The sequence below is a fragment of the Anastrepha obliqua genome, chromosome 3, assembly GCF_027943255.1.
Source record: "Anastrepha obliqua isolate idAnaObli1 chromosome 3, idAnaObli1_1.0, whole genome shotgun sequence".
Lineage (NCBI taxonomy): Eukaryota > Metazoa > Arthropoda > Insecta > Diptera > Tephritidae > Anastrepha > Anastrepha obliqua.
Genome location: NC_072894.1, coordinates 91,819,243 through 92,107,600, shown reverse-complemented (window position 1 = coordinate 92,107,600; position 288,358 = coordinate 91,819,243). Strand labels below are relative to the sequence as shown.

The 288,358-nt window shown below is 35.8% G+C and overlaps 7 protein-coding genes across 9 annotated transcripts in view; 2 read left to right on the top strand and 5 right to left on the bottom strand.

Annotated features, from left to right (window-relative positions):
* LOC129242826 (cuticle protein 8) overlaps nucleotides 1–749 on the bottom strand; it is a 9,945-nt gene extending 9,196 nt beyond the window's left edge. The window contains exon 1 of the mRNA XM_054879684.1: nucleotides 538–749. Coding sequence (XP_054735659.1) covers nucleotides 538–543 — 6 coding nt within the window. The 5' untranslated portion in view covers nucleotides 544–749. The remainder of the gene's footprint in view (nucleotides 1–537) is intronic.
* Nucleotides 750–80,449: 79,700 nt separating this feature from the next.
* On the top strand, nucleotides 80,450–84,191 carry LOC129241544 (uncharacterized). Its single transcript, XM_054877937.1, has 4 exons — nucleotides 80,450–81,351; nucleotides 81,416–82,090; nucleotides 82,152–82,281; nucleotides 82,344–84,191. The coding sequence occupies exons 1-4, from the start codon at nucleotides 80,458–80,460 to the stop codon at nucleotides 83,000–83,002; spliced, it is 2,358 nt and encodes a 785-aa protein (XP_054733912.1). The 5' UTR covers nucleotides 80,450–80,457; the 3' UTR covers nucleotides 83,003–84,191.
* A 6,965-nt stretch (nucleotides 84,192–91,156) lies between these two features.
* On the bottom strand, nucleotides 91,157–94,322 carry LOC129240717 (ecdysone-induced protein 78C-like). Its single transcript, XM_054876686.1, has one exon. It carries the CDS (start codon nucleotides 94,320–94,322, stop codon nucleotides 93,789–93,791), a length of 534 nt encoding a protein of 177 aa, XP_054732661.1. The 3' UTR covers nucleotides 91,157–93,788.
* A 9-nt stretch (nucleotides 94,323–94,331) lies between these two features.
* Nucleotides 94,332–97,342, bottom strand: LOC129240716 (adult enhancer factor 1). Of its 2 annotated transcripts, none has more exons than XM_054876684.1 (3): nucleotides 97,031–97,342; nucleotides 94,551–95,621; nucleotides 94,332–94,468 (listed from the first exon to the last, which is right to left on the bottom strand). In XM_054876684.1, exons 2-3 carry the CDS (start codon nucleotides 95,377–95,379, stop codon nucleotides 94,332–94,334), a joined length of 966 nt encoding a protein of 321 aa, XP_054732659.1. In that variant the 5' UTR covers nucleotides 95,380–95,621; nucleotides 97,031–97,342. The 2 variants fall into 2 exon arrangements, with proteins under 2 accessions (XP_054732659.1, XP_054732660.1); XM_054876685.1 differs by lacking the exon at nucleotides 97,031–97,342 and adding an exon at nucleotides 96,655–96,744.
* Nucleotides 97,343–100,472: 3,130 nt separating this feature from the next.
* On the bottom strand, nucleotides 100,473–116,117 carry LOC129241702 (X-linked retinitis pigmentosa GTPase regulator). Its single transcript, XM_054878172.1, has 6 exons — nucleotides 115,979–116,117; nucleotides 107,581–107,793; nucleotides 107,308–107,523; nucleotides 101,972–103,357; nucleotides 100,666–101,904; nucleotides 100,473–100,604 (listed from the first exon to the last, which is right to left on the bottom strand). Exons 1-6 carry the CDS (start codon nucleotides 116,115–116,117, stop codon nucleotides 100,507–100,509), a joined length of 3,291 nt encoding a protein of 1,096 aa, XP_054734147.1. The 3' UTR covers nucleotides 100,473–100,506.
* On the top strand, nucleotides 113,034–159,995 carry LOC129241701 (HIV Tat-specific factor 1). Its single transcript, XM_054878171.1, has 8 exons — nucleotides 113,034–113,044; nucleotides 120,520–120,575; nucleotides 149,045–150,088; nucleotides 150,143–150,345; nucleotides 158,135–158,301; nucleotides 159,204–159,390; nucleotides 159,469–159,605; nucleotides 159,670–159,995. Exons 3-8 carry the CDS (start codon nucleotides 149,065–149,067, stop codon nucleotides 159,881–159,883), a joined length of 1,932 nt encoding a protein of 643 aa, XP_054734146.1. The 5' UTR covers nucleotides 113,034–113,044; nucleotides 120,520–120,575; nucleotides 149,045–149,064; the 3' UTR covers nucleotides 159,884–159,995.
* On the bottom strand, nucleotides 154,526–276,065 carry LOC129241699 (trichohyalin). 2 transcript variants are annotated; one of them, XM_054878169.1, is made up of 8 exons: nucleotides 276,014–276,065; nucleotides 257,283–257,743; nucleotides 171,012–171,218; nucleotides 165,512–165,838; nucleotides 165,311–165,422; nucleotides 164,990–165,046; nucleotides 160,465–160,641; nucleotides 154,526–157,989 (listed from the first exon to the last, which is right to left on the bottom strand). In XM_054878169.1, exons 3-8 carry the CDS (start codon nucleotides 171,040–171,042, stop codon nucleotides 156,414–156,416), a joined length of 2,280 nt encoding a protein of 759 aa, XP_054734144.1. In that variant the 5' UTR covers nucleotides 171,043–171,218; nucleotides 257,283–257,743; nucleotides 276,014–276,065; the 3' UTR covers nucleotides 154,526–156,413. The 2 variants fall into 2 exon arrangements, with proteins under 2 accessions (XP_054734144.1, XP_054734145.1); XM_054878170.1 differs by having other exon boundaries at nucleotides 164,990–165,040.
* Nucleotides 276,066–288,358: the final 12,293 nt, after the last annotated feature.

Below are 288,358 nucleotides of genomic sequence, written 5' to 3'. Positions count from 1 at the left end.
TCCATAATGATTTTTATTTTTGCGTTGTTGAATTTCACTGTTTGTAACAAAGGTTAACAAAAAATGTAATATAATAGAAAATTGTATGTCTAAATAAATTTAATTCTGACATTCTTTCATAGGTTTACACAGTCATCATTAGCTCGTACTAAAATTTTTTTTTAATTTCCCAAACAAAATTTGAAAACTCCTTATAAAAATCGTCAATTCTCTTCAACTTAACTTTCATAAATTCTTAATTTTTCTGTTTTCTCTGTAAAAAAAAGAAACTTCCCATAGTTTTCTAAATTCTATAAAGTTTTTACATTCTAAATATTTCTGCTCCATAGTAATGCATTTTTTTCAAATAGTGTTTTTAACATTTCACATAAACAGCAAGCATTTAGAGTTCTCATTAAATTATTTATTCGATTTTTTTCTCAATACTTATTTTCAGATTATAGTTTTATAATTCGTTTCTTTTGTTCGATAAATCACTTAGAAACACTATCAAGTCCACCAATGATAAATTTCATGTTGAATATTATTTCATTATACCTTCATTTTGAAACGAAAGATATACAATTTGGAAAACGTGTAACGATTCCGATCAAAGTAAGCGTATTAACAAGACGGCGGGCAAGACAACGACCGGCAACGAGAGGTTCTTGTTTAATAATAGCGTCACACACTTTCGATACTTAGCGTTTTTAAAAGTTCACTCAGCCAGATGTGGTTAGTGGAATTTTGGTTTTGAAGCGTTTCGAATCGTTCGCAAGAAACCGTTGAACTGATGCTTGCCTCCAATGACCAAAACCATTTATATACGCTGCAAGACCCAAAAAGTATACCAACTGCCGAGATGCAGACACACAGAGATGGAGATGCTGAGCTGCAGAAGTCGGTGGTAGTTGGCAGCACACCATCCACACTGAGAAGCCGTAACAGAACGGGGAAAGCGACGATCGGGGAGTGCAACTGCAACAGCAACACCAACAGCAACTAAAAGGCAAAAGTACTCGCAACAGAAAACGAATGAATAAAGTAAACGCCAAAGATGCAGAAATTTCGAAGAAGAAGCCGGCAGCAGAGAGCGATCTGGCAATAGGCTACCAGCAACAACACTGGAATTTATTGCAGCCGCAATGCGAGCAGCGGCATGGCAGCCTTTGAATAAGCCACCATACATATGTGTATATGTGTGTGCATACGTGTATATGTATGAAGTGTGTAAATTTAAAACCGCTCATATTTGAGTTTAAATGAATAGCGCCAACTGCAAAGGTGCAAAGGTGCGGCCAGGTGACAGCCAATTGACAAGAGTCGGCTTAGTTGGTGTTTGTGGCAGGTTTTGTGGCAGAGAAGTTTTTATTCTTGCTATTATTTTGCACGCTGGCAGTGCTTTGTATGAGTTCAGTGCTACCATTACTATTGGTTGTATATACATAAGCCGTAGGGATGCAAATTTTTTCAATACTTATGATCACGGGTCTTTCGGGATCGCGTTTTTAGAATCCCCTTATCTCAGGATTGGTCCCAAGATCTAGATATTCAATATTCTGTTTGCAACAACATAACTCGAAAAAATTGCATTTGGCCGAGGTGCTCCTCCTATTTCTGGTGTGCGTCTTGATGTTGTTCCACAAATGGAGGGACCTACAGTTTCAAGCCGACTCCGAACGGCAAATATTTTTATTGGAGCTTTTTCATGGTAAAAATACACTTGGAGGTTTGCCATTGCCTGCCGAGAGGTGACCGCTATTAGAAAAAACCTTAACTAATAAATAATAATTAATAATAAATAATAAACCGGGAGAGGTATCCAAGTACCTTGGAGTTCTGCAAAGCAGCAGCATAAATACGATGCAAATGAGGAAAAATCTGATAGCAGAATTCAAAAGGTGCCTTCACGCTGTATGTAAAACCCAACTTAATGGCAAAAACCAAATCCTTGCTATTAATTCATTTGTCGTCCCGGTGGTATCGTATAGCTTCGTAATTGTAAAATGGTCAGCTACTGAAATAGAAAATCTACAGCGAATAATACGTACAATTCCAAAAGGCTCTGTCGTTCGAATTATGCTACTTAGAACAGCGGGGGCTTACCAAAAAGTCGATATTCGCCGAATCGGAGGGTACTATTTTCGCCATACAAGTTGGTGTGATTCCAACAAGAAATTACATTACATATGTAATGCGAGATCCAAATGCCGCTGCAAACAGATGTAGAAAATGCAATAGTTGTAGCGAGACATTAGACCACGTGCTTGTTGGATGAACCACACTGACAAATTCTATGTACTACTGTGGGCAAAAAGTAAGGTGAATTTATTTGTCAAACTTCGCGTGATTAAAATTTCGCTCTAGTTATTTTTTCATGAGTTGGCAGCAGTGTTAATAACATTTGGGCCAACTTTCATGTGAATGTCATTATCAGTAATATATTTACGCTTGTGTTTACCAAACGACCAAGAGTGCATTTTTCGATTTTTACAATGTCTGATTTGATTGAGTAGAGAAGTGCCATCAAATTTTGTTTGCGGAATGAAATTTCGGCTACAGAAACGTTTAACATGTTGCAGAAGGCATTTTGTGATTCGACCATGTCGCAGAAAAATGTTTATAAGTGGTACAAAGACTTCAACGAGGGTCGAGAACGTGCTGATGACTTGGAGCGCTCCGGACGAACATCGACGTCAACAGATGACCAACACGTCAATAAAGTGAAGGAGTTAGTGCTCAAAAATCGTCGGTTGACGGTTAAAGACCTTACTGATATGATCGGAATATCAGAAGGATCTGTGAAAACCATTTTGAAAGACCATTTGGGCCTACGAAAAGTCAAACCTCATTTGGTACCGAAAACTCTCAATTTCTTGGAAAAAAGTCGTGGCGTTGATGTGTATGAAACAATGCTTTCAGACTATCAGGACAAGCTCAAATGCATCATTACGGGAGATGAGACTTGGATTTATGCTTACGACCCTGAAACAACCGACCAATCAAGCGAATATCGTGCTAAAGGCGAGGCCAGACCGAAAAGAGCACATCAAAGTCGTTCAAAAATAAAGGTCATGATGACAGTTTTTTTCGATTTTCGTGGTGTGGTGCACTTTGAATTCCTTCCACCTGGCCAAACTGTTAATAAGGAATATTATTTGAGCGTTATGCGTCGTTTACGTGAAGCAATTCGTCTAAAAAGACCAGAATTATGGGCCAACAACTTTTGGTTTTTGCATCACGATAATGCAACGTCTCACACTGCACTCGTTCTTCGTGACCAGTTTGCCAAAAACTCCACGCATATCGTTCCGCAACCACCGTATTCGCCTGATTTGGCTCCGTGTGACTTCTGGCTATTCCCAAAACTCAAGAGACCACTCCGGGGAACGCGTTTCGAGTCGATTGAGGAGATAAAAGCTGAATCGAAGAAGGTGCTGATGGCCATACCGGAAATGGACTATTTGACATGTTTCGGGGATTGGAAAAATCGTTGGCATAAGTGTATTTCATCGAGAGGGGATTATTTTAAAGGGGATGAAATTGATTTACAAGAATAAATAAAGATTTTTCATTTTACAACCAAATTCACCTTACTTTTTGCCCACAGTAGTACCTGAAGCGACTCAATGACATCGCAAAAATAATCCATCTAAAACTGACGCAGATGTACAACTCCAATCAAAGCAAAATGCCGTATTTCGGATAAATCCCAGAACCTGTGGAAGAAGACTCCAACTACATTTTGTATTATGACCGAATAGTTTTAACAAATGCAACAACAAGCCAGACATTTTCCTGATCGACAAATCTCAAACGACTGGTTATATAAATAATATTGCTGTTCCTCTGAACAAAAACATGCCAAAACACATATGCAGAAAAAATATCCAAATATTCTTACTTAGGGATTCATATCAAACGCCAGTGGAAGCTGAGGAAGGTGTACATACTACCAATTATCATCTCAGCCCACGGACTCGTGCATAAAAAATTAGCAGACAACTTGAAAACTCTTCAACTCCCAGAATCTTTAATTTTCGACATGCAGAAAGCAGCTTTACTCAACTCTTGTCATATAGTCCGAAATTTTTTTCAGTAAACGTTTTTCTTGTCTGTAAAATTGTTAACTATTTTATATGATATTTATATACATATATTTAATTGTAATTATTTGTGCCTGTTATAAATTATTGGCTTGCAGCTAAGCTGTCGCCAAATGGGACTAATGGGATGTTTGAACAAAAAAAATACTTCTAAATAATGAATAATATCTAAATACAATAACATATAAGAAACTATATTTAAAGTAAAAATTAATTCATTAGTAATAAAAAAAATAGGAATTATTAAATTTATACGCTTGCCATACAATAAACGATTGATGCAAAAAACCGCATAAGTAAAGGAATATACTTAGGTATTTATGGATTGAAAAAATTCATATATTTTTTTAACTCATTTATTTTAAAAGCAAAGTAAAGGCTTTAATGCATATTCAATTACTTCTAAACAAAACGTAAGTAAATCAGTGAAACTTTTTAAAACAGAAGCATGTATTTATTTTCATATTAAAGAAGAAGAAAGAAAAACGTTCGAACATATCCATACTCGTATTTACTAAAAGGTTAAAGTCAATATTGCTTTTTTACTTTTATTTTCTTTGCCAATAGTCCCTAACAAGTGCTTACAATTCCCGGGATTGCGGGATTAACATCCCTAATAGGTACATATTTAAACATATACATATGTATGGATATGTTATTGACGTTGTTGTTGCTATTTCTTAATTTTTGTCCTTTGTTATGGCGGGATAGAATTTAATAGTTTGAACCTAAATGCAGCGAAAATTGGGTTACCCATTTACAATAACCGCGAATACAGTTGTTCAATAACATGAGTGTTCATGGTACATACGCATATATATATGTAAATATACATATACATACATATATAGATAGCATATATGTACATACGCCCATACTACGTTCATGTCAAAGAACTTTGGTAGGCGATGTTGCACTCGCTATTTCAGCTTTTTACACTTTTCCTCTTTGATTGGTTTTTATTAGACCTGTGTTAGATTTGTTGTTTTTCAATGGTACATAACTTTCGATCTCAATTATTTTGTACTGTTAAGTAAGAAGCCATAAAACTGAAAGTGGTATTGTTCGGCATATAACTTTCATTCCAGATTTATTGGACTTAACACGCATTTCGTGAAGGTACATAGGTCGGTGAATAAAGCTTCACAATTGCAATAGTGGATCATTAAGTTCAAGATTATATAGACATATAAGTCATCTTAAAGCGTAGAATTAGAGACACGGCGTCGACTCTTTTTCTCATTTTTGGTGGTAAAAAAATCATAAAAGCATTCAAAACATGGAGGATGAGATAATAATTTCGAAGTATAAGTATGAATGTAGACTCGCAATGTTACTTCTACCAAGCACGCCTTGCGTTAAAGGAATCCAATAATTCGAGGCTCGTTAACCATGATGTGGATTTGGAGGCGAACAGTTGAAAGGGAAGCTGGAAGCTTCAGAAAGAGCTGGAACCAATTGAAATACATTGCCAAAAATCTCTCAAGATAGCGCGCAGGCGTTGTTGATGCCATAGGGCCCACGAGGGGTTCAGGGCCCGAAGAAGCAGGAGAAGAACAAAATACTTATGTTTGTTCAAAGCTGTCCAAAGCTCCAAATTCTAAAAAATAATATATATGTCTACGAGTGTTATTTGTATCTGTATATTAAGAAATTATGCTTATAACCACCAATTAAGATTTCGTAAAAGTTAAAGTTTTTTAAGTTGAGTTTTTTAAACTTTATTTGCCTAAATTTCCATCCACTTTGTATTGGTCGTTTTTACATTCTGTTATAAGAATATCGGAAATTGTTCATTTAAAAAGTGCGCGTTACACATATGTCTACATGTTTTTTTTTTTGCTTGAATGTTGGTACAACTATCTTCTATAGTGTCGCAGAGCTTGAGTGTGATCTGTCAATTAGCTTGTTTTTGGCATTTAATTATATCAGCCAACCGCAGGTGTGCCTTGCGATTTTCACTATGGATAAAAATATTCAATAAATAATTTGTCTTAAATTTTCTGTTTTCAACGGGATTTCGTGTGCCGAATCGATGAAAATGTTGCAGAAATCCCATGGCGAGTGTGATTCATCAAAACCACGGGTCTACGATTGGTATAAGACTTTTGCAAAGGGCCGAGAAGTCGTGGAAGATTTGCCCCGATCTGGTCGTCCCTCAATGTCGTCAACGTATGAAAACGTCGTCAAAGTCAAGGAAATAATTCTGGAAAACCATAATTTAAATTTGAGGGAGATAGCTCGTGACCTTAGCGTGCTTAACGAATCAATTACATTTACACATTTTACACCGTCAATGCAACGGGCATGAGACGTGTGGCTGCTCGACCCATTCCAAGAGAGTTGAATTTCTTAAAAAAATTCATCGGAAGAAGGTGGCTGAAGACATACTTGAGCAAGTGAATTCGGTACGAAACGTTTATCCAGCGCATCATAACAGGTGATGAGACGTGGGTATATGAGTTTGACATGCAAACCAGTCAACAGCCGGCTGATGTGGCTGAATGGCGCTATCCATATGAGCCGAAATTCAAAAAGCCATGTCAAAGTCGGTCAAAAGTGAAAGTCATGCTACTCGTTTTCTTTGATTATCCTGGTGTTGTGGACTCGAAATTCATTCCAAATGGTTCTACGGTAAATAAAGAATATTATTTGGAAGTTATGCAATGTATGAGAGAGAGAATATGCATAGGAAACGGCCCAATTTGTGGAAAGAAAACTCATGGATTGTCTCGAATGGAGCCTATTTTGAAGGCGAGAAAATAAATCTTGATCATTGAACAATTATTTTGCATTTTATTGTACAATTACAGGTCATTTTTTGACAAAATGTATGTTTAGTTTTAATGGAAAAGTTCTTTGGCAATCATATCATAAGCATCTGTTTGTTTTTTATTACATATTTTTCTGAAACACGATCTCTTAGCGATTTATGTATTTGCGCATTTATGTTTTTTTTTTATATTTAAGCTTAACGTTCAATTAAGAGGTACCCATATGTTTAGAAGACAAAGTAGAAAATATTGCAGTACTGGTATAAAAAGAAAATAGTTTGAGAAATCATTAATACACGCATACATATTTTTGAATCGAGCTACCTCCTACCCAAAAAATTAAAACTAATTAAATACGATGCAAAAAAATAAGTTTTACAGTACAGTGTAACCTCTCCTTGGGCGGAAATTTTTTTCTATGCCATATTTTATGTAGCGGAAGAAGTTATCCTCTTTTGAGTGAACATCTCTCCTCGACGAACAAAAGCTGACTGATGGTTAGTGTCCGCGTAAGGGAGTTTTCACTGTATTGGTATCGAAAGCTGTTTGAGAAAGTTTTGATCAAGAGTAATTTTGGTATAACGCTGCCACCAATCTAAAAATTATAATTGTATGATTAGCCGAATGGATTGGTGCGTGGTAATGTACAAATTACTCAAAAAGTGAAATAGAATCCTATAATGCATCGACAAATGTAAAAATTTCGAAATTCGTCATGTCATATAAATTGAAAATAATAATTTTATTTCAAATTATGACATTTAGACATTTAGAGCGCTAGCCCTAGTTATCTTAACTAGTGGTGGAGTGCCCTTAAAAGCTTCAAACATTAGGCATGACCAACCAAGTTTGAATTCTCTGAGTTGTGGTAACATTGGCATTGAAGAAAATGCGATTGCTCGCAAAAAAGGAAGTATCAACTATCCGCAAATTTCGCACAGTGGAGAACGAAACTGCAACGCGCCGTCTTGAGTATTGACCTACAAGGATGCATAAATGCCAAAGAATATGTCTCTAATTCCAAGGACTTAGAGTCCATATGTACTAAAGTTCCTCTCTGATGTGGGATTAAAGTACTTTATCTATATCCTGGAAGGAGACACAATAAGTTTTAAGGTTGCAGTACTTCATCCCCAGCATAATAATGGTAATAAATCGGACTAATAGGCCTGTCACAATGGATTTTTTGTGTTATGTGTGATTATATGTTACTTGCTGCAACGGACCTATTGTGGCAGACGTATAAGCCACAGCAATTTTTAGCCGGGTACTCGTATAGCCATTCTCAACTTCACGGTGTTCGAAATTCTGAGCCAACAAATAGGCTGAATATTTTTTATTAAGAAATTTTGCAACTGTACATCAATTACAGCTTTGAAATTGGGTGTTGAAATTTAAATTATGATGCAACGAAATCTAACGCAAACGGGAAACACTTCAATTTCAAATCATAATCCATAGCAATAGTTCAGTTTTATCTTTTAGGCGTTACTGTTTTCAAAGTAAGCTGAGTGTATACTATTATAAATTCGTATTACAAACATACATACATTGCTCGAAATTATTAGCACCGTTTCCGCCAACGCACGAGCGTCTATATTTATGTATGAACAAGGATGTGAAGAAGCAGAAAAAATAAATGTGTAAGTGACGCTGAGTCATTATCGTCAATATTACTAGGGAGGCTTAATATTGCACAATATGTTGAATTATTTAAAAATTCGTAAAAAATATGTAAATGGCAATTTCAATATACATTTTTTAGCTTTTTTTTAACATTCACTTCTGAATTCAGGAGAATCGGTATAGCTCTTGAAGTTGCTTGAAAGCCACACTTTGAACGCTAAATAAATTGAGCGTTTGGAAAGCGTTGAAAGAATTATTCAACGTACAATCAGCTTTATTCTTTATCGATATCGATCGCTTAATGAGAACTGCTTCTGCAAATTTTCTATCAAAGGTGGTATCGCTTGTCTGCATAAAAAGAAATAACAAAAAGCCGTTCCATTCGCGCCATCGTCGTATGCATCCACATCGAACTTTTCTTTTCTACTTTCTTTTGTCGTGACGTTTCTATGCACAAAACGTTATTGTTGGTCTAGTGCCATCACCTTTAATGAATGCGCCTTGAAAGTAATTATGATACTAGTGATGAGTGAGTTCATGACAAAGTGTCGCCCGTCTTGTCAAAGATATCAACACCAACTTCGTAATTTTGCATTGTTAAAGAACTTCTGTTATTTGATGACCAACATTACAATTCCGTTGTACGGCTAAGTAAATTAAATTTAAATTCCAGAATTACTGATCAAAGGGCAGTCAAATTTGACTGAAGTCAAAATTTGACTGAAGTGCCTCATTCGAATATGCAGGCCGATCTGGCTATAAAATTGTATGTCTGGTCTGAAACCTTGTCCCCATGGGTTATGCAGATCATATGATGGAAGTATTTTTTTATAAAAGATGGTCCCTCTGCCGTAAAAACTCTTCTCAAACAAAATTTTTGCTGCTCGAAAATGGCGTACAATTTCAAGAACAACCATTTATAGAACTGCATCCATACAAATTAAAAAAGTATACTCACTAACTATATATTTAAGGTGTTTGACGGAGATCCTCCTCCTATTTGTCGTCTGCGACTTGATTTTTTTCCATAAGTGGAGTGACTTACAGTTTTATGCCACCTCCGAACGGAAAATGATTTTTTAAAGAGATCTTTTTCGTGGCTGAATAACACTCGGGTGTTTTTCCATTCCCTTCTGAAGCGAAGGGTGACTTTTTAAGAGCTATAGGAAAGTTTTTCAAAACAACACACGTAAAATTCAGAAAAATGCATGCAATTTTTATTTAAATCGATAGTACAGTCCATATAATTTAATGTTTGAAGATTATTTCCCGCAAATGTTGACCGCGACTGCGCTTCAAATGGTTCATCCGCTTAGTCCAATTTTGGCATACTCTTTGCAATGTTTCAGCCGGTATCTCACATATAAATGCTGTAATGTTGTCTTCCAATGGGTTAGTTGAAGCAGGTTTGTCTGAATAGACATTAGCTTTAACATAGCCCCACAAAAAATAATCTAAAGGCGTTATATCGCACGATCTGGGTGGCCAATTGACAGGTCCCGAACGTGAAATAAAATGTTCACCGAACTCGCCTCTCAACAAGTCCATTGTTACGCGTGCTGTGTGGCATGTGGCACCGTCTTGCTGAAACCACATGTCATGCAAGTCAAGCTCTTGCATTTTTGGCAAAAAAAAGTTGAATATCATTTCACGGTAGCGCTCACCATTCACAGTTACGTTACGATTCGCAGCATCTTTGAAGAAGTACGGTCCAATGATACCTCCAGCCCATAAACCGCACCAAACTGTGACCTCTTCTGGATACATAGGTAGCTCTTACAATTCTTTTGTCTGATCTTCACTCCAAAATCGACAATTCTGCTTATTTACGTACCCATTGATCCAAAACTGAGCTTCGTCGCTGAACACAATTTTTCGATAAAAAAGTGGATCTTAAACTTTCTTAACAGAACACGCATTTTTATAATAAAATTCAATGATTTGCAAGCGTTGTTCGTTTGTAAGACGATTCATGGTTAAATAATAGACCAAACTGAAGATGTTTGACAGTGAAACAAAACACGAAACGTGCGTCAGCTGTTTAAACCAACTGTTTGAAAAGATAATAGCTAAAAAATCACCCGTTAGTATATTTTATTTTTACACCCGGTCCTTTTCTCAACTCGAATCAAACCCTATTCATTAACGGTTTATTGACATATGTACGTATGTAGTGGAGTATTCGCAATTTATGAGTGTCTCGTGTGCTCGGTCACAGATTCCGAATCTTTTTTTCGGTCTAAAGGCATTAAATCATATGATATTAACGTCCGTGCAACTCGAATATATCATAAAATAATCCTTTCGTGGAATTTCGTTTGCACTAAATTTATTGTTTTGTGAAATGTTGCACCGCCCTGTTGAAACTACATATCATTACTATCCTAACCGTACAGCAATACACAAAAAACTTGTTAGCATATTTATGTATCGCCATCCGAAAAATAGCACGAGACCTAATGCCTCGGATATCTCAGTGTTGTACTTTTTCTGTTTACGTACGGTTTCGGCAAACCATCCCGATGGATTTAATTATTTTTACACTCACGACCTCCGATAGAAATCGTCATCTCCTGTATGGAGGCTTCAACGAACTGTGATAGCTGTCAAACTCTATCTTTTACGACACTACTTTAATAAAATTTGTTTATTTTGCTGAAGCCTCAAAAAAAAGTTCAACATTTGCTGTCACAGGCCCTTCAAACAAAAAATAATCACTGCGGTACATATCACTTATTTAATTATTTATTTATTGTATTTATCTATTGAATAAAGTACCCTACAAACTGGAGAAAAATATGACAACAAGCCAACTTTGGCAGTTAAAATATCACCAAATACCATATCAAATTTAGAGTTTTTACCAAATTGTATGTAGATAAAGCAAAATCAAGCAGAATCGATTTAGGTAAAGCACTAAGTTGCCGAAGTACACGACCTTAAAGTTTTCCCAATAAAAAGGGTACAAATTGCGAAGAACTCTTTGTGGAACATTCAAGCATATTTGGTGAAATAAAACTGGGCAATCAATCAGAACCATTAAAAATATTGAAAATGAACGAAACTGAAAGGAATGTCCGTCTTATTTCTATAGAGTCCAGATTAATTTGCATAAACCGAGACTCGTAGGTTGAAACCGGAGCCTCAAGTCATTGCGGACGTAATGAATTTTTAAGAAATATTTTTTTCCATTCTATTTGTCGAAAGTTGGTTGTATGGCCTACAAAGTATAACTTCGGACTCCAAATGAGAATGAGCAAGAACCGTGTGCAGCAGTTGGTGGGTATATGGTTCAGAAAATTCGGATGTATTCCAACGAATGGAGCCCAGAACTGAAGACGATTTTTTAAGAATAAAATTAATGTTACTACTAATTTTACTTAGATTTTTCCCATCTTGCTCTAAACATAACTGCTTCGCCAACAATTTGTTTGTTAAATTCATAAAAAATCACCAACAATTATTTTGTTAAATTCACAGAAATCACGAGTCACCCTCGGAATGCATTACTATTGTCCACGAATGAAAGATATGCAACAACATGTTTTGATTGCAAATTTACTTACGCATATATTTTTCATATGCCACACATGCCAACGCATGTAACTATAAATTCTTCGTGCAACACATAGGGTAATTGTGAGTGGGCTTTCAAGCCTGTGTGTAAATCGCTGCATAATAATACAAACCCATTGAATGTACGCAAGTAAGTATACATATTTTGCATTTAAAATTCATTGCAGAAAAATTCTATTGCCATGGCTGTCTTGTTGATTAGCTTTTGACAAACCGCGGAGTACTAAGAGGTTAGCGTGAAGACAACCCTGACTTCTGCTCTATACACATGCAATTCACATTTTTAGTGTATATGTATGTACTTTATATATGTAGTACACATTCGAACCAAGGTTCTATAGGTTTCGTCTATGTGATCCTTTCCTTTCTCAAGCAATGAATTGCTCCGTCGTTTTGCCATATACGCGCACTAAGGCGGGTCGATTTAAAAATCGCTCATTGCTTTGTGAAAATCGTATTCTAGGGATCAAAATAAGAAAGGAACCATACCTCTAAAACGAATTCTCATGACCCCCATTTCAAAATATCACCATTTTTGGCCTTTACATGAAAAAATCAGCTAAATGGCTATGTTTTTTCTTTATTTTTATTTATTTATAATAATATTTGTTATTTATTTTTAATAATATCAATTTTTTCTCTTAAGAAATGTATTTATTCAGAACATATGTAAATGAAAAAATTAATTTAAGTGAGTTATAGAAAAGAAACTAAAAAGTTTGACCCAAATTGGGGGACATCAGAATTCGTTTTAGAGGTATGGTTCCTTCGGCAAAGTTTCTTATTTTGATCCCTAGAATATGATTTTCACAAAGCAATGGACGATTTTTTTGCGTCCCCACAAATCGACCCGGCCTAATGCGCACACATGCATATAGGGGCCATACTCTATACTTCTATGCTTCTTCTTTGATTTTTTCTTTGTGATTTGCTCAAGCATAATTACGAGCTTTTTTTACTGCAATTGTTGTTTTATTATGCCTTCTTAAGGCAGTAAAATGGTACATAACTTAGGTAATAGCTTAGTTGTCGATAATTTCGGCGCCTGCATAGCGCATAATGGCTCTATGCAAATTAAAGTTTTGTGCATATTATTGGGCATTTTTATATAAGTATGAGTCAAAATATTTCATGTTTAGCGCGGCATTACTCCCTTTTGGAACGGTAACGGTACACGCTTCACAAATAGTTCCAGCTGCCATTTATTAGGTATTATTAGTAAGGTTATCTTATCTTAAAACAGTTCTTAGTCTATTTGTTTTGCTAGCTCTAGAGACTCGTAGTGACATACAATTTTAGGCATTCAAAAAATTAGAAACTTTTTCAACTTGGCTCAAAATCTAAAAATTGTCAGTTCATTTAGAACTGGTGCTCTTCTAAGATTGCCCTCATTTTTACCGCAGGGGAGGTGTGCATGTGCTTTTGTACGCATGAACGCGCGCCTATGTGGCAACAACGTGTGGCAATCACATTCAGCTTGTATCGAAAAGTAATAAAAGTCACAGAGGTAGGCATTAAATTACCACTTCGCTTTGCCGCCCGTATACGCCCTATTGACTTGGTGCCACATATATGAGACTCGAAAAAACCACTACCACTGGGAATACGACGATTATAATCGAAGTAGATTCATTCGAGTAAATATGCGGTGTGGCAGTCAAGTGATAGCAATCAGTGTTGCCATTAAGATGTAAAATGTTAGATCTAAAGAGTACGAAGTCAGTATTGTAGCACCTGCACTAGAATGTAGTGAAATTTTTATTAGTTCGATGGTGACTAGAATTGCACCAGTTGCATAATGGCTACTTTTACTTGAAACGGATCGTAATAAAACTGCGGGAATAAAATAGAAATTTTCAATACAGGACATTATTCTCTATGGATACATTATTATCTTGATTTTGCATGCAAAATTCAGAAAAACATACTCGAGGTCTGTTCACAGTAATTCATTTAACTACTTTCTATATTCAGTTACCACTTTACTTCATATTTCACGATCAGTGTGCGGACTGTAACCATTATTTTAGTGATATATAAGCCTTACAAATTGTGTTAGGTTTCAGAACAATGTCCTAGACTTACTATAAGTTTAAAATGCGAAATTTTTAAGTTTTTCACATCTTTTATCAGCTGATTAGAAGTACAATAATTTAAAATGAATTATGAAAGTTTATATTTAATTTATGAACATAAATATATATATTTAAAATGTGAGTAACATACATATTTATGTACTTACTCTTGCCATAAATTCTGTGAAGAAATTTTACAATGCATATGGCGAGAACAAATTCGCAATGGGATGAGAAGCTAAGGAAAATCGGATTGCAGCGATTGCATTTCAAAGGGTGGTCAAAGTGCAAGTGAGATTTTGCTGAAAAAAATTAATCTTGACATAAATTTGGTCGATTCATTCAAGTTTTTTCAGCAAAATCTCACTTGCACTTTGACCACCCTTTGAAATGCATGGAGATCACAAGAAAGCCTTCCATCACTTAACTGGTTATCTTTTGACAACGCGCTTGAAGAAAATGAGACTCGACAGATGCAAGCAGCTTCTTCGGTGGCACGCAGTCAACGGCCATGAAAATATTATATTATTTTCACAGAAGAGAAAGATTTCACTGTTGAAGAAGTTTTTAATAAGCAAAATGACAAAATCTGTGCTAAAACTTCTAAAGATACAAAAAATGTTGTTCCAAGGGTTCAGCGTGGCCACCATCCAGTCTTCCTAATAGTTTGGTAGTCAGTGTCTTGTAAAGGCGTTACATCTCTTCATTTCTGCAAAAAAGGTGTTAAAACCGGGGCAAAAGTGTACCAGGAGGATGTCTTAGAAGGCGTGATGAGGCAGTTGAGCAGTACTCTCTTCAATGGAGAGGGTTGAATCTTCCAGTGGCTAAAAAACAATTTTCCTGATTTCATAGCCGCAGAAAATTGACCGTCTGGAAGTCTACATCTGAATCCATAGAAACCATGCGCGCTGCAGTAGTTGAATGGCATAATCGTTTGAAAGCTTGTGTATCATAAAAGCAAATAGTGACCATTTTGAATTAAAATTTACAATTTTTTCTTAATATTCACATGATTAAATAAAACTGACTTAATTAAAGAAGCATTATAATTTGAACTTAACTAAAGTGAACTTAACTTGTAACAGAACTTATGGCAAGACTAAGTACATGGACAAATTTTGAAATGTAAACGAATTTATGCAAAGCAGCCGTCATGTTTTATTTCTAAACCACAACAGGTGATAATATCTCATTTGTCCAATAATAATAATATTGGCGTTATTGTTTTGCATTCGGTGAATGCTATGCTTGATTTGCTTACCTTGGATCTTAAGATACTGCAGGAAGTAATGAAAGCAATGTGTAGACTCCATAAATATGGTTTCAGGCACGAAGATGGAACTTCGAGATACAGAGAAATCTTAAGGATGGTATCTCAGTAGTATTCAATGTTTTTGGTACCTCAGGAGGATCTTATGCCTATAGTTTCATTTAGAAGGAAATCTGCCTGAGTGTTTCAGGAGTTACCAATTTCCCGGTGCTTCCTGGCTCGTCTTTTTCAAATTTCACTTTGGCGAAGTAGTTGTGTATTAAAATAAAGTTAGAAAAGAGAAAATTTAATACACCTACTACAATTGCGACCAAGGTGAAAATCCGAAGTAGGCAATGAAAAAAATTCTCGATCCAATAAATAATGGAAATCGTCGAGTTGGACGTTCAGGTGAATACTTATTCCCTTGTCTAAGGATTGAAGATTAGTCAGAAAACCATTTGCGATCATTTGCATAAGAACAATTTTTATTATGCTAATTCCATCATCCAAATAAAAAAGCATAGATGATTTTTTAATACACCTAATAGTTTGGCGATTATTGTGTTGGAAAAACAAGTGATATAAAAGGTGGCGCAAAATTAATCGCAAATTAAACCTTATCGGCAGATTTATAATTTTTGCAAATGGCATCGTACGTCAATCATATTTGACACCGGTGAACTAGACAGCTGCAGTACACAAACAGACAAGCAATGAAGCGCGTAAAGTTCAAAATAAATACTGCCATCTCTAAAAACTATTTTTTTTTTATTTTAGTAAAAAGTTATTTAAAAACAAAAATTGTAGGTACAATAAGCAACCTAGCCGAGCTTATCCTCCGGCTTCTAATGCGACTTGTGCTTCTTTTATGAACAACTACTTTATGTTCCATACTTTTGGATGTTCCATGTCCGCAGTGGTCATCTAACTCAGATTGTTGTATAACACATTCAATCACGCCGAAATCTTTTCCTCTAAAAAGTTTATTATACAATAATCAATATAGTTTGGATATAATTTCAGCCGTAGCTGGCGCGTAGATGGCACAATCTGGGAGTATTGGAGTACGTTTTCTGTAATTTAGCAATCATTGCTAATGTTATTGCCGATTTGTTCGGTTTTAGCAAATTTACTTTAAATAAATGAGAAAAAATGTAAGATCTATCAATTTAATGGAACTACAAAAATAAAGAAAATCCACCAATTTCGGTACACAAATTTGAAAACGGCAACCCTGATGGTAGTATGTGTCATTACAATGTACAATACAAAAACAGCAAATCTCTGCATTGTATAATACACAAATCATCGCCTCGTCGAGCTCAGCCGCGCTTTGTCATAGTTTGCCATAAGTTTGCCATATAAACTCAAGTTCAACGTGCGTGAGTGAACACACTTGCAATCGATTATGTGCACAGGTATAACTCTTTTGCAATAATAATTACTTCTACTCGAGTCCCCATACACTGCATGTTAATTTTTGATTTCTTGTTTAGCTTTTTAAATCTAATGAAACTTAATGGTCCTGAAAAGTGTGTCCGGCTATTTGGAGCAAAGTTGCAATCACAAACCGAAAGATAAACTTAAAAAGGCTTTTATACCGACGTTTCTGCAAAAAATATTCCAATTCACTTCTCTTATTGCTGCTGCAAAGTTTGATCTGGGCTGTACACTTTGCTCTTTGGGCGTACGACTGTTTTAGTTATAATTGTTGTATTCTTGGTTGGCATTTAAACCACCGGACTCGTTGTCGAAATTTGTGACATGAAATTGTTTGATGGCCTCTTTTTGGCTAAGTAATACCTGTTCAAAAATTGATCGGTTTGGAACAAGAATTCTGAATTTCAGAGTACGGCCAATTAGAGTGTTTGCTACCTGCTTAACTTTTTCCCTTTTTCACTCAAATTGTCGACCCACCTTTAACTTTAATGAGACTCTGCAATTCCTTAAGAAACTGTTTTTAGGCTACTCAGGTAGAGCCTTGATTCTCTACTTAGATACCTACTATATGTCTTCAAAACGTTCCAAAACTACGCCGCGGAGTTAAGGTCCAAGCATTATAAAAATAATTGTTTACCTGGAAATGGCAAATGGATTAATCCATTGGATTATATTAGCCGTATTCTTTCTTTCAACTATGGCAGCACTAGCATAAAGTTAACTTCGCGTATCTTTTGGGTTATCCAGTAACACGAACAATTCCCTCTATAATGATCCGGATAATTTTAAGTTTCTGTTTGGAAAATGACACCTTGAAAGTTGAAACATTTTTCATGAGAATGATATTTCAACTGGAAATCGGCTGAATATAGTTTTTCGAGAACAAAAGATCCAAATGTTGCTGTAATTATTTATTTATGTCTAATGGCGTAACTCGTTTTATTTACGAGGAAATATAAAATACCTAGAGTATTTCTACCCTCAATAGCAGGGTTAAGTACCTGGGACTTGTCCTTGACAGAGGGTTAACGTGGAAGCCCAATATTGAAGAGAGAACTAGGAAGGCAACAGTCGCCTTGTATGGTTTTAAGGGCGCTATCGGCAAAATATGGGGCGTTTCGCCTAAAGTTAAGAACACAATTATAAAGCCAATTTTGCTGTACGAAGTCTTTTTCTGGTGGAACTCGCTGGAAAGAATGACATCAGTGAAGAAGCTGGAGAGGGTTCAAAGGTCTGCCCTTATTGAAATCAGTGGGGTGCTTCGGACCACACCTACTCTAGCACTTAACGCTATGATTAATGTGGCAGCCGTGGACATTGCAGGGCATTGCATTCGGGCCATAAGCTAGACTTAAGCTACGGACAGTCTAGCCATCTTAACAACTTTGAATTCATCCCCATGGTGCTGGATCATTGTACATCCTCGCTAGGTCCGAGCGGAACTTTTTCCATTCATATTCCTTTAAGGGAAGAGTGGGTGGGGTGCAACATTTGGAAGCAGGATATTGCAAATATGTTTACGGATGGCTCGAAGTTGGACAAAAGAGTCTAAGGAAGATGTGGATTGGTTGCTCGCTTCTGTAATTACAATAAAGAAGGTAAATATCTACTCCAAGATCTCAAGCTCCTCGCACTCACTTATTTCGGCTTCTCGTTTTTTCTTCCAGATAATACGTCGACTGAATTTTCCGGCTGTGGGACAAAAAATTTCCTCCTACCCAACCTGGCGTTGAACTCATTAAAGCTCTAAATCCATTTGTCTCTACTCATATTATTTCTAATTCTCGTATTTCCGCTGTGAATGCTCGTATTTGAGATCTAAATACTGTTTTCGACTCAGGGTTCTCTTTAACATTATTATTATTATTAACATTGCATTATTATTCCTAAGGCCTGCTCATGGGCTCGTTGCGCATGTGTCAATAAATTTAAAGTCACTTTCTTCACTGATGTTTATCTAAAACATTGTCTGTGTTATTATTAGTTTTACAGATCTACTGGAGCAGATAAGCTTCAATACTCTCTTTCCAGATCTAAATTTTTATCTAAGTTGGAATCCATTTTCTTTTAACTTTTGTCTCTAAGTATTGTTTTGAAGTCATTTTGTACTTCTAGCTCATAAGGTGTTAGGCTCAATAAAATAAGCTAAATGAAATAAAAAACTAAAATAAAATTTTCTTAACATAAATTTTTAACATGAAATAAAAATTGGTTCGTACCCAAATACATATGTATCTCACCCATCAGCTTCATGCCCGGTGCGAAACAGGGGGTGCAACTTATGCGTTTGTTCTTTTTCCTCCTTGCTTTATATGCCTGCAGTAAGATACGCCTTTTTTCCTTCTAACACAAAACATATACCTGACCCTTTTTAAGTTCACACATTGAGCTTTTCGACACATTTCGCTAAATAACACCACAAAAACCTTTCGGACTTAAGTTAACCTTAATCAATTATCAAAATATGATTTATTCCTCTTGCCCTTGGAATTTTTGTTTTGTTTGAGAGAAATATTTTGACGTTTTAACGAGTGTTCTTTTGCAACTCGGGTACAAAAGTATATGGCTGTTGTATAACTAACTGCTTACCATACATATTAGGAACGGCGATTCAACTACCATCTACTCTGACAGTTCAAGCACACTCGTCCCTTAGTGTTCAGTGGTTCTTCTCCTTATCTATAAAATTATCAAATTTGGACTGGTTTGGGGTAACCACTTTCAACCCAATCAAAAATATACATAAGTAGTTCTTGTTGACTATTGTCTGGCCAAATGGAAGCGTTGTTCACGAATTTTCATTGTCAAAAGCGGTTTTTGGGGGCTAAACCAGCATCGTGAAGCCTTCTATAAACTCCCTCCTAATCTTCTCAACAATTTTGAATCTATTTTGCCAATTTCAATATGTATTAACTATAAATACTGTGCACTAACTTCGAAAATAACGTAAGCGAGATTTTTCCGGCATTTACCTTTTGATGCAGAATTGTTTTACAACCCATAACGCGTCAGCTGGTAAAATATTGCATCGCTAATCGTCATAGTTACGAAGATATACGACTTTCAATTTCATGGTAAGCGCGAGCTGTTCTTTTTAGATATCGGAAAGAAACCGTTAGCGAGATAAAAGTTAGTAGTGGCACTAAAAGTAATAGCCCATAAATGCCAAGAATAGGCAATATATACAAGAGATTTAGTTTTCATTTTTCTGAAATTTGAATATTTTTTACTGTCTTTTTACTTAGTTAATTTTGCATTCAGAATGCATCAGTCGAGTGAGGTAAAGTTTTACGTACATTCAGCGTTAATACTAGGTTGTCCAACAAGTTTCGTGGTTCGATAAGAAAAACTCAATTTTATGGCTTGAAATTCACTTTATTATTCAGTATCGTATAGTGTCCCAGAACATTAATGCACTTGTTCCTATGAGATTCTAATTTATGAATTCCATCCCTGAAGTGAGAGTCTTTAAAGGCTAAAAAATACGCTTTCACAGCTGTTATGACCTCATCATTTGATGAAAAACGCTTTCCATGCATATATTTTTTTAGGTCTGGAAACAGATGGAAATCGCTGGGAGCCAAAGCTGGTGAATACGGTGGATGCTCCAACACTTTGAACTTTAATTTATGGATTTTAGCCATTGTCAAAATGCTCTTGTGACACGGTGCATTGTCCCAATGAAAAAGAAATTTTTTTCTCTTGCGAACTGGGTATTTTTTTACGATTCTTTTCCTTCAGCTGGTCTAAAAGATTACAATAATATTCTAAATTAACTGATTTTCCAGCTTGCGAGCATTCCACAAACAGAAGTCCTTTCGCATCCAAAAAAAACTTCTTAGCCGCCTATTTCTTGACACAACTCGTTTCGCATCGGAAGAACCAGGTTCACACCACTCTGTAGGTCCTAATTTTGATTTCGGATCAAGATGATAGACCCAAGTCTCATCCATAGTGATGACTCGACACTCAACACCGACTTTATCCTTTCGAAAACGCTAAACAAGTCGTTTTGTGTTTTTGTTCCATTGTTAGCGGGTGCGGCACCCATTGTGCACACAGCTCTCTGAAACCTAATACTTCAGTCAACATATTGCTTACACTACCTAAAGAGTTGCCTTGGGATTCTACTAAATCTTTTTCAATCACTCGACGATTTTGAAATGCGATATCCTGTATTTTTTCTTCGATTTGTAATGTTGTTACTATTGGACGTCTTTGACGTGGATCGTCTTCAAGGCTGGTACCACCACGTTTAAATTCACCAGTCCATCTTTCTACTAATAACTGATGCCAAACAGTCCTTATAAATATATATATAATTAGAGCGTACACACTTTTTCGATGTTTGGTGGAGCTCGTCCTCTTATTTGTGGCGTGCCGACTCCGAACGGCAGATATTTTTATGAGGAGCTTTTTCAGCGCCGAAATACACTCAGAGGCTTGCCATTGTCTACCCAGGAGCGACCGCTATTTGAAAAAACTTTTTCTTCATTTTGGGGTTTCACCAGGAGTTGAACTTACTTCCTCTCTGAATTCCGGCCTAAAAAATAGTATTTATATAATATAGAATTGGCGCTACCCTCTTTTATTAATTAATTAATTTATTATTATTTATTTATTATATTTATTTATTATAATTATTTTATTATAGCATCACCACTGATTTGTTTTTTACTAAAAACCTCTAACACGAGGTTCATTTAAAACAAGAATTTAATTCAATAAAATTGACCTATAGTGCATTAACCTAACTAGGCATTAACCTAGTTTTATTGACACCTAAAACAATCACTTGCAATTGGTTTCACTCAACAGGTTTGAATTTGTTGCATAGTATTGTATAATGTAACAGAAGAGGAAACTCGTGTTTGAATGTACAAATGTGATTCTCATATTAAGAGGCGCTGAATTTTTTAATCGGAAAAATGTTGCTCTACCAAAAAAGTAAAATTCAAAACTAATTAAGCTGCAGTCTGCTTTTTTTAAGAAATTTTCGTTTTCCGTTAAGTTAAGGTATTTCGAAAATAGCGAAACAAAGGGCTGCAATAATAATTTTAACTTTTTTATAACTTAGGGGCCTTGCCTTCTATATAATATTTGTGTATTTAATATGACAGATTTTATAATAAATTCAAGCTTCAAGTTTTATTTTTATAAGTAGGCTTTATTGTTCCAATTCTTTTTTGTGTTTTTATACATAGACGGAACGTGTCGCCTAGGGTACACGTTTTTTATAAAATATAAAACGATTTTTTACTTTCACAAATAATATATGTTTTAAAACATTTGGTTGAAATTATAACTAAGGAAAAATAAATTTATCAAAATACGAAAAAAATAAATATACTTGTTGAAATGAAATAAATTATGACAAGACACACTTCATAAACTCTTACGTTCCATTTTATTCAAGCAGTTCACCCGCAATTTACCTTCGATTAGATGGTACTACAAGACGCCCAGTTCGATCAGAGTATGTTAGTTGTTGTGCATATCTGTGCATGAGGCGTTAAAGCAGCTAAAATTTTTGAACACTAGCATCTATCAACGAGGTGAAAATGCTGGACCACCGCTTTTTGCCTGGTGATGCTGTACTATTGGATGTCGTTGAACGATACTCCATTTCTTCATTTCCTTAATTTCTCAGTTTAACAGTCAACTTAGACGTTCCAGAATAACAGCAATTCTGACTGAAAAACAGGTAAATCAGGAAGTCTTAAATACTATTCAATTCTAAATTCTGCTTTTATATTACTAGGTTCAAGCTGCGTTCCGTTTTTTCTGCATATTTTTCTAAAAATTCTAGGTTTTTTTTTTTGTGGATGACACTCTTGTAGCAAATGAGTGATACTAAAACCTCAAATAAAAATATTTCAGTTTTGTCATTTTTGCTAGAATTATTATTGTTTAATTGCAACAAAAGAGGTTTCACCTTCAAGGCATGCCACTTCTCGAATTCCTCTTCAGCACGCTTTCGCATTCGCACCTCATGTGGAATTGGTATCTTAGCCGCTCCATCTTCAGCTAATGCAGCTCATTTGCTAGCTGCGCTTAGTAGCAGATAAAAAATTTTAAGTAAACAATGAGCTGAGTAAATGTCAAGGTACGTGTGTGACAGTACTTTTTGTAAGCCAAAAGAAGTTTGCCCAAAGTTAGACTCTTGTAAAAGCATCGCACTCTGACTATGATACACCTAAAAATACATAAGTCGGCTCTAGCGCAGGACTATAATTATGCGTCATTGCATTTTAGTTGGTATAAGTTTCCACAAATTCAGGAGGTATGTCATTGACTGCCGACGGCCAACCGCTATTGGAAGATACGTTTTCTAACAATTAATGTTTCATGCCTCAGGTTTCGAGCCCGGGCAGGTAGCCGCGCACCAATCCATTCGGCTATGGCGACCGCCAAAGTTTTGCATAGCAGTATTATTATTGGGACTTCGATCTGGTTTCCATGGGTTTGCCATAGGTTAGGTTAGGTTATGGTGGTAGTCGGTCCGTATGACCAACTCACTTAGACCTTACAGGCTTTGCGGCTTTACAGTTTCCCTCAATATCTCTGTGCCCCGGAACCCAAATAAGGCTGGGACACAGATTGATTTAATGGCCGCCTGGTCATCCGAGAATATATTTCTTGTCGTTTTTGTTAGGGCATGCGTATTTTTCCTTCCTTCAAAAATACTCCATAGCCAACCTTATCGTCTAGCTTGGAACCATCTGTATAAAAATTAAATTCCCCCCTTCTCCTCTGCCACTCCCTTCTTGACGATATACCTGTCTTGAAGAGCTTGTCGAAGATGAGTCTAGGAATAGGATAGTGTATTTCTTGTTTGTGACTATTCAGAGTGTGCAAAATACAGGCGTGGTCAAACCACCGTTCTTTCCGTAGCGCCATACTTTTGAGTCTAAGAGCAGAGGCGGCGGCCACGTTTTTCCCTAAGAGATGTAGTGCAGGTAAATTGATTAGCACTTCTAGCGCTTTGTTAGGGTTAGTCCTTAAAGCAACAGTAATCCATATATTAAGATTGGTCTAACTACCGAAGTATATAGCCTATGAGTAACGCGAAGTATTAACCCCCATTTAATACCGACCGCTTTTTTTTGCAAGTATATAATACAAAGTTGGCCGTTTTTACTCTTTCCTCAATATTAGGTTTCCAAGTGAGCTTCTATGAGTCCTATGTACTTGACATTCTTTCTCAAAGGAATCTCCACACCGTTAAAAATCAGCGGGGAGATTATAGGAAGCCTATGTTTCCTTGTAAAGAGAATTATTTCAGTTTCTGCGGGACTTATAGCGAGTCCCCTACTCTCAGTCCAGCTCTTAAGCGGGTTTTGCCATAGTCTAACATTAAAAAAAAAACAAAGCAGAATGTATCGTGTATGCCTTTGTTTGCCAAATACTTTATGTATACTTAAAAATCCCTATAGTTTTCTTGTGGTCGCTGAATACTTTGGTATTTTCGTAAAGAACAAACAAAAAATGGTTACCTAAGATGCCTTTCGACTTGATTTGTGTGCATTTCTTTAAAACATCCTTTAAGAGTTTGCAATTTTCCAAAGTGGTACCCATTATTAAATGCTTTCATTTGGAAAACGAATACCATTAAAATTATCTGCTTAATTTTCGTATCATTGCAACTCTTATAACTAGCCGAGCTTCGAGAGCCATGCACAAAGCGTTTTAATTAACAAATAATAAGCTTTATCTGCGTCTACAATGCAACTCGCATCAGCTGCAGCTTCATCGGAGGCACGTACATAAAGCAATATGAAGTAACAACGTGCAACATGACAGTTTTGTTTTGTATTTTTTATTTTTTTATTTTTCAATCATTTTGTTTTTACTCTACGTTTTTCATTATTTTTTATGCCAACGCTTCCAGTTTTTAAAACAATTACCACGAATCGCAGTAGTAACCGCGTTTTTGCCTAACAAAAGGCCAAAGATAGTCATGCAAATTACCGTAATTGTAAATTTAAGGAATTTTGTCAATTTGTTAAGGCAAACAATAAATCTGCAAGTCTTTCCACATGTACATATGTATTGTGCACACATATGTTTGTATGCGACTATATATATATAATACATACATATGTATGTGCTCAATTCACCCACTCACAAGCTATATACATAAATGAATTAATTACGCGCTGCATTCAACGACATAACAGCACACAAAACTGTTCAAAACATCTTGCAAACAGCTGTGCAAAAGTATGTCGCCAGTCTTTCTAAGTAGTATTCGAAGTTAAGTCTCTTTTATTGTCCCAAATAAGCGAAGCATAATCACCTTCTTCTTCCCCCTTGGTAGCCATTGATCCAACAAATGTTAATGGCAATATTTTCAGGTTTTGTTAAAAAATCAACACATTCAAATGATGGGAAAATTTTGCCTGCACAAAAGATAAGCAAAAGCATAAGCTTCTAGAACAACAAATGAAAAACATTTAACAACACATTTACGCGCACCAACTAAATGTCAGCTTGACTTGCTAAAAAACCACAAAAACTAGCAGAATTTTGATTACAAAGGCAAGCGCCAAGCATAAATAAGTGAAACTGAATGGATGGATGATCTAACCATTTGTGACCGCATGCGCACAAACTCATTGAAAGACTGCGTTAAGCGGATATTTAGCTAAACTCAAATGAAAATAAAAGTATCAACAAATACAGTGTGTTTCATTAATATTCGGTTTTCATTGATAATACTTCAATAACTAGTGGAGTCCTCGATGTTCATAGGATCCTTTATCTATTACAATGAGTACTGCGCCTTTTTGAGTTGAATAAACATTTATTTATTCAATATTTATATTTCAAATATATATGAAACTAATAATATTAGTGTAATACTATTCTCTTCAACTTATTGCATAGGGTGGCGTCTTATAACCTTTACGGTCCGACTTCAACTGATTGTTCGTATCCTTCAAATACAAATATTGGTCGTCTGGTTGTTTGGTATATATGTATATATATAATTGGCGCGTACATCCTTTCTAGGTGTTTGGCCGAGCTCCTCCTCCCATTTGTGGCGTGCGTCTTGATTTTGTTCCACAAATAAAGGGACATACCGTTTCAAGCCAGCTCCAAACCACAGATATTTTTTAAGAGACTGAAACGTATCGGCAAGGAATTGAATGAAATCGAAAAACAAAGCGTTTAGACCTTCTAAACCTTGTAAAAATACGAAGAGAGATCACAGTGGGTTGTTAAAACTTGTTGAGTCTTAAAAGTGAGAACTACGTCAGGCCGCACAGCGGCCTTCTAAAGTTTTTGCGACCACAAGACCTGCTGCGTTTAGAGAAATGTTTGTCACTGGAGCTTCTTCATCTAAAGTAATGCGCAGAAGAAACCTAAATTATCATACTACTATTCTAAAAAAAAGGCAGCGACTGCTGGAAATTTGTATATAAAAAAATTAAGCAGATTTTTAGCAACTTCAAGCTTGCACCTTATTTCACTAAAATTTAATAAGCTGCAAAACTATATACCAAAAATCATTTTGGAAATTCTAAAGATGTAGAATGGGAATGTAAAGTTTGTGGAATTTGTAAAATTTTTATTTAAAATTTAAAATTGAATTTATATGGTTATGTTCAGCAATGAGCTTTGCTTTTATACAGAAATAATGAAAGCTGGTAAATTTGTTGTCGCGGGGTGCAGATATGTATGTACAATATATAAATATATGTGTAGTAGGCCGGGTTGATTTGTGGGGAGGCAAAAAAATCGCCTATTGCTCTGTGAAAATCATATTCTAGGGATCAAAATAAGAAACTTTGCCGAAGGAACCATACCTCTAAAACGAATTCTGATGCCCCCCAATTTGGGTCGAACTTTTAATGTCTTTTGTGGGGAGGCAAAAAAATCGCCCATTGCTCTGTTAAAATCATATTCTATGGATCAAAATAAGAAACTTTGCCGAAGGAACCATACCTCTAAAACGAATTCTGCTCGTTGAGCAATAGACTTTCGCCAGTACTCAACGAATTTCTTATCCTCCCACTTTCTGAGAAATTCATTAGTGTGGCATTTTTAAGTCCACAGAAAAGTTCAGGAGCAATTAGGGATGTTTGGTTTTTTTTTAGCTTAATTATCAGCAATTTCATTTCCTTCATGACCAAGTACCTAACCTAATAATTCTGTGGCAGTTTCCTCACGTGGAAAGACTGATCAGACAGTCATTAACCATTTTGGAGGTGATTACAGATAGAAGGCCTTTGAAAGCCGCCTGCCTATTTTTAAGTATGTAAATGTGGGTTCCATTACCTCACACATACCTCGATGGAATGTAGTTCTGCCTGGAAGATTGTTGGGTACACCCCCATTGGAATCGATTTTTTGGAGTTAGTCCCATTGATTTTCGTCCCTTTTTTACCATCTTCTAATTTTGACCCATCAGTAAACTATATCTGGGAGTCAGGTTTGCAGTTTATGGAATTATTTCTTCTGGCCCTACCTTCGTTAATTAGAATTTGACAGTTCCTGAAAAGAATGCGTTTGGATGAAAATGTTTCAACCCAATAGAGTAGCATTGTAGGATGTTTATTCCCAAATAATATGAATATGTCGATAGTCTTCTAAGATCTTTAAAAGCCCTTTCATATCCTCACTTTTTAGATCGGAGATCCTTTTAATAATAAAGCGCTCAAATGAGCTTATTTTTCAATTAAAATGAGAAGCGGTGGTATGCGTAAAAGCGCATCTAATGCGTCAGTAGGGCGTGTTTTTATTGTTCCTGTTATACTGACACAGATGAGATGAGTGCAATTTGTTAAGTTCATTTAACGCCTTTCAGTGCTTAACTTTAGGCCACCGTGCTAGGGAAGCGTAAGTGATTATGGGTGGTGACTGTGGTGAATTTCTTGCAATTCATTCTTGTGCCTTTTGCAGTTACTATCTCTAAATGAGAGTTCCAAGTGAGCGCTTTATTCAGATCGCTACCAAGATAGTTCACTTCTGTGGAGAGGTGAAGGGTTGATTTATTTAGGACTGGACGTTTGAGGTTGATGTTCCTTTTCCTAGTGAATGGCACTAGCCCAGTTTTCGATGGGTTAATAGGAGAAGTACAAAAATAACTAATTTTATACTCGAATTCCAAAAACTAAAATTTCATAGAACTAAGAGCATCCCTATATGTGCATATGCACGTAAATACTCGTCCATTAAAAAGTTTACTTCAAATTATTTTTTAAGACGCATTAAACTCTAGGCACTGTCGCTGTTACTTGCATTGTTAATTTGTAGCTCTCGCCATGATTAAACGCATGTGCACAGTTGTTGCAACCAGCTTTGGGCTTTCATATGCCATTGTTTTTGTTGTTTCTGTTCGTATGGTAGTTTATGTTGTTTTGTGTCTCATGTTTTGCTATCAGCCAGCTTTTCGTTTTCCTTAGCTTCGGAATCATAGTTTTTCCACATTTTTTTGTTTGCATCAACAGATTGTTATTGTTGTATTTATTACCATCATTCCAGATGCAGCGCTTCGCTCCACACAATCGTTGGCCACAAATGCCTACACTTACTGGCCAACTAACCGATTAACCGGCCAGTTAACAACACGAACATAGATATGTCTATGTGCTTGGTTTTGTGTTTGTTTTCAGGCTAGACGAAAAAAAATAAAAAAGGAAAATTGTGCACAGCAAGAAAATAGAAGAAAAATTGCAGCGAAATAGGCTGCATGGACCGCAGCCGCCACGGTTGACTTACTTACCCATATTGAGCGGTGTTTGCAACAACAATAAAAACACATGAAAAAACTAAAAACAAAACCATTATTATGCAATTTTCACCGAAGCCAAGAAACAACAACAAACCAAAACTGCAAGTTTCTTGGTGAAAAAATGAACAGGAAAAATAGAAAAAAATAAATAACTTTAAATATGCACAAAAAAATACGAAGAATATACTAATTGGATGCATTTTGGAAGAGTGTATAGTGAAGGCTAGAAAAACAAGAATATTTCTAAAGATGTTAAAAATAATCATTATTCAAGTATCGGTCAGTCCATAAGTTCGTGCGTTTTTTAAAGGTGGTTTTAAAATTAGTAAAAGAGATGTTTAAATTATTTATTAATCAATAATATATTTTCCTTCATTATTTACAATGTCTTCCCAACGTTTAGCCAACTTTTTAATTCCCTGCTCAAAAAATTGTTTGTCCTTGGGGCCAAAATACACTTCGATATCTCTTTTTATATCTTCTTTTGAGGAGTAGTTCTTGTTGCTCATATGGAATTGAAGTCCAAAGGTGATAATCACAAGGTGCAATATTCGGAGAGTATGGTGGATGCGGCATTAGCTCCCATCCGAGCTCGTTCAGCTTGCCTAATGTTTGCCTTGTGGTATGAGGTCTTACGTTGTCGTGGTGAAACAAAACTTTGCGTCTATTCACTAAAGATGGTCGATTTTTGTTAAGTGCCTCATTCAGGTTTGATAGCTTATGGGAATAATAATCAGCAGTTATTGTCTGGTTTGGTTCCAGAAGTTCATAATAAACAATACCGGTCATATCCCACCAAATAGACAGGAGAATCTTCTTCGGGTGAAGGCCATCTCTAGGGTTCGGTTCTGGTGTTTCATCTTTATCTAACCATTGGCGTTTGCGAACAGGATTATTGTAAAGGACCCATTTTTCATCACCAGTAACGATACGGTTCAAAAAACTTTCATTTTCAAGCCGTTGCAGCAGCTGACAGGTGCCTGTGAATTGTTCCATGCAATGAATTTAACCTCTGAGCTATCATATCGACTGTCAAATTTGGCTCAGCTTCCACGAGTTCGAACAAGGCGTCGGAGTTAAAGTCTTCAGGAAGACCAGCGCGTCCTCCACGTCGCAGTTACCACTTCGGAAATTTGAAAACCACTTTTGCGCAGTCCTTACACTCATGCTATCCTCTCCGTGAACATTGATTATTTCTGCAGCAGCAGTTGTTGCATTTTTACCTCTTTTATAAAAAAAAATACAAAATATGCCTCTTATACGCGTTTGAAGATTCCATTTTATTTTTTAACAACACTTGCTTCTATCCGCGATTAAAATCACTTGTTGAATGCACAATATATCAAAGAAAATATATATAAATAGTTCCGTTATATTCCGCGAATAATTTTTTTTATACAAAAATCGTACAAAAGTGAAATTATGGGTAAAATACGCACGAACTTATGGACTGACCTGATATCTAAATCAGTGCACGAAACAACAAGAGTAGTTAGTATTTATATGTATATATAGTAGAGTAGTGGTAGTATATAAATATGTATTGGGAGGTTGAATTAGTTTTAAAGGTTTTTTTCGAAGGTTTGGGGCTTTATTGTGAAAAAACGGTACAAAATATTTTATTTGAAGTATTGGCCATCGCTAGCTACAACTTTCACCCATCTTTCGGGCAATTTCCGGATGCCGTTTCTCCAAAATTCTGGCCGCTGCTTGGCTATCCATGACTCAACCCATATTTTGGTAGCCTCGTACGAGGAGAACCGCTGGTCCGCCAAATCGAGACTCATATGCCGGAACAAATGATAGTCGGAGGGAGCTATGTCTGGACTATACGGCGGGTGGGGTAACACTTCCCAGCCAAGAGTTCCAAGGTATTTTTTGACAGGTTGAGCAACATGCGGCCGAGCGTTGTCATGTTGCAAAATAACCTTGTCGTGCCTTTTTACCGTTTCCGGCCATTTTTCTTTCAATGCCCGGCTTAAACGCATCAATTGCAGTCGGTAACGATCCCCCGTGATTGTTTCGCCCGGTTGGAGCAGCTCAAAATATACGACGCCGACCTGATCCCACCAAATGCAGAGCATGATTTTCTTGCCGTGAATATTCTGCTTGGCCGTCGACGTTGATGCGTGGCCGGGCAAACCCCATGATTTTTTGCGTTTTGGCTTATCGTAGTGGATCCATTTTTTGTCGCCAGTCACCACCCGATGCAAAAAACCCTTCCGATTTTGTCGCTCGATCAGCAATTCGCACGTAAAAAATCGCCGTTCGACGTCGCGCAGCTTCAACTCGTACGGGACCCAATGTCCTTGCTTTTGGATCATTCCCATCGCTTTTAGACGCTTGCAAACGGTTGATTTATCAACGTCCAATGATTCAGCAAGCTCTTCTTGGGTTTGGCACGAGTCCTCGTTTACCAATTCCCCCAATTCCGCGTCCTCGAACTTTTTGGGCTGGCCAAGACGCTCCTTGTCTTCGGTGTGAAAATCACCACTTTTGAATCGTCGAAACCAGTACTCACATGTTGAAATCGACGGAGTATGATCTGGGTAGGCCTCCTGCAGCAATTCACGGGCTTGGGCTGTATTTTTTTTCAAATCGAAGCAGAAAAGCAAAGCTTCCCGCAAATTGCGTTTCGACGGCACGAAAGTTGACATACTCGGAGCACGAAAACACTGCGTTGTTTATACTTCAGCGAAATCACAGATACTGATAAACAAAGCCTAGGGATGAGGCTTTGTCATGAATATATATTCAGTATTGCCAACGCGATAAAGTGATAAATAGCGCCATCTGTGTGTCACCTTTAAAACTAATTCAACCTCCCAATATAATTATATACAATTGGCCCTTACACCCTTTATTGGGTGTTTGGCCGACCTCCTCCTCCTATTTGTAACGTGCGTCTGGATGTTCCACAATGGAGGGACCTACAGTTTTAAGCCGACTCCGAACGGCAAATGATTTTTACGAGGAGCTGTTTCATGTCTGAAATGCTCTCGGAGGTTTGCCATTGCCAAGGGACGACCACTATTAGAAAAAAGTTTTTCTTCATTTTGGTGTTTCAGGGAGATTCATACCTACGTTCTCCAAATTCTGAATGGTAGTCATGCAAAAGCCCATGACGCCGGTCCTAATTGGTGTAAAAGAATTGTTTATATTTGAGTAGTCAGCTCGATTATCCAGTATTGAATTAGTTTTAAGAGAGCACATTTCGGAAGATTCTTCCACCAATAGTTCCCTCCATCTTTCTTCTTAAGACCGGGAAAGGTAAAACATTATTGTTTTTTAGCAGTTTAATATATTTTAGCAGCAGGCGGCCGTAACAATGCACCACATTGAGATGACTTCATAATCCTCTGCTTTCCGCTAGGGCTCACTACCCAGGATTAGACCCAAGTACTTCAACTCGACCAAATTCACTAGTGGAGCATTTTCGATTAAAGCCGGCTCTTCTTTTCGAAAGTAGTTCATTTTGAGAGACTTAATAGATTATCCCCAATCTGTGTCTCACAATCAAATGTATTGATTTTAGAAATTTAGTATATTAACATTATATCAGAACTTTGCGAAGGAATAATTTCTCAATTCCAACCACGAAATATAACGAAACTTAACATTTGTCGAGGTCTATTTCATTCGATACGCGGCAAGTCGCTTATTTGCGAAGCGCAGAAAACACAAAGAACGTTGTGGCTCAATTCGATCGGCGGAATTTATTCAACAAACGCAAGCGATCATTGACGATTCTAAATCAATTAGGGTACTTGTGAGGTAACTGAATATTTCTGAGGGTCTTATCCGTGAAGTGTCCATTAAGATATCTGGTATAAATTCCATGTTATGCGCAGAAGACAGTTCATGTCAGAAGACAGAGTATGGGGTGACAGAGCATGCATCCTTTAGCAAGGCTCTGCTCCTTCATACAAAGCGATGGCGACACAACATTGGCTGGATGAAAATGTCAATGACCACATAATACCGAACTTTGGCCACCTAACTCCCCAGACCTTAATCCCCTGGAGCGTAATTTAACGTGAAACCAACAAGCATCCACATAACACCTTCTCTTTTCTGAAGGCTGCAATTAATACCGTTGTGGTCAATATGAATAAGGAGCATTTGATTCGGGCAAGCAATCGTTTCCGAACCCGGATCGAGCAGAGTGTTGCAGCTAATGGAAATTTTATTAAATGATTTTATAGATGCATAATAAGTTAATATTGTGTAAAAAATTCTTAAAGTTTTATTAAATTTTTTTCAAAATAAAAGCTAATTAGTTTTACTCGCAAGTTGTCCTCAAATACCGTACGCACCCTGTATATATTAGTATATAATATAATATATATTAATGTAAACAAAAACTAAATGATGCACTTATGCTCAGCCTTCTCGAGTTAATACGAAATTAGACAATTAGGCTTAATTTTCACCTAAACATAAAAATTTGAACTTTTTTTTCTGTAATACCTAACTTGAATAGGGTAGAGTTGTCGTAAATAAAATATGATACCTAAAAACATATGTCCGTACATTTATATTTATGTGAACCAATGCTCAATTAATATGATTTATTTCCACGTTTGTCCGAAAACAATTCCCAATAGATATTCTACCACACATTTTTGTCTTCTTTAATTGCCTGCTTATTGTTAGTTTCTTTTTTTCTAACTGCTTGACTTTTCAATCTTCAAACGTGGATACAGTTTTGTTTTTTTAATTGGAACTGTTCGAATGACCCGGTTTGCCAAATTGTCAGGCTGAAAATTTATGTTTTTACCCAGCGCAAGCCATTAAAACTGTTAACAATTGCCACAGCTTAGCAACTATGCAGCAGCTCACGCAAAGAAACATGCAACAGACGCAACAACAACGCAAAAATACTGAAGTGAATAAATATTTGTCTATTCGCAGATAAGTGCATAAGTTTGTATGAGGTAATATGAGATAGAAGTGTGTAGCTCATGCTGTGAAAATATTAGTAGTCAAACCTAAGCAGAATTAGATATTCCCACCATAAGAGAGCTTTTAGAAGCTTAAACGTGTAAACAAAAATTGCAAAAAAAATTACGGAATATTGCAGTACATAGGACTGTTTAATATACATATAAAAATATTTATTAGTGGCGTATTTATTTATCTATTTATTATAGAGAGCACACGTAGGACTAAGAAAGTTGGATTCGAACAGATAGTATCCGCACAAAGCCTACTGAACCAAGCAGTTAGTCTTCGCCCCAATGCACGTATATACCAGTATTTGTTTATGAAAAACTTTTTTACTAAATAAAAAAATTACTTTGAAGGAAAAAATCTGTTGACCTTTATAAGTTCCATTGCTTGTCTGTTTATATACTGCAGCCGTCTGTTCACAAGCGCCAAATATGATTCACGTACGACGCCATTTGCAAAAATTATAAATTTTATGATATAAAATTATAGATGTAGTTGGCGCTAACATCCTTTTTTGGATGTTTGGCCGAGCACATAGTCCTATTTGTGATGTGCGTCTTGATCCACAAAGGAATAGGGTGATTATTTTTGCGCTTTGTATGTGCGTAGTAAAAATGAAACTAGTGTTCGCAGCGGAACAGTCGATTCGATATTGAGCATAGCACGTTTCAGTGAAGTCTGTACCAGGCTGCATATAAATGCATATCGTAGAGATCTATCATCCAATTAACCTTCAGCCTATCAAAGTCACAAATCACAGTCACCTAACTCTTATGTTTGTGGGGATTTGTCTAATCATTGGCTAGCATCCCCAAAAATAGTTTAGATGTTTTACAAGATAGTTCAAAATTTCGGCTGCTGTAGGAATGCGTTCTAGCTATCTCAATTCTACTATTTTTTTATATTATATAAAGGCCTTTGAACGCTGAATTTCCGACTGTCAATGCCATTTAAGAAATAGTGCAAACTAAATTTAGCTTCAACTTGACAGCAAACCTCTGTTTAAATTCGACCAAGACAATGATCTAAAAGCTCGTATGGTCAGAATGTGACTTATTTTTAATTGCAGTACAGTACTGCATACACCAGTTCAAAGCGCGGATATTAATCCAACAGAAAATTTGTGGGCATATTTAAAGAAAAAATTTCAAAAAATACTCAAATGGTCGAGAGGAGGTCAAAAATGTTATTTCAGAAGAATGAAATCATCGGTCCTTATTTATTTGTCCCAATCTTCTCTCTTTGGGAAAGTTGTGGTAAAGAATGTGTTTACATGGAGCTATACTGAGTTACAAAAGTCTGTTGCTTGATGTATGACGGGGTATTCGTCTAGTATTCTTGCGTGACCCCTTGTTAGTGGCTAAGGTTAGTGGTTAGAAGGTTATCTTAACCTAACTGTCGATTTCGCCGCCAGCTGTTTGCTGTAGGCCTCAATCGGTAATAAGTGCAACTTGACATTCATCGCTGCCGTGGGCGTAGTCTTTAGTGGCCCGCTTATGCGGAGACTAGCACCCCTTTGAATACTTTCTAAGCGTTTTACTGTTGTTCTTTTCTCAAGTGTTGGCCACCAAACTAAGACACCATATGTCATGACAGGCCTTACCACTGCTGTATAGATATAGCCAGTGTACTATTTTCGGGGTTAAGCCACATTTTGCTCTAACTATTCTTTTGCAGGTATAGAATGTGGTGGCTGATTTTATTACTCTATCATTAATAGTTTGTTTCCACGAAAGCTTCCTATCCAATACTAGTCCTAGGTAGCTTGCCTCTTCGCCAATTGACAGCGTGATTTTCTCAAGGGTGGGGCGTTTAGAACAGGTATCCTGAGTTTTCTGGTGAACATGATTAGTTCTGTTTTGTTGGAATTTACCAAGACCACTCGTTACATCCCACCAGCTTACATCGTTCAAAGCATTTTGCATTATATTGCAGAGGGTATCTGGGAATTTTCCTCTTATTAATATTGCGACATCATTTGCGTAGGCCACTACGTGTATACTCCTTTCCTTTAGATTCTTTAACAATTGATTCATTGCCAGTATCCACAGCAGCAGAGGAAGTACACAGCCTGAGGGCCCAACTGCCTCGAGAGTTCCAACATCGAAATTACGAGCCTGCCTAATAGCAACTGTTCTATAAATATCACAAGGTCCTCGGCGACACCCAAATCAATCATCGCGCTTGTTATTGCCTCGGGTAAGTTGTTGTTTAAAGCGTCTTCTATGTCTAGGAAGGCTACCAAAGAATGTTCTATATTCTCTATTGAGTGTAACTTTACACTATATCATTTGAACTGCAGCTTGTTCCATGCGTTTACAGTATATCAATATATAAATATAAGTTGTGCTAAAACTCTGATATTTCGTGACTTCCTTCTTTTGCATAAACGGATACAAAACCCACACGCCGCAGAAAATTTTGAAAATCCTATAACAAAGACTCATCGTCATCATGATCCACTTGAGGGACTTTCTGGAAATTTAAAACACCACCAATTGATTTATTTTACTAATAAGCTAAAAGAAGAAGATATCACGCATGCTATTTCCATCAAATGAAAAAACCTACAAACTGTATGTCTAAAAGTTGCCAAGTTGCGTTACATTACTGGAACTGTTTTGCTAAATACTAAATAAATGCAGAATTTTGTTAAAGTTATATTTTCAAAAGGGGCTTAATAAAGTAATTAATTAATAATTAATTATAATTAAACTGCAATATATTTTAATGTTTTTTTTTTCAATAACCTCCATAAATAACATTTATTTACACGCATTATTTAATAAAAAGCTAAGTTTACTATGCTGTAATGAATTTTATAACTACTTTATATTTGTTCCGACGACCGAGATGAATTTTTGTAAACCGTGCGGACGTAAAAGTCTTAAGATCATCCTTTGCTTGAGCTATGAATCATTCATAAAATTCACTCGCTTGCATACACATGTCAAATCGGCCGTTAGGTAGAAGTAGGTCGTGGTTAAGAGTTGAATTGGTTCTTTTCAATGCCACCGTATTGTTAGCGTAAGATGTATTCCTGGTCTGTTTAAGATATCTAAATTTTGGATCGAGTGATTCGCTGCACCTCAGCCGAATGGACCGACATAAGAATTTATACTTTACGAAAATAGAGCGTAAAATTAAATACAATATTTGTGCCATAGCAGTTTGCTGGTGGTAAATAAACTGGTGTAGATAAATGCCATTAAAAGCATGCAGCAGCATGGAATTTCTCCAAAATTTTAAAATAAATCTATTTCGTTCCTTGGAAATAGCGCTAATAACAAATTTTAGCTGTACTCGTATTACTTTATTAGTTACAAACGCCATACTAGTTTTTGATTCCGTCAGCGTGTGTACTCGTATGTAAGTATAGTGCATGAGTTCTTTCCCGAATTTCTTAACATATCTTTGACAAATTTATAAGCTTATAATCATAACTCATACACCCAATATTGCCGTATCGATGTGAAATTACCATTAGTCATCAAATTGTAGAGACATAAATAGCATAACGGCACGACAAATAACAAATGATGACCAATCAGCGATAGCGTAGAGGTGACAAAATTTTTCAAATATTTTCTTAACGACAGAAACGCAAGAAAAAAGTTTACATAAATACTGACTAAATATGAGTACGAAATTCCTTACATCATATGACGGTTGTCGCCAATAGCTGCTAAAACTTTTTCTCAATAATGTTCGCCATTAGTTGGGCAGCTAGTTGGGCATGCTACACATAAGTCAAGCCAATAGTGCGAGTATGTGCGCATGTGTGTGGCGGCTAAAGGTGCATAATCAAATGTAAGTAGATCAACATACGGGTAACGGTAATAGTGACTAACGAATGCGCAGGCGCACAACCGAGCACTGCCTAGCATACACCTATACCTATACGAATATGAATTATTTGAATGTCCACCGCGAAAGGTGGCAAATGTGGGTTTGAAGAGACACGTCCGTAGATCGCATGGGTTTCTGCTTTTGCTAACTATTCGCAAGGAGAAACAAAATGCATTAATAAAAGGAGTTGAAGAAAAAAGGTGATACCATAATGTTCAAATACTTAGCTTACTAAGTCCAAACTAAGCGCATTTTTTCGCCAGTAACAGTACTATGGAATAGTATGCTGTGCTCTCAGTAATGAAGTTGTTACTTTTGCCCTCATCTATTTTTGTATGCGCCCACATACATGCAGTTGTGCGTTTCATAGCAATAGACTCGTCTGATACATTCTAACGGTAAAACTGATATTAACGCTCTAAATAGATCAAATATTAAAAATATTCACAAGTACGTGCCTACTTTATATATGCACACATATTCGCAAATGTGTACGTATGTGTATACCTGCTAGATACAACATTCATACTGCATACTATAAAGAAATTACGAAACCTCACTGTTTATTATTTTTGCTCTTCTTGTTGGCGAGAGTTTGCACATATTCGCCTAGCGGCAGGTAATTTGACTTTTTAATTGATAGATCCAGTTTGTTATGTTGCCTGTCAACGGTGGCTATTTTGGCCATAACTGCCCAACTACATATTACTGCCGCTACCATTTGTACATACCGCTCGCTGTTGGATTTTGTGAATGGAGCTACTCTGGCGTTACATATTCAGCTCCAATATGTGTTTGTAGCAATGTGTTTTCATTATATAATCGCATCAAGCAATCTACAAACATTATTAGAAAAATTGATAAAACATTTTTCACAAGATTTTCAAAAATAATCAAAGTTGATTTTGATTAAATGGTTGTCAACTTGCAAATTTATAAAAATCGCGCAATCTATTTTTAGCTACTACGCATGTCATTTAATTCTTGCATAATATATCCACAATTTATTAGTTGCGTATACGCTACGGCATGCCACACCCAATCTAATACGCATTCATCACGCTACTGCTACACACATACATACATAAGTACTTACTGATTAAAAACCGCAATAGTTGCCCTAATTAGCGCCAACTTTAGCAACAATAATCAGTAGTGGAAATGACAGAATTTTGAATCTAAATTTTTTGGGTTTCAATTGAACGGGTCTTTTGCTTCAGCTCTTATGCGGTTCAAGGATATAACAGTCACATTTCCATAGTTGTATTGTACACAAATTAAGATTAGAGCTTCTAGATAGTAGGCTTTGCAAATATTTCTAACACGTTTATATATGTATGTGTGTCTGTGCATATATGTATGCAATCATGAATGCCATTTTGAATAGCTCCAATTTATTCTGCAGTTTTTTAGAATGTTGTATTTATTTTGCGTTGTGCTCCACAAATATGTGTGAGCATATATTTGTGTATATAACTACCGTCATTCCTGATACTTTATATCAATAAACCTTCACTGTGCGTTTTCGCATGCCGCAAGGCAATGATATACGGCTTGTCATGATCATTTCGACATACAATTGACAGGTGGGACGGATATCGCTATATGAAGCTGACGCTCTAGCGGCTAATTCTCCGGTTTTACATTTGTTAGCTTAGTTGGCTTCGGCAGCGGAGCGGCAGTAGCAGCGGTGCAGCTTGAGTTCGAATCACCCGCATCAATTGGTCCGAACACACGGCGCTGTCACAAAGCGGATTATTTCTGTCAAATTTTTGACATGGGCGTGTACCTGCGAGTGTGCGAATAAACACGTCAGTGGGCGTCGCATTTGGCCATTTAATTATCCAAAAATAAATCAAATATGTAATATTAAATATTTAATTGCATTGAATTCGTTTTTTCATGAAATCTTTTAATTGACATAACATTTTTCGCGATTATATAAATATGTATGCATGTATTTGTGCATGTATATAATAAATACAACTACATCTAAGACACGTTTAATATTTTGGTCAGTCATATTCTTTTAAGGCAGCCGCCGTAGCCGAGTGGGTTTGGTGCGTGACTATTTTTCGGAAGTGCGCAGGTTCGAGAACTCAGGATCGAAACAAGAGTTGCTAGAAAAGGGATTTTTTCTAATAGCCCCTTGGCAGGTATTGGTAAAACTTCACAGTTTATTTCTACAACTAATCTAACGCATTCAAACTCTGTTCACGCGCACGCTTGCCGCAGGATCAAAAATGTACATTCGAGCTCTTTTTTCAAAAGTTGTATAAATATTGCGAAATGATTTCAACATCATACAACTTCCGGCTTCCTTCCGCTGCCAACAGACTATTTCGCCAGAGTTTGCTAATCACGCTGGACATTTTAAGTTAGAAACTTAATTAATGCTTTTTACATGCATGTCAATTAGATAAGATCTTCCCCTAATACTCACCACTGAACCCATTAGATAAATAACCAATATCTCAGCAGGTATACTTTTAAGTGGGAAGAAAATATGTATCGTTGATTTAGTCAGATCTACTCAGCTAGCTTAACGCTAGCTTCCACGATATACATACTTAAGATTTGCATACTACATACAGAAATTGCAATCTGGCACAAGACTTCATATAAAGGCCTCTACCCTTAACTAACTTTCCCGCGGCACATTGTTGATTCCCCTGATAGTATAATTTTCAGTCAATGCCTTCCTGACGTCTTTTGTCACATCAGCTTCAACTTTTGCTGAAAGCTTTTTGTAAGAGTTTAGCTGATATTACAATTGCCACCTACGCTATTGTTGTCCAGCAGGTGAATTGAGGTTAAATTAAAAAAAGTTTGGCCCAGTTTTAAAAATACTAATATATAATACCTATATGTAAGTATATAATCTTCAGACCGAAATCTGGATACACCGTGAACTTTGCGTTTACCTATATATAAAGGGTGCTTTTTACGAGCTATAGGAAAGTTTTTCAAAACAACACATGTAAAATTCAGAAAAATGTATGAAATTTTTATCCAAATCGATAGTACAGTCCATATAATTTAATGTTTGAAGATTATTTCATGCAAATGTTGACTGCGACTGCGCTTCAAATGGTCCATCCGCTAAGTCCAATTTTGACATACTCTTTCCAATGTTTCGGCCGGTGTCTCACATATAAATGCCTTAATGTTGTCCTCCAATGCGTTAATTGAAGCAGGCTTGTCTGAATAGACATTAGCTTTAACATAGCCCCACAAAAAATAATCTAAAGGCGTTATATCGCACGATCTGGGTGGCCAATTGACAGGTCCCCAACTTGAAATAAAATGTTCACCGAACTTGCCTCTCAACAAGTCCATTGTTACGCGTGCTGTGTGGCATGTGGCACCGTCTTGCTGAAACCACTTATCATGCAAGTCAAGCTCTTGCATTTTGGGCAAAAAAAGTTGGATATCATTTACGGTAGCGCCCACCATTCACAGTTACGTTACGATTCGCAGCATCTTTGAAGAAGTATGGTCCAATGATACCTCCAGCTCATAAGCCGTACGAAACTGTGACCTTTCCTGGATACATTGGTAGCTCTTGCAATTCTTCTGTCTGATCTTCACTCCAAAATCGACAACTCTTTCCAAGAGCCCATTCACCAAAAATTCTGCGTTGCGGTAGGTCGTTCGGCTTCAATTCTTACACCAGCTGTATTTTGAAAGGCTTCACACCTTAATCCTTTCGCGAAATTTTCCACGTTGTTGAATAACAGAGGCCCAATTGCTGCGAACGGTGACGAATCGATAATTGATGATCATCATTAACACTGGCCGATACAGCTGCGATATTTTCTTCAGTTCACACTCCACGTAAGCGTGTTGGTGGTTTGATGTCCAATAATGTAAATTTGGTTCTAAATTTAGTCACAATAGCTCGAATAGCCGCTAATCGCTAGTGGGTCGATTAAACTGACCATAAAATGGAAGAAGCGCGCGATAAACTTTCTTAACAGAACACGCATTTTTATAATAAAATTCAATGATTTGCAAGCGTTGTTCATTTGTAAGACGATTCATGGTTAAATTATAGACCAAACTGAAGATGTTTGACAGTGAAACAAAACACGAAACGTGCGTCAGCTGTTTAAATCAACTGTTTAAAAAGATAATAACTAAAAAATCACCCATTATAAAATATTACCTTCGGAATACTGCTAATAGGAGCAGTTTTTTACTATCTGTGCTAAACATAGCACAAGACTGGGTGCTCTACGGAATAGAATGCTGGGAGAATTGTCGATGGCCAGCTTGAAAGCAATTGCAGAAAATAAACAAATAATAATAAAAAATCAATATGATTTGACTAATAAAAAGTAGTGGTTCTACAAAAAATCTTGGATTTTAGCAGGTGTATTCCATAACAGCTGTATAAAATTGACGTTCATGAAATTCTGGATGTTGCCAGTTGAATCAATCACAACCTGTGAAACACCCATTCAATATCAAAGCATATACATATGTTTATGAAAAAATAAATGAGGAAAGGAAAGTCCTAAGCCAAACCACTTCGGCGAAGAAAAATGTCCCACCGAGAAATGGTAACATGAAAGATGAATGCTTTGATGATCAAAACCATTCAACAATTAGCGAAAAAAATGGCACAAGCCTGAGATGGCTGAATACCGAAACAACATTGACCACTAAATTTATAAAAACAAGAGATAATTAGCGAAAAAACTTGTAAGGGCAAAAATATTAATACTTTGACAACAGAAAACATATATGTATGTATATATATAGTAGTGCCAATTATACATTGGGTGTTTGACCGAGCTCCTCCACCTATTTGTGGTGTGTTGTTCCACAAATATGGAGTCCTAGAATTTTAAGCCGAACGACAGATATTTTTTTGGCAGAAATACACTCGAAGGTTTGCCATTGCCTGCCAAGGACAACAGGAAAACAAGAGATTTTTATTTAAAACTAAGAAAAGTGGGATTTGGACTTTATTCACCAATGAATATTTATAAGAACAGATCTGAAACGACACTTGTAGAAAGGGAAAACATAATGGTGAAGTATGTTGACAAGTAGCAGAGGATTTTCGAACAGTGAAAGTCAGCAATACTGAGAGAAGACAGCACGCGAACGTCAAGAATGGCAAAAAGTCGTCTTGCCTACTAAGGCTCACACAGAGCTGTAGCGCCAAATGATGATGATGGTGAAGGTGAACTCATAGATAAGGGATTCGCTAGCACTTCATCAGCCTTGAAATCCAACGCAGAATCTCTCTTGCCAACAAGTGCTACTTTGGACTAAGTAGGCAACTGAGCAGTAAAGTCCTCTATCGACGAACAAAACTAACACTCTACAAGGCTCTCATCATGCCCGTCTTAACGTATGGCCCAGAAGCGTGGACGTTGACAACACCCGGTGAAACAACGCTTGGTGTGTTTGAGAGAAAGATTCTGCGTAAGATTTTTGGACCTTTGCACAATGGGAACGGTGAATATCGCAGGCGATGGAGCGATGAGCTGTATGAGCTGTAAGACGACATAGACATAGCGCAGCGAATAAAGATCCAGTGGCTAAGTTGGCTGGGTCATGTCGTCCGAATGGATACAAACGCTCCAGCTCCGAAAGTATTTGATGCGGTACCAGCTGGTGGTAGCAGAGGAAGAGGAAGGCCTCCAAGAGGAAGCGCCAATTAAGAAGAAGAAGAAGTATATATTAAGAAGCTGTCTATTCTCCTCTTAACTAGGCTCATAATACTGAATTAGTACACTGCTTAACGGAATACATACACAAATACATCTTACTTAATATTGTCTTCTTTTACAGCAATATTGAGAAAAAAGGTATATCTTTGAATTCTAATTTTTTCAACTCTTTAATTATAAAAGATAGTGCATTTTTATTAGCACATTTTTTTATTACACGCAAAGAAAAGTCAACAAATTCGGAATAGGTTCAATGGTTCCGTGGTAATGCACTTTTTTGCTATAGTTACTATAAGTATATATAATATTTACATATATTACTACTAATTTTTAATCATATTCTTCACTATGCTCCTCATAGCTCGTCGCCTCCTTCGAACCCTCTGTTGAATGTTCATTAGCATCATAATCCTCATGTTCATCCTCATTGTCGTAGTTCTCGTCTGACTCAGCTTCCACCTCCTTGTGTTTTTCATGTCTTTGCTTTCCATTATCTTTCTCATCATAATCATCATTTACCTCATAGTTACCTCCTCCTTTATTGTCACTACCATTAAACTCTTTCCCACTATGATTGTCATTATTAAAGTTCCCATTGGGCTGTGTGATGGGATGATGCACCTGTTGTTGCACTGTATGCGGAAAATACCACAAAGGTGTAGGTGTTGGATGAGTATGTAGAGACGTGTGTGGCACTTTGTGTTGGCCGTGAATCGCTGTATTAAGGCCGTTGCTAGTGACTTCAGCTTGAAAGCCATTTATATGATCCGCAGTGTATTTGACCACACGCAAATTTCCATCTGGGTCAACCACACTGTTAACAGAATGGTTGGTACAATGTCAAGAGCGTTTTTTGTGCATTTAATTTTAGTTTTTTGGTAATCGTAAAAAATTTAATGTGCGAGTAACATACAGAAAAAAAGCCAAAAATTAAATCATTTAACTGCACATTTTCAACAAAACAAAAATAAATCAATTCGTAAGCGACCAACCAGTTGGTTTACCATACATTACCTATACCAATATTGGTACTCGTACTCACCTATATGAACCACGCACTGCGTCGCCATCACGTGTCTCTTGACGATTTTGCAACAGACGCGCCTGTGCATCCTCTACGCCGTAAGCGAACTCGTAGGCCGGTTTGGCAATGAAGTCGACGCGTGTCACACCACCACCTCCGATGCCTCCGTCAGCCAACCCATCATGCACGATTATCTTCTGCTCGGGACCAGTGACTGGGCCAGTAAAACGAGTATACGAGTAACCTACTGCCTGACAAAGAGGAGGCGCCGCAGCCAACAATTGTATGAGTAAGAGGGAGGTAAGGAACGCCATCGTTGGCACCGATAAACGCATCTGTAGACGTTGTGGCATCACAACAATGCGGAACTGGAAACTCAACTTATTTACGCAGTGGCCATCTATTTGATTCGGTTTACGTCGTTCGTTTTGGTGTTGATGATTTGTCATCTCTCTGGTAACATGCGATGGGTGACATGGATTCTCGTTGACAGCGACGATTTGCATTATGATGTGCGATGCGGAAGAATTTTAGCTACTGTCACTGCGCAAATTTTACTTTTCCAACATATGTTTCAGCGTATATGCATGCAACATTTATCCACTATTTAGCCGCGTGCTATTTTCGTCACTTATCTGGTCGCAGTATATTCAAACTAAACGCGCATTTTCACACTTTTGCTTATTTATAAGATTCGTTAGGTTTACTAGGAAATTGTGACATTTTTCTTGAGTTTTCCTACTTTTTGCAAATACCACAAAATATTGCTGATAATTTAAATTTCATGCCTCAATGATCAATATTGGAAACTTTGATTGTTATACTCTTCCAGTTTCCAACGCAATAACACAGTGTTGTGAAAAAACGGGGAGCAAAAGGCAATAGTATATGTATATTGCATAAACGAATATCTATATTTTATAAATCCATCATGGATTCATTTTCAGTACGCGTTCCTTATGTATGGATGGTAAAGAAGATATACAGAGTAACATGGTAGGAAGTCAAGAGTACCCCAGGTACACTTCAAGTAGCACTTACGTGCCGTTTTGATACCATAATGTGGACCACTACCTATGAAAAGATTTAGGGAAGAGAAAACGCGTCTACAGCCATCCAGTGGTGTTGATGTAGTGGAGGAGAGAAAAGGGATCTGGCGGGAGAATTTCTTCAAGTCATCCCCAAAGGGCACGCTAAGTAATCTCAAGCGCCTAGCCGCCAGAGCCGGACATTTGAAGAGAAAGTGTTCCACAATCCTTTTCTCTGCAGGATCCCCACAGCTTTTGCAATAGAGGTTGTACGGAATTCCAAGCTTCTCCGTATGAGTACCGATCACCCAGTAACCAGTGAACACCGCAATGAGTTTGAAAATTGAATGGCGGTGAATTCCCATCACCTTAAGCGTTCTGTTTCTATCGTATTGAAGCCATAGTGTTTTCGAAATAGCACACGGTGAGACAGACCTCCATCTGTCTTGCGTTTTTTTTAGAAAGAAATTGTGTAGTTTCCTTTTAACGACGGCCAAGCGGACACCAATGTCTGAGAAGGGGACAGCTGGAACCAGTTCAGCCGACCGCTTCCTGGCGAGCTCATCGACAATTTCATTTCCCTCTATATTCCTGTGCCCAGGAAGCCAGATAAGGCAAATACTTCCTGCACGTTCGAGACGTTTGAGTTCCTCCTTACAGGAGTTCACCAAAAGAGAGCTGCATTACGGCGACGGCAGGGCCTTGATCGCAGCTTGACTATCGCGAAAAATATTAATATCTCCCTCCCAACAGCGATCTCGAAGCATTTTGCATGCGTCGCGAAGACTTCTATTTGAAAAACGTTGCTTGAGTTAAAGGAGACGGAAATGCTGGCTGATTTAGAGTAAACCCCCGCTCCCACTGCAGACTCCATTTTCGATCCGTCAGGGGAAACAAAGGTATCTATATCGGTACCGACTCTCCTCTCATTCCAATCTTGCCTGTTCGAAAAGACAGCCCTAGCACAACCCTCAAAACACAGTTTGCGGATGGAGAGGTCAGTGCGAATAACAGAGAAGGAAGGGGAGATCTGCTTCAAGATGATACTATGTCCTACAGGAAGTTGTCTCCAAAGGCCAATCTCCTTCAACCTAATAGCACTCTGGGCAGCAATGGATTTAACCTGCAGATCCACAGGAAGTAAGTGCAGAATAACGTTGAGCGCAGCAGTGGGGCATGTTCTACAAGCACCAGTAATGCCCACACATGCAGTTCTCTGCACTCTCTCTAGTTTACTGGTGTTGTAGCCCTTCTGAAGAGCTACCCTCCAACCTAGGCAACCGTATTTTTTGCCGAACATAGGTTTACAAGCGTAGAAGGCTATATTGGCCTTCTTAACTCGATTTTCTATGTGCAGCTTCCACTGGAGCTTGGGGTCAAGTATTACACCAAGATACTTGACTTCCGCAACTCTACCGCCCATCTACTGAGTGTAGCCAGTGCACCTTCCAAAATTTCAGCCATTACTGATGGGAAGGGACCTGATACCATTAGAACCAAGTCATCGGCATATGCTATCACCTTTACCCACCCCTGTTTAAGCGAGTTAAAGGTTCATTCATGGCTACCAGCCAAAGGAGAGACGAGAGGACGCCGCCCTGCGGTGTACCCCTATTTACGAATCTAGTGATCCTAGCCCCTCCTGCCAGAGCATTTATTTCCCTACCACCAAGCAGGGAAGCGATTCAGAGGTAGCCTATTTAGAGCAGTGACAATTGACTCAGCCGTAATATTATTAAAGGCGCCCTCTATGTCTATAAAGGCCGCCAAAGTGAATTGTTTCCCCTCCAGAGATTTCTCTGCGGGTTGGGCTGGAGAAAATCTGGTTTCAAAGTGATCTCAGATATGATAGTCGATCACTCTTTCAAACACTTTGAGAATAAAGGAGTTAAGACTTATAGGTCTGAAGTCCTTGGCCAGGACGTGGCTCCTCCTTCCTGCCTTAGGAATGAAGACCACCTTGGTTTTCTTCCAGCTAGCAGCAACGTGGTTTTGCGAGATACACGCCAAAAAGGATCTTTTGAAGAACGGGAACCACCAAGGTTTTAGGCTTCTGAAACATTACTGGCATAATAGCATCGATACCTGGAGATTTGTAAAGGGAAAAGCTCTCGATTGCCCAGTTTATTCTGTTGACGGACAGTACAGGTGTCAGGGACATCGCAGGTTACCCCTCCTGCCGGTTCGCGCCTTCCTTACAGACTGGAGCAAAATAATTTTCCTGCCTAATTTTCGCCTACAAATTCAGTCCACTTCCCATTCTCTCTTTTGACAAGAGTTTTACAAGAGTGGTCCTTGGATAGGACCCTGCTGAGTCTGGCCGAGTCTTTTACGGATTCAATGGATTCGCAGTACTCTTTCCAAGAGTTGCGCTTCGCATCTCTAATAGCCCACTCTTTCAAAATTTTTCGGTAATCTTGAAAGTTCCTTATTTGGTAACTTTTATTGAAGACTCTCCTAACCTTCTCGTTCAAGTCGATCAGCGTCTTGCTCCACCAGGGCGGAAAGTCTTTCTTGCTAAAGGATACTGGACAGACCACTTTGAAGGCAGTCTGATAGGACCTCTCTAAGTGTTCCCTAGTGGTAGTCAAAAACTCACTCTTGTTCAGCTTCTTGCAGAAAACCCGGTGGAAAAGAGACCAGTCAGTTCCTACGGAGCAGCAACTTTCAACCCTAACAGCAGATGAGTTTGTTGAAAGGGAAATATCAAGAACTTCCTCCCAACCTCTTCACCGGGAAAACAAAATTTGGGGTGTTGCCCTTGTTCCAGAGTGACATACTCGTATGTAGTTCTAGAGGCGCACAGTAAATAAAAGATAATTTTTTGAGTAAAAGATAATTTCACTTTTCTACTGAAAAATTATGTCTTTTCGTGTTTTGAAAATGTTTTAGTAATTTTTTTCATTTCGTCAAAGTTTAAAATTCACATTTTATCTGAAATTCTATGTAGGATATTATGGTAAAAACCATATCTGAACTAATACTATTTAAAACATTAATACATTTTTTGCATCTCAATTCTTACTTATGTTTTTGCTTTTAATTTGAGATAAGGAACTTAAAAGCTTGCCTAAGAGTTTTTATTTTGTAAGAAAAATTGTAAAAATGTTGCTATTCAAGATCTAGAAATATTTAAAGTAGTTTTGAACAATTTCAGATATGGTTTTCGCCATAGTATCTTATCAAATGGCATAAAATAAATGAAAGAACTACTAATACAAATATTTGGTAAAATGCATGCCTTTCTATTTTCCATAAACCATGAGAAAAACACTATGAGACCCTAAGATTTACATTTTTTTTTCATTTTGTTGCACTGTGTTATCAGAAGAGTTCAACTAAATAAATAATGCCAGGAATAATAGCATTTGCAGGCAAAGTCTTCTAACTGCATTTGATCCATTCATTTCTGGCCTAAGGCAACATTCAAAGACGAAGCAAGGAAAAAGTATCGGAATAAATTTCTTCTCATAAAAAAGCATATAATATTTTTTACCTAACTTTCCTTATCAGAATTATATGTACAATATTCAAACATTAAATTAATTTCACATTTAATTTTTCTAGGGGAAATAGCGGGTTTGTTCTTTCTCAACGTTTTTGCAGCATCTGCCGAACTGCACATCTCCCCGTTTTTCATTTCTTCCAAAGAAACATAAGACTAAATGCCTCCTCCCTTCGCAAAAGATGCACACTTTATGATCGTTTCCGATTCCATTTGAGCAAAATTGCCTGGACATTCGACAAGAAGTACTGCAGTTCCTTTTTTTTCAACTCTACATGAGTATAAAATCAAGTATAAAAACTATTAGTAGCAGTTTCCGATCGTCGTATGTTATGCCAATGCAGTATCTAGAAGAATCAGCTTGGTATTACCCTGTCTTTAAATTTGATATTCATACAATTTGCTCTTATGTGCCTTTGAACCTGAACCCAAGTGAGATGAGGGCATTTTTGCTTAGTCTGCAAATATCAGTTAAAGTTCATCGCAGAGTGGCAATGGCAACGGTTCGGATTCAAACTGCTCTACAACCTTCATCTTTTTTTAACCTTTTTTTCTTTTCATACTCATCGACTTTTTACCAACAATAATTCCCAGAAATTTTATTCGGTAAGTGAAGCTCACGCGGTCGCCATTTACTTTTGTTAGAGTTGCCTAGCATCGATCTAATGCAAATTACAAAGATTTTTATTTGAGAAAGTTTGTCTGCCCTGCTGTCAGGCGACTTATTAAGTAGCTCCACCAGAAAATCGTTAGTACTTAGCCTTTCCTGCCATTACTTATGATATCTGGTATTATTGTATTGTTGAAGGTGTCTTCAGAGTCTAAGAAAGTTGCAAGACCTCTACACTAAATAATTCCTCTAAGAAAGTAGCCCATTTTTTTCTTTCCTTTTAGGTGGTAGGTGACAGAGTGGAGCAGCCGAAACTACTTTCGACCTTTAAAGATTTTAAACCGTCTCCTTCTTTATCGCAAAGACGGTGCCTTCAAATCCACTCGAACTGGACGCACTCGCAACGAGCATTAATCCTGACTCATCGTGGCGATAGAAGATGTGATCACCTTCTCCAAAACATAGCTATCCTAGTTGTAAAAGCGCAGCTCATCGCCTATTTTAAAGGTAATATTTGGTGCAGGTGATATACCCCTAACCCAAGTTCTCTTACTTTGAGATGTAAGATCCCACTTTTGCAATTTGCAACTGCGACCTTGTACAGCACAGCTATTCTCGTGTCCTCTCAAACAACCACTTTGAAGCGACCCTAATATGTGGCATGCTGGCCAGCTTGTAAACTGCCTTCGCCTCCTTCGCTGCTCTCACGGTATGATGCTGAGTATGTTGGGAATCTGTCTGTCTACAACATCAGTAAACATGTGTTAGGCGGAATTTAGCTACAGACTTTCTCGTTCTCGTCAATTAAAAGTTAATTATTAAGATTCAGAACTCCCATCTCTCTGACATAGCTTTATCTATGATACTCCACACTTTTGTAAGCCTCTTTCCTCTGTCGAAAGTAGCTAATATCTTCATCACTTCCTTCTGAAATTAATTTCACAGCCATTCCAGAGTTGTTATTTTTAAGATGAAGTACCGCGTTTATCGCTTATGCTTGCCATATTTTGCCCCAAATTCGAGAAGATGAAACTCTTACCCTCTCTCGAATATGTAGTCAGTTAAGGAAAAGGTAAATTTTGTAGGATGGCAAACTTGGCGAATACAGGAAAAGGTCAACAAGTAAAAAAATGCGAATTTTATAGTAATAAAAAGTTCGCATATGCCGGTCGTTATAAAAGTGAACGATTTTTCAATATTCTTGAATCGATTTTTCAATATTCTTCTTCTCCGCTTATAATTATACCACACAAGTTTCACCGAGTATGTTAAGCTCGTTTACCTTATGTTTAGTATTTTTAGTATGTATTAGACTCTGCTTAGCCTTGAGACCGAAACGAAAATTTAAGCCACCACGGTGGAACACGCTGACTAAAATCTATGCTGGAGAGAGTCTACAATCTCAATACTAAAAATGAAGGGAACTTAAAAAAGTTCTTGGCACTCTATGGTAGACAGAAAAGCCTTCTGGGAAATCCATGCTAATACTAAAGCTATCTTGGGTGCATATGGTGCATATATGCCGCTGCGCAGAATTTCGCGTCTGTGACTTAGCTACCTTGGCTCGACGTTCTTTCCCCATTGAGCGATACTGTGTACCGTAGAATTAAAAACTTAGCTAAAACTTGCGCAACAGTCGGATTCGACATTAGGATTGGCATGCAAAGACAGCTTACTCAAATCTTATTCCTTTTAATGCAGATTTCACCTTAAGAAACCAATATTAGTGGCGGCATGGCGCAAGATCCGGCGAATATGGTGGATCGTATGACACTTTGATGCTCTATTTGGGTAGAAACCTCTTGGCAAGCAATGCAAAATGAGAACTCATGACAATGATATTTATTTTCCTGAAGCATTAGTTATTTATTATACTTATGTAAGCCCCAGGCTAAGTTAAATCAAGGTCCCTACTTCACGCAGATTATTTACAAATTTTGAACTCAGTTTTCAAACTCCTTTCATTTTCGTCCCATCTTACAGAAGTATGCGGCACTATACCATAGTTTATATATCTTATATTTTCTGGCTTCATCGGGTTCTTTCTGATAACATCAGCAGCCGCGGAACTAAGGATAATACCCTTCTACTGATTGTGAGGAGCTCCTACGCAAGTTTCTTTTGCCATTCTAAACCGCAACATTGAACATTGAGGTAGGTAGGTAGGTAGGTAGGTAGGTAGGTAGGTAAGATGGCAAGAGTACCCCAGGTACGCTACAAGTAGCACTTACGTGCCGTTTTGATACCATAAAGTGGACTACTACCTGTGAAAGGATTAAGGGAGGAAATAAGACCGTTTACAGCCATCCAGTGCTGTTGATGTAGCAGAGGAGAGAAAAGGGATCTAGGCTGGAGAATTTCATCAAGTCATCCCCCATTGAAGTTGTATACATATATATGTACTATATGTTTTAAGGTGGTTCCTATGTGGAACCTTTGGCCTTAACAAATATATTATTACAAATTATAAATCCAATTGGATTTGTTTAAAGACAGTAATTTAATTTGTCTCCAGGAATGTTCTGCTTTCTGCGATTTTGCTTCAAACTGTCGTATTGGCTGGTCGCCCGCGTCTACGGCTCCCTTGCGGATTCCAGTCTAACGCAACTTTTTTAATATCTTCCTGGGGTATACGCAACATATAACCGATCCAATTCCATTTGCGACGTCGCACCTTGAAGTGAATAGGTTTTGGTTTAGTTGCAGCACAAAGGTCGGCGTTGTCTATAACGTTGGGCGAAAATATCCGCATTATCTTGAGAAGACAACGACTGTGAAGTTCCACTTTTCAAAACCATATAGTCGAAAATCCTTAACTTCATACGCCAAAATATGTGCGTTGATCTCCAAACTTTATCCAGCATGCCAAAGGCAGATCGTCTTTTTGCTATGCGATGTCTGTTGCTGATCCACGATTTTTTGTAATGATGCTGCCGACAATATGGATAGCTTTCGTTTCGGTGGTGTTGATGCACATTAGCTTTACTTTGGCAATGTTGATTTTAAGGTGTCTGCGTTGTAAAATCCACTACCAAATATCGTCCGCATAGTCCAGTTCTTCAAGATGACCCTTCAGACCCCGAAATACACGTATATTTTCCGCATAAGCTCGTCGCATTACTTGGTCCAAAACCATTGAGGGTGCGGTAATTAAAAAAAATAATTTGGATTACATATACTTATTCAAGCATTCTTATATGATTATTATAAAGCTTAGTAGAAAGTACAGTAAATTTAAGCTCCAGCCGCCGTAGCCGAAAGGGTTGGTGCGTGACTACCGTTCGGAATTCACAGAGAGAACGTAGGTTCGAATCTCGGTGAAACACCAAATTAAGAAAAATATTTTTCTAATAGCGGTCGCCCCTCGGCAGGCAATGGCAAACCTTCGAGTGTATTGCCATGAAAAAGCTCCTCATAAAAAATATCTGCCGTTCGGAGTCGGCTTGAAACTGTAGGTCCCTCCATTTGTGAAACAACATCAATACGCACACCACAAATAGGAGGAGGAGCTCGGCCAAACACCCTGAATAGGTGTTCTGTTAAATTTTTGCATCCAAATAATTTCATTATTTTAAACCGGTTACGCATTCACAGTAGATCTCAAATGATGCTGGCATAACAACAACAATAAAAAATACTAAACCTGGCAAACGGCAATGTCACAAAAGTCACAACCCACATTTGAGTGGTGATTGCTGCTGCCAAAGCATATGCGTATTTCGCTATGTATGCGCAACCACCGATTGCAATTATTGTAGCTGCTGCTTTTGACCTTTTATTATTTATTTAAAAGCTCCAAAACTACCAAAATGTTGTTACAAAATTTGCGCCACCAGCTGGGCTATGTTGTGCCACGCCCGCTGCAACATTACCAAATGGTTATTTACGGTAGCACTTTTGGCTCTAGCGGGACCCCAACAGTGTGGGAACGCACTTTTGGTGTAATCGATTACCTCTAAGCGGTAATTGAATTAGAGTTGCAATTGGCATTTTTCACACAAAATTTCTCATAAGCTGTTACACTTTATCTAGTGGCGATTTAATGACTAACTCCCCACCGCCAGTTAATGGCTCGCTTACTCAGTGTATTGGTAAGGCACACGTTTTCTGTTAGATGCATACTTTAGCTATTAGCATATTTACGTTTTGATAGTGTCAGCAAAAACACGAAATTGTAATAAATTAAAGAATCACAAATCTCCTGCTAACTTTACGTCCTTTGTTTGCAAATAGAAAAAATTAATTAAAAGGTTATTGCAGCTAACCACGATTGAATCAAGTGAAATCAAATTGAATCGAACTGAAATGAAAATGGCACGTTACAGCTGGACACATGCTGACTGTGGTAAGATGTCTTGAAGTAATAGTCGTTTAACCATCCAGCCACTCTACCATCCAGCGCTCAGTAGCGAGAATTCATTCGTTTATGTGTACCATTTCCACTGCTGTCAACTACGACAAAAGAAGCCTGTTCTGGATAGATGTCGTGCCAATAGATACATATTTAAATTTCTACGCTTATGTCGCTAAAAAAAGCGTCGACGACCAACTATTGCACAAACGGTCAATTCAACCAACATTTATTTGAAGCAGCAAGCAAATCTGTCTGACTCCAGCACTTTTTATAGAAATTTTGTTTGCATTCAATAAATCACTAACTACTTTGCCATTGCATAACACCGAAAAGCGAGCCTCATGCAAACAAACACACTGACACTGTGCTCATACCCTGCAGGAAAAAGCTAAAGTAGTATGTAAACATTCCAGTCGATTTAATTGGAGAAAACATACTACTAGGTGTGTTTAAAAAGTATCGCGAATTTTGTGTTTTTTCAAAAATTATTTATTTATTCATTAATATCTATTTTGCCCCATCAAAGTATGATAATCCCCATGAGATATTACGCACTTGTGCCAACGTTTTTTCCAATCTTCGTAGCACTTCAAAAAATCATTTTTTTTTACCTATTTCAGCTCTTCCCTCGACGCCGTATTTATCTCGTCAATCGTAGCGTAGCGTCGTCCTTTCATGGGCCTCTTCAGTTTCAGGAACAAGAAAAAGTCACAGGGGGCCAGATCTAGGGAATACGGTGGCTGTGATATCATTAGTGCTTTATTTTTGGCCAAAAAGTCGCGCACAAGCAAGGATGTGTGAGCAGAGGCATTATCGTGATGCAAGAGCCAATTTTTGTTCTCCCACAAATCCGGGCGTTTCTGGCGGATTGCTTCGCGCAAATAGCGCATAACTTGAAGGTAATATTCCTTATTGACCATTTTACCCTGTGTCAAGAATTCATGATGCACAACGCCCCTGCAATCGAAAAAAACGGTAAGCAAAACTTTTACATTCGACCGAACTTGGTGCGCTTTTTTCGGTCTTGGTTCGTGCGGCAGCTTCCATTGGGGTGATTGAGCTTTGGTTTCCACGTCATAACCATAAACCCACGATTCACAACCAGTTATGACCTCTGGAGCAAATTTGGGTCGTCGCGGTTATTAGCAATGTTGCTTTTGGTCGAAATTGAGCAGTTTGGTACGAATTTTGCGGTGACCTTTCTCATGCCCAAATCATTGAAAAAAATCGAATGGCAAGAGCCAATCGATATGTCTAGGTCCTTAGCAACTTCTCTAACGGTGATTTGACAATTGGCCAATACCATTTTCTTCACTTCATCAACTTTTTCGTCTGATGTGGAAGTGCTCGGGTGTCCGGCACGCTTTTCGTCGTTCACATCTTCTCGGCGTTCACACATCTAGAGCAAAAGACTTAATTAAAATGAATGAAAAGGTGTTACCGGAAAACCGTACTATGATCACAAAAAATACAGAGTGCGTAGCATTAAGTTCACCTTTGAAAGATTTCCACAATAAGGAGTGATGAATACTTTAAAATATTGGAATTGAATAGAATGTATGTTTTTTATACTTTAACAAATCCAAAACTGGTTATTTTGGAATCATATTAGACTAGAATTATTTTTATCTGGTATGAGCTGGTAAAAGCCAGACAAAGCTGATGCATATCCGCACCATAGACATTTTATAGCACATCGTCGTGTTAAAAATACCTCCTGCTAACATGAAAAGAAGATAGAATACGAACTGGTTGTGCTGAAAAGTGAGCTGGTATTATTTTAGTTAGCAACTGGTATTTTTCCCTGCTGTTAGCTACGTCGACCTACTGACCAATTCATAAATCAGTGAGTGCTGCAGTGATTGCCTCCCCTTCAACATTGTTAAAGGCTCCTTCAGTATCAAGAAAATCAGTTAAGAAAATTCCTGTTTGTGCAATAAACTCTCTGACATGTAAATAAGGTTATGTAGAGCTGTCTCTACCGATTTCCCTTTCGTGTAGGCATGTTGTGACGTAGAGATAAGATTTTTATCTATAGTTGGGCTTAAGTGAAGTTCTATCGACCTCTCCAAAGTTTTCATTAGGAAAGAAGAAAGAGATATCGGTCTTAAGTCTTTTTGGTGGGTATGTGAGTTTCTACCAGCTTTTGGAATAAAAACAATTTTGACTTGTCTCCACTTAAGAGGTATATGACCGTAAAGAAAACAACCTCTGAAGTTTGCTAGTAGCCAGTGTGTTAAATATCCAGCGACATTCTGCAGATCACTGGATAAATACCATTTGGACCGGGTGATTGAAAAGGTTTGAAATTTTCAATCGTCCATAAGAGTCGGCCCTCAGATATCCCGTCTGACTGCATGACAATGTACTGTATCTTCCATGTCATGCCATGATTAAGGTATTCGTTTTGTACAAGAAATTTCATTGAATGGCTGGCAGTTGGGAATAACGGTATTTGGTTGAGTGCGGTATTCCATGTGCCAGGACCCAATTGACCAGACTGAATAACCAGGCAATAAATATTCGGATCCCTGAAGGCGTTGTTTTCATAGCATAGTCTAGCTTATGGAAAATGAACCGAATGCCGAACGAATAAGAGAGAAAAGACGTTTAAGTCGACAAACAAACCTGTAAATAAACAGACAGTTAAATAGCTGAAGAAAGAAGTATAGACTGCATAATTTAGTTATGCTCAGTTACACTAAGTTCAGTCGAGTTGAGTTGCACAGAAAGTGAAAAAATTTTAGTGGCAAAGCAGTTGTCTTGCATTGCCTCATTTTGGGTAACTGTGCCAGTTTGTTGAAACGATAGTTTATTATGCTAGTATATTTTTATTGGTGTTGCAAATTGACAATTAAAATTGTTTTCGTTTTCATGATGTGTATGCATGTAAATAATTTCCATTTAATCTCTTCTCTCCATTTATTTGTTGCTGTTTATACACCCATAATTTTTTGTTAGTTTTTATTTGTTTGTTTACATGCCACTCTATATCTTTATGGTAAAAACTACTTTTCTATTTCTCAAATATGCATATAAATATCGCCTATACATACATACATGCGTGCATAAATCACACACAGCTAGTAAAGCTGAGCTGATAACAAAAAATTAAGTAATGGAAATGGTCGGGGGATTGTAGACCAATTTTCAACTGTACAGCGCGTTCAAAAAATCAAGTTTGAAGATCGGCCATTTGCAAAGAATATTCTGGAGTATTAGTGTACTCTGACATTTTATAAGCACTAATGTGATATCGTCCTACACCAAGGGGAAAGAGATACATAAGTATCAAAGATGATAGATTACAAGGTTGGTTTGACCATCCGTAGCAAAATTGTATGAATAACTTCTACTGTCACGTCATAGGGGACTCGGCAGCAGAATTATGCCCCCTAATTTCTCACGTATTCTTACGCTTTCTTGTTCTGAGCATCGGCGGTGTTGCTTTTTTTTCTTATATCACGAACACAATCTTAGTTTTGTGGTAAACAAACCGTTGTCTTTGTGTAAAATCAGCTGACGGTAATAATGCTTTTGGGTAGAGTTTTTCATCAAAACCGCATTCAAGCTGGCGGTAAACATAAATAAACTGTCAAATCCTTTTTCGGAGAAGGAGCCCCAAACATGATCAATGGGTGCGCATTAGGCCGGGTCGATTTGTGGGGAGGCAAAAAAATCGCCCATTGCTCTGTGAAAATCATATTCCAGGGATCAAAATAAGAAACCTCGCCGAAGGAACCATACCTCTAAAACGAATTCTGATGTCCTCCAATTTGGTGATATTTTGAAATGTAGGGGGAGTTCCAGGGGGTGTGCCACTGGCATGGGTGGATCGGCCGTCCAAAGTTAGTGGGGGTCGGTCATACATTTGGACTCGATTGGAGCACTCTAAATGGGTCAAAGTGGGATTTTTCGTTCGACCCAAATTGGGGGACATCAAAATTCATTTTAGAGGTATGGTTGCTTCGGCAAAGTTTCTTATTTTGATCCCTAGAACACGATTTTCACAGAGCAATGAACGATTTTTAAATTGACCCGCCCTAGTGCGCGAGTTAATGATTGTAGCGTTTCCGCCACTTGCCTTTATCGCATATCGCGCAAAAAATGCTTCGCAGAACTCTTCTCTCAAAACTCAGCAGATTCTATTTATCGGCACCTCTGAGGGTCCACGTTTCACTATCGTATAGCAAGATGGAAATTATAATTGAGCGGTACAGTGAAATCTTTGTTTTTCTGTCTAGGAGACCACTCTTTAGGTGTTGACACTATGAAAAATAGCAGCGTTTGGCCATAAGGATTCTGTTGCCGATTTCTGCAGAGATTTTGTTTTCATGATTAATGATTACTTCAAGGTATTTAAATTACTTCACTACTTCGAAACCATAGCCACCGATTTTTATTATTTCATCCACATTCTGTGTGACAGAGTCCGATGTAATAGAAACTAGCGCTTTAGTTTTGGCTTCGTTTATTTCTAAACTGATAACATTTTCAAGGGCAATATTAAAGAAGAGACATGAGAGCCCATCCCCTTGGCGAAGACCGTTCATGGTGGCGAGCTCTTGCGACGGATTGTTCTGAACGCTTACTACCTTTCTTACATTCTGCATGATCGAGCGTGTGAAACGTATTAACTTACCGGGAATACCGAATTGTGCCATCGCCAAGGAGAGCTGGATCCTAATTATGCTGTCGTAAGCTGCTTTGAAGTCTATGAAAAGATGATACGTCGTCATGTCGTATTCGCGAGACTTTTCCAGAATCTGTCTTAGTACGAAAATTGTTGATCTTCCCTCTTGAAAGCCAGCCTGGTAGCTACCAATGATGCATTTAGATACGGTTTAAATCTAGCGCTTAGAATATTTGAGAATATTTTGTAGATAAATGCTGTTCAAAAGAGTTATGGGCCGGTAATTTTCACAGATCAACATGTCTCCTTTTTTATGTAGAGAGCAAATTATTCCAATTTCCCACAACTTTGGCATGCGTTCCTTATTATAGATTTTGCAAACTAACCGAAGTTTTTAAAGAGCTCTGCTGGGATCTCGTCAAAACCACAGGATTTGTTGTTTCTGAAGACTTTAACTGAAGACTTTAACTGTGGGTGTTCGGTTTCAATACCTGTAATGTTTCTGTTAAGAAATTTATCAAAATATGTTGCCCACCTTTCGAGGATTTGGTTTTCTTCCGTTAAGAGTGAACCATCTTCATTTTTATATAGTATGTCCTTGAGTTAAACTCACGTCTTTGTTCGTTTACGCCTTTAAAAAATCTTCGTGAATTATAGCAGTTGAAGTCTGCTCCCAGTTGCTCAAACTTTTCCCTATTAAAAATTCCCTTTTTCCCATGCAGTTTCTTTTCCTCGCGTCTTAAATTTTCATACATTTCTGTAGATTACCGAGTTTTGCGGTTTATCATTGCTTTACGCGCATTGTTCTTTTTTCTGTAGCCATTTTGCATTCTTCGTCGAACCAGGAAGTTTTTCATTTGTTCTCTGATTTTCCCAACACTTTTGTAGCTGTAACCTTTTATGACCTATCAGTTGTTCTAATTAAAAGTTGTTCTGCTTTGTGCACTTTGAGTACAATACTTCTTATGCGAAAGTTTTTAATACTGTTTCAACATCTTACTACATTTCAAACTCGTTCCCCATTAGGAGATTAAAAGAACTTGGTGTCTATTTTGGCCCCAGGCTTAATTTCACCACACTTATAAATTATATTGTTTCTATGATAAATGTCTCACAATGTTGGCCTTTATTCGTCGAAATAGTTCTTCGCTTTCTGACTCTCTATACTCTGTACTCTCAAACTGTTGTACTCGTCCTTAGTTCGGTCCAGGTTAGAATACGCGGTATTCGTTTGGAGACCATTTCATGCAATCTAAATTAATAGATTAGAGTCTGCCAGAGAGCTTTTGTGCATGCGCTTTGCTATGCGCTCGATGAAAGTCGTTGATCCCATTCCGTCCTATCGCTCTCGTTGTTTACTAATAAATCTAATGCATTTGGATTCTAGGCGTGTTCTGTTGTGATATGTTTTATCTTTGATAATTGTGCGGACTCATCAGATTGTCCGTATCTGCTCAATAAAATTCATTTTAATATCCCTCACGCATTTTTCGTTGTAATGAATTGTTTTTTGTGGGTATTGTTACAACTGGTTACGGGATGAGTGCTCCTTTTAGTAGGACGCTAGCTCAGTTTAATGCATATTATTCTTCCTTAAGCTTTGGTTTTTCGTAGTCTTAGTCTACTTTTAAGAAGTTACTTATAAGATTCTTGTCATAATTTCTTTTCTTGTATCTATCTTTCTTATAGTCTGTAAGTATTCTGTTTATTGATTAATAAATGGACAAATAAATAAATAATTCAGATATCTCAAATATAAAATATTGTAAAACGAAAAAAAGGGGAAAAAGTCTTCGTATTTTCTAACGGTATAATTTTGCATTGTTGCTTTATTATATTATTTATTAATATTTATATTATTTATTATCATTTATATTATATTATTATTATGCAACATTCAAATTATTGAACATTAGTACCAAGGAGTATTAGGATTAGTGGATATTAGTCATACGTATTGTATATACATGAATACCTACGTCATTTATTCACATATTTATGTGCTTATGTGTGTTAGCATGCATTTTATTATCACCTACAATTTTGCGTTCTTACAAAGTTTTACTTCTTGTATACTTTTACATCACTTCTTGTATATTACACAAAAAAGCTTAAGTCAACATCCGAGCCAACCAACAAAGTCAGTATTTAGATCATTCGAATGCGCATATCAAACCAATAATACACGCATATGTAAATAATTCTCATAATTCATTAAACATAAAATACGAGTATCTCTCTAAAGCATACGCTCAAAAGTTCGTCTATGTGTATGGCTGTAATAGTAAATGTGCACATATATATGCATATTGTATGCAAATAATTTAAAAACTAATCACAAGTATAAAATCAATTGCGTGTTCTAAATTTTAATTATTTTGTTTATTTGTTGTACACTGAAAATACAAGCCACGCAGCGTTGCACGCTCCAGCTAACTTAGTATTTTTACATGCATGACCAGTCAGTAGATAGCAAAATGTGTTTGCTAGTTGAAAATCGATTAAGTCACTGCTAAAATAAATGTGGCGCCCGAGCAAAAATGCGCACTCAAATACTGACATAACTATACTAGCCAAACTTCAACAAACTAAATGGGCAACTGTCCGTTCATTCAGCTAAGCAATTGAATTGGCCGTCTATTCGAACTGTCAGGCGTTATAAAGGCATTTTTGTACTTCTTTTTGCAAATACTCGCGTGTATGCGTCAAACTTAAAAAAAAATCATATTCCAGACAAATGCACGAACATAGGTAGGCGTAAACGTCAGTGCGCTCCAACATTGCTCTATTTCTCTTTATCCGAAATTTTTACTTTGGCTTAGTTGCTGCTGCTATATTTTTTGCCAGTGTCAGCAGGCCACCGTATACTGATATGCCTTTCACTCGAAACCGCTAGCACCAGGATCAGCAGTACCTACCAGTCCAAGCGTCTGTATAACACATCGTTGCTTGTGACAGTTAAAAAATTACAAATAAAATATACCGAAGCGACGACTACTTGTGGTGTTTGACCAGCAATGGGATTTATTAGAATAGTTGCAACCCCACTTAGCCCATGATTTCATTGTATGTATGCAAGTAAGTAAAAGCAATATTATATGTAAGTAAATTTGTATGGGCACCTTGTTATGTAATACTGCTTGCATTGCTGATACCGTTTTACTTGCATTTAACGATTTGGTTTGTCTGCTTTCGACGAAAGACTTAAGCGACGAACCTACAGCTCATTGTGAGACGAACTCCAGTGCTGGCTAATTGACTATGTACTCTGTCGTGCGCTGACACGTTGCTGAATTTGTATTGGTGCAAAATGAAAATGAATAAAAACTGGACTAGTTTAATGAATTTAAACTCACTTTCTGGCTTAGGAAAATTGCTTAATTCAATAATGATTCGGAAACATTGTTGCTTAATTAAACTGTTAGCCTGCCAGTAATCTTAAAGCAGAATTCCTCACTGTAGAATAAAATAAAGTTAATGTACAGTGGTTCAATTTAATAGCTGGACAACCCCGAGACATAATGTCTTGGAATTTTTTTTTTTTTTTTTTCTTGGGAAAAGATATTTTTACCTTATTTACAACCTAAATGTTTGTAGGAGTAACTTTTCACAAAAACGAAATCTTGGTGAAAATAAAGCTAAAAGCTGCTGCCAAGGAAAATAGCTGACTTTGGCAAAAATATTAATTCGTCCGCTCGGTACCCTTGAAAGTGGAAAAAAGAGCTACCGCAAAAGAAACTCGAAGTTGTATTAATCCCATCGCATAGGCACTTAACGGTTAATATTCCGTTAGAAAACTCACCACTACTGAGAGTTGCGATCCTTTTAGCCTTAGAAACTATACCTCTCAACTTAGCAAGTTTGTATTTCTAAGAAAATGTCATTTTCTGAAACATTAAAAATATTTATTAGCTGTAGGTTACGAAGTCTGAAAAGAGGTAAAAGTGTGCCTTATATGGTTTATGATTTTCCTCCTTTCGATCGTCCATGTAACTCTGTGATTGACGAGACATTGGCGTAAGGCAATGAAATTGTACTTGAAGATCGTTGATGTTGCTTTCGGAGTGGTACAGAGTGGGATGCGTAATGTTTTCGGTACAAGATGAGCTGAGCATCGCAATATGTTGCTAATGAAAGCTTTATTGTGTTGTTCAACAGGCGGGACTAGCATTTAGTAAGGCCCAGGCTCAAAACCTCCTGCGGGCATGGAACACCATACGATAAAAAAGGTGGTCTTTTTAATCGCAGTAGGTAATAACAAGTCTCGTATTTCTGCCATGAAAGAGCTTCTCGTAAAAATCATCTCCTATTCGGATGAGCCATAAAACTGTGGATCACTTCAATATATATACAATTGGCGCTTTCACCCTTTTTGGTTGTTTGGCCGAGCTCTTCTCCTTTTTGTGGTGTGCGTATTGGCATTGTTCCACCTAGACAGTTTTAAGCCGATTCCGAACGGCAAATATTTTTTACAATATTAGGAACTCTTTCATGGCAGAAATTTACTCAGAGGTTTGCCATTGTCTGCCAACCGCATTGAGCAACCGCTATTAGAAAAACAACTTTTTCTATCATTTTTGTGTTTCATGCGCGGTGATTTGAATCTACACACTTCCGAATGATAGACACGCACCAACTCATTCGGCTACGGCAACCGCTTCAGAAAAAATCGTCTAATATTATGAATGCAAGGATCATTTGGAGGCAGTTTAATAGTGTTACGCCTTTGATTGACTGAGGTTTCCCTTTTTTTGGTAAGTGTCCTCTTAATGCCCTCTTTCTTCTGTATGGACACTACCGGAATTTTACTCATCGCGTATGATAGAACAAAATATCGGTGTCAGTTTGTTGGCCGCCGTAGCCGAATGGGTTGGTGCGTGATCACCATTCGGAATTCACTGAGAGGTCGTTGGTTCGAATCTCGGTGAAAGCAAAATTAATAAAAACATTTTTCTAATAGCGGTCGCCCCTCGGCAGGCAATGACAAACCTCCGAGTGTATTTCTGCCAAGAAAAAGCTCCTCATAAAAATATCTGCCGTTCGGAGTCGGCTTGAAGCTGTAGGTCCCTCCATTTGTGGAACAACACCAAGACGCACACCACAAATAGGAGGAGGAGCTCGGCCAAACACCTAACAGAAGTGTACGCGCCAATTATTTATTTTTTTTTTATGTTGATACCATGCTTCAAAAAGTTCAGAATGAGGAGGGGAGTTGATTTAGGTATGTCTGTCCATCTATCCATGCGCACGATAAATCGAGCAAAAATTAATTTTTAATGAACCATTTTTCCAAGAGTACCTAAATTTTGTACAAATAGTGTGCCCAAAAATATATAAAATTTTGAAAAATGCGGGATACCACCCTCATGTAAAGGGTGATCAGATTGGAGGTACCTTTCCATTAGGGTTTTTTTGACAGATCACGCATGACTACTGTCAAACTATTATAAATACATAATTTTTTCAGTAATCATAGACATTCCATCATGGAAAGACTCACGCCTCAACAACGTTTACAAATCGTATAATTGTATTACGAAAATCGACGCTATGTGAAAAGCGTTCATCACGCGCTCAGGCCAGCGATGAGGCCCATCAGTAAGCAAAATTGCCGTATTTTGGCTGCAGAGCAATCCGAAGCAATACAAGAACAATAACCGTTTGGTGCGACCCATGGGCTGAAGGAATCATCGGCCCATGTTTCTTCAAAGACGAGGCTGTCGCCAATGTAGCAAGGAATGGCGAACGCTAACGCGCTAAGATAATCGATTTTTTAATACCGAAAATTGAAGCCCGTGATCACCACAATATTAGTGGTTCTAACAAAACGGCGCTCCTTGCCATATAGCTTGTGAAACAGTGAATTGACTGTGTCGTCATTTCGGTGAGCAATTTATCTCTCGTCTCGGACAAGTATATAAATTGGCAACCAAGATCGTGTGATATCACATCATTGGGCTTTCATTTGTGGGGGTATGTAAAGTCTAAATACTCTGTGGATAAACCAGCTTCGATTGAGGAATTGGAAGCCAAAATTACTAAAGTTGTTTACGATGTTCCGACCGTAGTCCTCCAGCTAGTCATTCAAAATTGGTGATTACAGATGGCCAAATTACGGTGCAGTTGCGGCCAACATCTGAAAGTGATTATCTTCAAAAAATAAATGCCATGAACGCTTTTATACAAAAATAATACGTAATTGCCGAATATATTTAAATTTTCGATCTTTTATTTCAAAATATATAGAACAGTCCTGACCACACTTAGCTTTCCTTACTTTTTCCCCTTACCTCTAATACTGCAGGGTGGGTTAAATGTTAGACAAATTAGTACTAGTAATGGATTTATCAGTTTGTACATTGAAGACACATCGCAAATGATGTATTAACCACCTAATGCAATAAAAAAATGTTTAGATAAAAAAACAGACAAAAAATAAAACTGAGAAATGTTGCGCGAACTGTAAATTAAGTGACTATCTATGATGATTATCTATGTACCATATTTCAAAGCCATTGAGCAATTATTTTTATAATTTTTGTTTTGTCTACATAATAAAGTTTTCATGTCAAAATGTCTCTGCTTGTCCGCTCTTACCTCCTGTTTCATGCTTCCGCAACAGCTTTCCTCGTGCACTTGTCACAATGCTGCTAATAAATTCTACTATGCCAGCCGATGCGAATAACATAAATGCCTGTTGACCAAGAGCGGACAATGCTCGTATTCTGTAATTTTTCCGACAAGAAAATTTTACAGCACTATAAATTAAAACGACGGTTTTGGTGCTCATTAAAGGTATCCCCACATGCGGATCTATGCGAATTGCTAGACGTTGCTACACATTGCCGTTAGCCATCTGGAGTTGGTAAACAGACGCAACCAAAGCTAAACAATCAACAACAATCACCAGCACTATTCGTGCTTGCAGGCACGTTTATTACCAGAAACGTGGTTTTGGCTAAAATTAGAACATGCTGTGGTGTAGCACTGCTACCATAAACCGGCGGCTAAATCGACGATGGCTATATTGACCGTTGTCTTTTTGGTTTTGTGAATGGATTTTGACGTTGGCTTAAATTGAATAATGTTTCAATTAAATGTTTTTGCCGGGATATTTGCTTACATAGTTTTGTAAAACTATTTATTTGAGGTATTTTTACTTGATCGGCGGTAAAATTCTTGAAATTTTACTCTATACGTTTTCAGAAACTTGGCAGGTACTTAAAATTAATACTTTATTTACTTTAGTATATCGCATTTAGTAACTGACGATACATCAGAAGTAAAACATTTTAATATAATCCATACATACTCGCATTTGCTTGTTATACGCTGTGAAAACCCAAATCACACATGAGGAAATCGATATACGCACGAAATTAGAGTTAAGTATAATGAATTTGCTTTTTTAGTTTTTTATAAAACGTGTGAATTTGTTTGAAAGGAACTTAAAGTTTCAAGAAGCATCATAGTTTCAAACAATGGTATAAATCTAAAATTATTCAAGGTATGGAAATATGTTTGTCAAATGAAAGGGGAGAAAAATGATGTGTATTTGACTGTTGCTTGAAACCTCTAAAACAGAGATGCCCACATAATATGCACTCGATACAAAAATAATTTCTCCTTTCCAAGGGTTGTGACGTCAGTAAAGAAAGAAAGAAAAACAGAAAGAATGAGTAAGAATAGAGAAAGTGAGTGGAAAGCCAAAAATGTGGAAGGCACCACCTTCTGTTTCCCCATATCGCGCACTCGGTGCATTTTTGTTTTTGTAAAAGCACTTAAGTATCACGATGCAGAGAGTAAATCTATCGTTCTGTCAAACACAAGAAAATGCATCACATATCTACTTTTACACGCAGGTCCGCAAAAATTTAATTTTACCTATTCTCCATATGCATTTAACAACAAGGATGAAAACTTTGTTGTTATCAACAATCGCGGGTATTTATTGCCCATCTTCTATTAAATATATATATTGTGTCAAAAAAATATAGGGAATTGTTCATTTAAAAAGTGCGCGTTAAACATACATATGTCCAAGTATGTTTTGCTTTTTGGCATTTAATTAAATCAGTCAACCGCAGGTGTGCTCTGCGTTTTTCACTATGGATAAAAGTATCGAACAAAGAATTTGTCTTAAATTTTGTGTTTTCAACAGAATTTCGTGTGCCAAATCGTTGAAAATTTTTGCAGAAAGCCTATGGCGAGTGTACTTTATCAAAAACACGGGTCTACAAGTGGTATAAGGCTTTTGCAGAGGGCCCAGAAGTCGTCAAAGATGTGCCCCGGTCTGGTCGCCCATTAACGTCTTCAATGGAAGGAAACGTCGACAAAGTCAAGGAAATGGTGCTGGAAAACCATCATTTCAGTTTGAGGGAGGTAGCCCGTGACCTTAGCGTGTCTCACGAATCAATTCGCAACATTTTACACCATCAATTGGGCATGAAACGCTAAGACGCGTGGCTGCTCGACTCGTTTTAAGAAAGTTGAATTCCTTTCAAAAAACTCATCGGGAGAAGGTAGCTGAAGGCATGCTTGAGCAAATGAACTCGGACCCAACGCTTATCCAGCGCATCATAACCTGTGATGAGATGTGATTATATGAGTTTGACATGCAAACCAGTCAACAGGCGACTGAATGGCGCTATACACATGAGCCGAAACCCAAAAAACCACGTCAAAGTCGGTCACAAGTGAAAGTCATGCTACTCGTTTTCTTTGATTATCCTGGCGTTGTGCACTCGGAATTCATTCCAAATGGTTTTACGGTAAATAAGGAAAATTATTTGGAAGTTATGCGACGAAACGGCCCAATTCGTGGGAAGAAAACTCATGGATCTTGCACCATGATAACGCACCGCCTTGCAAGGCTCATAGTGTGAACCCTTTTTTGACCAAAAACTCGACAAATATCATCGAACAACCACCGTATTCACCGGATTTCGCCCTCTGTGACTTATTCCTTTTCACAAAACTTAAATTGCACCTCCGCGAACGCCGCTTTGAGTCGATAGAGGCCATTAAGAAGGATTCGCTAAAGGAGCTGAAGAAGATCTCTTCAAACGCATTTAAAAGGTGCTTTGATAACTGCACTAATCGTTGGCATTTATGTATTGCTTCGAATGGAGCCTATTTTGAAGGCGAAAAAATAAATGTTGTAGACTAAACAATTATTTTGCGTTTTATTGAACTATTCCCGGTACTTTTGGGACAGAATGTATATAATTAGCGCTTACATCCTTTTTTGGTGTTAGGGCGAGCTTCTCCTCCTATTTGTAGCGTTCGTCTTGATCTTATTCGACAAATGGTGCCGACTCCGAACGGCAAATATTTTTTATAAGGAACTTTTGCAAATATTTTTTATTCAAGAGCAGAAATGCATTCGGAGGTTTGCCTTTTTTTCATTTTAGTGTTTCACGGAGTTTCGAACATACGCCTTGCGAATGATAGTCACGCACCATCATTCGGCTACGGCGGCCACCCATCTTCTATTAGTAAATAACAAATTCGTGCCCGAAATATTTTTTAAATTTCTAGTTTTCTTTGCACAAGCAATTTCGACGTTACAGATCCAACAAAATGCATGTAAGTTTTCACTTACATATATGGGGATGCCATTACGTGTAATAAATTCGCCTTGTGCCGTCATCTGTACACCGTGGTACAGATATATAAGTGAAAACACTCTCAGCTGGTTATCAAAAAATGCACTGAGATCACTTGGTTTCTCCTCCCTGCTCCTTTCTGTAGCGTGATTGCCGAACATGGTTGTAACATGTCGCATGGTATCCTTCGAGTAACTTTTCGTTTATGGAGAGGTTCGATTTCTCGGACTCGGCTTTTATTTTTTGAATTATTTGCGCCTATGCTCACGGTCTGGAAACTCGTCTCTACGACCTATATGCTCCGGTATGACAGCTAATCCAAAGTCTTCTAAATAAAGTCTTCGTTGTATGCTTTGGACGGATTCCAAACACAAAATGAAGCTATTAACCCATTTTTGTCAGCTGGTCGATTTTTCGACCACCAACTTCGGACTCCAATATCTCTGAAACTAAATGTAAATTTATTGATCAGTTTTCACAAGTTTTAAATTTGGAATTTAGTTAATTTCCAGAACATAATTTTTTAAGAAAAAAAGGTTCAGGGCAGATTTTTGTAAAAGAATGAAATTATCACTATTTTTACGTGTTTTTTGTGCAGATGAAAAAATAATGAAAAACAAAAAAAAAACAAATAATTGTTACTAATTTATTGTGAAGAGAAAAGATGAAATTAAGAGAATCAAAAAAGTAACATATCGATATTGCAATAATTTTTATTGTTTCATGGGCGTAAACTTTAGTGGTCGAGAAATCGACCGCTGCCCAGGAACTGTCACGTAGGATAGAACAAAATCTAGCAATATTTTTTTCTTATTGAAAGAGATGGAAGTGAGTATCTTTGTGGTATAGGAAAGGTACTACCCCTGCAGGGAAAATCACTACTAGTGAACCAAAATTTTAGTTCAGCACTAGTACCTTACCTCCAAAATCGAACCTGTCCTATATTGGATGGTACGGGACTATTAGAAAATACCTACAAATCGAACTAGTTCTCATTCGTCTAATATCGAACTAGGGCGGAACTATCCTAAAAGGGATGCAGCGGTGGAATGTTGGCATTCCGCTAAGATTTTTAGTTTTAGAGTTTTTCGCTTGAGTAAATCTGATTTTGCCCGTCCCATATGGCGAAAACCCAGAGATTTTCAATACACAAGGACCCCAATAAATGTGGAAGCAATCAAATTGGAAGAAATGTTTTCTGAAATTGGTAAGCAATCAATCCTTTTTGTATACGTATATATAATTGCACTATTTTCTAGGCTCAAAATCTCACTATGATCTCTTTACATTGTTTTTTGATAATAATATTATCACAAATATTACCACTTTCACAAATGAGTATGCAAACCAACACAATGCTCCAATTAACATCACGCCAATCGAAATACGTAGGTTTATTGGAATATTGTACCTATCGGGGTACCATACTTTGCCACACATCGACCACTACTGATCTGTTCGACCGGGCATGGGGGTTCCAAGGGTTCAAGGGAAAGCCAATCCGGTTGGGGTTTAAAACATGGTGCTTATGCTCTGAAAGTGGGTACTTATTTTCTAGTTCATTGTACGAGGGAGCAGCAACCCCTCACGATAAAACTATTGGTATAGGCGCACAAACAGTCTTAGACTTGCTTGCCAACGTATCTGACCCTGAGTGCCACATCATTTTCTTTGATAATTTTTTCTCTTCATACCATCTAATGTGCCTTCTGAACGAACGTCGATTTTTTGCAACTGGTACTATACGCGAAAATAGAATGGGCGTTTATCATTTGAGAAATTTAAAAAAAGAAATACGAGGAACATTTGACCAACTACTTGATCATCAGCAAGAAATATTGACTGTTCGGTGGAATGATAATGCTGTAGTCAATGTTATAACTAATAACTCCACAGTCAATCCAATTATTAGCACTAAAAGATATTGTCGGAAGAAAAAACAAACTACCACTATCCCGCAGCCAAAAGTTATTCAAGAGTATAATGATGGCATGGGTGGTGTGGATCTCCATGATAATGCGGCAAATTATAGAATATGTATGAGAGGAAAAAATGATGGTGGCCAATATGGACAAATGCTCTTGGTAACGCAATGGTCAATGCATGGAAATTTCATTGTATGATGGCAAAAATTGAAAAGATAAAACCACTGTCACAAATAGATTTTCGTTCCAAAGTCACAACAGAATTATTGAATTACGACAAGGACGAGGACGAGTATGAAAACGAACATGGAGATGAAGGTCCATCGAACCTTCCTCGGATCGATGAAAGGGTACACGCCGTCATAAGAAGCATTGAAAACAAATTTCGGCGGTGTAAATTTTGCAAGAAACATACTATTTTTACTTGCAAAAAATGCAATATTCATTTACATACTAAATGTTTTGATGATTATCATAAAAATTTATAAGTTGATTTTTCTATCAATAAAACAACAAAAAAATATTTGTATTTGAAATAAAATGAAATAAATTGACTTCGTGTGCTAAATTTTTTTCATAAATGTTGTATTTTTTTTAATATATTTAACGGTTTTTGGCCAGCGGTCGATTTTTCGACCAGTCCATATCTAAAACACCGATGGTCAGAATTTAAGCACTGACTAAAAAGGAAATGGAAAAATTATGTTAAATTCTTGTAGCGGCCGAAGATGGGTTAAAAGCGAATATATCAATAAAATAGCTAAAACGAGTTATGGGCCATCGGTTTGTTTGCCTCTTAAAAAGTAAGGTTCTACCAAATGATCAATTATAACTACATCTACTTTAAAACTCTCATTTATGTATAAAATAATTTCTAGCAATTGTTTTGAAAGATTTGGAATCACATTACCTCTGTGATGCATAGTGCGCAATCGCGTAACCATTTTATATAGTTTAGGCATACATTGCGCAGCGGCTGCTACGCATGCCCTTAATCCATATTTAGTGGATATACTTGGCATGTAGGTATATCATAAATGGGCACCCTTAAAAGGGATTAGACGTTCATCTACCGTTACATTATCGTTAGGGGCGAATAAGAAATCTCGAATAGGAGCTAGCCTATCAGTCGACCTTAAAGACCTTCAATTAGCTTTATCATCAAACCGAAGGACACTGTTTATTTTAGTTAAACGAGCTCTACACATAATTGCGCAAAAAAATTGAGCCTCCATTCTTTTAATATCAAAGACTACAACATATCGGTATGCACTTACATGAAGTTGTTTAAAAAAGATTTCATTTGATATTTGGGTTTGAATTTATTTTACCTGCCAAAATCAGTACACCTCCTATAGATATGCCTCAAACTCTATTTCATCGATTTATTTGAATTTCTCGGCGTTTCTTTTAGTACCTTCAACGTTACTGAACTCAATGGCAACTTTCCTCATGTGCTTTGTAAAACAGAGGTCAAATGAGTCCTAGAGTCCGAGATAGAAGAGATGTCATGCACTACATACGGGGACAAATTTTTCCTGAAATTATATTTTCTTTTCTTGCCCCAGAATTTTCTGTTTCGACGACGGGGATCAACAAAATCTGTGAAACCGAACAACTAACGAATCTTCAAATATTCCATATGCTGAATACACAGCTAGCAGCGACTATTACAAAAAATGAAATTATGTTTAATGACCTCTTCCGGTTATGAACAACAGTAGACTCAAATTGCTCCGGTTGCTTCAAAGGCTTCTTTACTTATAAGTATTTATTTAGAACTACTGTGCACGGCTTACTACTGGTCATCGAATGACCTAAATTGCTAAATATGCAAGTTTTCAAATAATTTATATTTCAGCAGAAAAAAATTTGTTTGCATTCTTTAAATGCGAAATCATAGGATTTAAGATTTGGAAAAAATATATTTTAATAATGCTGGTCAAAATTGCGTGCAAAGTCAGAGAGATGGACTTCTGGCGCGTATCGAGGTTATGTTTAGTTAGTAGTATCTCTTGGAAAAACACACCAAACTTCAGCCAGATCGGTATATTTCTTTGTGTTTGACATTTGTGTGATTTTCCTTATCCATCACGACAATGTCAAATTAATGGAAATGAGTTCCAACTCGTTTCAAACTCTCCTATTCCCCAGACTTGCATCCCTCCGATCCCTTGGACTACTATTTGTTCACCAATTTGAAGAAATATCTGGCGGGAAAAAATTTTATTTAAGCGATGAGGTGACTGTAGACAGAAATGGATATTTTTCAGACTTGGACCAGTCCCATTATTTGGAAGGGATCAACAAACTCGAACAGCGTTGGACGAAGTGTATAACCCTAAATTAAGTAGTCTTTATTTTTGTACGAACTTTTCAAACGACCCTTGTGAAAAGGTCATGGATTGGCCTCAATGGTGCAAGGCCTCGACAAGTTCATATAAATTTAAATTTCGATGGGTGGTCAATTCCTCTGAAAACCTTTTTTTCACTGAATATATATATTAAATACAATAAAAATGAAGTTGTTATAACGATTTCCGTTCCGGTCATTAGTTGAAAAGGTGGTTTCTGTAAAAATATATTTTGACACTACAAAAAAATGTTCCTAAATAATGAATAGCAAATAATAAATATAATATAAAAATTGGTAGATTAGCCACTCTCTCAATTACAATTCCCCATTGCAACTTTTAAATCTTATGCAACATTGCCTGATTTTGAAAAGCCAATAATATAATCATCCGGAAATAAAATACGTATACAGTCGACTCTCGTTAATTCAAAATTCGAGGGGCTCTTAAAATATTACGAATTATCGAGTGTTTGAAATATTAAATGGTTCCAAATTTTTGAAAAAAAAATAAATAAAACTGCTTATGTTTTACATATTTATAATGTCATTAATTAATTTTTGAAAAGAACTCATTTACACGGGTGCCTGGTATGCTGTTTCATCAGTTTCGTTTTGTAGACAAAAGCTTTGTAAGTTATCGAATGATGCTCTTGTTACCTTAACTGACACCTCTGCCAAAGGTTCTGATGTATCGTCTTCATCTTCATCAGTGCTCTTTTCATTCGTATCTGTCGCAGATAAAGTTTCGCCATCGGTTAGTGATCCTGAGACAGCAAAATGTTCATCCACTTGAACATAGTCAGAAAAACATACCGCTGATGTCAACTACTGGTACCATTGATGTTTCTTCATCATCCATAATTATTTGCTTCTTCTTTTCAGCAATCGTCAAATATTTATACTTTTTAGGACTCATATTTAATACAAATTTTTAATCTGTATACCAACGAAGCGATTCATGCGGAAGCGTGCGTCAAAATGTGCCTATGTTTTATGCGTAACACGCAACCACGCACAATAAAGGTATTTTAAGGGAGTCCCAAAATTCAAAGTTCTTACTAACACACCAAGAAACTTTGCAAATTTGAATTGTCGAATGTTTGGCCATATGAGTTCGAATTACCGCGTCGTAGCAATGATTTTTTCGTTCGAATTGCCGAGTGCATAAAAATATATGGACATAATTCGAAATATAAAGAGATTTTGTAGGGTACTCGTGATAACTTTGAATTAATGCGAGGTTCGAAATACAATATCATCTTCTTCTTCTTAATTGGCGCGATAACCACTTACTCGATTTTGTCCGAGTTTAACAAAGCGCGTCAGTCGTTTCTTTCTCGTGCTAACCGGCGCCAATTGGACACATCAAGTGAAGCCAAGTCCTTCTCCACCTGATCTTTCCAACGCAGAGAAGGCCATCCTCTTCCTCTGCTACCACCAGCTGGTACCGCATCGAATACTTTCAAAGCCGGAGCGTTTATATCCATTCGGACGACATGACCCAGCCAACGTAGCCGCTGAACCTTTATTCGCCAAAGTCCAAAGTAGCACTTGTTGGCAAGAGAGATTCTACTTTGGATTTCAAGGCTGACAATGTTATCGGTGTTCATGCTGATTCCTATATAAACGAAGTCTTTTACAACCTCGAAATTATAACTGTCAACAGTGACATAGGTGCCGATGCGCGAGGGCGCCGACTGTTTGTTTGAAGACAGGAGGTACTTCGTTTTGTCCTCGTTCACCACCAGACCTATTCGCTTTGCCTCTTTATCCAGTTTGGAGAAGGCAGAACTAACAGCGCGAATGTGCGGAAGGTTCGAAATATCACAGGTTTTAATTAACGAGAGTCGACTGTATTTAAAAATGGCAACGTCTTGCGCTATATTTGAAAATAATACCACTTATTTACGTTACTTAGTTGTTTTCAAATAAACGTGCGTATGCACACATGCATTCAAAATTCCACTTGATCAATTCTTTATTGCGGAATAATACAGTTAAAAATTCTGCTTTGCAGACAATATTATTAAAATAACTAGTGCTAATTTTCTAATAGTTTCAAATCGTTAAAAATTTAATTTTATATTAATTTATCTTGTATCTTATATCATAATTCTCTATTGTAAAAGATATTTAGATATCGACATTCAAACATTGACACCTCGTATCTTCCTCGATTGCTATGTGGTGGAAGTATTATTGTCATTGTCAAATAGTTCCACTTCTTTTTGAGTTTTGAATGGCATGTGTACTCATTTTTGAAATTGAACTAAAAACATAACATACATTTATTTACAGTACTGTAAACCAAAGGAATTGAGGCTGTTTAAAATGTATATTACATTTTTCCAGAATTTTTATAGAAATGCCCAATTTAGGGCCGCTCCTGATAATCTAAGCTGTTATGTGTGAGCTGCTGCCTTGTCGGGTACTATATAACTTCATGGTGAGGAAATTACTAAACCAACTTGTCACTTGGAAAAGTCATAGCTTCGTCATTGATCCCCTTGAAATTGAAACTAAAATTTTTGAAAAATTGTACTTATACATGTATATGCGTCCATTTCTCGAAATGCCTTCAACCTTTTTGCAGTATGACATCATTTAAACCACTTTAAAATGAGAAAGAAAAAATCTTTTTATAATTGTTTTGAATTTGAACACAATGGAATTCCCGCGCCTAAACGGGCTTACCAATTGAAAGGTATGAAATGGCGCTGTCATCGATAAGGACGTATTGAAGTTCGATAATCGAACATTTGCATTGTTATTTGTTTATCATCTCATGATGAAAAGATTTTTAGTGGCAAGAACACCCTTTGCTAAGAATAGCGAAAATGAAGAAAATGCAGAATTATCTGCTGAAACGACTGCGAAGAAACTTCGTTGTGAAGCGTCAGGCAGTGAAAATACAGTCGAAGAAAATTCTCTTGATGAAAGTGGAGAGAGTGTTGAACAATGCATCCCTAAAGAAGTTATAAATAAAAATGACATCGGAAATTTTGTCGACACACGTTTGAATGATCCCCAAAGTTTTGTTATAAATGGCTGGAAGACAAAGTAGCTGATAAATTCATCAAAACAGTCGAGTTTTACCAGGTTTTACCTGTTCTTGTCGAATTAAAAGTGTGGAAGAGATATTTAATTCGTAAAGGCGATATCAAACCTAGAAACTCATTGGATGCACTTGATCATTGTCCAGAAGAAAATTTTCCGAATATCAATGTGTTGCTAAGGATATTAGCTACTTTACCAGTATCAACATCTACTGCGGAACGCACTTTCTCTAGTTTGAAACGGATAAAGACGATTTTGAGAAACACGACAAAAGAAGTAAGTTTCTTTAAGATCTTAATCTTTTCTCTAAGATCTATAAATTTTATTACAAAATTAGACATTTATTTTTGTCTCTTTTTTTATTGTAGGATCGCTTGAACGGATTGACTGCTCTAGCTATTCATCATGATATTCCAATCACAGCTGATGAAGTCATAGATGAGTTATCGAAAAAATCCCGAAAACTTGATTGTCTTCTTTAATTGATGCAAGAATTTTTTTGCATATTGAGGGCATCCAAGTGAAAAAATGTATCCGTAATTTTTTGTTTGTTTATATAGAGTATGGTAAGTGATTCCCATGATTATGGAAAAAGAAAACCGATAAAAATATATTGAATGTAAAAAAAAGATATTGTCAAATTATATCCCCCCCCGCCCCCTCCATCACAAAAAGCTATCTACGCCACTGACTCATAAATACAAATAAATTAATACTTGAGATTGATAATAATGAACGCTACTACTTCGGTCTCGCCATAATGGCCATTTAATCGAAATTTTGGATATATGCGTGGAATTTTCATTTTCGCGCTCATAAGCATGCTTATATCCGGGAAATACTGTGCATCGAAAAAACTTACATAAAAAAACTTACCAATCGGAATTTAGCTGTTCTGGTATTTTATTACCATTTAAAGAGATTTTAATAAATATTTATAGAAAGCCCGTCCAAACTCTTACGTCTCGCTTTCAATTAAATTAAATGCAATAAATAGATTTCCTTACCTTCTGACAATAACACAAAACAAATTATCCGTTAAGAAATGCTTTTTTGATTATATTAATTTATTTCGGAGTTCAAAAAACTTTAAACTAGTATTTTTCAAGGAAATTAATTTTTTAAACATATTTTAAAAATACACTCAGCAATTATGTATATCACACGCCAGTAGCGCCAAATACCTAGGATCGACCCTGGATGGTAACTCAGGTGGAATTTGATATAATATCTGAAATTTCAAAAACTTTATTGGCTAATTTGCAGAAACTTAAACCTGTCAATAAAAACGAAATTCTTATCTAAAGGGGTATTTCATTCGACATTTTTCAATTTCAGACTAACTCAAGTTGAACCATGGAAAGCTACACAATCGAGCAACGCGTTAAAGTTATTCAGGCTTATTATGAAAACAGGCGTTCAAATCAAAATGCATATCAAAGAAAATCATCTTCAGTGATGAGGCACATTTTCACATCAGTGGATTCGTCAATAAGCAGAATTGCCGCATTTGGGCGAATGATAATCCAAGAGTGATTGCCGAAAAACAATGCACCCACAAAGAATGACTGTTTGGTGCGGTTTATGGGCCGGCGGCATCATTGGGCCGTATTTTTTCCAAAATGAGGCTGGTCAGGCAGTTACTGTGAATAGTGTTCGCTATCGTGAAGTGATAACGAACTTTTTATGGCCCGAATTGGAAGATATGGATGTGGACGATATGTGGTTTCAACAGGACGGCGCCACTTGTCACACAGCTAACGAAACAATGGCTCTTTTGCACGACAAAAGAAGTAAGTTTCTTTAAGATCTTAATCTTTTCTCTAAGATCTATAAATTTTATTACAAAATTAGACATTTATTTTTGTCTCTTTTTTTATTGAAGGATCGCTTGAACGGATTGACTGCTCTAGCTATTCATCATGATATTCCAATCACAGCTGATGAAGTCATAGATGAGTTATCGAAAAAATCCCGAAAACTTGATTGTCTTCTTTAATTGATGCAAGAATTTTTTTGCATATTGAGGGCATCCAAGTGAAAAAATGTATCCGTAATTTTTTGTTTGTTTATATAGAGTATGGTAAGTGATTCCCATGATTATGGAAAAAGAAAACCGATAAAAATATATTGAATGTAAAAAAAAGATATTGTCAAATTATATCCCCCCCCGCCCCCTCCATCACAAAAAGCTATCTACGCCACTGACTCATAAATACAAATAAATTAATACTTGAGATTGATAATAATGAACGCTACTACTTCGGTCTCGCCATAATGGCCATTTAATCGAAATTTTGGATATATGCGTGGAATTTTCATTTTCGCGCTCATAAGCATGCTTATATCCGGGAAATACTGTGCATCGAAAAAACTTACATAAAAAAAACTTACCAATCGGAATTTAGCTGTTCTGGTATTTTATTACCATTTAAAGAGATTTTAATAAATATTTATAGAAAGCCCGTCCATACTCTTACGTCTCGCTTTCAATTAAATTAAATGCAATAAATAGATTTCCTTACCTTCTGACAATAACACAAAACAAATTATCCGTTAAGAAATGCTTTTTTGATTATATTAATTTATTTCGGAGTTCAAAAAACTTTAAACTAGTATTTTTCAAGGAAATTAATTTTTTAAACATATTTTAAAAATACACTCAGCAATTATGTATATCACACGCCAGTAGCGCCAAATACCTAGGATCGACCCTGGATGGTAACTCAGGTGGAATTTGATATAATATCTGAAATTTCAAAAACTTTATTGGCTAATTTGCAGAAACTTAAACCTGTCAATAAAAACGAAATTCTTATCTAAAGGGGTATTTCATTCGACATTTTTCAATTTCAGACTAACTCAAGTTGAACCATGGAAAGCTACACAATCGAGCAACGCGTTAAAGTTATTCAGGCTTATTATGAAAACAGGCGTTCAAATCAAAATGCATATCAAAGAAAATCATCTTCAGTGATGAGGCACATTTTCACCTCAGTGGATTCGTCAATAAGCAGAATTGCCGCATTTGGGCGAATGATAATCCAAGAGTGATTGCCGAAAAACAATGCACCCACAAAGAATGACTGTTTGGTGCGGTTTATGGGCCGGCGGCATCATTGGGCCGTATTTTTTCCAAAATGAGGCCAGTCAGGCAGTTACTAGTGTTCGCTATCGTAAGGTGATAACGAACTTTTTATGACCCGAATTGGAAGATATGGATGTGGACGATATGTGGTTTCAACAGGACGGTGCCACTTGTCACACAGCTAACGAAACAATGGCTCTTTTGCGCGAAAAATTTGATGGCCGACGTCGATAAGCCAGCAACAATTCAAGAGCTAAAGGATGAGATAATTTGGAACATTAACGGCATAGAACCTCAATTATGCCTCAGCGTCATCCAAAAATTGTGCCAATCGGATAGAGGTGTGCCGCCGAGGCCGCGGCGCCATTTGGCCGATATTTTGTTACATACGTAATTGAGTCATACCAATATTATCATAATAAAGAAATTGATAATAATTAAAAAAAAAATTGTATTTTATTCAAAATCAATACCGGCCCTTGAAACTTAACCTCCCTTTATAATCAAGTTCTTAAGCCTGTTTGAACATACGGCATTCAGCTATGGGGTTGTACTGCCAAAACAAAATTTGATATCATACAACGATTCCAGAAAAAAGTTATTAGAACCATTGTAAATGCGCCCTGGTACGTACGCAAATGAGATTTGCATAGAAACCTAGAGGTAAAAATGGTTGTCGAAACAATTGGTCTGTATGCGCTTAAATACAAAATTACTTATTAGTTTAGTTTATAACTATAAAAAAATGAAATTAAATTATTTTTATTTCATAACTTCATTTAAAGAATAAAAGTTAAAAATTCTAAACTGACCCCTAGAGCTTGACAGAAAAATGAGAAAGAAGAAGAAGAGTTTTCCTTGTATTTACTGTATAGGATTTGCGTTGAAGTACGAACACACAACACTTCGCGCAAAACAATTCAAAATACACAAACCAGTTTGCCCGTTTCGCTTATTTTTTTTTTTTTTGCATTTGCTCTAGTGCAAACAGCACCATCGCATTTTTTTTCTTTAGTTTTTTTTATTTGATCTTTGAATTGTCAAACTTTGTTTAAGTTATTCTGAACAGTCAACCTTTGTTTAAAGATTTTGACATTCTAGAGGTCAAAAGCAAAAACAAAATAAATTCCGCATAAATTTGGTTGTTTTTTGGCTTTTGACTGCAAAAATTAATAAACCTTAAAAACTCGGTGTTAATTATAATTGAAGTAAATAAGAAATCATCGCGGAAATTGCATAGCCAACCAACATTTTGGGGTTTTATTAAAATTGTCTACAACAGACAGGGACACAAATTTTTTGTGTTTTTTGCGTTCATATGTAAAACAAAAAAATCCCTAGAAACTTTGTATAGTACGTACCACCCATAACAATAAAATTCACTGAAACTTGGTTTTTGAGTAGGTCAGCTGCATTTATTACTTAATTACTTATTATTTTTTCATATATTAAGCTTTTCTTTTTACTAAAAAAAAATGGAATCAATAATTTTGAATTTTTAAAATGTACTCATGCGCATTTTCAATATATGTAGTAGTACGCTGACTTCCATTTTAAAGTTTGGATACCGCTGCTTTGGAATGTCAGTAGCATGTATTCTCCAGAGAACGGTAATGTATAATATTTAACGTTCTCTGTATTCTCTTGTTAATCGAATTCTCGATACCAGTGATCGGCAAGCTGAATACGCAGCATGGTTGTAATTTAGTTCTTTTTTCTATTTCTTTGATCTGTTAATTGATACATTTTATTTAAATTACTCTAAACTGTAAATCTTTGTTTATAAATTTTGATATATTCTAAGTACCACAAACATAAACAAATGCATTCCTCTTCTACTGCTACCTCTTTAAATATCTTGGCGTCTGCTCTCTTAGTATGGTGCTCTAGTCAACACAAAGTAAAATGTAGCAAAATCTGGTAATATAGTGAACAGTTTAAATAATATAAGGAGTCGAATCTGCAGCTCTATTGTTACTAACTTGTTGATGTACCTTGAGAGCAACCAATAATCCTTTCTTTCATCTTTAAAGTGACTATGCAACGGGCATAACAGAGAACGTTAACGTTCTCTGGGCATAACAATCAGTCGAAACAGTAAACGTTTCATTGGCGAACATGTTCGTATATGTATTTACCACATTAGGCAAATGTTTAAAGCTTTTTTATTTCGCATGAGCTGGCAATGCCTTTATTGTTTGGCTTGTTTATAATGCCGCGCAAAAGCGAAAGAATATCTACTTCTGCAAAAGATGTGAAAATTAAAGTAAAATTGTCTCCACATAATGTTAATCCGAATAAAGTTTATCCAACACTTCGTCCTTCAAACGCAAGTGTTAAAATAGAAACATTTAAACAATCCAAATCAGAGAAGAGCTGTCATACAAAACCAGTGGCAAACAAACGCCCAAGAAGTCGTCGAGAAATGTCAGGCACAGTAGAGGATGATGAGGCTGGACCCTCTATTAGAAGGCGTAAGGCTTTAGATGAAAATAAAGAAAATGACGAGGTTAAAGACGAATCGGCGGAAAAAAAATCTAAATTCGATTCCATTGATGACAAAGTTTTGGATAATGGTAAAATTTTGTCAAAAGTTGAAACAACTACGGAGCCTATGCAGGATGACAAACAGACTGTACATATTGAACGAAAAATGTGCATTGAACCACAGACGGTTGCGTCTGTTACTGAAGAAAATTTAGACACTAAAAAAATGGGTCAGGAAGGTTTTGAACAACAAGAAGCTGGTGTTCCTAAAGAATCGAGTGCTACTGAATCGCCAAACAAAGAAAACAGAAATGTACACAGATCGGCATCCATTGATAAACTCACAACGCTTTTCTCAAATTTGTATCTAAATTCAATGCAACGCTTGTGTATGGAGTTTCCGCCACGCTGCGCGGACGATTTGGTATACTGCCGAAAACAGCATTTCCAGCAACGATTTAAAGAGATGGACAAACCAAGTGAAGCTCGTTTAATGCAGCTACGGTGTACTCTTAAACAGCAGCGTTACCTTTCATTCATAAATCTTGCTTTGGACATGTGTCAGCGGTACGAATTTCCCGGAGAGGATACATTTACTAACTTAATTGAATTAATTTTGGTAAGTTCTATAGTACCTCTTTGTATATTCTGCAAATTATTTAAAGTAGCTAACTTTTTTTTAGAGTCTTAACCCGAAAACTGGAGATGTAGCCTTTATCCCCACATACCGTCAATCCATACAGTTATTTAGCTATATGGTGCGGACTTTCCCACCTTGTTGGCGTGCTACACACACTGCCTATATTGGCTTCTTTCAGCGACCACTGGACGCCGAAAAAATTTGCAACAACTCAAAAGGCGGCAATCGTTTGTCTAAATCAAAGAAGGTTTTTGACATAATACTTGATTTAACAGAAATTTTACTCACCCAGTGCACCCCCGATGAGCTTTCGATGTTACCTGAACCCAAAACACCAACTATTGGAAAAAAAATAGATGGGGGATCGATTGTTACGGATACCCCTAATAGTGAAACATTAGACCATCACAAATGGGAAGAACGCGATAATCGTTTAAATACTTTCACAGCTCTCAAGTCTGATGAGCGTTTGGAACGGTTATTCATAGTACTACGCCTTATTTTGCAAATACTTGAAAGTGATTTCGTAATGTGGATGTTGCATCATTATCGCAAAAATAAAAGTTGGTTATTCTATAATGACAGCCGTCCGCTGGCTGTATTCGTACTTGGAATGTCAGAAGAAGCTCATTTGAGTGCTTTGGGTCGGCAGCTTTTCCAATTGTTTGCTATGGCTGTTAATAAGGGCCTAAACATTAACTACTTGAAAGTGCTTGAGGTGCGATTACTTAGCCTGCAATTTGATAAATCATCTAAAGTTTATTCATTTTAATCTATAGCGATACATAGCACTTTTGATGGTTATAAGCAATACAGCTGACATAGAACACACTGTTCTGGGTGTAAAATTTCCGCAACTCGGTCCTAATACTAAACAAATTATACTCGATTTCTTCAGAAAGTTCAAAGGTAATGTTTATGAATATCATTACACCTGCCACGTATCACCCTTGAATTCATTTGTTTTGTAGATCGCAACTTGAACTCGTCTATTAACAACTATATAAATGCTATCGATGTTCTCCGCATACCATATGTTCGGTACACATTTATTGATCAATTTCTGCAAATGTTCGGCTTTTTGTATTCCGAAAACTTTTCACCTGAAAAAGTATTTAACTACATGCGAAAGAAACGTTGGCTGAAACATAAGAAGCAAGCTGAATTGCATGCGGAAGTAGGAGATGGCGGAGATATTGTCGATGAAATCTCCTGCGAACAACATTTATCGCTACTGCTAGAAGCTCTAAAAGCATATTGCGAATGGCATGCCTCAAAAGAGTTTATGCAAATAATTCTAAATAAACGAAATATTAGCAGCTTAAAGATTACTACACACTCGTTGCATCACACGCCCATTGCTTGTGGTGATCTCTTGAATCTAGCACGGATGGAGAAAGATATTCTACAACTGGAGAAAAAGCTACGAAAGACAGTACGTGTTGCGAAACCGGTTATTGATTTGCCGCTCATGGACATCTGTATCGATCAAGATTTGCGAATTAAATATCGCAATGATTTAAAATATTTAAACGCGCTGCAGCAAAAAGTCGCTGAACAAAGTGTAGCACACTCAGAAGTAGACTTCAGTGCGTGGCGAGAATTTTTAAATGATTTTAAAGTCGATTGAATTACGATGTTAAAAGACGCAAACCTTAAAAAAGTTGTAATTATAATTATGGAAATTGTCGTTTTTGTTATATAGTACATACATAACAGCGAAAGCTGGGCTTAGTTCAAAATGATTTTCCTTTTTTTTTTTTTTTTTTTTTTCAATTATATGTTTAATGTTACATTACTTCTTATATTTTATATTTTTGCAAGAAATTTTACTTACGTGTTCGTTGCGATAATATACGACAGCTCGCTCAACTTTGTACAAATTCTCGTTGTTTTCGGTTTCCAATACAAATCCAAAATAAAATGCAAACGTTTTGATTTTATGACAATTTTTGTACACTTTTTTTCTGTGCTTAAAACATACTATTTCATTTATTTTGTTATTGTTATTAAGTCATATCGCTTACTAATTAAATATTTAATAATTATAACACTTGTGTTGCTGCCTGTACTATCCACTGCATTCAATACTATACTATATAATATAGTTTCTAAGCTTATTATCTTTTATTTAGTATACAGATTTTTATATAGAGCGCCTATGCTTACACACAAAACGAAACTAAGTTTCAAAATGTTTTTCTCACAAATATGCATTTTCATGCCAGTTTTCTTGTAAATTCGTCTACTTTTTATTTCTGCTATTTACACAAAAATGAAAAAAAAAATATTGGTTGTGCAAGTGACAATGGGCCCAATTTATACAGAGATACCATTTTAAGCTCATACATACGTATGTATGTGAAGTTGCTCGTTTCACCAGCACCTCGGCTTGATTTGTGCAAAGCATTTTATTTCGTTATTTTTAATAACGTTATTAACCCAGTTCATAATTTTTTGTTTTTGTGTTATTTAAATTATCTTCCAGTTAAAGTTATTATGTGTATGTAAATAACTTTTTATTTTATATGTTTCCTATTTTTGTCATGGATTTTTTATTTAAGAGATATTTACATAAAAAAAAAACAATTTGACAAACTGAACATATTTGTGTTGTCAATTAAATTTAACTTTAAGGAATAAATAAACAAAAACATGAATTTCTTTTTTAACCAAAACCATATAATTTTCTATAATGATAATAACGACAAATGGTTTTCTTGAGAAGTTTTTTAATTTTTTTTTTACTTTTTTATTTGCTGCTGTCGTTATATACATGCACTTCTGCTAATACAGTTATTTTATTTATATTTATTAAAAATTAACGAATCCCTTTGTAATATTGTATGTCGCTTTAAATTTCGAATAAAAAAAATTTATAAGTGTGATGTGAATTTTCTATTCTGCTCTTATTTGATATTATTTTTTTCTATTTCCACCGGTTTACCAAAACGGCTACGAAACTTAGTTGTATGAAATTTCTATGAGGAATGAATAAAAATGTACCTTATTTCAGAAAGAAATGGGCGCAACAAATTAATTATATCTTTAAATTTATCTCGAACCATTGAGAAATTGATAGCTCTCAGGTTTCAAGTTGCAAATCAGCTTTTTTTGTAATTGGGGGAAAAAACTATAATTTAAAGTACAGCGAAAAACTCTTTTGAGAATGCAATGGTTCTGCCTTAGATGCACTCTTAAAAGTAAACGTTGAAGATTTTAGACATGTATTGGCACACATCTTAATTTGAGCTCAAATCTAAATCAGTGTCCAATATTCTCCAAATTATGGCTTAGCGGCCATCAACGCCGAATATGGACTCCCATTAGGTAGTCCCCAAAACCCCAGGCATGAAACACAAAATGAAAGAAAAAGTGTTTTCTAATAGTGGTCGCTCCTCGCCAGGCAATGGTAAACCTCTGAGTGCATTTCTACCATCAAAAAGCTCCTCATGAAAAACTGGAAAAAACATAAGATGTACACCACAAATAGGAGGAGGAGCTCGGCTAAGCACCCAACAAAAGATGTAAGCGGCAATTATATATATATGTATATACACAGGACTTAGCGTATTGACTTGGGCGCGAATAAAGCCCATATATATTCATATTTTCCACTATTAGCAAGCCACAACAATCCTTTGGAAATTTTGTTCTTTTTAACTTTTATGAGCGGCATTTACCAAACTTTTGTTATTTGCGAGTAGTCTCGATTTCGATTGTATCTGATTGTAAACTGAGAACAACTATTCAAAATATTGTGCTGAAAAATCGAAAGCATTCCGTGTCAAAACAACAAAATCAATATACTCTTCTTGTAATTGAATAAAAAATTGCTGCCCAGACTTTCATTAATTTGCGCAATATTTTATTTTATGGTTTTATGGTTGTCTTCTTTTAAGCATTCATTGCGACGCATTGTGTGGGTGTATATTTGCACATATCCACCTACATACATATTTGCGCAACGCATTCCATGTTAATCCACTGTTCTTGTTAATTCCTTTTCAATTATTAAGTTTTGTTTAAATTTGTGTTTTTGTGTTTAAATAGTGTAATACTCGCAATGCTTTTGCACATTTTTTAATACATTTAAATACTCTATACATTATTAAATATAATGCATCTATTCATATGAGGCTCTAAATTTTCCATCAAATATAATTCGAAGCCAAATTCCAATACTTTTTAATTTAACTTTTTACACGTTTAACCTGCGTATGATGCCTTCGGCGCCAAATTCTACGATAAATATTTATAATATAATACCCACGTGACTTTGTATGTCATATAACTACATATAGTATGTACATATGTATGTATGTAATCTCGAATTAGCACATTTATACATTTACAATTACATTTATCAGCTATTTGTATTTTATTTAGTTATACTAAATATGTATATGTATATGCATGTGTAAAGTATACAAGTATATAAATTGATGCGCGAATTCTACATACAAGTAATTAAAATACACTCATACACCCATTACTATATCCACTACATCCTAAATAGGCCATTCGTTATCCTTTTTTGTTTATTTTAATTGTTCGTCCTAAATTGCTGTAAAAATTCTAAATATTATACTTAAGCCTATCTCACTACGTTTCATTTGCATGCGCGATTTAAATAGCATTTTTTTATAAATTAACTAAAGCAAATATTATGTTATTCAAAAGGCTCCGTACGATCATATACTCAAATGCATATTATATGTTAAAAGAGGATTGCCTTTGTCTTTGAAAAAAAAAAAAAAATTAATTATAAGTATCCTTTTCGGATTGACGCAAATATCAGCGATGAGTAAACCAACGAAAAAAGCAGCAAATTGTAGAAGAAAGGATTGCAAAAAGGAACACTCAAGTGATCCAAAATAATGCATGCAAGATATACAGTGACTCAACGGACGAATGAATAAAAAATAAAGTTAAAATTTTGTTCCATCACTTTATTTTTTAAATTTCTAAGACATACATCCTCAAAACTTTTTCTTGACCAGGCGAAATCATTGGGACATAATTCATGTACATAATATGTATATTCCATCAATTAGCTTGGAAAAGGGGAAATAGAAATTAAAAACATAAATAACAGGAAAAAAATTTAAATATTTTAAATATTTCGTGGGAAGGAGCTCAAACCTTTCTATCAATGGATCTGAATTTTCTCTTGGTGGCCTTAACTCTAGAAAGTGGCCGCGTCTATTAGAAAATGGCGGGAAGTAAGCTGAATCGCTTCATGTTTTTTAACTTTCACTGAGTTTCACTTGCGTTTGACTATTGGATACTAAAATATTTCCGTCTTTGAAAAAATATTTCAGCTACTCGGATGAAGTTTTACCGTCTTTGGGCTCGTGATCACTGTAAAGCGGCTTGGTAAATATTGTTTCCGATACCTCGTCGCCGACTGATTCCGTCAATAGCTATACTCCACACAATTCTTCATAAAGATCCATAAATGTATGTATGTAGTTGCATACAGAAGATATCTATACCTGTGATTTTAGCTTAAATTGAAATAAAATTTCACACGAAAATTTAAATACTTTGAAGTTTTTATACTGCCAAAAAGAATCAATCATTATTTTCGCAAATAACATAAATATTCACTATCGCACTCTCACTATTGTGCAGTAAACCCTACAAGGTCTATAGGTTTGTAGCCACGTTATTAGGGCAAACAGTCGAGTACTTAAATTTGATTGTCAGTGTTCAGTTTGAAGTAAATTTTCAACGTGCTCCATTCCCCGTTATTAGGGCTTTCCCTGAGCTCTTTGCAACGGATGACGACTTATAGAGCAGCTATCACATCGTAGCGGCAGGCTTATCACCTACCCTGGCAGAAAGCAAAATAGATTAACGAAACCAACGCAAGACTGAGTCTTGTCGAGGCCCTATACTCCCGAGTAGAGTGAATAAGCAACAAAAAAAAAATCACAAGCAGTTACAGTCACAAGCAACATATTAATAAACACTTCAAATACTGCCGCAAAGCATCATCACACCATTAAATATTATCCAATCAACATTTGGAAAACTTTTGTACTTTTTGGCAAATTCTAGCCGCAATTTCTTATAAACTCTTTTAAGCGGATTCAGCAGCCTGCAGCTTTTTATTAGTTTATTGCCATTTACCTCATAAGCCTCTGCAAATTTTTATGCTCCGAAAATGTTCGCCAGAGGCCCTCTTAAAAGTTTGTGAAATTTCGCGACTGAAATTTCTGACATTATAGGGTAGGAACAATCTCCCACATTACCATTTTTTATTACATGACGTACAAATATATTCATTTGCTGAAAATTTAAAGAGAACAATTTTGGAAATCTTGTAACTGCTGGAAATCTTATAAACTTCTGCTGTAACTACTGCTTAAACACACAATTACGACAATTAACACTAAAGTGACCTCAGGGAGTGCTTTTGAAATGTATTTGTGCCTACTACAGTATTATTTATTTGAAATGAAATTTTGGTTTTCCTTACGGCAGTAACTGAAGTGGGGCAGTTGAGCCACTGTACTTATGAATTCTCAGGCTATAATAGATTTTGAAAAAATTATAAAATCTTTTAAAAATAAATATCATATTTGAATTTGTGTATATGAATTCTAGTTTTTTTTTCCAGCGCTTTCTTGAATTTAAAAAAAAAAAACTAAAAAAAATATAGTTTCTTATATTGATTTTAAATTTCTCTAAAATAGCACTAACATCTTTGAATTTCAAATTTTGCGCAATTTTAACAGCACACTTGAGTAATTATTCCTGTATAAGTAGTTACATATGGTATATTTGAGATTCTTCATCATCAGTTTCTTAATAGCTATTAATTTACAATATTTTATATATTATTTTTTATTTGATCAGCAATAATTCAATATTAATTTAATTCTGGCGGTTCACATAAGCTTTTCGGATTTGCATTACATATATTTCGTATACTTTGATTTGTGAGAGCTATTTTTATTTTTTAAATGAAGCTGTTTTTGGAAAATGTTGCTGCAAATAAGTATTATTGCGTTTAAATTTATAACTTTTGCCTGTAAAGTAGACCAGAATCGAAGTATTTATAGTAATTAAAAAAAAAAAAACTATTTGTTGTATTTTTTAGTGATATTTTTGCGAGTGTATCTTTAGATAAAAATATTTCAAGAAATGATAACCGAAAAATTAGGAATTAATTATGTATTATAAAAAATAAGGAAATAAACCGGATCAAATACAACTATACCAAATTTGTAATCTTTGATTTAGCAACGTACCTGATTTAGATGGCTCTTATTTTCGAATTAAATTAAATATTAGTTCATTAAATTATAATTAATTATATAATTTTATAATAATATAATTTTATAATAATATAACAGATTTGTACCGAAAGTCTGAAGAGGTTAATGGTGAATAAAAGTGATGGCACCCATTTTTTCAACTACAAGTAAGTATTCAATCACTAAAATTAAATAGTAGTAATAAACTGAAAATTTAATCCAAGCTGATTTATTTTTAATTAAAGCATGGTTGGTTCCCATGCTCATCGAAGTAGGCGAAACCACTCAGGGAGCGTTTTTGTACTCAAAAATAGCATACTAGCGAAAATTGAAGAGCAAATGTTCTTCCTGCACGAAGTCTCTGCATTAGTAGTTCCACATCAGAAATTTCTTCACAATGTAAATAATTATGATTTATTTAGGTTATCAGGCCTAGTAGCCTGAAGTGAATACTCCTCAAGTTAATTATGGGGAAATTGACGTCTTCATATCAGATCGCGGATAAGTTCTATTGTTAAATGTATCATATTCCTTAATCAAGATTAGTTATTATATTTTGAATTTTTTGATTTGGAACGATGAGCTGTATGAGCTTTACGACGCCATAGACATAGCGCAGCGGCCACGCTGGCTGGGTCATGTCGTCCGAATGGTTACAAACGCTCCGGCTCTGAAAGTATTCGATGCTGTACCAGCTGGTGGTAGCAGAGGAAGAGGAAATCCTCCTCTGCGTTGGAAAGATCAGGTGGAGAAGGACTTGGCTTCACTTGGTGTGTTTGTACGAGAAAGAAACGACTGGCACACTTTGTTAAACTCGGCCAAAATCGCGTAAGCGGTTATCGCGCCAATTAAGAAGAAGAATTTTTTATTTTTCACTAAATATTCAATTAATTTTTCTCGAAAAATCACACTTTTATTAAATTTAAGGCTTAAACTTTTTCTCATTTCAAATTTGTGTCTCTTTGCGAGAGAATTTTTCGTTTATTCTCTAATGTCCGTACCCCGTCATTGCTGTACGGGAACAAACCTGTTAATTAATGATATGAAACAATTTGAACATAACATAAAAAGGACAAATAATATTTTCTTTTGGAAAGATATATTGGGAAAGTCAGAAATATCAAATATTTGTATACGGACGTTTAAGCAAATTATATAAAACCATTAATAACTTTGTGTATGTACATACATATGTATGTATATATTTTTAATAATAATATAGCCTCGTTATACAGTTAATATTTTAATATCATTAATCCGAAAAGGATTAGAGGCGGCCGCCGTAGCCGAATGGGTTGGTGCGTGACGACCATTCGGGATTCAGAGAGAACGTATTTTCTAATAACGATCGCCCTTCGGCAGGCAACGGCAAACCTCCGAGTATATTTCTGCCAAGAAAAAGCTCCTCATAAAAAAAATAGCTACCGTTCGGAGTCGGCTGTAGGACCCTCCATTTGTGGAACTGCATAAAGACGCACATCACAAATAGAAGGAGGAGTTCGGTCAAACACCCAAAAAGGGTTTAGAAAAATCACTGAAAGTCGCAGATTAAGAAGCAATTACGGTTTGATGGCTGTTGCTCTGAAAAGTTGTAAACTAGTATGTCTTAGTTCGTTCCCACGACAATCGATTCTACGTAATCGGAACGACCCAGATTTACATCCGGTCAAGGACTGTCACTTCAGCAGCATACATTTATGGGGAATGTTTAAGCCGCTACTACAACAACAACAGTATATCTTCGCTTCTTCTTTGCATTCGCCTAAAGTTGAGCTACCTAACAAGATTTATGAAGCGTATAATTTTATATGGAAATCCTCGTTAGTCAGGATGTAATTAAGGCAACGATAATGTTCGGCACTGTCAAGTATCACCTCTGAAGCTGTGAATAGTCGTTGGGAGCAATGGAAATTCTCTTGAATTATTTATTCATCAGACAATGTATCATTATTTTACCGAAAATTTGAGCTTTGAGAGACACCTTTTTTCGTCGATATTTTGAAAGTCTAAACTGGTCAAACCACATGTGTGCTCCGTAGCACATCAGCTATTTGAAATTTCAAGGAAAGTCGATCTAAGCTATTCGGAATTCTGGATTTTCCGACTAAAAATTGTTACTCCAGCAGCTTTACCACACTCTTTAGTCCTCGATTGATGGTATATCTTTTGTAGCTAATTTTCACTTTGTTTTTTAAAAGATAATCAGAAAATTATATTTCAGAAGTTAATACACACACTTCTAATACAGGTTACCAAAATAAGCAGTACATTTTGCAGGTAAATTATCCCAAAGAATAAGCGTTTTGAATCAATACAGCAAACTACCCAGATGTGTTTGAAGTTTTTCTCGTGTATCCATGTACATATTTCTGTATCCAAAATAGCTAAGGAATATTAAGAATATTTTAAACCATGTAGCTGATTCTTTCAAATACCTTCAAAATTAAAAAGCCTACATTTTTACATTTTACGCTGGAACTTAACTTTGAAATAAAAGAAAATCCAAAAAAGGCGTGATCTTTTTCCGTAAGTTTTTATAGTCTCGAAATATTTCTTGTTTACAATCGGAAAATATTAACATATACATACATATATTCGTACTTAAATCGTGTGTGTAATTATATATTTTTACAAGTAAGCAATTGTCTAGTGTAACTCTTACGATCTTGTTTTTACAAAATAAAAGGAAAACGTTTGGGCATCAAAGTGCTAGTTAAACTCTTTCTTTAATTAATATTAGTATTTATTATTATCAGTTTCAGTTATTAATTATCAGTTGTGTCAATCTCTTTGACAATCACAAAGTCAAATGAGATGGCGACTAACCATAATTTCAGACTTTGGCTAATCGAAATTACTAGTCTTTCCTCTTCTATGTCTATTCTCGATGCGTAGCGACGCCATCGCCGCACACTATAATCCTTAAATATTCGTATAACAGAACTTACATATACCGCTACAACTTTACCTCTTTCTTAATTACATATTTCCTTCACACTCTTCTACTTCCACCAAGTATGTAGTACAGGGAATTAAACAAAGTATATTCATATGTATATGTACTTTAACGTATTTTTGATACACGATGAACACTTACTATAGATGACTTTTTCATTTGACTGTATGGCGCAAACAATTCGTTAACAAGGATATATGCGCATAGCTATAATGATGTTATACTGTGGCACATGCGCCAAAGCCTTTTAAAAGTTCAAAGTATTTCATGCCGTACAATAGCATCTACTGTGTTTTCTAGGCCCAAAGGTGATGATTATGAACAAAAAATACCTCTGCACTCATTTTGAATGAATCAGTTATGGTACTTATAAGCAAAAACTTAAACCATCTTAAAAAAAAGCGCTAGTTATTGTGCACAGCTCAACTAAATTATAATATTCAAGTGTCCATGAAATACTGTAGCCTGAACAGAACTTAGAGAAATTCCGAAAGATAATTTTGTATAAGAAATAGATAGACTAGTAATTTTCAGTTGCATCGAAATTCTCAACATTTTTTTAAATTTATTTTATTATCTGTAGGAATATTAACAACGTTTCGGATTCACTGCTTTGATTTCCCATTATTTTAGTAATTCCCTACCTGAAGTTTGTTTTAGAAAATTAAAGTTGCTATGAAATGGACAAAAAATAGGTTTTCTTAGTTTCATTTACAGTTCTTTTCTTTTCAAGTAAGATATTTTTATAATAAATTTTACATTTCCACTACGCATCTGCGCCGATATACATGAAATAATTTATAATAATTTCATTAACCAACAAAATAGTGGAAATACTTGTAACTTTTATATCTACAAAAATTCAAAACTTTATTTTAAACTTAGTAATAAATAAAATCTGCCTTAATATGGTTTTGTTTCATACAATTCCAACAAATCTTCAACATAAGTGTTGTAGTTTTAGAAGCAAAACAAAAAAAAAAACATAAAGCAATTTCATCTTATGTATACAGAACTTTCTTCTTTTTTGACTTCGTTTAAGTTTCGTCCTAAAGTAGTTTTTTTAGCTTCAAGTACAAACAAGTCTCATTTGCTGTATTATAAAACTAAAATACAAAATAAGCCTTTATAACGAATTTATATTACATTTATTCCACCACATTTCAGAGTTACCAATATGTCATGATTTTCGTTATAAATTCCGATTTGATGGAGTGTGATTCAAGCGCGAGTAGTATTCCAGGAGTTTATTGTCATAATTTGTAATTAATTGGTTTTGTATACATGTATATACATACATACGTATGATAGCAGAATACAATACAGATTTAATTAATTATGAAAATACACTCCACTAATATTGATCTCACAAATTATTTTTATGACAAACACTTTTTAGAACATGATTAAATTAAAAAAAGTATAAATGGAGTTTAGTGTTTTCTCACAGCGCTTAGAATTTATAACCAACTTCATTACAAAATATACTCCAGTGAACACGGCAAATTATTTTTAAGCAGTTTGTGCTTGATTTTTAACTAACCCCCGTAAAATAAATTTCCCCTATCAATATTTATTAATAATTTTTAGATTTTACTCCTCTTTTCTATTATCTTTTCATTTGCTTTTCTTGTTTGTTGCTACTTTCTAGCTTAACGGCTACAGAGGTTTGTTTTTTCTTTGATTTTTATAACTTTTTTTTATTACTAATTGATTCGTTAATTTTGTGTATTTAATGAATAAGTTTCGAAAAGCATCCACAATCTCAGGGTGCATCATGGTATATAATCCAATGTAATGTAATTTTTTCATTTTCCGCATGTTGGAATTATGTCACTTTATTACAATTACATTATCAGCATGATGACAGGCCTGTTGTTGGCAACAATTGTATTTATGTGATGATATTTTGCTTTTCTTCACTTTTGTATATCTGATTAAATAACTAGCAACAATAGCAACAACAACTACAACTGCAAGATCCAATACTTGCTTTAATTGCGCCCTCCGCCGCCACATGCACTTGTAAGCGTGCCACTACCAGCACTTTCACTACTGGCAGCACCATCACTACAAACTACATTGGTTTTTGCTCCATCCTTCACTTCATTTAGTTTATTTTCGCTGCAGGCGGCTGCGTAGTCCTCCTCGTCTTCCTTGAGCATATACTCAAGCAGCAACTCGTACTCGACTCATCCTTCATTTTGAAACTCAGCTGCTGGCGACTCCACCTTAATCACACCCAACTGCTGCAGCTCTTCCCGGGTGGCCGGCTGCGCGGTAGTGCGTAATTGCGGTTGTAAAGTGTGTCCGTTGCTTTGCAATGATGCAGGATGTATACGTCCGATGACCACGCCACCCATGGTCACCAAATTGCCATCGGCGGTGACAGTACCACCCACTAGCTGCGCATTGATACTGCTCAATTGAACGTTTGACAATTCACCAATAGATGTTACGTTAAAATGTTCGATTGCATTGGACGGAGCAGCGGCGGTAGCGGTTGCTATAATCGTATTACCATTGTTTGGAGTGTTTGCATGGTTGTGTTGTTGTAGCTGGTGATGTTGCTGTTGTTGTTGTTGCTGCTGCTGATGTTGGTGGTGATTGGCCGCAGCAGCAGCGGCCGCTACAGCAGCCGCAGTTGTTACCGGTGCCTGTATTGTGGTTGTAATCACATTGCGATGATGATTCACAGGCCGCTGATGGGTGCCTGCGATCACCATATCCTCTAGTCATCCTTCCTCCTCCTCCGTCTTTATCTTAACTGGTACGTACACCTTGTCCATTACGTGGATCTTTATGTGGTTATTTAGGGTACTGGATTGACGGAACTGTTTCTTACAAACGGCACATTCGAAGGGCTTTTCACCTAAATTAAAAAAAGTAAAAACAATTTATTTTGTATTTTTACTGATCTATCTTGTACTTAGCTATTATCACGGAATACATACCAGTGTGGATTTTTACATGATTCGTTAGTGTACTCAATTGTCGAAAATGCTTCGGACAATAGGTGCAATTAAACGGCTTCTCACCGGTGTGTATCTTAAGGTGATTTGTTAGTGTGGACGATTGACGGAAGGTCTTATCACAAACGTTACATTTGTATGGTTTTTCTCCGGTATGTATTTTCACGTGATTTGTGAGCGTGCTCAGTTGTCGAAATCGTCGGTCGCATACACTACAAAGGAAAGGTTTTTCGTGACCACCCCCGCTACTGCTGCCACTACCACCTCCACCGCCGCTGCCCACGCCACCTCCGCCGCTCGTACTACTGCCAGCACTATGTCCATTTGCCACCACTTCACGCCCCCCAAAATGCTGTTCTGAGAGTGCTGGACTATGTGCCGCTGAAGCCACTAAGTGTGCCAAGGGGTGTTGTTGCAAAATAGTTGTAGCACTACCACCATTACCACCAGTTGCAGCTTGTTGTTCAACGGCGGCAGCTTGGGCGGCTGCCGCTTGAGCCGCAGCCATAGCGGCTGCTTGTGCGGCAACATGTGCTTCTGAATTAGCTGCAGCCAGATGCACATTGAACGGAATTGGAATTTCTGTTGTAGTTGTGGCTTGATGTTGCTGCTGTTGTTGCTGGGATTGCTGCTGCTGCTGATGGTGTGATCCCGCGGTATTCTCATTGTTATTGTTGCTGTTATTAGTATTGTTGTTGTTATTGTTAGCATTCGCTGCAGCATTATTCGGCGATGATGACACAATCACAATCTCGCAATTCCCCATTGCAGCCGAAGCCGCATGAGCGTGTTGTAAATTCTTTATATGCATTGTTGCAAAGATATTTTTTATTATGCGGCTCTAATATTTCGAGTTACCACTTTTAATGTGCACCTTTTGGTCTACAAAAATTCAGATCTATTTTTGAATTTTTATATAGTTACTGCTTTTTGGAAGTGGCGTCGCTGACTTCTTTTTAATTTATTTCAAAGAATAGCCTGCGCACACAATGCTTACAGAAACTGCAGGCATAACAAATAAATCGTTGATAAGAGAGGATATGGATAAGCAATCTGCAATAAAAAATTACATACTGTAAATAAATCAATTCATATATTTGAGTAAGTATTATAAGTATCATTATTTTGAATCTACTACTATGATTTTACTTTTCTTCATTTTAAAATAAAAAACTTGTGATACACAGATCATTTAAAATATACTTAATTTTAATTTCATTAACAATATATCGATGTCAGGTATTCAATATGAGCGGTAACTAACGAGCAGTCCCTTTAATTATGGAGCCCAGCAACCAAATAACTGAACCAAGGTAAAAACTATAGATTAATCTACATATATGACAACACGTTCCTATGTTGCAGAATTGCTACATAGATGTATCTCATTGTTCGCCACGTTGTTGTTATAGCATTAGATGCACATAGAGAGAGGCGGAAGGAGAAACTAGCTACGAAGTTTTTAAATCGGTTTATAATATTCATTAGTTACTTCTCGCTCATGTTTCGCGTTGACCTCTTAATGAAGTTTGATTTGCATAAAATAAAAAATATGTTTAATTCTCCAAAACCTTCAAAAGAAATTACAATACAACAGAGCTATTCGCTTAGCTTCGACGTTACGATTACGGTTATGACGACGGCGCTTAAGTGGTGACGATGATAAGTCAGCAACGTCGCGCATTGGACCATGTGGCTTAGTAACTTTCAATAACAGTAACAGTGATCAAAGTAATGGTATGATCAACGTTGTAAAACATTGTATCAACAGCATTTGTATGTAAGTTTTTAGAAGCAAAAGCGACAAGTATCAAAAATGATATTGAATGGAATGCTAAATACGCGCAGCACGCTGCGGTGGCAGGCGCTTTGTAAAAATGACAGCACACTGTGACCGCTGCCATGTGCACATAATCGAATATCATTACGTCTGAACGGGGGGGAAAAAGTGGTAAAAACACTCGCATAATCGGCCGACCCCTATACCAGAGGGGCTATTCGTTCCGTGCCATCCCATCGTTATTGCCATAATCACGTTTTTGGCGAATCGAAAAAGTATAAGAAAAAAGGAATATATTCAACAAACCCGATTTGTGAAGTAGTTTTTCCACTTCGGCCGTTGACGTCGTCGTTGCGACCATCACCACATTAGCCGCACGGTGCACGCTCACTACATATCGCATAGCCCACCGACCGTACCCCGTTCGCGTAACGATACATAGCAGACACACAACAGCCGACGAGATTCGTTGCTGTCAATACGCCGAACGAACACTTTGCAGTTTTGAGGTTAGGAATACACTCACTTCCCCATTCATCAACTGCAAAACGCGATCGGCTCACAAAAATTCATCAGCGCTTTACACTGCTAGCTCGCGTAGGCCGCCGCTAATTCGCCCCGCCCCTCTTGTTTCACAAAATATCTTTATACCCATAACACTCCTTCCATTTGACCCACCTACCTTCTTGCACTACCTGGTGAGGACATGCAGTGAAAATAGACTCCAATTTCCCCCCTTTTTAATTCATCTTTCCAGTTTTTCAACTTGCAAAACTCATGCCTGCTCCGTATTAGTATTTGCTCGCATATAAATTTCTTTCCTATGCACTTTCTTTGCCGATGCACTTCATTTATTAAGAATGTGATAATTTCCGCAAATAAAAATATTTTCTGCTTTGTACAAAAAATATGAAGTTACAAAATTGAGTTGGGTTTTTTCTTCATTCGCAGGCACCAGACACACACAATTTTCCTTTGACGTTTGTTTGTTAATAAAGGAGCTGCCAGATGAGAGCGATCAAACTTAACGGAGTTATCGATAATCACATAAATATAACATGCAGAGTTGCTCAGGGTGAAATTTATATTGAATTGCTAATTTGGTAACAAGAAAAAATCTGGCTCCGGAAGGAAATGTGGAGAATATACCAAATTGTTGCTTTGAACACTTTACTCAGCATCAGTATAAACATTTTTTGTTTTCTTTTTACTTAAGATGGTTTTCTGTATTAAAAACATGACGTCAAAGAAGTTTAAGGTCATACATTTCTTTTTAAATCAATTATTTTGCTACAGCTCCAAGGCACCCGAACCGTCTACATATATTGATTATTATTATCATTTATTAAACAAAGTATAAAATGTAGCTCATAATGTCTATAATAACAAATATTAATCAATCTTATGTATATGAATTTTTCAATGGACTTTTTCAATTGCCTTGTTGTTATTTTTTTGATATATTCGCCTAATGTTGCTATATTAAAAGTCCTCATTTTTCGTTTACCTATCAAACATGGTCAAAATTCGAAGAATTTTCGAAATTTCATTGTCTGTATTCACTATCATTATTCGTATTTTCATAAAAAATATAAACTAGACTAAAGTACATATGCTTAATAACTAAAGTAGTTTCTAGATGTATCGGCTCGTATTTTCTGGTACTTTCTTTCTTGTCGTCTGGCTCTGATATTTTCTTTTAAACTGCCCACACTTACCGATGTAAACTTACGTTACGTGTGAGCTGACACGAACAAATGTATGGGAGCGTCATATAAATGAATGTTCACTATCGTGTACGTGTAATCTGAGAAATTTTGAATTTTACCGTGTCAGCTGATTGCGTTTCAGATTTAATACGCTTGCATATAAATTACTGCGAGAGGCAGTTCTAGTAGCATTGGATCTGTATATGTATATATGTATATACAGTTGTCGCTTCCACCCGTTTTGGGTGATTGGCCGAGCTCCTCCTCCTATTTGTGGCATGCGTTTTGATGCTGTTCCACAAATTGAGAGACTTATAATTTCAAGCTGACTAGGAACGGCCGATATTTTTTATGAGGAACTTTTTCATGGCAGAAATGCACTCGGAGGATTGCCATTGCTTGCCGAGGAGCGACCGCTATTAGAAAAAACTTTTCCTCCATTTTGGTGTTTTACGGAAAATTTCGCTCGCTATCATTTTTCTCGATTAACTTGACGAAAAAGTGCATACGAAAGCACTCTTCTTTTCGCCTAGCGTTAGCAAGTGGCAAACAGATGAAGCAATTGGTATGAATGAACATATCTTGGCACCGCTGCAATAGAGCTGCCTTAAATTACATGTGTTTGTAAGATAAGGCCTCTACCGTGCACCACTTCTCTGCTCGACTATCTTAACGAAAAGTTTGAATGTGAAAACAACAACAAAATGCCTGTTCTTTTTCGTCATGCGGTGAATAGATGAAGCAACTGGTATAAATGAACATACTTTGGCAACGCTGGAATAGAGCTGCCTTAAATGACATATGTTTACGATAGTAAGCTCTACCAGTCTAATGAGTTATAGCCATACTCGCTAGCGGCGAGTCTTACTCGATAACTTTGTTGTTACTTTCACATACAAATTTTTGGTTAAGTTAATTGAGCAGAGAAATGGCGGATGGAATAGGCCTATTCCATCATTTTTTGTTATTAATCACATGCATATAGGCAAAGGTGTCCAGGTATAGGGTATTCGGTCTTAAGTTAAGTGTAAATAAAGTGATTCAATAAAGCAAGCAAGTTGTGTTGCCATTACTTTGTGAATTTTATTTAGCAATCCAGTGATCAAGCTCACAGGAGTTATTGTGAGGCATTTTATTTGGATGAAAATGTAACAAATTCATAACAATATTATGAATAATAAAACCTTAGTTAAATGCTTGCTGCTTAAAAATTGCGTTATACATATCTCTTCAACCATATTTTAGTACAATAAGCCAATATGGTCGCGAAAACACGTAACATTCACGCTTTTTCTGGGAACTATATAGAGACCCAACTAGGAGGTTGGGATTTTCATAAATAGTATGGTGGGTCCTGCTCTTTCTAATGGAGGCAGTGGGCAGTATAACTCTCCTTCCAATCCCCTTTCCTCGCTAGCACAATAGAGTGGTAATACCAAACACCATATCGTTAATTTTTCGTTCGACACTCAAACTTTGTATATGAAGTTTACCCCTAAAAGTATTTACTGTCATGTATTTATCTGCCAGCAAATATAAGAAGTAAAAATTTAGAAGAAAGCTATATTACCACTGCAAAATCCCAACTAATGTGTAGTTTCGTTAAGATCAAGCGTAAACTTTACAACCGTTTGTTTATTTTTTGTTTATAATATACACACCCAACTATTTTCTCTTTATTTGAGCCTTGAAAACTTCACTTAGAGGTTTATCTTTTGGTGCATAGCTCACTAGGTGAATTATCTGCCCTTGTTATTTGCTCTCTATTAACACTGTAGAGGCTTTCTACTCTTTTTTACAATTTCTAACTTCCCTTGGTTTTTTATTGGATGTTATCCATCTACATTTTATATACTATATGTTAAGGTTGTAAAAATGTATCAAATTATACCAAAAATATACATATAGACGAAAATTATAATTTCCTGAATGTATTATAGGTATTGTAAGACTGTAAATAGATAAATAAATAAATCGAAAAGAGCAACACTATAGAAGCGAACTAAATCAATTTGCTCTCTTCGATTAAGTTAATAAGGCCAATACGCCTCGATTAAGTTTGGTTGCTTGAGCCTTTTCCCCTTTTGCAATACAAAGTAGATAATTACCGTGAAAAAAACAAACAAAGTAACATAATAAAACAGATCAGTTTGCTTTTCAAACCACCAAAACCCAAGAAGAAGAAAACGAATTCGCTCCTGCAGTAACAATACCTTGTTGGAGTTCGCCTTGCCATGTTCATTTGACAACGAACTGCAACTAAGTTTGCCATATTTTGAGTTTACAGCTGATTAAACAGTTTCTTTGTAAACTAAAATTTCTTGTTCGATGTGATCTTTAAGGTAGGCAAATATCATTTATTATATGGTGTTTTTATTTATTTTAATGTGTATTTAATTTAAAAAATGCGTACATTTCTAAGTCTGTGATGGTATTTTTAGTGGAGTCTTTATAAAATTGAGCAAACTTTGGATGTGTTGTTTTGTTGTTGGTCGCGATGTACAGGTGTGAGATACTTGTCTTCCACAGAATATCGTGGTGGATCATCTGCAACATAAAGGAACATTTATTTTCGGACACCAATTTTTATGTATGTTTTAATGCTAACCGTCGACTGCTACTGATTTTTCATTACGACAGGATATTCCACGAAATTCATTAAAAAACTGGCGTACTTTACCTTTCCCCTTTTCTGTATCTTGTGCTATTTCTTGATGCACAGTGTGTGTTTCATTCTGCAATGCCTTTTTACCACGTTCGATGACATCGTCGAAGGGGTCTGAACTTTCAAATGGATTGCTTCCTTCAAAAGGATTACTATTCGAGTTTTGATTTGAATTCACGGATGCTGTAGTTCGCTCGTCATCCTCGCCGGTGGTGGTATTTGTTTTTGGACCTCCTTCCTTGGATGCAGCTTCTGATGCTGATGACAATGCGTCTTCCTCAACTGGAGGTGGCTTCAGGCTTTTGCCATGCAACATTGTATTGATATTTTCCTTAGCATCCTGAACTTCGTTGGCAATTTTAGTTGCAACGGAGTCTACGGCATCTTTGGTACCATCAGACATTCTGATGAAAACGTTACCGACGGCGTTTTTGGCCCCAGTTGCAACTTTTCTTGCGCTGTTACCTATACTTTCTACTGTATTTTTTGTGTCGTTAGCTACTTGTTTGGCATTTTCTCCTACCATTTCGGCGGCATCACGCGCACCTGCCGCAGCACGTTTCGCTGCTGTCTCCACCGTGTCGCGTACATCGACGGCAGCAGTACCAGCTTTTTTGGCAGCACCTTCAATTTTGTCGGTCAAAGTCTCACTTACCTTCTCAGTATGTGACTTCAACTCTGCTTGTGCCGTAGTGACATCTTCACTCATATGTTCTGCTTTTGCACATATGTCGTCCTTTAATTCTGAGACAGCTTCCTCGTGCGTTACTGACGACTGAATTAAGTGCTTTACTTCTGCATCCATCTTATTTTCTTCGGTTTCCAGTTCATTGCTCATCCCAGTGACATCAACTTCAATTTGTTGAATTTTCTTATTTAATATGTTTCCAGTATTATCAATATCCTCTTCATTTGCTTTGTGATTTTTACTTGAATTATTTAGTGCTTCTGTCGACTTTCTGTCAATGTCCTCCATTTGCTCTTCTGACGAATCGCAAGTACTTTCAGTATCTCCTCTTTCAAGTGATTCCGCCTTAACATTGTCTGTTACATCGACACCATTATTTATGAAACGAATTTCATTAACGACAATAGTACTATTTAATGGATCAGTTGTGGTATTTATTTCCACTGTTAACTGCTCGTCTTCCTCAAATGGCATTGTAGACGCCGAGGCCAGTGCTTTGGCAGAAAAGAACAAAATACTATGTAAGTAGTTAGCTTAATATTATATGAATTATGAACCTACCTTTTTTAACTGCACTGTCCACTCTCTCACCTTCCATTATTTCAGCTATATTTTCTAAACTTTCCATAAGGGCAGGTGAAGTGTTATCAATACGATCGTTATCCATGGCTGCTTCGTAAGAGTAGTTGCGCAACGGACTTTTCTTAACAGTTGTCGGTGTACTTCCGGTTGTGCTGCTCTCTGGGAAGGGAGTGTGCGGTCTTAACAATTTTTCATTTGTTGGCGAAGCTTTTTTGTCCACAACCGCTGGAACAAATTTTACTGATTGTGGAGATTGTTTTGATTTTTCTGATTCAGTTGGCGATTTTGCTTCATTGTGCGATAAACTAGCGGTGTCGGCCACTGCATTTGTATTTTCTTTATTATCGCTACCGTTTACCTCTTTATGAACATTTTCTTCGAACTCGGCTACATTACAAGAAGTATCGACTCTAATCTGTCCGCTTGTTTGTGAAAGCTCTTCTACTTTAGGCTGATCAAAAGAGGATTCTTCGGGAGGCTCTTCCTCCTTTGTTTCCGAACCATTCCACTTAATTTTGGCCGTATTTACTTTTGTATCTGGAGTTTCATCTTCCAATTTAGATTTTTCGTCTGCTAAATTGTTTGTCAGCAGATTACTATTAACATCCGCTATTTTTGTGGCTTTCATATCATCTAAATCATTATCGTTGTTTTCAACTTTTGCTGTATTGTTGTCCCTCTTCCGGTTTCTTTGTGCCGATCCATTCATTATAGTCGCTGGTAATACAAATGTGCGGCTAGCGAAATGATGTGGCTCAGCGCCAGACCCTACGTCTGCCGATATTGTAGAAGAACGCGGTATCCCATGTACCAAAACGTGTTGATTGCCAACTGCTACATCTAGAAGCCGTAAATTTTTGAATTTGGAAATTTCACGAAACGTTTTAAGATGATGACCACTTTCAGAAAATGTAGTATAAAATTTGTTGGCTTTTGTTAAAACAGCATAGAACGAAAAACCTTTCAATAATTTCCAAATAGGTCCATTTTCTTCGCTATCATAATCGTAAAATCGCTGAAATATTAGACTTTTAGTACGTAACGATTCGATGCTGCGGTAGATGCTGCCAGCATTGGTCACTATATAAATTTCATTTGTTTTAGAGATGTGCATGAAAATTATTTGTTCCGTAGGCGCGAGATTTTGCTGTAGCTCAGTAAATTGTGAAAAGACAAATTCATTAAGATGACCAGTGAAGTAGAGTTTGCCGCTTGTGGTCAGAACCAACGTCGATTCCGGCCCACATACGAATTGCTGCACTGGTGCGCCTAGATTTATTTCATGCGGCATTTGAACATCGTCATCATTGACCAAACCTAGCTGAAAGTTTTGATTAGATCCCCACGCAATAAGGCGACCAAAACCTAAAATGTGAGCAAATAATGAAAAATTTTAATTTTTGTTTCTAGGCAATCGCAACATCTATGCTTTCTATTTAGCAATTTTTCATTAACTTTCGGACCTTAAACCGCGACCTTAGGATTTATTGTGTTCTCACTCTTCAAATAACTTTACCTAGACTTAAATTCTTTGGGAAATCAAGAAGGTTGTACGGTGATAGTGACCTTAAATGCTTTAGCTATGGGCCGAATGAGCCTAGATACTTCTCCCGCCGCACTGTAGAAGCCGTGGACCTTTGCACGTTATCAACGGCGAGCATCGCAGGCGATGGAACGATGAGCTGTACATAGCGCAGCGAATAAAAATCCAGCGGCTGCGGTTTTATACTTTGCCTATACTTAAACATTGGATTAGAAGTATCAATAAAGCAACGATGAAATAGCTCCTGGTGTCCCCGATATAATACCTCAAACGGTTGTTGTTGTTGTTGTAACAGCATAAACATTCCCCATACTTACATACGGGGAATGCTGCTGGAGTGACAGTCCTTGACCGGATATAAATCCGGGTCGTTTCGGTAACGTAGAACCGGCTGTCGTGGAAACGGTAAGCATCTATGCTTCCCCTTAAGCAGACCATTGTTATCGTAGGAAGCACCCCAGTCGGCATTTTTATTATTATCCTTTGTTTACCTAGATATTTATCCCGTAGGCACGATCTCAGCACATGTTTGGCGGTTTCACTTTTCTCCCTACATAACCTGCAAATTCCATTGGAGTATGTTGTCAGTTTAGTAATATGAAACATTAATTCCATACAATCATTAAAACGGTTTAAGTAGACATGTTTTGGATTTCAAAATCGCTCTCGGCCTATATAAGGGGAAATTGCCCCTTTTTGATAATTTATCTGCCATTTCATTTTCGGTAATTCCTATGTAACCCATAGGATCTGTATCTGATTGTTCTGGCCTAAGATATTCAGTTTATCAAGGCATTCCAGCACCAGCTTTGAAGTAACCTGGAAAGAGTTAACAGCCTTTGTTGCTGTCTGGTTATCAGTAAGGGTAACTTTGTTTCTGTTAAGTGTTAAGTTTTTTTTTTTTTTTTTTTTTATTTATTTTACATTGCGACTAGTTACAAAGAAAAAAATTTATTAACTAACGAGCAATTTGTTTAGAATTTAGAAAATGAGGTATATACAACAGTTAACGCTAAGGTGTGGTTAGTACATTAAGTCTTTGGGCTTTCTGCGTTTCAGTCTTCTTCTCCAATTAGCTGGATTAGCGAGAATAGTGGCCTCCGTATTGACGTGGTTTTTTAACCTTTCATCATGGGCTTTTGCTATCTTTTTTATCGTGTCTACCACCGAGTCAATATTTAGGTCGCGGTCAAGATCGGAGCTACGGATATACCACGTAGCACCGACTGCACATTTAATAATTTTGTTTTGGAGCCTTTGTATAGATTGAATGTTACTTTGGCTGGAGCAACCCCATAACTGTGCGCCGTAGGACCATACAGGCTTCAGAATTTGTTTGTATACAATTATTTTATTATTGGTGGATAGTGCTGATTCCTTTCCCATAAGCCAATACATATTTCTGTATTTTAATTCCATTTCTTCTTTCTTTTTCTTTACATGGGCTTTCCATCTTAGCTTGGCGTCTAGAGTCATGCCCAGATACTTTGCAGTATTTGAGTATGGAACCTGTCTACCATTTAAATATATTGGAACATATTTGATTTTGTTTTGGGTGAAATTTATATGCACAGACTTGCTTTCATTTAATTTAATATGCCATTTATCGGTCCAGTCATATATTTCATTTATGGCTAATTGTAATTGAGATGTCGATGTGTTTTCCGTGTTACCTATCGAAAGAATAGCTGTATCGTCGGCAAAAGTAGCTGTTACGCAGTTTGAATTGCATGGCAGATCGCATGTAAAAAGCAAATACAATAAAGGGCCCAGTACGCTTCCCTGGGGAACCCCTGCTTTGATTGGTTTGAGACATGAATATGAATCTTCTTGTTTTACTCTGAAGTAACGGTCGGATAAATACGAATGTAGGATTGTGGAGTACTGCTTGGGTAGCAACGCATTTATTTTCTTCTGTAGCCCATAGTGGCATACTTTGTCGAACGCCTTGGATATATCAAGGAATACCGCAGAGCAGGTTTTTCTTTCTTCAAAAGCATGTACTTGATCGATAGTCGAATGCTTCGTGCGGAATCCAAATTGGTGCGTCGGTATAATTTTTTTGTTTTCTATTATTATGTTGATCCTTTTGATTAACAATTTTTCCACCATTTTCGATAGTATTGGAAGAAGGGAGATAGGCCTGTATGATGTTACATCGTGAGTATCTTTACCTGGCTTATTAAACATAACGACTTCCGCTGTTTTCCAATATATTGAAAAATATTTCAGCTTAAATGTGGTGTTGACGATATTCGTCAATACAGCAATAATATTGTTCGGGAGCTGTTTCAATATTTCAGCAGTAATGAGTGTTAAGTGAGCGCATATTTGTAGTGCGTATACTTCTAAATATACCTGATTTGTTGTTGTTGTTGTCGTAACAGTTCATTAAGCTCTGCCAGTGCGACACTGATCAAGTAGGAGATGCAGGAGTTGAATCTGCTACAATATCTAAAACGCAATTGAGTCAAAATTACGTGGGCCTCATGTCGCAGTTGAAACTCTTCGTTTGCAATGGGTGATGGTTGGAATCAGGGGAGACATTAGGTGGTATCCTGTGACTGCCCTGATAGCATTATTCTGACAGGTTTGAGGCTTTGTTCACTGCGAGTCACTAGTGACCGGCTAATTGAGTACCTAGCGCTTCGAGTATCTATTCCCCGGTCCGCAAACACCTGCCCCTGTCCCTTCCTCGGTGAGGTATCGGTCTATGTACTATGATACCATGTTCTGGTTTATCTTGTCGGTTTTAGATAACTCTTTCCAAGTCTTTGTTGTTATTGTTGTAGCAGCATAAACAATCCCCGTGCATATACGAGGAATACTGCTGAAGTGACAGTCCTTGGCCGGATATAAATCCGTGTGGTTCCGGTTACGTAGAACCGATTGCCGTGGGAACGCCCTGTTCAGTCTTGAAGCGTTTGACAAACCTAAATATCGGTAGCATCGTGTTTCGTGGCTTTAAGTTCTCAGGGACTAGTTCAGCAAGAATATCAAACTTCCTACGATTTTGATAAATGCTTGAGATAAACTAAACTTTTGGAACAAGACGAAGATGCACACAACAAACAATAGGAGGAGCTCGGCCAACTACCTAATAGGGCGTAAGCGTCAATTATATATATACTATAAACTGAACTTTTGAGGTTTTTTATTACGATTTTTCACCATTGTTTCCTAAATAGTATCCAAATTTAGCCAAATAACTTATTATTTTTTGTATACTAAATAGGTTCTCAAATAACAAATATGTATATACCTATATTTTTTAACAAAAATGAGAAAATTGCGCCCTTAAGGGTTAATATAGATTATTCTAATTTTAAATTTCTTGGTTTGCAGAAATGGAGGTCTGCGAATACTTGAATTGCTGGTCAAATTTATAATATACAAATGTCTGAATTTTTATCATTTAAATAGAAAAAAGTGAGACAGAAAAAAAAATATTGCAATCAAAATGTTTTGACACTCTTTGTACATTTTCGAAATCAACCAATATACAGCCCGGTTCACTTGATTAGAGATAATAATTTTTATGGAATAAAATGAAAAAAAAAAAAAATAATAAAACAATCGTATTTGATCTTTTAACAAAATGGTAATTCCTCAAGATCTCTAATTGGAAATTCTAGATTTGTTATGTTTTTCGTAATTTGTTCAAAACTACTAACATTTTGACACTTCTTGTGTTAGTGTAACTCTAAAAAAATTGTATCATTACTGGACGGAAAACCCTAATGTCTTATTACCGTTTTATTAAATTACTTACTGGTCATCAGGACAAAGTGCTCATTACCGGCCAATACGTTCGTATAGCACTCCGCATCTTCATTTTTTGCTAGACAATCTTCCAACTCCTCAATCCGAAATGGTTTACGTATGATTTCGCATTCCTCATCCTCCACGGTAGCCGTGGTAAAGTTGCGTGCCACATTCAACCCAGAGGGAAAAATGTTGCGACCAGTGAAGAATAATTCATTTGAATCTGTAAATACAAATATTTATAGTCAAGGACAACGTTAGTTGAAATTGTACTACGAACGGGTGAGTATTATGGACCACTCTTTGCCAAAAGCGATATCGGCAATTTTCAAACCCAAGGTTTTCAGTGATTTAACGCATGTCGGTTTAGTTATTATATCGCCGGAATTAGTTGAACTTTTGTTTTTGCCATTGTTGTTGTTGTGATTTGATTGACTTCCTATACCCAGCTGTCCATAGTGATTTTCACCCCACACGAATAGTCGACCACTTTCTGGAAATAACACAATACGTGCATTAATATAATGCTTTCTTAGATTTAAAATGTTCTTAGATTTAAAATATTCTTAGATTTACATATGTACAAGTATATCTATCCATGTACGTACATACATACATATGCAGGATTAAAGTATATGTTACGAGTAAGCGTATGGGCGAACGTCTTATACTAGGCGTTTTATTGAATAAATTATTAATGATAAAGGCGTAATTTGTATTGATTTTTTTTAACAAACTTATGCATACATATTTAAACACTTTCGCGAAAATGAGCTTTTGAAAAGATTAGATTTCCTTCAAATGAAATACATACAGGGTTTGCTTGAAAAGTAATAAGCCTTCCCGCGTGGAGCATCTGCCAAGCGATCAACCGAATCGGCTGGTGGGGGAAAATGATGGTTGGAACTTCCCCTTCCACTAGAAACCGGTCCCAGTTCGCTGGCAACAGCGGTTCAGTCAACATCGCTCCGCGCGTGAAAGCTGTTTTAAAAGTGTGTTAGGATTTTGCAGTGGCGAAAATGCAGCGATCGTTGGAGCAACGTTAGTCGATCAAATTTTGCGTAAAGCTAAACAAAACGAGTACCGAAACCATTGGGCTACTCAAGATGGCTTACGGGGACCAATCTCTGTCCAGTGCCCAGGTAAAACGGTGGCACAAGTCGTCGAAGACGATCAGCGATCTGGAAGGCCTTCGACGACGCAAACAGACGAAAATGTGAACCAGCTTCGTGAATTTTTGAACATTGACCGGCATTTTACAAAGAAACGCTCTTTCGGCTGAAAAACCGCGTCGGCCGGGTTCGGCCCGACCTCGTCAACAATTGGGCCGTTCATCACGACAATGCGCCGGTGCACACCGCCTTCCTCTGCACCTCTGCGTTGGCCAAGATGGGGGTTCCGGTGCTTCCCCCTCCCTACAGCCCAGACCTGTCTCCTCCGCACTTCTTTTTGTTCCCGCGCCTGAAAAGAAAGCTGAAGGGGAGGCGTTTCGACTCCATCGAGGCGATCCAAAAAACTGTGACAGCCGAATTGAACGCGATTCCGGCGGATGAGTTTAAAAAATGTTTCCTGCAGTGGAAGGACCGCTACCAGCGGTTCATTGACGCTCAAGGGTCCTATTTTGAAGAATATTAGTTGTATAAGCCAAAAGATTTAATAAAACTGCTTAAAAAAAATAAGGCTCATTACTTTTCAATCAAACCCTGTATTGCTTAATGCTTCCAACACTTGGTTCATACGAGGGCTGTCTTTTATATTTTGCACCCTTAGTAAAATAATAATGAAAATGGCTTTATTGTATTTCAAAATGTTCTCCTTGGAAGACAATGCACTTCTGCAAAAATATATGTATATATAAAACAAAAAAATATATTTATATGAAAAATATACAAAACAAAACCCCAAATATTTTTATTCTGCTCTATAAAAGAAACAAGTAATCGTATATAACTAAAGTCATATTTAAAAATATATATTTTTATTATTGAATTTAAGATGTCTATGTAGCTTTAAAGAGGAATCTTCTAATCTTGATCTGAATTTGAATCTGGAATAAAATCTACTGATGGCGAAAGATCTTTCGACCTCAACACTTTCGGCTGAACTGTTAAAAGGCCATTTGAAGATTTTGTCCCCACCTCCACCATTACAAAATATTTCAAATTCTTTTGCCAGTTTACTTAGATCGACTGAATGAGTATATAAATGAGTTTATTTCTAATTATTAAGGACGTAGTTTTCAATTAAAATCAATTCCTCTTGTTGCATATGGAAGTTAAAACAAGTTTCTCGGAAATTTAAAAGCTTTTATTGCAATCAAATTTGTACGAAATAAGTTTTTTCTTTTATATTTAAAATTTCTTCGGTATCCCGGAACTAAATCAGGCTTATCCCGGGGTTTCCGGTACTTGAAAAACACCTAGATGCCGGGATTTTCAGCCCTAATATATATCTAAATATAGCAGAAGTATCAACCCACATCGGCGGCCGAAAATACATATTTTGATTAGTTAAGTCGTCAGATAGGTATGTATTTGTTTTGCTTATTTGGAAAGCCGATTCATTCCATTACGGCCCAAAGACTTCTAACGACATTTTTTCATATTCAAAATATCTTTCGACAAAACCGGAAGAAATTGAAGAGAGGTTTAAAAGTGGATTCACTATTACAGGTCAACGAAAAATATTGGGGAATCTCGCGTCCATACAATAACATCTATGGGCAAGCCAACATTTATTCGGTTTTTTGTTTTAATTTAGTGATTATTCTTGGGTTGTTGCCATGTGCATGTACCCGTTTTCTTAAAGTGGCCCCAAAGATCAAATCAGGGCATTAAATCGCTTGAATTGAACAGTTAGGAGCCCACCTGTTAGGACTGGTGCCAGATATTTGGTTCCAACTAAACAGTGGAAATGTCACACAAAAATCGTTCAGTTGAAATTTTTATTTCCATAAGCGAAAATAATGGCCTATTCTAAAACAAATGTAACTTTCTGGTTTTTCTTATTAATAAAACATAACAAAAATTATTCAACACTTTTTATATGTAAAAAACTAAAATTGAAAATATTCCTAGTACTAAAAAATTAAATGGTAAAAATTAAAGCACCCCCTATTTTTTTTGTAATGGCAGCCCTGGTTTGATGTTTGTTAGTTGAATTATTTTACTAACGGTAATTAAAACTGCGTGTGAGTAGCTGTGAATAATTTTTCCGAAAATTTAAAAATTAAGTATTTTCCACAAAATCAAAAATCTCAAAGAAGAATTGAGTCAATTTGAGCTCAATAGAACGGATTCGTACACGAAAATAAAGACTCCACGAAGGTTACATGAAATAGCGCAGTTTTGAAAGGATCACATTTATATCTTTAAAAAATGTATATGTTACATATGTATAGCTCAATGGTAGCCCAAAGATAGTAACAGTCCGCTTTTTAATGTTTAGAACATAAAAGAAAAACAATTATACATTTTTCTTTAGTTATTATATAATATAATTAAATAATTTGAAGCATCATAAGAATTCGATTTAATAAAAATCAAAAAATTAAATTAGAAAATTTAATATACTTATGTGATTCAGGCGGCATTCGCCCCTCGGCAGTGGGCGCCCCTCTCAAATGGAGAGACCTACAGTTTTAAGCCGACTCCGAACGGCAAATGGTTTTTTTATGCGGAGCTTTTTCATGGCAGAAATACACTCGGAGATTTGCCATTGTCTGCTGAGGGGCGAATGCCACCTGAATCATATAAGTATATTAAATTTTGTAATTTAATTTATATATATATATATATATATATATAGTTCAGGAACCAAAAACAACAGTTATCTCGAATTTACAAATTGAGAACGTTTTTCGAATTCTGAAGCCTATTGTCTTGGCTTTTAGTGTGCTGTGATAAACGCATATTCTCTCATAATTAGGAAACGGTTCAAAAACTTGTTTGCACTCCTTTAAAGATGACAAAAGATTTCGAAATCACTGATCAATGTGATAAGCCTGCAGTCTTTTAAATGTACATTTTAAGTCAATTTATAGGCGGCCATAAGCTCGGTATTATGTGGTAATGGAAATTTTCAGCCATCTAATCTTGTGTCGTCTACGCTTTGTGTGAAGCAGAAGAGTCTTGCTGAAAGACACCTTGCTGACACCTCGTACACTATGAATCTAGGGTTTCACTACTGTCTCTAGTACCTCGATATATGCAGCAGAATTCACTCGAAATCGTTGAGTAAATAAGTGTCCTATGTTGCTCACAGCACCTAAAACGATAACCGGAGCTTTTTCCTGGCAGAAATACACTCGGAGGTTTGCCATTGTCTGCCGAGAGGTGACCGCTATTAGAAAAAACTTTTTCTATCATTTTGCTGTTTCATGCGCGGTGTTTTGAACCTACGCACTCCCGAATGGTAATCATGCACCAAGCCATTCGTCTACGGCGGTCGAAAGAAGAAAATTACAGCAAAAAGAAAAATAATGGTGTCGAGAAGTTATAGCCACATATATATATGTATGTTCTCAAAAACCGCGTGCAGCCTGTATGTTCACTTGATATAACGTCTCCACCGCAGTTTACTTTTGGGTTTGCTGCTGTTAGCATATTTAACCGCAAACACCAGCCAAAACACTTGTCAAATCCCATACAAATATCCTAACTGAAACTCATTTCAAACCTTATTTCACAGCGTGTTTGTATTGGGTTTATTATTATTATTATTTCCTATGGTTTCAGGGAAGAATGAAGAGCCACAAAGGTGTGCATGCATTTTAATATCAAATAGTCGCAATAGTGTTAATTGCGTGATTTATTCACTTTTCTTATTGCATTCTTAACGAAAAATGGCAACAATGCTTTGTAGCTCGTCAATATCGAGACAATTTGATTGGTAATTGATATACATACGCAAGGGTGAATCAAAAGTAATATAGTTTACATAGAAATTCCATCAGACACGCAGTGGAAACAGTTGACACTTCTCTCAAACCCAAAATTTGCAAAGTCAGGGTTTGGCTTAGTCGAAAACGTATTATTACATTGAATTTTATTTCTTAACACAATTTATACTCAGTTTAAATGTAATTTTTTCTATTTGACTCAAAACACTAAGATATAACGAAAGGACTATTTAGACGCAAGTAGACAGCGTTGGCTTTGCAGATAGTTTAATTAAACCGTAGGCATAATCGCCATAGCATAATACAAAAAATATTTTTAGAAATTTTCATTGCTTGCTTAGTCCACTTGTGATATTTCAGCACAATAACTATATGTACTTGTTAACCTGTGTTTGACAGGTTACTCAACTTAACTTAACTTAACTTATCAACATACGGGTAGGGAATGCCCATCCAGGTAAAAATACAAGTAGGTACTTGCTATTTTCATCGTATTGCTGAATATCCGGTTTCCTTTTGCAAAGAAATTGGGAATTGTACTGCACACTCAATGTTAAATACCAATTTATCTAAAATTTAAACAGCAAATGTTCATCCACACGGCCCCGTTGAATTTTTAGAATCACCAGTGCGTATGAGTAACTTTGTGCGAATAAAAGATGTCTTGCTTTTACGAATACATTGCTTCATACAATTTTTAAGGGTAGATGGATATGTGTTTAAAAAAATATAGCTAATATGTAATATATAAGTAATAAGCGATAATATTAAGACGCATTGTTCAGATTTTTGATTCGCCATTATGGAACTAACGCTACATATTTTGAATAAACGTGATTTTTAATTAAATCCTCTGAAAAAGTATTGTGCCATGAATTTCTTCCACCGCACCCCACCTTCTAAAGTTATAAGAAAGTTTTAGTTCATGTCGACAAGAAAATTGCATGCTAAATGCAATTTAGGAAATTACTTAACTTTATGCTTTCACTTTCCATTCATTCATTTCGTTCGGTCACATTAAACTTAAACACTTGAATTTTTTGTCATTTGCCTAATCTTTGTGGCAGCAACAGTTCTCAAAAAAACAGTACATAGAAACAACTAAACTATGAAAGTAGAGCAACTAAAAACAGCTATGACGTCCACTTAAGTTCAACCTTCTGAAAAGCCCACGCACATTCCTTGAAAGACGTATATATACTCGTACATGTACATTCAGTGTGCATACAGTACCTGTTCAACGAATTATGAACCTTAATAGTTTCTTATAAAATTGCCGAATATCGTTACGAATTGTGACGAAAAAGCTGTGTGTAAACTCAACTGAAGAAATAATATGACTCAATTTAATGGAGCGGAACAAAATTGTTGAAAAATATTGACTTTTGTATCAAAAGCCTTGAAAACTTCCTACTTTTATTTTTGTAAAAAATCATCTTAAGCGATGAGGTCGGAAATTACATACGGTTAAGAAAATAAGAAGAGAGGGGTTACCACTGGTTTGTTTCTCAAAAGGTATATTGAGTTGAGGGAACAATGTTCTGACTATATTTAAAATCATATATTCATTCGCAAACATCCATCAGTTGATTATATTTTAATCTGGAATCTTATCACTAAGCCAGAGCAAGTGTTAATCGCTTCAGCAAGCTAAATTTCGCCAGAATGGAATCTCGCCAGCCCTAAACTAGAACATAAAAGTTAGTTGCACCAATGACAAAAAACAAAAAAAAACTTTAAAACAAAATTTTAAAGGTGTGTGAAAATCAAACCAATTTGCGCGAATTATAAAAAAATTACAATAAATAAGAACTGCATTTAAAAGTAAATACGAGGGTAACATTTTATATGAAACAATGAAAACTCATAACGAAAATGGCTTTGTTGTTTTTCAAAATAGTAAACGTTCAAAATATCCAACCTTTGTTGGACTAAGCTCATCTCGAAACACCCATACTGTTTATTGCTGCTTTGTTTCCCGGTCGCATTCATAGATCCAAGATTCATCACTTGTTATCATAGATGCACTTTGAACCACTGCGGCTGGATTTATTCAAAATTTCTTTATACTAATCGACGCGAGTTCTTTTTTGAGCAATTATTAAATTATGCGGCATCCAACGCGAACAAATCTTTTTGGAGACCAAATGTTCATGCAATATTGAATGTATGCTAAGCCCACTAATGCCCAAAGGTGCCTCTATCTCTCCATATGTCACATGACGATCTTGCTTTATCAATTGATGCTGCTGAAATTTTGTTTTTATCTTGCTAGTTAAAGTAAAAAGTTTTATCGCAGGATTTCCTTTTTGTTTGCAATTCGTTTTACAAATTCTTTATACTACTTCAACGAAATCTTAGTTTTAGTGTCAAAAATTGTCGAATGACAATTAGAGACTTAGACTTCGCTGAACTGTTAACTTTTGGATCATACTGAAATATTTTGAAGGATGTTTTGTGCCTGTAAATTTCTAGCATTCCGAAAATCGGCTTCAGCGATTCAAATTCCAAAGCTTAGAAAAACGGCTGGTAAAACGAATTATATCAGGGGAGTCCCTTTAAGGTGATGAAAATAATTTAGAAGAATGAATAAACATTTTAAAAGTTGCAGCAATTTAACCTTACTTATTTATCAAAGCGTACAGGCTTTTACAACAAGGGCAGGTTGAAATTGAGCAAAGCAAGCCTATTGTGAGGTATTAATGAAATTTGTATTAATATTTCAAAAGTCCATGTACTCACGTGCCATTGCCTAGAATTATTCATGATAAAAATTTGTCATTTGTTCCTGCTGCTCAATCAAGTGATTTGGTGATTTGACGTCAATGATTGAATAATAAATAACAAACGCCGCTAAAACAATATCCGTGCCTATAAGAAACCCCTATATACATATTTATATGCAAATATTTTTAATTAAAAGTATTTTAGTAGGTACTTTGCTGTTGTTTGACGTAATATCTAAATTAATTTTATTCCATTTCGACTGAATGTTTTTAATGGCAATTTTTATTAATAAAATAAGTGTGTAACCCCGAAATTTAATTATCAAGAGCTTCTACATATAAGAACGTATTCGACAGCTGTCATGTTTTTATTGTATTTATTATTGACAAATAATTTATAAAGTCTTAATAATTAGGCAAATTAAACATTTTTAAAAACAAACAAATAATTGGCACGCACACTTCCGCTAGGTATTTGGTCAAGCTCCTCCTCCTATTTATAGTGTGCGTCTTGTCGTTGTTCCACAAATGGAGGGATTTACAGTTTTTTAATCGATTCCGAACGGCAAAGGGGTTTTTATGAAGAGCTTTTTCATAACAGAAATACACTCGGAGATTTGCCATTGTCTGTCGAGGGGCGACCGCTACTAGAAATAACTTTTTCTATATTATCATTTCGCTGTTTCATGATATTCAAAATATTCAGTCAAATCTACTTCAGACGTCTGCTATCGTTCAGCTGTTAATACAAAATTACTTATAAAATAAGTCAGATTTGTATAATTTTATGTTAACGGGCTTTTGGTATGTGGATAAGTATCAGCCAAAAAAAAAAAACAATTTTTTCACCTCCACATACCACCTTATCTTGCTTCCTAATTTTACCTATGTACTTGCTGGTCGAATCGGTGAATGTGAATAGGTAATAGGTACACTAAAACAATAAATTTTTAGATAATTTTACTTAAATATTTCAGAAGCCTACGCGAAATATCTGTACACATAAAAAAGTATTTGTGTTGTAGCATGGCTTCAATCATTTTCGAAATTACCACATATTACAGCGCTTTGATGAGGTCCAGATATCAATCTCTTAATTGGGTCCTGCTTAATGTAAAAATAGCTCTGCGTATTCTCAGCCAAGTGAGATTTTCCTAGCGTAAAAATGGCTCCAGTGTTGGGTATATCCATTTGAATGTATTAAAATTTAATCGTTATCTTCACTTGTATTTGCTTTGGCTGAACAATAGTGATATTTTTACTGATTTTATTCACTTATTTTCTTGAATAGCATTTTTATAGGTTTTTTCTTTGATATCGCTTTTGTCACATTTTCCGCCCATAAATCGGTGGCGGAAATCACATTACAACAAAAATCTTATAGCGTACAACAAAACCGTGGAAAATGTCCCTAGTATACGCCGCGCCAAATCGATTTTTGTTTTACTATTGAGTTTTTTTATATGCTTTAGGCAAAGCATTAAGCGCGCAAATGGAACACTGCGTTAAAATATAATAATTTAGCATACATATAATCGCAGGAGTGTGCCTTGCAATAAAATTCGAATATATAAGTACAATACTGCAACTGTGCTCCTGTTAGTTTCACTGTTTGTATTCCTTCTTTTTACAGTTTGTTTTATGTTTTAAGTAACTGGCGTTATTTTCCCATTGGATGGTTCGTATTGAGGCTTGCGTGTTGGCGCTTTTTGATTTCTCGTAGTTACCGACGCTTCGCGCTTGTTATGACGGTTGTGCTGTGGTCAGCCGGACGGTTGCTAGTAAACTGGACATTCGCCTTTTGAGCAATTCGTTGCCAAAGCGGCCACAGGACAATCGTTAAGGCGACAGCGGCGTTTTCGCTGTTGCTTCTATTGGCGATGGACGGTAGCCAAGCTGTTCGGTTAAATGTTTACTTTGACCACTACTTGCTGATTTGCATGTAGAAAAGCCACTTGGACGGAGAATACATGTGCCCACAAATACATATACATATGTGAATATATCTATACTTGGCGTTTGCTTTCGTTTCTTCGAAATTGGGCCATTCATTCCCCTTTTAGTATAATATATGTAGGTATGTAGTATTGGTTTTTAATCGTTGAAAATAACTGTTTTGTACTTGGTCATATACTTTTTATCCGTTTTTTTCTTATTACTTGTCCCTATTTTCGTGCCACAGTACGCACTTTGGCGCCCGAACTAAACAACTGTACTGTTTTGGGTTATTCCAATAATCGCCAACACCAGTAGTTAAGTGGACGTGGCGGGCGGTGCTGTTATTGAGAGTGGTAGTGTGCCTCGTGTTCTTTCATTCAAATTGTCATCCTGTTTTAGTATGGTTATCTGTGATTTATAGATATGTATGTATATATGTTTGTTTCTATGCAAATGAATACATGTGGAAATTACGTTCGATTTTACACACCAAATACGTACATTTGTGATGCATGTACATATACAAACGTTACGAATATAAGTATAAATATATGTACATGAGCACTTTTATATCCTACTAGCGGACCCGACAGACTTCGTTCTGTCAAATAGATTTTGAATGTGGCAGCTTATATTTCGACCTTAAGACGTCATCATGGTGACGGTTCTGTTCAGGAGAATTAAAGAAAAGGGTCAGCTCGTGTGACCTAAGTATCTTCGCTTCCACGAACTTTGGCCACCCTTTTGGGACCCACTAAAAACCCCGACTGGGATGTTTGCCAGAGGGCTTCAAACTAAGAGGGGAACTTAAGATTCAAACCTGAGTGAAAAACAACCTAAAGGGATAGTGGGAACCTAAAGGTGACAAATATTTATAAAGTGAGTGCTTCAATTAAAAAACATAGAGATAATTAAGTATTTAAAAGGGTTAACAACCGATAAAAGATGCCGCCTATAGAGCCACGCTGCGATCGGGCGCAACGCGAGCCATGTGGGAACGCTACAGAGAGCTGAAAAAGGAAGAGAGACGTATTATCCGACAGAAGAAACGAGAGGCCGAAATACGTGAGTGCGAGGAGCTTGAGATGCTGGCCAATAGGAACAACGCCCGAAAATTCTACCAGAAAGTTCGGCGGCTTACAGAAGGTTTTAAGACCGGGGCGTTTTCCTGTAAGAACAAAGACGGCGATCTGGTGACTGACGTACAGAGCAATCTTAAATTATGGAGGGAACACTTCTCGAACCTGTTAAACAGTGACAGCTGCGCATGTCATAGAGAATGTGAAGATCCCGATACCCCAATCGCTGACGACGGAATTATCGTTCCGTTACCCGACCATGACGAGGTGAGAATAGCAATATCACGGCTAAAGAACAACAAAGCCGCGGGCGCCGACGGACTGCCGGCTGAGCTATTCAAACATGGCGGCGAGGAGCTGGTAAGGTGCATGCATCAGCTCCTATGCAAAATATGGTCGGATGAAAGCATGCCTGCCGATTGGAATTTAAGTGTGCTCTGCCCAATCCGTAAGAAGGGCGATCCTGCAATTTGTGCCAATTACCGCGGGATTAGTCTTCTAAATATCGCCTATAAGGTTCTAGCGAGCGTATTGTGTGAAAGGCTGAAGCCCACCGTCAACCAACTGATTGGACCTTATCAGTGCGGCTTCAGACCTGGAAAGTCTACCATCGACCAAATATTTACAATACGCCAAATCTTGGAAAAGACCCATGAAAGGAGAATCGGCACACACCATCTTTTCGTCGACTTCAAAGCTGCATTCGACAGTACGGAAAGGAGTTACCTGTATGCCGCTATGTCTGAATTTGGTATCCCCGCAAAACTAATACGGCTATGTAAGATGACGTTGCTCAACACTAGCAGCGCCGTCAGAATTGGGAAGGACCTCTCCGAGCCGTTTGATACCAAACGAGGTTTCAGACAGGGTGACTCGCTGTCGTGTGACTTCTTTAACCTGATGTTGGAGAGCATCGTACGAGCCGCAGAACTTAATCGCTCAGGCACAATCTTTTATAAGAGCGTACAATTGTTGGCGTATGCCGATGATATTGATATCATCGGTCTTAACAACCGCGCTGTTAGTTCTGCCTTCTCCAAACTGGATAAAGAGGCAAAGCGAATGGGTTTGGTGGTGAACGAGGACAAAACGAAGTACCTCCTGTCTTCAAACAAACAGTCGGCGCACTCGCGTATCGGCACCCACGTCACTGTAGACAGTTATAATTTCGAGGTTGTAAAAGACTTCGTTTATTTAGGAACCAGCATTAAACACCGATAACAATGTCAGCCTTGAAATCCAACGTAGAATCTCTCTTGCCAACAAGTGCTACTTTGGACTAAGTAGGCAATTGAGCAGTAAAGTCCTCTCTCGACGAACAAAACTAACACTCTAGAAGACTCTCATCATGCCCGTCCTAACGTATGGCGCAGAAGCTTGGACGATGACAACGTCCGATGAAGCGACGCTTGGAGTGTTCGAGAGAAAGATTCTGCGTACGATTTTTGGACCTTTGCACGTTGGCAACGGCGAATATCGCAGGCGATGGAACGATGAGCTGTATGAGCTTTACGGCGACATAGATATAGCGCAGCGAATAAAGATCCAGCGGCTACGTTGGCTGGGTCATGTCGTCCGAATGGATACAAACGCTCCGGCTTTGAAAGTATTCGATGCGGTACCAGCTGGTGGTAGCAGAGAAAGAGGAAGGCCTCCTCTGCGTTGGAAAGATCAAGTGGAGAAGGACTTGGCCTCACTTGGTGTGTCCAACTGGCGCCGGTTAGCACGAGAAAGAAATGACTGGCGCGCTTTGTTAAGCTCGGCCAAAATCGCGTAAGCGGTTATCGCGCCAATTAAGAAGAAGAATAACCGATATAATAAAGAATAATGAAATAAAAGGTAAATAAGTATTTTCAGTAATCGCTTTATTGTAAATCAAGTGAATCATAAATATTAACAAAAATCTGTTTTATTTTTATTGTAGTGCTTTATGATATACAATGTTTTTTGTTTGATTATTGATTGAATTTACAAACAAATCGGATGGTTTTCCAACACGGGAACAGGCAACATACAATGTGAGAAACATGGGTTTTCTAGATTAATTAATAATAATTGTCTTTTGTTCTTCTTAAAATATGTTTGGATTTGTTCAGTCCTGCATGATTATTCTTAGAATTTACTTACCTATTTTTATTTATTATTTGTGAATGAAATCATTCTTTAACTCGTTCTGAAACTAAAACAAAAGAAAGAATACTGCTAGGCCAATCAAATCTATAGCACTTACATTTTTTGACTTTTCAATTTGGTCGGGTTCACAATATTATCACTTTTGTGTGAACGCATTAGATCCTCAAACGCGAACACGCACACACACGAACGCGCAATATTTGTATGGGAAAAAGAAAAGGGCTGTTTTAGGGGTTTCCCGGAAATTATTCGAATTTTTCTCGCCGTACAAACCATCCTTGGACTTCTAGGAACATTAAAAAAAAATTATTAAGATTGATCCATGCGTTGTTGAGTTATGCGCTTATCAGCACATTTTTCGATTCATTTTTATATTATAGATTCAGTTTTCATAACTTTTTCCTGCTCTAACATTGGCTTTTGTCTATGTATTATTTTTTTCAGCTGCACACAACTTTCTTTTACGCGGCCTGTGGACAGCAGTGCATTAGATTACTGGGTAAGATAATTGAACAAATATACTCGTACTACTATGGTTAGTTAAATATTTTTTTGTGTTTCAATTTAATGCATATGTATGTATGTGTATGTGATTACTTGTGGAATTCTATACAACTGTTATATGTACATATGTATCATGTTGTTCGATCGCGGCCGCCGTAGCTGAATGGATTGGTGCGTGACCACCATTCGGAAGTGCACAGGTTCGAATCTCTGTGAAACACCACATGATAGAAAAGTGTGTTCTAATAGCGGTCGACCTTCGGCAGACAATAGCAAACCTCCGAGGGTATTTCTGCCACAAAAAGCTGCTCGTAAGCTTAAAACTAAATTAAGTTACAAGTCGGACAGTTCGACACAGGTTAATAGAAGGCAGCCTAATAGCAAGAATACCCAGAATTGTACCGTTGTTAATTTTACAGAGCAAAACAAAAATGCTTCAATTTGCAAGAAAATTCCTCTTCGAAACTGGAAAAATGTGCTATTGACAGATTAAATAAAAATAAATATGTTTGGATACACATTTTTGAAACCTCCGAATATTTTGTGCCTTACAAGCTCAAACAATTAATGCTATACAAAGTAATAAAATAAAAATCCTCTTTTTCATTCTATAAAATGGTAAGATTTCACCGAGTTTACAAAACGTTTCTGGGAAAAATAATAGGACTGGAAAAAAATAATAGAAACAAAAAGCTTTGTCTCTAAAAATCCGTTTTTTTTTTTAAATGTTCGCATTTGGAAAATTCACATCATCGATGCTTTGGATTTACTAAATGTACACATTTATCCGGAGAAATATAATACCAAGAGACTTTTGAATTTGATTCCACATTTCTGCCCTATTTGTTTTTTTTTTAATTTGTTAATTTTTTTCAGTTCAACTCAGAGATGCTCAATTGGGTTGAAAGCAGGAGACTGCGACGACAATTCTAAAACATTTACTTTTTCTTTTTTAAACCACTCCTTGGTTAATTTTGATAAATCCGTGGAATTGTTATCCTGCATAAACACTCATCTTAGTGACATTTTGGTCTTGAATAGGGACATATTATCTTTTATCCAAATCATTGGACCTACTCTTTCTTTCGAAGAACATCCGCACACCATTATTCATATGACAAAGGGTTTTACTATTTTTTAAAAAATCCACAAAATCGTTTTGAATGATCGAAAAGTGAAGTTGCGTGAGTTGGCTGACATCGTAAAGATATCAAAAGAATGTGTTGGCTTTATATTGCAAGAGCATTTGATTATGAGAAAGCTCTGGTCAAAGTGGGTGCCGCGTGTTGATGATTCTGAACAGAGATTTTCGTCAGTCAAAATAATTTTTTTATTTAATAAAAAAGTTAATAAGAAATAAAATTGATTAATTTTGCGCCACCTTGTATGTACTCATGAGGCGGCGTCTTTCTGCATCACACTGTAGGATTAGTTGAGTTGCCAGACGCAGCCGCTTTATATTATATATTCATATAATATTCATACACATTTAAAAAGTATTACTCACCTTTAAACACTTGGAATCGCTATTCTCGATTGGGTAGTCACTGTAGGTTCCCATAGCTATCTATCAAATAAAAGGAACTCAGCGCAGGCTTGCAAGAGTTATTTCCAAACCTTATACCACCAACTGCAAGCCACTTCTTCGGGCTGTCGCGTCTGCATATTTAGGTAGCAGAAGGCTCAGCAGTCCATGAACTGAAAATGGAACAAGCCGAAGAAGGGTACTAATTATTACCTTACTCTATTTGTTTACTAACCATTAGTTCAAGTTAACCCTGTCACCAGCTTGAGGGGAAAGCAAGGATATACATACTATACATCACATCCAAGAATAGGTCGTCGCTTTGCACTTACCTGCGCTGGTAGGCACCAAGCGAGTGCTTACTTTTCTAGTCTTAAATTAAATAATTTGCCAAAATTTCAGCTATTTTTTCCCCACAACTCATTCACTAGGTACAATGTCGAAGGTTATGACTAATGCTTGATTAATTTATTTTCAACTGTAATTAAAACTACATACATACAGAGTTTCATTATTCAGTGTAAGAAGCGTGCTTATGTTTGGCGTCACTTCGCAATCCGCAATCACGTAAATTTAATTCGCCTGTTTTTTTTTGTTTAGTCGACATTGGAAAAAATATGTAAATGCGATGAAATTACGTCTGAATTACCATAATGAATTTCATTAATCTTGGCAATTTCGGGCTAAAAATGCTTGCGCCCGTAGTGTTCCAAAAAATGACGTAGATACACATTAGGATGGCAAAAACCACAATTTTTTTTTGTGCTACCCCTAAATTTTTTCAATGCCCAAAGTAATTAGTCGCCCATATTTCTATTTTATATTTACCCGTGACGTTTTGAAAATTGTGATTGTATTTGCATAGGAAAAAATACACTTTTCCATAAATGTGCATGTGTATGTTACATAGTATCATAGTGTGTATACCTAAAGAGCTGGGAACGCCACCTACATTTTCCAACATGAAGCAATAATTAAAGATGATGTAGGATGACTATTTTTCACCCTGCATCGGCCGTCTTGAGCTATTTAATGAATCCGTGATGTCCTCTTGGCAAAGCTACTATTTATTTCAGAGCAAATTCTAAAGAAAAAGTACTCAATGAAATGAAAACTTTTGTTAAAAGGGTCTGCACGCAATACTGATTTTGCTGGACCTCAAAACGTGGGCAACAGAGGGCGTTAAGCTTGTTTATGTCGCAAAAGACAAAATGAAAAGAAAATATTTGGGTAAAATCGTGTGGCACTTCATTTAAACCGGACGAAAAAGTTTGTGTGTAACGAATTTCGAGATCGGTATACGGTAACGAATTTCGAGATCGGGCCAGATGGGACGAGGGCGAAGTTGTTTAGTTATGTTTTTCCGATGCCTATCGAAATTTTACAATGCTGGAATGACCCCTAGACGCTTTGACGCTTCTACGCTTCTATTGGGCTTGAGACGACATGGCACAGACAATATCCAAAATTCGTACATGGATTAACAGATGTCTTCTGAAAATGGGGAAAAGATCTTATTTGTGGGAAACTTATAGTTTTTAAGATATAGCCAAAGCCAAAGCTTTTGAAGGCGTACCGAAAATTCCAGAAATTTTTAAAATCCAACAATTAAATTGAAATTACTAAAACTAAACTTTATTTCTGTATGGTTTGGGATATCACAATTGTTTGTCAAACTACGAGCTTTTGGATTTAGGGTATTCATCTTTCTAAAACCTGGAAAAACTCATAGCAAATTTGGGAAACATTACTAAATTAAAGCTTTACAAACAAAAATACCATGAAATATAGTATATTGTATATGTGACAACTCCACAGGAATATATGTACATATATCTACACATATATATAATTTGGCCGAGCTCCTCCTCCTATTTGTGGTATGCGTCTTGATGTTGTTGCACAAATGGAGGGACCTACAGTTTCAAGCCAACTCCGAACGGCAAATATTTTTTATGCGGAGCTTTTTCATGGCAGAAATACACTCGGAGGTTTACCAGTGCCTGCCGAGGGGCAACCGCTATTAGAAAAATGTGTTTCTTAATTTTGGTGTTTCACCGAGATTCGAACCTACGTTGTCTCTGTGAATTCCGAATGGTAGTCACGCATCAACCCATTCGGCTACGGCGGCCGCCGATAGCCACAGGAGGAATGGTTATGTTAAAAATATTAATAATTAAGTAGCATAAAATTATTCTATGATTTACATCGACCTTTTTAATTGTTTACTAACTTTTCAGAAAGGGATACCCCTTTTTCATTTACTTCCAAATTGCGTCAATGGCTTAAGTATCATCCGAAATCAGTTGTCAAATTTTTCACAACCTTTTATTATTGAATAAAGATTTTCCTAAAACGTTTACGTGTTTTTTTTATCACAATTTTTGAATTTTAAAGAAATATCGTTATGTGGAATTATATAATATTATTCTTTGTGTCAAAAGTAATATCTTTTGTTAAAATATTCAATATTCAATTTTTATTCGAGTTATTCGTTGTGGACAGGTGGTCGGATGGACGAAAGTCAAAATTAATCACATTTAAATTAGTGTTTAATTAGTCCAAATTTACTAAATGCGTAAAGTTTGATGAAGTGGTTTAGAGAAACACACATTCACATATTCAAAAATAGGCGTTGTCATCCGAAGGTTTTAAATATTCAGTTGGGTGTTTGCCCAATTTTGCACATTTTCAATACGAACTATACAAAAGTGATATGTGTACTGAGATTTGTTGAGATATCTGAACTTTTACTGACTTATTCAATGAATGCTCAACGCACTGTGGGTAAAATTATCACTTTTGTTGTCCAAAATCCCAAAAAGATAAGAAAAGAGGTTGTCTGTAAAGTCGGTTTACTGACGATAGTTTAACGTGACAACGCACAGTGCGGCCGATTCCCGAAAAGCTGGCCAAAACTCAAAAAATTAAGTAATTGATTCAAAATTTCTTACTCGGGGGTTGTCGGGGTCGCTGATTACGAATTTGATCTTAAAATTTTGAAAATCCACCCCTATTGGCCACCCCCTCACGTGAAATAGCGTATATTCTAGAACATAGTCAAGATGCATGTTAATTTATATGTTTTCGGGGTCGCTGATTACGAATTTGATCTTAAAATTTTGAAAATCCACCCCCTTCCACCCCTATTGGCCACCCCCTCACGTGAAATAGCGTATATTCTAGAACATAATCCAGATGCATGTTAATTTATGTTTTCAGGGTCGCTGATTGCGAATTTGATCTTAAAATTTTGAAAATCCACCCCCTTCCACCCCTATTGGCCACCCCCTCACGTGAAATAGCGTATATTCTAGAACATAATCAAGATGCATGTAAATTTATATGTTTTCGGGGTCGCAAGGTAGCAAGTGGTAGCAGCTGAATCTTGTTTTATTCAGCAACCATTACTTTTTTGAGTAACCTTTAATAGGTTTCAAAGCAGCATATGACGGCGTTGTATTACTATACAGTTTGAAAACTCAAATTTTATAAAAAAAATTGCAAAAAATGTATCTACGTATTGCTGCAGCTAAAAATTTTGTGTCGAGGTATTGATATGTACTAAAGATTTCTCGTATTTTACTAACCTTCCGAAGATGATTCCATTTGGTTTTGTTCAATTTACTCCATTACAAAATCTTTCAAATGTGTACAACTTTCACTATTCATCGCAGTAATACGATGCTCAAACGAAGGCCACGTTGCGACTGAAAATACAGAGGATACTTAGGGTACAGGACGTTGCTATGAACGGTTTTCACTACTCAAGGCATTACTGTAGCCAACCCAAAGACAAAAAAACTCTATCTAGAAACTTTTTTTTCGACTTTTGGCCAGCTTTTTGGGAATCGGCCGCACTGTGCAACGTCATAAGAAAATACTGATGGAATGGTTGCATTTTTCAGATGAAAATTTTAATTTTATTTGTTTGATAGATATTTTGTATGGATATAGAGAAGGAGGTAAATGCAGTTTGTATGCACTTTACATATAGATTTGTTCTTTTTGTTTGCAAATTGCGCGAAATTGTCGAACGTTGCCGAACGCGGGGCCGATTGTGTGTCTTTGTCGTTCGTTCCGCGCTCTCGCTTGCAGTTCAAGCTCATATCACCTTGACTAATAAGTTCCCGGAATATATTTAGAAATTTCAAAATACATATGTTCAAGTTTATTCTTCAAAAGTGATATTATCACCTTCAAAGTACTCCCCGTTAGCTGCACCACACTTATGCCAGCGTTTGATCCAGTTCTCGAAACATTTCTGAAACTATATTTTCGGTATAGCCATAAGATGGCTCTTCCAGCTTTTATAGGCATAAGAGCGGTCTTCGAGTTTCCAATACTTCCTTTCGGCTGTTAAAATGCGTTCCCGTAGTAGTTTTTTGACTTGATCAAACAGAAAAAAAAATCGCAGAGAGCCATATCAGGTGAATTCGATAGTTGTTGAATGGTATTTGTTTCGTTCTTGGTAAAAAATTCGAGGATCATGATGGGACTGTTCGACGGTACGTCATCATGGTGCAAAATCCACGTGTTGTTTTCCCACCAATTCTTTATTTTATTGGTGATGTGCTTCACGTAAACATCTTATAACGCCCAAAATAGTAGTCCTTATTAACTGTTTGAACTTCTGACAAAAATTCGTGGTGTAAAATACGGTTGTAATCCATAAAAACCGTTAGCATCGCTTTCTTTTTTGACTGAAAACGACGTGGTTTCTTTGTTCTTGGTTCATCCGGAGCTCTCTACTCACACGCCTGATGTCTGGATTGTGTGTCGTACCAATAAATCCACGTTTCGTCTCGAGTAATAATGCATTTGATGAATGTTGGGTCGAATTCAGCCTTGGAAATCATGTTTTTGGCGATATCAATGCGGTCCCATTTTTGCATGAAATTCAGGTCCTTTGGGATCAACTTTGCAGCAACACGGCGCCCACCCAAATCATTAACTACAATGTCCTTAATGGATCATAAGCAATGTTCAAGTCCTCTGCCAGCCCTTTGATGGTTAATTTACGGTTATTGATCAACTTTTCTTTCACCTTATTGATGTTTTCATGATGTTTCGATGTCGACGGCCTGCCACTACGTTCGTCATACTCGATGAATTCACGATCTCTTCTAAAGCGTTCATGCCACTCGTAATCAGTTGTAGTTGTAGTAGAATTACGGTGTAACTGTCTGTGAATGTTAATCAACTTAACAAAAAAAAAAAATAAAACAGAACTTAAATCAGTTGACTTAAAGCGAACTTTTTGATCAAGGTGGCATAAAAAAGGATTTACCTTTTAGTTTGACATTGCAAACAAAATACAAAGCATCCCATAAAGAAGTAGCAGCCCACTTTTTTGCCTAAATACTTGGAATTTTATTGCACAAATTTTGATTTGATATTTCTGATGTCGTAAGAAATGAGCCACCCTAATGCACATAAATAATAATATATATACAGATGTATGTACAAACTTATTTTCGCTTGGGCTTTTTTCTTGTTTTTTTTTCTTCTTGCTCTACAAACGACTGATTTCCACCTCCACGAAACCAGTCTGTTAATTACTCGTAATAATATGAAAAATGTAAAAGTGGTTGCAAAGAGACCTTTCTGCAAATATTTGAATGACCTTGAAATGAAGTCATTTTGTTAAGCCTTATTGTTGGGGTTTCTAACAAAATCTACCGTCCGCCAGTGGAATCACAATATTGAGTGGCTAGCTTTCTCGAAAAAATAATTATATGTAAATAGTATTTTCGTAATTATATAAATTTCTTAACATGCATTTGTTTATACCAACTGTACAGACGTACATATAAATGGGCGTACATCTTTTATTAGGTTAACTCCTTCTCCTGGTTGAAGTATGAGTCTTGATGTTGCTCTACAAATCGGGGGACCTATTGCTTTATCCCGATGAGCAGTTTGAGGGTAGAAATACCTGTTTGCCATAATTTTCTATAAGTTGATGTTTTTTATTCACAGAAGGCTTTGAACTTAAGCTCACCCACTATAATCGTAATTCAGAAAGTGTTGAATACACTTCAGAATAGTATTTGAGAAACTCTTAGACTCTAAAGTTTAGACATACTTCAGAAAGCGTGAAATGTGCTTTAAAATACATAAAATATGATTCAAGCATCAATACCGTCAGCCGCGGAGATGTTTGGAAGATCTAGCAAACCTTGGATTTTATACGAAGACAACGATCACAAGCATCGAAGACGAAGGTGCGTAGAGTGGAAACAGAAAAATTGGATTGAAATGTTGGATTGGCCTTCACAGCCGCCTGATGCCAAACCTATTGAAATCGTTTGGGCAATAGCTAAGTAAAAACTCAAATGTGGACATTCAAACAGTCATCAAGGCAAATTCGGCTGATTTGGAGCTTATTACCTCCACAACTTGGGCAGAAATTAAAATAAAGTATGAATCGAAGATGTGAAACTAAAGTGGTGCACAAGTCGACATATATGTGCTTTCAAGTCATTTGCTAAATTCACACAACAATGCAGTGTTTTGTTCTCAACTAACAGTAACAGGCAATAGCAGCTAGAGAGAAAACCAAATCATGCTTTTGTATGACTTGCTTCTCTCTCAGCATTATCACAACACACATATTTCGGCAAGATAGCAAGAAAAGCAATGACACTGAAAGGCAATGAAAAACAATTCAATTCAAACAAGTGAATTGTGTCAAATGTGGATTATTTACTTACATGAATTCCTGATATTTTAAAATCAAATACGCAGTTAATGTTTGGTATGATGGTTTTGTAGAATAAAAATTAAATTCTGATTAATATTTGAATGTAACTTACACTTTGCCTGCTAATATACGCTACGTACATACATATATATGACACCAATTCACACATTGTACTTGATGTCTTTCGGCAAAGCTTGTATGAGAAGGTTTTTCTACCATTGCCATGCAAGCATATAAGCAGCGTCGTGCAATTCGTGCACTGTCGATAGAGCCGAAGTAGTATTGCTTGTTGAAGACAGTTTTTCTTCGTTGCTGTTCAAGTTGTGTGCCAACATTGCTTTTTGTCTTCACAAACAGTGTCACATGCAATGTGTGACTTGTTGCTTTGTAATAAGCAAGTCATTTGTGCACCACTTTATGTGAAACCATTATACGAGGGGGGTTAAATAAGTACTTATGTTAGAAATGAAGACACCATGAATATCTCCAAAATAAGTAATAAAATAAGATTTGTCGAACTCTCCAAAATACGCTTCTGTCTTGCCGATGACTTCCTCGTTTAAACTAAAAGGCTAGAATTTAGTATAATGCCGATCGCTTTGGAAAAAACGGTAAAAATGGGGTGATAGAGGGGTGTATCCCCATCTTAAAACTGAAAACAGAACCTGCGGAGGCTTATAGTTTTTAAGTAATTTAATGTTAAAGTTCTATAATTTAGCGAAAAGTTGGTGTTGCCATACATCTGAAATGAAAACGATGTTCGCACGCAGGGATGTTCAGTGGAAGGTTCATTGTAAAACTGCAGTATTTTTTGCTGTAATTTAAAGTTGAGAAATGAATTTGAAAATAAAAACATACAACTCATTTAAACTTAAAAACAATGATATTAAGCGTATCACAAAAAATAATAAAGTAATTAAAATTAAATTAAATTAATTAACACAGTATTTTTCCGTAGAACTCCTTTTCGCGTGGGCGGCCTTCGGCCGCGCTTCAAAAAAATAACCCTCATCAGTCCAACTCCGGCTACGCAATCCACAGTATTTTTGCGTAGAACTCCTTTTCGCGTGGGCGGCCTTCGGCCGCACTTCAAAAAAATAACCCTCATCAGTCCAACTCCGGCTACACAATCCACAGTATTTTTGCGTAGAACTCCTTTTCGCGTGGGCGGCCTTCGGCCGCGCTTCAAAAAAATAACCCTCATCAGTCCAACTCCAGCTACGCAATCCACAGTATTTTTGCGTAGAACTCCTTTTCGCGTGGGCGGCCTTCGGCCGCACTTCAAAAAAATAACCCTCATCAGTCCTACTCCGGCTACGCAATCCACAGTATTTTTGCGTAGAACTCCTTTTCGCGTGGGCGGCCTTCGGCCGCGCTTCAAAAAAATAACCCTCATCAGTCCAACTCCGGCTACGCAATGCACAGTATTTTTGCGTAAAACTCCTTTCCGTGTTAAAACCATTGAACCCAAAATTAAAACGTCATATGCGTGTATGTAGTAAGCAGGCACAATAACCCCCATTCCCATCATTAACACTAAACTCAAGTACTTAATTTTTGTTTTCATTTGCAGGCATCCGGCAACACCATACTGTTGTAATTCCAATCTTCTTCTTGTTCGCGCTTAAAATTGGAATGTGATTGCATAGGCAAATGAATTTGCATTTAATTTTAATAGATATAATTAGAATATTAGCATAAAAATCGGTACAAACACGCGTGTGAGTGTATATTTGGTGATTTATAGTGAAATGTTAAAAAATATAGAGTGTAATGTGGCAAATTATAGTGATGTTCCCAAGGGCATTTTGAATGTAAATAATTAAAAAATTATTATTTCCCGATTAATTTAAAGTTATAAAGAGTGTTCCTTAACACCTCACTAACATCTCCACCAAGTTTCATTAAAAAAAACATTATAGTTTGCCAGAAATTCCAAGATCGGCATTGTTCTAAATTCCAGCCAACTAAAATTTTTCCCGCGAGCCACTTCTTCATGTTAGGGAACAAGAAAAAGTCGCAGGGAGCCAGATCAGGTGAATACGGGAGGTGCGGTAGCAATTTATAACGCAATTCATATAGTTTGGCGGAGACAACTCCGAATAAATGTGCTAGTGCGTTATCGCCAAATGTGGCCGTGTCTCCTTCAAGTTTTTGTGAAAGCGGTCCAATAACTCAGTGTAGTATTGTCCAGTGATCGTTCTTCCTTTTCCCATATAATCCATGAGGATGACGCCGTTCGCATCCCAAAAAATAGTCGCCATGACCTTTCCGGCCGATGGGACTGTCTTGTAAAAATGCAGATAGAACAATTTTTGGCGGAACATTTTTCCCAAACATGTGTTCTCTATGTACCTTTTACAGCTAAACTACATTTCTATGGTATAAAGGATTTCGAAATAAATCGAAAGGTATTTTAATGCTGAAGGGACGAAAATAAATAAAATTTCAAATTAGTTTAAAATAAAGCGAAAAAATCAAATCAATGCAAATGCCAATTCAGTACAAGGCGACGGAGAAGATTTAGATAAAGATTTATATAGGGGTTTTCAGTAAGAGCGCTTCAAATTTTGAACTTTTTTGAATAAAACACAAACGGTTTGACTTTTTTACCTAATTTTTTTTTTATTATCGAGTTTCAACATATACATTTAAGTATGAAATTCGATTTCTTTTGCATGACCACCGCGTGCACGTTTTACGAAGTCCAATCGTTGAACCCAATTTTCGACCACTCTTTTGCATAAATCGGCCGAAATTCCAGCAATTTCGCGTTCAATATTGGCTCTGAGCTCACAAATCGTCGCCGGCTTGTTACTGTAGACCAATGACTTCACATAACCCCAAAACGGGACGGCTTGTTAAATGGACCGTAAAATGGCCGTAAAATTTGCACGATTTGCAATCGTTGCTCAAGTGTGTAGCGTTCCATGATGAAATGTATACTAATGAAGTTTACAAATGACAAGCGAAAAATAAAAAATATTGCGTCGTTCGCCCTCCCTATCGGAAAAAAGTTGAAGCGCACCTATTGAATAACCCTATACAAGGAGGAAGAATATTTATTTGCGACAAATGTACGCTAAGACATTGAATATAAAAGGATAAGGGCAAAAAAAAATAGAGATATGTAAATATAAAGTCAAAGATGGATGTGAATATCAAGATAAGGGAAAGTATAAAGATAGAGACCAGTATTGAGACTTCGAACGGGAGATAGTGCTTTATGAGGAGATTTTTCTTAATTTCGTGTTTCATGGCCGCAGCGGGTATCACACCCGGGCCCTACCAAATGGTAGTCTATTCGGTTACGTTCGGCCTATTATACATTTCAGCTCAAAATTATTTCTTGCTTGAATATCTCCAGGTATTTGGCGCATATCTTGGCTCACCTTACGCAACTGTTGTAATATTACACATTGTTTGTGTATACTATATGGGCATACGCAGTTAAAACTACGATTTAGAAGGGGTGTCAATTGCACTTTTCAATAATTTATTTGTGTCAGTGGAAGCCCATTTTTCATTGCAAGATTACTAAGTGCAATTGCCAATATAGTCAATTAGAATCAATCACCATTCTTCCACTGCCAATATAATCGCAATAGTTCAAAAAGAGTTACGACTTCTGAGTGGTGCCATTAATAAAAATAGTAACTAAAGCATGCAAATGTGTGTGTAGGTTATGTTTATATCGTTTTGATGGCAAACTTTTATATTGGCTACGGTAATTTAGATTTACATACCAGAATACCCCATTGCAATGTTCATTTCAATTAAGTTGATACGAAGTTATAGTCTTTCCATGATCCGCATGTGTACTTTTTGCTGCCAATTGAATCGTTATCCGAATACTAGACAATTTTTTTTTTCATTTCGACTTCAGATTACTATAGCTTGTAGGTGAAAATAACGTACATACATACGTACATATGTTGCGTATATTTGTATTTACAAAGGGGTAACTAAAAGGTGTTTTAATATCCCCGATATTGGCTTTGACAGATAATTGTTTGACATTAATGTTTGGCGTAATCTAGGGGCCCAGTTTTCACACATTTCACAGTAAACCTGGCTATATTTCAGCTATAACACATTAAATGTTTCCTACCAAATACCATTCTTTCTGGTTTATCGGCGTAGGCATTCCATCCAGAGAAAATAATCAGAAGGATTCAAGTCGATTCAAATGCGACAATTTGGCCATTTCCCAAAAGTGTGTTTCATCACGGAAACAATTTTTCAAATGAAATTGTAGATCGCGTTTTTCTAAACAAATTTTGCAGGCGTTACTCTGTTGTGAATCTATTGATGATGAATTGCCAAGCCAAACTAACCTAAAAACAGCCGAGAACTGTCAAAACAGCTGTCACAGGAAACTGTGTTGCCAATTTAAAATTATCTTCCTCTAAAAAATCCTCTTACAATCTTACTACTCCGCAACATACTATACCTATGAGGCATTAGAATGAGCTTACGTGTATTGATTTTCTAAATAGAAAGCTGCGTTCTCGAAGTAAATGGGGCTGTCGCTACCTTATTGTTTTTTAAAATAATCACCTTGGAAGTCAGTACACCTCTGCATTCGCTTGAATGAATTTTCAAAGCACTTTTGCCACTCAGGAGTGGATACCTCCAAAAAGAGCTATTTAAAAGCTTCAGCAGCTTCTTCAGATGTTTGAAAAACGTTTACCTTGCATTTTATTTTTAATTTTTATGAATAAAAAGAAATCATTAGGTGTAAAATCAGGGTTGTAAGGCAGGTTATTTTTGGAGTGCTCAACAACTTTCTTGTGTGAGCCTTTACATGAGAGCTCGCATTGTCTTCGATAAGGATTATTCGTCTTCGACGGTTGGTTTTCCTTAATTCTCCGGAAACTTCTGGCAAACAAATGGTGGTGTACCGCTTAGAATATACTCTTTTGAATTTTTTTAGTGGTACAGTTGCGACATTACCAGGTTTTCCGAAAAAACAGGCGCCTATTTGCTTTGAGGTGCTTCTTCGCGAATAACTTTTGTTGGATTTAGCTCGTCTTGGATTACCCATACTAATTGCTGTTTTGTTTCTTGCTCATATATGTACATATATATATCCCAGATTCCTCATCTGTTACGATGTCATATTTGTGCTTTGATCCGCGGCTGAATTTCTTCAACAATTATTTACACTAGTACTAACTTCACAGCCGTTAAATTTCGCCAGCAACATTGATGAGAATGAGAAGAAACGACAAAATGAAAATTGAAGACATGTAAACAAACAAATTAATGATCTTCCAATCATACTTTGAAGAGGTATTTTTTTTTGGCCTCGTCCGGGGATGTCCTCAACGTTCTTAACTTCGATATACCATTGCATTCATTTATTTGTGAACGTCTTCGACTTCTACAAATCTTTTGCTGCCAATACACGAGACACTTTTTTTTCCTTATTCACTTCTCTCGGGAGCATAGGGCCTCGGCAAGACTTGTCTTGGCGTTGGATTCGTTAGTCTATTTGATTTCTGACAGGGTAGGTGATTAGGCTGTCGCTATCAGTCCTAAGTAGTGGGAATGCCCACCTGTTGTTGTTTGGGAACAACGCTTTCTTACTGCTTGAAGCGCCATCTTGTGGCACACTTTTCTACCAGAAGGAGCACACAGATCTTTGAGGACTTCGCTAAAGTGGTGTGTCTACGCTATTACCGCGGCTGCCCGCTTCCACTGATGCAATGTGTAACGTTGTGCGTGTTTCTTTGTTTTTGCTTGTTTTAGCAGCTACAATGCAAATAATGCGCTGACTATTGTGCGGCAGTAAGGATGAAAAGGATACGTTTTTGGGTTTGAGAAATAAGTTTTTTTATTTTTATTTTTTTTTTAGATACGGGAAAAGTAGGAAAAGTGCAAGGACCGTGCTTTACGTGGGATTCGAACCCACAACCTTTGGGAGTGCACTTACGCTAGACAACCGAGGTCATATGCAATTACGGCCGAGTCTTAAGGTTGTGTTTCCGGGCTTTGCCATATTTTTTTAATACGAGTATGTGCCTCTGAATTTTTTGCAGGTGTAAGAATGCTATCGGCTGTATTTGTTTAAGGGGGGAGCCTGGTTTATAAGGTCAAAAAAATCAATTTTTCTTTTTTCGTTTTAAGCGATTCCTAATATATTTCAATATTTCCGTAGATACAAAGCCAAAGGTAGGCGAGCGTTAGGCAGTCACGCTGTGACCGGATAGCTATAGTACAAACTTTATCTTCTTTTCTCGACTTTTCATTTTTAAGATTTCTTTGAATTGGCGTACATGAATGAAAAAAAAACTAATGAACCTTTTGAAATGAATCATACCTTCAGTATTAAATTCTCTTCTATTTGAACAATCAAAATAGATAAAAAATTTGTTTTCAAGATTTTTATACCAAGTTGAAGTGAATTTTTTTTTTATAGAAAGGCATTTTTTTCTTGAAAACCTCCAAAAAGTTGAAATTTTGGAATTTCTCTCAGTTTTCTTAGTTCATCTAGAATAAAAAATCATGATAATTAGAAATCCATTTGAATTTTTGCTTTAGATAATAATTACGAGCTGTATCTTGTACGCCAGTTGGAAACTCCAGCGTTGCAGCGCTCTACTAATTTCTATGTTAAACATTTTTTTCAACTTATTTTAACCAGTACAACATTTTTTTATACTTTTTAAATGTTCATTAAAAGATAGAAAAAACTTTGTAGTGCTAAATTAATTTTTTCCTTACAAAAAAAAAAATCGCAAAGAGATGCAATTCTTAGACCTCATAAACCAGGCTCCTTAACATAAATTACAATTTCTCAGTATTGTAGGCGAAAAACAAGCAGATAATACCATGATACCCTTACTCTACTTATACATATGAACAAGCACTTGTATCGTACCATATGCAACTACGAACGTACATATATTTTGTATGCATGCAGATACTGGCGTTAATGTAAATGATTGACTCTCAAGAATTATGGTAATCGCTGTTTTTGTGTGTCTTGTAAGCCCAAAAGACGTTGACCTTTTAACGTGTTTACCCTTTTGTTACGCGAAAGTTTCATTTTTTCTTCTAAGTTATTTTCGATTATCCCATTTTACGCAGTAAAGACAGCAAATACAGCAAAAGACAGAGCTATTCAGTAGAAATATCTCTTTCTTATACTTCCGAAATAAAGGAATGTACCCATACATATTAGGATTAAAAACGCAGTTTATCCATCTAACTGTTTATCCACGTCGGTTCGCTGTTTTGGATATTAGAAAGACAAAAAATTGAAAAACATTTATTTGGAATTTAACACTTTTCAAAATCAGCGTTTTTTCTTACGTATGTAAACGCGTCTTGTGCCGGCGAAATTGCTATATGTATGGGACAGTGAACAAAATTTTTTTTGTAATAAAATAATCAGATGTTAAATCGTTTTAACTTTCGGCATAAGGGAAGAAAACAAAAATAAGAACAAAGCATGTTAAAGGACTTGTAATATTAAACTTAAGAAAATAATAAATCTTAAGAAAACAATATAAAATAATATTTAATAGTTTGTATGGCCTTCGTTATTTATTGTAACTGATACTAGTTGTCATGGCACCGAATTTACGAGTGACTGAAGGCCACTAAGGATGATTTTTGCCTATTCCTTTTGAATAGCTTTTAGCTTAAGGTGCAATAGGCTAATAAACTTACGTGCGCCTTTATAATCTTGCTTGCTAAGAATGTTCCAGAGGTTCTCCAGAGGATGTAGGTCTGAATTTGCAGCGGGCCACTTCATCACAAGAACGTTTTTCGACGTGAAAAACTGCTTTGTACACTAGCACTGTGGAGTGGAGCATTGTACTGTTGATACGTTGAAGACAAACCGCATGTTATGCGAAATTAAACAAATTGGAGTATTGTCACTTTAGCTAAAATACCCAAGAGAGCCACAATGGGAGTTTCGAGTGGGACGCGTTTGTCGTAGCTCTCGAATATCTCTCCAGTCTGAAGACCCTTAAGGCGCATAGAGATTAAATTCTTCTTCATCCCTAAAAATTATGGATTGCCTTTCGTCATCCCAGAACTTATGGTTATCGGCGAACTCGAGTCTAGTAAGCTTCGGTTCATATTTTAAATTGTGAAATGTTTATGAAAATATCACGCAATTGCCACAGCAAGAAATAAAATCTTAACGAAAGCAGTTGGTGTTTATAAATATTTCCTTATAAAAACTCAAATTTCAAGCAACGCTCAAACGTAACGGGACTTAAGTAAAGGGCAAAATAATATAAAACTACCGCTAGTTGGTGCACATATTTATACTCGTATACATTTAAGAAAACATTGTGCAGCTACAAAATTTTAGAAGATAAATTATGAAGTTGGTTTGCCCATATATGTAGCTATTTCGTTTTTGTGTATCGTTTCAAAAAGTATCGCGAATTTTGAATTTTCGTAGGTTACGTATACGCGAATTTCGATTTTCTTGTGGCGATATGTTGCTGCTGCTTAGTTAGTTGCTGCTAGCTGTCTTAGATTTTTACCTATTCAAAAAGATGGATCAAAGAACCCGTATCAAATTTTGTGTGAAAAACGAAATTAAGGGCGCGGATGCATTCTGAATGTTGACTGTGGCATACGGAGAAGCTACTTTGGACCACATCAACGTTTATCGGTGGTACAAAATGTTCTCAGAAGGCCGAGAAGATGTGAACGACGAAAAGCGTGCCGAACGCCCGAGCACTTCAACAACAGACGAAAAAATTGATGAAGTGAAGAAAATGGTATTGGCCAACCTTGCTGTAGGTATTTTGATTGCTAATATAATGAATATTACATACTTGCAACGGTTTGCGGTTATGCATTTAAATACATTGCAAATGCTAGCCATCGTAAGTTAGGATAATAGTCCTCTACCAGTGGCAGTGGAAGTCCTGTCGAAATCGGTTTAGTTCTTCCGAAGATCCGTTCGGACTTTCAAAGGAGCAAACAGGCAAGGACACAAATTTTAAAATCGCTTAAGGGGGGAAGCTGGTCTAGAATTTTGAAAAAATCGAAAATTTTTTTTTGTCTTAAAAGGTGCTTTAGGGTCTTAGAAATAATATACCAAATGAGGGATGCCAGCAAAAATGTCTAAATGCCCAAATTTTTCATTCGACGGCAGTGCCTCGCAGGTATGATTTTACAATACTTACAACTTTAAACGCGTTTTTCTCGAAATCACTTTTTTTAAACTGGCCGAAGACATAACTCGAACAAATCTTTACCGATTCTTACGAAATTTTGACAATACATTCGAAATACCTTTCTCCGGAGACGTACGTAGGATTTTTTATTTATATTACATAGTTTTTTTTTAATCAACAATTTTATGTCGTTCTTTATAGTGAAAATTGTAACTTTTTGTTCAAACGTGCACCAAAAAACAAAATATCGAAAAAATCCTACGTACGTCTCTTTCTGTTGTTATATAGAAACTAAAAAAATTTTATTTTTTGATCCGGGACAAAAATTAAGGAGTTTACGTCTTCGGCAATGGACCCACTAGAAAAAAAGGCGCCTTAGGAGAACTGCTGGACAGCGGCCATTTTGAAATTAATTCAGACGAAAAATGTTGTATTTGTACCATGAAAGCTATATTATTAAACCTATTTCACAGATTTTCGATTGATTCCTTTGTTGAGTCAAAATAAATTCATAAAATATGCCCATTTTTTGCGCTCTAGACCAGCTTCCCCCCTTAAAAAGTCTTCATTTAAAAATCACAATCAAACACTTCACTTTATTTCTGATGATAGATAGATGAGGAGCTTTTTCATGACATAAATCTACTCAGAGGTTTGCCATTACCTGTCGAGGGGCCGCCGCTATTAGAAATAACTTTTTCTGCCATATTGGTTTTCATGGACGAAGATTCGAACCCACACACTTCCGAAGGGTAGTCACGCACCAACTCATTTGGCTTATTACTTATATTGACATACATATGTATAATTATGTAAAAATACACTTGAATTGAAATTATTTACTGAATGGAAATTGGAGGATGAGCACCCCTTTCCCTACCTTTAATACTACATACTGAGAAAGTGAGGTTAAGTTACTTATTGCACCTGATTTTCGTTAAACTATGATTTTCAATAATGAAGGTTATTAACCTTAGGAATCAGTTGATTGGCTTTTATACACATACGATTGAAGTCCGTAGCCATACTAATTTATTTATAAAAGGGAAAGTGACTACATTCGACAGAAAAAGCTTCGCACTTAAAGTTGCCGGTCGTTGTCACATTCACAAACTCGTTTTTGACAGCACCAGTCTCGTTATGTAATAGCCATACCTCATATATGTTAATATATTACAATTACAGTTCTACTACCACTTTCTCGGGCAGCTTAATTTGTACTTCCTAAATACATATTGATAAAGTATACAACGCGTCTATATGCCAACCTACGATATATAAGAGGCTGAAATTCTTACATTTCCAGTTATTAAAGTACAAAGACGAAATACTCCCGTAGTGTAATCGATCGATATTTCTTTGTCAAAAATAAATATAGTAGATATATTTCTGATGCATAGGTATATAGCCGTACCAGTTAAAATAAATATGGCACACATGCTTACACTTATACATAAATTCTGTAGAAGTTGGTCAGTGACTTTTTACATTTATTTCGAATGTAGTTAAAATGCGTTCATAAATAATTAAATAGGTACTCCAACGGTGCGAAGCGACATTAGTATGTATTTTCTAAAGCTTTAATTTAACAAAGCCCCTAACCAGACTCTCTTTTCTCTATAAAGCAACCATCACGCAAACAGTTCGACTTGCACGCATTTTCATAGTTAAAAATATAGCAAAAGACTAAGGCAGGAAATCGTGGAATGCAAAAGTGGTCGCTATGACCTTCAGGTATTCAAATGCGAAACATTCCCACTCATAAAAAGTAGGATTTGAATAAGAGAAGAAATGGGGCGACACATATTTTCCATCCACTTTTTCTTTCATACTCTGACCTTGCAATAAATAGATGTTTATGTTTATATGTACATGTTTATATGTAAGTAAATAAATGAATTAAAGAATGTTTTGTAACAGCTATTCTTAGAACAAAAAATTGCTTAGCTTCATTAGCTTTGGAAGGACATGGCATTAAGTTTTAAGACTCATAACACATTCGGACTTATTCAAGCACGCATCTTATGAAGAGGCTCGCTTTTCAATATCTACATTTTTCAAGATACCGAATGCAATAACGTACGAAATGTTGGCTTCCAGGTCAACAGTCGTAGTTGGTTTGTAACAAAACTCAGTATGTGGACTACCTTATAACCCTAGGAAATAGATTTATAGACTTTAGGTAGAGACTTCAAAGAAAAAAAATTTCTGGGGAGTCTGGTTTAACTAACATCAAAGGCAAGGAATTACTTAATGCAATAAGAGAAAATAATGCCAATTAATAAGTACTGGATAGCCTACCTTCTGGTCATCTGACTCCAACAATGATCTAATAGATTTTTTTTTTATTTTTAAATCATTTCACGGTGGGGGAACGAAAATTAAATGATGTTTGGACTTATCATCAGACCACTCAACAATCTTTCTAACTCTCAAACCACAACACATTTTCAACAAAATTCCGTATAATCACAGTAAACACTGGTAAGCTTTCGGAGATCTCTTAAACAATACATTGCAGTTAAAAATTTCATTTAAAACAGCAAACGAGCCACCGATTGCGTTCTTTAATGACACAATAATAATGCATCAACTGTAAATTTCCGATATATAAACAAAAAAAAAAAATTGTTGCGTTTCGGACACTATTAAAAAGAAAATTTGACAAAAAAGAATGATATAAAAAAAAAATGGCAAACAACGAAATCACCAAATGGAAAAGCTTTACTTAAAAGCGTAAAAAGCTTTTAAAAGAAATGAAAAACCGCTTGAAACAAGACTATGATAGAAAGCTGGATACCCATTTAAAAAGAATGGACAAATCAAAATAGCCATCAATCACCAATCAAAGCATTTCAAAAACACATTAACAAATCAGACCAGCTACCAACCGACTGAAAAAACATATTATATAAACACATTAATAATATTAATAGGAATAAAGCATACGAAAAAGTTAAATAATAACAAGTCACCAGGATATGACCTAATAACAAAAAAAAAAAAATAATTAAAAACATGCCCGGCAAAGCAACAATATTTCTACGGCACATCTTTAATGCTGCCGTTACCCTTAAATACCTTCCGGTGGCGTGGAAAGTAGCCGAAATAGTAGGGCTCGCCAAACTCAATAACGATAATAACCAATAACGACGCGACGCTAAAATTATCATGTCGACCAATCAGCCTACAGCCGACTATTTCAAAGATATTTGTAAAACTTCGTTTTGACCGCAGATAAATCTAATACGTTACTACTGTTTTGTCTTTAGACTTACCCATTTGAGGATAGAATAAATCGACAAAGTTATTCACTAACGACGATATAGACAAAAAGCAAGCTTTAAATCTTGACGTAGGAAAAGCAAAAAACAAAAAAAAAGTTACTTGATTGGTTACTTGGCAAGACGGTCCAAGTTATCTATGGCAAAAAAAAATTTAGAATAAGTAATACTGGCGTGTATACGGACATTAAGGCCAGGTATCTAAGAGTCACTATTGACGCAAAGCTTAAGTGGAAAGCCCATTTTATTAAAAACCGAAATTAGATTGAAAATCGCTTCAGACAACTCTACTGGCTCCTTGGAAGACCTTCAAAATTATCATTAGTCAATAAACTCCTAATATATAAGACCGGGTAAGCGGTTAACCTACGCAGATGAGCAATTCCTAAAAATTTCCGAACGTAAAACACTCCGAAAGATTTTCGGACCGCTCCGGAAAAGTGATGGCACATATAAAATACGGTACAGTGACGAACTGTTGTCCTTATGCAAAGGAGAAGATGTTATTAAACACATTTAATCACACAAACGTTGGTCGCAAAAACCTTGACAGCTTATATACCGCTGGTTGCGAAAACACGAGACGCCAAATAGTGCACTAGCTGGACCAAGTTATCATTGACCCGAAAAAGATGATTCCTAACTTACGCTGAAATGTCGTCTTTTCTTGAAAGAGATAGTAAACAGTGGAACATATTCCATCTCATTTGTCTCTCAAACCTTAAGATGAAAGGAACTTCTAAGGCACGGCATGACCATGGGTTATAAGCTGCTAGGGAAAGCTGGGAAAATCAAGTACAGCCTTTCCGCCTTTTAAAGCACAATTCATCTTTCGAATATACCCATACATATGCACATATACATATGTATGTATATATATAACTAACATAAACCACAATTTGAAGGTTTAATTATTATAACTTTATTCACTAATTAATACCACAATTGAAAAGTTCATAATTTTATTCACTATGGTGTTCTAACACGTTCGAAACAAGAAACAAGAGTGAGTGAGGAAGAACTTAAAAGCTAAGAACTTACTCTAAAGTAGTAATTGGAATTATATTATATACAGTTAGAGAGAATAACAATGTTTTAGGGAATTGTTGTAGAGACATAATGTCACTCCTCCCTTCCTAAGAAATTGCTGTATACTTAAACTAAATACGTAAAATTCAAAAAAAAAAAATTTAATTTAATTATGTTAATGGATTTTAGTAAATACAAAACATCTTATATTTAATTTATATTAATTTGGTTACACATTTTTCTTTCTTTTTCGCTTAAATTGGCTTTTGTATTTTCTTACATTTCTATTTTTAAATTTGACGACAAAATGTTCATTATCATCCTCTGCTTTGACTAATTTTACTTGCTTAAATGGGTTTTTCGATTTATCTAAACGTTTTCTGGAATTTTCCGCACTTACGAAATTAGTATCAATAGCAGTATCTTTTCTTGTAGAATTAATATTTTGGATTCTTTTCTCTTTAATTAGTTGCTGATTTAGTTTAGGAGACAGTTTGTTAAAAAATATATTATATGGGGTCTCACCAGTAGTAGAATGTACAATGTTATGGTTATAAGTAAAAATTGTTTGCTCTATTTTATAATATTTTAATTCTTGATTATCGGAAGTGTTAATTATTCGAAGTTTTTCGTTCAAGGTTTTATGTAAGCGCTCGATGTCACCAATACCAGTTTTACCAGTAGTTACTTCCAACTTTACATTTAGTTGTTCACACCACTGCTTGATATTCACATTATTTATACCTTGGTCTTGATCTATTTTAAGTACCCTTGGGGGGCCCATAACATTAAATACTTTTAATAGCGCTTTCTTAGTTTCTAACCAATTTAGTGAACTAATTTCTTCCACTATAGCATATTTAGAATAAATGTCTATACATGTCAAGTAGTGATGTTTATCCCATTCCCAAATGTCAACAACAAATTTTTCTCTTGTCTCGTAGACAGGAGGTGTGACTTTTAGAGGAATTTTAAACGCGATGTGATCATTTTTGCAATGATTACACAATTCACACTCATTTATGATTTTGGTGATTTCTTTTAAATAATTTGGAAAGTAGTACTTTGCTTTAAAACAATTGGCAACCTTTTCAATACCCTGATGCAGCCCTTCAAGGTGAATTTGTAAAATTTTTGTTTTAAGGTCAGCGTATTCAAATATATTTTCTAACAATTTCGTTGCTCTAACTAGTGAATTTCGTTTATTTTGAAAGACCGATTTATACACATTTTGAAAAATTACAAAGTCATAATCGTTTGGTATATATATAGCAACTTTAAAATTAAGCAGATACTTACTAATTATTTCTTTTATCAATACAGTGCTAAGTTCAGTATAAGTTACTGTAGTTAAATTATTTTTAAACACATTTTCTGTTTTGAATGAATTCTTGTCAGCTCGTATTAACTTTAATTGCCGCTTGAATATATTTAAGGGTCTTTCTGTAATTTCTATGAAGTTTTGAGAGTCTTCAGAAGCCGAGTGAATAGTTCCTACAACTGAATCATCTTCGCCATAGTTACATTCCTGAATTTTAATTCTTGATAACGCATCAGCAACGTAGTTTTCTTTCCCAGCAATATATTTCACTTCAAAATCAAACTCGTTCAATTTAATTTTCCACCTTTGCAACTTTGAATTCGGCTCTTTTAAATGGTGTAGCCATTGCAAAGGTCGATGATCAGTGTGAATAACGAACTTCCTACCATATAGGTATGGCCGAAAATACTTTGTTGCCCACACCAAAGCTAGCAATTCCTTTTCGATTGCTGAGTAGTTAAGTTCATGCTCATTTAACGTACGGCTCGCATAGCACACAGGTCGCCCATCTTGGCTTAGGACTGCCCCTAGAGCTTTATTCGACGCATCTGTTGTGAGAGTAAACATTTTTCTGTAATCAGGATAAGCTAATATCGGATCCTTAGTAATCAGCAGTTTAATTGTATCTATTGCTCTTAAATACTTTTCATTAGTTGAGTCGATTTTGTTACCCTTTTTTAAGCAATGCGTAAGGGGTTTAGTTATGTTAGAAAAGTCTTTGATAAATTTGCGGTAGAACCCTGCTAAACCAAGAAATTGTTTTATTTCTTTTTCTGTTTTAGGAACGGGGTATTTAAGAATTGCTGCCACTTTATTGGGATTTGGTTTTATCCCGTCTCTGGTAATAATGTGGCCAAGAAATTCTGTCTCGTTCTTTAAAAACTCACACTTGTTTAATTGGATTTTTAAATTAGCTTTGCTTAATCTATCAAAAACTTTATTAAGCGAATCGATATGCTCCTGTAAAGATGTACTAAAAACAATTATGTCATCTAAGTAAACTCTGCAATTGACATCGATTAAACCATCCAGCACCGTATTCATCAGCCTCTGGAAGGTCGCCGGAGCATTTTTCAACCCAAAAGGCATTCTGAGAAATTCGTAATGGCCATTTTGTGTTGAAAAGGCTGTCTTTCTACGATCTTGGGGATCCATTTCTATTTGATGGAACCCCTTTGCTAAATCTAACGTGGTAAAATACATACATCTGCCCAATTTGTCGAGAATTTCATCCATATTTGGTATGGGGAATTTATCGCTGATGGTAATATCGTTCAACTTACGATAATCGACAACGATACGCCAGTCTTGAATGCCCGATGCATTGACCTTTTTTGGCACAACCCAAATTGGTGCAGAGTATGGCGAACTACTATTACAGATAATTTTCTGGTCTAACATTTCTCTAATTTGCTTGTTCACCTCCTCCTTGTGAACTTCTGGGTATCTATAGGACTTTGCATAAATAGGATTATCATTGATTGTTCTAATTTGATGCTTAACTGAGCTTGTAAATGTTAATTTTTCGCCTTCCTTATAAAATAAGCTACTGTATTTATCTAAAAGAGTTTGCAAATTTTCACGCTCTTCTTCATTTAAGTGGTCTAACCTAAACATATTTTCTTTTGAATCTTGCCTTATGCCTAATTCATCCAACAGATTGATACACTCGCTACGAAAGATTTCATCAACGAACTTGTATTTTACTCCATTCAAAGTAATAGCTTTGCTTGGTATGTCTATATTTGCGCATAATTGGTTGAGTGCATTCCATCCTAACAATCCGTCGAAACTATTAGAAAAATCATATACGTAAAATATTATTTTATTTCTTTTATCGTCAACTAACTCCTGCGTGTAATTTATATTTATTGATCCGGTAACGGTTTTTAAAGTTATAGGGTCGGAAGAAATTATTTCACTATTTATAATATTTGGCTTGATTAAGCTGACTGAAGAGCCAGTATCAATCAAAAACGTACACAGTTTGTTTTGAATATTCAACTGAATTCTTGGTAATTTCCCGAGGCCTGCAAATGAAAATTTTGCTCATCTTGTTCCATAGGTACTGGAGCACCGAATCGTCTAATGCGAGACTGATTAGAATTAGCTCGATTTGTGCGAGTACCAGCTTGAACGCTACGCTGATTAAAACGAAACTGATTTGAATCAGGTACTGGCATATAAGGAACGCGGTGTTGGGCACTTTGCTGGCTGTAGTGCGGCATATTTTGCACTCTACTACTGGGAAAACGAGGCTGGTACGGATAAAAACTAGTATCTACTGCAGAAGAAAGTGGATAGGGATTGAAAATAGGAAAATTTGGTACATTATTTTGGAAACTATTGTCTTTATGCATATTTTGCTCAGCAGTATTTTGCTTACTAAGATTTACGATTTGCTTATTTTCATTGTATTCACCATTTTCTTTCAAAATTCGAATAGCATCTCTTAAGTCAGCTGGTGAATTAATATTAATCAAAGCAGTAAGATGATTCGGTAACTCTCTTTTCAATGTTTTTAAACTTATTTGTTGTAATTCCGTTTTCAAAAAATTTTCCTGAGAAATACCTAAATTACCTAATTTAATACGATCTCTTATTTTACATACTTCTTGATTAATATCATCACATAATTGTTTTACACTCTTGCTAAGCTTAATATTATCAATTGACAATATAAGAGTAGTTATGGGTGTATGCTCAATAAATTCACTAATTAATAACTCGCGTAGTGTAAGCCAATCAGATGGTTGTTCTCTCCTTATTACATCCAACGCTGCTCCACGTAATGTGCTTACTATACACTGGAAGTAGAAGGGCTTCTCTTCATTTGTAAGAGAAGTGAATGGCGGAATGATGTTGTCAATACTGCCAATGAAGAGCGATAGGTAATTTCTGTCTCCATCGAAAGGGGAGACTAACTTAATGCTTTGCACGACGCGGTCTCTTCTTTCTCTGATTTCTTCCATCGTTATTCTTTTGCAGGTACTTATATGCAGTGAGCCGATTTGTGTGCAAATTTCGTGAAGCTGTTGGTCTTGCATACGATATGTTTATTGTTGTTTTTATTCTTCTTTCTCCATTCTTCGACCGCTATTTGACTTTGCTTACAATTTATTTGTTGTTGTTTTTTTTTTTTTTTTTTTATTTCCACAACCGCTTTAGTATGAACAGTTATTTTCATCAAAATGTTTCTTCTTCAATTTAAACTTTAATTTTATAAATGTCTTATTACTTACATATGTAGCTTCAAGTTTTTTTTTTTTTTTCCTGTTTTTAAATGCTTATTAACGCAAATATATTAGTCCAAACGCTGCTCACTTGAGCTTGTGTATTAGCTTGTTAATATTAATTTAATTATTAAAATTATTAAAAGGAAGTTTTTTCGAAGGTTCGTTTAAAGAGTCATGTTCTTTGACTCCGCGACTGCGCCACTAACATAAACCACAATTTGAAGGTTTAATTATTATAACTTTATTCACTAATTAATACCACAATTGAAAAGTTCATAATTTTATTCACTATGGTGTTCTAACACGTTCGAAACAAGAAACAAGAGTGAGTGAGGAAGAACTTAAAAGCTAAGAACTTACTCTAAAGTAGTAATTGGAATTATATTATATACAGTTAGAGAGAATAACAATGTTTTAGGGAATTGTTGTAGAGACATAATGTCACTTATATATATATATTTTCAATACCTTTTTTACTAACTAACTTTTTTATTTTATTGAGTAAAAAAGTTATTATTTTTTATTTTTTAAGTAGAAAAATGGCGAAATATACATTTTTTTAAATTTTTCTTTTACTTTTTGTTTTTAAGTTATTACAATTATTTTTTATTTTTAAGTAGTAATTGTTTTTTGTAATTTTTTCTTTTACTTTTTTTTAATTTTTTGCTACCTTAATTCTTAAATGTACCTTATGGTCAAGATTTGGTAATGCGATGAGGAACATTATACTCGTACATAAATTGCGGAAGAAACAACTACTATAAAAAGCCCTTGAGGAAAAAGTTGTATACATCTACAGTACAGACATTAGGTCTTTGGTGGCTTAAACATGTTTAAGGAGTTCTTATATTAATTAGTTATTAGAATAACTAAATGTTAAGTTAAAGTCTTCAGTAAGTTTTTTGTTTCGTGAGAAGATCATTTCTACTTTGTTTTCGTCGTGCTACCGCCTTGTGGAATACTCCCACGATAAGTTAAGCATCTTTCTCAGGAGATTATTTTGTCGTATTTGTAACGTCTTTATATGTGTTTTTGCAGAGGTTCTTCATTCAGGACACGCATAGAAGATATTTGCTTGGAAAACTACCTTATAGATAACAAGTTGCATTCAGAAGTTTTTAATGAAGCAGGAGTGGCAAGCATTCGCTGCCAGCCAGCCATCGATTGGTATGGCTTAGCTGAGAATACCCTGCAAGAAAATTCCCTAGTACTCAGAAAGTGCTTTAACCCTAAAATATATACTTTTTGTATATATAAGCATATCATCCATTTTTGTTTTTACATAACTTTCTTACTAAATAATAAAAAAAATTATTTTGGGTGATGGAAATCTTTATTTTGACTTTGAGGCGCTTCATTGCCTGTCTATTTGTTTACTGCGGTTGTATATTTCACAAGGGTGATTAATTTTATGCCATCTTGTATATGTATATATGTCCAACAGAATAGCAAATCTTTAAAATATGTTCTTATATGCATAGGTATGTGCTAAAGGGTCTTTCAAAAGACTCCCCCAGATGTTGTTTTCAAATTAAACATGTAAAAATTTAGATTTTTTCAGGTTTCACTATTTTTATTCGAATTACGGATCTTAACAATTATATGTGAAAAATTGCATAATTTAAATGTCCACCAAGAGCAACACAGCTACTGGTAAAATCCGCCAAACAGTCGATTCATGAATGCCTAACTGTTGTGAACGTTGAGATATCGATGTTGAAAGGTTGGTCAGCAACACTTTGCGTTACAGCAACATTAATCTCAACAGAACATTCAGTTTTTGGTCCTCTCGTCCTTCTATCCTCGATAGAACCAGTGTCTTTTAATTATTTCACCAACCTGTCGACGAATTGTCGACTCATTCGGAAGATAATTTCCACCAAAAAATCACGAACTTTGCGATACGTTGTTCTTAAAGATCGACCATTTCCATAATAAGTTTCAGTAATTTAAACGCGTTGTTCTATCGTGTAAAATTATACATCTGTCTATCTGACAAATGTCAAAGGTGATATAAAAAGGTACCGTCTAGGAATTATTCACAACTGACATCTAGGTGTAACTTTTGAAAGACCCTTTATTATATAAGAAATATTCATTTGTTGGTCGTGACAATCTTTCGATCACCAGTATTAATAATTATCATTATAATATATAGATAATTGGGTCAATTCCATAATAAATATATTATTAATTTCTAAATTTTAGGCAAATCATTTAAATGAAAAATGAGTGAGAACTTGGAAAATATAACAGAAACGGCTTCTAAAGTTGCCGAAGATGTAAGCAAACCATCAGAAAATATTTCCTTAATATCACATGCGGAGTTATCACCTCATCCCGAAGAATCAGCTTCATCTATATCAATTGAAGTTAAAGAACTAAATTCCACTTCAATAGAACAAGAAGAAATAACATCAAAACCTAGAGAGTCAACGGAAGAGGCTGAACGCTGTGAAGAAATAATTTCCTCTCCAAGTTGTACGGACGTCGCCAATTCTACACAAGTTTCCATTAAAACGTGTGCAGCTGAAGATGTAAAAGACACCAAACAGTTAAATGATGAACTAAGTGAGAATTCTACACGTTCACCAGTCACCAACTTGGTGACTAGCTCAGACGCGGATGCGAACTATGCAGAACACGTGACATATGGCTCTGACGGCATCGCAATTTATACAGATCCCAAGACAAATTATAGGTACAAATGGTGCACAATAGAAAATAATTGGCTCCATTGTGACACAGAGAAAAATCAGATTACAATAGGGAGCAATGCCGATCTCTACGAGAATGATCATTATAAATGGTGCAGTCAGACTCAAAAATGGATACCTAAGGCGCAGGCGCAAACTACCGAAACCGAGCATTACAAGTGGGATGCTGAAAAGAAAAGGTGGATACCAAAAGATTTAAGTGCACAAACAGACACAGAATCTAATTCTGCGAGCATAACATACGATATTGATGAGGACGGAAATCGCATTTATACAGACAAAGATGGCACAGTGTTTTTTTGGGACTCAACCAAGAATGCCTGGTTTCCAAAAATTGATGATGACTTTATGGCGCATTATCAGATGAATTATGGCTTCATAGATAATACTAGCGCATCGGAGGAGGAGAAACGGCGCAAGGCCGAGCAAGAGGAAAAACTGAAGGAGTTTGAATTGCAACGCATGACCGAGGAAGCAAAAGCTTCTGCGGAAGCGGCAACAACTGCGACTAAGCGAAAAATGCAGGAGCCACCAAGTAAGTAGATTTTATTTATTATTTTGCACAATTCTTCGATTATTTATTTTTTAGAATGGTTTGATTTGGATCCCGAGCGCAACACAAAGGTTTACGTTTCTAATTTGCCATTGGACATTACAATGGATGAGTTTGCGGAGCTGATGGGCAAATGCGGTATGATAATGCGCGATCCTCAAACGCAAAAGTATAAACTTAAACTATATGCGGAGCTGGATGGGCAACTAAAGGGCGATGGCTTGTGTGACTATATTAAAGTGAGTAAGAAACATATTTGCTAATTTAATTTAATCAACTTATCGATTATATTAGGGATAATCTGTATCGATATCTGCTATATATCTGTCTATACAACTAAGAATAGTTTTAATTCTGCTTTGCAATTAAACTGGGTTGAAACGTTCAATATAAATAAGAAATATTTAATACCCCTGGTTGTGTTGTGACGCTATTAGATGTGACGTGAAGTAAAAAGGTCTTAACTTTTTCTTTGCTTTATTTCGACGCTGAAATTAGTTTAGTTATACGTAGTACTGCCCTAAGTTGTGTTACAAGATTTTCAAAGCAGTAGACATTTAAATTTTAAATTGAATGACCACGTTATTCTCTTTGTGTGCAAAATTGTATTATTTCGAAATTAATTCAAATCAGTTTGGTTTAAAATTTTACGTGACTAACATGGAGGCGGCCGTCCTAGCCGAATGGGTTCGTGGCTAGAATCTCCGCCACAGAAGCTTTTTCTAATAGCGATCGCGCTTCGGCAGGCGATGGCAAACCGCCAAGCGTATTTCTGCCGAAAAATCTCCTCATAAAAAATATCTGCCGTTCAGAGTCGGCTTTAAACTGTAAGACCCTCCATTTGTGAAAAAAAAAACATCAAGACGCACGCTACAAATATGAGTAGGAGCTTGGCCAAACACCTAAAAGAAGTGTACACGCCAATTATTTATTTATTTTTAACATGGAATGGGATGACAAACGGAATGGTATCCCGATGATTGCATTACGGAAATAGCTCGAGTCAGCTGAAAGGTTTTCGTGCCATCTTTGAACTCCGATGTGAAAGCAAATAAGATTGGAAAAATGCAAGAAACTTTTGCAGTAGTACACAAACAACGGCAATGAACATATTACTTGTAATGATAAGAAAATATTTACGGTTAAAGAAGTTTTTAGTAAGCAAATGACGAAATCGTGGTTCTTTTGGTAGAAGCAAAAGTGTCTCAAGAAGATGTCTTGGAAGGTGTGGTGAAGAAGTTACCAGAAACCCTTTTTAAGGGAGAAGATCGCGTCCGCCAACAAGACTATGCACCAGCAAATGAACCTAGAACAACCCAAGAGGGGTTACAAGAGAATATTCCAACTTTTAATTTATGCTGAAAAATTATTGGTTTTGAATATTTTTTTTAGTTTTCCAGAAACATCATATGCACTTCGACCCTATGGTATATTCTTCCACCTTTTTACAATGCGTCGTCTAGATCCAGTTTTTTTAATTGAATAGGGCTTGGGCGTATGTGCTTCTCTTCCGCCCAAACCAATCCGGAACCGGCACGAATTGTTTTTGAACCTGTGCAGATGACCTCGTGGTCTACAGGACCAGTGAGAATGCCTGCACGCATTCTTACTTAATTTTTCTGTAGGTTTATTTAATTAAATCTTTTTCAAATTGTATTCTCCTATTAACGTAGTTTCTTTCTAGATAGTCGTTGGCTGGATTTGAATTCTAGTCGTTTAACTAACATTCGTTCCAGTAGCGTAGCACCGACTGCCGTGGGAACGTTCAATCGCGTTCGTTTTGATTGAACGTGGAGTAGTCTTACAGTGTGGGACCATCTTCAGTCACGTAGCCTTTACTCTGCTCGTCTAAGCTTTTCTTTGATGATGGGTTGTCATTGCGGAAGTTCAGGAGATTTTCAGAAAATTGTAGCTCGACAAATATGTCAGCGCATATACTCGTACCTTTGAGTCGTCGTATACCAGTGCAACGTATTCTCCTGAAGTTTCCGGTACGGCACTCGAAGTGTAACTAATTAAAAAGGCCATAAATTTAGTTTGGAAAATTATTTTTATTCAATTCAAAGTAAAAAATGTGTGAAAATAATACAAAATTAAGAATCAATTAACTTTTGCTCGATATGACCACCTTTTGCTTTGATTATGGCCTTGAGACGGTCTAGAAACGAATCGCAAGCTGCCCGAATGTGACCTGCAGGTATTTTGGCCCACTTGCGGACAATGGCGCCTCGAGACTGATAAATATTTTAGTTCGGACCTTGCTCTCCAAAATGGCCCAAAGAGAATAACCCATCGGACTCGCGTCTGGTGAATTTGAGAGGAATTGTGTGGACGTTATGAAGTTCGGAACGTTGTTTCTTAACCATTCTTGGTTCACTCGAGCTTTGTGAGACGGGTAGAGTTCTGTTGAAACGCCCATGGTCTGCCACTGAATTGTTTGTCTGCACACGGCTTCAAAACAACCTCCAGAATACTTTCCCGATAATATTTCGTATTTACCTTGACGCTAGGCTTGATTAAAACGATTGGAGAGCGCCCATCTGCGGTTACAGCGGCCCAAACCATTACCTGTGGCGGGTGCTGCCCCCTGGTGGCCAATCGATGACTAAAATTCTTGTATGAACGATCGGTCAATTAAATTTTGGGAATTTGCGAATTGCTCAATTCGAAAATTTTTCTCGTCAGAAAACACAATGATCGGAAATTGACTGCCTTCGGCCAAGCGAATCAACTCCTTCGCTCTCTCAAGTCCGACTTGTTACTTTGGTGTGAGATCAGCATGCGGTGGATGCTATTACCAGATATTTTCAGTTCTTTCGACATTTGATTGGCACTTCGTCGGGGACTTCGCTCAAGTCACTTCTTTACTTTTAGAACCATTTCACGTGACGTTGCAGTCTTTTGATGACCACCTCCATGACGTTTCGCGATGCTACCAGTATCATTGTAAAGAGTAATGTTGCGATAAATAAAAACTTTATTTACTTTAAGGTGCTCGAGCTCTCAAACTATCGCTAGTTGTGATTTTCGAGCCAAATATAATGCAATCACACTATTACGTTTGAGATCCATTACTGCTGCCAGTGCATCAGCTGCGCAAGCGGTCTGAAGTTAGTTACACTTCGAGTGAAGGACACTATATTTGAAATTTTTTGACGACATTAACAAATGTTATTCAGCTGAAAAGTCTTATGTTGATATGGAGTTTTAGCTTTAGTCCTAAAAAAAAAGAAAAATTAAGCTAACTATCATTCATTCAAATCGATGGAAACTTGTCGATTAAATGAAGACAATTTTTAACCAACAAAAAAATAAATTTTTTTCCAATCAGCTAATTTGTTTGTGTTTTTCTTTCGCTGTGTCCATGTGGCTGTCCGTACAGAATAAAGCAAGGCGAATTCATTTTTTGTTTTCTACTTTTCCAATACTTTGCCTTGACAATCAAACGTGCAAAACATTGTTGTTGGTCCTGTAATAAATGCGTCTTGAACAATATCGATAGTTATATTTCAGATTTCATCTGCGTTTAAAGTTTATATGTAATTTTTGAACGGAAGTTCATGTGATTTTTTTTGCTTTTCTTCGTTATATCGTTTTATCTGCAATAAAGGAATCTTATTGGAAGCCCTAGGGAAAATTAATATAATCATACAGGGTGGGCCATATAGCGTTTGCTTTTTGAACCACCTATTTTTCTGAGAATGGTAACACAAATGACATGTCAAATGTGTTCATAATTTACTTAAAGGTTTGACATTTACGAAATGGGACGTTATACGGTTGAACAAAATTGGCAAATATTGAAAACCTATTTCCAAAGTGATGAGTCTTCTTCTTCTTCCGCGGTTACAGTAAATGGCGAGCGTTCCCGTGACATGCTCAACGAGTTTTTGTTTCCAAAAATTGAAGAGGATGACATGGACGACATTTGGTATCAACGGGACGGTCAACTTATCACACTGCCAAAGTTACACTCGTACTTTTGGCTACCGTTTTTGAAAACCGAATAATCAGCCGAAATTCCGATATCAATTGGCCGCCTCGGAGCTGTGATTTAAGCCCGTTGGACTATTTTTTGTGGGGAGCCGTTAAGGACAAATGCTATGCGAACCATCCAGAGACGATTGATGCTTTAAAACACGAAATCGAAGTTGCCATTCATGAAATTGGAGCCCAAACAATCGAAAATGTGCTTAGAAATTGGGTTGATCGAATGGCCTACTGTAAAGCCAGACGTGGCAGTCATTTGAACGATATTATTTTTCATTCATAAATGACAATGTTCAATCTTCAAAATAAAAAAAAAGTTTGAAAAATATTGATTAGTTTTTTTTTATAGACGATTCAAAAAGCAAATTTTACATGGCCCACCCTTTAGGTTTGCTCTCATACCTATTTTAAAGCAAAACAATAATTAAGTTGCGTTTTTATACAGTTTTTAACTCTTTATTGTTGCTTTCCGTTCTTTACATACAGTTTCTGGATATTCACTGATTTCTTAATGTTATTGTTGTTACTGTAGCGGTTGATTTACTGACTTAGGGTTCCACATTACATTACAGCATAATTTCTAAAACTTTCGTTCGCCTAATTAATTTTTAAGTCAAGAGTTAGATCTTTTACGGTGCTCGATTTTCAGTTTAAAATTTTAATAAATTACATAACAATTCTCAAATATATTTATTTAAATTGAATTCAATATGTTTTCATTGCATTGTATAATTGTATAATATTTATAATTGTGTTTTTTTATATTTAAGACAAAAAACATACTGTGAGGTAATAATTAGATGAAAATTGTATTTAGCTGCACATTTCGAATTCATTTAGAGTTTCGTATTCTTTACATAATAAAATACATATACATATATGTATATACTATGTACATATGTATGTATGTATGCATGTATGTATATATGTACATTTGTGTTCTAATTTATGTACTATAACATCCTGAAATCGTTAAAAGTATCATGCAGACATTTAAAAATGCTGGATGACTTTATTTAATGTATACAAAATATGTGAATTAATATCGTTCCAGTATTGCTTTTTAACATTGAAAAATAAAATAATATTTTAAAATTGTTCAAAAGCAAAACTTCAAATAATGCCATTTATTAAACTTATGTATGTGTGTATGTAAGCAGCATTTGTTTATTGTTCTTAAAAATAAAAATACAAAAATTTTATATTAGTAATTTAATATTAATGTTAAGCTTCAAACAAATACACTTCATAGCCCTAATCAGAAGTTAAATAATGTATACATTTAGGTTAGTAAAAATATTTTCTTTAAATGATATTTGCAATCATTTACGAAGAGCACAAACTTGCTAAAGCGGTTGGGAAAATACTAAAGGTCTCCTGTGAAAACCTATTTAAAAATCAAATCAAAATTCTTCTAACTTTTTCAATTATTCATGTTTATTATACACATACTAATACATATACATATATATGTGGATGTGCTTTCATGCTTTTCAACGTATCTCTACATATACATATATGCAGTCATGATTAATGTAAAATTTTGTTACATGATATTTTTTTTACTCTTTGTACAACTTTTTGGTGTTCAAGGAAAATGTGTCAGTGCTTTCACATAAATATTACATCATAAATTACAGTTTCAAAACAAAACGGAAGGAGTTGTGCACTCTTCATCACTTACTTATATACAGAGAACTTGTGTATTGTGAATTTTTTATAATATTTTTGTTTTCATCCTCTTCGGTCGTCAGTTGTATATCCACTTAAAGATTAATAATGATTTAAATATATTATATTATATTTTTCGTAAATTTACAATCGAGAATAGTTACAACTGCTGCCGAGCAGTAGCCGTCTCTGGAACGCTGCTCGCTTGCAACTAAAGCTAATACTAGGGCCTCAGTAATATTTTTCTTTTTTAACATTTTTTAATATAATCCAAAAATATCAGAATATTTTTAAGCCAATTTATTTTTTACAAATCCTCTTACATACATATTACCACAATGAAACTGTAATATGGAGAGCGTAAAAATAAAAAGCGTTCCGCGTGTATCGAAGAGTAGAGTAGAGAATGGCAGCGACGACTTAATTTAAATTACTTAATTTTAGCTTAACTTTTAACGAGGTTTTGGGGATAAAGCAAAATTACACAGTCGAACAGCGGCGAGACTTCTCCGATTTTTTCGCACGCACTTATAGTATGCTTCGTATCCTGTTTGCCTTCTTTTCTAGAATACGCTTTTGTATCGCTTCAACTACTATTATCCCATAATTCTAATATCAATTTGATTTGGCGAATTTTTTACTCTCTTTATTCGTCCTCGAATGCCTCGTTGCCGTTACTTGTTTGTTGTTGCTGTTTCAGTAATTCTTGGGTTTTCTTGGCCTTTCGTCGTTTGCGCATTTCGAAGAATTTGCGCTGATCCTCGGGTGAGAGACGTGACAGACGTTCTGCATATTTGCGTTTCTTTTCTTCGAGCGCTTGCCGAACGCGTTCGTCCTCCTGCTTTTTAAGTGCTTCCAATCGCTCTTGGCGTTGACGTTCCTGTTCTTCTGCAATGTTTCGCTCTGCCTCTTCTCGCGCCTTAAGAGCCTGTTCCTCTTCTTTGATTTGGGCTTCGTGCTCCTCCTTTTGCCGTTTTTCCGCTTCTTCAAGTTCCTTCTTTAAGCGTTCTTCTTCCTCCTCTATCTTACGCTGTTCCTCCTCGCGTCTGGCGATCTCCTCTTGACGTTGTCGTAACAGTTCTTCTCGTCGGCGATTTTCTTCCTCCAGACGTTGTAATTCCTGTTTTTCAAGTTTACGCGCCTCCTCAAGTCGTTGCAATGCAAGTTTCTTTTCTTCCTCCTCTTGTTGGCGTGCAATTTCTTGTTGACGTTGCTTTTCCTCTTCTTCAAGTTGGTGGCGGTTGTATTCGTCTTCTTGGCGCTTTCGTTCTTGTTGTTCGTGTAGTTGACGTTCACGTTCATCCTGCGCCTGCTTCAGTCGCTCTTCGTATTCTTCGCGTAGCTGCCTTTCCTTCTCCAACCGTTCTTGTTCCCGTTTCGCCTCTTCTTTCACGCGTTCTTCTTCGGCCTGACGCAAAGCCTCTTCTCGTTCCATGCGCTCCTGCTGTTCACGTTCGCGTTGTCGGCTTATACGTTCCTGGCGGATGCGCTCAGCACTATTAAATTCTTCCTCGCGTTTCTTTTTCTCTTCGGCAAGTTGTATTTTTAGAGCGTCTAATTCCTGTTTTCTTTCTTCATACTCGCGTCGTTTAGCTTCCGCTTCGGCCTGCTGCTGTTGACGCTGTCGCTCTTGGTCGTCGGCTTCGCGCTGACTCAATTCATATATTTCTCGGTTGAGCTGCTCCGGTTGCTCATGGGATTTTTGTTGCTGGTCCTGTTGCTCTTGATCATGTAGCTTTTGTTGACGTTCTCGTTCCTGTTGTGATCGCATCTGGTTTTCTCGTATACGTTGACGTTGTTCAGCTAAACGTCTTTCCTTCTCTTGTTGCATGCGTTGGCTTCGTTCTTTTTTACGCTGTAGGCGACGCATTTCCTTCTGCCGTTGTCGCCACACCGTGCGATCATGAGAAGTTCGTGGATGGCCATGCCGGCGTTGACCGTTGACTGCTTTATCAGCTGAAACTGGAGCTGTTGTCGTAGGCGCAAGTATTTCGTTGTAACGAACCACTGTCGCTAAAGAATTTGGGGTTGATTTGTCGGTCGATTGAGAATCGATGTCGTTCGGATGAATATTCGGTCGGGTTTGCGTGTTTTGGGGGCGTCGCCGCAATTCATGAGGACGGCCACGACCGCGTCCACGATTTCCGCCTAGACGTTGACTACGTGCCTTAGGTATGACAATCTGTTCATCGCTACCAATGGCCTTTACGACAACGTTGGATCTAAAATAAGAACAAAAAATTGCATTACTGTTTTTGACTTCAATTTATTCATAAATTTTTTCTACTTATAAACGTGAATGCATAAATAAATTGTTTTATAAATTATTTTAAGATTTTTGCATAACTAATCTGCATCTTTACGTAGGTGGAGTCTGTGGGACTGGCGTTAAATATCTTGGATGAGTACAATCTTCGTGGCCATAAAATCCGCGTTCAACGTGCCGAGTTTCAGATGCGCGGAGAATATAATCCGGCACTGAAGCCAAAACGCAAGAAGAAAGATAAGGATAAATTGCAGAAAATGAAAGAAAAGTAAGTCGAACCCCACAATGTGTGGTTTAATTTTTAGAATGCTTAAAACGGTATCAGAGAAGTTTGAGTATGTTGCGATATTTATAATTAATTAGGCTAGGTAAGGGTAGGTTGTAGCGGTTATCCACTATGGAAAACACTAAGGTTCATAGCCTCTCCTAAAACCAGTGTGAACCGTTCAAAAACTTTAGAAGGTCCCTGACACTTAGAACTCATGTTTGTGTAGACCCATCCTTTAAGCGTGTCTAGAGATATCGTGCGATTCTGCAAGTGGGTTCGTTACTCGATCTTTCGTTCGCTGTTCTTACAATTTTATCAAAAACAAGTAGCTTACATATCTGTAAGGTTTTGTGTATGTCATTGATGCCGCTGGTCGCTAGTTCAATGGTCCTGCAATTTCCCTGGATGTCGCAATGACCAGGAACCCGTATTACTTTTGGTTAAAATTACTCAGTCATCTCGTTAAGAGATATGTGATATTTCATGCTACCTTAGAGGTGGTCGACCATGCATCGTATCACACTCTACCAGTGCCACGGCTTTTATTATTCCCATTAGTTCAGCCTGAAGAACACTGCAGTAGTAGGGAGGCGAAAACTGAAAAAGAAACCCAGACGTTCAGAACATAAAACGCTGCCTACCTTCCCTCGAGTTTTGAGCCATTTGTGTATACATGAATGGACTTGCCCTGTCTTACATTGTCCCACTCCAACTCTTCTCTTGAGGGTTGGAGAGTCGTGAACGATGTGATGGCATTTATAGACGGAAGTGCATATTCCATTCGAAATACCGGTTAGGATCTTACAGTGTTGTTCAATCTCATTACCCCACTGCTAGCCATAATTTGACTAATGTAAAAAAGTGTATTCTAATGAATCAAATAAATCTTATCACTTCATTAGGCTCTTCGACTGGAGGCCGGAAAAGATGCGTGGTGAGCGGTCGAAAAACGAAAAAGTGGTTATCATTAAAAACCTATTCGATCCGAGCATTTTCGAGAAGGAAGTGCAACTTATATTGGACTATCAGAACGATTTGCGGCAAGAGTGCAGCAAATGCGGCACAGTTCGAAAAGTTGTTATATACGATGTGAGTATACCATATCACAACAGCTCTGTTCACATTTCTCAATAATAATTACGTAATTCCACTTTAACTATTTTTCAGCGCCATCCTGAAGGTGTCGGACAAGTTAACATGGCCGATCCTGAAGAAGCGGATGTGGTAATACAGATGATGCACGGACGATTTTTTGGTCAGCGGAAGTTGAGCGCGGAGCATTGGGATGGAAAGACCAAATACAAGTGTGTTACTGCCACAATATCACATGCAAATTTAGCTAGTATTGTCTTTTTTTACACTTTTCAGAGTTATTGAGTCTGAGGCGGAGGTACAGAAACGACTGACTCATTGGGATCAGTATCTAACGCAAGGAGAACATGAACGAAAAGATCAAGTATCAGAGACGAAGGAGCCAACTACGATTTGTACAAATGAAGATGATAAAGATAAACTAGAAAGAGAATTAGAAGAAAGTGCGATATCTACTATATCTACCGATTTGGGGGAGAAGGAGGAGTAATTAGGCATTTTCACGAGTTTAAATAAATATGCTGTACTTCATGGTCTCAGTAAATGTATTCAATATATTTAAAATATATTTTGAAAGTTTTTCAATATTTAAAAAACATAAATTGTATAATATGTTTTTTGGTCGTCGAAATGTTATTTATTTTGGATTGTACATTATTTTCTATAAGTTGAGCTCGGGAGCGGAATTTAAATAAGACACAAAATTTCACATTGTTTTATTTGGCTACCATAGCCGTAAGGTCCTGATGACTTCAGATTGAAGTCGAAATATCCACCGGCCAAATAAGTAAGGAAATATAAAAACAAAGACGCTCTTAGTGTACATAACTTACTTCATGAAGTATAAATCAGTTTTCCTTGGGGCAATATGGCCTTAGTTGCCCAGCCTCAACATATACTTTATAAATTTATTTATAAAGTATAGAATAAATAAATAAATAAAATAAATAAAATCAATTTAATGATACTTCATACAATATTTAAATTCTGGCCTGGGCCTACAACTTATAGAAAAAAAATCGTAAATCAAATAGATTTCCTGTATTTTATTTGTAAGTAAGCGGATCATACCTGGGTCCAGTTTTGCCCGGCTGATCCATAACCTCTAATATAACTTCATTCGCGAACTCATGCGGGTAGGTGGCATTCCAACGGTTGTAAACTTTGTGACGATTCTTCTCGCTGACTTTTGGCATTTTATGTTGACAAATGAATCGAAATTTATCCGGGCAGGGACGAGCAGACCATCTGTTAGTGACGAAAAAAGAAAAAATAAATTAATTACACGGTACATGCTACAAAATAAAAAAAATCGAAAGAACTCTTCAAGTGATGAAATTCAAAACACCCTCAATTTTTTTATTTATTGTCAAAAAATCGATTTATGGTGTTTTTGATTAAGTAAAAATAAATAACTAACCCATTTTTCAACCGAGTTTTTATTTCAATATGGTCTTGGGAAGGGGAGTGTATGTGCGTTATGAATGTACATATATAATTCGAAGATTGAACGATTCACGTTCAAAAGAAATTTTCAATAACGAGCTCTGACTTGTGCAATTTTTCCACGTTTTTTTTCAATGTGATGCAATTTTTGGCCACTATTCTCCACTATGCACCACAAATACATACATATCTTTAAACTCCAATAAAATGTGCTCGAAATAAGCTATTTTTCATCTTCATATATTGAAAACTGTAAAAAAGTTTTTTTAAAAATCCAGCTGAACCGAGACTGCGAGAGAATACCGCATGACCGATAGTGCTTTACTGCTCATTGAGGCTAATTTTGAAAGACAGCAATACGTTTACATAACTATGTATATATCTAAGAAGATGAAGAAGTTAAAACAATAATGGCGAATATATAATTAATATATAATTATAATTGATTAACTTCTTGATATAATTATTGTTTTAGGTTTAGATAAAAGTCTTCGGGAAAAACGCTACGAACTTATTCCCCTTTCTCAAATACCAGGCATTTGAGAATGTTTTGGTAGCGGTTAGAGTTTCCTCAATAAAAAGTGGCATCTGTGCTCCATTTGAGAAAATGGTTAATTTCCAAGTCAAATTCAAAAGGTATTTAACAAATGCATTTCAAATGTAATGGTGCTCAAATTCTTAGTCACAGCGATTTAAATTTCAAATTTAATAGGGAACAAAAACGGAAAAAAACTTCAAGGTTATTACTGATTACTCAAATGAATTAATTGTAACTTTTAATACTTAACTTCAAAATTCTACAATATCGTATTTATTTCTAAAAAAATAGAATATAGAATACAAACCTCATTTTGAATTTGAGAATTCGATATTAAGTAAATTGAGAAAAAAAATTTTCCAAATGTTTGAATCCAAGAATGATATTCACTAAAACGTTTGGTAAAATAACGCACATTTCAAAAAAGAAACGAATATTCATAAACATCAACAATAACCGCAATCATGGGCAATATGACCAGATCTTAAAAAAAAGTAAAGTTAAATAAAACTAAGTGAATTATTAAACTAATTTAAAAAAAATGTATATTTTACAAAAATATAAACATTACATTTTAATTAAAACTTATTACAAAAATTTCAAGAAGGAATAACTAAAACTCGGATACTAAATAACAAAAAAATGCGAAATCAAGTTTCGAAAATGGTGATCTGGCCATATTGGTGCTAAAATCACGTCACTCATTGTCAAATTCGCTGAGAGCAAAGTAACGGAACCACGATATTCGCCATCTCATTATTCTTTCCATCGTGGTTTGAACCGGTATTTGCTGTGATGTGATATTTTGTGAAGTGAAAGTATTGTTGAAATGTCCATACATATGTACATATGTGTGTTTGTGGTGTACACACTTTGGTATGCTTGCCAAATTTTAAATGCACCTACGTAGCTGCCTTATAATTTTAATGCATTTTTGTAGCTTACAGTTGCAAATGCGTATGAATGTGTTTATGTACAGGCATGCACTTGTAGGTATGTGTGTATGTGTGCGTTTATTCAATTTTGTTTACATTCTTGTCTGGCGCTACACATCATTAGCACGTCAATTGACCGCAATACGTTTTAAGTTGATGGGCAGTCGGACAACTTGATTAGCAATTTCACACGTTAACTGTTCGCATTTTAAGTGCTGACTTATGGTACACGTAAAGGTTCGCCTACGGGAGTGGGCTAAGACTGTGTCATAACAATGCGGTTAGATGCCTATGTGAAACAATTTTAAATTCACTTTATCACAATATGACACTGAATAAAATAAATCTCAGAGCCGCGGATGGATCTAAATTGTGATAGGTACGGTAATGTTTGATTGACAACCTAAATACCACCCTAATGGCCACATTGACAACCCTAATGGCAACAGCTTAAATGCAAGCGCAAAAATTTGTATGACAACTTTTTGACATGCCTAAAAACGGCTATGTGTACAGGGTTGCCAATATTCGACGAACCCATTTGGCAACCCTGTATCTTTTGACAGAGACGTCAGATCGCTTAATGACATACCGCGTTGGAAGCGCCAGTCCAAGCAGATATTTACCATGAAACAGTACACGCCACGCGAGCGCTCCCAAATTGTTGAAATTTACATTCAACAAAAGAAGTCAATTGTGAAAACTCAAAGTGTGTATAAAAAATTAAATAATGTGAAAAGTGCGCCTTCTAAGAACACCATTAAACGTTTGTACGAAAGGTTTTCGACTGGCGATGCTCTTTCTAACCCAAAGAGGCCAAATCAAAACCGACCAAGGCGTCGCCAAGGACATCCCAAAATCGCCGTTCTCAACAGTTGGGCATTGCTCGGACCACTTTACAACGAATTATCCGCATTGATTTGCATTTGTTGCCGTATAAGATTCAATTGACGCAAAGATTGTTGCCTGCGGACAAGCCTCGTCGATTGGAATGGGCCCAAAGAGTCATCGAAATCCGTCGGATCCGTCGAATATGGGCAACCCTGTATGTATAAGTATGAATACAAAAAGTACAAGTAAAAAGTAAGTACAAATTGCAGAAGGAGTTATATACCGCGATGTCTGAATTTGGTATACCCACAGCTATGTAAAATGACGCTGCTCAATCGACATGGGATGGACCTCTTCGAACTGTTTTATACAAAACGAGGTTTCAGACAGGGCGACTCGCTGTCGGGTGACTTCTTTAAACTGATAATGGAAGAGATCGTGCAAGCTGCAGAACTTAACCGTCCAGGCGCAATTTTTATAACCGCGTACAATTGTTGGCGTATGCCGATGATATTGACATTATCGGCCTTAACAATCTCTATCTTTTCCTAACTTGATAAAGAAGCAAAACGAATGGGTCTGGTGATGAACGAGGGCAAATCGAGATACCTCTTGTCATCAAATAAACAGTCGGCGCAATCGCGTATCGGCACTCACGTCATTGTTGACAGTTATGATTTCGAGGTTGTAAAAGCCTTCGTTTATTTAGGAAGCAGTAGAAGCACCGATAATAATGTCAGCCTTGAAATACAACGTAGAATCTCTCTTGCCAACAGGTGCTACTTTGGACTAAATAGGCAATTGAGTAGAAAAGGCCTTTCTCGACGAACAAAACTAACATTTTATAAGGTTCTCATCATGCTCGTTCTATCGTATGACACAAAAGCTTGGACGATGACAATATTCGATGCGGCTCTCCTTGGAAATTCCTAGTAATACTGTAAAAAATAATCCTTGTGTAGTTTGGGATTGATTATATTTTATTAATCTACGATGTGCTCATGTTACAGTAACTCCTGAGGTTAAAAAATAGCTGTTTTCCAAGAAGAATTTGAAATGGATTGAATGGTTTAATTCCTGCATTCGTTCAAATCTCCATAATTGATATCTTTGATGAAAATGAAAATTCACTTAGTTAAATCTGATTATTCTTTTTTTCATCGATGTAACACGAATCTGTAGAACAGTCTTTCTTACGGAAATGGGATCAGAAGTTACCTGTCAGAGAAGGAATAGAAACTACTTCCAAAAAAATATTTAAAATAAAATATATAAAAAAACCATTTCTGAAGAGTACACTTCTAATTTTTTTATGAGATAGTTCTATTTAAACTATTTAGTTACATTTTTTAGTACAGTGATGAATTTCATGTTGACTCTGAACGTTAAACGTTAAAACTGAATAAACAGTAGTGGAAGAAGGAACTGAACTAATGACTGATGTGAACATATCGTATTTTCTTTGTTTTTACTCGACACATACATAAATTCTGTACTTTAAATAATTTCTAGTAGCTGTCGCCTCTAGGCAGGCAATAGCAAGTCTCGGTGCATAAAAATTGTTTCCCGTAACCAGGTGGCATAAAACTATGTCACTGCATTTCAGAAGCAACATCAAGACGCACACAACAAATTGGACGAGAAACGCGGCCAAACACCTAATAAATTATCAAATAATAAAATTTAAAAACAAAAGTACAAAAGCCCATGTAGGACTCAACCTCCCATGTATTGGTGGTCACTTTCTTGTATAATTCCATGTACAATAAAAAAATGGTTTCAATTGCGTTGAGTGAGTATGAGAAAAGGCCGTGAACGCTATACCTAATGAACAATTTTAACTCACCTGTAGTCCAAATTTGGGTCATAAACAGCGCAATGATTTTCCAAGTTCTGTCTGATCCTGCAAAATAGGCGCTCATTAGTAATATCTCAAATGATTAGATGTGGGAATTTCAATTTTATCCAAATGTTATATATATATATAAACTTAAAATAAGGTAGACTTTATTTAATATTTAATTACAACGCAAATAGTATCAACCCATACAAATTCTGAAGCAGAACATTTTTCGAATATGGAAGTTGCCACTAACTTTAAAGTCGACCTTACTTTCGACGTGTGTCTGTTTGGGATTGGAAAATTAAAAGTAAACAATTTTATTACTCAGGCTCCATGCGACTGAAGGCGTCATAGGTTAAGTTTTTGCCACTAATACTCCATTGCCATACATTACTTTGCCAATCATAAGTGGCTCCAATCCAAATGGGACTATTTACTGCAATGAAAAATATCATAAATCCAAGAATTTAGTTAAGTATAGGATTAAAAAAAATTTAAGGTGTGCTCTAAATTTATTTTACTCACATCCGCGCTGTGCATCGTATTTCTTGAGGAAGACACGCAATTTGCGATCGGCATTCTTTTGTGGTTCTGCCAATTTAGCGTTTTTGTCCTTGCAGAAGAAATGCGCTTCTAGCCAGCTGCTGTCCTGTGGCAGGAGGGAGTAACATTCGGTGCCGACTCGCTGGAAGTGTGGCGGACACATTGCATACATTCGACGATTGCGCATTGTTTTCGAGGCAGCATTCTGTGTGTTGGGAGTTTGTGGGACTCGATCTAGGTTATTTTCGTTAATGAATGAAACGCCCGCTGAGGCGGCTGATACGTGGTATGCGTGTATAGAAGGTGCCACTATAAATCCGTTATAATAAATATTAAATTCATACAAATAAATTCTAAATATATATCATATACATATAATATAAGTATTTTGAAATAATCGAATATAGCCATACTAGTACTTGAATGAATGTAAACTATTCTGTTTATCCTCAGTTTCCTTACTCATGAATTGTCTACGAGGGACAAACCTATGATATAAATTACGTTCATTTGCTGCACGAATGGCATAATCCAAAAAGTCAAAATTTCAAGCAAAACGGCTTCAAAGTTTCAATTGATTATGCCTCCCTCAGTGTTTTCAATTTATACAGTCATGCATATTTTACACAGCATAAAAGACGAACTTGTGGTCACATCTGCATATTTATCAACAAATTTTCTTTTTATAGCTAAATCTTGACCCATTCAAACTATTCTGAGAAATAACTCCAATTTTCATGTATGTATTTTAAGGTTTAAGCTCAGGTCGCATCTAATTTTATATATCTAGCGCATATTTTAGAAACATCACATTTTTATTTTATTTTTTCAAAACATTTTTTGTAAACACTCTTCTGGTGGATACCTCTGTAACATTCAATGAAACCTGCATACGAACATCTGCTTTTTCAGGTGCCAGGAAGCACTAACTTTTCGCTAAATTACACAACATTAACAATAAATTACTTAAAAGCTATAAGCCTCCGGAGGGTGCGGTTTTCAGTTTTAGGATAGGGATACACCCCTCTACTCTTCTTTATTTTCTGTTTTCAAAGCGTGCGGCATTATAGTACTTATATCCAATTTCCTTTGAAATAAAGTAATCGTCTGAATTTTGTTTTAAGTATTCCATGCTTTTTCGCGGCAAACTGTTTATTCTTCGTCATACTACCAAATGAGACATATTATATCAGTGCTACCAACACTCATAAGCATGATCCGTATCATTCCAGTGGGCTGGATAACCCAAGGAAACACACTAAAAGTTGTATGAGCTCTTCGCCATATCAAATTATATGCATTTATTCTCTAGCGCGTACTGATAATGCCTGTCTGACTTCCCTTTCGGTTACATATAAGTTTTTGGCTTTTGAAGCTTATGGCGGGTACCAGGCTACAGCGCCATTACAGAAAATTGTACGATTGCTGCATTAGCTTTAGCTATTCTTGGAGTAGTGGGCTATAAGTTGGCTACATTTTGGAGAATCCCGGACAATACGTTTATATGTATTGGGCAAGTTCATTCTGCCATCAGAGGATTGAAGCGAGGCTCAACTGGGCACTCTCTAATAAGAATTTATGCTGTAAGACTAAATAACATTTTTGCCAAAGCTGCTTGGAGAACAATGAGTTGGAATCATAGTATCATTTTATACTCAGTTGCCCATTTTCGCAGTGCTAATAGTGGCTCAACTTAGTTTTTACTTTACTCTGAATATTGAGAAGTTATGAGCTTCTCTATATATATATTAGCTGCTTATGCAACCTGTTTATAGCGGTTTCAGCGATTTTATAATTAATATCTTCTTTCCATCTTTTCCCTCCTATCCACTATTATTTTCTGCTTGTCTGCCGCCCTTACCTGGATTAGCGAGATCCCTGTCAAAATTTATCTATACTAATATTATAAAGAGGAAAACTTTGTTTGTTTGTTTGTTACGAATAGGCTCAAAAACTAATGGACCGATTTTAAAAATTCTTTCACCATTCGAAAGCTACATCATCCACGAGTAACATGGATCATATTTTATTTTGGAAATAGGGCTCGAGATATAGGTCAAAACGTGGACCCGGGTAACCTTCGGATGTGTATGTACAATATGGGTATCAAATGGAAGCTGTTGGTGAATGCTTTAGTCCAGAGTATCTTTCATGCCGCTCCGTGACTAGGGTCTCGAGATAGAGACCAAAACGTGGACCCTAGAATGTGTTTGTACAATATGGATATCAAATTGAAGCTGTTGGTGAATGCTTTAGTACAGAGTATTTTTCATGCCGCTCCGTGACTGGGGTCTCGAGATATAGGTCAAAACGTGGACCCGGGTAACCTTTGGTTGTGTATGTACAATATGGGTATCAAATGAAAGCTGTTGATAAGTGTTTTAATACGGGGTAATTTTCATACCTATTGATGACTAGGGTCTGGAAATATATGCCAAAACGTGGACCCGCCGTGTCTTTGAACCGAATTAAACCAAACTTACACACATTGTTAAGGAGGTATTGAAGATGGTTTCCGTATAGTATGGATACCTATTGGTAGATAGGGTCTCGCGATATAGGTCAAAACGTGGACCCGGGTAACCTTCGGATGTGTATGTACAATATGGGTATCAAATGGAAGCTGTTGGTGAATGCTTTAGTTCAGAGTATTTCCATCCGCTCCGTGACTAGGGTCTCGAGATAGAGACCAAAACGTGGACCCTAGAATGTGTTTGTACAATATGGATATCAAATTGAAGCTGTTGGTGAATGCTTTAGTACAGAGTATTTTTCATGCCGCTCCGTGACTGGGGTCTCGAGATATAGGTCAAAACGTGGACCCGGGTAACCTTTGGTTGTGTATGTACAATATGGGTATCAAATGAAAGCTGTTGATAAGTGTTTTAATACGGGGTAATTTTCATACCTATTGATGACTAGGGTCTGGAAATATATGCCAAAACGTGGACCCGCCGTGTCTTTGAACCGAATTAAACCAAACTTACACACATTGTTAAGGAGGTATTGAAGATGGTTTCCGTATAGTATGGATACCTATTGGTAGATAGGGTCTCGCGATATAGGTCAAAACGTGGACCCGGGTAACCTTCGGATGTGTATGTACAATATGGGTATCAAATGGAAGCTGTTGGTGAATGCTTTAGTTCAGAGTATTTCCATCCGCTCCGTGACTAGGGTCTCGAGATAGAGACCAAAACGTGGACCCTAGAATGTGTTTGTACAATATGGATATCAAATGAAAGCTGTTGATAAGTGCTTTAATACGGGATAATTTTCATACCTATTGATGACTAGGGTCTCGAAATATATGCCAAAACGTGGACCCGCCGTGACTTTGCACCGAATTAAACCAAACTTACACACATTGTTAAGTAGGTATTGAAGATGGTTTCCGTATAGTATGGATACCTATTGGTAGATAGGGTCTCGAGATATAGGTCAAAACGTGGACCCGGGTAACCTTCGGATGTGTATGTACAATATGGGTATCAAATGAAAGCTGTTGATAAGTGCTTTAATACGGGGTAATTTTCATACCTATTGATGACTAGGGTCTGGAAATATATGCCAAAACGTGGACCCGCCGTGTCTTTGCACCGAATTAAACCAAACTTACACACATTGTTAAGGAGGTATTGAAGATGGTTTCCGTATAGTATGGATACCTATTGGTAGATAGGGTCTCGAGATATAGGTCAAAACGTGGACCCGGGTAACCTTCGGATGTGTATGTACAATATGGGTATCAAATGGAAGCTGTTGGTGAATGCTTTAGTTCAGAGTATTTCCATCCGCTCCGTGACTAGGGTCTCGAGATAGAGACCAAAACGTGGACCCTAGAATGTGTTTGTACAATATGGATATCAAATGAAAGCTGTTGATAAGTGCTATAATACGGGGTAATTTTCATACCTATTGATGACTAGGGTCTCGAAATATATGCCAGAACGTGGACCCGCCGTGTCTTTGCACCGAATTAAACCAAACTTACGCACATTGTTAAGTAAGTATTGAAAATGGGTTTCGTAAAGTTTGGTTGTAATTCGGAGCACTGGCAACGGGTACAGCGTTCTTTTGAGCCAGCCATAATGTCGCTTACTTTTTTAACGCTTGGGGCGGAACTGAACTGTCAAATTGACAGTGTGAGTTACAATGTGTCAATATTTCTTTCTGATTTGGATGCCATAAGGAAAAAGCGTAAGTGCAACATGTAAAAATTGTTTGTGAATTTTTTTGGAGTGGATTTTGGAACAGTGAATAATTTCTTACGAAATTTGAGAATTTAATGTGAAATCCGAATGAAATTATGTGTTCGTGGAAAAAACAATTTTTTTCGTTTTTTTTTTTTTTTGAAAAATATAAATGGATAATGGTTAAAAAAGCTCCAATGCTTAATAAAACATATAAATTGAAACGAAAAATTCATGGATGATCAGGAAAAAGACGGTTGTTTCTTAGTTATTCATTTGCGTTGATTTGAAATTTAAAAACAATCTTCTTTTTTCCTGATTTTCAATTTGTATTTTATATTTACTCAAAAACAAATAGAAAAACAAAAAATATTGTTTATGCCAAAGCGATTGAATAAAGAATAAAGAAATAAATAATATGAAAACCATATATTTTCTGTTCTAAACCATATCTATTCTATTTTAGTGTGCCCAGCGAAGGGGGCGGGGTTTGCTAGTTTGTTATAAACCAGTAATTCACTTCACGCTTCTTCTATTCGCCATTTCTCTGCTCGCTATCTCTCTGCTCGGCTCACTTGACGAAAAATTTATATATGTGAAACCAACAACGAAGTTACCGAGGAGCATTCGCCGCTAGCGAGTAACTAGTATAACTCACTATTTTACAAACAAATGTAATTTTAGACAGGTTTATTCCAGCGCTGCCAAGATATGTTTATTTATACCAGTTGCTCCATCTATTCACCACTTGCTAACGCTTGGCAAAAAGAAAAGACCTTTCATCTTAATCTTTTTGACCAAAATGTATATATGCACATCTGTCAAAGACGTACCGGGAATTAATAATTAAAAAAAAACCTCTTTAAGCTTTGTCAAAATTCCTAGAATATAATTATTTTTGAATTATTTGTATACCAGACTTGTATGGATATTTTTCACCTACAACGCACCATCTTAAAATGTTGCCATTGAGAAGGGGTTTCTGACCAACAATTAACAAATACCATCGCACAACCACTGAGTTCATCTGATATGGTTCCTGATCCGAAACTACCGTTTCGAAGCACCCGTTTTCAGTGGATACCGTAAAGTTTAGAACATAACAAATATTTTGTCGTTTATTCCCGATACTTTTTCATCAGAATGCATATTTATATCTACGTCATCGCAGGGAATCATTACCAAAGCAACACTAATATTTGGGGGACACCCTGAGTATCAGGATTCAAAGCACCGTAATGTACATACAAAAAGTCAAAATTTCAAGCAAAAGTGTCTTTAATACTTACCACAGGCCAACATGAATATTAACAGCCGCATTGTGTCTGTGGTTTGTCGTAAATTGTAAATTAAATAACTTGCAGTAATTCGCTGCTCTTAATGATAAAATTTGCCTTAATGCAATTCGAGATATGCCTGGAATTTGTATCTTAGTTGCATTGAAGATATGTGGTAGAAGGCTTGACTGGTTTGGTTTGTGATTTAATAACTAACACCTGCAAAGAGAAAAACAAATTAATTAGTTATAAGTTTGCTGTTAGTTCCGTAGTATTTACATATATGTAAGTCGGTAGTAGTGTCGATATTATAAATAAATTAATAATATTTATAAATGCTAATAGGACTATGAATAAGTTCGTGCGGTTTTACAACAGATGGCGTAACTTGATTATTATTCCATCGATCCACATTTCCAAACATTCGTTGGAGAGCTACTGTCGTAAGGCACAAACGTCAGTATAAGTTTTTTATTTGAAGCGTAAACAACAATATTTTTACCACACTTGAAAATGTCGAATTTCGTGCCAAATAATGTGTTTTTGCGGGGAATTCTTCTTCATTATTTTAATATGAAGAAAAAAGCAGCCGAAAGTCATCGTATCTTGGTGGAAGTTTATGGTGAGCATGCTCTAGCTGAGCGAACGTGCCAGAAGTGGTTTGCACGCTTTAAAAGTGGTGATTTTGGCTTGGAAGACGAAGAACGCGAGGGTGCGCCGTCAAAGTTCATGGATACCGAATTGGAGGAATTGCTCGATCAAGATCCGGCTCAAACGCAAGAAGAGGTTGCAAAAACTTTGGGAGTTGATCAATCAACCATTTCCAAACGTTTAAAAGCCATGGGAATGATCCGAAAGGTAGGCCATTGGGTGCCGTATGAATTGAAGCCAAGAGACGTTGAACGCCGTTTTATGGCATGCGAACAACTGCTTCAACGGCACAAAAGAAAGGGTTTTTTGCATCGAATTGTGACTGGCGATGAAAAGTGGGTCCATTACGACAATCCAAAACGTCGGGCAACGTAGGGATACCCTGGCCATGCTTCAACATCGACGTCGGCGCAGAATATTCATGGCCTGAAGGTTATGCTGTGTATCTGGTGGGACCAGCTGGGTGTTGTGTATTATGAGCTACTGAAACCGAATGAAACGATTACGGGGGATGTCTACCGACGACAATTGATGCGTTTGAGCCGAGCACTGCGAGAAAAACGGCCGCAATACGCCGATAGACACGACAAAGTTATTTTGCAACATGACAATGCTCGGCCACATGTTGCACAAGTGGTCAAAACATACTTAGAAACGCTCAAATGGGATGTCCTACCCCACCCGCCGTATAGTCCAGACCTTGCGCCATCCGATTACTATCTCTTCCGATCGATGCAACATGGCCTGGCTGACCAGCACTTCCGTAATTACGATGAAGTCAAAAAATGGATCGATTCGTGGATTGCGGCAAAACCGACCGAATTTTTCACAAAGGGAATCCGTGAATTGCCAGAAAGATGGGAAAAAGTAGTAGCAAGCGATGGACAATACTTTGAATATTAAATTTGTAACCATTTTACGTCAATAAAGTTTCAAATTTCGAAAAAAAACCGCACGAACTTATTCATAGTCCTATTAAAATACAAAATATATAATGAGCATGAGCACACGTCTACCGACTAGGGGGCATATTATTCCATTTAACGGTATTTCGCAGCAGTAAAACTTCAACTTGGTCTCATACGCTGACGACTTTCTCGCTTTTTCACTGCGAGGAATCTTCAACTTTCCCCCACTAAGTCCTCTTTACCATCTGGACAAAGGAGGTCAAACTGCCCCTCAAGGTAAAAGTCGATGACACACCAATTCCGACGGTAAACAATCCCAAAATTTTGGGTGTAACCTTCGACAATTTGCTCTCCTTCCCAGCGCACACAACCGCAATTGCCACTAAAGTCCAAAATCGCAACAAGGTCCTCAAATCGCTTGCCGGCAGCACTTGGGGTAAAGACAAAGAACTGTTGCTTTCGACATTTAAGGCGATTTGTCGGTCGGTTCTAAACTATGCTGCGCCTGTCTGGTCGCCTGGAACTAGTGACTCGCAGTGGATAAAGCTACAGGCATGCCAAATATTGCCATCCGGACAGCGATCGGTTGCTTCCTGATGTCCCCTATTCAACACCTTCACAATGAGGCACAAATGCTGCCTGTAATGGAGCACAACAAACTGCTCAGGAAGCAGTTCCTGCTAAGATGCTGCCGCAGGTTTCACCCTTGCAGACACCTGCTTGAGGCAGAGCCTCCTCCTAGGTACGTCAGGAGACACCTTTTAAACTACGCCCACGAGATCCAGGACAAAACTGATAGAAACCTACTGGTCAATAAACGACATTCACCGGGAGATTATTACCACCTTCTTAAGCTCCCGTCCTGTGAATGCCGTAATCGGAGTCCAACCACCACCTATAGCAGATGAAGAGCTCCAGCTTCCCCGTGAGACACGCGTAACACTGCCACAATTTCGTTCTGGATACTGTAGCGGGTTAAACTCCTACTTATGCAGAATTGCCCCCGACATACCAAACATATGTCCGGCATGTGAAGGTACCCCGCACGACACTAACCACCTTTTCACATACTCTTTAAAACCTACTCATCTAACACCCCTCTCCCTCTGGACCCAACCCGTCGAAACAGCATGTTTCCTGGGCCTACCTTTAGATGAACCAGACGAGGATGACCGGTGAAATCCCCCACACTGACGGGGCTTCTATTACTGTTAAAACAACAACAAAGTAAAACTTCAGCTGCTGTAGTATTATGTTGATTCACTGGTTTACTTAATAGATACACTCAGTTTGTTTACACTATTTGCGCATTAAAGCTGTAAAGAGGGATCGGTTTTTTAGGCATTCATTGTGCTTGGTCGAAAATTTCTAAATTCTAATAAAATGGGAAAACAGACATGTTTAACAGATCGCTAAAGGACAAATCGATATCTTGACCTCAGAGGAACTTTCAAATCGTCAAATTGCCAAAAGATAGGTCGAAGTCCAGAGGTTGTGGATATTTACGTAAAACAAGATGCCTGCTATGAAAATAACTTCAAAGGCAGAACTGCGATGGCTTTTACACCGAAGGAAACCCGCAAATTCCTTAGATTGCATCGAATTCCGCCTCAGCAAAAGTTAAAGAAATGGCAAATGTTGCAGCCGAAAAATCCGCCGTTCGAATCTCTATTCTAAAAGGCTACATTCGAAGCACAAAAAATTACAAAAAGCCATCTTTGAACAAATTTCGCAAAGAGCGCCGCCTCGATTTTGCAAGGAACCACATGACCTGGAGTTCTATTAGAAATAACGATCCCGGTGAATGGAAAAAGTAGTATTTAGTGACGAAAAGAAGTTCAATCTGGATGGGTCGCATGGATATTTACTATTTCCATGACTCAAGAAAGGAGGAGGAAGTACCTTGAGACGACATCACAACCGTGAAGGCGATATTATGACATAGGGTGCAATATCGTACTATGGCGCATTCGCTGGAAATTGTAGACTACAAAACGAGGGAAAACAGCTATAAAGGTCTGTTGGAATCATCTTTTCCCGAGATTCGTCAAACATTTGGACCTATTTATTGGATCTTTCAACAAGATAATGCACCTGTACCCACTTTAAGTGTGGTGAAACCTTGGATTGCATCCCAAAACGTTGAAACCCTAGCATGACCACTGTATTTCCCAGATATGAACGTTATTGAATATCTATGGGGGATGGCTTGTTCGTTAGGTTTATGATAATGGGCAACAATTTGAAGATAAAAATGATTTAATTCGAATCATTAAAACAGCCTGGTGTGAAATTTTAGTAGGCTATCTGGAAAAATTGTACAAATCCATTGATAAACGTATTTACGAAGTAATTTATAAACAAGGTGGCAGCACAAACTATTAAGCTTTAAATACTAAATGTAAAAAAAACCTGTATTCGCTATTACTTTTTCTTATTTGGTTAGTGCCTCTATTCAAGTGAACCTAAGGTTTATTAATCAAACACAGTGTTGCAGCTGCTGAAGTTTTACCGCTGCGAAATATCGTTAGATGGGCCAAATCTGACAGTTATTACTAGAAAGTTGCAGTATATAAACATACAAGCAATGGAGTGCACAGAGGCCAAAATAAAGATTTCCATCACTCGAAAGCATTTTTTTATTTAATAAAAAACATTGTCCCTTGTCCATATCTCGATTTCATTATGCTTTAAAGTACTGTAACGTACGGACATAATGCAACGTACCAGTAGTGCACCGGGTATAAAAAAGTGAATAAAATGTAAGACTATAAAAGATTTATGTAGTTAGAAAAAATATTCTCAAAAACTTTACCACAAGCACGCCCTGAATAAAATCAAGATTAATAATGATAAATATATATATATATTTATACATACATATGTGTAGTCGTATTTCACCCATAAAACCATTACCTTTTATACGGTCTCTAACGTTATAAAGTTAACTCGAATCCTGACTGCTTTTAGTATAGCCAAATTTAGAATAGCCATAAATAAAACTGTTCCAAATAAAACAAATGCACTTTTATTTCCTTTGTATAGCTTAACAGCATCACATAACATATACAATATGTACGTATGTATGGACTTGCTAGAAGATCAAAGTGAAGCTTTTTAGCAAAATGTTAATCGCCTCTCATCCATATATGTTTTGCTGCATACATACATATGTATGTGTGGATAAGTGCGTATGGATGTATATCCATGCATTCATGTTAGCGATGGGATTCTATCACCGACATTCAACAGCGCTCATTCATTGTTAGGGATATCAATCAAAATCTGTGTTTATTAGGAAATTCGAATACCCGAAATGTCAAACAAACGAAATAAAATGAAATGCTGGTTTTGAAGCCCACCGTCATTTAAAAATTTACATACCTGAAAATAAAGGCGATTAGAGGATTTGAATTCATCTGCTAAAACAAATTCATAGCTTTAGAAGTATTTGAGTTGATGAAACCTTTTGAGAGGTAAACTGAAGTTTAACTTGAAGTAAACACAATTGTGCTTTATCTTTTTATTTCGTGTTTAGAATGCTTCGGAAATAATTTATTAGTCAATTAACATTTCCTGCTTGCAGTTAAATTAGTAACTCCACCCTAAAATATTAAATTATGTATATCTATGAGCATATTTAGGTAGGTAGTCGTAAAGTTAGGTACGTACATATCTGCCATTTAGAGATGAATAGAACAGTCTCATAAAAGGATTTGTTCTACGTGATGGCATACTACTTGTTTCGTGTGAAATACAGGGTGGCAGAGTACTATATAGATTTAGTAATAAAGACGTGTAATAGAAAGATGATACACGTATTTGGGTTATGTACGTAGACGCCACTATCAAGTATTGTAGTAGGAGCAGATGTAACGGGTGATTTTTTAGCTATTATCTTTTTAAATAGTTGGTTTAAGCAGCTGATGCACGTTTCATTCACCATGACTCGTCTTACAAACGAACAACGCTTTCAAATCATTGAATTTTGTTAAAAAATGTGTGTTCTGTTAAGAAAGTTTATCGCGCGCTTCTTCCATTTTATGGTCAGTTTAATCGACCCACTAGCGATCGAGCTATTGTGACTAAATTTAGAACCAAATTTACTTTATTGGACATCAAACCACCAACACGCTTACGTAGAGTGCGAACTGAAGAAAATATCGCAGCTGTATCGGCCAGTGTTAATGATGACTCTCAATTATCGATTCCTCGCCGTTCGCAGCAATTGGGCCTCTATTACCATACTCAACAACGTGGAAAATTTTGCGAAAGGATTAAGGTGTGAAGCCTTTCAAAATACAGCTGGTGTAAGAAATGAAGCCGAACGACCTACCGCAACGCAGAATTTTTGGTGAATGACAAGGTCACAGTTTGGTGCGGTTTATGGGCTGGAGGTATCATTGGACTGTACTGCTTCAAAGATGCTGCGAATCGTAACATAACTGTGAATAATGAGCGCTACCGTGAAATGATATCCAAATTGGTTTTGCCCAAAATGCAAGAGCTTGACTTGCATGACACACACACAGCACGCGTAACAATGGACTTGTTGAGAGGCGAGTTCGGTGAACATTTTATTTCACGTTCGGGACCTGTCAATTGGCCACCCAGATCGTGCGATATAACGCCTTTAGATTATTTTTTGTGGGGCTATGTTAAAGCTCATGTCTATTCAGACAAGCCTGCTTCAATTAACGCATTGGAAGACAAAATTAAAGCATTTATATGTGAGATACCGGCCGAAACATTGGAAAGAGTATGCCGAAATTGGACTAAGCGGATGGACCATTTGAAGCGCAGTCGCGGTCAACATTTGCATGAAATAATCTTTCAACATTAAATTATATGGACTTTACTATCGATTTGAATAAACATTTCATGAATTTTTCTGAATTTTACATGTGTTGTTTTGAAAAACTTTCCTATAGCTCTTAAAAAATCACCCTTTACTATAATGAGAGCGTATAACAGTTGCTAAAAGGATTTATCAACGAAATCCGACGTTTCGAACGCAGAACAGCAGATGGTCACTGCAGATATTATGGCACAATAATTTGAATTTGCTTCCCTATCTCAAATTACAATCCAACGAAACCCCGGAGGATTCCTTAAATGAAGAAGAGGAGTAAACTATGTTAAACTTCAAAACAGCCATAATTGTCGGATATGAAGCGACTCCAACCAAGAGATTCTTTCGAACGTAGTCTACCAGCTCGAGTCACAGTATGGTGCGCAATTTATTATGGATTTTATGAACTATGAATTTATGGATTGCTGTGACATACTTGTTTAAAGGAAATGGGTGTTGGAGAACGTAATTTAAGAATAACAAAGCCATTTTTTCCGCAATTTCACTGAAAGAGAATTCCTTTCGACTCTTTGCGGCTTCAGGAAAATTAAGCAGCTAAAATTTCATAATAAAATTATCTCAGGAAACTCCTGTCTGACTGCACCACATTCCTTCTTGTGGGAATATTGCAAGCAAGAAGTTTACAAAATTCAACCATCAAACTGCAATGATTTAAAACGATACCCACTTCAACTTTGCAGAGTGTAGGACCATTGAATATAATCATTTTTAGAAACTATAAAAAACAGTTACTATATTGAATCATCTTAAAAAAGAGAAGAAAATTATGATTTACAGAAAAAGTTATTTGGGTTTCTCAATGTCGCAAAATTCATCAGGGTAGATGCCAAATAGTGTTCGAGTATAAGAACATTTTACGAAAATTAAGATTGAGGTAATAATACAACTTTTTGCCATTACGAATTACGGATTTATAATTTCCTACAAATTAAAGTTTCCAAATTAACATTTTCAAAATTCAACGTGTCCCTAACCGGACTGTTCGTCAAGCAAGTGAATAAACATTTTTTTTTTCGAATTTTGTTACCATTTCCAACATATCCGTCAATAATGATAAAACACCATAAAAGGTGTGGTGAACATACAGGGTGCGGTACTCGAAGTGCAACCAATTAAAAAGGCCATAAATTTAGTTTGAAAAGTTATGAAAAAAAAATATGAAATCAATTCGAAGTAATAAATAATAATGATATGAATGAATGATAATATGAAAATAATACAAAATTAAGAATCAATTAACTTTTGCTCGATATGAACACCTTTTGCCTTGATTATGGCCTTGAGACAGTCTAGAAAAGAATCGCAAGCTGCCCGAATGTGATTTGCGGGTATTTTGGCCCACTTGCGGACAATGGCTTTTTTCGGTGCCTCGAGACTGGTGAATCTTTTAGTTCTGGCCTTGCTTTCCAAAATGCCTCAAAGAGAATAATCCATCGGATTCGGGTCTGGTGAATTTGAGAGCCATTGTGTGGACGTTATGAAGTTCAGAACGTTGTTTTTTAGCCATTCTTGGCTCACTCGAGCCTTGTGAGACGATGTCGAGTCCTGTTGAAATGTCCATGGTCTGCCACCGAAATGTTTGTCTGCCCACGGCTTTGAATCAACCTTCAGAAAACTTTTTCGACAATATTTCGCATTTACCTTGACGATAGGCACCACCATCTGGTGGCCAATTGATGACTCAAATTCTCGTGTGAACGGTCGGCCCTATCGTATTGGAAGTTTACGAGTTACTCAATTTAAAAAAATTGTCTCGTCAGAAAACACAATGCTCGGGAATTGTCCGTTTACCGACCAAGCGAAGCAACTCCTCAAGTCTGACTTATTGCTGCTTTAGTGTGGGATCATGCGCCTTTTGGATCTTGTCAGTATGCGGTGGATGCTACGGTCAGATATTTTCAGTTCTTTCACTATTTGATTGGCACTTTGTCGGGGATTTCGCTCAAGTCGCTTCTTTACTTTTTTAACCATTTCACGTGACGTTGCAGTCTTTTGATGACTACCTCCATGACGTTTCGCGATGCTACCAGTATCATTGTAAAGAGTAATGTTGCGATAAATAAAAACTTTATTTACTTTAAGGTGCTCGAGCTCATGAACAATCGCTGGTTGTGATTTTCCAGCCAAATATAATGCAATCACACTATTATGTTTGGAATTCATTACTGATTTTCTTTTTTCGCGTTTACTCTCGGCAAAATGCTTCCGCCCGCTTGTAAACAATACTCTGGACTATCATTTAGCCAACTAACAGACATTTGATGCCCGTGTGTGAGCTGCGCGAGCGGTCTGAAGTTGGTTACACTTCAAGTGCCGGACCCTCTATTTCTGTGCATGCAGCACTAGTTGGAGGCGCAATTCAGTTGTTGCACTTCACTTCTGGAGTCCAATTAGCCGAATAGGCTATGGATAAAGTTTAATATCTTATTTTAACTGGTGCCTTTTTTATCTCCAAAAAGTAAATAACCATATTTTTTTACCGTTACTTTCGCGTTGTTACGATGAAAAACGATGGTTACGGAATTTACTAATAACTATTGTGCGCATAATGCGAAAAAGGTGGTACAAAAGTTGTGTTACATTTCCTGAATAGACCTGTGAGTGTTAAGTATACCGGAAGTGAAGTAATCGCCACAGCCACGGCTTCGTAAAAGTTTATAGTATCATGACAAAACATTAATTTCTTTGATTTACGAGAGGTTGACACTGAAATATTTTTATAATCAGTTTATACGAGGTGCGCGTCTAGCATTTGGTATTTTAACTATCGACTTGTTGACTTTTATATAATATTTAAGATAATATTTGCATATTTGGCTATCCGATGCGTGTTTGACTCGCCCAATGGACGTTTAGTTGAAGATTAGAATTGAGAATAATAATTTTTTTTTTTTCAGAATAATCATTTTTCATATCAGCAGCTATTCTAAAACATAGAATTTTCGAATTTAGCGGCCGGAAAATCTACAGCCCATCATGGAGAAGCCGATGTATGCACAATGAGTGACTGGTGGCTTTTGTAGTCGGGCGACACTACTGAATTCGTTTTTAGCGACGTTACAGTCAAAGGCGAGCGTTATCGCGCTATCTTAACCGACTTTTTTGTTTCATCAAATTGTAGAGTATGACATAGATGACATTTGGTTTTAACAACTTGGTGCTAAGTGCCACACAGCCAATCTTACACTCGATTTATAGCTCACTGTCTTTAAAAATGGAATAGTCAGTCTAAACGGTGGTGTCAATTGCTTGCTTAGATGCTGCGATTTGACTCTATTGTACTACTTTTTGTGTGGCGTCATTAAGGATAAATTTTACGTACAGTAAAATACATACAACAGTTGAAACATGACATTGAAGTTTGATTTAAAGTGCAGAAGCTCATGAAAATATACTCATTTGAGTCGTTTTGTTTTTCATATTTAATGGTCTTCTCTTTCCAGTCAACAAACTCATACATCTCTTATTTATAGCCACGCTAAATTATATATTAAACATCCTGTACATTTATTACAGTTTTGGTTCTTTTTTAATATTATATAAAGTAAATTTATTGGATGCATAAAAAGCCAAAAATTATTGTCGGCCTGCTCCGGACTATTATTTTTTTTGGCCAACGTTGCTTTTTGTACTCATATTTGCTTCGCTGAACTCTCTTTTGAACGAATATCACTGTTTACTGTTCGCTTTTTATACGAACTTTGCCTTTAAGAATTATTTTAAAACAATTCTTTCACTATTGAAAATAATTAACTCCTTTAGCTTTAGTTCAGAAATTTAGTGGCACTTTTGAATCACGAAATAAGATATTTATGAGCGATTCTGTATTTATTTCATACTAATTTTATCTTCTGCTGGGTATACACATACACACATGTAAATGCATTATAAAATATTTGTTCAATGTAGGAGCGACATTCAAATCATCAAATGATGCAGAAGCTCAATAAATCCATCTCAGGTTCAAGTTCAGGGCAAAGTTGTAAGCAATTGTGCAAAACATAAAGGTGAACATAAAGGTCAGTAATAACTCACGGATTTACATAAATGAGAAACCTACACAAACACATACATGCTATATATGTATGTAAAATACATAAAAAACAACAAAGGCAAATAAATAATACAAATAGAAATGGAATGATATGATACAGAAGCAACAACAAAATAAGAAAAACTTCAACAAGTGGATGACGTCTTAACCTTATGAATGGCTGCTGTTTGAGGCTATAGGCATTTACATATGTTTATAAATGTTTATGCATAGTTAGATTTGTTGTAAATGAGTGTAAGTTCCACCCAAGATGTGTAGCTCTCTACTAGGTACGTTTTGCATTCCAGGTCGATTTTGCATGTCAATCATTGTGTATTTGATGATACTTGTCATTTATATGTCAATGGTCAATTGATAATTCCATAACACAAAATTTTGTAATAGTTTGTCCTAATTTTTGAAAGTAGGCGCATGATGTACAGAATGTAAAGATGTGGTCGGCATCAGCATCAGCATTATATACAGCTAATGAGTTCTCAGCGAATTTGAGGAATTCACAGATTTGCTGACGTAATATGGGAGATGAAAGCGGTGTGTCAACAAAGGTCGTTGAAAGCTGAGATTGAGCCATATACGAAAAAATCGACGCATTTTACTTCCTTGATTGAAAGAGCGCATATGTAGGTCTGATTATGCATTACGCTTTTCATACATCCATATACTGAAATCAGTATTGCTTAAAAAAATAATCATATAAATTTCTTATATCAATTGACTAATTGCACTTGACCGGAATCCCCAAGGCAGCTGAAAAAGGAGAAGGCCTCAAACATCATGACGCCTTACTGTTTTGAAATAGACAGAGAATGTTGGAAAAAGTTGGCTGGAGATAAAAGATTAAAAAAAAAAATCAAGCCCAGTTCCGATGATTCATCTCGGCCCTATGCTCCCCCAGGAGTTAGAGAAAATGGTGATGATAATGATAAATTGGTTTTATAATATTTTTTTCATGCAAATCTGCAAAACTTTCAGCAATATCTAAATTCAACACGCTGCTAATTTTTCTTAGACCTTAAGAGCAGGAACATGAGAGAAGAGAAGAGCACACCACGAATAGAAGGAGAAGGAGGTCGGCCAAATAAAGGGAGCACGCGCCAATTATATGTATGTATATATATGTGAATATGTGCGAGCGCAATTGTGTTGTCATGTCCTCGTTGACCTAGCAGTTAATGTTACCCATGGTGAAAAGAATTAAGAAGCTGTGGCTAAGATCAGACCGTTAATCGGCTCTCAGTGAATTTGAAAGAATCAGCTGATTGGCTGCCGTCACCAGGCTCATGTAAGCGGTTTGCTTGCGAAAAAACTGCTGGTGAAAATTTAGCCAGCAAAAAATATCAATTACGAAAACATTTGATTGAAAAGTTTGTAATTTATTTTTTATGAAATCTGGCGTTTTTTTTCTACTTTTGGCTAGTTTGGAATACGCAGTTTATAGTCCAAGAAAACAAAATGAAAAAATTTATCAACAAAAAACGAGAATTTATAAAGAATTTTGCCATAAATCGATTGTTCAGCGAACAGATTTATTTTTTTGAAAGTAATTTTCACAATTTGGAAGCGTTGTTTTGGCATTAATTGATTTATGATAACTTACCAAACCTTACTGAATAGAAATCTTAACACTGTTCTCCATTCTCAGCTGTCAAGCCATAGTAATCGATAGTTCCCATGCAGCTAATAAAACACCCGATATAAAAATATAGCGTAAAATATATGGATGAGCAGAGATGGAGGCTACCTCGCAATTCCTTTTATCAAAAACCTTATGGAGTTATGGAATTATCGTAAGTTCATTATGGATAAACTGGATACATATTTACATAGAAATTCTACTCAATAACAGCGTGCAATAACTGATTACGCACAAGTTTTCATTGTTCTTCAAATGTCGGTTATTTTCAATTGAATGTTGTTCACAGTTTTGCAGCCCTAAATAGTTCTGCTCAATATTGTGTAATGCCCCATATTCTTTTTGCATAAGGGCTGTACGAATCCTCAAAAGCAGTCGCTTGTTGTTGCTAAAAATACGGCTAAAGATAGTTCACGAATATTTCCACTTTTATATACATGTTTTTCGTATATGTATACTTATAGACAAACTCGAAGGGGTTCGCATCTAGGCGATCATTTTGAAAAGAAGTTGCCAATGCGTTTGCAAGTTTGAATCCTAAATATGATACAATATTCTTTAGCAGCAATTCAACACGGAGAGGATAGTGTGAAAAGGTTGCTTAATTTGGTCAAGCGGTTGAGCAAAATCATGTCCTAGCCTATCCTAATAAGTGATGTCTTAGTTTTGTTGTTAAATCGTTAGATTTCCACAATTTGTTAGTGCCAATAATAAAGTTATATATGTAAATATAATGATCCAATACAAGATTGTGCCCTCCCGCCCTACGTCGGCATAGAACATAAACAAACGAAAAGAGCAAGAAGAACAAGCGAGAGTAACTGCAAAACGAGTAATGATAAAATAAATCGTGCATACATACATGTACACACAAACGTTTGTTTATTTTCTGTACTGGTGTCACTCTTTTCTCTACAGTGTGAGATATGCATACATATACATACAATACATATGGACAAATAAATACGAAGTATCTAAGAGCCGTGCATGCATAGGCTAATTAATTCAAATGTGCTTAAGCGTCTGCTTTGTAAGAAAATGTGTCAGTTGCACGCCCACTTTCAATCGTTTGCCGGTCATTGCAAATAGATTGGGCTATAGCAAAACAACTAGAAAATAAGAACTATGAAAAAACTGCATTGATAGCAAATGCTTGAAGAACTATTATCGCCCGTGACTCCGGTTTGAGTTAGGCAACGCTATAATTGACGCTCTGAATGGCTTTGGCAGACACAAACTATCAATACCAATAAAACAATAATCGCATATACGAGGTGGGTTCAAAAATATTTATTTATTCATCAATACCTATTTTGTCCTGAGTAATCCCTCTCAGATATGTGCCAACACTTCTTACAATAATCGAAGCACTCCTGACCAAAACGCGCGTTGATATGGCTTGGGCTCCGTCAAAGATACGGACTTTATCGACATAATTGTGGCATATCCCCGTCTTTTCACAGAAATTTTTCGTTTTTGGGAACAAGAAAAGGTTGTAAGGGTCCAAATCTCGTGAATGCAGTGGTTTACGAAAGTTAACTAAAAAATTCAGATTTTTTGATAATTTTCCTTCGATAGCAGAAAATTGCATACATATGAATAACCTTTACATCAACGCAGCCAACGCAGCCGCTAGATCTTTATTTGCTGCGCTATGTCGATGTCGTCGTAAAGCTCATACAGTTCATTGTTCCTTTGCCTGCGCTATTTGCCATCGCCAACGTGCAGTGGTCAAAAAATCTTCCGGATAAACTTTCTCTGAAACACTCTAAGGGACGCTTCATCGGATATTGTCATCGTCCAAACTTCTGTGCCATACATTACGACGGGCATCGTGAGAGCCTTGTAGAGTGTTAGATTTGTTCTTCGAGAGAGGACTTTACTACTGATTTGCCTACTTAGACCAAAGTAGCATTTGTTGGCAAAAGATTTTCTACGTTGGACTTCAAGGCTGACATTGTTATCGGTGTTAAAGCTGGTTTCTAAATAAACGAAGTCTTTTACAACTTTGTCGGTAGCTTTGAGTACGGTTTAAATATAAATAAAATACTGTATTTAATTATAATTTTCAAACTGGTCGTTCCGTTTTGTGAAAATAAAAACAAAATTGATTTCAGCTCTGAAAATATTTATAAAATTAGAAACTTTATGTGAATAAAAAACAAGAAATAAAACAAAAATATCAGCCAAATCGTGTGCCATATGTTGAAAAATTTTTGCTAACGAAATCGGGGTAAACTCATAAACTCTTTAGAACTCTGTGCACTTCATTTATCTTTTCCCTTACATTTTGTTGTTGTGTCGAATACAAGACTGCAATTCGTGCAATACGTGGACCTTGCAAGGGTTTTGCAAGACCCTGTATTGCCATATTCACATTGGTTGAAACTGTAAAAATATGTTCAAGACGTACATATATACCAACATAACAAATCAATAAAATGGCATCGCATGACAGTCGTCCCTACGTAACCTGAATGATCCGGATTTATTGTACATATGTATATCCAACCAAGGACTATCATTCTCAATACAAGAACGGGAAATGTTTATGCTGCTACAACAAAAGCGAAAGTTCAATAGCATCCATATTTTTTGAATACACCTCGTATATAGATGTTTCTATATATGTGAGTATGTATGTACTTGAGATGTAGCTGTTGTTGCACTGAAGTGTTTAAATTGAGAGATGATAAAATGCACCTTGAATGCGCCAATAATAAAAATCCGCGTTTGCGACCATGAGAACCGAATAAGAAAACAAGAAGAAAATGTACATTTATGTACATATTTATATACGAGTATGTAGATTAGGAAATATCAAATGCCATGTAGAAATGCGAGGGAAAGTTAGGCGTCAAGGTAAAGAAAATCCCACTTGACAGAGCATTTGCAGAAATAAGAAGTACGAGTGAAATATTTCTATCTAGAATGACATGAGGAAGATATAGTTAATTATGTTTATTATTATTTTAAATCTTACAATTAAAATTTTCAAAAACGCAATTTCTCGCTACCTTCTTGTGCAATAACTAAGATATTTTTATAATCCTTCTGGGGACTGATTTATGAAAGCACAAGAAAGCTGCTCTAGTAAAATCAACGTTTTGAACCGTCATGTCGAAGGAGTATAGTAGAGTATATAGAGCGAAATATGAAGAATATAATAGATTACGGAATGCTACGGACAGTTCCACAAGGCAGGAAACGGTTAAAATCAGGAACACAATTTAACTTAGATACTCGTAGTGTTATAGCAAGACGCAGATTATGTAAGAGAATATTAAAAGTTAGTCTTTCAAAAAGATCAGTTGTTTAGAAGGCAAGTCATAAAATTGCAAGCAAGAGAGGCAAATATACTATGTAGAGGCTTTCAATTTATTAACTGACCACGCGATTCATAACTGACATCGATACGTCGATTTTGTTTTTTTTTTTATTCAAAAGAAAGCTCAAAATATTGTAAAACTTATTGTTGAAACAAAATACTTATGAGTTAAAGGTTTTTGGTATGAAAGAAGCAGAATAGACTTTGCCACCTTACATGTCAAGGAGACGTCCTAGTTCGCTGAATTGTTTTTAAAGGCTATCTTCCCAACAGCAGACTACAGAGAGTTAAAAAAACAACATAAACAGTTCCTTTGCTTCATCTGAAGTATGCTCTATCTAGTGAGCGTAACGAGGCACAGTCTCTCTAGCCCGTGCTTCGCTCCCAGGTATACCCCTGTGTCCAATTTGTTTCTAATTCAATTATTACAATAAGTGAATGAATACATTTGTTGTTCTAATCGAATGCAATTTACATATCTATTTATCATACGAGTAAATACATACAATGAAATATGTTTCATGTACCTCTTCTTGCCCAAATACTATGAAAAGGGAGCGAAGAGAACGCCTTTTCCGCGGATCTTTCTCATATCAAAAATTTTTCTCTGACAGAGAGGAAGTGAAATACGAGCACCATAGGTATCATTGACGATCCACTGTGTACCACTTGTTTGGAGTATGAGGATAGTAGAGAACATTTTCTCTGTCGCTGTCCGCCATTCGCCAGACATAGATGGCACATATTGACGAGCTCTTTCTCTTTCTTTCCCCCAAAGTGCTAAGATTCATACAAAAATCTGGCAAATTTGAAGGAAAGCAATGAATTCCTACCTCACCTGTCATTTAAATGATTTATGAATGAATTATTTTAATTTAAGCTTCGGTAGACTCTCTGGGGTGTGAGTTATCCAATAAAATGTTTGATGGGTTGTGGTTTGTTTATTTCGAACATCTGGAATATACCGTTAGCTGTATTTTAGCAACGCCGATTTCTTCGAACTCGTGCATGAAGTCCTCAGTAGTTGTTGCGCAGTCCAAAAAAAGTGATTGAGTGAAATTTACCCCAGTGTGTAGTTCGCGTACTTTTTTCCCAGTCAGTGTCAAAAGAAAGTGTACACCATATATTGACAAGTCTAGGATACTGTTATTGTCATCAAAATCAAATATTTCATCATCCAAATCAGATATAAATGTTTCCATCTTGCTTTCTTTTAGACGCCGACTTTCAGACCACAATTGCATTATTGTCTAAAAGAAAATTACTTCGTTTAGAAATAGAATTAAAACAGATAAAAATTCACCTTCGATAAAACTAAGCTAAATATACGTACTATATATGTACGTACATACTGTCAATATCAAAGGAAAGTGTACACCACATATTGATAAGTTTAAACTACTTATTTATTTATTTTTTAATTTTAATTAATTTTGTACGAAAATATAGTTCACACTACCACAAAAACCATATAATGTAACTAATTAACTAATAATTCCCTAGCTAATTTTTTTTAATGTGCTATTTTTTCGTATTCTTATTACTTTATTTTTGGCTTATATAGTTTTCTGAAGTCCAAGATAGTTTTCCAATATACTTTTTTCCTTTAGAACGCAAAGCCTATTTCTAATGAAAATTTCCTTATGTGAATAAAATCCATCTTTAAAATTAAATTGAACAATTAATTTTACATTTATTTTATCTAAATACTTCCAAAAGAATTTCTAACTTTGTTTGAAAAAAGTATATGAACTGGGGTGAAACTTACCCTAGCGTGCCGATTACGACAAAAAATACGTGTGCCTACTGAAAGTTAAATATAGTATTTTTTTTTTAACCTATTTTCTCGCCATTTTGTAAACCTTTGACATATTTTCTAAGAGGGACTATCACGAGTATATGGTATGGGTTTCTTAGCAAGTTGTAAAAAAATATTTCGTGTAGTTATTTATGAAGTTTGGAAATATCTTTTTTGTGGTTTTTTTTGCAGTCCCTATTTACTGCATTACTTACTTCCTTCATATTTAATTAGCTTGTTTCTCATTTTTTTTCAACTTACAAATTCGCGAAGGCATATTTTTTAATCATTAAAATTATAGTCAACTGTCTGTAGTCAGCTGTATTTATCGATTGAAAATTACACCTCCCCTCTCCGACTGTGATGTACTTCTCGATGTTGTTGCACCTACCTAGCGTTTTATGTCGCCTTCGAAATGCCTATGGTAGGCATTCACGGTAGGAATATACGGGAGGCTTGAAATTGACTGCAGAGGAGTGTTCATTTGTTGTCTCATGTGCACAATGGGTTTCGAACCCGGACGCTACCGAATGGTAGTCAGGCTCAAATCTAGTAAAATCATGGTAAAAATTTTAAACAAAGCAAAAACAGTATTACAACCTTGCCAAAATTGCCGCAAAAAATTTAAATATGCCATGCAAATAAAGCTAAATTACCTTTCAACAAGTCTGATTTATCAGTTACCAATTTGGAAAATATCTTTTTATCGAAAATGATTTGACCGTCGGAGGCGAGTCCCTCAGCTTAGTAGTTTAGAAAAAAATAATCACGTCATCAACACTACACAAAACCAGTGTGTCTGTATATTTGTTTGTAAACATGTTTATCTATTTTGTTGTATTATATTGCTATTTCTGCTTTGACCGCCGTAGCCGAATGAGTTGGTGCCGGACTACTATTCAGGAGTACGTAGGTTCGGATCTCCATGCATGAACATCAAATAATATAAAACGTTTTTTCTAATAGCGGTCGCCTCTTGGCAGGCAATGACAAACCTCCTAATGCATTTCTGCCATTAAAAAGCTCCTCATAAAAATCATTTGCCGTTCGGCGTCAGCTTAAAACTGTAGGTCCCTCCATTTGTGGAACAACATCAAGACGCACACCTTAAATAGGAGGAGGAGGAGCTCGGCCAAACACCTAACAGACGTGTACGCGCCAATTATTTATTTATTTTTATTTTTTATTTCTCGCAATGATAAGGTTGAAACAATCAAAACAGGTTCCTGCAATCAATTCAAGCATTCCTTTAGTCGGAAATCCATTTGCACTGAGGTTGGCGCTTTCATGTCTGGCATGTGCTGCCCCAACAACAAGAAAAAAATTAAAACTGGATAACTAACAGCGACAGCGAAAATATTTTGCATTAATTAAATAATTGTTTAATTGACGACGTTTCAGGCAATTAAGATGGTCAAGCATGTTGGTTTTTGTATTTGCCTTTGCGAAATAATTTAATTTTGAATTATTGCCAAAGAAGAGGCGCCTAATAGAAGGCATGTGCAAAATCTATACTTACCTACAATGGGGAGGTTTGTTACTTTCAGTTTACTAATGACGCTAAGAATTCAGAATATTTTGCATAAAATTCAACCTAAACCATTAAGAAAAGCCATAGGCATGATGTCATACGCAAACTAATACTTAATATTATTTCCTCAATCAAGCTCACCTGAAATTCATCAATGAAATTGGTTTTTAAATCGACGGCGCTAATGGTGTAAACTAATGTTAAATAAAGATTTTGAATATTAAAAGTATTTTAAATACAAATGTACGAGTATTTGTTGGAAATGTAGATTTTCTTTCAGTTTAACCTGTCGGAACAAAATTAGTCTGTTACTGGATTTGATTATAAAACTAGTTTGTAATTAAAGATGATCACATGGTAGGTCTGACAACAGAACTTAAATAAAAATAAAACACCATTTAAGCTATTAGTGACGTTGGCAGCCGTTAATTTTTGCTTCATTTTATATTTCTTTACTAATTTCGCAAGACAAATCTAATACTTTATGCTACTGATCCTAAATAAACACAATTAATGGTTTTTGCCCATATACAATTGCCCGGAATTTTTGGTTATATGATTTTGCTCTGCTTCTGTGGGCTATTTTACTAATCGATAATGACTGCCTGAGACAAAGATGGTAAGAACTATTACGTATTCTACTAGATTTCCGTATTTCCTATAAATTTGGTAGCTTTCATATAAGTTTGTATATATGTATTTGTACGTGTCTAAAAGTAATACATAAATATGTGTATGGGAGTAATGCAAGCACGGACAACCCCGAGTGGACGAACTTACTTTACATCAAATTGGACGTAGTAGGCGAGATGTTTTGAGTGAAGGTGGAAAAGTTGTCAGGCAGACTCATCTGCGTTCTTTACAATGAAACTGTCAATACTTCGATCAAATTGATTTACATTTATTTATATAAAATTAGCTTACAACATAAATCTGATAAGCAATTTGTGTTATTTGTGTGGAATTGGGATTGTGTTAGTGAATATTTGTTCTCTATAGGTGGGATGCAGTAGGCAGCTCAGGAGAAGGTGAGTAACTGTGACTATGATATCAGTGTTGCAAGTACAGAGTATTGGGTTTGTGTTATTCATAAGATGGCCGTGTGATTCTTTCATGTGTCCTAACCGAAGGCGTTAGAATTTTATACCGAATATGAAGGCGTGGGAGAACACAAAGCCCAAGTAGCTTTGCTAATAGAAGCTATGTGAATATTAGTGATTACACCACCTATGAACCGATAACTGCGGATGATGAAAATAAATGTATCATAGTTGTTGATATTCTCTGTTTCTCTGTAGTGGAATCCGTCTTTAAAGGCTCTTTTCCAGCTAACGCACCGATAGCCTTGTTTGTGAGGATGTTTTGACGATCATGGACACAAATTATTTTTCGAGAGGACTAAATTGCTTAGATAGCCTTGAAGTGAAAATAATATACTCTAGTGTTAGAAAAGCTACTCGATTATTTGGGAAAATAGTGTGAGGCTCATCTTGAAAACATTTGCAGTGCACGCCAGATCTCTGGAAGTTCCATCAATTGAGTCCTCATCCCAACTCAGGATCGGTGGTTGAAGTACCCCCGGGGGGGGGGGGGGAGGGGGGGGGGAGGGGGGTGGGTGGAATTCTATTTCAGGTCAAACGGTTATATGATTGGTACGCTGTTTTATATTAAAGGTGAAAGTGACTGCATCTATAGATACACACATAAAGGCTTCTGCGCATATTATCACTAGAAAGGAGATGTGTGACTGGTATAACGAAGGGCTGATAACTAGACCAGCGACGAAGAGAATTAGATTGGATTAGCCACTTCTGATTTAATTAAAAAGTTCAGATATTTTTGCACTTTTACCATTTAGGAACCAATTTCCTTGGTAGTAGAAGACCAAAAGAAAAGTTTTCCAAAAACTATTTTTAGTTTCAACGTTATTTTCTACATAAAATATTTATGGCCACTTATTCATCCATTTGCAAAGAGGTTGAATTGAATGTTAGCAATCAAAACATTTATTCATCCACAAATAGTAAAAGGAAAAGTACGGCATTTTTTTTACATATGTGTGTATGTATGTATGCGTAAGCGTAACATTTCAGTCACGACCGACTACTCGAAACCTCATTCACTATCTGCTGTCAATTTGCACCAGCATACTCTTGCTATGCGCCTATGGAAACGTTCTTTTTTTCAACCATATCTCAGGTCTCGTGTATTTGTTTGTGGCATCTGCCAAGTGGCATGTGGCAAATTGCAACCAGCAGTGTGCGTATATCATCTTTCATTTCACTGCTGAGCGGAGAGTGTTGTTGAATGCTTTACGTTGACTTAGCTTTACCAACACTTTAGCCAAGGCCTCTCAATGATTTCAGATGGTTGTCACTGTCAGGTGCTTTGTCTAAATGGAAAGAAAAGTCATCGATGTGCTAGTCAGGCATGAAGTTGTTTGTTGTTGCCATCAATATACTTGCTCCCATAGTTTACTGAGTTTTTGGTATGCTTCGCATTTCCTTGGCAGCGAGGTGTTCAGTGATTTAATTTTCCTTTTGTTTTTAGTTAAGTGGCGGCATGTGTCAGAGTATTGATATTGCCAACAAAACCAAAAATAAGTATGCTAGAAACGGAATTTTCAATCAACTCCCACGATAGTGATAACTCTGATTATGCTTCTGAGAAGCATTTCATTGAAGGACTCATGGTTCTTTTACTTTAATTAAATAAAAGAATTTGTTTGCATGTTTAATAATAATTCATTTTATTTAAAACAGAAATCCATAAGAAAGTTTTTCGCGGGTAAATTTATCATACGAAAAAAAAAATCTAACAAATTTCTTTTACTTTGACAGCTAAAATAATATCCGTGATGCATCAAAAATATAAATGCACAGTGGTAGTGCAAAAATGCCCAACCCTGGGTAATAATGCTTTGAAGGATTAGAGACACCGTTCACAGAAATTGCTTGCCCTCGACGATTTTCTAAAAAAGTATAGCACAATTAATCCAATTCTTTACAAGGCACAGCAAGCTGTCACTTTAGGATTGTGAAGTAACTTCTTATGTTTCAATCGCGGATTCTGATCTTTAGGTGATCAATAACGGCAATTTTGCTTATTTACACTTCCATTTTAAAGAAAATAGTGTGTTTACCGTACGAAATTGCTCCAACCTGGTCACGCAGAAATGTTTACGCAGATTGTAATCGTTAGGCTTAAGGGGTTAGGGGTAGTCAGAGGCCCGAAAAAATGATGATTTTCACGAATTTTTTTTGCTACTTAATTAATTTATTTAACAAAAATAAAAACATAGCATAAAAACATCATGTTTTAACTTGACTTCACCAAAATTTCAAAAAAAAAAAATTAATAATTGCAAAAGTTATCGCTGTTTGTGTGAAGCCCGTTTCTCCAGAAGTCCCTTGCGGTGAACATCACAAGTCCTTGCAGATTCATCTAAAACCAATCGGATGAGAAAAATTATTTTTATTGATAGATAATCTCGAGCCGGATCGAAGCTTTTTTTTTTTTCAAAATGAACAAAATGGCGGCCTCAGAAAATTTTTTCCAGATTTTAGAAAAAAAAATCCTTCGATCAGGCACAAGTTTTTTATGTTTTTCAAAAGCTGTATAAATTTTATTGAAATGTACGTAGCGGTTTTTAAGTTACAGTGTTCACCAGTTTGAAAAACATAGTTTTGAGAAAAACGCATTTAAAGTTTTGCTATCGGCTCCGGAGCGGCCGAGCGCCCTTTGTTAATTGTTGAATAACTTGAAAAGTATTTGTCGGATTCACTTCAAATTTTTACACAATATTTTTAAAACATTATACTTTAAGAAAATGCAAAAAACAAAAAATCGATTTTTTGAAAATTCTGACTACCCCTAACCCCTTAAGCGTTTACAAGATTTGAATTTTAAAGGGATGAAGTCTAAGATCCTTTCTCAACATTTCACGCACAATCCTTTTTGGCAGTCCCAGGATAGCTGGTCTCTTGCGCATGGACTGACGCGAATTATCGTGCAAACTTGTAGCGACGATCTCAATATTTTCATTTGTTCTCGCTGTTCGGCTAGGCCCAAGCCATGGGCCGTTTACCACCGAGATTTTTGACTGGAACCTTTGCACCTTTGAGCAAATCAAATCTTCACTTGGTGAGTCACGTAAACCTCGAATATTGTGAATAAGTGATCAAAATTACGACAAGAGGTTTAATCATTTCTTGTTAGAATGTATATATATACTTTGTTGTACATATATTGTACGTTGTTCCACAAAGTAACAACTTAACATATTTTCATATGTATAAATGTAGCAGATATTCACTGCGAGAAAATTGTCTGATCACTTAATAAAATATTCCTGTACAAATTTTCATGTAATAAACAATATTCAAGTCTCATCCCAACTCTTGCTTTACATTACAGGATCTTACTGGTATTCTGATAGACCTCGAATACGCTACGATTGCGAGCGCACGTTTTTACCCGTCCACTGCGACATCGTGACTAAATAAACCGCTTGAATAACGAAGCTAATGCGGTTCCCTTCCCGGGCATACGCCTAGCGGTTAGGGAGAAACTTTAAATTTAAAACCTAATCTGCCACCGGATACCCTGTATATTGGTTAAAAAAATGATTTAGTGCTACCGGTGCCTTAACTTACCTGCTCTTTTATCAATCAATTGTAAATATGCATATACATATGTATATATGTATATTATATTATGCCTTCAATTACGAGTTTTTCACTTTACTGCACTTTAAATACTTTTTATTTTTTACAAGTATGTATCAATGTAATATGTAAAGTACTATGTTGTTCGTAATTATGTGCTTCAAATATCGTAAAAACTTTATTGAGTTGTTATATTGTGGTAATCATGGCTAATTACAACGAGCACAAACTTACGTCATGGCGAGGCAGTCCGTCACCGCGCTCCTACGTGCTTTATAAGCATGGAAGTGTGTTGTAGAGAAGTAAACATTTTGTAAATTCGTAGTTGAGGGGGAGTGCCGGTCAAGCCGACCGGCTTCTGGCAATTATAAATATTTCCGCATAGTTGTAATACGACGCTATGTGATTTGAAAAACATAAATGTTGTAATTTAATATAGGTATAATAGATATGCATATGTAAACATTGTATGGATATACTTGCAAATATATGCACGAAAAAGCACATCACTATCCGTATTATGTTAAGTAATAAATTATATTCATTTCATATGTTCACACATTGAAAAATGCGTAAATTTAAATTAAAATAGCAGATTCACACATTCATACATATGTACATATGTACACTTATACGTAGGTATAATGGTATTGTGTATGGGTACGCAAAATGAGAAAAACAAAAGCCCAATGTCAAGCAAAGCTTAACAACAGCAACAAATACAACTACCTCAATAGTATATTACCTGAGTGTGAGCAACACCAACAGCGCTATTGTCGCCGCAACATGAAGCTGCCATGGACAATGACTGAGCGTTCAAGCAGTGTTGTATGGATTTACCGGATCTAGTACTAGGTTTGAAGTACGTACATACATATGTATGTATGCCTGAACATAAGTATGATACTACATATTGGTTGCGGAGCCGGCAGTAACTGTTAAGGAGCAGAATCTTTTTCCTTCCTTACACATAAATATTGTTGAATGGAAGTTACGCTGAAGAATGCATTGCACGCGAGTAAATCTAAGCTCGACGCACATTTTTATTTTCTAGAGCAATCGGACAGTCGACGTGACAAACAAATCCGAGTTGCCGTGACTTTGGTGGTATTTATGGTTTACTTTATGCTGTCATCGTCACAGTTTGAAGCAAAGAGAACTTTTTCTTCCATTTTTCAACGTCAGTGGCGCCTAGCTGTGGCGCTTGGCTTGAACAAGTTTTTCCATATTCAAACATGGGATTAGAAGTGTTATGTCGTTGCGCCACATTTGTATTTGTTTGGGTGCAAATGATGTCATTCAAAATCATAACGCAAGCTTGAGTAAAAAATAATAAATAAATAAACACATTCATACATATGTATCTAATAAAAATGTTACTTATCGTTTAACACACTTTTGCAAGTAAATACATTTAAGATACCAAAATAATGAAGGCGAATCTGTTAGCTCATTGTGCAGGCATTAGACCTTTAGTTAACAACAAAACGGTTAAAAAACGGTTGAGTTTTTACAGCAGTTATATTGTACTAAGCAGTAGATTTAGACTACTCTATTTATTGTAAAAAATACTCTATTTATTGTAAATCGGAAAAAGTAATTCGATTTAGGCCAGCTGTATGTACGAGTATGAGCTAAATTATAGTATATTTCAACATTCCAACACCTAAAATACATACATATCGCACTTGTTACGTTAAAGCGTAACAACTCAAAATCTGAACATTTTCAGTAGAGACGAAAAACTGTTTCCGTAAATATTCATAAAATAGGTATTACAAGGGGAAAAATATGTAATTGCACGAAAATATCATTAAAAACAATATAACGGTTGTCTCATTCTTATTTATTTAGTAGTTGCGCTAAAATAACAAATTTTTGAGTGGTTACTCTTTTCCTTTTCTTTTTGAGTTGTTACGCTTTAACGTAACAAGTGCGATATGTATGTATGTACATTTGCAGATTCATCTACACGAGTATACAAAGTATGAATGAAGCAACGTCGACTTTTTTCACTTACCTGACAACCTAGTTATCCATTTTTGCATTTTTTATTCTTGCTCCACTTTTAGCGTGCTGCACTTCATAATTTATTGATGGAAAGCACTTGCAGTGTTTGCAGTATAAGGTATGCACTCGTAGATGAATAATTTTCCTTTTTCAACGTGTTAAATAATCTACATACAGGATGTTCTCTTTCATCCTAGGTTCTGTTGGTCATTTATTACCATAATTTTGAGAAATGTAGTATTCGTAGCGGTTTTTAACTACTTTTATAAGGATCTCGAGCGAACTTGAACTCATTTTATTCAATTGTAGGTTTTCTACTTAATATCTATCTGTCAAATATTTGCTGTCGAGCTCTGGCACTGTTAAAACAATATGCTGCAAAAACAAGAAACTCCAACTTTAAAGCTCGTGTACATGCTAGTGCAAGTGTACATGGTTAAACCCCCAATGACTTTATAAGATCATCTACATTTGAGCTCTTAATAATCCGTTTGAACCTAGACAAACTTCGCCTTGTCAAGCACTCAGATCGAAAGAGTAATACAGTTAAAAGGTTTTTTACAAAAAAAAAAAACATATTTACTATATGTCCATATGCACATACATATGTATGGAATCAGAGAAATGGATCATAAATAATTCAATATTAGTCTATATTACTATTATTTATGTACTTGTATTAAGTCATAGTATATTTCAAGGACAATTTAACAACAAAATGCGCTATGAATTTGCTAAAAGAATAATGGTTCACCAAAAAATCATTCATTTGGATGCAATCATTTTTCCCAATAATCAACATTTCAAACTTTGTAGTCACGTAAATAAGGAAAGGCATCGAATTTGGGAAGCGAAATCCACCACAAGCCAATGTTGCATGCTGATGATAGGACATAGGATTCATTCTATGGAAAGCTATTTAACTAATTCAATGCAGTAATTATATGTAGATGGAGTTTCGTAATACAACATGGCAGACAAAGACATTTCATAACACTTTTTTTAACTTTTTATGACTGAAAATATTTGCCTGTTTGAAATATATATTATTAATAAATTCAAATTTTGATATAATACATCTTCATTATCGGTACATTCTATATACAAATACATATTTGTATGTAGATGTACAAATGTATACAAATAATTGCCTAAGAAATCATTTAAGTAAATATGACTTTCTTCTTTTATTAATACGAAATTTACAACTGCGGGTTTAGCAAAGCATATGCCCGTATATTTCTAAAATTTCAATAATTTTAATTTAAACTCTTTAACATAAAAATATTTACATATAAATACATTTTTTTTTAATTTCTTACTTTGTTCTTCAACAGATTTGAATAAAAGTTGTTAGAGATCAAATTTCAAAGTCAGTGTGAAATCCATAGCGTGGATTCACCTGAGTAGCTCGCTTTGTAACGACATAATAGAATGTGAAGGTTTGTCAGTTGAAGGCAAACCTATTGCCTTGAATTGATTGAAATGTTACAACTTAATGGGCAGAGAAAGCTCAATAGGATAAATTCATATAATGGATGTAGGCGTATGAGCGCATTAAGTGTGTAGAGGGCAATCAGATTTCAGGTGTAGAGGTTTTTACTTTGCAAAAACAAAACGAGAGACTATCAATGCATGTATTTAAAATGTATGTATGTATGTAACGGGTGCTTTATTGGAGGTATACCCATTTTTTAGATCAAATGACCGATGCCGAAATCCAAACGAATGAAGTGAATTGGCCAATATCTTGATTTTATTCTGGTAGGTGCAGGCAAACAGGACCACCATAGTCGACATAACTCCCATCATAGAATGGGTTTGAGATAAAAAAGCCAATTGTGGCAATAAGACATAATTTCAAAGCTCGTGCGCACTTAATACAAAGCGTGTAATTATCGCCTAAGTCGTGAATATATTTGTCTTGCTGGTCACTACCATCAAATATATTTAAAAGTTTTCATGGTGTACGGCCATATAAAAATTGGAGTTAGGAATAAGTAACGCAAAGTATGGAATTTAGTATTTATAAATAATTTCAGCTATACGACTATTTTTCTGATGTCTTAAGGCTTATTAAACCATCCAAACGGACCAATTTCGTAACACTGTTCCAAATTAATCTAAGGAACGTTAGTCTCGCTACTACTGCGTCTAATGGTGGCTACCAAATCACCAACAACTGGTTTATCAGAATAGAGTAGTGACCTTAAGTATACTTACAAAATATGCTACAAATTATTCAAGTTACATGCCTTGGGGAGGTTGATTGAAAGGCTAATTATCTAAGGTTGCTCGGACCCCAAATGTTCATCCCAATAAAGTGATGATGATTAATTTACCAGTAGATCTCACCATTGATTGTAACGTTGAATCCATGAGCTTCAACTATTTTTGCAAGGTATATTCCACAAGATAGAAGTGATTTCGATATTTCTCTCTTTTGAACTGTGACTGAAATATCAATTCTTCAAATCGTAGTTTAATTTTTTTCACTTCAATTTCAAATTGTGAACTGCGCAATTGATTTTAAATAGTAAAATGGGGGGACTTGCGAATTGGGTGCTGTGTGGTAAAACCCAGGCCAATAAACTTGTGAGTAATTTTATCAAGTTAAGCGAAAGCGTTGACCAAATACCTGCGGTGTTTCACCTCTTCGCGTGTGTGCGAAAATCATTTTAGTATTAGTGATTTTATTTCTTGCCCATTGCCACCAAGTATTTTTAAACGAACGCATTCGTTCCTAGGTGCAGTACCTTTACCATGCGATTCCTCAATGCCGCAAATGTCTGACGTACCAGAGATGTCTGTGGTAACGAAGTTAGCTGTTGATGCCCAGATCTGACCTGATCCAAAGTGAAGGTGATTTAAGATAATTTTAAATAAAAGCGCCAGTTCTAGGTATTTGGCCGAATTGAATAAAATTATTAAATGCACAGTATTTATTATCGTTTATTCATATATATACATATATACATACATACATATGTATGAACACAAAGTTTTTTATAATTTTTTATGATTGCTTTTGCAGCTTGTCTGTTTTAGTTTTTTTTCAATTATGAGTTAAGTTTTCCCAAGTAGACGACTTTGAAAAATTCATCGTATTTAGTAGAACATTTTAAATTTTTCTTTGTAAACTTGAGGTTACGTCCATCGTTTTATTCCTGCGCAAGACCAACTCCATTTTTGTATTCGGTGTCTTGTGTAAAGAACTGAATTTTCTCTTTTTGTTGATAAAGTTGTTTTCTGCATGTGGGAGAAAAATGTGCTGAAAATAAAGCACTGGAATTTGGGTCACATTTGTTTGTTAATAACACTAATTTTTGGCAGTAGTTAGTGCGGCCATTTGTATTAAAATGATTGCAACATTTCGGTGGGGTAGCTATATTTAAAACTACTAAGAGCACAGAAGATTCGTTTTAGGACGTAACGAAAACTGCCAAAAATTATCATTAGAATAGGAAATGTCTGCCTGCTACTTTTTTCTACGAATGTGAGACGTTGGTAAACAATTCAACTGCGTTTTAAAAGAACCTTTTTTATCTTCTTCTAGACTATAAAGGTGAATGTCTGTACGTTGTCCGCGCATCACTACGAAACGACAACACCAAATCACGTAAACATTTTCATACAGTCATATTTTCACCCAATGAAGGTTACAGGCATGTCTTTATGATGGAACTCCCTTCCCACAGCCCCTGGCCTCGCCACCACTCTCATTCGTCACTAATAATCAAATATTTGCTTAAATTTAATCTAAGAAATCTTAGTTTTTCCTATTTCCCACTATTTATAGCACACTCTAGACTTCACAATCCGCATAAGCTGTTCAACTATGACCCAAATGCAAAGTTCAAAAACGGTTTGAGATAGAAAATTAATAAAAATAATTTTGCTTGATATTTTTCTGATTGGTTGTTTTGATTTTATTCAACGAGGCATAGCAACGGATGTCGGGTATTGTAATATTATGGTTATTAATAAAAAATTATTTTCTACGAAATTATTGTTTGTAATTCTTTTATATACATATCCTAAATCCCTCAAAACTACTCCTACGCGAGCGGGGCCGCGGGTTAAAGCTAGTTGTATATAAGTACAACAATTTTTTTGTTACTTAATATGGTATGCTCTGTAATAAGTTGTCAAAAAATCATGATATTTGATTAAATTATTGCTGGAATATTGCAAAAAGCATAAAAACATGCATAAAAAAAATTTGTTTATAAATAGCGCGTCGAAAAAATAAAAAAAATACCAGTCTAACGGTTAGACGCGATAGAAGTGAAACCTTCCGTAAAACAAACTGAGAGAGAATAAGACGAAAGCAGCATTAGGAGCGGGATAATTATAGGTTCATTATAATATTGCTATAAAGTTCATATTTTATTTTCTTCATTTTATTATTATTCATCCTCAATGTTTTCAATTTCAACAAATGATACGAGTGGCTTATAATAGATAAAATATGATACAAATGCTTTGGTTTCGATGTTGTCAACATATCTTTGAAATACCGCGTCAATGGTTGTTTTTGATCGTGTTGTCGATTCAGTGCGATTGTTACACATTTTTAAATTGAATGTTGTATTGAGAACGTCAATTAAAGGAACCGCTGTGTCCAATGCAAAATTTACGTTAAAATCGCCACTTAAAATCATTGGAACTTTATTGTAATCTTTTCTAAGTATCCGCGATACTTCTGGTGTATACTTTATTAAATTTTCGTGAATGAATTCCGTGATGCTATTTATTGATTTTTTTTTCTGTCGATACTCACGACACTTTTCTGTATTATTTTTCGGCATAATTGCGGTAAATATTTAAAAATGAAAATATTTACGAATATAAAAATACACACGCGGTTGCTATTATGAGCGTCCCCAGCAAAACCTGCGTGACCGAAACTCTAACACAATTACATTTTTTTGAATGTTACAAACACATATGCACGCAGGTTTTGCTGGAGCGTGACCGAAACTCTAACACAATTACACATATGCACTCGTATTTGTTTAAAAATCGACTTTTTTTTTGGTTCTCCCTCACCTTTGGAAAATGTGTAAACAGTAAGCAAACTTTATTCATATATTTTTCCTCATTTTTGCATCAGTAAAATTAAACAAACGCCGTAGCCGAATGGGTTGGTGCGTGACTACTATTCAGAATTCACAGAGAGAACGTCAGTTCGAATCTCGGTGAAAACACCAAAATTAAGGAAAACTATTTTTCTAATAGCGCTCACCCCTCAGCAGGCAATGGCAAAACACCGAGTGTATTTCTGCCATGAAAAAAAGCTCCTCATAAACATATCATAAAATAAAATAAAATAACTGTATAAAAAAAATTTTTTTCTTGTGATTCGAACCAAGGATTTTGGATCGGAAGCTCACATTGCTAGCCGCTCGGCTATCGCGCCATGCTGTCGGCGCTGGCCTAAAAGTTATTTAGTTCGTCGCTACGTTTATATGTAATATTCGTAGCCAAGAGTGTCGCTTTTTTCGTTTCACTTTTTCTCAAATCACTCCCAACGATTCTAAAGAAGTTTTCACTTCAAAAAACGCGTACGTTTTCGTAACAATAAAGCACAATATGCCAACTTTCTAAATCGACTAATGACATGTAAAAATCGAAAGGTCAACTTTGGGTGGCCCACTTGGGATACCTTGGCTCTTATTTAAGAGAAACCTTTATGTCGACATGGGAACAAAATTAACTGTTTTTTGAATATTCATTTTTAGAATTACTGAAGTAATGTTCGTTTTAAGTGAACAAAACTTTGTTTAATCCATTAATTGATTACTTGATCAATACATTACTGAACTTAGTCGAATAACCGCATAACGTACACCCTTAATTTACATTCATATAAATAAATATCAATAATATTATTATATGCAAAATTTAAGAATATCAACAATTCTTCCACATTTTTTTTAACATATGTACATACATACTATATTTGTTTTCCTTTTCAATAATTAAATCAAATGACTCAAAGTGAAAATAATTTTTTTTGTAAGAATAATATTGCTTGTATACGCAAGTGCTTTTTGTGTGTTTTAAAAATATGTACAATATAATACTTATATTCTTTAAAATTAACTGTGGAAGGTGAGCTAAAAGTTAGCTGCATAAGTATTCGATTATGAAATTCCATAAATTTTTATATATAGAAGTAGTTAAACCTGTACATGTTGATATGAAATAAAATTAAAATTTTGAGGGTTTGCCAAAATTGTAAAGAGTCGTTAAAGCTGATACAATTTGCCGTATTTTCAGACATGCACATGTAAGGGCTTGTTGCGCTGAAATTGGGGAACCAGTGTGCAGGATTGCTGTGCTTAAGCATCCATATACTACTCACTGCTTAAAAATTAAAAAATTTAATTTGCATGCCGCAAATCAACCTGACTTGCATGCCTATATGTCAACTGTGACCAAACTTGGGTGTGTTTACTTTTCAAGCTGTCAATTTTGATGTATTGAAATAAGAATACGTGTTGCTACAAAAAAAAAAAAATGTTTAACACACACAAATATTGCATTCAGTATTACTTATACTTATGTGTGCATGTACTTATGCTAATACCTTAACATCTCAATGAAAATATTCTGAAACAGATGTGTATGAGTATACATACAAACCATATATAATTAGAATTTGTAAGGAGAGTAAGAGATGCTTAAATCGTAATCTTTTTCACAATTATATTAGAAAATGTGTAAGTGGGTAAGCAACCATGAAATTAAATTTTAGCACATGTTACCAACGCAATAGGTATATTCCAAAGTGAGCAGAGTTTTTAAAAACGGAGTGCAGTTTTATGTTTGCTAAGCCGCACTCCAGCAACTCGTTAACCTTTACCTTTGTAGTGCCAAATGCTGTTTACTTAGCTGCTCTAACAGTTGAAATACTAACAAACGTTCTACTTGTACTCATTTATACGAAAATGTTTAAACAAAAAGTGCTCGCAATGTCAAAGCATAAATTCATAAATGTTGTTGTTGGTGTTTCACAGTGTGAAGTTCATTAGCAAACTGCAGTTGTACTCACGAATGCTTTAGCAAGCGAATTAGAGCTGAAATGCTAACTGAATTGCATGCCTCGCAAATTCATTCGCTTTTTAGACTTCTACTTGTCTTCAGCTAGTTATTCGCTCCAAAGATTTTACGAGCTGATTTGTTTGTTTGGTTTCTAGCAAGTAATTTGACTTTCAGAGTATCAAAGGAGTTGGGGTGTAATAGGCTGCTATGCTGCTTAAGAAAAAGTTTGCTTTAGTGTACATCGACACATGCGTATGAATATATGATTTCCTAATATTAGGTTTATGCTCGTGTATCCTGAACACCATGTGAAAAACTTATGAGGCCTGTGCCTCATATACCTACATATATTGGGAAGCTTAGTACCTTACTTTGTTGTATTCACTTTTTACTCAACCTTAGGTTTTATACAGACCTTTACACCCGCAAATTACTTTTTATTTCCCTTGTTCGCTCTAGATTAGAATATGCAACATTTATCTGCAGGCCTTGCCATCGATTTGCATTAACGTGTACAGAAGGTGTTCTTTAAATCTGCTCTCAGGTCGTTAAATTTCCACAATTCCCACTTCATTTTAATTAACACAGTCTTTACAGAGGAGAAGGTCTATACTTTCACTATTACGGAGCATTCACTTTCATATCCCTAGTAGATCTCTACGCAACACTCGGGTGTTGAAGTAAGAATGAATTTTTTTAGTTTTTAAACTATTTTTTGGCTTGGAATAAATGAAATAACCGAAAGATAGGGAGATAGGAGCCACCGTGAGCCTTAGTGGAAGAAACGATTGGCGTGCTTGGGTACTATAATTTGAGTGCAGGTTCCATCATTATCATCCAATGTGCGATGTACGGGCAAAGCAGAAAACCATCACATCTCGAAAGGTCTGTTATAGTCGTAGGCTAGAAAGAGGTAAAGAAACATATTTCTGTCACGATTTTTCGAAGGGAATGAACTTTTATGGCGATATCCTCTCTTAACAATTAAGGCTGTTTACGTTCCATTGGCCCCTAAGCAAATTGTATTGTGGGCTAGATTGCAGCATCAAAAGTTCCATTATGGTTTGCAGCTAATTCCAAAAACAGTTGGAATGTATTGTAATTGACGAGTTCCTAGTGTTTTGGCGTTGTTCCAATTCTGTATACGCAAGCTATGAAAACACAAACAGAAAACTTGGCGGTTTCAATACGGTTAATAAAACTATTTAGATAGAGAGCTAATTAAAATTATGAAGGTGAGCTAAAGAAAAATAACAATTGTATATTACGAGAAACTTTTATAAAGCACATAATCGGACCAGACTGTGAATTAGTATTTAGGTAAACTAAAGGACAGATTTAGCTTCACTACTGACTCTAAGTCTTGAGGAGAGGAAAAACTCAGATTATAATTATAAATTAAAACTAAAATTAATTATGCAAGTATTATGTTGGTTTAAAATACACTTTATTATTCACTTGTTCCCATGAGACTCCAATTTATGAATTTCATCCCTGAAGTGATGATCTGAAAGGGCTACAAAATATGTTTTTACAGCTGTTATGACCTCATCATTTGATGAAAAATGCTTTCCACTCATGCATTTTTTTAGGGAAACATATTGAAGTCGCATGGGCGCCAAATCTGGTGAATATGGTGGATGTTCCAACAATTCGTACTTTAATTTGTGCTCAAAATGCTCTTGTGTCGCGGTGTATTGTTCTGATGAATACGAATTGTTTTTCTCTTCCAAGCTGGGCCTTTTTTCATGAGTTTTTTCTTTCAACTGATCTAAAAGATTACAATAATATTCAGAATTTATTTTTACCAGTTTGCAAGTAGTCCAAGAACAAAATTCCTTCCGCGCTCCAAAAAACTGATGCTAACACCTTTTTGGCCGGTTTTTAGCCAGATTTACCAGTTTGCAAGTAGTCCACCAACAAAATTCATTTCGTGTCTCAAAAAAACAAAAAAAAAATGATGCTAACAGCTTTTTGACCGATTTCTGGCAAGATTCACACCACTCTTTGGCCTCTTGTTTTGATTTAAGATCATGATGATAGACCCTAGTCTCATCTCATAGATGGACAGAGTCCACTTTGTCCTTTTGAAAATGCACTAAATGTTGCTGAGAAAGCCGCATTCGAATGCGTTTTTGTTCCATTGTTAGCGAATGTACACAGCTTTCTAAAACCGAATATTTCAGTTAAAATTTTGCTTGCACTGCCCAGTGAGAAGCCTACGGCTTCTACTAAATATTTTTCAGTCAATTGACGATTTTCGAATACCATATCTTGTACTCGTATTTCTTCTACGATTTCTGATGTTGTTGCTCTTTTTGAATGTCCTTGACGTGGATCGTCTTCAAGGCGTGTATGACCACAGTTAAATTCAGCAACCCATCTTTCTTCTGTACTAATTGATGCCAAAAAGTCCCTATACACTTTACACACTCATTCATAAATTTCCTTTGCTTTTAAACCTTCCAAAAATAAAAATTCAATCACTGCGCGATACTTCATTTTTCCATTGTAGAAAATATTGTGACACGTCGGTACTAAATGGCTTGCAAACAAAGAATGAATTGACAGATTGAAGTGAAACTTCACATACGATCATATGAAGAGCATATCAACATAACAAAAAAAAAAAAGAACTTGGGCTAGTAGCAACGCCCTCTCTTATCGAACAGCAAAACTTATTGAACAACCTAGTAGGATAGAGAGAACTGTAAAATTTTACAATATTTGGCATAAAACTCAAGGCGCCTACTAAGAACCGAATTTCTCAAATTGAAGCAATGGGTCTTTAGTGAAATGTGATTTGTTTCCTCATGTTGCCACAAAATCTTACAACCATATGCTACTTTGTAAAGTAAGTCGGATTTTTTATACTTAGTCCTGCCCCAAGTTCTGTTACAAGCTAAGTCCGTTATAGATATGGATATATAACACTTTTTTCAATGGAGTTAGTTTTATTTAATCATGTAAATTTTACAAAAAAAATTTAATTTTCATTCGAAATGGTCATCATTTGCTTTTACACAAGCCTTCAAACGACTAGGCCAATCAGCTATTGCAGTACGCACGGTTTCCATGGATATTGACATTGCTACTTGAACCAAAGATTGTTTGAGACTATTTAAGTTTCTATGAGGTCTTCAACAGACTATATTCTCCAATTCTGACCACAAACTGTAGTCCAATGGATTCAGATCTGAACTTCTAGATGGTCAATCTTCTGCGGCTATGAACCCAGGAATATTGTTTTTTAGCCACTGCTTTGTGGTTTTTGCCTTATGCGTTGCGCCAGAATCTTGCTGGTAGATCTAACACTCTCCTTTGAAGAGCATACTGCTCAACTGCTCCATCACACCTTCTAAAACATCCTCCTAGTACACTTTTGCCCGGTCTTAACCCCTTTTTCGCAGAAATGAAGAATGCAGGGCAACTGCTATTAGAAAACACGTTTTCTATCATTTGATGTTCATGCACCAGGATTCGAACCTGCGCACTTCCGAATTGTAGTCACGCACGAACCCAGCTACGACGCTCAGTTTTGCTCTTATTATAGATCGGCACTTGTGGCTGAAATTGGGACCAACACTTTTATGGACATAGAACCCGTCTAAACTTTGTTGTTTCCAGCGATAGCCTGAAAGGCATCCCAGAGATGGATCTAAGACACTCATTTGACAGTACCCCAGACTATTCGAATTGCTGCATTGAGCCAACATTTATTTTAAATTAAATAAATCGGTTTTATCGAATTAAAACCTTTTTGCTGCACATATTTGTATACCTGGTAAGGCATTTGAGCTTAAAAGCTTATATTTGTTCAGTTGTGTTCTTGCATATTTGGGGAGTTAAATAAACAACAATAAATGTTGTTGTTTAATGCACTTAAATATAAATAAATAAGCCTATTTTTAAAAAGAAATTCTTGATATATAAATATTATATATTTATTAGTCTAAAACGGGTTATACACCCACTTCATTATTTTTCTACGTGAACTAATTAATCGCAAAAGTAAAAAGTATGGTGGACGTGGGTTGCTTGTGACAGTCGAGAAAGCCGGCTCACTTTACTTTCATTATTCAGTTTTGCGGTCAAGGTCACTAGTGCTGCGCAATAAAAATCAGTGTTTTAAAAATAATGTTCTGCATTTGAATGTATGTATGCTATCTTTTTTACGAGCATAGCAACCTAATGTATTAAACAAACTCAGAAAAATTTAGTAAAAGGAAACCGAAAAACTAAAAGAAGCTTGTGCAAATACTCGTTAAAAATGTAGTATACGAGTATTTCGCTTAAAGTGACGAGCTTAAAAATAGCACAATAAGAATTAACGATAGCGAAATGTAAAGGAAATTCGTGGAGAAGAAGAATTATGCGCTACAGCGATGCATAAAAATATATAGCAAAAGTGAATAATGAATGCTAATTTATACGGTAGATGCACCTTTCGCCACGTTTTGCTTGCCAACTGAGCGCTCAGATTTGTTTGTATTTTTTAAGTTGACTAATAATGTATATATAATACATACATACGTACATGCACATGCATGTTAAATAGGAATATTGTATGCTTTAGCAACTACGTACAGAAGCTGTTTTTTCAAGTATTAAAAGCTTTCTTCTCCACTTTTCCGGATGCCTTGCCAATGATTAAGCTGTAGCGCTTTGAAAAAAGCAAAATACTGCTGCTGCGTTGGCTGAAATAGCGCGTAAAAAGTGAAAATTCAAATACAAAATACAAACAAAAAAAGCGAAGAAGTCTTATTCAACACAAAATGTATCTAAACCAAATATGAAGCGATAACTTTAGTAACATTTTATTTGGGCTGGTTGTTAATTTTTGGAGCCACACAAACTCATAGGCAATGAAAGCCATAGCTTGTAACTAGACGGACGGATGGACGGAAATTGTCATATTAACACATAAAAAGTGGGCGCGGTTTTTATACGGTCTCAATAACACTTATGTCTGTTTATGGATCTAAATCAGGTGGAGAGCAAAACATGTACCAAGTTAGGGCGAGTTTTATTACGTCGTTATCGAGTTACTCGCATTTACCTAAAAGTAGGTTAACCACAGCTTAACGGGATGAAATGACTTACTGTGTTTTGATTTCACAATAGGCAATCAGCCGGAGCTATGGATATCACAGACCAACTTTTTTTTTTATATGGACATTGGTGTGGTGCAGCTCAACATTTCGTGATGCAGATTTTCCCCTAACCAAATTTCTATTTACCGTGGAAAGTTCAATAGATATACCTATAGTAAAAAAAGTCCAAAAAAAACTGCATGGCGATGGCGACAGCTTGTAGTGAGCTCACTAAGCCTGTGACTCCTACTTAAGCCGACTCCGAACGGCAAATGATTTTTTATCAGAAGCATTTTCGTGGCAGAAATACACTCGGAGGTTTGCCATAGGCTGCCGAGGACCGCTATTAGAAAACACATACACAAGTAAATAAAGGGTATTTTAAAAGTGATCTTAGATGTCTGCAATGAATAATTTCTGGATGGTATCATTTTTTATGTCATATTTGACATTTGTCAAGCAGAAAGATGTACAAATTTTACACGTTAGAACAACGCGTTAAATTTATTGGAACTTATTATGAAATGATCGATTTTTGAGGTCAACGTACCGCTAGATTCGTAATTTGTTTGGTGGAAATAATCGTTCGAATGAGTCGACAATTCAAAAGTTGGTGAAAACATTCCAATAAACTAGTTCTGTCTAGGATAGAAAAAGGACTGGCAGACCAAAAACTGGACCTCCTGTTGAGGATATTGGTGCTGTTTTGCAAAGCAACCCCCAACATCGATATCTTGACAGTCTCAATAGTTGGGCATTTATGAATTGACTATTGGCGGATTGCACCTGCCATTTTTCACATATAATTGTTAAGAGCCGTCTTTGAATGAAAATTGTAAACCCTGAAAGAATCTAAATTTGTACGTGTTTTATTTAAAAAAATATCTAGTGCGTCTTTTGAAACGCCCTTTATTTCAAATTGTGAGAGTGTGTAATCGTTCAAATAATTCCTAAATGTTTACTGTTGCTATGTTACTTATACGCCACTGCAGCTTATTCGAGCGAAAAGTGTTAAAGCAAAAAAAAAATGCAATGTGATAATTGGAAAGCTATGTGCAATTACGTATCCCTTGAAGTGCCTTCGCGAAGTGAACCATTCTAAAAAACACGTGCGGAACTATACATTCAAAAGATTTCTTTTTTTTATTTTTGCCATAGAAATGGAATACCGATATACATTTTCAATGCCTGTAGTATTCTGCATATGGCGAAATAATTATTTACATCGATATAAACATACAAATTAGAAAATTTCGAAATGATTTGGATTTCAAAACAGAGAGTATCGAAGTGATGAGGTAAACACATGGAAATACACACAAGATCGATGTATAGAAGTTGTATTAAAATTCAAATGTTATATGTATGGATGACTGTAGCAAAATAAAGTTTTTAGTTACATAGCTTCCTATCCACTGGTTGAATTAACTAAATCAGTTCGAATATTTCGATATTGCTGCCTGAATAATGGTCTTGAAAGATAATTTTTTTTTTGGAAATTTAGGAGTCTATATAATAACTACAAGTAATGTTTATTTTGACGTATTACGTGCAAGTATAGTATACCTTAAAAATTACTGTAAGTAGTTGGAATTCCGCTCTTTTTATAATATACTTATATATTATTGCACGGAGAACTAGTCTGCAGCTTTACCTGAAATGAAAGACAATAAGAAAGTTTTTATTTGGAATAAAACTACCCATACAATATATAATATTGTAAGTTTTTTTAAATATAAATATAAAATACCAATAATATGATACTAGTTTTTAAAATAATTTCCAAAATAGTTTTCATACCAATTTTTTTGTATTATTATTACAACGAAACAAACATTTTTGTAAAATAATTTTTAAAATCGAACATCTCGAAAATTGCTAGGTTTTGAAGACTTTATAACTAAATTAATTAGGAAGGATCTAAGAAATCATGTGTTTAGGCATCTAGGACGACTTTCTCGGTAAGCCTGTATAAGCTTTATAAGCTGTAGAGTGAAAAAATTAAGGGGAATGCCCCTCACGGATTTTTTTTTTGTTTTTAATTTTTTTCTAGTAATTTTTTGCACAGAAATTTTTTAAGTTTTCAGTTTTAAAAAGTGTGTTTATTTGGCGTACTATATATGGTTGGTATTGATGGCGCATCCACCAAAATTGTTATGTAGAGTTTCTCGGAAATAAAATATCCTCTATTTTTACTTGATATTTATATACGATCCTTGGCAAACAACCCTAAAATACCTATTTGGGAATGGGAATTCATAAATGTTTGTGTTCATAATGACTACGTAAACCACAAAACATATAATATTTTATTTGCTATAGAAATTTAATACCCTTGTGGAAGTCCTGCCTAATACCCTTAATGGAATAGATTTTTCTTACCTAAGTATATCGTTTTTATAGAGTTTTTACTCCCGAATTTCTTTAACTTTACGTAGACAGACATGAGGTAAATTAGTGTGCAATACGATTTTTAGAAATATTTTCATCCCAGCGGCTCCTGTGGGGAGATAGTAGATTTCGAGAGTCTTTCTAGTAAATATTAAAATTACGCTATAGTTGAAATCTCCTACCACCAAATATGTATTTAACAAAATTATTTTATTGTAATAATTTTTATGCGAGCAGATGCACGTACACAAGTGAGAACTTAAAAGAACTTAATTCTTATAAAACTAAGGAATATCTTTCTTTTAATTGAAACTCGCAAGATGTAGAAAACTCTATGTAAAAACGCTTAAGAAATGCTCGAGAAATATTTCTTGTGTAAAACTTTCTTATGCTTTCTCGAAGGAAAAGTGACAGCCTCGTTTTCGTTTTATATGAGACTACTAATTATTAAATCTTTAAATTTCTTCGGTTTTTCACGCAAGAAATAATAGCACCAACTTAAATTGAAAGCTTTGGTACAACATTTGGTTCAACCCATTTTAAACTAATATTAAAAGCTTCATCTGTTCTAATAGAAGGAGTAGTGAAACAAATTAATATTAAAGCAACATTAATATTTAATTAACAAAAAAATGCTGCTGCGAAAACCGAGTGTTGCAAAAACCGAGACTCTAATGTATTTTAATACTAATTTTATGCAGCTAATATATTCATATACTCTGGAAATGAGAGCCAAATGTAATCTTTGTAATGTAGGTACATGCAATCTTTAGAAATATATCCAATCCGCTATTGCCTGCAAACAATCTTATAAACCTTCAGGGGTAGACTCTCATAAATTTATAAAGATTTCAGAGAAACTGGATATATGTATAATACATTAGGGTGAGTAAATATGCGTTGAACGATTTTTTCCGAAGTCGTTTCTTGCACATTCTAATTCTCCATAAAATTATAAGAAAAAAGTCCGCGTACTTCCGAATGTTAGTAACGCACCAAACCATTCGTCTACGGCGGCATATAGATATAGACATACTCGAGTTGCGTTCAAAACATAAGGTGAATTTTCAGATTTCGCGGGCTACGTACACTCGACTTTCGATTATTATTTTTTTATCTTGGTACACTCATCTAGAAGATATGTTCACGGTTTTAGACAAGTGTTTTTTGCGTGTTCGGCGATTTTCTGCTATCCAAAAAAAATGGTTCAAAGAAGTTGCATCAAATTTTTAGAAAAAAATGGAATTAAGTGCTCAAAAGCACTTGAATACTTGGTGAGAGTACTCTGAGTCAAAAAAATGTTTATGACGCTCGCTCTGAGCGCTCTAGCACACCAATAACCGACGAACATGTTGAGAAAGTGAAGAAAATTGTTTTGGAGAATCGTCGAATCACAATTAGAGAAGTTGCTGAGGATGTCGGCATATCGGTTGACTCATGCCATGCAATCTTTTCGGAAATTTTGGGCATGAAGCGTGCGGCAGTGAAGTTCGTTCCAAAATTGTTGAATTTTGACCAAAAACAACGACGCATGAGCATCGCTCAGGAATTGTTGAATGACGTCAACGATGATACAGATTTACTTAAAAGGGTCACAACTGGTGACGAATCATGAGTATATGGTTATGACATCGAAACCAAAGCTCAATCGTCCTAATGGAAGAGTCCAGGAGAGCCAAGACCAAAAAAAGGTCGTCAAGTTCGATCAAATGTCAAAGGTTTGCTTACTCTTTTCTTCAATTACCATGGCGAAGTGCATCAGGAGTTCTTACTATAAGGCAAATAAGGAGTATTACCTTGAAGTTATGCACCGTTTGCGTGAATCAATACGAAAAAATGCCCGGAATTGTGGAAAAAAATGCATGGCTTTTGCATCATAATAATGCACCTGCTCACTCATCCTTGCTTGTGAGAGATTATTTGGTAAAAAACAACACCCTTATCATGCCTCAGCTACCGAATTACCCAGATTTGGCTCCAGCGACTTTTTCTTGTTCCCAAGATTGAAGAGACCCATGAAAGGATGACGTTTTGCGAGGATTGAGGAGATTAAAATTGCTGAGAGAGCTCAAAGACATACCAAAAAGTGCATATCAGACATGCTTCGAAGATTGGAAAAAACGCTGGCAAAAATGTATTATATCTGAGGCGGCCTACTTTGAAGGAGATAAAATATTTTTATTATTTTTTGAACATACCCCGTATATATATACCAAAATGCTCAGAATGAGCAGGGGTTGATTTCGTCCGTTCAAAGGATAACATGACCACAAATTAATAAATATCAATGAATGAAGGGTACACGTATTACCTTTTGTCTAAGGTAGTTTTATATTCAAATCGTTCCATAACCACGTGCACCTGCCATATAACAGATGCTCAAATTTAGCATAAATAATAAACCCAAGCATATCAATACGAAGCAAGTAAAATTTTGAAAAGTGGAAGATGTCACGCCTAGTTTGCGTAAATCCATGTAACTCGATAAGGACTTAATAAACTCGTCCAAACATGTATTACTCCGTACCTCATTTAGTTCCGACATATAATTATGGTTATTGAGATTGAATAACAACCATGCCCACTTTTTATTTTTATTTACTTTAAGACTGAATTTTATCCATCCATTTGTTGTTAGATTAGATTGCAGTGGTAGCTACTGCACATGAGGATGTAGAGGTGCCCACTTCGACCTGGAAGCCCATTGTGATATCACTAGTTTGGACCCAAGTTCACCCTTTAATTCCCAATGTCGGGAAAGCACTTCGTCTCTTTAATAAACAATGAAATATTGTGAATGGCTGCGGATTCTAAATCTGTCAAACATCCAAAGAAGTACGAGTCTAGACAGTGGTGTCACGTTTGTCACATTGAAACAGTGGCAGAGAAAGTGTTCAACACTCTGCATTCTGCTCGGAACTCCGTACCATTTACTGTTAGCGATGTAGGTCGACCTGAAACAGAGCTTGCTTGATGGTAAAATATACAAATACTGGGCAGAGTTGACTCTTTTAAGATTAGTTTCTCTCTGCGTTACAATTTTCAATGAATGAATGAATGTCTCTGTGCTCATAGAGCCAGACAACCCTCGTAGTGCATCACCTACCCAGCTGAATTGGAATAACTCTGCATTAAAAACCATAACTTCCATTGTCCAGCTCAAATTAAATTTTACCAAAATTTCGGTCCGGTCCGAAATTAACATTCCTTATTTGCCTTTAGTATAAGTTTGCGTAAATAGTCTTTTAAATGAAGTTAAGACAATACTTGCGTAACATATAATATTTCTCGAAGAGAAGCATCACCAGAACTTAAACTCCTCTAAGTTATTCCGCTCTATTTTGTTGTGGTTAATCGTTTTGTTGGCTTGTTTTTAGTAGGTCTTTATTCTCAGTAAATACTATCAGCCATGATAGTTGAAATGTTGCTAGAAAACAATTTAAATGTATCGATTTTTTAAATTCTTTAAATTTTAAAATCTGAATATTGAGAAATTTTTCTGGGGAGAAAAAAAATGAAGATGTGTGCATTGAATTGCTTGTTGTTTTATTACAAATGTTATCATATTTTAAATTATTAGTAATTATAAATTTAATATAGTTGAGGGGGAAAATTTATCATTCTTCTTCTTGAATGGCGCGATGACTGCATAAGCAATTTGCAACACAAAGGTGGCCTTTCTCTTCTCCTGGCAAAATATCATTATTATCTCAGTACTTAAAACTAGTTAATGTGGAATTGGTTTCAATAAACCAAGCGAGCTGAAAATGCATTATTCATTATTTCATTAAACCTCAAGTGACTATTTATTGTTTAGCCACACAGTTTGCTGCTTTAGCTGAGTGTGACAATAAAGTTGCGAATAATATATAATTTGGCGAATGTTATGGCTTGCAATTTCACCATACACACACAGATTTAGAGAAATCCGTTTATAGGAATGTATGTATATAAATACAGAAAACTACAAAAACCCATTTAGCCAAACTCAAAATGTGGCAAAGAGCTTTCAGTACCAACACATGCGAACATATCCAAATATTAATATTTACTGGATACCCCCAGAGTAATTATTAAAGCAATTTTCCCAACTTGCCTCACACACCTTAGAAAATTAACTAGTGAAAAATTTACTTATTTATGTATGTATATATGTACGTTGCACTATCGTTGGAGGTCTCTAGTTTCCAGACTATTTATACACTTTACGAGGGATTGTGTGTGCATACCTATTTGTGGTTTTGACTGGAAATTTGTTGTGGTTATGCTCCGGCGCCATACCATAGTTTGCATCTAAAGTTAACCAAATGCCGCAGTAAACAAATGTGGCAGCCGTAACAATGTCAGCAGCTAAGCAACAACACAAAGTTCATGTTGTCCAACAAATTTTGCGAAGCTCTGAAGTAAGAGCACTTGAGGAACTTTGCAACAAATCAAAGTTGCAGATATGCACGACAGTGTAGTTCGGCTAAGTAATGAAATAATGGAATTGGCTTGGACGCTATGCAATTTGCAGTGTGAATGTGGCCATTCTGCAAATAAATTTACCGTTAGAGATAAGGTGGTGTTGGAATTAATTACACCGAAAAGTGATTTCCGAATGGATTTTCGATGCTTGCTTCAACGAAAATGGAATGAAAAATTAATTCAATATTTCAAAGAAACGACAAGTATGGGCACATATTCTATTCGATTAATTGAACAAATTTCATTTATTCATATATATATATATATAATTAGCTTTAATCCGCGGCCTCGCTCACGTAGGAGTACTTTTTAGGGATTTAGGATATGTATGTATATACAAGAATTACAAACAATAATTTCATAGAAAATAATTTTTTATTAATAACCATAATATTACAATACCCGACATCCGTTGCTATGCCTCGTTGAATAAAATCAAAACAACCAATCAGAAAAATATCAAGCAAAATTATTTTTATTAATTTTCTATCACAAACCGTTTTTGAACTTTGCATTTGGGTCATAGTTGGATAGCTTATGCGGATTATGAAGAGTGTGCTATAAATAGTGGGAAATAGGAAAAGCTAAGATTTTTTAGATTAAATTTAAGAAAACATTCGATTATTAGTAACGAATGAGAGTGGTGGCGCGGCCTGGGGGCTGTGGGAAGGGAGTTCCATCATAAAAACATGCCTATAACCTTCATTGGGTGAAAATATGAATGTAGGTACAAACATTTTTACGTCATTTGGTGTTGTCGTTTCGTAGTTATGCGCGGACAACGTACAGACATTCACCTTTATAGTATAGATATACATATTTTATTTCGTTGATTTTAAAACAGTAATTTAAATTTGCAAAACATATAAGCTGCCACATTATCTGTCCAAAATTGTTATAAAGAAAGAAGTCTTCTGGATTAGAGATCTAAAGAACTTGTTTAGTAAAAACGATGTCATTTGGCAAATAGATAACATACAATCAGAAAGCTGGATAGAAAATGCAAAATTGCTTTTAACAAACCGCAACCAGGCTAGGATGAATATGTGTATACAAAATGCCTTAAGTACTAGTAGGACATATAAGGAATTAGATTGGTCAAATGGTCTGGTTTATTTAAAAAAATATGATATAGAATCAAGCATGTGGATAATGAGGGCTAGAAGTGACATGGTAATTTTAAATAACAACAGATTTGACACAGAAAAAAAAAACTTGCTCAATGTGTAATTTAGGCGAGCTTGAAACCATAGCACATTTCGTGGCGCGCTGCCCAATATTAAGAGAATACAGAAAAGCCTTTTTCGGAAAATTTACTATACCTTAAATGATTCATAAATGATTGAGATTCTCAATAGGGAAAATGATCATTGGGATAAACTTTTGCGTTTCATTAAATATGCCTCTAGATACAGAGATTACTTAATAAAAGAGTTTAACTGGTTTTAAAAACCGTAAACCGAATAATTGTTTTGTACGAAAAATAAATCGACAGACGGCTCATGCCATTGTCGTTATATTATTGTAAATATTTATTTTTTTCTTAATATTACAATTAGTAAATTTCAAATTTCGTATATTTCACTTTTATTTGCAATAAATACTACTACTACTACTACTACTGTAAGAATACACTTAATTACTTCATTACCTTACACTTTCATCAGAAATTGAAAGCAAAGACAGTTTTCGAGTCAGAATATAAAGTAGAGAGTAGAAAACTGACTGAGATTAAAATAAATCAACTGGTTTTATCTCCTTATGTGGCTCAAAAACACAATCAGTCATTTGTTCTAAGTGCAGATATTTTGGGGTGGATTTCTTCTATTGTGTTCGCACGCGCCTTGTAGAGTAACGTCCCCGAACCAGGTGCGGAGATAAATATAATAGAAAACGTACTTAGAAAATAAGAAGTATGAACTTTAGACCATATTAATTTTTAATATTACAGCACATTTTAGACATGTATGTGTCTTTAATAGCAATAATAATCAGAATAGTATGTATTTCAAGAATGTAAGAAGAAGATTAATTCGGTTGCAAGAGGGAATAAGCTTGTAAATACTTACATATATGGGTTACAGGATACCGCGGTGTTCAAGGAAATGAAATTACCGATGAATTGGCTAACTGCGGATCAGCGGTTACCTCACAGAGATCAGAGTTAATGAGGGGAATGAGCTCCACAGAAATCATAAATTGGATAATTGGATCATCGATTATGTATGTAAATAACATAAAGAGCGATGGTCCGGTTTGGAACGCTACTGCAAAGTTTTTGTGACTAGCCCAAACAGAAAACTGTCGAACTTTCTTGTACTACTTGGTAGAAAAGACGTTCGGTTGATGGTCGGTATTATTACAAGACACAACACATGGGGTCAGCATATGATTTTCATGTTTTTTTTAATTTCATGTACTTTGCAAATTTAGCAAAAAAATTATCAAATATTTGTTAGCTGATTTTTTTAGTTCGTCGCTTTCGTTACTCTCATCTATCATACAATTTGGCAATAAATATATACGAAATTTGCATCTGGGCACAGATTCGCTGAGAAGTATATATTTCTGCATCTCTTCTTTATTCCAGAAGAAATTTCGAAGTGTGCACATGAGCGGCCAAATGGCAGATTGCCATTGCCGATAAACTATGAATAAGTTCGTGCGGTTTTACAACAGATGGCGTAACTTGATTATTATTCCATCGATCCACATTTCCAAACATTCATTGGAGAGCTACTGTCGTAAGGCACAAACGTCAGTATAAGTTTTTTATTTGAAGCGTAAACAACAATATTTTTACCACACTTGAAAATGTCGAATTTCGTGCCAAATATGTGTTTTTGCGGGGAATTCTTCTTCATTATTTTAATATGAAGAAAAAAGCAGCCGAAAGTCATCGTATCTTGGTGGAAGTTTATGGTGAGCATGCTCTAGCTGAGCGAACGTGCCAGAAGTGGTTTGCACGCTTTAAAAGTGGTGATTTTGGCTTGGAAGACGAAGAACGCGAGGGTGCGCCGCCAAAGTTCATGGATTCCGAATTGGAGGAATTGCTCGATCAAGATCCGGCTCAAACGCAAGAAGAGGTTGCAAAAACTTTGGGAGTTGATCAATCAACCATTTCCAAACGTTTAAAAGCCATGGGAATGATCCGAAAGGTAGGCCATTGGGTGCCGTATGAATTGAAGCCAAGAGACGTTGAACGCCGTTTTATGGCATGCGAACAACTGCTTCAACGGCACAAAAGAAAGGGTTTTTTGCATCGAATTGTGACTGGCGATGAAAAGTGGGTCCATTACGACAATCCAAAACGTCGGGCAACGTATGGATACCCTGGCCATGCTTCAACATCGACGTCGGCGCAGAATATTCATGGCCTGAAGGTTATGCTGTGTATCTGGTGGGACCAGCTGGGTGTTGTGTATTATGAGCTACTGAAACCGAATGAAACGATTACGGGGGATGTCTACCGACGACAATTGATGCGTTTGAGCCGAGCACTGCGAGAAAAACGGCCGCAATACGCCGATAGACACGACAAAGTTATTTTGCAACATGACAATGCTCGGCCACATGTTGCACAAGTGGTCAAAACATACTTAGAAACGCTCAAATGGGATGTCCTACCCCACCCGCCGTATAGTCCAGACCTTGCGCCATCCGATTACTATCTCTTCCGATCGATGCAACATGGCCTGGCTGACCAGCACTTCCGTAATTACGATGAAGTCAAAAAATGGATCGATTCGTGGATTGCGGCAAAACCGACCGAATTTTTCACAAAGGGAATCCGTGAATTGCCAGAAAGATGGGAAAAAGTAGTACTAAGCGATGGACAATACTTTGAATATTAAATTTGTAACCATTTTACGTCAATAAAGTTTCAAATTTCGAAAAAACCGCACGAACTTATTCATAGTCCTATTATTAATAACCCACGAATAATCACCAACACCAACAATAATCGCATCACATTTTAATTATTGTAGAAGAGGCTAGAAAAATGTCAGGAAGAAAAAACTAAAACTCCGAGGATAGAGAACAAAAAAATGCTAAATCAAGTTACGAAAATAGTAATCTGGTCACACTGATCATCAAATGGACTAGTGTAACGTAACGAAAATCAGCTGACCTCATTATTCTCTCCAACGTTGGTTGATGCGCTTTTTGATACTGATAGCCTCCTTGCCATAGAACAGCAAGTTTTACTAACTTAACCAATTAATGGATTTAAATGACAATTTCATTTTCACCAAATTTTATTTAGTTAGCTGATGTCGGGTTCGTTGAACCATTGTGAATATTTTATAAAATAATTCAAAAAAGTTATCGCGATAACTTCAATGTAGCTGAGTTGTATTTACAGTAATTGTATGTAATTTATGCCGCAGTTTTGCTTGTCTATATTTCATCTGTGTATTTTGCTTATTCTGACTAATTATTTAAAATGAAAAGAAGATAAAACAAGATTTTTGCTACCAACCGATTATACTGGCCGATTGAATGAAATCTTTAGAAAGTCCTTAGATAGAAGGTGAGTTCGGCAGCTTATCTTCCATTGATCTTTATCTGAAGTTAATTGACTGATGTTCGCTAAAGAGACGTTGAGAAATCATTTCTTTAACCCTGTACCGATTATTTTCTTTGAGTTCGTGGAGACTTTATTTACAAATGTATTAATCGTTGTTTTATTTTTATTGACAATTCGGAGAGAAATGATGCAAGTTTCTGTCAGAATTTTTACTTGCTAATTTGGTTTTAGTGCCGCAGAAGTACTTTACACACCGTTTCATCAATAGTTGAAATACATAGCAAAATACCAATTCTTTTAACTTTTGCTTTCAAAAGACTTAAACTGTCATATTGCTGACGACTTCTTCGTTCTCGTTGCTTTTTTGCTTAGATCGAATTCATACAGGGCAACTTTTGTTAAAGCAACTCGCAACTTGGGGAAGAGGAGAGATGAGAAAAGGAGAGGGGCGCTAAGGTGCTCGTACTCTGGCAACTCGATTTATGTTTTAATTTATACCAATGTGGTTGTTGGCTGTGGACTAAAAACTAAAGCAATGGAAAATAATAACAGAGAATTCGCCAAGTTGAAGCAACAAAAGTTTCCCTGTATGAACACGGTCGTATTACTTTTTATTATTTTTCTGATGGCTTCATTGTGACTCCATGTGCACAAATAATGAAAGTGTTGCAGTGTTGCCTCCAGGAATATGAAAAATTATACAGAATTTGTATAATTTCAAATTAAGCTATACACACAAATTTGGAGCTTTTACAAAAGTTATGCAAGCACTTAAAAATATTGTTTCGCTTAATTTGTGATAAGTAAGGCCTTAGACAAATCAGTACTTCTCTATTCATTAAATCGGTACAACGTCACTATGGCTGCGTGCATACTGCAGTGCGTTTAAATTTGACGGCGATGTTTCGCCCGACGAAGAACGCTCAGCATTTGACTCTCTTTATACTACTAACGAGTAAAAAAGTAGTAGATGTTTCTTCATGTCGTATTATAAATGCACTCAAAAGAGACAGCCCGATTGATATTAATTTCCAGTAAACCAAAGTTTTGATGCTCACATTTGTTCGCAATATTTAGAAATCCTTGTTTAAGTCTCAAGTGCAATGAAGGCGTTGCAACTGAGTTGGTTAGTTGCGATCGCACAAAAGTTGCATGCAGTTTCATTATTCTGTTAGAAAGATATGAAATGATTACATGAGATGAATCGAATTAAATCATAATATGGATGCCAATATTGTATACAAAAGCTTTGTAAAATATATTCATTGCATATAATTATATGGAAAGTGGCAACACTGAACTGTTTACGCTATATTTATATGCGTATATTTTTACATAGAGAGAATGCCACAAATGCCACAAATTCCGAAATTATATGTCTTGGCACACGCATACTACCTGTTGTAAAAAATACAGTCGTTTGCATATGAGGACTAGTCTTTATAGCCCTTTTCAAGGCTATATTCAAACTTTTTCAAGAATAATGCAAATTGGGCAGATTGAACAAAGATGCTTGTTCATGCGACCGGAAGTTGGCGTCTCAAAAATTGTTCAATTGCCCCAAATAGTGAATTTGTCACAAAAAATGAACAGCTGTAACCATATTTTGTTAATAAAAAATCAAACTGGTACCTTTTCAGAGTTTTTTGTGCTCGACGTGCCACAGTTGGATTTATTGTGGGGTTGGTGCATATTCACAGAAGTAAGAAACCTTTCAACACCCAAGATGCATGCAGTGAAATAATTGGCTTGATTAGCGGGATCGGCGCGCGGATGAATTTTATTCACGCTAAACTGACATTTTAGACATACGCATTTGCGTGCGAAATTCACAACTTCTCGGAAGCGGGTGGTCGCATTGCAAATGAATGCAGTGGCATTGTAAATATTTGCATACATAAACATCTGTATCAATGTGTTAGTGTACTTGCACAAGTTTAAGCAGAAAATTGATTGCAAGTGTGCTCATTACAACAGCAGCAGCAGCCTGCAAATATGCACGTACATACATACGTACACATACATATATATGTATGCGCGATTGAGTATTGCATCTTGAAATTGTCATAACACTCAATTGTTTTTATTGTTTGTGGCCGTACGATTAATATGCGGTTGCAATGCAGCGAGTAGCCATTTGAGATGAGTTTTTATAGTTTTACGTATTTAGATAACGTCTGGATTGTAATAAAATGTTGGTTCATAGGTGGCCATACATTCAAGAAGTGTGACGTTTTCTAATGAAATGTGTCCGATCCGTCATTAACTGTTTGTGGACATTTACTGCAACATTTAATTGACGACAAAATAGTTGTTCATGTTTTGGTTTCATTGGTATCCATCAGAACCATTGATATTTATAAAAAATGAATACATGCTATCAGACTACAAAAAAAAACTCTGCCATTCAAACTATCAAATGGGGATAGTCACCCAAAAATCGACGAAGAAAAAAATAAAAAAAGAAAGAGTTATTCTATTTTAAACCCAATAGACATGCGTGTTTCCTATCGATCTTCTACTAATGGCGCCAAATAGTTGAGAAAACTGGACAGAAATATCAAATATATTTCGGCAAAATACAAAACGAAGAAACCGAAATTTGCGCCCGGACTTGTACAAAGCAAAACCTACAGTTTCTTCTCTTTTTTTCAAGACAATTTTTTTATTCAATTCCGACAGCACAGTTTTTATGACAAACAAGTTCGAAATCGGAATAACATACAATTTACTTCGCAGGAGTAAAATAATTTCCTTCTATATGCATAATGTAAGTAAAGGAGGCGTGGCTATTAAATAACGAGACTCACACTTCTATAGAACAAGTTTACATGATCCACCGTAAGCGGTTCAGCGTGAAGTCTTCTATTTCAAATGCGGTACCTCTCGCTTCGGTAAACAAATTACGTTAAATTTGTTAGTTTTACTTTGCATTCAAAATTTTGGTTGAAGTCCTATGCTCCAATTAGAAATTAATAGATCCTAATATATAAATATTCAAAATGTTGAATGAAAGAATGAAAATGAGGTGTGAACTTCGGCTTCATGGTTGTTTGCGCGATCTACTAATCACAGTACCTGATCTACACTCATCATCTGAATAAAAATAAGATAGAGCTGAGCGTATACGTCTTTCTTCAGGCCACATCCGGCCGAGATGTCTCAATTCTTTTCACTCTATAACGTTACATTCAAGAAGAAGGTCAGAAGACAGGAGTCGTATGTATCTCACGGCAAATTTGTACTCAATTCACGCAGCGAAAACTTCGCGTAATATGCCTGCAACCTTTTTTCATACCTATAGAAAATGCACCTGCCATTTAAAATTGAGCGAAAACGACCACTTCATTTCCGAGCGAAGTACCTGAGTTCGAATACTCCGTAGACATGGAATTTTTTAGCGAAACGTCTTCGCAAAGATGAAATTCACACATGGCCTACGAGGAGGTTGAAAAGCACTATTGATGAAATCTAATTTTATTTTGTTATACAGTAGATTCTGTTTTCATGCGGTTTTTTTTATGCGGTTTTGAAGTAGTGCGGTTTTTTTTAAATTAACAAATGCATGTCGACCTATCCGGAATTGTACATATAAAAAAGATTCTAAACCAGCTAAGCAAAAACTCATCACAGATTATATCAAAAATGCTAACCCTACAAGTATGGAGCCACCTGCATCACCATCCAGATCAGACGTGTACACTTCCTCAAGTGACGGAAATGATTTTTCGCCAAATCCTAAACGAATGCGCAACATGTGTGTATTCTCTGATACTATTTCTGACGATGTAAATTTATTTTTCGATTCTGACGTTTCTTAAATAAAGATATAATTTTCAAAAATACAATTTTTTGTTTATGCCATTTTATTTTATTATTTCAGATTCATGCGGTCTATGGAACCTATCTATAGTTATAATATGGGACTAGTACCCTTTTTTTATGCGATTTTATTACATTATTTCAGATTTATGCGGTTCTTAGCACTTTTGAAACGTATCTATAGTTTTACTATAGAACTGGTAGCTTTTTTTAAGCTGTTTCTTGCGGAACGTATATACCGCATAAAAACAGAATCTACTGTATTTTATTTGTTAAAAAGACTTTTCTTACGAAAATTTGTAAATTTATTCTGGGGCGATGATCATAAGTTTGTTTATTTACATTTGACAATCAATGTTAGTACTAGTCTTTAGGAAGGGTTATGATATGGCTATTCATTAAGTATAACGATAATAAACTGAATCGTTAGCCATTAAATTTAACGTTACGATGCATCCTTGAGCCAGGCTGATCTGATTTTTCGCTGATCCGTTGTACGTATTTGAATATATCTCGAAAAGCATACTTTATTCAACGTGCAGCCAATACTGAGTGTAGTCTGTATAAATTTTTAATAATAAAAAAAAGTCTCCAACATTTTTTTCAATAGTATATTTTACCCTAAAAAATGTAGAAAAATGCTCTCTTTTTAATACAAGATATATATAGTTGATACTTTCTTATATTAATGGAATGAAGGAAATTAGAAAGCAGACTTTGGTTTAATATTTCCTACATAGGCTGGCACTTAAGGTTAAACTATCCATTATTAATAGTTTTATTCAGAGCTTGACTTTATCTTTAATTACCTTTTACCCTTAATTAAAAAATATACCAGACAAATTGGGTGTAGCCAGTAAAAGAGGGACAAGAGAGAACCTCTGGTAAAATGTTAAGCTTTTAAGAAAGTATCCTTTTAACCACTGGCTTATGACACTGCGTCATGTGTCTGATGCGAGCTTTTCACTTTTGGCCAGAAAAAGTCAGCACGTGCCCAATGCGAGGTTCTCATTTTAGGCACGGAAGTAGAATCACTTCTCTCATACTTTGTTTTAAGGCAAAAGGTGAATAATTCGGTCCCAATCTATAAGATTAAGCAGGTTCATGTAACTACATATATGCAGATATACATATATTTATTCTTTTTACTCCATAGAGAAACATAGGGCCACTAAAAATGTAAATATAAGTACAGAAAAAGGGGAGAACAGGAATATGTCGGGGTTAATTCCTCTTTTTAATAGTTTTATGAAGATATTGGGCGTATTTTAGTTTAGTTATTAGTTTATTTTGTATGGGAGACTTAGCCATCATATATATTTATATTCGCTTTTAAACATCGCGCTTGACTTGAGCGTATATATATTACAATATATTGAACTAGAGGCATTGCCAATTCAAAGTGTGTTTCTATTCACAGTGGTGCCAGCTTTTCCAAGGAAAAATCAGAATATTGTGCCTTTTCGGCTAAATCTATCTTTTGCTACAAATAATTAAAATACAGGGTTGGCCATATTAAACTGACCCATGTGATTATTAAAAAAATATGGAAAAAGAAACATTTTTTTGTGTTTCATTGTGAAAAACATTTAATTTAGTTCAAGGAGATTCGTTTACATCACTTTTTGAATATGATATCGCGCAAGTGGTCGCCCTTAGCACGTATTTGGATATGTACAGGGTTGGCCATCTTAAACTGAGCCATGTGATTATTAAAAAAATATGGAAAAAGAAACATTTTTTTGTGTTTCATTGTGAAAAACATTTAATTTAGTTCAAGGAGATTCGTTTACATCACTTTTTGAATATGATATCGCGCAAGTGGTCGCCCTTAGCTCGTATAGCGTAATGTGCCCGTTTTTCGGCGTTTTCCATAGTTTTGGCCAGCGTCTCGGCCGATATGGCGGCTATTTCCCGTCGGATATTGGCCTTAAGTGCGCCTAGTGTCTTTGGCTTGTTGACGTAAACCTTAGATTTCAAATTACAGTAAAAAGTTATAGGGTTACTCAATGGGTCAGTTTAATATGGCCAACCCTGTATATTAAATATACAATACACAGACCTGCGTTGGTATTTCTCTTGAATTTTTTCGCGCAGATATAACGAATGCGCAATATTTTTTGTGATATGGATAAAATGCGCAACTCCCGTAGGAAGACAAAATTATCAAAAATCAACGAAAATTTTGCGTCACTTCAAACTTGCACTTTATTAAATTAAAATTGAATAGGCTGAAAAACTGTGTACGCACATTTTTTCTTAAAAGAAAATATGAAATTTTTTCGTACAATTCATTGCATTTTTATAAATTTTGCTGTAGTCGAAACTGATCAAAATATTGAGGTGCTATAGGTTCTTCGCGAGCTGTATCATTGTAGCCTGTGGGTGTGTGTAGAGATTATTGAGGATTAAATCCTATAGAACAATGCTGCGAAATTAGGCGAAACTTTATTAAAAACCCCAGCCGTTCACGGTTGCTGCCATTTAGTTTCGTTAAATTTATTCATTTTTTTTTTTCAAGTTTTATTTCGAGAAAAAAGTAATGACTTTTGGATCATCATTTATTGGCAAAAATTTGTTCAGACCTTTAAATTGCAATAATCTAAAAAATTGTATCGCACATATTTCAGCAAAGAAAATCAACATAAAAAATCAATAAAATTGTTTACTCGAATTTAGGTCATTAAAGTTTGCCTTGCTGCGTGCGTACCGTTTGTGGCTTTATAAAGCGCATACAGATGAGCATTCATATACTACATACATATGAGTGTTTACATATGTTATGTGTGTGATAATTTGCGCATATTCTATACAGTTGTATGTTTGTATGCACATCAGATCTGATTCTATACAAACAAATACACACATCTTCTCCTCTTCGCTTGCCTATGGTCGAGTATAATTTAAAATATTGAGTTCACATTCTCTCTACAAAAAGTTTTAATTGTTCCTCTTTTCGCAATGGAAGTAAAAAATAGAAGAAGCTCATAATTGTTATTTATTTTCGATGTATTGACTCAATCATTAAATCTTCTGTTTTAGAAATTTTAATTGAATGGAGAAGTTTTTGCGATCTACACATCTGAAGTTTTAATGAATTTTAATGTTTCGACTTTTGATTGAATATTTTGTAGCAACAGTTAATTATTTTACTGATAGTCTGCACGTGGGAAAATATTCAACGAATGTACAATTGGGGTATTCAAAAGGGTGCCGTAAGTGTCGTATTGTTGTATGTCGTTAACTTTAAATGGTTGAAATATACTTGTATTTAAGGGGTGCGCATGGTACCGTACAAGTCATGTTATGAATTTTCACACAGTTAGAAAATAGTTAGTGCATTTGCAAGTCCTCTAAACATTGAATTAACCGTTAAAAGCTTTACTGCATAAGTCATTATGACACTTACGACACCTTGTGAACCATCTAAGTGTGATATCGGACAAAGTTAATTATGAAAATATTTATTGGCATTAGTGAGACAGACAAAAACACTAAATTAAGCAAATTTACATATTGTATTATTAATGAAATTTTAATAATCCTACTATTTTTTATCAATTTCATAATTTTTAATCTCTACTAATGAAATGTAAAATTTCTTGAGCTCCTTCCGTTCCCTTGGCTTGCACCAGATGTCGATATTTTCATATTTATATACATATGTATGTACATGCAGACATATGCACATGACGCCTGTTACAAATGTGAGTATTTCAGTGTGTTTTTACGATTTTGACTTTGATAACAATAGAAAGTTCATAACATCACAAGTTTCTCACAACAACGGATTTATTTCCTTTGTGCAGAGTATTAGCTTGTGTAATTCTTTAATGTGCATGGTGTAATGCTATTGCCAATGAAGCTGCTAAGGGAATCATGCTGTACTCCAGAAACGCTCACAAAGCCAAAAGAAGCAAAGACAACTGCATTTTTTTACGAAAATGCTAAGTAAGTGAGAGGCACTGCCTCGTAAATGCTTAATCACCAGGCTTAATAGCCTCTGATTACTATTTTATTTCACCAGTGGGGCACCTAAAGAGTGTAGCACTCCACTTCTTACCAATATATAAAAATAGTTCTCGACAACTCGTGTGCCTCTGAAAATGCATACGTTTTATGAGAGATGGGAAAATGTGTACCTAGCAATGGCTAATAAAGAGTGATTAGATTGGAGACTCTGACTACTGTCAAACTAAATACATAATTTTTTCAGTATTCATTGGCATTTCGTCCTGGAAAGATTTACGTCTCACCAACGATTACAAATCGTTCAATTGTATCACGTATACCGACGCTCTGTGAAAAGTATTAATCTCGCGCTCAGACCAACTTATGGTGTTCAGCGATAAGGCCCATTTTTGCCTTAATGGCTATGTGAATGAAAAAATTGTCGTATTTGGGCTGAAGAGCAACCCGAAGCCATTCCGGGACATCCATTAGCGTGGCCTATGAGCTGGAAGAATCATCGGCACGTATTTCTTCAAAGACGAGGCTGGTGCCACTGTAACAGTAATATGGCGAACGCTATGCGCCATGATAACCGATTTTTTTATGCCGGAAATCGAAGCCCATATCGCCACAACATTTGGTTAAAAAAAGACGGCGCTACTTGCCATGCAGCACATGAAACAATGAATTTGCTGCGTCGTCGTTTCGAAGAGCAATTTATCTCTCGTCTCTGACCAGTGGATTGACCCCCAAGATCGTGTAATATCACACCCTTGGATTTTTATTTCTGGGGGTATGTAAAGTCTAAATATTTTGTGGATAAACCAGCTTCGATTAAGGCAATTGCGGCATTGGAGTTATTCACGAGATACCGACCGAAGTCCTCCAGTGAATCATTCAAAATTAGTGTTTCCGGATGGCCGATTGACGGTGAACTTACGGCCGATATTTGAAAGGGATTATCTTTAAAAAATAAATTTCATAAATGGTTTTACCCAAAATTAACAAAGATTGCCAAATCAATTTGATTTTTCTTGTTTTCATTTGAATCTAAAATTCGATATCTCTAAATTGATCACCCTTTACTAGGAATAAAATATTTTTTACCATTTTCAAATATATAAAATATTTATATACATTTTCGAAGTACTATATAAACATGGTAAAACAGTGTGAAATTTTATAAAAACAAATTTAACTCATAAAAAGCAAATATCCGCTTTAGTTACTGGAATCTGCTGGTGGAAGGCACTAAAAACGCATCTATGCATACGCTTGTATCTATTAATCTACTAATGAAATCAATTCATATTTTCAAATTTCCTGTTCAAGAGTTAAATGAAAATTAAATAATTTTTCAAATCAAGGAAAAAGAGATGAATAAATATGTATGTGTTTGTATATCATTTATACGGATACCGAGATAGTGAAAGGCGGCGTATGAGAGGGCTGTCGACAGCCATTCAACCATTCAAGCGGCAAACCATAGTCTTCGTCACAAATTAAATGCTTGTTTTCTGGTTCATTATGAAAATGTCGTGCATGAAAAATTTGTAATGTAGGTATCTGGAAATCTTAATATATTTCAGATACCTGCATATGAAACAGCTATAATACCTAGGTATTAAATAAAATAAATGATTTTAATAGGTTCGTGAGAGCATATGCTCGTGTATGTATGAATGCAGCGTGACTGTAAATTGGAGTTTGTCGTTTCGCCTCATAATAGAGTTATTAAAATGAGTTCAGATACCATAAAGTTTGGCATTTGCTGCTGATGGGCGAACAATGCGAGGTGCCAAGTGAAGGGAGCCGTGTAATAAGCTTTTCAAGCGGGTCGCAGCTACAGTATTGCTTGGAGATTGCAATGCTGACAGATAAGATGACAATTTGTAGCAAAAACAATGGACAAATACATAGCAGAGTGAGTACATATAACAGAGTGCAGACCAGTGTTGGCAATTGTTTTGAGTTTTTGCTACCACTCCATTTATTATAAATAGTACGTTTGCAATTTTTACTCTCCAATGGTTTTAATTAGAGATAACGGTGGTTTCAGCAGGCCATAAAAGCGTTTAACGGTCTGAAAGTTGCCCTCATTGGTTGCAGTCAATCATATCTTTTAAAACTGTGTTGTATAGATTTTATCATGTCCGCTTCATGTTAAAAGCCAAAAATGTGGGCAGGAATCTGAAATTAATAACTTATTTTGATGTAGTTGGAATCTGGCACATTGCAGTCGATTTAAAGGTACATACTCGAAAGTTTTAGCACAGTTCTGTTCTTGAAGGTGTTAGGCTATAGGTCGATATACTTGATAAAAATTTCCTCAAATCGTTCATAATAAAGCTGTACCAATTGCATGTTTATAAAATAATTTCTTTTAGGTCCCATACATGTATGTGGCAACCCTGTTTGCGTTATCTTAAAACGTAGAGAGTCAAAGCCTCTCATTGTATTTCCAGTACCTATATTGTTTATAAAAAAGAAACCTTTGCTAGATCTATCGTCGCCGAGTCTCTATATTTGGCTATTATTAGTAAATATATGTATGAGCTTCATTCTGAGATGACGCGACAAAGGGTTCACACGCGTTTGCTGTACATATAATAAACTAAATTTGTTCTTATAAGGTAAGCGATAATTTCGTTACCGTATTTAGTGTTGCTACATATACATGTAGGTATGTACATTCTAGAAATTTGTGATTGTGAACTTTTATTAGTTATAAAAATAGTTGCATTCGTGGGTGTAAGGAAACCATAACCCACGAAAGTAACCCACAATCCTATTTCACTGCACGTGATATGCTAAAGAGCAGTCAGAATTTCCTTAACGAGTTATACTTTCCACGCTCTGTAGCAGATAATACAAAATGCATCCAAGGTCCCTAGGGTACTTATCTTAGTCTTCGAATGAAAATTGGAGCCATTTTTTTAGCATTGATTTCGTGACAAGGGAAAAGTGTTGTTTGTCAACACTGACAGCTAAAACTCTCAACACAATTATATAATTATCTGCGTCATGGCTATTGTATTCATAGCAGCGGGTGAATGTGCCGAAAGATGTTACAAGCGCAGATGTGGCTTCATGACAATTTCATAATTGTGAAAGTGGTAAGAAGCTTATCATGAAGATAATGAGACATTTCGGTCGCCGCACAGTGGGTAATGATTGGAAAAAAATTATATTTGTTATGGTCAGATTTTTTCGTTTTTTTTATTTATTATTATATACTTTGGATAATGCAGTTTTATACCTACATAAAAAAAATTAAAAAATACATTTTTATTTTAAGTGACAGAACCCTGTAACCAACATCACTGTAAAAGAAGAAAAATCTTTAATTTAAAGAAATTGATATTTTTTCCGTGCACTGCTTAATTCAATGGACTGTAATTTTTTTCTTTTCCGACCTTACTGTTGTGATATGACACTACTAATTTCTATACCAGTTAGGATTAATATCAAACCAATATTTGATGGGTACTTGGCCGAACTCCTCCACCTATTTGCTGTGTGTGACATACAATTTTATGCCGCCCCGGAATGGGAGATGGTTTTTATGAGAAGGTTTTTCATGGCACAAATACACTCGGAGGTTTTGACATTGCCTGCCGAGGGGCAACCAGTATTAAAAATTTTTTTTTCTATTATATTTCCTTCTAAATGAGGAAGGAGCGGCCGTTGAAATGAATGGCGACTGCTGTCGTTTCCAAAAATTAATCAGGTAAACATCTACGACATTTGGTTGCAACAAGACGACGCAAATTGCCATACCACGCGTTTAATAGTATATTTATTGCAATATTCAAACCACCATTGAAGCCATACGGCCAAAATTGAAATGATCGAATGGACCATACAACTCGCAGGCACGGCGCCGCACATATGTCGAATATCATATTCAAAAAATAAATGGCATGAAATTATCTACCAGATCATTACAACAAAAATTCACCCCAAAAATATTTATTTTTTGTATTATACCTTTAAGTTCTCAAGCTCTTAAAAAAACACCTGATATATACAGTTTTTGCTTTCTATTTTTATTTACCTACCTTATCTTTTTTGGCTTTTGAAATCTTTTTGAGGTTAGTTTGGTGTGGCAGTTTGTGTTAGAATAAATCGATTTTTTATGATTACTTCCACGTTACTGTAAATATGTGGACGAAATTTCGGAATCTTACATTTCAGGTTAGCTTTAAATGGGAAGTATACTTTAAAATAAACTGATCGCACCCATTTTTGTGTTTTTCCTGACTAATAACCGTAAAGGTTACGTAGGAAAAACTTAAGCCGTAGGTCTACTCCTTCTGATTTTCTCGACAAAATATGTGCAGGTGAGCCACTATGCGCCGCTCTGAGCATTCCAAAACGGTTACGACCATAAAAAACAGGCGTAAGTAAATATAGCGGTCGCCCCTCGGTAGGCAATGGCAAACCTCCGAGTGTATTTCTGCCATGAAAAAGCTCCTCATAAAAATATCTGCCGTTCGGAGTCGGCTGGAAACTGTAGGTCCCTCCATTTGTGGAACAACACCAAGACGCACACCACAAATAGGAGGAGGAGCTCGGCCAAACACCTAACAGAAGTGTACGCGCCAATTATTTATTTATTTTTTAAGTAAATATAGTATGCATGTATTTGTGTTGGGTTGATAAACATATCGGGATTTGGAAAATATTTAAAAAAAATGAATACAAATCAATTTACGAAATTTTTAAGTTTGAAAAAATTGAGCTGAATCTCATTTCTCATATGAAGGATAAGGTACACTACGATCTTATACTTATTGAAGAAAAACGGATATCAAATTTTATTGATATAAGTTTCCATTATAAATTTTTAAAGGGTGGATAAAATGGATCTCTAAATTTAAACAAACGTCATTTCGGGGTTTTTAGTTTATAGTACATTTTGCAACTTTTTGTTAACTCATAGATCTGTCAACATAAATGACAATGAAATTTTTCACCAAACAATTTCAATAAGGAAAAAAGTATAACACTTAATTTAAATAACTAAATAAATAAATAGAGTCGTTAATGGGGCGGTGCTGCATAAATTTCAATTCGAAACTAACAAAATCAGTAAGCCGCTAAGCAGTTGCAAAATATGGCAAAACATTAATTGAGTACCATAAAGAGCATTTGCACTAATAAATTTATTAATATTCGCCCGTCAATTGCCTGCAACCGTCGAACCGAAAATGGAAGTGGCTCGTGGTGGCCAATGCCAGACGAATAAAAATACAGTAATGCGAGCTATGCATACATATGTATGTATGTTTGTGTATGGATCTGAGTCTTTGCAGTTAACAGCAAAATATATGATCAACAAACTAAAAGCTAGCAACTAGAAATAAAATAAATAAAGTGAAATAATAAGCAGCATTAACAAAAAGTAAACGAACGAGGTATTGCGGCTGATGACATGAACGTGCCACATTTACTAAACTTTGAGTAAGCACCCTGCAGAGAAAACTGAAAGCTGGAACAAAACTCCTGTTAAGTGTTATTGTTGAAAATTAACAAAAAAATACCACATACACCTACATATGTAGGCAAGACAGGGGAGATTTGTATTTAACAAAATGTTTTGATAATGCGAAATTAATTTGAATTGAAATTGTGATTCTGCTTACCATTATACACATGCAGGCCTAGAATAAATTTCGAGGCTACAGATGCTTTCCATTTAAATTCAACCGGGCTATTCGGGTCATGTTCTTCGATTTCGATGTAACTTAAATATGTTGCTCTCTGGTCAAAATAATGAGACACGTATTTTTTTGTTCGCCCGAAAAAATTTTTTTTCAAGAGTTATCGGCAATTTTGTTTTTCGCCTCAAACTCGATTTTTTTTAATTATATAAGAAATTTTTTTTTTTAAATGCCCATAACTTAGTCAAAAATGAACCGATTTTAATAATTTTGGGTTCAAAATGATCGTAATTACATACACAAGCGACTTCATGTAGAAACAATTGCAAAAAAGTAGTTGAAATTTTTTTATTTAGCAAAAAAGAAAAAAAATTGAAATTTTTTCGAAATTCAATATTTCAAAAAGTGTATTTTTTTTTTTTTATAACTTTTTCCAAATCAAAAGGACATCTCAAACTTTAATTGAGCTGCATGCCTAGTAGCTAAAATGAGTTGTTTTTGAGTAATGAATTTTTGAGTAAACACCCTGTTTCGCAGTTTTTGTTTTTTGCAAAAGAAAAAATTTTCAACTACTTTTTGCAACTATTTCTCCATGAAATCGCTTATGTAAGTAATTACGATTATTTTGAACCCAGAATCATTCAAATCGGCTTATTTTTGACTAAGCTATGAGCAATTAAAAAAAAATTTCTTATATAGATTCTTTCCATTTCAATTCAAAAGGGCTTTTCGGGACATGTTCTTCGATTTCGATGCAACTCAAATATGTTGCTCTCTGGTCAAAATAATGAGACACGTATTTTTTTTTCGCCCAAAAAAAATTTTTTTCTAGCTTTATCGGCAATTTTGTTTTTCGGCTCAAAATCGATTTTTTTTAATAATATAAGATTTTTTTTTTTTTAAATGCTCATAACTTAGTCAAAAATGAACCGATTTTAATAATTTTGGGTTCAAAATGATCGTCATTACTTACACAAGCGATTTCATATAGAAATAGTTGCAAAAAAGTAGTTGAAAATTTTTTATTTTGCGAAAAACAAAAAGTGCGAAACAGGGTGTTTACTCAAAAATTCATTACTCAAAAACAACTCATTTTAGCTACTAGGCATGCAGCTCAATTAAAGTTTGAGATGTCCTTTTGATTTGGAAAAAGTTATAAAAAAAAAAAATACACTTTTTGAAATATTGAATTTCGAAAAAATTTCAATTTTTTTTCTTTTTTGCTAAATAAAAAAAATTTCAACTACTTTTTTGCAATTGTTTCTACATGAAGTCGCTTGTGTATGTAATTACGATCATTTTGAACCCAAAATTATTAAAATCGGTTCATTTTTGACTAAGTTATGGGCATTTAAAAAAAAAATTTTCTTATATAATTAAAAAAAATCGAGTTTGAGGCGAAAAACAAAATTGCCGATAACTCTTGAAAAAAAATTTTTTCGGGCGAACAAAAAAATACGTGTCTCATTATTTTGACCAGAGAGCAACATATTTAAGTTACATCGAAATCGAAGAACATGACCCGAATAGCCCGGTTGAATTTAAATGGAAAGCATCTACATAATTTTAATTTTATGGAACGTGTTTGTGTTAACTAGAATTTCTAATGCACTAGAATTTTTTAAAATCATTTTTCCTATGAAAGTTGCAAGAGGGCAAACCAATAAAATGGTTCGTTGGTTTGATTTGCTTTACAATGAAGTAGAGAAATGGTTATAACTGGACCAAGAACCGGAAGTGGAGGGTTATCGCGCCACATGATTTTGTAAATTTATCAGCATGCATTTAAAAGCATCTGTACACTTGTCAGGATGTTATCAATTTTGAACGACAACAATGAAAGAACTTCAAGAAAATCCACTTTCGACGATTGTCATATGTTTTTACAAACTTGCTTACGTCGTTTCAAGTGGCAACTACTTAGTTGAACAAACAAAAGTGAAACCTGGTCGTGTAGCACATTTCAGATAGATCGGAAAAGCAAGTAGATTGATTTCTGTTTATGCTGCGACAAGAAAACCACCACAAAATGTGAAAGGTGTAGAAAGGTGTATGGAAAATGTAATATAGCATGGTTTTTAAGGGGAATACCTTTCAGAGATGACCGGATTGCGGCTTGAGCAATACAACTGTAAATGCTCTCACCAGTTTAAAATCAGTCAATAAATAAAGTGCTTAGATCTTATCAATTCAATTTAGTCCCCGTTCGTGAGCGCATATAACATCAGTTCGGAACTAAAAGCTTTTTCCACAGTGTGGAACAAAAGTCACAAAAAAGTCTCGAGTGCAGTATTAGTATTATTACCCCATTTTCAAATTTTTTCAGTATTCGCAGTAGTCTTGCAAGTTTGGCGGTTGATTGGTACAATAGTTTGCCTATGATATTGCCGTGTAAAACTCCCACAAAAGGGAGCTCATTTCGGAGCTAGTATATTTTTCTACATGGGTATTATTAGCTACATTCAGAGGAGTCAGTGCAAACAAATTATGATTGCAATTACTATCAAAATGACAGTTTGACAAACAGTTTGTCCTGTCAACAAGTGACGTGGTGAACAGTAGTTGTGAATTTATGTATGAATGTATTTATATGAAACATGTAATAGGAATGAATATACTTAATACCAGGAACCCCGCGAAAAGTTAGACCAGTAGCGAATATATAATATTAATCTAAATAGTATTTTCTCCTCAGTACTCAGTATATACCTAACTTATTTCGAAATATTAAAAAATTGAAGAACACTGCCGTGTTAATTTTTTTGTACGAAGGACCAAAAATCACAGTTGCTAGAAATCTTACAGGTATCAAATTTGTTCAGCCACGCATTATGTACGGAATATTTTTTTATGCTAATTTTCATTGTACTAAGTTCTTCATTAAGTTTTGCAGTTCGATAAGAAAAACACAATTTTATGGATTGAAATACACTTTATTATTCAGTATAGTGTCCCTGAATATAAAAGGTTATATGATATTCGAGAATTTTTGGTTTTACCAGTTTGCAAGTAATCCACGAACAAAATTCCTTTCGCATCCCAAAAAACTGATGAGGCATGAGTGCGCACAGAGCTTTTGGAGACCCAATACTTCAAATATGAATTTATTTTGCTTGAAACCTTTAAAAACGGCTATTGGGGAGTGCCAGTCTGGTACTTCAACCATTCTACCTTCCAAAAATAAAAATTGAAATTCTGCAGGATACATGATTTTTTCCGTTGTAGAAAATATTGTGACACGTCGATATTGAATGGCTTGTACTCCCAAGAATGAATTGACAAATTGAAACCTCACAAACGTTCATATGAAGAGTGTATCAACAAAACAAAAAAATTTCGGCTAGCAGCAACGCCCTTACTTATCGAATGGCAAAACTTATTGAACAACCTAGTAATTCAATTCTAAAAATTTTATTTTTTTATTTTATAAATTTATTTTTTATTTTATATCCTTTTCATATTGTGATAGCTCTTTTCTACTAGTAGTTTGATATGTCAATCGGTATAACATCTGCTGCGCTAAGGTGAAAATGTTAGAGGGAAAAAAATATTTTCACCGAATAACAAAATACTTTAAAGTGATTGGAACTCTGTTACTTTAATTTTATAACAAAAAAAAATCCATATTTGGAAAATTCACTTGTAAGTATTGTAGTTAGGCGATCACTTGATTTTAGTTGCTACAGATACAGCTTTAATTCTTGTAAATGTTTGTACATTCCGTATGTATTCGTATATAATCAATCCCAACAACATCTTGTTATTCAATCATCAACTCAATTTCATCTGTCTAATGCCATTGAACTTTTTTGCAGTTTTAATATTAAAATCACCATTATTTTTACTTTGTTCTGCTTCTTACTCATTTGTGATGATACCAAAAGTTCTTTAAGGTCTTCGTGAGCTATGACAGTTAAGTCACGCGCTCAATTGAAATTCAGTGATTACTATAAAGAAGGAGCAATGAAATTGAGAAATTATTTATAAATAGTTGCGCTGCGTTTATTTTCGTACTGTGGGCCCGTATTTTGCTTTACTTAATTTACTTCATAAATATATTTGAAATCCATTGATTTATTTTGGAAACGAATATCTTTCACATTATTTTATAAGGTTTTGATAAGTGTTACGTTCTGTCCATTTTGGAACAGTGAAGCTTTATTTCATTTATTCATAGGCCACATAGAATATTGCTTTTTCGTGTTTTTGTTTTATAGAAATACCACTAATAGCGTTTTGACAGGATTAATTAAAAGTGGTTTATTTTTTCATTTAAAAATATTAAAAGAATAGGCTCAGAAATAATGCACTTGATGTTAAAAATATCAAGGCGTTAAAAATAATAAGAAAATAATACATAATTGCCACATAACCGTGTGGAGTTGCATGTCTCCCATCGGCCGCGCCCCCAGGTGGCGGTTAGGGGAACACTCGCTTGATATGCAGGTTAGGTGCAAAATAAAATACCATACGGACAACGGGCAATACCTGCTTGAAAGGGTAGATGGTTTTCATCTAGCACCAAGCTAGGATAGGTGGGCTAACAATCAACTTATTCGAATATAAATTGCTAACGAATAGTAAATTTTTTCACGCCCGTGAAGCATAGGAACACATATAAGAGTTAAAGGAACACATATATAAGTATATATACTTATATATATCGAAAAGAAACACCAAATAATCGAAAAATCCATAAAACGGCAGGCCACCTCATTTTTGTGATCTTAAAGTGCGCACAGCCGAGAAAATTATTGCTAATGCTGAAAATGTGCAAGAACAATCCAGCACATGAACTGGTCGTCGTTCTCAAGAGTTGTACATTTCACTTATATTATATATTTGCTGCAATGGCAAATTGGATTAATGACTAACGTGTAAGTCATTTCAATGGAATAGTGTTCCACAATTACTGTAAGGATTGTACTTTCAATTAAAAAAACCAAAGTAAAAGAAGTCACTAGTTTCTTAATAATAATAATTGGCGTTCACATCCTGCCAGGTGCTTAGTCGAGCTCTGCTTCTATTAGTGGTCTTTCTTACTTAAAGCTATTTTAAGTTTCAGTGGTTAGATGGCTCACGCTGTATATATGAATATCAAACAAGTAATGTGAAATGTTTAAGGAAGCATTAGTATCGGCATGGGTATGCGAACTAACGGTTTCGGAGGCATGACGAGTTATTTATTCTTTAGCTCCTTAGTTACTTGCAGGTTTGTTGTTGTTGATTTGTCGTTTTACCAAACCGATAAACAGGTGCTGATTACCTAAATATTCTGCAGAATAAATGGTTAATCTTTTGGATGACATTCCGTTGCCACAGCTAACTTTTCGATTGCCGTTAGAGAGCATTTTCGCCAATTTTTTTTTACGTCGATAGGTAAAAAGGGCGAACCTGCGTATGGCTTACAAGATTGCCTGATTTAAAGCCTCTTGATTTTAAATTAATCAAAAATGGCAACGAATCCGAGCCATTGAGGAGAGAAATAGTTCGAATATCCTTCAGAGAAAGATTTCGTGCTTGCTTGGACATCGAAGGTGCGCACTTTAAACATTTTGTGTGAATTCGTTTTTTACTTTTGCTTTGTTTGCTTGTGTTTTTGGTTTTACATTATAAATAAACAGGTGATTGGAAATAAATGCTTCAGAAAAGCATAACTAGCCATAGTCTCCTTTATTAAGAATTTTGGTTTTCTTGGATCCTACTTCAATATTTTACATTATTTTTTCAACACCCTTGGTATGCAATACATAGTTATTTCCTGACTTCCTGAAATAATGAAAAAAAGAGAGCATTTAACTTCAGCTACTCAATGTATATATACATATGGTATATTTTAAAGTCCCAAGAAGAGCCAGAGGGCCACTCAATAGTCTCGGTCCGGTAAGAATTTATGTACAAATGTATAAATGTGAATTGTAAATTGGCATTTGAAACGGGAAATATATTATTAACACCCACTGTCTTAAGTCGGTTAATCGCATTACCGAAAATTTCAACTATTTCCCTCACAGAGCCACTTATCAAATTAATCACGGCGACCCGAGAGCGACGGTCCACTTAATGTTAACAAACTGTAAGATGACTTCAACAGGCAGCGATTCCAGATGTTGTGATGTAGTAAGATAAACCATCTTGCACTGACATAAAAATTACCGCAGAGATGTGGTCTCCGATTGGGTGTATGAATACGCGAGCAGACATTTCGCTTATCTGGCATGAAGTGTCCAGTACTCCTCGTCTGCGCCAGAAAGCGCAAGCAAGCAAAATTGCTTCAATTAATCTGTTGGCAGCGAAGCAAGGGGCAACTAAGTAGTCCATTCTGTAGGTTAGACATTTGTTGAAAAGGGAAGGGAAAAGGAAGGCGGCAGATCAGTGGTGCATTGTCGCTATTCTGCCGTTCTGTTGCTGCAAAACCGTTTTTTCATGTCGGAAGGCGCTGGTTTCCTATTATTCGTCTGGTTTTAAGCGAGATATACATATATTACATTTGAAATCTCAATTTCCAAGATACGCTTTGACATGACTATATCTTACATGCCCTGTGTTGCAAAATGCCAGATGGAGGTGCATGCAAACAGGCATATTTCAGCTGCAATTACAGATGCGGTGAAGGCAGACAAAAGTGCTGCATGCATGTGGCGTGATGCATAAAAATTGACACACTTTTGGTGCCATACGATGCAGCAGTAGTTGCTCCAGGCCGACAGCAAACAGTAGCGGTGGCAGTGGCAGCGCACCAACAACCACAGAAGTGGGTGTGTGGTGCATTTTTTCGCTTGTCTGCTTACTTTTTACTTGCTACTCCTTATTCTTTACACCGCTAATATACGAGCATGCGTTGTAAGTAGAGTTGTGGCGATTATGTGTGACTGCAATTACACGCCCGCGCCCACTAACCCATTGTCTGTCACTTCTGTCTTCCTCTTTGTCTGACTGTTCACTTGTTAATGTTTTCTTTTGTGAGTGTCGGCATCATTTCTGTCATCTTTTATGTTGCCACAAGTGGCATGCCATAAGCGGTGAAGACATATGGATGCTACACGAACGTGGCTCTAACAAAATAGCATTTAAAATATTAGGAAACTAGAAAAATGAGCCATTAAAATTTGCCTTTTAGATGCACCCAAAATTAACGAGGCACATTCTTTGTTTGTTCACTCCGCTCCTTCACTGTACCTACGCTTGACACGTATCCTCAATTGTCTGCGCAGATTTGCCAATCAGTGTCTATATCTTAATTTGCTTCTTTTCAACTTAAATCGACTGCTACGCCAATGCATTCAGCAGAGCTGCCGCAAGCCTCTTGCTAAGTTATTTGCTCATACTGTTGCATTTGTTATTGCTATTGTTGTTAATTTCAGTTGTTTCTCCAATTGACACAGTAACCCCGTACGACTCACTGCAAAAACTCTTATTATTCTTTTCTCTCGCCTTGGTTTCCGCTTTCTCCCATTTGGTCGTTGCACATGCACGCATTTCTATTTACATACATATGCACTTATACATATGTACGAGTAAGTATTCATGGATGCATATTTGTCACGTAGTTTTCCTTTTGACTTAGCATGGTATTAATTATTCCCTTGTTGAACGTTTAACAAATATTTTACTACAAATTACTCATTGGCCTAAGAAAGATGGAAAATATTTATTTTGAGAATGGGTTTGCAATTCGCTTGAACATGGAAGGAGATACTCGTACTGCCTCTCCGTACTTATCTCTCCAAGATGTATAGATATTTGTATATTCAAATAAATGCATGTACGAGTATGTACCAGAGATGAAAGATAAATTTGTTTACATAATGAATAACTTTATTACTTCTTTAGGTGTACAAAGCAGAAATACATAGCAGATACATGAATGTGCCTTACAAAATAATTCTATTATGTCTGTGATTTTGAGAAATGACGTTCTGGAGATGAAAATGTTACATATTCTTATGATTTAATAATATACTTCCCATTTTCCTTAAAAAGTTTAAATTTATTGTTATATAGGCAATTCTAAAGCCATCATAGAGACTTCTGTTGGACCTCTTTACGCTTCACCTGCGAAAAAGTGGCATAATGTATTTCTGTGCGGCATGCATACATACAGGTCCTCAGTCCAATCATTCACAAAATCCATCAGTCGTTGTGTGCGACCATAAGATTACATTAAGATGCGTACCACACGTTGAAGGAACCAGTCTTCTGTCTTAATCGAGCCCTGTGTGGCTGTTGATAATCATGACGGAAGGCTTGAGCTAGTGCCCAACTGTTGAAGCAGTAAGCAAAAAAAAAAAAAAATTATCAGCCATTGCAGGGAGTATTCTTGAAATTATATTATTCTTTGTTTTAGTCATACCTTGAGGGCTTTAAAATTTTACTAATGCTGTAGAACTTCTGCATATTACAAGGGTGACTGCATGTTCTCTTAGGCCTTTAAGGAGAACAAAACTAGTACTAGTTAACGGCTTACACCTGATTTCATGATTCGTTGTTGGAATGATTATTGGACCAAAAAAAGCACAAAGAAAATATGAAGAAATTCAGCTTTACGAATTTTTAATACAGCCTAAAAGAGCTGCCAGTACTTCCTTTTTTAATTTTGACACTTTTCCATAAACTAACGATATATATTGTATTATATTATATTTCAGGCGGTTAATCAACTGGTTCGGCTCCCATTTTCACTCTTCATTTTTTTTTTTCTTTCAAATCAACATTCGTTACAAGACCACTTATAAAGACATGTATTATTAATATTAATTTATTGTAATTACTACTTATATTAAAATATATTTGATAGTTTTCATTGAAGTGTCTTGTAGAAGAAGCTTTCTAAAATATCCCTCCTGTGTGTTGCAGGTTTTGTATAAGATTAGTATTCATATTATTATGAGGGGATTTAGCACTGCGGCATAATAGATCTATTGTGATCCCTTCATGTTTTCAGAATATTTTTTTGAAACCGAATTCCTTAATAAAGTTTTGTATTTGTCGTATTTTATTAAGTTTTTTTTCCTCCTCTACTAAAATAAATACGTTTACCCAGGTGTATGAGTCACTATGAGCACTATGTCAGCACATATTTGGTAGTTTCATCTTCCTCTCTAAAGAACCCGTTCTAGTTCCGTTAGAGTATATTTCTAAGCTAGTAAGATAATAATTCAATTTACAATGCACTCTTAGAATTCCTACGGTAGTTCTAAAATTATTAAATTATTATAAGCTCACGGTCAAGCACTATAAACCACAACAGAAGGCCCTAGTGGTACATCAGAAGGCCCTTTCTTGTCCAAATATATAAATATATATTATATTTTCAAACTTCAAACTTACATTGGGTAATAAATCGAAAATTTACATGAGAGCTAGATTAAAAAGTGCTATTATGCAATGCCATTATAAAGCCAATTTGGATCTACGATATACAGCTGTGTGGCACTACCTGTTCATCGATATCATGCAAAGGGTGCAATCGAAAGTACTAAGAACAATATCAGCAGCGCCATAGGTATGTCAAAATCACGAAGTTATGTGCACAGAGAGCTTCACATACTGCTGGTAGATGACGAAATTGGGTATAGTAGAGAAAAATACTTCAAAAAATTACCGAAACACCTGCAACGTCTTGCTACTCCTCTCACACACATAATTGGCAAATCAGTCTAGAACGAAGAGATTGACCCGCTTTAGATGGAGATACATGCATAGATCAAAAAGAGATAAATAAAAAAAAATAATAAGAGCCTACTTAATAGTCTAACAATCAGTTAAATTGGATTAAGATTTAAAAACTTATTGTTAGGCATAATTTTGGTTAAACGCGACCCAGTAAATAAGTCCATATAAAAAAAGAAAATAATTGTAAAAACGTTCCATTGCTAACATCACCTGATTCGTAGCCCTTCCATTTAGTGCAATGTTCGCTTGATTGAATTATCTTGTTTTAATGGCATTGCAGGTGTAATTATTGTATTTTATTCTAACAGCGTTAAGAGTTTATATTCAATTAAATAGAGATAGAGAGTATAAATAGGGGCAGAAATAGATGAAGAAGTTACGTTACTAATAGGATTGTAAATTGACTTTTACTGATTGAAAGCCATTTAGTTGATATTTTTTCTTTGAATTTATTACCGTAATAAAATTGTTTGGATTTTCCAACGGCATGCATAGCTTGCTACTTCAATTTATCAGATCCAGTTTTGATTGCTCAACTGGAGGGTTAACATAGGCTACATACTACTTATATAAATGTATGTATACATGTGTGTGCGTTTGAGAGCATAACTGTTTAATGCTTCACTGCAATTGAGTACAATCCAGAGGGAGCTTACATTTGCTGCTGCATTGCGCAAATACCAGTATAAGTGAATTAAATTACTCAATACACTTGGGCATCACTATAAGAGTATATAGTCAATATGTATGTACAATATGTTTGTGTAATAAATATTTGCGTGCAAAGGCGTGTGAAATGCAAGTTGTTGCAAATCAATGAGCAAATTGAAATGAATATACTTAGATCATTGGAAGGAGAAAGCAACAAAAGGCAAAAATCGTTAAATCTTTTATTACTTTCAAGCAACCACACTTTTACCCTCAAACATTCGTACGAACTATTCACGTCAACCTCAATCATGCAGGCATTGTTTGCTACATTTCAGTTTAAATATTTAACTAATTCTATTCATTATAGTCTTTTAAGAAGTTAGTTATGTTCGGTACATTTCGTCGCCATTGTGGTTTATTTTGCCCGTTGTGGTTTATTTTGCACTAGCAGCAGTTGAGTGCTCTAAGCATATTCGTTTTTTATTTCTTTATTTGTTTGTTTAATACAAAAGGAAATAAATAAATTCGCATTTAATATTGTGTTGAATTATACGGACAGATTTTGAATTAATTTAGTAGTTGAAGTTAAATTATATTGAATATTAATTGAAATTTAAATCATATTGATTTAAAAGACAACTTAAACTTAAACAAGAACAACTCATATAAATAATTTAATGTGCCACATTTTGCCGTCAGTGAATATTGTCTAATACGTGTACATGCAATACAAGGACGTGTTTATGATTCTGAGTCTATCAAAACAATGGCAAAGCTAAAGCTAATTTTAAACAAACAAAACTTGTTTTCTTTGTTAGGCTCGGGACTTTTCAGCCCATGTGTTAGTTTTTGGAACTTTTGAAATTTAACAAGTTATGAAATATTAAATAGAAGAAGAAAAAGTAATTCAATAAATACACATTTGTAAGTGCATTTAGTATAATAGAAAAACAAAAAAGTGAAAGTAATAAATTAGAAATTTACTGCTTTTCTGTCTTTAATTCCTTCTTCTTTATTAACCTACTTATTTCTCTCAATTGCTCATACATTTGTACACTGAACTACATAAATAAATATAATAAAGTAATAAAAGTCTTCAATTATTAATTTCGCATTATTTTGTGAATATGTCATAGAGTATTTATCCATTCTTGGTTTTTTTTTTTTGATTGGATTTTATGAGAAATCAATAACACTAAATAAAAAAGAAATGAAAAAGCTTGAAGGAAATGTTTTTGGCATCAAAATATGCACAGTTATGTAAAATATAATGATATGGTCAGGAACAATATTTTAGGTTAAGTTGGACTGTATTGGTTGTTGTAGCGTATAGCTAACATTTAGGCCAAATATATTGGTCTTTATTGTAATACCACACGTTGTATTATATTTGGCCTATAAATCAATATCTGCTACTTGATTTGGAGCTGACACGAAAGCTGACACTAAATATAAAAAATAAATAACACTTAGTAAAACCAAACTGATTTGAATCAGATTAGAATTTTACCAACACAACTGTAAGAATTTTTTTGTTCTTTTTGTGTACAAGACGTAATTTTATGGTCCTCGCTGACTTAGTTTGAATAAGACTTTCGCGATACCCCTTTAGCAGAAATGAGGAAACGGTTAGGAAGTAGCTACATAAGATTACTTGATCGGTCACCGGCAACTGTTTCATATTGGTCTGCTGAGACAGGATGCAGGTAATATCTTTAGCACGATGAAACGTCGAACATATCGTAACCGTAATAAACAAAACGCAACTGGCAAAATATCTACTTTTTTATTATCGAATGCGATTTCCTTTGGTCTAACTGGAAACAGCCGAAAGTTTCACAGTGATTAACAGTGTTATTACGAAGCCAGAGGCGAGATAATTTTGTCGTAAGCACACAATACATTTTGTTTACATTATTTCATGACTATAAAATGTTGTTTACGTTCAAATTACCTGACACATTTTATCGAAATAAAAATATTTTTAAGAGTTTTTGTCTTTATTATGGCGCTCTCGCATGCAGAGGTGAGAACATTTCGTTGCACTTTTTTCTGTTTTGTTAAGAAATATTTATACCAGGTACATATTTTTGTAAGTATAATTTATTGCTATGCCATGTGGTTTTCTAGTTTGTATTAACAAATATGTATACTTGTGATGCTTGTTTTTTTATTATGAAAACGGTCGATCTTTAAGAACTTTAAAAACAACATAACGTGCGTGATTTTTTTGGTGTAAGTATTGGAAACTGGTTCTACCGAGAATAGAAAAAGGACTAGCTGAACAACTACTGGACGTTGAGAATAGTGTAGCTGAACAACCTTCACCTTCGATATCTCGCACATTCGAAACTATTAGGCATTCATGAATCGACACTTTGGCAGGTTTTACCTTTAGACGTGCCCGTATTGGACGTTTAAATGATCAAATCTTTCACAAGTATGTAATTGCTAATAACCGTATTTTGAATAAAAATTATGAAATCTGAAATAATTTAATTTTTACATGTTTTAATATATTTTAAAAGAACGTACAGACGCGTCTTTTGAAATACCCTCTACTACACGGTTACTAAACAAAAGCACGCCAAGAACATAAGGCCATAAAATTGTTGAAATGTCGAAGAAATTTGTAAATCGAAACTCCCAAAAAATAAAAGTGGAAATTTTTTCCAAGTACGTAGAATTTCTGCCGGGAATGAATGAATGGTGCTTTCTTTATTTTATATAGTTGGAATTAAAAAAAAATTTTATATGACGTCATCAAAGAGACACAACTTTTGGAAGAGGGTGGCGGTATAGTTTGGCAACTGGAATAATGTTATATTTTTCCACTCTATTGGAAAATATGCAGTTGTGAAGCAGTGATTAATTATGTATATTTGTTTCTCTTCGGACGACATGACCCAGCCAACGATGCTGCTGGATCTTTATTTGCTGCACTATGTCTATGTTGTCGTAAAGCTCATACAGCTCATTGTTCCATCGCCCGAAAAAACAGTTGGTACGATGAGGAATGTAACGCTGCAGCAGAAAGAAAGGATGCTGCCTATAGAGCCACGCTGGGATGGGGCGCATCGCGAGCCATGTGGGATCGCTACCGAGAGCTAAGAAAGAAAGAGAGACGTATTATCCGAAAGAAAAAACGAGAGGCTGAAACACGTGAGTGGGAGGAGCTTGAGATGCTGGCCAATAGGAGTAACGCCCGAAAATTCTACCAGAAACCTCGGTGACTTACAGAAGGTTTTAAGATCGGGGCGTTTTCCTGTAAGAACAAAGACGGCGATCTGGTGACTGACATACAGAGCAATCTTAAATTAGGAAGGGATCAATTCTCGAACTTGTTAAGCAGCGACGCTTAATCGCTGACGACGGAATTGTCGTTCCGCTACCCCACCCTGGGCGCCGACGTACTGGCAGCTGAGCTATTCAAACATGGCGGCGAGGAGCTGGTAAGGTGCATGCATCAGCTTCTATGCAAAATATGGTCGGATGAAAGCATGCCTGCCGATTGGAATTTAAGTGTGCTCTGACCAATTCATAAGAAGGGAGATCCTGCAATCTGTGCCAATTACCGCGGGATTAGTCTTCCAAATATCGCCTATAAGGTTCTAGCGAGCGTATTGTGTGAAAGGCTCAAGCCTAACGTCAACCAACTGATTGGACCTTATCAGTGTGGCTTTAGACCTGGAAAGTCTACCATCGACCAAATATTCACAATACGCCAAATCTTGGAAAATACCCATGAAAGAAGAATCGACACACACCATCTTTTCGCCGATTTCAAAGTTGAATTCGACAGTACGAAAAGGAAATTTCTGTATGCCGCGATAACTGAATTTGGTATCCCCACAAAACTAATACGGCTTTTCAAGATGACGTTGCTCAACACCATCAGCGCCGTTTGAATTGGGAAGGACCCTCCGAGCCGTTTGATACCAAACGAGGTTTCAGACAGGGTGACTCGTTGTCGTGTGACTTCTTTAACCTGATGTTTGAGATCATCGTACGAGCCGCAGAACTTAATCGCTCAGGCACAATTTTTTATAAGAGCGCTCAATTGTTGGCGTATGCCGATGATATTGACATCATCGGCCTTAACAACCGCGCTGTTAGTTCTGCCTTCTCCGAACTGGATAAAGAGGCAAAGCAAAACGCTCCGGCTCTGAAAGTATCCGATGCGATATCAGCTGGTGGTAGCAGAGGAAGAGGAAGGCTTCCTTTGCGTTGGAAAGATGAGGTGGAGAAGGATTTGACTTGACTTGGTGTGTCCGACTGGCGCCGGTTAGCACGAGAAAGAAATGACTGGCGCGCTTTGTTAAACTCGGCCAAAATCGCGTAAGCGGTTATCGCGCCAATTAAGAAGAAGAAGAAGAAAACGAAGAGTCCTTCAAAATAAAGGCATTCAGACATGTTTATATATTTGGTTGCAACCAAATCTCATTTTGAGTAAACTAAAATAAGAATTTGAATTGCTTTCAAATGCAACAAAATGTATGTCTAGTCTCATATACACATATTGGATGCTCCCTGCAGTATGGTATCCAAGTATCGTGCATGAAGCCAAACATAAATAATAAAATATGTGTGTACTTGGTTAAATATTTCGGCCAAATCATAAGATATATACGGTATACATATTTATATACGGTTTTTAATGCGATGGAAATTGACAGCATGGACAGGAATATAAGTTTAATTTGTTCCAATCACAATATGCATATGAAAATATTGTTATTCTGATTTCAACCCAACGAAAAATCCGCTAAAACCCAAACTACATGACTGAATAAGCAATTTAATATAATATCCAAACATGACTCACATCAGTTGTTGAAAAACGTACACAAAGGCAACTGAAAGAAAGATACGGCACATAAAAGAGGATGCAAGATGCAAAATAGAAATGATAATAATAATTTGTATGCATGTACATAAACAACGATGTTGTTGCAGAATTGGGTTACGATAAATAGTCAAATATCAGAGGCACACTATGGCGTATACGTAACGCAATATGGCCAAGCGTTGGACTCGTAAATATTTAGAATTTGTGGCACACATTTTGAACGGCAGCGTGAAAAAACGGAAAAAATACAGTTAAACTGAAAACAAAAAACACTGAAAAGAAGAAATTATGAAGTACATAGAAATAATTGCGAAAATTATGACACCAATAATTTAAGTAAGCAACTTTTTCAGGGAATAGAATTTTTAAAAAATACAATGGGTTGGCATCAGGGGGGAAAAATGAGTGGTAGTGAAACCCACAAGGGCAATAAAAATTTAAAGGCTTGTCTCAAAGCGACGTTTTTATTTACGTTCTGCGGTAAAACTCATGTTGATATGTGAGCATTTATGGGTAAAAAGTTAATTTAGCTTAAAATTATGTATAACTTATACAAATGCTCATTTTATTCTTGTACATGTCCGTATTTGCTATATTTGTCAACCGTCCAGTTGAATGTTGCTATTCTGCACGATACTGTGTAATAAAATTCTAAATTTTTTATGTTCAACAGAAATGACATTTAGAAGACATAAAAGTACTTTTATGGCAAATGAGTCGAAATCCAACAAATACGCCTGTTAATATTTGTTTAAATATAAAATGGCATAAATATGTTGTTGAATATTAACACAAGGTAGCTGTGGGAAATGGGTAGGCGTGACATATATTTTTCAATAAACACCAATCATTTAGCCATAAGTGTATAGCCCGAAAGCGATATGCAAATTCAATTTGGTTAAATATTCAATAAGGTGCTAGTTATGATGCTTTTTATTGAAAACTGGCTACACTTAAGCAAAAGAAGATATTAATGCGTGGACGTTAATTGTCGTCATCTTTGCTCATCTGATTACTTTTCGAACAAGAATTAATTTGAGCAAAACCTCCTACGGTGAAGGTCACGAATACTCCGAAATATGGATGAACAAGTGTGTACATGTAACTGAATTTGAATTCTCTCACCGCACAAATGAATAAAAAGATGTTGACATATTTCGGCATGGAAACAATGTATTTTCAGCTACGAAATCTTAGCGTATCTACTTATAATGTATATATTTTATTATTATTTATATATATATTTATATATTAACAAATTACGCACAAATTAGGGACTTAATTACATTATCTCAATGAAAAGCTGGTCTTTAGGTTCGCCAAATTAACTGAACTGACTGAATGCCTCATTTTATTGCGCTTGCCTTAGCTTGGTTTTCATCAACGAAGTTTTATCTCTGCTAATGCAAGAAGAAAACCACAAAAATCAACTTACAAGCAAGGCCATTGTTCTCACTAAGACTCTTTGAATAGCTGCTTACAAAACGACAACCTTCTTTAATTTTGCACTGCCGGTATATTTTTTTAAAATATATTTTGCAAGAGATTTAAAGAGTTAGGCGTAGTCAGAGTTTTCAAAAATTGGATTCTATTTTTATATTTTCTTAAAGTATAATATCTTAAAAATATTGTGTGAAAATTTGAAGAGAATCCGACAAATACTTTTCGAGTTATTCAACAATTAACAAAGGGCGCTCGGGCACTCCGGAGAGCTCGAGAGCAAGTAGCTAGCTGAAAAAATGTATGAAAGTGGCAAATAAGCGCGCTAACGATAACACTCGAGAAAGTAGAACGCTACGTAGGCACCAGCAAATAAATATTTTGGAAACTGCTAAGACGCCTGAAAAACTTTTATATGGCCCAATAATAGATGACACTGTGACGAAAAACTTTAAAAACCGCTTGGTAGATATCAATAAAATTTATACTGCTTTTGAAAAACATAAAAAATTCGTGCGTGATCGAAGGATTTTTTGTTTTCAAAAATGTCGATTTTTTTAAACGATGAGGCACAAGATTATTTTAAACTACAATAATTTTTCTTGTCCGATTGATTTTAGATGAATCTCCATGGACTTGTGATGATCACCGCAAGGGACTTCTGGAGAAACGGGCTCCACACAAACAGCGATAACTTTTACAATTATTAATTTTTTTTTAAACTTTGTTAAAGTCAAGTCGAAAAAGGATGTATTATGTATTATTTGGCCTCTCACTATACCTAACCCCTTAAGTTTAGATTACATTATCAGAATTAAAAAAAAAAATAAAAAAGTTATATTTGACAAATTAAGCTTAACTTTATTTTGAAAATGTTTACTTCGCTGCTGAAAGCCTTCGAGAGTTTTGATCAATACGTTTTAGCTCTGATCAATAAAACCGCAATCCAAGTTTAAAATCTCAACGAATTGAGGTCTTTGATCCCAAAGTTATTTTAGTATAACAAAAAAAATTTTTTTAGCTAAAATATTGATAAATTTAATATTGGTTACCTAGCGTTAATTATTTTTTGCACAGCCGATAACAAAAAATACGCACTACCTATATGTAATTGCCAAATCCTTATTAATGTTCAATTAAAACCTGTAGCGAGTGTTGTGAAAAAATGCAACACGTGCGACACAACGGATATTTAGCATATCTCCCACTTCCTCAACTGCTCATACTCTATTTTTCTGAGAGTGAGTTAGCTTAACGCGCCATGCACCGGTAACTATATTCACTCTTGTACCTCCTTTTCCTCTTTCCTCTGAATTTTGTTTCTGGTATGTGAACCGACCTGGTCTAATACACACATATGTTCTGAATTATTTATTTGGAATGGCTGTTTTTGTCATGCTCAGTACGAAGTCCCGACTTATTTATTTTTATCAATTTTCATTACAACTTTGCGTGTAAGAGTAGACAAAGTAAAATGGCATAGGCTCGGCGAACATATACGTATGTTCGCAGTCGTCTCAAAGGAGCGGCTAAAATTCCTTAATTTTCTGTAATCAAAGCAAATATAAGTATAAACATATTTACACACATAAAAATTTTCTTATACAGGCAACATTCACCGCTTATTCACAAATGTTCTGCCCGGTTGAACTCTTACTTCTTCATATAGAAAGTATATTGTTGCAAGTCAGCTTGAGTACAAATCACTCGCAGTTTATTATTTTTGTTTTCATTTTTTTTTTTTGAAAAGGTAAACTCTTTTGGAATTTTTGGATTTTCCACAACATTTTCTCACTATACACTTCGCCATAGACATTGGCCTTTTCACATCCTCTGCAATCGTTTTTTATTGCATTTTTATGGTCTTATTCCTCCCTTTTCTTTAAAATACTTTCCTTAGTGCCGGCCTATCCCAAAGCTATAACAATTGTGCGCCAACCAACTTTTGAGCTTTAGCCGTGTATTTGGATATTTTGTATGGTATTCATGTTTACATGGAATTTATGCACCACCTGGGGGCATCACACGTGCGTGGGGCTTTTAAGTGTGTATTTCTCGTTGTTGTAAGCAATTACCCGCATACGCCCAAGTTATTGCTCCAGCTAAATATTTCGTTTCGGTTGGAAGTCCATTATGCGTGTGTGCGTTTGTGTGTGTGTGGATAAGAAAAAGCACGTAATAAGCTCGTTTTATACCTTACGCTGCATTATTTATATCCACCGTGGCGTACAATGCGAAATTGCGAGCAAGTACGTGTGAGAAATGCAATACCCATTCGGAAAAACACCACGAAAACAGTAATGGCATTTTGAAACTGTAACCCATTGGAAGGGGATGTACTAGCACGAAAAGGCTTCTCAAATAAAAAAACAACTTTCATCAAATCTTGGTTGTTCACACTCTCTCAAACACGCCTATTGAGTTCCGCTGTACGCGATGAAAGGGACTTAGTCGTGCTACTGCTAAACCTTTTGCTCCTATTTGGATTGTTGGAATTGTATCCGCGTCATTGTGCCTTTAATTGGCCTTAGAGCGACAGCTTTCATTAAATTTAGTCTCTTTTTTCTGCTTCAAATCATCAGTATTGTTAACACTGCAAGTTTTGCATTGAAAATAAAAACTGCTCCGTGTTTTCTTTACAATCTGATTTATAAATCAATATACTTGTATCCCTCATCGAAGCGCCCCCGTGTCTACTATATATTTCTAATGATTTATTTCTGATTATATGTAGTTAGAAATGGAAGGCATCTTTTGCTACTTTTTGATCGCCAATATTAGGGATCGTTACAGCTAAGAAAGTTGTGGCTGTTTTTTTTGCATTTTCAGTTTCGAATCTGTTAACAGGCTGCACTGCCTTACTACGTAGGTTTTGTCCCAAATGCATGAATTTTCTTCCAAATGCTCCCTGCAACTGAAATGAGGACTCATCTGTCCACTACACAACTTGTCTGAACTCAATTGGCTTTTTTATGTGCTCCTTAATTTTCAGAACGATTTTCACTAATAAATCCGACAGCAAGCACGCTTTATCATAAAGAAACCATAACTAGCAATTTTTAATGCTGTGTAATTACTTTTGATGCCAATAGGCATAAATTCAAGCGTTTGCTTTAATGTGAAATATACGAGTACCTTATTTTCATTTGAATTTGCACTATTAGCTTTGCATACTCTAAAAATTTCAACAGCAACAGCATTTTCAATACAGTATACTTGCCACCCCTGGATCTACTCTGAAAAAACGCAGCGGCCTGTTACGCTTTGACCATCTTAGACTCCTATACGGATATACCCAGTGACCGTGATTATCTAAGTCGCATTGCTGTCCCTATGTGCGATGCGGCTGCCGAACCTAGCCTAACCTATGGGTGTATATATGTATATACATATACATAATTGGCTGTTTGGCCGAGCTCCTTCTCCTATTTTGTGGCGTGCGTCTTGACTTTGTTCCACAAATAGCGGGACCTACAGTTTCAAGCCGACTCTGAACGGCAGATATTTTTTATGAGGAGCTTTCTCCTGGCAGAAATACCCTCGGAGGTTTACCATTGCCTGCGGAAGGGCGATCGCTATTAGAAAAAACTTTTTCTTAATTTTGGTGTTTCACCGAGATTCGAACCTACGTTCTCTCTGAGTTCCGAATGGTAGTCGCGCACCAACCCAGTGCGGTGTATATGTATATATGTGTATACAATTGCAGCATACATTTTGTTTTGGGTGTTTGGACGAGTTTTTTCTCCAATTTATAGTAAATGGCTTGATATTGTTCCAGAAAGGGAGAAACTTATGGTTCTATGCCGCCTCCGAACGCGAAATAATGTTTATGGCTATGTTTTTTATGGCAGAAATACAGCCCATTGGCTGTTGAGGGCAACTGCTATTAGATTTTTTATTTTATATTTCATGATCAACCGGGAAATAGTCGCGCCCTTCGTGGCGAGGTATATACATATATGTACAAGTATACGTACAATAATAAACTTTTGTGCATTTACACGAGCAAGTCCATGTGCAGACTTTGGCTTCTCTTAACATGCAGATGGAAATTGCAATGTATGTTCATGAGCACACATCGTTTGTGTGTGTGTGTTTGCCCTTTCCTTTGAAATGCGTAGGCTCATAAAAACATCTTTCGAATGTAACATCGTATTGTGCGAATAGGTTAAAATTAACATTTCATAAAGTTACTCATACGCCCAGTGCTATATGAAAAATAACGAATAGTGATATGTGCTAGTAAGACTCTTAACTTTCGTATGCCATGCGTATGTTAGTACTGTAAATACGTAAAATGCTTCGCATCAATTCAATGATAGCATGTGAAGCTATTACAACACTGAAATTTCTGGGCAAAAAAGTGATATTGCTCTCAGAACTGGAATAACATGCTTTATGCGTATGTATATTATGTATGTACATATGTACTTATACATGTGAACATTTGCGCGAGTTGAGATTAACATAAAGAGAACTGGAGCTTATCATGCTACATATATGACTGAGGTGTAAATGCAAGCGAAAGGATATTATACGCTCCACAAAATGTTTTATTGTGCATGTGGATTATTTAAATGATATGTCTGTCAAATCGCAAAATAAACCGTGGCTTTGCTCTAGTAAATTTGTGTTTGGAGTGGGTTAGTGCTTGTTTGCCCTCAATTGTACATACTTTAGCCATCGTAAACACTTGAAATAAGATGCAGTTAAGTTCCGGGAATTTGGTTCTAACACGGAAACTGGCAACATTACGTCGTTTGTAAATATACGAGTATTTCTGGGAAGAGGAATCTTCTTTTATTTCGTTGCCAAGTTTTGCTTTCGCTTTAAGCGTGATTTTCGAAAGCAATTTTCGACCTCATAACAGCGAATGACACACATTATGAGCATCGAGTTGTAATCAAAGTTTTTGAGAAATCTGGCCAAATGCTCCCAGATGAGATATGGGTATTAGTGTACGATCCGTCACTAAAGTCAGCAGTGGGTAGAAAAAGGCGGAGAGTGGCCAAAGTGGGGATGTCCAAATCGTGAGTAGAGGAAATATCGATAGTTTTTTCAATATTTGTGGCATCAGCTGTTTTGAATGTATTCTTGGCGGAAAATGACTATGTTTGCATCCTGGAGCGTCTGCGGGCATGCATGATAATTTGCTGGCCTATTCTTCATTAATTGTGCAAAAGTGTAGCATAAAGGCTATGACAAATGCCTATAATAAATTGTTGTTCATAACTTAATTCCCTGAAAAATTCCTACTTCATATTATCTGTTATCTTATTTGTTATAATTAAGCTTATTTGCAGTTCTCGTTTCTAACAGTAATCAACCCTCGACAAGCAGTGAACGACAATTCTATAGGTTTATACAATATCTTTTTGTACAAACTTTTTGTAATGTCCGCTAGTTGACGCACTCCTTAATTTAGAGAAGAAGCTTGGCCCAATCACTTTTCATAGAGATGCCGGTAGTGAATAATCCCTTGACTATACCTTTTTTATGTCTTCTTTGGCATTTGTGAAGTAGACAGATGTACAATTTTACACGATAGGACAAAGCGTTAAGTTTATTGGAACTTATTATGAAATGATCGATTTTTGAGGACAACGTACCGCTAAATTCGTAATTTGTTTGGTGGAAATAATCGTTCGAATGTTTCGACAATTCAAATGTTGGTGAACAAATTTCAAGAAACTGGTTTTGTCGAGGAGAGAAAAAGGACTGGCAGACCAGACTGAGGTTTTTCGAAAAGTAAAGTCTATGTGAATAAACCATCAACGATTCCAGTATTTTCTACAATGGAAAAAATCAAATATTGTGCACTAATTGAATTTTTTTTGGGAAGTTTAAAAGCAAAGGAAATTTATGAACGAATGTTCAAAATGTAAAAGACTTTTCGCCATCAATTAGTGCAGTAGAAGATAGGTTGCTGAATTTAAATGTGGTTGTACAAGCTTTGAAGACGATCAAGGATGTCCAAAAACAGCAACAACACCAGAAATCGTAGAAAAAATACAGGAATTCGTATTTGAAAATCATCGAGTGACTGAAAGAGATTTAATTAAAGCCCTAGGCATCTCATTGGGTACTGTAAGCAATGTTTTGACTGAAGTATGGGTTCGGTTCCAAAATGACTTCGGCCAGAAATCGACAAAGTTGTGTTAGCAACAGTTTTTTGGGATGCGAGAGGAATTTTGTTTGTGGATGAACTTAAAAACTGGTAAAGCAAGAAGTTCTGGATATTATTGCAACCTTTTAGAACAGCTGAAAAAAAACCCAGCTTGCAAAAGAAAAAAATTATTTTTCATCAGGACAATGCACTGCGTCGCAAGAGCATTTTGACAATGGCTACAATCCATGCATTAAAATACGAATTGTTGGAACATCCACAGCAAATTTGGCTCATAGGACCTTGCATATATTTCTAGATCTAAAAAAATGTATAAGTGGAAAGTGTATTTCATCAAATGATGAGACCGTAACAGCTGTGGAAACATATTTTGAACCCTTCCAGATTCTCACTTTAGGGGTGGAATTAATAAATTGGAATCTTATTGGAACAAGTGTATTGATGTGAAGGGAGAATATACGAGTACTGGGTAATAAAATGTATTTGAAATCATAAAAATGTGTTTTTCTTATCGAACAACAAAATTTATTGAACAACCAAGTATGAGGATTTAAGTTGAAGAGTTAAAATCTACCCATTCAGTTGAATTATAGCGTCTTTCTAGAGAAATAACCAGCTACATTTTTATTTTTGTCTAGAATATTTAATCATATCAATTGCATGTTTAAATTAGTATCCAATAAACCCACTGAGATCTCACTGACATAAATTCATTTAATTCCACCAGCTTGCGGATATTTTAAGTAATAAAACAGCTTCAACTTGCCACAACATCTCCTTCTGAAATAACCTCCGCTTCTTATTCTTCCATTGCACATCCTACTTAATGGTTTGCCTGTAACTCTTCATAACCTGCAATTTCCTGCATAATTCGCTCTATCTGTGTGGTGACTTAGTGACTTTGTGAAAAAGTTTATGATTTTAAATATTCTCGAGCCCAATGGGAATAATTACACTCTCTAACCGCCAGCACAATGGCGCACACTTTTCTGCATCCGTTCACCCATTACACCCTTTCTTCCATATGCTCAGTTCGGTTGCCTATTCAAATCTAGGTGATTCGTAGCGTCTTGCTCGCTTGAGCGGAAAGGCCTTCAACGTGCGTCAGCCAACTTACCTGTTTCTATGTCATTCCCCAGCTGCCTGTAGCACTCAGTCAATTCATCCTTTTCGTGGTACACTTTGCAATTGAGTCGCCTATTCGTCTTTCCACGTAGATATTTTTAGTGTCTTGCTGACTTTGTCGATTACGTTGGCAGCTTTACTCACTTCTTTGTTTTTATACGTAGACAAATAAATACGTAAATGAATTTTGTTGTTGTTGCTTTTAATGCTCTATTTAATTGAGCCGTGTGCCATAATTATGCAAATGTTTTTAACGAACTTGCCACAACTGCCGTATTTTGCCTTTTGAAAACTTCTCTAGTTACCTTTGGTAAATGTATTTATAGGTAATGTACGTATGTGTATGCACAACGGTACAACGGTAGATTTAAAACTTTGTATTGCTTAATACTTTATGTTATTGCCTGCCTTTATGATGTGCTATTCCGTTCGGTTCGAAATTGAATTAATAATCTGCAAAGATGAGAATTATTGGTCGTTAATAGAGATTTCATTTTAACACTTAAAATGAAAATGACAGTTGGAGTTGGTGTCTATGTTAAGAAAGGTGCGGCTTGAATAAATGGGTAGATTGTGGTAATGGATACCTTAACTATAATGACGTATTAAAAACCAATAATTTTTTTATACTTGATTAAAGTGATTTACCTGTGAATTCTTAGGAAAACCCAGCAAGATTTACTTCCAAGTCGCACTCTGATAAATATTTCAGAAGTCTCATATTAGTCAGTTTAAAGCTTAAATAGCCTCTTTTCTAAAAATCTTATAAGTAGTAATACAAAATAAAGTGTGAGAAGGATAAACGGTAACGCAAGTCTAGCAGAAGAAATTGATTATTTATTGGGAAGTATGGAAAACATATTTGGAGTTCTTTTGAGAGGATTTGTTTAATACATTGAAGTATGAATATCAGCTATGATTAAATGTCGTCTATTTGAAACTATTCGGATTTCTCCTACACTATAGCGTTTCTCCTTTTGAAAGGAAATATTGGGGTTGTAATATTAAAAATTAAGCTTACATTTAATAGTAAAATTGGTATGTACTTCCAAAGAAAATAGTTGCGAAACTACTTTACAAATTTCAGATAAAAGGCCTCTTCTATTCGTCACTTCTCCGCTCAGCTCACTTGGCGAACAATTTGCATGTGAAACCAACAACAAATTCATCTAGCAAGATTCGCCGCTAGCGTACAACCAAATGTAATTTTACACATCTCTATTCTAGCACTGCCAAGATTTGTTTTATTTACAGCAGTTGCTTCATATATTCGCCACTTGGTAACGCTTGGCGACAGTAAGAGGCCTAAATTCATGCAGGTAATCTGTTAATCAAATTTAAATAATAGATTCCCGAACAACGCGTTTACAGTTTTACCAGCTGATCCGAGGTGCAAAACTACAAAAAAAGTATCAATATAAAACAAGGTAGCTATAGGTTTTAGACCGTAAACTCTAATTTAAACGGAACAAATAAATCTTGAATTATCTTGAGGTGGGTTTACTCTTTAAAAGTCTCAGAGGTTTTATAAAAAAGTCCTTATGCTTACTTAAAAGTTGTTAAACTTATTTCAGCTCCTTTAGATGCGATCTGTTCACAGCAGCAAAATTCCACAATTGAGATATTCTCGACTAGTTCTGACCGTGTCTTCAACATCAATTAACTCATTGATATATTATATATGTGTCATAGACACAAGCAGGAAAAACGGGCGTAAACAATACCATTTTTGACAGGGTGGCTGATGAATTTTGCTACATTAAGAAACTCAAATAACTTTTTTTTTAGTGTATGGAATTCATTTATTTTTTTTTCAAGTTGAAGGTCATTAAATTTTATTAAATGTAGCTTAACTAGTTTTAAAAATAATTGAATTTAAATGCCCCCCATGCTCGTTGACACAAGTGTGGCATCTTAGTAAAAAGTTGTTCATTGCTGCTTTGAGAGTTGCGACAGGAATAGCCGCAATTGTTGCCCGAATGGATTGTTTTAGTTCATCCAAATTTGTTGGCTTTGTTTTATAAACTTCTTGTTTACATAAACCGCACAAGAAAAAGTCAGGTGCAGTAAGGTCAGGCGACCTGGGGGGCCAACGAAATTCGGAGTTTCTTGAAATCAGTTTATTGGGAAATTTTCGTCGCAACTCTGTCATAACAGTCTGGGCTATGTGAGACGCTGCCCCATCTTGTTGAAACCACACAGAGTTCAAAGGAATTCTCTTTCGGCGTAGTTCTGGATAGAAAAATTCTTTCAGCATTTTCAAGTAACGGTCTCCAGTAACCGTAACGGTGTGACCATTTTCTTCAAAAAAATAAGGCCCGACAATACAGCGTGAAGAAACCGCACACCACACTGTCACGCGAAGAGGATGCAATTCCGTCTCGTGGAGTATCTGTGGGTTAGAAGTACTCCATATTCGACAATTTTGTTTGTTGACATTGCCGTTTAAATCGAAATGGGCCTCATCAGACATGAAAAGGCAGTTTAACATGTTTTGGTCTTCTTCCACCATTTGCAGGATCTTCTGGCAAAATTCCAAGCGAATCGGTAAGTCTGCTGCATTCAGTTTGTTAACCATTTGAATTTTGTAGGGAAATAAGTCTAAATCTTTGTGCATTATTGTTTGCAAAGACTGTCGGCTGACACCAAGTTGAGCAGATAAGCTTCTTGTTGAAACCCTTGGATTGCTTTGTATAGCTGCAGCTACAGCAGCGATCGTTTCCTCCGTCCGAACTGGTGGGTTTCGATGATAAGGCCTTCTTGCGACTGTTCCTTGCTCAGCAAAATTATTCACCAGTCTCATTATGGTCCATCTGCTCGGGGGATCGCCGCCAAACATCCGCCTGTACTCTCTCTGTACCAAAACTACGGACTCCAGTGCGTGATAGCGGCGGACTATCCAAATTCTTGTTTGCGTGTCCCAGTTATCCATTTTAATAAATTTTAAAGATCAATCTGCAAATTAAAACAAAAATGGAACAGATAACTTAAAAAGAAAAAAAGTTATTCAATTTTTTTTTTTGGTAGCGGCTTTCATCAGCCACCCTGTATAAGAGCCCGTGAATTTAACCTATCATTAAGGTCTGTATGTATTTACTTGTGCTTTGTAATAGCAATCGGGTGTTTAACTGAGTTGCCTATAGGCTAACTGCAATCCGTCTGCTTCTCCAGGCCTAAGTAACACGATATGTTTATACTCTCTTCACCAGTTTTCGTGCACGGTAGCAATTGAAATCGAAGGTTGGCGCCTTTAGGTCTCAAATTTACATCTCCATACACTACATATATATTTATATGTTGCAGCTCGAACTCAAGACTCTCTGAATTGTGATCCTTTATACCAACCCATTCGGTTTATCTAACGAATGATTGAATGACTAATGACATATCTCATGACTGCGTATAGATTAATGGGAAGAATAAATCGTGCTGCTTTGCAATGGAAAAGCATATTGACAAAAAGACATGGATATGCTGGTCCTGCTCGATACGCAGATGTGTAGAGTGAATTGATAGTTGAATTTAGACCTATTTTATTAATTAGCGGTAAGATAGGGAAGGAAAATTTCGCAAGTAAGGCGACAGTACATGGAAAGAAGCAGGGGAAGGAGGAAGCATTTTAGCAATATAAAAATAAATATAAAATAAAAAAAACTTATTTTCGATAAAATATTATATTAATACGTTTTTTGGTATATGCTTTCATTTCGATAAAGATCAAGCGCATGTAATGTAATTCTAAGAGTTTCTGTTAATAATGACATACCACCCCTGGAGTAACAGCTACTTCACCCAAATCCAATTATTTGGCAACAGCTGTAAAACCGATTGCAAAGAATTCTAAATTATGGCACACACTTCTTCGCTTTCGCTGCGGTTGGCTAGTCCATTTACGCAATCAAGATTATTTCTCAAATGCCAATAGCTAAACATAAAGCGTAAAAGAGATTGAGTAGCTACAGAGTACCTGCGATTTGCCTTTCAAATTTTCTATTTTGCACTACTTTCCACTGAAATGATTTTTCATGATGTTTTTTGCAGTATCTACCTTTTTTGGACAGCAATCAATTGTAGTAGTATGGCAAATTATGAAATGTCTATCCACCAAGTGCCTAGAACTCCACACACAGCACAAATGTTGTGGTTAGTAAAGGTTGGCGTAAGCCAGAATGCGGAAACACCAACGCAAGCCAAAAAAAAAAAACACAAAAGATTTCAAGTGGGTGCCTCGGTAACCGATCAATGTAATGTGACCATAATGCAAGTCAAAAAAGCCGTTAGTAAGAGAAGGAAAGCTGTGGAGCCACTGCATGTGCATGCAGCATTAACTCATGAGGCATGCAACATGCAATAGGAGTATTCCACTTAGTTATCAGCGCGGCATCTCTGCCAGATGCGGCTGATATGCAGCAACAAAGTGCAGCTAGAATACAATACATTTTGTGGGCAGGCTGGAGCTGGCTACTGGACAGTGGCTAGATTGAAAGCGAACATGCAACATAGCAGAAGCCGAAGCGGAAGTATGCATTCATATCGATGCTGTGGCGTTTATAAAGTTGAAACGTAGGTTTGTATGTAATTATGTATCAACGCAAATGTGCGGAGTTGTTATGCAACAGTGAATTTTTGTATACAAAAGCAACCGAAACAAAGTAGCCACTAGAATAAAGGCACAAACACAAAAAAATTGTGTTTTTTAATATTATTTTTCAATAATTATGGTAGTTAGTTTGAAAAGTAATGTAGCCTTTAATTCAATGTTTTGTGAAATTTCATAATGCTTAGACTTACATCCGACAGGTGTTTACAAATTATGACAACTAAGACGACTATTCGCAAAACCATTGAACAATTTTGCACTCAATTTACTTGTTTGAATTCCTAACTATCAACGAGATTGCGTAGGGTGTTACGTTAGAGCTAAGGCTATGGAAGCTACAAAATCATCTGTTCATCATTATGTGCCAGAATTTAGCCTGTGTCATCGAGTTTCTGGAAGCATACCGCATAAATTCGTTCTGTGACCAAAAAATTAGACGTTTATTTCTATTTTTTGTTTGGTGTATGTAATATTTAATATTGCAACAAAATGCACTTTGCACTTTACAGATTATTTAATCTCCTCTATGAATTCACCTTCACAAATGTTCAGAAAATGTTACCTTATGCCTTATTAAAAAAGTTTTTTATATTTTTTATATTATATTTTCTCTACTCTGAAAACCTCCCAAAATAAATATTAAATATTAAAAAAAAGTTTAACTCTAAGATTCAAAGATACGAAAATGTATAGTAAAAAAATGTATCCCTGAGGTCAAGTGAAATAAAAAAATATTTGGATATAGTTTTCTGACTACTTTTTCCAATGTGGAGATGCAAATTTCGGTCATCATAATCATCATTGTTAGCTGAACAACTCGTTCCAGGTGTTGGCTTGCTGTAACATTTGTCTCCACTTCAATTTATCCCTCGTTTGAAATCTCCAACAACGTATACAAAATAGCTCAGCGTTTCGATTTACGACATCAAAACAACGGAGGTTTTATCTTTCTTTGCCTCTATTTCTTCTGCACGTACCCAGTAGGGTTTTCTTCGGTGGGTATGATTCGTCTGCCCTTATAATGTGACCACCCCACTGTCGATGGTTAAGCTTTATTATAGTGACAATATCCAGGTGGTTATACAGCCTTTGATTGAATCGTATTCTCCGTATTCCTCGGTCAGTATAATAAATTCTAAGCGTGTCATTTCTCTGCACTAACGTCATCGGTTGGTGATCTAACAGGGCAACAATTCCTCCATTATTTTGCAACCGAAATCAGTTATATTTTAGATGTCCCTACAGTTGTTCCATTTTGTTTCATTTTATGTGTCTATCTAGAAATTGGGAGTTTTGTTTTATTTAAGGCGCATTTATGTAAGCTGGTAGCAGAAGTGCGAAACCCAAAATTAGAACTTTTGTTTTGCACGTATTTTGTTTTTGCAATTGGTTGGCCTGGATGTTAAAAGTTCAATCAAAATGTAAACAAGCAATCGAATTAACAACAAAAAACGTTATTGAAATCACTAAATTGCGATAAAGCAAATCAGCTGTTCTACTACTATCACCTAGTATGGATGCGCTTCCGTTTTATGTGAATATTCATCTATTTAACGTTTAGCTGGAATTCGTCCAGCATTTTAGAGAGGCCACTCACAATGTAAGTAGTATCTTTTGTTTACTTTACAACACTACTAAAAGGCCGCATATATGTAGTTATGTGTTTTGAACTCAAACCGGTAGGATATTTTGTGTTGTTGTTCTCCACGTAATTCGCTAAATTTCTTAGTGTTCTTTTACAGGTCGTATGCAAATCGAAGATAGTAAATATCTGGTACTAAAATAATAATAATAGACTGCCAATATGTGGTATGTGTCGCGAAGTTGTCCCGCAAATCCAGTCGCAGGGCGCTGTAATGGAATTTTCGAACGGCAGATAATTTTATCAGAAGCTATTTTTAAATATCTCTATGACACACTGGTCAACATTTCCAATATGGGCATTTATAGAATAAAGTCATCCAAACATAATTATGACTAAATTAATTACAAACTAAAATGCAAGAAATTCTAATAAATTCGCGAATTCCGAATAAATTCTTTGTTCACATTGGAAAACCCTTCGCGTCAAAAATATCAACAATAATACGAAAGCAATGAAAACTAAATAAATGTGTCCAGATGAAATAGTAAAGTCAACAGAGAAGTGGTTTGCACAATCACAAAAGTGGACTCAAAGTTGCCGTTATGTATTGTCTTTTGTTTTACTTTGAAGGGAAGGCAAAGTAAAAGCGTCACAATTCAGCAAATAAACCACACTCACTTCTTTGCGTTTGCCCAACTGACTGGAGGTAGTGAATGAAACTGATATTTCATGGTCGCTTTGTTGCAATGTTTGTCAGCTTTGTAATGGAGTAGACAAATTTATACAGAAATAAGTTTGAATAGGTCGTAGGAGTAAATGCGACACTAAACGCGGAGGTCAGTAGGAGGGACCATCATAAAATACAGTTAGACATAAGGAATTATATTTCTAAATATGCAGACTTGCATCAATACAAATATTTTCGTTAGAATAAAGTCAAATGTAAAAATAGCATCAATCATTTGATATTAATTTGTATTTATTGTATACTTATAATAATAATAAACCAATGCCCTTTATTCGCTGGAAAAGCTCTTTTAAATGTTTTTGTAATATGTTATGCACAGCAACGAATTCACATGAATTTTGTTTAATAACGCATTAGAATAATTTATTAAATATTACATTTTAAAATATACAGTTTCTTTTATCTAATAAATTAAATTCTGTTGCGATAACCTTTTCAAATGAAATATTTCTTTTTGTGGAGGAAACGTATATTATTTTCTGTTTTTATTACTAATCATAGTCCTGAGTTAGAGCTCATCTTAGTTCGAGTAATACCGGCCGCCGTGGCCGAATAGATTGGTTCGTGACAACAAATCGGGAGTGTGAAGGTTCGAATGACCGTGCATGAAACCGACAAAATAACAGAAAAAGTGTTTTCTTATAGCGGTCGGCTCTCAGCAGGCAATGACAAACCTCCACTTTCTGCATGAAAGAGCTGCTCATAAAAAACCATTTGCCATCGAAGTCGGCTTAAAACTGTTGGTCCATTTATTTGTGGAACAACATCAAGACGCACGCCACAAATAGGAGGAGGAGCTCGGCTAAACATCTAGCCGAAGTGTACGCGCCAATTATTTATTTTTTAATACCAAATAGATAAAATCGACTCTATTTTTAAGTATACTGTACTGGCGGCCGCCGTAGCCGAATGGATTGGTGCGTGATTACCATTCGGAATTCACAGAGAGGTCGTTGGTTCGAATCTCGGTGAAAGCAAAATTAATAAAAACATTTTTCTAATAGCGGTCGCCCCTCGGCAAGCAATGGCAAGCCTCCGAGTGTATTTCTGCCATGAAAAAGCTCCTCATAAAAATATCTGACGTTCGGAGTCGGCTTGAAACTGTAGGTCCCTCAATTTGTGGAACAACATCAAGACGCACACCACAAATAGGAGGAGGAGCTCGGCCAAACACCTAGCAGAAGTGTACGCGCCAATTAGTTTAGTGTCATACGCTACCAAGAGCCTGCTTTACGCAAACTTGTAGTCCCATCTCTTTGCAAGACTGGTGAACAATCGATGCAATATCGATAGTATCGATGCTTTTTTATGAGCCACTATCCATGTTTCTTACTCTCACGATATATCGCATGGGTTGTTGTACAACTACCATTCGGGAGTGACCAGCTCCGGATATGAAACATTATATGAGAGAACATTATTTTTCTAACAGTGGTCGCTTCTACCATAAAAAAGTTCCTCATAAAAACCATCTGCTGTTCGGAGTTGGCTTAAAACTGTAGGCCCTTTCATTTGTGGAAAAACATTAAGACACACGCCACAAATAGAGCTCGGTCAAATATACAATAAAAGATGTAAAAGTTTAATAAGTGATTGTAATGCTAGCAATCAATGCAAGTATAGTCGAAACGTAATAGAAACTACTAAAGCAGTTTTTTACATTATTTGCAATTTTGTATATTAGATATTATCATATTTCAGTTCTTCTTCTTCCGCATGCATTCATAGCACACTTTGTAATACTTAACCTTAGAAATATTGGCAAGTCTTAAGGTAATGAAAAGTACGATATCCTTAGAAGTGCGACGCCTATCTCCTCTAAAGTCTGGTTGTCTATGTTGGTTAACTGTGTGCACTCAAACGGTTGTCACGTTAACTTGCAAGCACAACAAAACATAAGTATTCTATGCTATGACTTGTGTCAACAAGTCTCTTAGTTCGTAACCCACATAATCTACACATACATATGTAAGCATGTAATGTACAACCGCACTCTGCAGAATCGAAGCGCAGCTTCATTGCATGTATGTACATATCTATGTAAATATATTTCAATAAGAAAACATACATGGTTCAATAGTGGAGATAGCGGGACATTGGGGTATTTTGCGGACGCCGCATTGAATAGGCGGTGTTGCGGTGAAGGTTCACTTATTGTTGCGGAAAATCATTTCTGACATCAAACATGACTTTCTGCTTGTTACTTGCCTACATGCGTCGTGTTGAGGTTAATTTCCCCTTCTTTTTTCATTCATAGTTTTTTGCCTTTCCTTTCTGACTACTTTCAACTTCAAGTCTTGTTAACTTGTCTCACGTTTTGATTGTGGATTGTGGGTATTGAATGGCTGGTTACTTGCATCAGATAATTTACTTCATTCAATGAAGCGCCAGAAAGTGGTTCGGAATTTGTAATGCAATGCGCCTTCATTAGTAAACTAGCCTTAATACAATTGACTTTACTTTTGGTAAGGCAACCATTATTTGTAGGAGAAAAAAAAACAAATGCAAATTAATGCAATAAATAGTGCCAAAATGTACGTTAGCTGATTGAGGTTAACTTGCTTAAAAGTATTATAAACGTAAGTAAGGGTTTTGGGTGTGGTTGAAATGGATGAATAGGGGGTTTCGCTAGTTTCAGTATGTTGAATGAGCGGCAATAGTGTGTAGGTTGAATTCAATTACCTTCAAGACTAACAGTACATTTTTCATATACATACACATTATTTTTATTATTGTAACAAATTATTAATATTTCACGATCTCCTTACTCTGATCGAGTGAAGAATATTGCAAAGCTATAAAAGATATATTTATGTATATCTTTAGCGAGGTCTCATACAGGCGTAGAGTGCATAGGCTCTTAATATATTTTGCCTCGAAATTATATTATAACTGCTTATAAAGCACGTATATATGTACTTATGCACTTAGCGTACTTTCAAATATTTTTCGAAAATAACCCCTTACCTAAATTTCATTATGATTATTTTGATGATTTTGAAATTATTGCTATTCTTACGTATTTCGTCTTCTACATAAATGTTATATGAAGACTAAATAGACTTTTGTGAAAAAGCACAGCGCACAAATTACATTACAAATATATTGCCTGAAACGAGAAAAAGACCAAACTCTGTTTTTATGCTAATTTTCATATATTGGGGATGGAAGTATAATCTTTAATTTCGTATCATTTCATATATACATACGCATAAACACTTTATTTTACTGTAATACTTAAAGTTAGACTCATACAATTTTTATAATGTAACCAACACAATAGCGCCGAGTCAACGTGACAGTAAAAAAAATGTAACTGTGAATGGCAATACTTACGTTGCAATAAAATAATAAAAAAAAAAAAAAACTAAGTAATGAGGTTGTCCGGCTAAAGGAAAAAATCCTTCTTTTGCAATATCTTCTGTTGGCGATACTATAACTGCGGGATATTTTGTTCTGTCAAGAGGACAGACAGTTTGAATTATTTAATTTTTATTGATCGATATTGATGTGGAAATATTTGGTGTATTTGAGAAACACCTGCTGTATTATGCCGCCTATTTATATTTATATCGTAAATAGCTTTCAACATAACAGCCAAAAATGTTAACAAATAGTTTTCACGTGTCGAACATATCATAAGTAAACTTATAAGCAAGCACGCCCGTTCATCTCCATGTTTGCGTGGATAAGTACGTGTATGTACTAGGGACGCCAACATGAGCAGAATAATTAATCCCGGAATTTCGGGCTTCACGCCGGGTTCAGCTATTCAATTTAAATATGGGTACCAATTCAATAATTCTAAACATTTAAACATATCGTGAAATTGATCCATTTAAAATTTAAGAAGAACTGATTTGAAAAATCAAAATAAAACGATAAAAAAATACAAAAAAAAAAACAAACCCTAAATATACTCGTATTTATTCTATTCCCCTCAACAAAAAGCTAAAAGAAATTCTACATATACATATGTATATCGAGTATTATGAAAAAACAAAAAATATTAATATTACATTTCAAATATCTACATAAGACTAACAAATCATTTCAAAATGTAGTCTTCAAATCTTGACCTGAACCTGTTACATACAAAACCTGCTGACGAAAAATATCTTGTGGGCTCAACTGTCAAAAGGTAGTCTTAAGCAATTTGAAGATAGTAACCCCTATCTCCATCATTATAAAATCTTTGAACTTATTTTTTCAGCGCGTCGGTTAAATTGTAAGTTTTTCTCTTTAAAGAAGTTTGCGTAATAGTTTTAATAAATTTTAAATTTCTCTTCAAACCCTTGTTTGGTTTACATTAGTGACGCTACAAAGTTTCCCAAAAAGACAAGAGTAATTTTAGAGTACCTTAGCTCTTTTTTGGTACCAAGGGTTTTCTGAATTGTAGTCAAAGTTGACATTTCACATAAATTATAATCTGTACCTGGACATACCTATATGTTATTAGGATCAGTTAGAAAAGAGAAAGCGGATGGCATAATCATTTTCGGGATCCTCGAATTAATAAAAGGTAATCCCGAGATTTCCGGAATTGGCATACCTAGTATGTACATATGCACATGTGTATGCTTAAATACGGAGCCAGTCGACACTTGCTCAGCATGTTGCCGCAACATGTTGTCTGCTGAGCAAGAAACGTAACATAACGAGAGCCCCTCAAAATATTCCCTATTGACTGGCACACGCCCAAAGTGGGAAAGAAAGCAAAGTCAAACAAAAAAACAACAATGAAAAGTATGACTAAAGAGATAGCTTGGGGAGAAAAGTGTTGTTGGTGCCAGTAGCGATGAGTTTGTTGTTATTTATAACATTTATCGCATACAATAAGGTTCGTACAAATTTATTGCCTCAGGTCGTGGATGCTTTGAAATTTTTCATTTTCACTTCTGTTGAGAAATTTAATGCACATACACACCCACACTTAGATACACAACGAACATAAATACATAGGCATATGCACATGTGTACATAAATATAAACCCAAATATTTGCGTATTCGTTTTTACAAATTCGTATGTATTTGATATAAAATATTAATTTTTTAATTATTTTGTGAACAAAGGGTGTACCAGTGACTAGTTTTTTTCTGAATCATATCATGTTGTTTCGACACTGTTAGTTATTTCGCGTTCAAAAAGTGGTAAAAACTCAATATCATATCTGCATGAACTCCTCTATGCATGAACCGCGTTTCGAAGAATTGCGACTGCGGGGCCAGTCAAGGAAATATATTCCACCATCAAAAGAAAATTATTGAAAAATATTGAGCTGGGTTTGTTTAACAGGATTTTTATAAAAAAATCAGCGCATGATCCATCCTTTATTTATAAGAAATACATGAGTAATATCTATTCACTAGAAAAAATGTATCTGCATCTGTTTGACTTTAAATCAGCTCTTCCGGTGGGTGGTTAAATAAATTCGATTAACAATTTAGATTTTCATCTTTTCTTTCCTGCTAAAAAAATTAACGTTGCGGTTATGATAAGTTCTTGCTGCTTTCTATGTAACTATTATGGACTTCAGTGAATAATGCTCTGTGTTCTATCAAGAATGTAGTGGGCGAAAGTGTGAAAACTATGTATTATAGAAATGTCGCCATCTTTCCTAACAACACCATATCTGATGAAAATTTTGCACAAAACGTATCGGACAATTATCTCATTTGCAAGCCCCACCCCACTTAGCAATTGAAGACAACCGATCTTGCACGTCGTTTATGTTTTCCAGCATGATGAATATGGCCTAAGAATCATGTTTTTGCGAGGTACGTTTTCAAAACGGCGCTTCACTGCTACTTGAGGAGTGCCAGACTGGCACTTCAACCATTTCACCTACGTTTTCATAACTCATAACGACAACAAATTTAAAAAAATATACCTATACAAAATTTAGTTTTCGCGGCTGAAGCTTAGAAAGTCCTCACAAGATTGTAGAAGCAAATGCATCCACAGCGCGAGAGAAATAGAGCTAGTTTGGTGTGGCTTTTGAGGTGGCGGCACTGTTTCTACGAAAATATGTACTTTTTCCGATTTTTTCAGATCGAGAGTGAAGATATGTGCTTCTGACGATATTTTGCTTAAGCCGGATAGGATGCTATGCTATATTAGACTTTCCCAGGTAGGGTTAAAGCCCTTGAGGTAAGATGTAACATTTTTCCACGAAACTTTTATTCAGGGCAGTATTTTCATATCTACCAACATTTGTGGATACATATGCCTATGTACTGGTGTATAGATATTTAATATGACTACAGAATTGCCCATTTTTCATCGACTTTTGTTCTTATTCCTATTATTTACTTTTCCATGATTAAATAATGCATATGAAATCAAAACTGAGCATATAAATAAATACATTTGCTGACACATTAACCAAACACTTTTAATTTAGTCAGTATGTATAAGTAAGTATATGAATGATTGTCTATTTTTACAGTCACACAAGAAGAACAGCAGACAAGCGGATTTTGATGGGCGTTTCGGGTGATTTCACAACATTTTCAACGAACTTGGAAATTTGTAATCGCTGCACTCATGTAAATATGCCTCAGAGTGATTTTGTAATAGGTGACCGACGAATATTAAAATAAAGATAAAATTAAATCTGTCCTTGAAATACATACATAATTGCTGCAAGAGAAATTGGGGGATGTTTTTTGGAAACTTAAAAAGCATTTTAGAGCAATATTTTTCTGGATTTTTTTAGTTATTGTTTAAGTGCGCACTATGCGCTGCATTTACCCTTGCTATTCTCAACAGGCCCATTTAAATTTATTTGACTAATTTAGGGCTTGTTAATCATAAACAGAATTTCAACTCAGAGATAAGCTGCAGTAGTACTTTTCCCAATAAATAAGTGGTATGTATATTAGAAAAGTTACATTTTTTATTGTTCTATAGATAGGAAAAGTTTTTTCTAATAGCGGTTGTCCCTTGGCAGGCAATGGCAAACCTCCGAGTGTATTTCTGGCACCAAAAAGCTCCTCATAAAAACCATATCAGACAGACATCACAGAAACAGCAAGACGCGCGCCACAAATAGGAGGAGGAGGAGCTCGGCCAAACACCTAACAGAAGTGTACGCGCCAATTTTTTATTTATTTATTTAAGGTGGGTTTCTTAATATAAATATTTATTTATTTTATTTATTTATTTATATGTACGAGATTGCTGATTTCAGATGGTCTGAGTGTTTGCTACTGCCCAAAACTGTTGTTCGAATCTGACTTAGGCCAGGGCATTCGTTCAGGAGATGTTGTACTGATAAATCTGGAATATTGCAGTATGAGCATGGCGGTTTCAAGGCTTCAAGTTCTGATACCTCTGCAAGGAGAGCCAGATGGGAAAATCAGTTTAGTTCCACGGGGATTATTTAATTTGTAGTAGTGATGATATGTGGCCCAATCATGCGTGAGTTTTCCGGCTAAGTAATTTGACGCATACATCCGTAAGTCTTTAGGAGTGAGGTGGCTAAAGAAATGCAATGGCTGCATCGGTGCTTTATTTGCACCTTCATCAGCAACTACGTTGCCTTTGATTCCAGCATGACCAGGAACTCACATAAAGTAATATAAATATAATAAGTAAGAGTATAAGTATTTTTTAGTAAAAGTGCGATAATTTTGTTGTTGTGTTCAACTTTGCGTTGAACGAAATACATCGATCAAATATTTGCTATTTCAAATTAAAATTTATTGGTTTTATATGTTTTAATTTATAAAAACATTTCAGATTTACCTCAATTATTTCTGATAAAAGTATGCCAAGCAGAATAGCACATCAATTTACGCAAATTTATGCGCAAATAAATTTCGACCAATGTTTACAGATCATTTTCGAGGATGCAAATTTCGCAATTGGCGCACCTTGCGAGGCTTTCACACGATTAAATGCGTACCCTAATTAATTGCGGCGAAGGCAATTATAGCAGCCTGCATTGCGTTGTAAACGGGAAAACAATTTGGCATATGTATAAGTACATAGAACATCACACCTATGCAAACATATGCATGTACACATGGGTGTATGCTCATACAAGTAAATCGTAAATCGAGTGCATTTAATTAACAAATTACTAGTGAAATTATAACATATAACAGGAAATCAGTTAATTGCCTATTCATTTTTAAGTTTTTAAAAACTTGCATTAAATTTTCAATTTCAACAGGTTCCCTTTAAATAACTTTTTTCTATTAGTTTTTAATACCAATTTAAAAAGCTATAAATAAAATTGTATTTATCAAAATATATTGCATACACGTAGTATCCATTGCATGCAATTGCAGCCTTAACAACTTAAGCCTAATTAAATTTTTATTATCAGATTTTACGTGTTCGTTTCTATTAATCCATTACGGAACGTAAATAATTAATTAACTAATTGAATTGGCACGAAAACATGTTCAACCATTCAAATCCATATGTGCAGGCGCCTAGGTAAAGAACTGCTCAATAGGAAGGATAGGTTTATAAAATATCGTAATTTTTGGTTGTCTTTTATGTGAAGAAGTTATACAATAATATTGAATTAATTGATACGCGAATTTTTAATCGTTGGTAAATCTCATTGAGAACAAAATTTACAATTAAAAAAAAAAATAAATTTAAAAACTCCTTACATTTTTGCAACTAAAATTTCATATACATTAGATCAAATCTGGTACGATACAAAACAAAGCCTACTTATAGTTCGAGAGGACATCCGCCCAAGACAGGCGTCAAATCGATCCAAAATGGGGGCTTCTCATATTTTTTTAGTCATGATCCGATTTGAAAGTGCGACATTCCGTTAAAGAGCTATGCTTATTATTGTAGTTTAATATTACGAAAATATTTAATTTTATGAAAACTAAAATTGAATCTAGTTGGGGAGAAATCGGGATACTTAATCTTACAGGTTGTAGGAGGTACTTTAGGTGTTTTTCTGGTTTATTTTTCTGGCGAATTGAAGAAACCAAGTTTTTCTGAAAGTCTGGTCTGTATATAGAAAAGCAGTTTCTCAAGTTTTCTATTTTGGCAGTTTTAGGCGTCTTTTTTCAATTTGAAGTCGCAGGTCGCGGAGTAGTATCTTCTTATCCGAAAAAGCTATTAGCATGTGATAATATTAATGTCGCACCACTAAAAGGACCCTTTGGTAGTAAAAATATTCATTTATTTTTTTAAATACCTACATGCAACCCAGACTATCATAAACGACGTACAGAATGCAGAGACGTGGCCAACATCAGACTGTTAACCAGCTCTTATCGATTTTACAGATTTGACACCCTGTATATTAATCAGTTGGCTTATATTGTATCTTCAGATCATATATACGGTGGCGTCTTATCCTTGAGGTAATTGAGGCGGTCGCCTCAGATCACCAAGCCTAGAAGAACACCAAACAAATTAAAGGAAATTTGTGAGCTTTGATAATGAAATATTGAACTGGACTAGAAAAAAAAAAATTTAGTACAAATAAGACAAGCAAAAAACTCATAAATGTGAACCATAGTTAAATCTATTCATTTTATCAGCACACTTAATGTATTTGTTTTTATGCTGCTTCTATCGAAATGATAGCTGCCGGAGCGGACGTTCTCTCTTTGGTGAGAGTGAATTCATCAATAATACCATATCAGCACAAGCTATCTAAAATTGTGTGTCCAATTGAAAGCAAATCAAATGCACTTTTTTTATATTCTTCCATTGTGTTGTTTAAATAGATTTTATTATGTTTAATCTTTGATCATCACCAGGAACAATTTTGCCTCATGCCATCCGATAATGTTAAGACGCCACTGACACATACATTAAACACATCTTTATTTAAAATAAGAGCTAAAACATGATGGATAAAGTATGTAGTAAATAGATTTAAAATATTAATTATTTAGTCAAAACTTTTTTCACAAGGTAGGCAGACACAAACATAATTGAGCTGCATCGGAGAAGGATTACTTACAGAGAACTCGAGTGTTCATCATTTTAAAATTTTTAATACAATTAAAATTTATAATATTCTTGATCTCTTCTTCTTTTGAAGGTCTCTTTCGTGATTGATATTTACTTGATTGGCCATAATATTTTCATAATTTTTCATACCTAAAAAGGTTTCCTGGTAAAATGAGCTGACTCCGTGATCCATGAAGTAGTGAACGTTCTTTATTCACACCAGAAAACTTTTATAGAAAACTGTGTTTCGAAGTTTTTAATTGATTCGCCTAAAAGTCGCTTTAAAAAGTACTAGACATTTGATTGCGAGGATGTTGAAATTAATATATACTTCTATAAAGGCTTCGACAACGACACCTAATGAGCTATTAGCAAATACTCATGGAGTTATTGAAGAGGCAGAACGAAGATTTCATACCAGAATTTGCGCGGTTCGAGCGATTTGTAGGGTTCGCGATATCAGGGTCGTCCTGTTCGAATGAAAAATGTTTGTTGCTACTTCGGCGACTTAAAACGACTCTGAGCGCCATAATATTAAAAAAAAATTGTAAATTACATAATAATTTTACATTTCTATCTAGATATCTCACATTTAGGGTTTAAATGTTTTACCAAATGAATTTATAACTAAATTATCGAAGAGGAAAGTAATTTTTGCTTCGAACAGATAAATACAAAATAAAATAAATATATGTACTTCGCTCGACATAAATTTACATTTTTACAAGGACAAACGAGAAAAAATATTTTGACAAAAGTCGATATTAGTTAATGAAAATAACCAACTATTGTGTTTCATATAATCTGGCTACCATTCCAGTACTGATCCATTAGAATTATTGAAAATAGCAGTGATTGAGTCCCATCTCTGCCTGGAAGCTACGAATACTTGCATTAATTGAGAAGAGTAATTAAAAATAAATGTTTTTATATCTATTTTTAATATTTCAATCACTGAATGCTGAATATAAATCACCAATTTAAAGAAACCCATTATATTGGTCTATGAATAAGTTCGTGCGGTTTTTTTCGAAATTTGAATTTCGGATCATTCCCATGGCTTTTAAACGTTTGGAAATGGTTGATTGATCAACTCCCAAAGTTTTTGCAACCTCTTCTTGCGTTTGAGCCGGATCTTGATCGAGCAATTCCTCCAATTCGGTATCCATGAACTTTGGCGGCGCGGCCAAAATCACCACTTTTAAAGCGTGCAAACCACTTCTGGCACGTTCGCTCAGCTAGAGCATGCTCACCATAAACTTCCACCAAGATACGATGACTTTCGGCTGCTTTTTTCTTCATATTAAAGAATTCCCCGCAAAAACACATTATTTGGCACGAAATTCGACATTTTCAAGTGTGGTAAAAATATTGTTGTTTACGCTTCAAAAAAAAAACTTATACTGACGTTTGTGCCTTACGACAGTAGCTCTCCAATGAATGTTTGGAAATGTGGATCGATGGAATAATAATCAAGTTACGCCATCTGTTGTAAAACCGCACGAACTTATCCATAGACCATATAAGTACTGTCTGTATCTAAATATAAATAAATATCTCAATTAAATTATAAAATAAATACATATTTTTTGGTAACTGCTTTTTTGGCTAAAATATTATTTGTATGCCAACAACGAAGTACTGTTATAATTCACGTTTTCCGGCTTTATTTGGATTTAGGCATCATTAGTTGTTTTGCTGTTTCTAGGTTCTTTTTGTTTTTATTTTTTTGTTTGCCACTTATAAGTTATGCGTGAAATATGAGTGGGTCTCCACATAATTAAGTGAGTGGCTTTTTCATTCGATTGAAGTGAAATATGTATTTATAAACAGTATTATGTACCTTAAACCGAGTAAAATGTAAAAATTTTCAAAATACCCCAAAGGAAATACCTGTAAGAAAGAAAAAACAAAAATAGGATATTATTCAATATAAAGAACATTTAATATATGTGCATGCATAATAGTAAGCAGTTAGTACTTAGTTATACAACTTAGAAGCATCAAAGTCTGGAAAGGTAGAACATTTTTCTTAACCCCGGCTTAAAAATATTATTGCAACGACTTTAAATCTGAAAACGTAGTTCGCTATGATATTAATTATTACAAGGCTTCTTTTCGCCAAGCGCTATCAAGTAGCGAATAGATGAAGCTACTGGTATATGTATTGACAGCGCTAGAATAGAGCCCGTGTGTACAATAACTCGCGCTAAAATTCATATATTTCAATGCGACTAGATACACATATTATTCTCTATCCAAAGCTAGGTGTTTTTGAAAATAGGAGAAAGTGGTTAATAACCACTCCCATCTCCCACATAAATATAATTTTCAAAAAATAAAAAAAAATCATATCTATGTTACAAGTCTGATGTTACAAGCTATAACTCTCATTGCCTATGAGTTCATTTGATTTAAAAAATTATTAAAATTTTATAATAATTAACACTTCACTGAAATGTGCGCGGGTATACAAAGTTTGGTTTAAACCAAGTTTGGCATTTCTTACATGTTCAAACTCAAATGTAATTTACTTACTATCCTAGGTTCATATGTGTTGAAACCATCATGTTAATGCTCACAAAACAAAAAATCTTGATCCACTTCGCAACCTAACAGCGAATTAGATGATTTTTTTGTTTCAGTGAAGGTCGATACATCGGCAATACGTGAAGACGAGACCTACACACGCGCTTGCGTTAGACAGACTGTTCATATCGCTCATTTAATTCAGTGTAATAATCCAACATTTTATTTCAGATAAGTATGCAGATATGACCACAAGCTCTTCTTTTATGCCGTGTAAAAAATGCATGGCGATATCTAGTAACAGTGTCTCATCAGATGAAAATCTGTCTTTACTTTTACTTAGAGAAGCATAGTAAATTGAAAACCGTGAAGCCACATTCGTTTTTTGAGTTATGAAATTATCGAAGTAAATGGGCGATATGCATATATTAAATTAATCTCCTGAGATGTATGCCAAAATCAAGCACCTGCCACCTGAACTGTATCTGCCGGGGAGCGGAGTACGTAAGACTCCTGAATTGTAGTAATTTAATTAAGATTATTGGTCGGGCTACAGATGTTTTCAAGGTATACTTCTCAAAATGAAAGCAATTCGATGAATCTTCTGATGAGGCATAAATCGAATAGTAATTACATGTGTGTCTGCTGATAGATATGCATAGTTGTGAGGTAACTATTTTTTAACTATTTCTGTTGGTGTGACCAACGGCAGCAATCAAGCGTCTGTTTTGGGGCAAGCCTCTTACTGTAGACACCAAGGAAAGCCAAATCCAGAGCCTCGGAAGAGTCTCTCCTTCTTGATGCGGCCAAAATCGGTTAAGCGGTTATTGCACCAATCAACACAATACTATGCCTTTTATGGACAGACAATACCAGTAATGAGTGCGCCGTAATTGAGCTCCAAAATATTTCTTTATGATTCACCCAAAGGAAAAATATAATCATCCTTTAAAAATGGCAACAAATACAACATTAACATTCAATTTGCTTCAGATATTTGCTTGCCAAATTTTCGAGCGACGTGGCGCCAAAAACCGAACGGTAAATCATCGAAAATTGTCTGAAACCATTTTCGAATTGTTGGCAAAATACATTCATTTAAGTGGCCAGTTTCAGTTCCGATCTTGGCAGTAGATAATGTCACTTCACACTTGATTAATTAGCAAAAGTTTGCCTTTTCTTTCTATTTTTCACATCAATACTTTGCTTTCTATTTACATACCTATTTAGTTTCTGTACATTAAGGTGGAGTGATAGTATATGGGTATTTTTGTTATATTTTGTTTGTTTGTTTTGTGATGGCAAAATACTAAAAAGTTATCTTTATAAAAGTTAATAAAAATCACAAAATACTGCCTTTTTAAGCAATTTGGAGTGCCCCCAACATCATATATCAAAGTTTTTACGTTTTTAACTGCAGTACAAAAAATAAACAATAAGAATTTTTTATGAAAGTAATTTAAACAACCTGCGCCCGCCGTAGCCGAATGGGTTGGTGCGTGATTACCATTCGGAATTCACCGAGAGGTCGTTGGTTCGAATCTCGGCGAAACACCAAAATCAAGAAAAACATTTTTCTAATAGCGGTCGCCCCTCGGCAGGCACTGGTAAACCTCCAAGTGTATTTCTGCCATGAAAAAGCTCCTCATAAAAATATCTGCCGTTCGGAGTTGGCGTGAAACTAGACGGCCCCTCCATTTGTGGAACAACTTCAAGACGCACACCACAAATAGGAGGAGGAGCTCGGCCAAAACACCCAGAAAGGGTGTACGCGCAAATTATATACATAAAGGGTGATTTTTTAGGAGCTATAGTTAAGTTTTAAAAAAAAAACACACGTAAAATTCAGAAAAATGCATGCAATTTTTATTTAAATCGATAGTAAAGTCCATATAATTTAATGTTTGAAGATTATTTCATGCAAATGTTGGGTGCTGCTGCGCTTCACATGGTCCATCCGCTTAGTCCAATTCTGGCATACTCTTTCCAATGTTTCGGAAGGTATCTCACATATAAATGCTTTAATGTTGTTTTCAATGCGTTAATTGGAGCAGGCCTGTCTGAATAGACATGAGTTTTAACATAGCCCCACAAAAAATAATCTAAAGGCGTTATATCGCATGATCTGAGTGGCCAATTGACAGGTCCCGAACGTGAAATAAAATTTTCACCCAACTCGCCTCGTTACGAATCGCAGGAGCTTTGAAGAAGTACAGTCCAATGATACCTCCACCCCATAAACCGCACTGTGATCTTTTCTGGATACATTGGTAGCTCTTGCAATTCTTCTGGCTAATCTTCACTCCAAAATCGACAATTCTGCTTATTTACGTACCCACTGATCCAAAAATGAGCTTCGTCGCTGAACACAATTTTTCGATAAAAAAGTGGATCTTCGGCCAACTTTTCAAGAGCCCATTCACCAAAAATTCTGCGTTGCGGTAGGTCGTTCGGCTTCATTTCTTGCACCAGCTGTATTTTGAAAGGCTTCACACCAAAATCCTTTCGCAAAATTTTCCACGTTTCCAGTTGCTGCGAACGGCGACGAATCGATAATTAATGGTCATCATTAACACTGGCCGATACAGCTGCGATATTTTCTTCAGTTCGCACTCTACGTAAGCGTGTTGGTGGTTTGATGTCCAATAATGTAAATTTGGTTCTAAATTTAGCCACAATAGCTCTAATAGCCGCTTCAGTCGATTAAACTGACCATTAAATGGAAGAAGCGCGCGATAAACTTTCTTAACAGAACACGAATTTTTATAATAAAGTTCAAAGATTTGCAAGCGTTGTTCGTTTGTAAGACGATTCGTGGTTAAATTATAGACCAAACTGAAGATGTTTGACAGTGAAACAAAACAGGAAACGTGCGTCAGCTGTTTAAACCAATGGTTATAAGAGATAATAGCTAAAAAATCACCCGTTATATATAATTTAAACAACCTAAAATCCGTCTTAAGACATAATAGAAGTGTGCGCGCCAATTATTTATTTATTTATTGAATCAAATTTAAATAATCAATAATGAAAGCCGACACAACTTATTATCCCCCAAGAATAATGGAATACTAGTGCCTTCTCTATATGCCGTGACGTCAGTACTGCGATTAAACAAACAAAAGTAAGAGGAAGAGCAAGCAAATTGCAACTGCCAAATACAAGAAATTATATGCACACACACACCCACTTTCTTTCTTCGGCGTCATCGGGGGCAAAATTAAAAAATAAGACATATTTGGAGGTATTGTTATTATTGTGGCTTTCCCAATTTAGCACACGGTACTTAATTTTATTGTGATAAATCTTAAAATCACCAAGCCATTTACGGAGTATTTAGGTGTTTGTTTATTTGCAGCGCTGATGTCATCTATTGTCAAAATCGCGAAAAATAAGAGAGCTAAGTAGTTTTCAGAAGGTGCCGCCTTCTGTTACCTGTACACCCTGGTAATCCCCAATGCAAGCTCGTCAGTGAAAGTCATGCAATACAAATACATCCGTAACACTAAATAGCGTAGTAAGTTACCTTAGAGGGCAATGAAAACGCTTTGAAAATGCATCCCAACACTAATAACAACTTAAAGTGAATACAAGTGGATTTGTAATTGTATGTACTCACATATTGCTAAATGAAAATGATAAAGTTGAATTTAACTTTTTTTTTCAAGAATTAGTGGTGTGCAGGGCCCTTATTTTTGGCATAGGAAGCGAAGTTTCTGCAGGCCTACCAAACAAGATAAAAAAAAAATCACTCCTCCCTAATGTATATAGGTATATAAGCTGGCGCACAAATTCATTTATAAAAATACTGTGATGTAATAACATCATCGTCATTTGATCAAATATTCATTGAAGGCAGAATGTGAATTACGTACGTGATGGGTGTTGTTTGTGAATGAGCTCGCTTGTTTTTGCTTAACAAGGATGTATATGTGTATGTATTGACACGTATATATGTATGTAGGTGAAGAAATTAACAACACTATGCAAATTGTAGTTGACAAAATTTGGCGCGTACGCAAACTGAATTAGTAATTATATGAGTATCGTATGAAAAAAATAAGCTGTTGAAATTTTAAAGCGTTCATAAAAAATGTGATCCAAACCAAATGCATTTAATCCAGTGTGTATGCCATTTCTTAGGTGCATGTTAATTGCAATTTTCAAAATTTCGTACTTGATTTGTTATAAGTAATTGACATCTGACGTAATACATTTACGAATATGCAGCGGCCATGGTTTGTCAAGGGCTGCTTGCCGCAGACACACAGGCATGGCAAAAGTCTGCGACAACATTCTTTAACACCAACGTAAATCACAGAAACAAAACATATTACCAAAAACAGAAATGCCAATAATTTTACAATTAATGACTCGCGTGCGTGCCCAGTTTTCATATTTGAAATAAATTATTAAAAAACAACTAGTGTGATCTATAAAATACTGATTATGTGTAAAATGGTTGCCGCATATTAAATGAGTTGAAATTCTGTATGCGTAAGCAATATTAATACATCAATTAAATTAGGTTTTTTTGATGTCTTGTTTGTCACTTTACGAAAACTTATAAACACCTACTGGTTCAGCGCCAAAACAATGAGTCAACTATTCAAGACCAAAAAGTTAAGAGTCATATTAAAAATAAACAAATATTTATAATATTTCACGTTCTGAAAGCCACAAACGACCTACATTTCATATTTCTTGACAACTTTCAGCCAGCTATTACTTTTAAGTTGGCTGCCAGCTGTTGGCCGGCAGCGATGCTGCTCTTGACCAGCAAGCGTGCCAATATGGGGCGGAAAGTGTCAATTTCGGGCAATGCCAATAGCCAATTAGGCTAATAGAATCATACCAATCTTAGAAAAAGTCTGGTACACAAAAACGGGATGTAGTAGACCTGCTGTCCGTTTTCTTGTTTGGTGTGAGATACCAAACCAAATTCTATGAACCAAATTCTATGAAATATGTAATTTGAATTAAAGTGCGTACAGATAATCGCATTAGAAAATTACAAAAACTGTTATAAAAACGTGATACTAAATTTTAAATCAACGCTCTACATTTCTTTTCATAGCATAGACTCATTGGATAAACTGTGTTCGTTTGCTCTCTTTGAAATTGAATGGTTTTTTAAGGCGTTGGGTTCATGGAAATGGCATTAGTTGTGCTTAGCTTAAGCTTGGTAGTGCTTTCTAAAATCAATTTCCATCATCATACTCATATTGTATCCACCGAACTTTTGAACTTTTGAATGTTTTTTTATGAATAACACTTCTTTAATTGTAAAGATGTACTGTTGATGTAATCTTTAAGATTGTAATTTTTTTATTTATTGTCACATACTAGAGATCGCATAGATGGTATTTTCTTCGAAACGCCACTGTTGTTAATTCTAATATAATTTAATATGTTTCTACTAATATATATATTAGGGGACTCTAAAGCCCATTGTGATACCTGTATTTGATTTCCATCTCCTAACTAAGTTGCTTAAGACACTTAAATCTTTTTTAGAAGATAACTAGTCTCTCCAGTGAGGAAGTTTGCAAATTACCCAGGTCTTCGAAGAAATAATCGCCAAGATATTTGGCACGGCTTCTTTGAAGTGCAGGACATTCACAGAGGAGGTATAGGGTCGCTCAATTTCTTCTTCATATCTTGCAGAAGTCATTGTGAGGTAAACTCATTCTACTGGCTAAGGTGTCAATAATGCAGTGACTCGTTATAACACCTGTGATGACGCTGGTAGTTGATCTGTTTGAATCCAAGCAGACATTTTGACATTTTAAGATTCAATTTTGGCCAGAGCGTTTTGGATACCCTGCAGTTAGGAGCCAGAAACCACCTTCTATTGGCTTCCGCGATTATGCTCAAGTCAATCGCAGTATACAGTTCGTTTAGAGGAATACTTAAGTCCTCTACCACTCGTTAAAGATCAAGCGCAGAGCTTTTCCTTGCACACTCATCCGCTCTTTCATTTTCCTCCCCTCTAGAGTGGCGCCGGAGACTCAACAAAGTGTGGTGTTGTGTTGTTGGATAAGCAAGAGGGACCTCCTGCATTCTTTAACGCATCGTGAGTTGATGCGCCCTGAGGCCAGTTCCTTGATCGCTGCTTGACTATCAACAAAAATGGTTAGGTTTCCCGGAGGTAAGTCCATTAGTCCTATTGTGTTTGCTGCTTTTACTATATTTTGAGTTAGAGAAAAATAAATCCATTATTTCCTCGGTAGATGGTTGTAGTTATCGACATCTAGTAGAGTATCGATCAAACAATTTAAAGTTTATATTCGTTGTCAAGGTGGCATTTCACACTGAAAAAATGCTTTTGCTGTTTTTTGTTTGTTCCATTCAGTTGTGAGTTACAAGGTGTTAACCATGAAAGTCAACAAAGCGAAATTTCAGTACATTTTAATTTTTTTTTTGATATAGGCAAAAATGCAAGCCAGGTCGCTGAAATTGTAAATTTCTTTTATGGTGCCTATACTGTAACAGCTAATTACGTGCAATTTTGGTTTCGTGGATTCCGTTAATGCATTTTTGATGCTAAAGGAAATGTCGATAATGTCGAAAATGTCGATAAAATCACAAAAATAATCGAAGTTAGTAGTAGTAACATCGTCTAGGGGCTAAAGACCATAAAACAGTTTTAAACCATTTGCCCAAAGTCATACATTTTTTCCCCCCAAACTAGTATAATACTTGCGTGACTCTCTGCACAAAAACAGTAACTAACATTTATAATTTTTTTTTTTGAATCCCTAGAAGTCTACAATAAGGCACTACAAAATTATAATATAATGTTACAGTTAAAAATAATAAATTCCAGACTTTGGTTTTATTCTCTACATCTACTTTAAAAACTTTGGTTAAGGCCATCTTGTTATCTTATTTCTGGTATCCGATCTTTTCATATAAAATTTTGGTTTGGTTTTAGGACTTACACTTTTTGTAAGGATATTGATCAAATAAGCTTTTTGTCATAAAGCATCAAATTACATAAAGTGGATTTTCTATTAGCTTCAACAATTGTAGTCGCCAGTTATAGAATTCTGACAAGGTGGTGGATATCTGCGTCTAGAGCAGAAAACGGAAGCGAACTCATAAGCCACTTTGAGTAGATTGGCACACATAAAACAATTTTTTAACAAATGGCTACACAACTTGGTTTACCCAACAATACACCAACACATACACACATAACATTTACATTTAACAATATAAAAAGCTGGATTAATACATAAGTCCCCATCTATTTGTATGCCCCTTAAGTCGATTAAAGTTTACTCATTCATTTGAAATTCAAGGCTGTGTTGAAAAATATGAGTAATTTGTTTGTAAACAAAATATTTAAAGGCAAGTGGCATTTTCTATAAAAAATGATGTGTTAATATACTCGCATGTAGATAAATGAAATTTGGTGATATTTTCGTATTTTTTTAATTTTGCCTGACTGCTAGTTTTTACGAGTTCTCTCCCAGTCTGTTTGTAATTGAAAGAATGTTTGTAGTCTGTATCTGCTTACGTAATTAAAATTAGAAATGCTAAGAAATGTGTGTATGTTCAATGGTGGGATATGTTTCATCAGCCTCTTAATTTTCAGTTATCTGAAAACTCTTACGGCATATTTTTATTTTACAATAAATGCTATTTATACTTTGTGATCGAACTCCGGTAGACTCATCTGATACATCTGACATCTGGTACCTAAAATTTTATATATTTGGCTTTCTTTGATTTAGGTAAAAAATTGAATTAATTTATGCTAATATTCGTGCGATGATTTGTTTACGATTTTTAAAGCCGATTATGTCAACAAGAATCACCGGTGAAATTAATGAAACTTTTTTCGATGCATTGCCAAATGAGGTTTTTTTGTAATAGCGGTCGCCCCTCTGCAGACCAGTCCAAACCTCCGACTGTATTTCTGCCACGAAAAAGCTCCTCATAAAAAATCATCTGCTCTTCGGAGGTGGCATAAAACTGTATGCCCCTCCATTTGTGGAAAATATCATGACACCACAAATAAGAGGAGGAGCTCGAGCAAATACCAAGTAAATTGTGTATACGCCAATTGTATAAATCGGTATTATACAGGATTCAATCGTAGCTCGTTCCTTGACGAATTTCGTTATGCCAATTGGTTGTTCTGATAGAAAATTTCGGTGGCATTTCTGTGCATTGGATTTCGCTTGAATTGACTGAAGTACCAAAGAGGCTCCCATAAATTGGAGCGAGCCAGGAAATATTGAAGACATGCGATGCCGAATTCTTTCAGAAGTCAACACTACACAACAACCATCGTTTAGGTTTGTTTAAAAGTTCGAAAATGAATGGAAAACTGATCTCGTTTTCAAGTCAAATGTTTGTGATGAATGTGGAAAGAGGTTATTCTTCGATTCGAGAACTAGAACATTCTAAAGTAAAATAGAACCTTTGTTATGTAAGGTACCTATTTTACCTCCAGCCCATCCTCGAGTGGAAATTTTAAAGAAATAAAGTAATTCTCCTACTTTAGAAGAAGGAAAACTCATATATTTACATAAACTTAAGTACTTTTTTCTGTTTCTGGCATTTTTATATAATTGAACAGGAAATTAGACTCATTTTCTTGTGTAATTACTCCAGGCTTATACGTAACATCAGCCTACGAAATGGAAAACATCTATAAATGATTACTCCAGCCTTAAGGAACTCAGAGAACTGCTGATTTTTTATTCTTAAGTTATGTAAATTACGTAAATTGAGAGCGGTGATGGAATCATGTTGCAAATCAAAGCAGCAATAAAGATGCAGGCCTCTTTGATGGTCGAGACACAAAATCAGCAGCTCTAGTGCCATTAGCTTCACTGAATTCGCTTTGTTATTTCCAATATGAGCGTTGGAAAACTAAGGTTGGCTGTGATGTTGGGTATACAAGTTAACAAATAACACTTAATATAGGATATTTCATAAGTTTATAATCAACCCTCGCTATCGCGTGCTTCATAAGTTAAGAAACAGCCCTCGCAATTGCGTGCTTCATAAGTTAAGAAACAGCTCTCGCAATTGCGACATTACATAAGTTGTATCAGCGCGCTATAGCTGCAATGGTCAGCGACGGTAACCGGACACTTTTGTTTTGCTGCAAGAGTTTCCGTTATCGCCAAAGATTTTGCTGAGTCGGCTTGCCGACCATGACATTGTGGCGTGATGCGAGTTTTGGCTTAGGTTAAGTGAAATATTCTATGTATTAAGAAATCAGTTTGGAATACAGCGCTCTTCCGATAAGTCGCTTAAATAAATATCCACTCCGACACTTGGCCGTTAAATAATTTGTTTTATTGTCTGAGCCCGAGGCCAGCAATAAGAGGCACAGTTCGCCTCTCAACCTAATCTTCACCCTCAACAGGACTGGAGAATATTAATTGAGCCCGAGGCTAGCAATAAGAGGACTGGAGAATTTTAATTTATATATACACAATTCTACTGCCAAATCTCCTAAGCTGTGGCAGCTGAAGTTATTGTCACAGTTTTGCTTCGGTTGGCCAGACCTTGTAATTTATCGTCCTTGGTTAACGCCTATTTTGAATGGCAGATAGTTTTTATCATAAACATTTTAATGGTTTTTCTTTGTGTTTTTCAATGTGAGAGGCGATCGCCATTAGAAAGAAACTACATATTTCTATAATTTTATTTACTACAGTTTTCTAGTACTACTTTTATATAATTCTTATAATGCATGCAATTCGGCAGCAATAAATTCTTTATTTAATTCAAATATTTTAAAACGGTTCTGAATAGAATTTTTACCCAACGAAATTTTCTGTTCAAGTTGAGTACAAAATTAACCAAATTATATCGCTTACCCAAAAGCATGGCAAATATTAATGTTAATTGTTAATTATTTTGGCAGCATTGAAAATGCTTAGCATACTTGGGCGTGTCGATGTCAATTTGCGAGTGTAAAAGTCAACTAATTGTTTACAAATTGTATCGCAGCCAAGTGGTGTGGTTTCTATTACTTGATATTTTTTTGTTTTGTGAACACAAATTCTGCATACACGCAAATGCACACCAATACCATGTCACTTAAATGTTTTTATTAACCTAAATAAATAAATGTGATATTTAAAAAGAAAAGTTCTTTGGATTTTCTCGACGAAATTACTGAATAATTTATGATATTCATTTTCTTGCAACTGTTGCCATTTTTCAATAGTGTTTTCAAATATATTTCCACTTCATTTAGTTTGACACTTTCGTCACTTTTTATCGTCCCATTATTTTCTTCTTATCTTTTAAGAATTTATAGTTCTGCGCGTGATAATTTATTAATTATTTGATCTTTCCTTCTGTGCTATTCAATTTGGGCCTATAATGACGACAACACGCTAATAAATGGAATAGTAGGAAAATGAAAAATTATTTTTGTTTTGCATATTTTTATACTAAATATAAGCTAATTTATTGAGAGCGAGAGCGTGCCAAAATTTGGGAAAGTCCATTAGCATATAGTATTTTGGCGTTGACAATCATTTGCTATACCTTTTAGACGACGGCACATTTTTTGTTTACTGTATTATTTCTTTATGTGTTTGTGTTGAATTAAGAAAAGTTCCATCGTGTTTCGTATTGCTGCGTTATCGTGATCTTGGACAGCCTTAGTGTATAGAGAGTGTTTTTTTTAAAGGCGTGAGGCTTAAATGGGAATGAAATATAAAAAAATGTTTTCATTATAGCTTGAGGGGTATGATAGCATAAATTTGATCAGCGTGGGCCATTTCATGATCAGTACCTAAACCTATGTAACTACAAAACACCAAGAAATACCGAATCTGCTGTCATAGAAAGGACAACGTTGAGTTATGTTATACTGCCAACCGCAAAAAGCTGGTGCTGATGGCATGCTAGTGGGAAATACCAGCTTACCCCCTAGTTGAACTAAACTGTACAATAGACTTCGCGATTTTGTTTGAAACGCGCGTACTATTCCTTTATGAACTCAGAAATTGAAGTGAAACGAACATTTGCATTTTGAATTTGAGTGAAAGATCTTCAGCTTCGTGACGATTTCAAACAAAATAGATAAATTTTTAGATGGGAAGAAAACGTCTGGAAGTGAACGAGGACAAAACGAACAGTCATCAAACAGACAGTCAGACCGCTCGCGAATCCTAACTCTCGCCACTATTGACAGTTATGATTTCGTAAAAGACTTCGTACATTTAGGAAGTAGCATTAACACCGATAATGTCAGCCTGAAAATCCAACGTAGAATCTCTCTTGCCAACAAGTGCTACTTTGGACTAAGTAGGCAAATGAGTAGTAAAGTCCTATCTCGACGAACAAAACTAACACTTTACAAGTCTCTCATTATCCTATCGTATAGCGCAGAAGCTTGGACGATGTCAACATCCAATGAGGCATCCCTTGGAGTGTTTGAGAGAAAGATTCTGCAGAAAATTTTTAGACCTTTGCACGTTGGCAACTTTGAATATCGCAGACGAGGGACCAATGAGCTGCATGAGCTTTACAACGAAATAGACATAGTGCGTCGAATAAATATCCAGCGGCTTCGTGGGCTGGATTATGTTGTCTGAATGGATATAAATGCTCAGACTCTGAAAGTATTCGATGCGGTACCAGCTGGTGGTAGCAGAGGAAGAGGAAGCCCTCC

Bases quoted from the DNA above. Each gene is read 5' to 3' on its own strand.
- LOC129241701 (XM_054878171.1), top strand. From the start codon at position 149,065: ATGAGTGAGAACTTGGAAAATATAACAGAAACGGCTTCTAAAGTTGCC. The intron at 150,346-158,134 runs GTGAGTAAGAAA...ATCTTTACGTAG, and splicing joins GCTTGTGTGACTATATTAAA to GTGGAGTCTGTGGGACTGGC. The intron at 159,606-159,669 runs GTGTGTTACTGC...TACACTTTTCAG, and splicing joins GATGGAAAGACCAAATACAA to AGTTATTGAGTCTGAGGCGG.
- LOC129240716 (XM_054876684.1), bottom strand. From the start codon at position 95,379: ATGCATATAAAGAATTTACAACACGCTCATGCGGCTTCGGCTGCAATG. The intron at 94,469-94,550 runs GTATGTATTCCG...TTTTTAATTTAG, and splicing joins TCATGTAAAAATCCACACTG to GTGAAAAGCCCTTCGAATGT.
- LOC129241699 (XM_054878169.1), bottom strand. From the start codon at position 171,042: ATGCGGCTGTTAATATTCATGTTGGCCTGTG. The intron at 165,423-165,511 runs GTGAGTAAAATA...TTTTCATTGCAG, and splicing joins ATACGATGCACAGCGCGGAT to TAAATAGTCCCATTTGGATT. The intron at 157,990-160,464 runs GTATGATCCGCT...TTCTTATTTTAG, and splicing joins CCGGGCAAAACTGGACCCAG to ATCCAACGTTGTCGTAAAGG.
- LOC129241544 (XM_054877937.1), top strand. From the start codon at position 80,458: ATGCCGCGCAAAAGCGAAAGAATATCTACTTCTGCAAAAGATGTGAAA. The intron at 81,352-81,415 runs GTAAGTTCTATA...ACTTTTTTTTAG, and splicing joins ACTTAATTGAATTAATTTTG to AGTCTTAACCCGAAAACTGG. The intron at 82,282-82,343 runs GTAATGTTTATG...TTTGTTTTGTAG, and splicing joins TTTCTTCAGAAAGTTCAAAG to ATCGCAACTTGAACTCGTCT.
- LOC129240717 (XM_054876686.1), bottom strand. From the start codon at position 94,322: ATGGTGATCGCAGGCACCCATCAGCGGCCTGTGAATCATCATCGCAAT.
- LOC129241702 (XM_054878172.1), bottom strand. From the start codon at position 116,117: ATGGATATACCCAACACTGGAGCCATTTTTACGCTAGGAAAATCTCAC. The intron at 107,524-107,580 runs GTTCGTAGTACA...TTGTATTTACAG, and splicing joins GTGGTCCATAATACTCACCC to ATTCAAATGAATTATTCTTC. The intron at 101,905-101,971 runs GTAGGTTCATAA...TTTCTGCCAAAG, and splicing joins GGACAGTGCAGTTAAAAAAG to CACTGGCCTCGGCGTCTACA.